This window comes from Macaca mulatta, chromosome 2 (assembly GCF_049350105.2).
Source record: "Macaca mulatta isolate MMU2019108-1 chromosome 2, T2T-MMU8v2.0, whole genome shotgun sequence".
NCBI classification, from domain to species: Eukaryota; Metazoa; Chordata; class Mammalia; order Primates; family Cercopithecidae; genus Macaca; species Macaca mulatta.
This window is the reverse complement of record NC_133407.1, coordinates 109,198,536-109,486,893: the sequence shown is the minus strand read 5'-3', so window position 1 is coordinate 109,486,893 and position 288,358 is coordinate 109,198,536. Positions and strand designations below refer to the sequence as shown.

Below are 288,358 nucleotides of genomic sequence, written 5' to 3'. Positions count from 1 at the left end.
TGAGGCGAGACCCTCACTACTCTGGCTCCCTCCAAATCACTGTCAAGGTGCCACCCACCAGCCTCCGCCTGGAGCTCCTTTGGCTCACACATGCTGCAAGCCTGGAGCTCCATCGTTCCCAGGGCATGGCCCCACGCCATAGTTGCTGGGCCAGGAGGCTGCTGGTCCTGGCTGTGCTATTCCATAATCTCCCTGCATACACACAACAAAGCTCAGGCTCTTGCATTTAGCTCAGACTGCCTTTGCCCTGGTGAATTTACCTTTGCTCTTGGTCCTTTAGTCCTTTCCTCTCACCATAAGCCACCCTGCCAGATTTGCTCGACTCAATATCTTCGGTCCCTTCCCTAACAAGGTTTTTGGCTCCCGATGTGAAATGGTTTCCCTTCCACTAAAGTTCTGTGTGCTGAGAGCTCCCAGGACAAGCAGCTTTCATCAGGCCACACACTGCCCTTGTGTGCTGCACCCTCCCTGAGAGTAATGAGATCCTCCTTGCTGCCATATGCTATACGTTTGCAGAACAAAAAGGGGGACACTCAAGGAAAGTTACTCCAGGGGATTATCCTTCTGGAAGCCTCCAATTAATTAGGCCAAAAATTAATATATAAAGTAAACACCGTTAAAATGATAGTGAAATAAAACTACATGCTAGTCAGCAATTATTAATATTGGCAGAATAGATTTAAGTTGATCTTCCACAGAGAATGATTTTTAAAGAAAACAAAAAACCCAGTATTGGTTCAGTTGCTCCATTCACAAAGTTGGCTATATTCTCACCTTGAGTTTATGTTCCAGCCCAAGCAGAATCTAACCCTAAGCCTTTTCTTTGTAAGTTTCAAATTTGATATAACTTCAAATTTTATGCAGATGTTTCAAGAATAGTTCAAAGAACTCTGTCCAAAGATCATCTTATCCAGATGCACCAATGTTAATATTTTGCCCCGATTTGTGTTATTCTCCTCTCCTCACTTCTCTTCATATCTAATTTATATATTATTTTCCTGAACTGCTTGAGAGTAAGTTACAGATACCATGCCCTTAAAAACTTCCCCAAAATGCCCCATGTGTATTTTCTAAAAGTAAGGACATTGTCTTACATAGCCACAGAACAAGGATCAGGAAATTTAACATTCATCTCATGCTGTTGTCTGGTCCATATTCCATGTCCACATTTTGCCAATTGCCCTTAAATAGTCTGTGGTGAGCTGTCTTCCCATAACGCAGATCCAATCTGGGATCAAGCTTTGTATCAGTCACCTTTCATCTAGAAGGGCCCTCAGGCTTTCTGAGTCTAGCTCACTCTTAGGTAGGCACCACGGGGCTCAGAGTCCTTCACTTTTCTCCATCCGCACCTGCTGCCTGCCCCAGTTAGAGCCTATCCACGTTCTTGGCCCCCTAATCCTCCCTAGAGCATGTAGTTCTCCTTCATGCTGAACATGGAGTGAGGGTTCTCTGTGTTGTTTTCTTGTGACTCCTTTTCGGTTCGGAAAATGTGATTCTAGTAACTCCATGCTTGTTCCCTTTTCACATTAACCATAGTTCCCTTTTTACGGTAATCACATTTTGGTGTAAAAACAAAGTCATGGTAAAGGAAACTTCCTGAAAAGGAACGAGAACATAATCCTCCTCTAAGAACCTGTTCATTTTTACTTGTGCTGGCCTAGTAATACGTTTTATACTGTAGTCATTGTGCTCACTTTTTTCATCTGCCCTTTCACGTTTTCTAAAATGCAAATTGTTCCCTGTCACTCCCCTCTTATGACACTCAGGCCAAGGTGCAGACATGACCTAGTGAGGGCCCTGCCTACCCTCATCCCCTGACATGTGGTCCTGGTGCTCCCCACACCAAGCCGAATACACCAGACTGTTTCTCAGTTGTATCCTTCCACCCTACTCTTGCGCCTGCTCCATCAGGCCCACTTTGTGAAGTTCGCACAAGGTGCCTAAGCATCACGTCCCTCCTGCCCCTGACCTCACCACTCCAGCCAGGGCCACTCCCTTGCTTCTTGTTCCAACAGCGGTTATCAGAGTATCATTCTATTTTGCAGATGGGCTTATGTGCCTGCCTCCTGCAATGACTGTGTGTTTCCTGTGGGCAGCACCTGTATCTTTTATTTCAATGTCGCCAGCACCAGGCACAGCGCACAGAGGTACCAAAAAACTCTGCAAGTGAATATTGTTGCTGTAAGGCCAGCATCCTTCTTTCACACTGAGTTCCCTTCTAAGCTGTGCATGCAAACACCCATCTCTTTCGAGCATCATGGGAGCTGCCTGGGCCAGCCTTCTCACTCATCATCCCCACCACTCCTCGCTCCCTTGGTCATGCCCCATGTTTTCCAGCTCCTCTCTAGATTCTGAGTCTGGTTTGAGTCCCACCTCTCCCAGTGACTACCGGTGTAATCTTGGGAAAGTGACTGCCTTTCTGCCCTTCCATTTCTTGACCTCAAATCCTTTGCCTCCCCCACCTTTCAGCTACCCACACTACAAACCTTGTCACCTCCAGGATCTGCCTTACCAAGAAATCTTTAGTATCTCCTTCTCTAACCACAACTGCCTATAGTTTCTATTTTTGCCCATCCTCCTTACCATCACCCCCACCTGTGTTTCCACTCCATCAAGCATTCCCTAGAAATTTTGACCTATCATTTCCCCTGAATATTATCATCCCCTTGCTGTCTTCACTTGATTCTTGATTAAGTCACATAGTCCTTACCTCAGTCCTTACCAGTACACTCCATTGACAACATGTGAGGTGGGTATGACCTCATTACTCCTGGGCACTCCCTGAACATACTCCAGGTATGCTCTTCTGAGATGCCTGCCTGGAAGAACCCAACCTTGGCCCTGTCTCGCAATTCCATTTCTCTAGTTTTGTGCCCAACCTGCTAGAGAAATTCATCCAGGTGTAGGGAAAACACAAATCCATGATGTCTAACTTCAGCTGGCCCTCGGTATCCAAGAGAGCCAGATTTATCATTAGAAGCCATGGTGTCAAGTACCAGCTCTGCCATTTCAGGCCATGAACGGAACTTCTACCTTGTACAAACCCAGCAGCATCCTCCTTTCCCCTCCGAAGCCAGCTCCCTTCCCCTCCAAAGCCAGCAGGTTTAAAAAAGTTCCAAAGTCTCATAATATGTAATGCCCAAATTTCCAGGTTTTTTAATCTAGTAAAAAAAATAAAATTAAAAAAATATATATATATATATCTCATCAAATTTACCATTTTAACCATGTTAAGGGTACAGTTTAGAGGCACTAAGCACTTTTATGTCACGCAACCGTCACTATCATCCATCTCTAGAAATTTTTCATCTTCCCAAACTGAAACTCTGTACCCGTTAAGCACTAACTCTTCCCTCGCTCCAACCCCTGGCAACCACTATTCTACTTTCTGCTTCTATAAATTTCACTATTCTCGTTATCTTATATAGGTGAAATCATACAGTATTCCTCTTTTTGTGACTGGCTTATTTCACTTAGCGAAATGTCTTCAAGGTTCATCCATGTTGTAGTAAGTGTCAGAATTTCCTTAAGGCTGAATAATATTCCATTGTACCTATATACCACATTTTGCTTATCCATCCAGCTGTCTATGGACATTTGGGTTGTTTCTACCTTTTGGCTATTGCGAATAATGCACTATAAACTTGGGAGTACAAATATCTGTTTGAGTCCCTCCTTTCAAATCTTGTGGGTGTATACCCAGAACTGGAATTGCTGGATCACATGAAAATTCTATTTTTAATTTTTCGAGGAACTGTCATACTGCTTTCCTTAGCCTCTGCACCATTTTACAATCCCACAACAGTGTGCAATGTTCCAGATTCTTCACATACTCTCTAACACTTATTTTCTGGTGTGTGTGTGTGTGTGTGTGTGTGTGTTTCTTTTTTGCTAAAAGCCATACTATTGGGTGTGAAGTGGTATTTTCTTGTGGTTTTGATTTTTCATTTCTCTAATGATTAGTAATGTTGAGCATCTCTTCATGGGCTTACAGGTCATTGTATCTCTTCTTTGGAGAAATATCAATTTAAGTCCTTTGACCAATTTTGAACCAGGTTATTTTGTTGTTTTTTGTTTGTTTGTTTTCATTTTTGTTTTTGTTTTTGAGATGGAGCCTCGCTCTGTTGCCCAGGCTGGAGTGCAGTGGTTTGATCTCGGCTCACTGCAAGCTCTGCCTCCTGGGTTCACGCCATTCTGCTGCCTCAGCCTCCCAAGTAGCTGGGACTACAGGCACCCGTCACCATGCCCGGCTAATTTTTTGCATTTTTTTTAGTAGAAGCGGGGTTTCATCATGTTAGCCAGGATGGTCTTGATCTCCTGACCTCGTGATCCTCCCGCCTCTGCCTCCCAAAGTGCTGGGATTACAGGTGTTAGCCACTGCGCCTGGCCAGTTGTTTTCTTCAAATAGTTTTATAGATTAGCTCTTGCATTTAGGTTTTCGATCCATTGTGAGTTAATTTTTGTATATGGTATAACACAGGGGCCCCACTTCATTATTCCACTGCATGTGGATAATATCTAGTTTTCCCAAGACCATTTGTTGACAAGACTATTCTTTCCCCCCACTGAACAGTATATTAGTTGCCTAGAGCTGTCATAACAAAATACCACAGGCTGGTGACTCAAACAACAGAGATGTATTTCCTCACAGTTCAGCAGACTGGAAATCAAAGATCAAGATGCTGGTTTCCTCTGAGGCCTCTCTCCTTGGCTTGCAGATGGCTGATGTCTTGTTTCTTTTCCCCCTGGTCATTCCTCTGTACACACATGCTCCTGGTGTCTGTTCCTCTTTTTTATAAGGGCACCAGTCATATTAGATTAAGGCTCAATCCTAACAGCCTCATTTTAACCTAACCACCTCTAAGATTTTCTCTCCAAATGTAGTCACATTCTAAGATAACAGGGGTTGGAATTGCAACATATGAATTTTGAGGGAATATAATTTAGTCTATAACAAATAGCCTTGGCACTCTTGTCAAAAATTATGAGAGTTTAATTGTGGGCCCTCTATTCTATTCCGTTTGTCCACATGTCTGTGTTTATGCTATTACCATTCTGTTTTGACTACTATATCTTTGTAGTAAGTTTTAGAATTAGGAAGCGTGAGACTTCCAGCCTTGTTTTTATTTCTATTTGGGCTATTTGGGGCCCCTTGAGAGTCCATATGAATTTTAGGATGAACTTTTCTATTTCCACAAAATAGTCATTGGGATTTTGATAGAAATCGCATTGACTCTGTAGATTGTTTTGTAATACTTGTAGTTAACAATACTAAGTCTTCCAATCCATAAACACAGGATGTCTTTCAATTTATTTGTGACTTCTTTAATTTATTTCAGCAGTATTTGTGGTTTGCAATATACAAGTCTTTTACCTCCTTGGTTAAGTTTATTTTCTAAGTATTTCAGCCTTTTTGATGCTATTGTAGATGGAACTGTGTTCTTAATTTCTTTCTCAGGGTGTTCATTGTTAGTGTATGGAAATTCAACTAATTCTGGGGTATTGGTTTTGTATCCTACAACTTTGCTGAATTCATGTATTAGTTCTAACAGGTGTTTTTGGTGGAATCTTTAGGATTTTCTGCGTATATGATTGTGTCATCTGTGAACAGAGATAATTTTACATCTTCCTTTCTGATTTGGTTGCCTTTTATTTCTTTTTCATTCCAATTGCTCTGGCTAACACTTAATGTTATATTAAATATAACATTAAACATAAGTGGTGAGAGCAGGCATCCTTGTCTCATTCCTGATCTTAAAGAAAAAGATTTCATTCTTTCACCATTGAGTACTATATTAGCTGTGGGTTTCCTTTCACATATGACCTCTATTATATTGAGGTATTTTCCTTCTATTCCTACTTTGTTGAGTGTTTTTTATTATGAAAGGGTGTTGAATTTTGTCAGATGTTGAATAATTGAGAGGATCATTCATGCTTTTTTCCTCATTCTATCAATGTCATGTATTACCTTGATTTATTTTTGTGTGTTGAGTCACCCTTACATTCAAGGATAAATCCTTCTTGGTCATGGTGTATAACCCTTTTAATTTGCTGCTGAATTTTGTTAGTGTTTTGTTGAGTTTTGCGACAATAGTCATAAAGGATATCAGTCTGTAGTTTTCTTTTCATATGTTTATCTGGCTTCACAAATATGAGTTAAGAACTGTTCCTTCCTCTTCAACTTTTTGAAAGAGTTTGAGAAGGATTGCTATTAATTCTTTAAATGTCATTAGAACTCACCAGTTAAGCCAGTTGTCTGGGGCTTGTCTTTGTTAGGAGGTTTTTGATTATTGAGTTAATCTCCTTACTCATTATAGGTCTGTTCAGATCTTCTATTTCTCCACAATTCAGTTGGATGGAAACTGTTCCTAGGAATTTTTCCATGTCATCTAGGTTATACAATTTGTTGGCATATAATTGTTCATAGTACTTTCTTATGGTCTCTGTTATTTCTGTTAAAATCAGTAGTAATGTCTCCATTTTCATTTCTGATATTAGTTATTTGAGAGTCTTCTTTCTTTTTTATCTTTGCCAATCTAGCAAAGATTGTTGTTGATCTTTCTGAGAAACCAACTCTTGGTTTTATTAATTTTCTCTATTGTTTTTCTATTCTCTTTTTTATTTATCTCTGCTCTAATCTTTATGATTTCCTTCTTTCTTCTAGCTTTTGGTTTAGTTTGATCTTCTTTATCTAGTTCTTTAAGGTATAAAGTTAGGTTATTAATTTGAAATCTCTCATTTCTTCTAGTGCAAGCATTTATAGCTACCAAAATTCTAAGATTTAATTGAAAATCATTCATCTTACTAAGGACCAGGAATATCTCAAACTAAATGAAAAAAAAGGGGGAATGGAAATCAATAGATGCTACACCAAGAGATATTAGAACTATCTGGCAATGATTTTAAGCAATTATCATAAAAATGCTTCAATGAGCAATTACAAGCACCCTGGAAAAAAAGAAAAAAAATGGAAAGCCCCAGCAAAGAAACGAAAGCCTCAGGAAAGGCTGGGTGCAGGGGCTCACGCCTATAATCCCAGCACTGTGGGAGGCTGAGGCAGGAGAATTCCTTGAGCCCAGGAGTTTGAGATCAGCCTGGGCAACAGAGTGAGACCCCCATCTCTACAAGAAATTTAAATTAACCGAGTGTGGTGGTGCATGCCTGTAGTCCCAGCTACTTAGGAGGCTGAAGTGGGAGGAACACTTGAGCCTGAGAGATCAAGGCTGCTGTGAGCCGTGATGGGAAGCATATGGAAATTTCAGAACTTAAAAATAAAATATCCAAAAATTTTTTTTAAACTCAGTGGACAAACTCAACAGCAGACTGGAGGATGTCAGAAATCATGTACCAGAAGGAGATAAACAGGCAGGGGAAGCTTTATTCAAGACAATTCCAACAGGGATCAATACTGTCACAATAGGGAAGACAGATTTAATTCAACCCCTTTGAAACAAAAAGCAAGAGAATTTTAAGGCTGGAATGGGCTAGCAAAAAAGTGCTGGAGGATGTAAGCTGGGAGTTTGGTCAATGTTACTAAATCATCTGTATTTGCTAAGTGGTATTTATCCAAGTTAGGCTTTCACCTTCCCACAGAGACTAGGAGGTGGGGCTCGCTCTTTCTTGATTAGTACATTTCAGAGAGATGACTCTCAGGTTCTTGAGAAATACATTCCTGAGTTGCAAAACAGGCAGGAGACTGGGAGAAGATTTTTTACATTTCAAAGTGGGCAGTGAAATAATTTGCAAATACTAGTTTTCCAAAGTGAATGCTTTAAGAAAAGGGAGGTTAGGGTCTATGGCCAGGAAAAAGAACTGTGTGTAAAGTTTAGTCCAGCTGGGGAAAATATTAAGACCATCTTGGCTAGCCCCCTGTTTTGTTCTAGGGAAACCATGTTTTCCATTGAAGAACTTAGCAAACTAGTCTATGTAATTTGCTTCAGCAGACTTCTGTTGTAGTACTAGTGAAATCATTCATTGCGACTTGACAGTACAGGATCTTTTCTGGATGGTATGAGCATAAGGCATTTCTATTAAGAGAAACAGAGAAACAAAGAATAATCATTGAAGCCGACTATAACCTAGTTTCCCAGTCCAGAGGGCAACCAGTAGAGAAAATTTTTAAACATGGGGCTCGGTGCATCATCAGATAGTGGAGTGAGGATGACAGTGGCAATCCGACAGATTTCCTAGTTTGCATCCTCAATGTTTTTGGTGATGGCATAGACATTAGGGAGGTTTCTGTAAGACTGTCTGATATTTCCTGGAGCAATCTAAAGACTCAGGAGTTTAGTAACCTCCTGAGTGGCTCACATAGCAGCAGCTCCGGGCACCAAGGCTGCCCACCCGTGATCAGCAGTGGGGACGAGTCCTTCAAAGTTTACATCAAGTCATTCAGCTTCAGCTCCCCAGCAACTTTGGATGCTGGGGGAAAAGCCCAGCTATGAGAGAACCGAGAGCCCTCTAAAGATCTGGGCAGTAGAGTTTTAGTTCTTAGTGACACTACGTCAGGAGGTGGGAGAAATACTGGAAACATTAGTTTGGGGAATGTAGGCAGATACTGAAGAAAACTGAAAGAATTGAGAATTTGGTAAAGCCGGGCAAAATGTGTAAGATGGCAGGATCTAGTCCAATTTACAGGTAGATAACAAAGCCACATCGTTTACAAAGAGGTGAAAAATAGTGCAAAGACGATGAACAGAACTGTGTTCTGATAACCCACAGGGGGTGCTATGGTTTTCTACTGAAATAGAAAGTTTCCCTGTACAGTAACTCGCGCTTTGAATCAAAGATAATCAAAGTAACATTATTCTTTATTTTCTTTTTAAAAACTTTTTTTTAACTCTCTTCCCTGCACACTGATCAAAGTAACATTATTCTTGATTATGAAGTATGTCTGATCTCATTAGATTTGGCCTGATTCTTTAAATAAGTGCATCAAGAATGGTAGTTGAACCTTTTTAAGTTTGCTTTGCTGGAACATTTTATAAGGAATCTCAGATTGAACTTTTAAAAGCTTCTCAAGGCTAGGAAGCCAAGCCAAGATCTGTCCACCTATAGTACCTAGAGATTTGGGTGAATTCCTCTCTTCTAGAGGTTCCCAAAATTTCCTGGGCCAGGAAGTGACCTTTCTTTCTCATCTGTGAGGCTGGGAACCTATAAATCAAGTACGAGGCAAGTTTGCCCAATAGAACTTTGTAAACCTTGGCTCCATAAAAATCAATCTTAGTTTCTTAAAACTGTCTGATCGTATTTAGTTCTGTGACACATTCCCAAATATGACACTTGTTGCAGCTCAGGAAACAATCCCCCAAAGTATGACTTTGGTATGTTGATTGATAAACAGCAGGAAACAGTGGATGCAAGCAGAGGTTATCTGAGGTCCCCGTATTTGCCTAAAAATGGATCTAGGAAAGATCTTCTCTCTGGAAAAGAAACCAAAGGTCAACACCTCACCCAGAGAGGCCTCAGGCTACTTGAGAGCTGCTACCTGAGAGGTTATATCTGCACAACAAGACAACTTTTGTTCACCATGGATTTTATCCCCCTACCAACCCCACTCACTGCCCCCGCCACCTTCCTGTAATCTGTCACCATCTCCCCCTAGAAGCTTGCACAATTCTGACTGAAAAATTAAAGTTGAGCAAACTTTCCACTCAATGGGTGCCAAAACCATTGTAGCCAGATCAGCTGCAGACAAGAGCAAAGCTTTAAACAAGGGGGATCAAGATCCTGAAGCATTTCTTTGAAGAATTGTGTAACAGGAGATGGAACATGGCTTTACCACTATATTACTGAAGACAAAGCACAATCAAAGCAATGGCTACGAAGAGATGAAAGTGGTCCAGTTACAGCAAAAGTGGAGAGCAAAGGTCATGGCAACAGTTTTTTGGGATGCTCAAGGCATTTTGCTTGCTGACGTTCTAGAGGGCCAAAGAGTGATAACATCTGTTTATTATGAAAGTGTTTTTGAGAAAGTCAGCCAAAGTATTAGCAGTTGAAGTTATCCAAGTTACTGGTGGCAAACTCATAGAGGTTTGCAGCAACCTCAGTTCTTGCCTCCTCAAAAGAAAGAATTTGACTAAGGGGCATAAGGCAGAAAAAAAGAGACTGCGGCAAGTTTTAGAGCAGGAGTGAAAGTTTATTAAAAAGCTTTAGAGCAGAAATGAAAGGAAAGGAAAGTACGCTTGGAAGAGGGCCAAGAGGGCATTTTGGAGGTAAAGTGTGGGCTTTGACCTTTTGACTTGGGATTTATATGTTGGCATACCTCTGGGGTCATGCATCCCCTTTCCCATGATTCTTCCCTCAGGGTGGGCCGCTGGCATGCAAACACCCTGGAAGCAAGTATATACAGTGTGTTTACTAGAATTATATGCATGCTCACCTGAGGCATTCTTACCTTTTCCAGTGCAATGCCTACCAAAGGTCATAGTCCACAATTATGCCTCTTAATGCTCGCCTAATTTTTGAGATGTTAATGGGAAGCCACTGATCACCAGTTCCAGGTGTTTTAGCTATTGGGAAATTGCCTTTCCCTAGCAATTATGGTCACCTGACATTCTTGGTGTTGGGGGGCCTTCCCCTGCCCTGCTCATGCCTGGCTAGCTACCTACTCTAACAAAAGCTTTAGCAGAAAAACACTCAGGAAAGCTTCACCAGAGAGGCTTCCACCACAAGAATGCTCCTGCACATTCTCCCCATCAAATGTGGCCAATTTTGCAAGAGTTTTGATGGGAAATCAATGGGCATCCACCTTATGGTCCTGATTTGACTCCTTCTGACTTCTTTTTATTTTGAAATCTTAACAAATCTTTAAAGGGCACCCATTTTTCTTTAGTTAGTAAATTTTTTATCTTTTAATTTCATTTTTCTATAATTTTTTGAAGCCCCCTCATATAGCCAACTTATCTTTTACAGGTACATAAAAGCAATTCAATGGAGGAAGAATGGTCTTTTCAACATGGTACTGGAGCAACCCATAGGCAAAAAATTAACCTCAACCCAAGATCAATCTACATACAGATCTAGAGAAAATTTGCAAACCATATGTATTAGTCAGGGTTCTCTAGAGGAACAGAACTAATAGGTTTATATATATATATATGTTTATTAAGTAGTATTTACTCACACAATCACAAGGTACCACAATAGGCCATCTGCAAGCTGAGGAGCAAGGAAGCCAGTCCGAATCCCAAAGGTGAAGAACTTGGAGTCTGAAGTTCAAGGGCAGGAAGCATCCAGCACGGGAAAAAGATGTAGGCTGGGAGACTAGGCGAGTCTAGCCTTTTCACATTTTTCTGCCTGCTTTATATTCACTGGCAGCTGATTAGATGGTGCCCACCCAGATTAAGGGTGGCTCTGCCTTCCGCAGCCCACTGACTCAAATGTTAATCCCCTTGGCAACACCCTCACAGACACACCCAGGATGAATACTTTGCACCCTTCAATCAAGTTGACACTCAGTGTTAACCATCACACCACATATCTGAAACACTTCTATTTTCAATATGCAAACACCTCTCAAATTTTAATATTAAAAAAAACCCAAACAATCCAATTAGAAAATGGACAAAAGGCATAAAGAGATATTTCACTGAAGAGGTTATAAAGATAGCTAATAAGCACATTAAAAGATGTTCAACGTCACTTGCCATTAGGAAAATGTAAATTAAGACCTTGATGAAATATCACTACATATCTGCTGGCCAGGATGCAGAGAAATTGGATCACACATACATTGCTGGTGGGACTATAAAATGGTGTGCAACAACTCTGGAAAACAATTTAGCAGTTTCTTAGAAAACTAAACATGCAAATGCTTCATAATATCGCAATTGAAACACTGGGCATTTATCCCAGAAAAATAAAAAGTTATGTCCACACAAAAAGTTGTATGCCATTGTTCATAGTTTATTTGTAATAACCCCAAACTAGAAAATAGCACAAATGTTCCTCAACTATAGATTAGAGAAAAAATTGTAGTACATCTATACCAAACACTACTACTCAGCAATTCAAAGGAATGAGCTACTGATACACACAACTTGAATGGGCCTCAAGTGCATTATGCAGAGTGAAGAAAAGTCAATCTCAAAATAGTATATGATTTATCATTCCATTTGTATAACATTCTCAATGACAAAATTATAGAAATAGAAAACAGAATAGTGGTTTTCAGAGGTTAGAGACGATGGGAGGGAGGAGGTGCTGGTGTAATTGTCAATGGGTAGCAAAAAGAGCTATTTGTGATAATGGAATAATTTTGTATTTGAGGTGGAAAGATCATTGCTTAAGGCCAGGAGTTCAAGACCATCCCGGGCAACATATCGAGACCCTAACTCTACAAAAAAATAAAAATTAGCTGAGCATGGTGGCGCACACCTATAGTCCCAGCTACTCAGGAGGCTGAGGCAGGAGGATTGCTCGAATCCAGGAGTTCGAGGCTGCAGTGAGCTCTGATCATGCCACTGTAGTCCAACCTGGGTGACGGAGCAAGGCTCTGTCTCTGAAAAAAAATGGTATTTGAATACAATGATGATTATATTAAATATGAACCTACACATGTGATAAAAATGAGTTAGAACTACACACACACATTGTGCCAAAGTCAAATCCCTGTTACTGATATTGTACTGTAATTATGTACAGTTGTAACCACTAGGGACACTGGGTGAGGGGTTTGTGGGACTTCTCTGCACTTACTATTCACTACTTATGAATCTTTATCTCAAAATTAAAAGCATGAAGAATTTCCAGACCTAATTTTGTTAAAATCACCTTCCTTTCCCTTTCAGTTGCTGCCCAACTTTTGTCTCTTTCTCTTCACATTTAGTGCGCTACTCTTTCCAGAGTGTTCCTACTCTTTCAAATAGTCCTTATTCAGCCTCTATTTTTCATTTACATTCCCTGTACTGAGCACTCCACTGGCAACTTCCCAGGTGCAAAATGCAATCGAACCTGTTCAGTCCTTATTTCACCTACTTGTATTGTTATTGGATGTTACTGACCACTCCCACCTTCTAGACACTCTTTCCTCCTGTTTCATGCTTCCTCCATTCTTTCTGGGGTGATATGCCCTGGAGTTCCATTCTTAGTACTCCTCTATCTTTGTGGTACACATCCTCCCTTAGTGATCTCACCCCACAAATGGCTCCAGTAACTGCAATATCCAAATTGCCTGCTAAACATCTACCCTGGGACATGCCAAAGAACTTCAAACCTGGCATGCTGTACATGAACCTGAATTCATTGTCATTCTTCCTGAATTGACTCTTCGCCAGCATCCTCTGATCTAAGTTACGGGAGCACCCATCTCAATTCCCAAATCAATAACCTGGAATATTATTTGCCTGCTCTCTCAGCTCCCATGTTCAAACAGGCACTGAGGCCAGGCAAATATGCTTCCTACTTAATGCCTTTGGAAGCCATCCCTCTTTTCCACCCCAAGCTTTCTACCTTAATCCAGACACATGACTTTAGGAACCTCCTGGTCAGGCTGACTGGCCTCATCCTCCACCCTAAGGGCACAGAGAGCTGACTAAAATACACATTTGAGGATCCTTCTCCAACATAAAATACCTTCAATGGCTCCTCGTTCTCTTTATAACAAAATTCACTTGCATATTTAACAAATTTTTGTTAAGCATCTGCTATGCATCAGACACTATTCTAGGCATAAGGAATAGACTATTCAATAGATCCTAATAAATAAAAAAGCAAAGTCCCCACCCGCATGGAGCTTTCATTCTAGTAGATGGTAAGATGAAAGATAGAAAATAAATACTAGAAGAAAAATACAGCCGAGTTAGAAGGCAGAGAACAGCAGAGTAGGTAGCAAGAGCAGCACACTATATTGTCCAAGTTTATCAGAGATAGTCTCTCTGCTTATGTGATACTATCAGGCAGACACTTGAGGGAAGAGAGAAGAAAGCCATACATATTCCTGGGGGATAGCATTCTTAACAGAGAGAAGAGCATGTGCAAACGTCCTGAGGTGGAAGCATGACTGGGGAATGGCAAGGAGACCAATGTGGTTGGAGCAGAGTGATTGGGATAGGGGAGGGATAGGACATATGATCAGAAAGGTGGTGGGAACAGAATACATAGGGTCTTGTAAAAAATATAAATTCCATAGAAAGCCACGTGAAGCTTTTCATAACCCAGCCCCTTCCTCCTTAAGCCTTCTCACATATAGTTCCTCCCCCAGTCCCTTCCATCACACTCGTCACCTTTTACTCCACAGTCTATCTGCCCTATAGTTAGTTAGGATGCCTGTTTTTCTCTCTGCCTGGCCAAGCCCTGTTCCTCTTCAAAGATCAGCCTAGACATCCCTCTCTGGGAAACTATATCCCTGACATCCTCAGGCTATATGGGACACTCGTACCTGTGATTTCACAGTGCCCTGCAGCTAGATCCTGTAAGAGCCCCTAGTGTTCCAAATTGTAATTTTCTGTCAAGGTTGGTCATTTTTGTGTTCCCAGCCTCCAACGCAATGAGTGGCTCATAACAGACACTGAAATGTTTTAATGAGTGATCTGGCCCCCTCTGACCTCTCCTAAGCAGAGGGGCAGATGCCCTGGTGTGTTCTTCTTTTGCTCTGAGCACCAGTTAAGTTGGAGTCCTTCTTATGTCTTAAACATCTATGCCTGGCTCTTGGTTTGAGCTGTGTGTATCAGGGTATCACCTGGGCAGAATGGCAAATTTTTGCCAAATACATTTAATAAGGAGAACCGAAGCTACTATATTAATAAATTTATTACAGACTTCTCTTCTTGCTATGTGCTTTTTCCACATTTGTATTCTCATCAGCGTGTGACCTTGTTATGACCACATGAATCAGCTAAGGTTGGAGTCTTCATGTATTTCAGCAAAAGTGTCAGGAGGGTGCATGTGGCAGGACTGACTGGCTCATTCACCGCTGGGGGAGGTAGGATTAAAATTGGCACACACTTTCCAGAGGGTATCTTTCTCTAACTGTATTCTTAGATCTTAAAATGGTTCATACCTTTTGACCCAAGAACTTCGTTTCTAGAAATTATCCTCAAAAACGAATCAGAAATATTTGTACAAGAACATTCAATGCTGAACTAACATTTAAATTGAAAACCTGGAGACAGGCTAAGTGTCTAACAGTAAATTCCTGGTTAAAGAAATTATGGGCTGGGTACAGTGGCTCACGACTGTAATCCCAGCACTTTGGAAGGCTGAGGCAGGCGGATCACGAGGTCAGGAGATTGAGACCATCCTGACTAACACAGTGAAACCCCGTCTCTACTAAAAATACAAAAAATTAGCTGAGCAAGGTGGCGGGCGCCTGTAGTCCCAGCTACTCGGGAGGCTGAGGCAGGAGAATGGCGTGAACCCAGGTTGCGGAGCTTGTAGTGAGCTGAGATTGCGCCACTGCACTCCAGCCTGGGCGACAGAGTAAGACTCTGTCTCAAAAAAAAAAAAAAAAAAATTATGATGCACCCGTATGATAAACTATATATATCATTAAAAATAATTTTGTAGAACTCAAATGATACAGGGAAATACACACAAGACAATGCTAAGTGATAAAAATAGAAAACAGTTTGATCTCAATTTTTCCAAAAAATAAAAAAAGACCAGAAGGAAACACCTCACAACATTATAAGTGGTTATTGCTGAGTTATGTTATTATAGGGGAAGTTTTGCTTTCATTTTTATTGTATTTTTCTAACTTTTCTATAATAAACAAGTATTCATTTTTTAGAGTGATTTTAATATTAACTATGAAATATTTCAAATATTCAAATATGCAGAAAAATTAACATATGCATTAGTTTTCTTCTCACACACACGCACAATTAATCCCAGATTGATTATGGTACATAAATATGAAAAACAAAATGGAGAAACTTTGATAACAAAATATAGAAGACCGTCTATGTGAAAAATCACTTTAAATGGTCCATTTTCAAGGCATGATAAATCTAAGTACTGGCAGCCAGCCTGCAAATGTAACAAACCACATGGCTCACGCACCTAGAAGTCATGATAAATGAACAGAATGTAGAGGAAGGGTCAGTCCGTAAAAGCAAAGAAAGTTTCATTATTGGGAAATGGAAACTTAAGCAAGGAAGGGGACCGGAGTATAACCTTATAAAGGGGATAATGAAAGTTAGGTAAAATCTGGGAAGATTGTAACCCCATAGTACTCAACCAGTGAGGAACTGGGGGAGGGACTTGCGTGCTAGGAGATAAACTACCTGCTGTAACTGCCCACGGTGTGCCTGCCTACCAGACACCTGATCTTGCAAGACCGCCATTAAAAGTCTCACTTCTGCTGTTCGTGTCTCCAAGTATATCCTTGAGTTTGGATGGGAGAATGTGTTTCTTACAAACTTGGGGACCCATCCGGGATCTCTGTGTTTGCATGGAGTGGGACTCCGGCCAAGAGAGGAGATGCATCCCACTCAATTTAGGTGGCCCACTCTGTCCAGGTGTCTCAGCTCCCCATAGAGGCCTTAGACAAACCTGAGACTGTTATTCAGGAGGCAGCAGAGGTGACACAGGAAAAAAAGCAGGCACTGCGATACCCAGGTAACCTGGTGCACAAGCCAAGGTAGGAAAATTGGACTGTAAGTACTGCCTTGGTGGTTGGATATTTTTGGAGGTTGAGCATGTGTGACTGAGACATATCCTAGATACAAAGCGAGTGCAGAGTCCCAATCCGCGGTTCCATTCTCCTGCAAGTAATTCTCAGGGTGTGCAAGCAACCTCCAGGAGGGTGTGCTGAGTACACAGGGAAAAGCTCAGACACAGAGACTGATTGAAAATGGGAAACAGAAATTCTAAGCCTAGGGGACAAAGGAAAGAGGGAGCCAAAGACTCCCTCTGACATTCCCATGGATAGTCCTTTGGGGAGAATGCTGCAGGTTTTGAGGGACAACCCTTGAACCAGGGACAAGGAAAAGCAAAAGATAATGAAGTATTGCTGTTTCATCTGGCCCAAAGACCCCATTCATAATCCTTCGGTCTTTTGGCTTAAGTTTGGTTCAGACAAGCGTTGGATGTGCCAAGCTTTAATTATCTATATAAATAATAAAACCCCATCCTCACAAGAAGAGATAGGTTATGCTGTCTGCCAGATCAAGGAATTAACCCCTATGCCCCCCTCAAGGAAGGAGAAAAAGAGCCTAGTAAAAGCCCTGGAACCCCCCCCCCATCATGCTTGCCCCCTCCATACGTCTCACAAAATAGGGGACAGGAAGATCAAGGGGCAACAAAGGGATTAGGGGAAGAAAAACCTAGAAACCATGGGGGAGCCGAACCAACTACTTCTTTAAATCTTTATCCAAATCTAAGAAAGGAATTAGAACAGTGTAAGAGGACTACTAAGAACTTCGCTATCCCTTCTGCACAGCGGGTATCTAGCATGTTCCCTCTCAGGGAAGTGTCCATGGGACAGGGAGAGATTGGCTTTGTAAATGCTCCTCTTACAAGTACTGATGTTAGGAATTTCGAGAAGGAAATGAAACCACTCCTAGAAGATCCCCTCAGTTTAGCAGATCAGCTGGACCAATTCCTAGACCCAGCTTTTACACCTGGGCTGAAATGATGTCTATTATGAATATCCTGTTCACAGGAGAAGAAAGGGGAATAATTAGGAGAGACAACACCCTCCCAGGCGAGAAGTCTTGCCAGCCAAACAAAAATTTCCAAATGTCCGTCCTGAATGGGGTAATAATGATCCCAGGGACCGGGCCAGAATGCAAGGCTTCAGGGAACTAATAATTATAAGGGATCAAAGAGTCCACCCCTAGGACACAAAGTGTCTCAAAGGCATTCAAGATTCAACAAGAAAAAAGAAGAAAATCCCTCTGCATTCCTACAGAGGCTCAGAGATCAGATGAGAAAATACTCTGGATTAGATCCAGAGGACCCACTAGGGCAAGGCCTTCTGAAGGTTAACTTTGTAACTAAGAGCTGGCCTAACTAACACTGTAAAACAATTGCAAAAGATTGATGGATGGAATGAGAAACAACCAGGAAAAGTAGTTTGCAGAAAACAATATCCCATTTCTATTGGACTGTTAGAACCCTGCATGTTACCATACAATATTCCAATTCTCCCTGTCAAAAAATCTGATGGGTCGTATAAATTGGTGCAAAATCTAAGGACTCTAAATCAAATTGTCCAGACCCGCCACCCTGGGGCGCCTAACCCCTACACTCTCCTTAGTAAGATACCCTATAAACATAAGTGGTTCAGTGTGGTGGATCCAAAAGACACATTCTGGGCATTTCCCCTAGACTTTAGGAGTAGGGACCTTTTTGTCTTTGAATGGGAAAATCCTATAACTGGGAGAAAACAACAGTGCCACCAAACTGTGCTGCCACAAGGTTTCACGGAAGCCCCAAACTTAATTGAAAAAGTCATAGAAAAAGTCCTGGAGGAATTCCAACCTTTCAAGGGAACCCAGTTGTTACAACATGTAAAAAATCTTTTAATTTCTGGAGGCCCGAGGTATCAAAAACCACCCTAAGCTTACTTAATTTCCTAGGAAAAAGGGGATTACAAGTCTCTAAGAACAAATTGCCATTTGTAAAAAAAAGAAGTTAAATATTTAGGATACCTGATTAGTGAAGGGAAGTAGAAAATAAACCCAAATAAAATATCGAGAATAGTGGCTCTGCCTTTGCCTTAAACAAAGAGAAACCTCCAAAAATGTTTAGGTTTAACTGGCTATTGTAGGTTATGGATTAATTCATATGCTCAAAAGACAGAGATTCTGTATCTCAAGTTACTAGAAGAGGAACTCGATCCCTTGCAATGGTCCCGAGAGGAAACTCAGGCAGTAAAAGAGCTAAAACAGGCCCTCATCACAGCCCCGGCCCTGGCCCTTCTGTCTTTAAAGAAACCATTCCATCTCTTTGTAACAGGAGAGCAGGGCATGGCCCTAGGAGTGCTCACTCAAATCTGGGGAGGGAAGAGGTCATCTGTTGCTTTTGTCTCCAAGCTTCTTGATCCTGTCTCTTGGGGGTGGCCTGAATATGTGCGAGCAGTAGCTGCCACAGCCCTACTGGTAGAAAAGAGTCGAAAACTAACCTTTGGTGGGGCCCTAATAGTAAGTGTCAGGCCTCTGAGCCCAAGCCAAGCCACGACTTGCACATATATACACCCAGATGGCCTGAAGTAACTGAAGAATCACAAAAGAAGTGAAAATGCCCTCACCTGCCTTAACTGATGACATTCCACCACAAAAGAAGTGAAAATGGCCGGTCCTTGCCCTAAGTGATGGCATTACCTTGTGAAAGTCCTTTTCCTGGCTCATCCTGGCTCAAAAACTTCCCCCACTGAGTACCTTGTGACCTCCACTCCTGCCAGCCAGAGAACAACCCCCCCTTTGACTGTAATTTTCCTTTACCTACCCAAATCCTATAAAACGGCCCCAGCCTTATCTCCCTTCACTGACTCTCTTTTCAGACTCAGCCTGCCTGCACCCAGGTGGTTAAAAAGCTTTATTGCTCACACAAAGCCTGTTTGGTGGTCTCTTCACATGGACACACATGACAGTAAGCACCCCACACCAGGTCAGGAATGTATTAAATTGAAAAGCCAGGAGATAGTTAACGGATTCTCAGATTATAAAATATGAAGCCATATTACTAGAAAAAGATGATTTGGTTGTAACAACAAATACTTGCCTGAATCCAGCCAGTTTCCTATGGAAAGGAGAGGAGAACAAAGAGACATGAGACTGTAACTGTTAGATATCATAGAACAGCAAACCAAAGTTAAACTAGACCTAAGGGAAGCTCCACTACATGATGGGACAAGTCTGTTTGTGGGTGGGTCATCCCAATGATAGATGGCAAAAAAAATATTGGCTATGCTGTCATTAATGAAAATAAACACTCCTTATGTGAGAAGGTAGATTACCTAATGGCTGCTGGGCCCAAACTTGTGAATTATATGCTCTTAACCAGGCCCTGAAACTCAAAGGCCAAAAAGGCACTATATATACTGATTCTAAATATGCTTATGGGGTGGTACACACTTTTAGAAAAATCTGAACAAAGCAGACCCTAATAAATAGCAGGGGAAAATAATTGGTGCATGGGGAACTGGCCAAACAGGTTTTAAAAAGCCTCCTGCTTCCAGCAAAGGTAACCATACTTTATGTAAATGGTCATCAGAAAGGGAACACTATAGAAGCTACAGGAAACAGACTTGCAGATAAAGCTGCTAAGCAAGACTCCCTGGAGGAACAAATTATACTATTTAGCCAGACCCCAGACATTCCTAAGGTAGTATTAAGGCCCCAGTTTACCAGAGAGGAGAAGGAAGAATTAGACTAGGGGTCACTTAAACTAAAAATGAGAAATGAGTACTTCCTGATGGGAGAGAAATAATCAGTAAACCCCTGATGAGAGAACTAATGTCTATATTACACAAAGGGAGTCAGCTGGGGACCCCAGGCTCTCTGTAATGTAATACTATAGGAATTTTACCCTCACTAAACAAGTATGTGGAAGTTGTGTAATTTGCCAAAGGATAAACATAAAGGTAGTTAGAAAACAGTCCATGGGAGGAAAACCTCCCAGACTAAGACCATTTCAAAGCATTCAAGTAGGTTTCACAGAAATGCCCAAAGTAGGAAAACTAAAGTATTTACTGGTGATCATAGATTACCTTTCTGGCTGGGTGGAATCCTTTTCCCTTCCAACAGCCACCACCAGGAATGTGGTCAAAATAATATTAAAACAGACTGTGCCTAGGTTTGGCCTGGTGGAAAATATGGATTCAAACAATGGGAGCCACTTTACCTCAAGGATGTTAAAGGGAATTATGGAAGGTTTACAAATTAGATGGGATTATCACATCCCATAATGTCCCCCTTCCTCTGGAAAGGTAGAGAGAATGACTCAAACTCTCAAAAGGCATATCACCAAACTAATCTTAGAAACAAAAATGCCTTGGACTAAATGTCTCCCAATATACTCCTTAGGATTAGGACAGCCCCAAGCAAGGACTTAGGATTGTCCTCCTGAGTTATTACATGGGCTCCCATATTTAGGCAGAGCTACAAATCTCCCTACTATGGAAACCAAGGATCAATTCTTAAGAAATTATATACTGGCCACATCCTCCACCCTGTCACCCCTCAGGTTAAAAGGACTTCTGACTGAAACTCTGCCTCTTAAATTCACGGTTCACCAGTTCCAGCCTGGCAAGTTGGTGCTGATTAAGACTTGAAAAGAAGACAAGCACCGCCCAAGCTGGGAAGGTCCCTATCAAGTGCTCCTGACCACTGAGATGGCCATGCAAACAGCTGAACAGGGGTGGACTCACTATACTCAAGTCACGGGACTGGTAAAAGAGATCCCAGAAGAGAGGGTGAAAAAGACCGGTGGAAAGTGTACGGGTCAGCTGAGAAACCCTTAAAGTTAACTTTGAGAAAAATCTAAAAAGAAAAAATGGGCTGGCCCCATTTCTGGAAGTTAATATGGCTGGGATAGGCTACTATACAAAGAGCAGAAGCTCAAAATGTAAAATGGCAGGGACTTCTCCGTACCCAATTAGGTTGGTAATTAATGTAACCAAGACGGTAACACCCCAGACTATAAGATTTGATGCTTGCCAGGTCTTACTCTGTGGGAATTCAGAAAATCAGAGACTACTCTTGCAGGTGAATAAATATATTTGCCCTAAACCAGATACAGGTTACAGTAGGGCTTCATCCTGCCCCAGCTGTGATGATGTATGGTAAACTGATCAATTTCAGGGTTGAACAGTAAACATGGAGTGGATAACTCTGAGCTGGAAACCCTTAAAGAATAAACTACAGTTGTCCAAGGGAAGGGCTCCTTGCCAAATAACTGTCAGAATTTAGAATGCAATCCTATACTCATCACCATTGACAATCCAGATGTTCTAAACCAAGAACCAAAAGTAGCATCTCGGGTATATGGGTTAGGAGCAGACATCACAAGGAAAGATCCCCCTAGGGCAATTTGTTCTCAACCTAATCAAGAACTCAACCTCCCATTTGCCTGGGACTACTCCAACCCCAAATTGTAATAAACACTTTAGTCCACCAAATAATAACACTAAAAGAGTAAAAATAATTGAGGTAAAGGATTTAAGGCAACCCTTAAAACTTAAAACAGAGTACAGGGATGTGAATGCCTGGGTGGAATGGTTCAAATTTTCCATACAAGCCCTCAACAACAGTAACTGCTACACGTGTGCTGTGTGACAACCTCAGGCACAGGTGGTGGTTCCATTTCCCCCAGGATAGGATACCGATCTTGAAGGAATGCATTGAATGTTGGCTCTATACCAAAACGAAGATGCATGAGGAAATGAGACTTGTAAGAGTCTCTCATTGCTCTTTCCCACATTGCAGAGGTCAGATCCAAGAGCAATCCCCTTGTTCTCTGTAGGAAATATGAACCACTCCTCTTGCTTCTCTAGGCAGGTGGCAGAATTCAATAAGCCCGTGGTAGAACTCTCAACTTGTACCCACATCCTAAACATCACTGGTGAGTCAGGCAATGGCAACTACTCAGCCCTCATATACCCTGGGCTGATGTCTGGTGGTATTGCGGGAAAAGGAACCTCCATAACCTGTTACCCTCCAACTGGACCGGGACTTGTGCTATAGTCAAATTGGCCATTCCCTTCACCCTGGCATTCCATAAGATACCCCAAAATACACATGGCCACCAAAACCAGAGAGACTTGACAAATTCTTTTAATCTCAATATATGTGTTGACTCAATAGGAGTCCCTAGTGGGGTGCCTAGTCAATTTAAGGCCCAAAACCAAATAGCGGCTGAGTTTAAGTGAACACCCTTCTGGTGGTCAACTATTAATAAGAATGTGAATTGGATCAACTACATCTATTATAATCAACAGAGATTCATCAGTTATACTTGGGACACCCTCAAAGGGGTGTTTAGCCCATGAAATGCCACCAGCCAAATGGCCTGGGAAAACAGGCTTTCACTAGACATAATACCAGCAGAAAAAGGGGGTATATATGTTATGCTGGGTAGGAAATGTACTTTCATTCCCAGCAATACTGCCCCAGATGGGACCATCACAAAAACTTTACAAGGACTGACAACTCTAGCCAACAAACTGGCACAAAATGCTGGCATTAATAAAGCATTTACGGGTTGGCTAAAAGGTTGGTTTGAAAAATAAAAAGGCTTTAATCCTTACATCTCTCATAATTGTAACAGGAGTCTTAACAGCAGTGGGATGTTGTATTATCCCTTGTGTGAGGGGACTAGCACAGAGATTAATTAAAGCAGCTATTAGTAAACAAATGCCCATGCCTTACCAGCAAAATAATCTGCTACTAGTAGAATCCAAATTAAACTCACTCTAATATAAGGAAGAAAGTAAACGACTTCTAAAGTGATTCAAGGACCAAAAGCGTTTAAATGAAATTGAGACCAAAGGAAGTAAATACAAAAGAGGAGGGAATCTGTAAGAAAATATTTTAAATGATCCATTTTCAAGGCATAAATTTAAGTACTGGCAGCCAGCCTGCGAATGTGACAAATGTCATGGCTCGTACACCTAGAAAGTCACAATAAGTGGACCGAATGTAGAGGAGGGGTCAGCCCATAAAAGGGAAGAAAGTTTCATTATTGGGAAATGGAAACTTAAGTGGGGAAGAGGACAGGGTATAACCTTATAAGGGGGATAGTGAAATTTAGGCAACGTCCGGGAAGATTGTAACACCATAGTACTCAACCAGTGAGGAACTGGGAGAGGGACTTGCATGCTAGGGGATAAATTACCTGTTGTAACTGCCCCAGGTGTACCTGCCTACTAGACACCCAATCTCGCAAGACCGCCTTTAAAAGCCTCGCTTCTGCTGTTCTTCGTGTCTCCAAGTCCATTCTTTGTGTTTGGACTGGTGAGTGTTTCTCACATTCTATAATCCCAAAGTAGGGAGGACTCTCTTCAAGAGGACAGGTATCATTTAAATATTTCTGCTTAACAAACCAGCACAAAACTTAGGGGCTTCACGTAATAAACATTTGTCATTGCTGATGATTCTACAAGTCAGCAATTTAGGCTGAACTCAGCAGGGCAATTCTCGTGGTTTCACTCATGCAACTATGGCCAGCTTCCAGTTAAGCTGGGAACTGGCTATTAGCTGGGGCAACAGGGGAGTCTGAGTCATACATCTCACTATCCAGTAGGCTACCTTGAGGTCATTCACATGGTAGCTGGCAGAGTTCCAAAACAGAGCAAAATCATGGAAGGCCTCTGTGCTTAGAACTGGCATAGCATCACTTCCACATTCGTTTAGCCAAAGCAGTTGTAGAAATTCAAAAGAGTGGAAATAGATTCCACATCTAGACAGGAGGAGCTACCAAGGCACGATGCACAGTCATGAAAACCCAGAAAGAGAATATTGCATCCATTTGTGCAATCCACCAGGAGACATTAAATATACAAACCATAAAGGAAAAGATTAATACATTTGAATACAGTAAAATTAAAACTTACATATGAAAAAAGATACCTTGAACATATATTACTTTTATAATCATAAGGCAAAGTTAAAAATTAAAGATTTAGGATGCTGTACCAGACCACTTTATTATTATTTTTAAAGCACTAAAATACAATACCTATGCAAAAATCTGAACTTCTAAAATGAAGAAGTTATTAAATCAATAATTTTATTATGCTTGAAAGTGTTCTCCTCAAACAGAGGCATTACAAACTTCAGTTAAATATTAAAGCCCTCCTACTGTATTTGAAAAAGAATTCCTTCCCCAGAAACTGTTATTCCAGGAGATATTATACAAAATAAGGTGTGTGCCTGTTTAAAATTTTAAGTGTTTCATCATCTTAATTTCTTTCATTCCAGAAAAATTAGCAAACCAATCACCAGAATCTTGGAGGGAAGTTCTCTTTTTAAAGAAGCAATAAACTGGGGGAGTTGACATTTGCCCAATGCAAATGTCCCCTCTTTCTTTCATGGGGTCTTCCTGCTTTCCTGCCATCCCCCAGTTGGCAGGAAACTGTCTTCAGGAAAGAGTAAATAAAAGGAGTGTGTCCAGGGAGTGAAAACGTTTCTCCATCAATACTCAAGAGTTTGACCTCTTCCTTTTTGACGACTTTGATGTGCCCCAAACACCAGACAACCCCATGGTCCTATCCCTGTGGCCCACTTCAAAGCCAAATATGAAAAATTTGGAGTCAGGCCATGTTGTGAGTTATCCTAGTAGCTTACGCCCCCTGACAGTGTGAAGAGAGGCGGTTGAGGTTTCTCAAGAACATTAACACCAATGCACTTCTGTGGGCAGCAAGAAGCCTGCTGGGTGTGTCAAAATCAGAAGAAAAACTTTCAGCTGAGAAAAGCAGTCCTGGTTCCTCTCTGGGTATCCAGATAGGATTGGTAACAAAGGAGAGCGGTGAAAGTACCACAGGAGCCTCCAGATGCTTCTGTTTCACCTTCCCCCCATCTTCTTTACCAACCACACCAGCCAGAACCCTGGAAAAAGCCAAGGCTGGCTTAGAAATCTTACGTAGAGAACACTGGGGTAGTGAGTCACCACTGACTTTGAAGGGCCACCAAAGGTGACAGCAGGGAGCTGATGTGGCCTTTCTACGCAGCCATGCACAGCAGCTTCCTGCCAAAGGAGGGAGAGACACAAATCACACCCCCAGGCTACTTGCTGGCCCAGGGAGGGGGATGGCCAGGATGGTACCTCATTTATATATGACCAGGGCCCTGTGTGAAGGGATTCTTCAATCCAATAGAATGGTAGCATCGTGACCCTGGGGCCACCTGGCCCAGGCCTGGGAGGCCTTGAAGCACTGTGTGCATGGCCCAGGAGAAAAAAAGAGAGAGAGCGCCTCGGTTACAGAGAGCTGCTCCCAGCCTGGGAAGAGACTGCCAGGGCAAGCACCACACAGTCCTACTCACAGAGGACTAGGAAGTTGGGAACTAGGGCTGGTCCAGGAAGATGGACAGAGAAAGGGAACTGTAGGGAGAGGAAGTGACGTGTTTAAAAGCATGAAGCATGGTGTGTTTGTTGGAGAACTTCCCACAAGTTGGCATTACTAGTGCAAGATCATGAGCACTTGCTGGTGCTTGGAGGTATTGGGAAAAATTAAAAATCCTGCCAACCTAGAGAATCCTCTCCACAATAGGTAGAAAAGAAAGACAACAGCTTTATTATTGAGTAAGCATTAAACCAGATTAAAAAGTGCATGGCAGGCAGCCCACTGACGAGATGACAAAAACAAAAGAAATGTTTATACCACCAAAGAGTTACCATCCATTACATATCTGTGCTCAGGATTAACAGCAACTTGTCTTCCTGTAGGATCTGGCAGCACCATTTTCTGTGCATTCTTTTATCATTCATCCATGTTCACCTGCTAATTAGCCTGCTAATTGCCTTTATCCGAATTGCCTTTGCCTCCATGACAGGCAGTAGTTACAGCTTGAAGCAGAGTGCCAAGGCCAAACTCTCATGATGACCAGGAAGTAGGGACACTGTCTTCCTTGATGTTTTTATATCAAAGAGATGGCTCCCAGACCTGTAAAGCATTCCCAGGTTGTAAAGCTGGCAAGTCTTTCTTAGCCTTTACAAATATTTGCAAACACATCAAAGGGACAGAAGAAGGATTCATAAACACTAGATTTCCCACGGGAATGTTCTAAGAAAAGAAAGGCGAGGGGTTCTTTCCATTTAACCACTGGGAAAGTTCAATTTTTATATTTACTCTTGCATGGGTGATGATGAGGCACTGAGACATGGGGGAGGCATGGGCCTCCTTCCCCAAATTCTGTGGGAAATTCCACAGTCAGCTGCCTTTCAAATTTCTAGAGGGAAACAATTAGAAAGCTGGCCAGGACCAAAGACCAACACAAAGGAAATTTCTTCAAGACCGGGAGGTGGGGACTGCTTTTCTGGGAGAATTAGATGGAAGGTTCTTTCAAGAAACTTGCCCTATTTAATTTGGTGTTCTCTCTGCTCTTGTGAGAACTCCATGCATAGGAAGTGCCTGGCCAGGTGTGAAACTGACTGTCCTCACGGGTTCTTTTTGTGGGGCACAGCGTCTGTTTGGTGGGGCCCCTTCTTGACATCTAAACTACCCCATTGCTGCATGGCATGCAGTCATTTCCAGTAATAGAAACTTGCAAACGTTTCCAAAGTTGCTTCTGCAACTCACAGAAATTGCCTGCAGCATCCCATCCTCCACCTCAAGTCACAGGTGTCCTGGAGCCTGCAGTGACTTCAGCAGGAGGAAACTCGCTCTCACAAAGACCAAAGGAGCCCTCAATCTATTGTGAAGATCACTCCATTGCATCCCCAATCCACCTGCCAAGAGAAGTTACTCCACTCGGCAGCATAGAGGCTCAAAAACAGACACAGAGGGAAGAGTATGACTCTAGGAAAAGAGGATGCTTTTAGAACCAGCTCAAACCCATCATTAAGTCCTCAGGGTCTTCTCTTGTTAATTTTGTACCATTTCAAGGCCCAATGCAAATGTCCCCTCTTTCTTTCATGGGGTCTTCCTGCTTTCCTGCCATCCCCAATCGCCTCTGATCCTGCCCACCTCCTACCCTTTCCAGCCCAGAGCCTGTGTTTGCCTTGCTTCCATGACATCCTCATGTCAATTGGACAACTAAATAACTGCAATACTTTTTTTTTGAGACAGGGCCTCACTCTGTCACCCAAGTTGGAGTGCAGTGGCATGATCTGGGCTCACTGTAGCCTTGACCACCTGGGCTCAAGCGATCCTCCCACCTCAGCCTCCTGAGTAGCTGAGACTACAGGCATGTTACCATGGCTGGCTAATTTTTGTATTTTTTGTAGAGATGGGTTTTCACCGTGTTGCCCAGGCTGAATGCAATAGTTTTTAAAAAATTTTTCAGAAGAATGAGGTAGCTGTGGAAATGTCTTAAAGTTAGATAACAGGGAAGTTTGCCAAATCCATCAACTCGTTCTTTCATACCTTTTCACTCTACAGCATGTGATTCTGGTTGGTAACATTTTACCCATAGCAGCACTTCTTTTAAAATTAAAGTCTATCCTCTCAAACTTTGGCTCTGATTTATCAACTAAGTTTATGTAATATTCTCATTCTTCAGGAGCCACCACCCTGATCTTTCAGCAGCCATAAGCATCAAGACAAGACCCTCCATCAGTGAAAAGATTACAACTCACTGAAGGTTCAGATGATTGTTAGCATTTCTAGGCAATAAAATATTTTTAATGAAAAAAATGTGCATTTTTAGACATAATGCTATTGCATACTTAATAGACTACAGTATAATATAAACAGAACTTTTATATGAAATGGGAAACTAAAAAATTATTGTGAATCACTTTATTGTGATATTTACTTTGCTATAATATTTGCTTTCTTGTAGTGGTCTGAAACTGAACCTGCAATATCTCCAAGGTATTCCTGTACTTTAACTGGATGAATTGTATGTTATGTGAATTAAAACTCAATAAAGCTGTTTTGAATTAAAATCACAAATATTCTCATTTTGGTAGACATCCTTCCATTCTCTGTCTTGTGCATTTTTATAGACTTTAAAAGAAAGAAATTAATGGTCAGACTGAATGCATTGCTTTGTAACCTGCTTTGTCCCCTTAAGTCAGATGATGTATGTTTTTCCCACGTTCTTCTAGAACATCATGTTGGTGTTCATAGACCAGTCTATTTGAGGCAGTAGAGCATGATGATTAACAGTGGCGTTCTGGGGTTGGATCGCCTGAGTTGAAATCTTGGCTGGATGAACTTGGGCAAATCACTTAACTTCTCTGAGCTCAGTTTTCTTATCTGTAAAATGGTGATATCAATAGTACCTTTCTCACTAGGTTGCTGTGGAATATCAAATATATGGAAAGCACTTAAAACAGTGTCTAGCACATACAAGCACTACACAAACTGCTGTTCTTGATTTGTTCATAGTCCCCTAGAGTTGAGCATTTAAGGGTCAAGTTTGCTATTCTAAGCATCACTGCAGTGACTGGCCATGACTTTTCCTTAAGATAAGTGGAATTTCTGGGTTATAGTGTTTGCACATTTTAAGGTTCCTATAGGTATTGACAAATGACTTTCAATCGATAGGAACTGTTTCAACTCTCAGCAGTGGTGTGTGGCGACAACTGTTCTCCCATCGGTATCACCAGCAGCCCCTTTTGACCAGCACTGGCTTGTTCCCTGACACACTCACATGCCCCATTACATGTGCTTACACCCAAATGCACACACACACTCCACACACTTACACACATAAACTCAAATGCTCATACACACACCTACACACTTACACACACACAAACACACACACACACATACACTTACACACACACCCAAACACTGATATACACACCTATACACTTATACACACACACACAGATTTATTAAGCTTGGGTATAAGCATGTAATACACTTATTTTAAACCAATTTGATAGGTTGAAAAGAATCCTCTTCCTCTCTTAATTTTCATAGCCCTGATTGTTAGCGAGGCTCATCACTTACTCCAATGTTCACTGACCATGTGTCTGTAGCAGGATATTGACAGCCACTTCTCTTGCTGCCTGAGAATTGGCTGCTGTGAACCAAAGGGCATCAAGAAACAAACAACTGGGGAAACAATCACTGCTTCCTTGGCTAGTTCAGAGGAAGTTGAACTTTTCTGATACTTAGAGAGAAAAGAGAATATTAAGAGTAGGAAGTCATAGGGGAGAGAGCTGTGGCTTTTCCTCTCTAGTAGAAGAGGTAGTTTTCCTGATCACCTCCATCCCTTCACTCCCCTAGGCCATGTGAGTAGGGGCTTCAAGAGAATCTCTTGTGCATTTAGGAGGTGGCTTTGAGAAAGAAGATTGATATCTTGCTCCCTAGCTGGAGTCTGTTTAAGCATGGGGCTATTTAAGCAGGGGAGGAGGGAGGACTCTGAGAAAGAGAGGATGAATTGGAGAAGGAGCAGGAATAACTTGTAAGGGGGTGGTCCTGCAGCAGCCTGCTTTTCCAGCATTAGGAGACAAGAATGCAAGAGTCTCCTACAGACCAGTTGGACAATCACAGAAAGCAGCTGCACTTGCACCATCTTGCCAGGACCTCACCCAGAAAGTCTGGCCACCTAGAAAGGAGAACCCTGCAGAATAAGAAGCAGTGGGTTAGGAGCTGAGTGAGGTCTGGCCAGGGTCAGACCTGAGCAGAACCACATCAGGGAGTGTACAGAGACGGGCTTTGAGAGCTCCTCCACACAGCCCCAATCTCTGGGTGGGAACAGGAGACAGTCACAAAGAGAAGGCTGTAGCCCCACCAGGAAGTTAGAGATTGTGTCTCCCTCCTCCTCTTTCTCACCACTGCCCAATCCCGAGGAATCAAGCCAGTGGGACAGTGAAGACCATGTTCCCTCCAAGGGAAAAAGTCTGGCAGGTGCTTAAGGCAGAGGACGAAGCAAGGGCTAAATTGAGTAGGAGACTGGGCTTTAACCTGTGCTGTCCTGGGCTGAACCTGTCCCTTCTGTATTCGGAAGTCACTGGAAAGCCACGGGAGCTGACCAAATATCCTCAAAGAACGGGAAAGGAAGCTCAACACAGGACAATGGACAGCAATGGTTAGAGAAACAAAAACATTTATGGCCATGCCCCTCCACTGTCAGATAATTTAATCAATCCGCTGCATGTTTTTCTTCCTTTATAAATCCATAGGTTGTGCCTATGACAGGTGTTTCTGGATCTTCTCTGCTAAAGAGGAAGCACTGAGAGGCTAAACTGTCCCTGACTAAATATTTTAAATGATTTGAAAAGAAGCAAACTTGGGTCCTTTAAAAGAAAAGCAAGTCTGTGTTAGACGTGTAGATTGGAGAGTCGGTAAAGAAATTTCTCTTCTGTCAGTTTCACACTAGCTTTTCTGCCACCAGGCATTCGGTCTCCCAGCCCAAATCCAGAGGGTCCCAGAGCACTGTCCATTTCACCCCTTGAACCCAGCCTTATGCTGTCAGTTGTAGGGAAGATCCTCCCTGTGGACTAGAAAAGCTATCCCAAAATAAAGAGCACACAGGGCTGGGCGCGGTGGCTCACGCCTATAATCACAGCACTTTGGGAGGCTGAGGCGGGAGGATCACAAAGTCAAGAGTTCAAGACCAGCCTGGCCAACATGGTGAAACCTCGTCTCTACTGTAAATACAAAAATTAGCTGGGCATGGTGGCACGTGCCTGTAATCCCAGCTACTCAGGAGGCTGAGGCAGAATTGCTTGAACTGGGATCCAGGAGGCGGAGATGGCAGTGAGCCAAGATCCGGCCTGGGCTACAGAGCAAGACTCCATCTCAAAAAAAAAAAATGCACACAGAGGTGATTGCCAACAGTGAAGTCACATGGAGGAAAAGCCAAATCCTCCATCCCTCCCAGAAGAACCCAGTAAATAGGCGCCAGTGGACACCATAAGAACCCAGGGCTATTGGAAAGAAACGTGTAACAGAAGATTCCCGGAGGGTGAACCTTTAATGTGACAAGGTTCTTAAGGCCTCATGGCTTCACCAGTGTTCAGAAGAGGCAAGAAACAGGAGGGAGCATTCTCTTCCTTTGTAGAACAGCTTGCAGTTATAAAGTACATTCTTATCTGAGTCTTATCACAATTCTTCAACATAGGTAAGGCAGGGCTAGTATCTCCACTATGCAGGGGAAACATGAGGCCCAGTAAGCTAACGTGATTTATCAAAGGTCACATGATTCTGCTTGACAGAATCAGGTCGTCTTGACTCTCCATTGCCTACTCCAATGTATAACTGAGGTCTCTGCTTAGGCCAGGGCAGCACCCAGGCTGGAAATCTAGTGGTGGGCACCTCTGGAAATACTTAGTGAGATGGTCATTAGGTGACTATCAGAGTTTGCAAATTTTAAATCTTGCAATAATTCATTTTGTAAGTGTATTATATTGATATTAGTCAACACTAATTGATTCATTCTTGCAACTTCTGGTGGATTTTGAAACATGCTTATAAATTATTTGACACTCTACACATTAAGAGACAGAGTCGGTATCCTCACCTCTTGAACTTGGGCAGGCCCTTGTGGCTGCCTTAATGAACAGAATGTCGTAGAAGTGTGACTTCTGAAGTTAGATTAGAAAAGATCATGCAGCTTCTAGCAGTGTCTCTTTAGGAAAGTTACTCCAAGGTTCCAGCTGTCATATAAGAAGTCTAGTTATTTTGGAGCTGCTTTGGGGAGAGATCACATGGAGGGGATCAAAAGATAGATGATAGATAGATAGAAGATTGTAGATAGATGATAGATAGATAGATAGATAGATAGATAGATAGATAGATAGATAGATAGATCCTCCAGCTGTTTGAGTTCTCTCAGCCCAGGTTCTAGACCTGTGAATGAATAACTCTTCAGAATGGCCCTAACCCAGCCACTATCTTTTTGCACCTTAATGATAGACCACGTAAGAACCACCTGGCTGAGCCCAGCCAACCCTAGATTGTCATTGCTTTAAGCCACTGTTATCGCTTCTCGGCCTTTTGGCTAAGATCAAGTGTGAAGCCACTGTTAGGGGTGGTTTGTAACAGCAATAGCTAACCAGAGTGCATCTTATCAATTTATCTAATAGGAGTTTATATTTATAGAAGAGTCATGATAGTATCCTGTAATCTGGGACTCCCTTGTCCATGCTTTTGGCTTGAGCTCCTAGTCCATATTCCAGGTAAAGTTATTCCCCTTGGTGGCAGTGACTCCAAGAGCAGATATTGTCTCTGAAACAGAAACACAAATAGTCTTGGTCAATGGCAATTGTTGTTATTTCCATTATTAATGAAACCATACTAACCAAATTAGAGCTGAATGTAGATATTAATTATTCTTCCCCTTCACATCCTCTTCTGCCCTTACTTGCTCTTTAGAAGCCTACTTTATAAGGAATCATGGAGTTTTAGAACGTAAAAGGAACCTGGGGGACATCAGGACCCACCCACTTATTTTACAGAGGAGGAAAATGAAGCTGGGGAAAGGCTACCACTTGCCCCAGCCTGCACAGTTGATCAGCAGGCCAGGTGGGACTATAACACAGGTCTCCAGGCAATCAGGTCCACATCCTTGATTCTCTGTTTCATATCATCCTGCCTTGGACTGAAAATGGACTCTGCCACTTTTCAGACCCAGAGCAAGGACCCTCCTGAGGAAAACCCAGACCCTGAAGGCTGACCACTACGTCATCTCATAGTCGAGAGGAAGCAGGCTAGTGTCCTCTCAGCCACCTAGTATGACTCTAGGTTAAATCGAGATCCCATCCAGGCTAATACATTCATGTGAACAGCTATTAAAAGCAAACAGAACAAAACAAAATGGAACCAAAACAAGCAAGGTTGGTGGGTTTTTGTTTTTTTTTCCCCCCACTGAAAGTGGGAAACAAATGAGAGTTGTCTGTGCTTCTTGATATTAATCATGTGAGGTGGCAGAGAAAGATGTGGGACTTGAAGCAGATTCAAAATTCTCCCTCCCACCAAATCCAAAACACACCAGAGAATTTTGTTCATTTGTTTGTTTTGAGAAAACAGGTAAAAGTCTTCCAAACCAAAGAAGGAACAAGCATCATGCCATATGCTACTTTGCAAAATGCGGTCAAAAGCAGAACCGGAAAATACGTGGCATATTCAAATGGCTCCCCCCAGAAACCATAAGGATGGAAATGGGGTGGAGCTGGAACAGAGGGATATAGACTGGAAGCTGAGTGGACAGATTCTGAAAAGTATTACTTAAATCCCCAATTTTAAGGAAGTTGATGAGGAAGGCTAATTTCTAGCTTCCCAGATGCTCAGAGCACATTTTGGGGTTGCAATAGAAGTGGAAGTTATTGGTGAGGGCAGTGGCAGGGGGTGATATCCTTCATGTTAGAGCCTCTGGAGGTTGGCAAGTAAAAAGACCAGGATGAGCATAAAAGGAAGTGATTGATGGAATGACTGGACCTAAACTACTATGGAAACTGGCCTTCACCATCCCACCTCTCCCTAATCCCATGGGCAGAAAATGGCAGCTTTTCCCTTAAAAGCTGGAGAAATAATACTTTTTTATTTTTGTTTTGTTTCAATAGTTTTGGGGAACAGGTGGTTTTTGGTTACAGGGATAGATTCCTTAGTAGTAACTTCTGAGATTTTGGTGCACCTGTCATCCAAGCAGAACACTTTGCCTAATGTGTAGTCTTTTATCCCTTACCACCCTTGCACCCTTGAGAAATAATCTTTTTAAAAAGCAAATGAAAGCTGACTGGAAGGGGCTAAGGCATCCAACATGGGAGTAACATCTCAGAGCAGAGGTCTCCTTGAATTGGTTTGACTTCTCCCACTCTCACAGAAGAAAGCAAGGTTTACCCATCACCCTTCCACACCCAGAAAGCTCACAGTCCCACCTTCTCATTCAGAGAAGAACCCCAGTCCCCCATTTACTTCAACTTAACAACCCAACCTAGAATGCGTAAATAGAAATGAGCTGCCAAAAATACCATTCACTCGGGAAAAGAAAAGGACCAAGATAAGTCAACAGAACAAATGAACTTGGAAGAGGTAGAACTAAGGAAAGGAAAAAGAACTAAGTAGAAACCTTAAACTCTAATTATCCTGTTGGAGAACCAAGATGATACATCCATAAAACAAAATCCACACTTTGGGAGGCCAAGGTAGGTGGATCATGAGGTCAAAAGATCGAGACCATCCTGGCCAACATGGTGAAACCCCATCTCTACTAAAAATACAAAAATTAGCTGGGCGTGATGGTGCGTACCTGTAGTCCCAGCTACTCAGGAGGCTGAGGCAGGAGAATCGTTTGAACCTGGGAGATGAATGTTGCAGTGAGCCCAGATCACGCCACTGCACTCCAGCCTGGTGACAGACCGAGACTCCATCTCAGAAAAAAAAAAAAAAAAAATCCATCTTCATTAAAAAGGAGCAATTGGAAACCAAGAGTTTGTTCTAAATCCCTTTTAAAATATATTTACTTTTTATTATCACAAATACATGAAATTTTTTTGAAACCAAAAGTCAAAGACAGAAAAAATACATTAAAAATTCAAGAAGAACTTGCAGAATACAGAGTAAAATGACCAAAATAAAATGGGTAATTGGAGAAAAAAAAATACATAGGGTCAATTTAGGTGGATCAACATTTACATTGCAGGAATTTCAGAAAAGGAGAAGAGGAAAAACAGAAAGCAGAAAATTATCAAAGAAACTATGGAAAAAAAACCTGCCAGAGCTGAAGAAAGATACAAGCTTTGGATTGAAAGACCCCAAGCACTGAGCACAGTGAACAAAGAGTTATCCATAGAAATAACCTCTTGGAATTTCAGAGCACCAACAAGCTAAGGAGATCCTAAACACTTTCGGAGAGAAACAAAAAACAAATAAGCAACAAAAGAATAAGAACCAACTTTGGGAGGCCGAGCCAGGTGAATCACTTGAAGTCAGGAGTTCAAGACCAGCTTAGCCAACATGATGAAACCCCATCTCTATTAAAAATACAAAAGTTAGCTGGGTGTGGAGGCACGCACCTGTAATCCCAACTACTCCAGAGGCTGAGGCAGGAAAATCGCTTGAACCCAGGAGGTGGAGGTTGCAGTGAGCCGAGATCACACCACTGCATTCCAGCCTGGACAACAAAGCAAGACTCCATCTCAAAAAAAAAAAAAAAAAGAATAAGAACCAGATTGGCATCTTTCTCATCAGCAGTTTGCACCTCTGAAGCAGAGAGGAGTTAGCTTTAAGGATTCTCAGACCCTGTTTCACTCTAAAGCTTATGAATCCAAATTTCTAGCAAGTGTGAGCATTGCCATTGAGATCATGTGACCCTGACAATCTTGATGACAAAAATGGCTGGGCTCTATTTTCTGTTGTTGTTGGACAAGAATCTCCCTTGATATCTGAAGCTAAGAAGTGCTGAGAACCTCATGTTCCTCCAACAGCATTGCAATAACTTGCTTCAACAGAAGGCAAAGTACACATAGATTAACCTTGATGTTCACATAGAAAAAGGCCAAAGACCTCACACACTGAAGGTCAGCAATTCCCCACAAGCCCTGCTCTAGCCCTCGAAGAAACCGGCAAACATTTGGGCTGTGGACTCCCACAGAGGAGTGAGTCTTCTCTGTTTTGCAAGAAAAGCAGGAAGTATGTTGAAAGTCATAACCACAGTAAAAACTGCCACATCAAACTGAGAGGTGCTCTCTAAACACGGAGATATCATTCACCATCAGGAACCCAGATGAAAGCAAATCCGACTGTCCACAGAGTTACTTACACACCTGTTCATGTCTTGGCCAGGATTTTATCTAAAATGAAGTTCTGTGTGTAGTAGGTTATTAGTAAGAGCAAAACAAAGAGAAACAGAAATAGAAACTTCTACCCTCACCTGTTCAAGCGAAGGCACACTTGTGGTGAGATCCTGTAACAAATGACAATTCATTTGACCTTTCTAACTAGTGTGTCTGGAATTGTGGGGTCAGGTTTTGAAAATGACAGACCATAACTAAGAAATATCCACTAGCAGTCACTAGAGAGTCTACAGCCTTGCCTTTTAAAGTGTAGTTCTCAGAGCAGCAGCAGCAGCTGCTGCAGCACCAGGAGGCTTTATGAGACACAGAGTCTTAGGTCACAAGCCAGACTGCCTTTCACCAAAATCTCCAGAGGATATATTTGGGCATTAAAGTTTGAGAGGTGCTTGTGTACAAGACCTGGGTGGATGTGGACGTGCTGGGAGGGACCCTTCTCAGAATTTTGTACCAGAGATTGTGACCCTCTTAGGCAATCAAGTCTGAGTCATAGAGGAGGTGAGTATAACAGCTAGCCCCAGAAATTTGGCCTAGAAACGCCTGTGTTTAAAAACAGAAGGCCGTGGCTTCCAGGAAGGATGATCTATTTTATAATACCTTAAGGTTTCAAAATCACTACAGCCCCCTTATCCGCCTCCTCTGAGCTACATACCATCATCTACCCTGACACTCTTGGTTCTGGAGACAGAGGAGTCTGGGGCAAGGCAATCATGGGGGACAGGAACCTTGCTTTTTGAGACCCTAAGCCCCAGAACAGCTCTGGTCAAGGCTCCCACACCCCTCATGGTATGACCTGGGGAAATGAGCATTTTCTAGAAAGTCAGGCCTGCTTCAGGGAAAGGAGGTGAAGGTGCCCATGAGTGAGCTGCTCAGCAATCCCTTCTCCAGTCCCACTCTCTCAGTGACCCCACCTGGGCATCATCTACTCTATTCACAAGAAGCGGGTTCAGCCAAGGGGACTGACCAGAAGCTCAGGTGTGAGCCCAAGGGCTGACTGCTGGTTATTTTTCTGTCCTGAAACAACTTGACCCACCTGCCTGTCTCCATGTCACCAGTGTGGGGAAGGGAAGAGACAGAACTAACTACAACCAGGAGGGTCCCCACAGTGGCTCCGGCCTCACCTCCCCTTTCTTGCCTGAGACACTAACTTAGTTCCTGGTTTGCTGCCTGTCGGTGCCTCCATTACCAGTAGCTTAGCTCCCACCATGGTGGAGGAATCGAAGGAGTTGTACCGCCCCTGCCACGCAGCTGCCCCTGAATCTCATTCAGGTCAGTTCCAGATTACAAACTGAATTTTTTTCATGATATTGTCAAAACAGTGAGGAAACATTTTTTAAAAGTCCTATAGAAAAAAGAAGAAGAAAGAAAGAAAGAATTGGGTTCAGCTGCAAATAACAGGAAAAAAATAATGTCTTAAACTAGCGCCTTTCAAACCATTCTGTGCACAGAAATCACCCGGGGATCTTGTTAAAATGCAGACCCTAATTCGGAAGCCCTGGGGCTGGCCCTGATGTTCTGCATGTCTAACGAGCTCCTGTATGATGCCCAAGCTGCTGGTCCACAGAGCACACTCCATAGTGAGGGCTTCAGCAAGACAGGAGTATATTCCTCAGCCACAAGAAACCTGGAGTCTGGTCCTCCAGGCTATATCCATCGCTGGAGACAGGACCATTGGTACACCAAACCTCAGCAACATTCAATTTGCCAATCTAACAAACCTGCACGTGTACCCTCAGAACCTAAAATAAAAGTTGAGAGAGAGGGAAAAAAAAGAATTTGTTGTGTTCAGTCTCTTGATTAGTGAGATGGAAACAAACCATCAATACACAATGCTGTCTGGCTTCCTCTGTGTGGAAAGTGCAGATAGGAATTGAGAGGGTCATACTTGCCCAGGCCACAAGTTTGGGATGAGTCAGCCGCATCATACGTCAGCAGATGAGATGTGAGGCAGGGATACTCCAATGAGCACAGAGAAGCTGGACCCACAACCTGCCCTGAAGCCACTCAGAGATCACAGTCCAGTTACAGGGTACACAGTGGGCAGCCTAAGGATGGGGAGAAATTGGGGACCCAGGACCTGGCCACACTGAGTGGACAGGATCAGCTTCAGGTCCTAGGAAAGTTCTTCCCAGAAGGCAAAAATGATTCCTGAAACATATGGTCATTGTGATACCTTGGCTGGCAATATAATTTGTAGTCCAAACCAGGGAAGGTGTTGAGAATAGAAAGTCAAAATCACTTAATAGGCCTTAACTGATCTGTGGTATGCATTAACCAGTTGTGGGCAAGTCCAGAACTGTGGACATTCTCCTAACCCTGGGAGTGGGCATCTGCCAGGTGAGCTGGCCACAAGCAGACCGTACTGGAACACTGAGGGTTTCCATTTTGGCCCAGATGATCCTCAGGTCAGGATTCAGACATGTTGGGCGGCATCAGAAGGACAGGGTGGGTGATTGTGGTCCTTGATAGCAGGCATAGGGTTTCAGTGAGGAGTGAAAGCTCCTGTAAAGCAACTACTGGCTGTTGTCAGTGAACAAGTTCATCAGAAATTCAACTCAAACCAGCTTGAGCAAAAAAGGGAATCTGTGGGCTGTGTAACCAAATCACACAGAGTGCAGAGGTGCAGCTAAACCCAAGGACAACTGGATTTGAAGATTTGAATATTGCCAGAACTTCCTCTTTCTCCACCTACATCTTTGTCAGCTTGGGTTGCTATGATAAGTTACTATAGAGGGGGTGGCATAAACAATAGTCATTTATTTCACAGCTCTGGAGGCTGGGAAGTCCAAGATCAAGGTGGAGACAGATTTGGTTCTGGTGATGGCCCCCTTCCTGGCTTGCAGATGGCCAGCATCTCAGTATGTGTTCATATGACAATTCTTTGTGTGTGCACACTTGAAGAGAGAGTTTCAGTGTGTCCTCTTCCTCTTCTTTTAAGGGCACTAATCCCATCATGACCTCATCTAAACCCAATTACCTCCCAAAGTTCCCACCCTTTAAATACTATCACATAGGAGATTAGGACTTGAACATATGAATTTGGGGTGAGGGACACAAACATTCAGTCCATAACAACATATGTCTCTGATTCTCTCTGCATATTGGACTCATTCTCTCAGTCCAGTTGTCCCCACAAAGTCACAGCCATGCCTGCAGGCAGCTCTGAACCAACAATGCCAGGGAGGAGAGTCAGCATCCTCACTAGCTCCAGGTGGAAAAAAAATCTCAGAGAAGGCTCGTGATTAGCTTTGTGGGCCCACTTACCCATTCCTGGCCAATTGCTTGGCCAAAGGGATGAGGCCACTGTGATTGGCCCAGGCAGATCATATGTTCATTCTCACACCACCGGGATGGTTGGATTGGTGAAAAAGCAGCTGTCCCCCAAAATGGGAAGACTGTTGTAGGCAAGTCAAGCAATGAATGCCCATTGCAAAGGGGGCTGGAAGTGGTTAAGGGATGAAGCAGGGGCTGTGCTAAATGGAACTATTGGTGAGTCTGTGTAAGATGCCTGGGAGTGCTTAAAATACTTTAGGGGGCTTACTTTGCAAGGAGCTGAAATCATGAAATAACATATTGTAAACCAAAGAAATGTGTTCATTACTATTAATATAGGGGCTGCAGTACCCCGGTACTATGATATCTGCAATTTACTTAAAAATATTTTGGCACTGAAAATGTAATCTAAGTGTGGGTGTAGCCTTTTAAATCTTCACTCCAGAGGAGGCCAGTTGCCCTAATCAAGACAACTCCAGGATGGTAATTAGAGTGTCATCGGAAGGCCATACCCCAGACAGACACCCACAAGTGCTTCAGCTGTCTTTTTCTCTGATTAGTGCCAGCAGTTTTATTCATTAACATAATGAACATGGACATGAGTTTTCATCAGTGAAGCATGAAACTCCACAGCAAGAGACTCCACAAACATACATAAACAGGCCATTTGAATCTAGTGGGCCTTTCTTCCTCCCCGCTTAGGAATGTCACCCATGACCTTTGTGTCAGCTTCTGGTTCAGGAGAATGCGGACCAACCTGAGTCTGACTAGATGGTTCACCAATCCTGCTACTAGACTGTGGTGATATTTGCCTCAACTGAACCTGTCTTTCATGCATGATCTTGTTGGAGCCTCCTAAAGAACAGAGATGCTGGATTTTATCACATTCAGGAGGTGACTGATGTGAGCCTGCTTGCTAATAAATGTCTGTTTTGGGGGAAATAATTCAGTCTGAGACTTGCTTTCATAGTAACCTGCAGTGAGGCTGTGAGGACGAGCTGGCCCTAAACACCTATTACTAATGGTGGCTGCTGATATTAACCAAAAAGAACCTCCCAATTGTACAAGACCAAATTGGGAAGTAGAAAGTGCCCTTGTAAGCCCAGAGTGTGCGTGGGGTGGGGGAGAGAGTTTTCATCAGAAAGATCTATCATCTGTCCTGTCTTAGGGTCACAACCACTGGGTTAGAGCCTAAGTCAGGAAGCCAGCCCCCAAATAGGTGGGGAAAGCGTTCTGGGTACAAGGCAGGGCCCATTCTAGAGAGACTAGGGAATGAGCAGATTTCCATGAGGAAGAGAGAGAAGACCCAGGAAGTGAGGCAAAGGCCTAGCAGCCAGAACTGGAGCACAAGATTGGAGCCAGAGCAATGAGAGGACCTCCATGGAGGTGAGCCGTCCTAGAGCCCAGCAGGAAAGAGCATGAGCATGGTCTTGGTTGTTGCAATAAGAAGGCTAGAGAGACCAGGAAGCAAACCAAGCCTGACAGCCCTCCATCCATCTGAACCACACCCCAAAACTACCATGAGGAAATGCAGAGAGGTCAGAATTTACGATGCCTCACTCTCTATCACGAACCTTGAACCATCATGTTTCCCTTCCGATGATCAGCATTTTCAAGGTAATTGCAAAGACTGTCAAGAAAATACCTTTGTAGCTGCTGGCGTGAGGATTTCTTTGAAGAGAAAGGGCCTTTGAGAAACCCACTTCTCAAAGAGTCAAAGGGAGCTTCCAGCCTGGACTTTGGGTTGTTACCAAATTTTCGGTGGAAGGAAAGAGATTTTCCATAGTATGAAGGAGGAACAAGGATCAGAGCTGGGTGCTGTCGGAAAAAGGCCAGGGAAGAAGGGGGGAGGCACTGCCATAGACCAGGGAAGGTTTCAAGGGGTTTGCGAAACACATTATGTGTAAGGTTAGCTTTCCCTGGGTCCCTCTATTAAAATCTTTAGCAAATTCTCGCTGTTCATTTGTGCATGTGCACGTCCTACTGCCCAAGTGTTGAAACTGAACTAAGCCAATTTGGTCATGGACAACCACAAAGCTCCTTTTGGTTCCTATCAGCTGCCACCATCAGATAAGAGTGGAAACTCACCCACTCCCCTGCTATGTCAATCCACGTTACCCCAGGAGCAAGTCTCAGAATGAATTCTGTCCTAAATACAAATATTTATTAGCAAGCAGGTAATGTTTTCAAATGCAAGAGAACTGTTTAGAGCCACAAAGAGATGATGAGGATGAAAACAGAGACCTTAACCAAACATAAGCACATGTCTCAGTGAGAAGATGTTAACTTTTTCTAACTATATTTATTTATGCACACTTGTTACTTCATTCAAACACTTATTGGAGACAGGAACAACGTGTGTTGCTTTCAAAATCCCCATGGGACCTCACTCTCCAAACAGCAGGGGAAAAATAAGATAAAACATGAACCTTGAGTGCATACAAAGGAGCCTTGGGCATTGTGAAACATTAATGATGATTCTTTGTTCTGTGAAGGTTTAGACATTACAGGGGTAGCTATGGGATGTTGCACCCCCCAAACCAAGCACTTTCCCCCAAGGTCTACCAGGATGATCTGCAAGAAGATTCCCTCACAAAGACACAAAGGGAACAGTGGGAGTGGCAGGCTTCACCTGTCTAGTTGCAGGTGCAAGGAGGACGTCTACTCCAGCAGGAAAGTCTGGGTGTCTGGAATCTGTATGGTTCAATAACTGCTGTGGTTTAAATGTTTGTGTCTTCCAAAAATCATGTCAAAATTTAACCCACAATGCAACAGTGTTGGGAGGTAGGGCCTGAAGTAAGGTCTTTAGTAATGGGGGCTCAGCTCACATAAATTGATTAATGCCTCTGAAAAACAGGCTCAAGGGAATGGGTTAATTCTCTTTTTTCCCTTCCACCATGTGATGCCTTCTGCCATGTGAAACCTCCTGCTTTGCAATGACACAGCAAGAAGACACTCACCAGATGACTTGATTTGGACTTCCCAGGCTCCAGAAATATGAGCCAATAAATTTCTGTTCATTATAAATTACCCAGTCTGTGGTATTCTGTTATAGCAGCATAAAACAGATTAAGACAATAATAGACAAAAAACAGGTGAGCATATAGCACTTGGGCCCAAATAGCCATATGCTAAGAGGGGCAGAATTTAGCACTCAACAAAGAAGACTCCAGGAGCAGTGATTCTCTGAAATCCAGGAAGATAAGCAGCAGGTGAGAAGGCACCTGGGACAACAGTGGGTTATAAGGCTATAGCCATTAGAGTGAAATTTTGGAAGTGGAGAGGACTCCAGCCCTGAGCAGCAACTGTGAGTGAGAGAGTACTAAGAATGGGTTCTGGAGGGATGGAGCTCCTCTCAGGTAGAGATATGAATCAAGAGAATGAGAGAAAATTCAAGTTTTCAGAAACCAGGCTTAGGTCAGGGGCACACTGTCAATGCCTGAAGCATAGACCTATAGTATTGACCTAAATCTCCTTAAATTCCCCTTCCCAAAGTCAAGATTAATCCCAGAAATAGGAATATTTTCTCAAGGATTCTTTCAGCTGCAAGTAACAGAAAACTGAACTTAAAGTGACTTGAATACTAAGGAGACAGTTAATTCACAAAATGGGAAGTTCAGCAGAGCAGGCCTGTGCCAACCTAATCCAGTGGCCCCAGCTCTGTTTTCCACTGACAGTATTGACTTTGTGACTCAGGATGGAGGTTTCCACTGCTGCAGACTGGCAGCAAGCTGCTCCTGCCATGCTGGCCTTGGCTATAGGTAGAGCAACATGGCAGGGTCAGCTTCCCTTGGAGCACATAAGCCATTTGGGCAGGGTGAATACCTGAAGAAAATCACCCTGTTGGAAGAAAGAAGGGGGGTGATTCCAGTGAGGCAACCATCAGAGTTCCCCAAGGGCGGGCTGGAGCAAAGAGGGCAGGAGCCTGGGATTCTCCGTGAGGCTCTGCCTCTGGCCAGCTAGGTAAACTGGGCAAGTCATTTCAACTTGAGGGCTCGGCGTTTTTCATCTTACAATCCAATGACTAAACGAGAGCATCTTCAAGGTTCTATCAAACTCTGAATTGTCTTTGACCCTTTGGAATGAGATTACTTAATTTAGATAATAAAATATTCAATCACGACTCAATACAGGCCTTCAAATATGGGAGATGACTCTGGTCCTTTATGAGAGATTATATTTCCCAAAAATGACCACAGCAACTTCTCCCATCCCACATGCTCATCTACAATGGAACCTTGCCACTCTCCCATCAGGAAGACCTCTGAGCTGCCAAACTTCACAGCTGACTGTCCCCATGTTCCTCATGGAGCTTCTTCTAATGTCTGCGGGCTCCAGCCCCAGAAGCCCCTTTACCAGCTGTTTTTAGCAGATGCTGCCTTGACTCTTCACAGATGCATCCTCTGGGTGCTGATTTTCCTTGCTGTGGGTATGCAAACAAAACCTCTTGATGGTTCTGTAAGATGGGCAGGGCAGACATTAACAACTCCACTGTGCTGGCCAGCCTCAGATGGCCCACAGTGGTTTGCACCATCCTTGAATAGGATTTTTTGTGACAAATAGGATAGTGCAGAAATGACAGAACTTGACTTCAAAGGCTAGAATGCTCACTCTGGAGGAAGCCAGGTCCCATGTCAAAGGAACTCAGTACCTGAAAGACCCTAAGCCGAAACCACCCTGTGTAGTCACCCCCAAATTCCTGACCCACAGAAACTGTATAAGAAATGTTTATTGTTTAAGCCACGAAGTATTGATTTTTTTATATAGCAAAGTATAACTAACATTAATATACCTATTATATAAATAAGAAATCGAGCCTCAGAGACGTATAGTGACTAGCTCAAAGCCACACAGCTACAGCTGTGGAAGAAGTGGGAAGAGAAACTTCACCTTGTGACTGCTGATCCACACAACATGGGTTTCCTCATAGCCTCATGAGTCTGCAGTTCTCTGATTTGGCTTCAGGAGAGATAAGACTGCAGGCATGGGGCAGTGATTGCTCAAGCAACCCTGGCACACTCGGGGCCTGGGCCAACATACCTCCTCCGACAGGAAACACAGAGTCAGGGACGGGGGTAGAGATTTTTGGTTCCCACTTGCTTGTGTTCTCTACAACCCAGAGAAACAATTCATGGAGACCTCTTAGGCCTATACATGCACATGCATCTTGGGCCTCCACTCATGCTATACATGGAACTACGGCTGGACCACAGTGCTGCAACTCCTCCGGGCTGTGATGGAAGCCTGTGAGGCAGGGGCTTCTGCTTAGGGTCCCTGACTGACTGCAAGTCAGGGTCAGCCCTTGCTTTCCAGCACCCCACACTACTGATTCATGGGGCTACTTTAGAGAAGTTGCCCCACCGAAGGGAGCTTTCAGTTCCCATGTGAGTCACTGGCCATGTGGATACCAGTCACCCATGCACAAGAGAGGCCTGGGCTATGTGAGCGCTCAGCAGTGAGCTGAGTGTTGTGGTCATGGGGTCAGCGAGTGACAAGGCCAAGCTGGCTCAGTTTTCTCATCCTTCCAACTAGATTGGACTTATTCCAGCAAGAGTTACTATGGTCCGGTGAGCAGGACTGGGATTGGGCAAGTCAAAAGGGTAGTTTAAGACAAGAGGGCAAGAAGGGCTGAGCAGTCACTGTTTGTCTCCAGGGTCTCCAGCCAAGAGAGACTTGAGATGGTGAAGCTTTCTGATGAAGGACCTCAAAGGCCCAGCAGAGTGGCTTGTGCCTACATCCTCCTATGGTATTCAAGGACCTCCAGGATAGGAAAGAAAAAAACAAACAGGGCATAGAACATCTGAGTTTTCATGTGAACTCAAGATTCTGCCACTTGGATAGCCATGAACAAGTTGTTGGCCAATTCCAGCCTCAGTTTCCTCATGAGTCAAATCAAGCTAATGGTTTTCGGCCTGGGTTCCTTGGAGCCTTAGGGTTCTTCAGAGTTACTTGGAGTTTGCCATAAGGAGGCATCCCCTACACCAGTGTTGTCCAATAGAAATATAAAGTGAGTCACATATGCAATTTTCAATTTTTGGTAGGCTGGGTGCAGTGACTCACGTCTGTAATCCCAACACTTTGGGAGGTCGAAGGGGGCAGATCACGAGGTCAGGAGTTTGAGACCAGCCTGACCAATATGGTAAAACCCCATCTCTACTAAAGATACAAAAATTAGCGGGGCATGGTGGCACACGCCTGTAATCCCAGCTACTCAGGAGGCTAAGGCAGGGGAATCACTTGACCCGGTAGACGGAGGCAGATGTTGCAGTGAGCCGAGATCATGCCATTGCACTCCAGCCTGGGCAACAGAGTGAGACTCTGTCTCAAAAAAAAAAACAAAAAAAAAAAACAAAAAAAAAAAAACTTGGTAGCTACATATTTTAAAATCTAAAAATAAATAGGTAATTAGCCAGGTGTGACGGTGGGCATCTGGAGTCCAAGCTACTCAAGAGGCTGAGGTGGGAAGATTGCTAGAGCTCAGGAGTTTGAGGCTACAGTGAGTCATATCATGCCACTGCATTCTAGCCTGGGTGACAGAGTAAGACCGAGTTGGTAATAAGTAAATAAATAAATGTGAAATTAATTTTAATATTATCTTTTATTTATTGAATATATCTAAAATATCATTTCAACATGTAATCAACTGATTGCACATATTAATAAGATGTTTTACATTCTCTTTATTGTACTAAGTCTTCAATATCTGGCATATGGTTTGTATGTAAGCACATCTCAATTCAGACCAACCACATTTCCACAGCGCAGTGGCTGCTAGGTTGTGCAGCCGGAGGAGGAATTGTCTTTAAGAAGAGAAGACCTCTCTCTAGTGGACAAAACAGAAAAATACATGAGAGACCAATGGATTAAATGAGCAAAACACTGGAAAACACAGGCATATTTGGGGGTGCAAAGGGGTCGGTTCAGCTAGAGTGTGATGGGGAGAGTGATGGGGAAAGGAGGGAGTGTGAGAGAAGAAACCACGAGATCATTGGGCCTCTCCTGAACCCTGTGGTTTTGATGACATCAGTTTCTCTGAAAAGTGCCTTTGGATTGTGAACTATCACACAAAAGAGTTCTGTCTTTATAGCTGAGACTTAGTGAGGCGTAGGGGATACAATGAAAGTAGAATATGACTCTACAGCTTAAAGCATAGACTATAGAGCCCAACAGCCTGGGTTCTAGTCCTCACTCTGCCTCTTGTTGGCTGGGATAAATAGACACAGTTTCCACATCTATTAAATGGGAATGTGGCCATCAACAGTTCTTACCATCCTTCTACATGTATGCCTGCTGTCTTCCCATCAAGATCTGGAGTTTACTTCCCTTCCTTTGAATCTAGGGTTACCTTGTGATTTACTTGGACCAATACAATGTGGCAGAAGTGAGGCTGGTGGCCTCTGGGAAGCCAGCTGCCAACTGTAAAGCTTAGGCTAGACAAGCAAATGATGAGAAACCACGTGAAGAAAAAAAGTCCACATGGAGGAACCCGAAGCACTAGACATGACTGAATTCTTCCTGAACCTTCCAGCTGAACCCAGCCACAGGAAGAATGAACAGAAGAACTACCTAGCTGAGCCTCACCTGAAATTCCAGACCAAAGAATCATGAGAAATCATACACTGTTATTGTTTTAAGCCACTAAGTTTTGAGTGGTTCTTTAGATACTAATAGATAACTGAAACAAATATGATATTTGCTATACTTATCTCATAGAGCTGTGTGAAGATCAAATGAGATAAGGCATGTACCATGCAGTGCCTATGATAAACACTCAAAAATTGTAAATATTATTGTAATAGTAGTCATATGAGTATGGTCCATAATAACTGTTGTCATTTTGATATTAGGACATGCCTAAGTAATACAAGCCAGACTCACCTACCAGTACTTTTGAAAATGAAAATCTATTTCTTTGAGTGATCATTTGGTTCCAAAAATATCTTAAGCTGAAGTATGGGCACTGGAAGTAGGGGGCAGATGTGACTGTCCAGACATCAAGAATGTGCTCATAAAATAATGTATTTTTAAAGTTATCAAATGACAACGGACAATTAAAAATTCTCCCAGATGACTTGAGGACTGTACAGAATACATTCCTATTTTAGGAAACACTGCTGTGCATGCCAGGCAGACACTGGGGACTCCAGGCAGGAGCAACATGACAAGACATTGTATCCTCCAGGCCAGCATGTGCAGAATGGGCGGGTGTGGGAGGATGGAGGAGGATGACAGCAGCCCCCATGTCATGGCCCAGGGTACGAATGTGTGAAATCCAAAGTAGGGGAGGACAGGGGACAGAGAGTCTAAGGGTGTGGAAAACAGCGTCAGCCACTTTCAGATCAGAGGATGAGAAGGGGAGTGGCACAGGAGGAAGAGAAGGCACGGGGGAAAGATTTGAGTTCAATTTGGGGTTAGTTGAGTCTTGGGTGGTGCTATCCTTGTCTTGGGTTGGATTTCTGAAAGCAGAGCCTAAGAAGGAGATTCTTGTGCAAAGTAAGGCATGGAGAAGGGCTCTCAGGAGAAATGTGTAGGAGTGAGGGAAGCAGGATAAATCAGAGGACAGGGTGGGCAGAAGTCTGGCCTCAGCCTGGCCACGCCCAGGGCTGGAGTAAGGTAAGGCACTGCAGAGGCGTCCCTTGCTACGACAGGTGGCTGAGCTTCTATGGCCCAGCATCAGTCAGCTGCTAGTCACAGGCAGCTGGGAGGAGTATGAGAAAGCTCCACAACCTCTAAGCATGACAGCGCCCCATCAGCTATGGTAGTGAGTCCCAAACATGTCTGTCTAAGGGCAACTCTTGGGCTTCAGAAATGCTGATGTTGGATCCCACCCTCAGAGACTGTGATTCAGTTGGCCCGTGGTGTGGCCTGGCTTTGGACATTTTACTATATCCCCAGGTGACTGGAATGTGCAGACAAGCTTGAGCTAAGGGCCATCCTCCAGAAAAGGGTGCAGGTGTGAAAAGTTAGCAGCCAGGACTCTTAGCACCTAAGGCATGGGTGCATCAGCAGGTAGAGCCATGGGAGAGCATTACAGCAACTGCTACGTCACAAGACATCACACTGCTCAGACTCTGTTGTGCCCAAGAATCTGCTAGGTCAGAGGAGTGTCCTACCAAAATGCAGAGTCTGATTCAGCAGGTCTGGGGTTAGGCCCAGAACTGCATTTCTAACAAGTTCCCAGATGATGCTGTCACACCAAAGACCACACTAAGTAAGGAAGTCTTACACCAAGGTTGACCACTGTAGATCTGTAGCTCAAGAGGGAGGTTTGGACTGAATGTATGGAGCTGGGGGTGCCAGCATTATGCATGATTATTGGGACATGGAAGTGAGTGGGAGTATTGGGGGACAGTGCACGGGCAGATCAGTGAGCCAGGCCAAGGCCAGACTCCTGACCTTGGGAGTGAAAACTGATGGCAGGCTTGCTGCTGGAAGGAGAGTGAATGTGGTCTATGCTTTCAAGAAATTTGCTGTGAAGGGGAGGGGCAGACAGGATGGAGCGCAAACTCAAAGTGTTTAAAATGGAGAAAAAAATACTCGAACCACAATACAGGCTGCAGAACAATTGTCATGATAAGATCAAAAGCATCAGAGGCAGTCAAGAGGCTGGTTAGGAATAAAGACTGGAGCCAGCTTTGCTGCTCCCTGGCAACATGACTTTGGCCAAGTTACTTGCCTCCTTGTGCCTCAGTTCCCTGGTCTGTATAGATGTAGATCACATTAGTACCTGCCTCTTGTGTTTGCAGTGTGATGAGTTGTGTTTGTGGTGATGGAAACTTTTTTTTTTTTTTCCAAAATAATATATGTCAAATGCTTAGAGCAGACATAGGCTGCTCCATGTGTTAGCTATCATGATTACAAGAACTTCTTAAGAGGGGCAAGGTTTTCTGCGAGTGCTGTCAACCTAAAATGAAGAAGCTGAGCACAAAATAGAATTTTAAAGACTTTACTTGAGCCAATGTGAGGCCAGCTGCCCGGCACACCCTTCCAAGTTGCCTTGGGGAGTACTCCATCCGGCTTTTGTTGCATTCAGGCTTTTTTTAAAAAATAATTTCAACTTTTATTTTAGCTACGGGAGGTACATGTGCACACTTGTTACGAAGGTATATTGCATGTTGCTGAGGTTCAGGGTACGACTGATGCCATCACCCAGGTGGTGAGCATAGTACCCAATAAGATACTTGTTCAATTCTCACCCCACTCCTTTCTTCCGCCCTCTAGTAGCCCCCAGTGTCTGTTGTTTCCATCTTTATGTCTTTGTGTGCCCAGTGTTTAGCTCTCACTTATAAGTGAGTACATTCAGTATTTGGTTTTCTGTTCCTGCATTAGTTCGCCTAGGATAATGGCCTCCAGCTGCATCCGTACAAGTGGGTTTTTAAAGATACAAAGAAGGCAAGGAGTGAGCTGATAAAAAGTTGGCAGGAATTCTCATTGGTTTACAGAAATAACATTGATTAGGGATTGGCTTTACATTGTTGAGCTGGAGGATATGAGTTATGGCATCCGGTGCATGGCATTTTACAGCTACTTAGCATCAGTTAGTCTAGAGTCCACATAGCAAGTGGCTTCCAGAGTAATTACTTAGCTCAAGGGAGGCATGAGATGTGATGGCTTTTCATTCCAATGCCTTTCTGGGACTGATAATTTAAAAGGGCTCACATTCCTATGATTAATAGTTTCTTTTTGCTCTCATTTCCTTCCTTTTGATCACAAATTTTTCTCCTCAAAAGCACTGATGATACAAATCTGAGTGTCAGCTTGTCCCCGGTCACTGGGAAGGCTCATTCCTGGGTAGTCATGTCCCACATGGGGGAGTGGAGACATCTCAGGGAGAAATTTGAAGAGCACCAAAAAGCTGAATCAGGATGACATTAAGGAATGGCAAAAGTGAGTCCTCAGTCAAAGTATTGACTTACATAGCTGCCGTCGCTTGCTCCATCATCACCAGTCTCTGGAATACTATGATTTTCTTTTTCTCAGAAGAAATAAAACAATGAAAGATATCTAGCATTAATTTGAACAATAGAAATATATAATGCACATAGGATTATAATCAAAAAGAGAATTTTTATGCCAGAATGAAAAAGAAATCTAGTCTGTTAAGAGTCAACTAAAAACATCATGAAGAAAATTAAATCCCAGCTTTTCTTTGGAGACTGTAGCCAAGTAGCTTCTTCTCCGATTTTTCCTAGGTGAGTTTCTGCTTCATGGGAAATACTTATGTATACACAACAAGAGGTATTTGCCACCACATATCCACCTCCTTGCTTAGCTAATGTAGAATCTAAAGCAATGTGATTATTTAGCACAACCTTAGTCAGTAAATCCGTAGCTTTTTGTTGAGCTGTGATGGAGAGAGCAGTTTCATCAGCAATGTTTCCTAGGGTTTTAGAAAGATTTTAGATCATATGTTCCTGGGAAGTTACAGCCAACAAAGGCAAAAGTATTCTCAAAAAAAAAAAATGCCATGGAGCTATCTTCTTGATGGCTAGCCAGATAATCAGCACGTTTTCTCTAAATAGAATCGCCATCTAAAGTAGATCTGCAGTCATGCCTAGAGAAAAGTATGAGGGAACTAGTCCAGTGCTGAGTTTCTTCAGAGCTGTACATAGAGAAGGGTAACGAAATATCCTAAGACACATTGCCCTTTAACATTCCATGCTCTTAGACACTTATTTTTAAAAAAGAAAAGAAAAGGAATAGTTGCAAATCACTCTAGTGGGAAATTCACAAAGGGCAAAAACGCTTGGAATGCCAAAACTGCTTCACTGGCCTGTGAAATATTAGACATCAGAGACCTTGAAAAAGAAAAAAAAAATCTCCAGTTATAGGCCATGATTTTTGATGATTTCATCTCCCCAGAGCTCTCTGCAGAAGGAACTCTTGATTAATTTTGAGTATTCTGAGACCGTGGCAGTAATGGAGGATATCACCTTTAAAAAATGCAAGTTCATAAGTTCCTTCCTCTAGTCACTTGGCCCTTCCTATTATTATTTGGAAGAGAGAGAGCTGGTGTTTTCCAAATGATGTGGATCACAGGTTGAGCAGAACTAATGAGACAGCCTTTGGCCAGGAGAGGTTAAAAACTTCAATTAGTTTGGCTAATTGAGTTTTTATTACACCATTGGTGTGTTTCACCAGTCCAGAGGATTGGGGGTTAAAAGGACAATGGAAATATTGGAATATAGGCCAAATGTTGCAAATGGATTGAATTACTTGACCAGTAAAATGTGTTCTTTGGCCGTTCTGGAGCTCAGATGAAACTCCCCATGAAGGAAGGAAATTAGAATTATCTTTTCTAATAACAATTTTCTTACTTCTTGGACCATGGCTTATTGGCATGGGCAGGTTTCATCCCAATGAGAAAACACACAAATTAGCACCAGAACGTATCTATAACTCTGAGATAGGGGCAGTTGGATAAAGTCCAATTGCCATATATCGAAGGGTCCTAAAGGTCCTAAAGGTAAAGGAAAATGTCCCTGTAACCTATGAAGGAGTTTTCCAGGATTATGTTTGGTACAAACCATACAGCAAAAATAAACAAGAGGGGATGGTTTCCAATAATATTGCTTTCCCCAAGCTGTCATTTCTTCTGGATTCCAATGAGTCAGCTCATAAACACATCATTTAAAGGATAACTGAAGCCCTAAGGGAAAGATTGGTCTATCATTAAGTCCATATCATAAGCCTGTTTCTGGGGAAAACTTGGTTCCTTTATCTTTCCCGACGTCAATTTCCTTCTTGCGAGCTCCTGTTTGTGCTGCTTCTAATAAAGATTTTGTTTGTATGTTTTTTTGTTTGACAGGGGGCTGGTGTTTTTTGTTGTTTTTGTTTTTGAGACAGGGTCTCACTTTGTCACTCAGGCTGGAGTGCAGTGGCGCAATCTCAGCTCACTGCAACCTCCATTCAGGAGATTCTCATGCCTCAGCCTCCCAAGTAGCTGGGATTACAGACGTTAGCCACCATGCCTGGTCAAAGTTTTAAATGGGCAATAAGTCTGTAAGGACATTTCAAGGTATCTAGTGTCTGATGTAACCTTCAGGGCTGCATTCTTAACGGCATTGTCAGTGAAATGATTGCCTTTGCTCTCTGGAGTATATAATTTGGCATGGTCAGGAATTTTTATATTTTTATGAGATTTCAGCTGGGGACTGCTTCCAAGAGGTCAGAGACTTGTTAGCTTTTTTTTTTTTTTAGACAGGGACTTGCTCTGTTACCCAGGCCAGAGTGCAGTGGCACAATCATAGGTGATCTTGGAGGCTAGCATCAGGCATCCCATTCCAGAATATTGTTAAAAGGTTTTTTTAAAAAACTGTTCAAAATAATTAAGCACAAATTCATCTGGCCTTTGAGTACACTGTTGAATTATCTTCCAGTCTACTTTTGAGGAAAGACCCAGGAAATGGCATCACGGAGAGACTTGGCTAAAGTGTGGATCCTCTCATGGTCAGCTTCCGTTTGTTTTTCCAAATCCTCTAAGGGATTTTCCCAGATTGCCTTTTTCAGCCATTCAGTGGCCCTGCCTTCTCATACCAGCATGTGAACTAATTGATAAAGATCAGGATATCTGGGCTCATAAGTCTGGACAATGAAAGCAGATTGTTCTGCACACCTTATGGGATCTCGGAGTAGGTCAGGGAAGTCTTTTATAATATTCTTCAGTTCAGTTTTCGTCCAAGGGGTATACATAATAGTGGTCTCACCTCTTGCTGTGGTTTTACCTGCAAAGGGGCTGCCAAAATGGGGTTTCAGGGAGGGGTTCAAGTTCTAGGGAATTTCCTAAGGAGGTAGTGGGAGGGAAGGAAGGTCAGCACAGGGGACTTGAGATAAGAGAGGATATAAAGGTGCAGGGGTAGGATGAGGAGAAACAGCTGGAAGTGGAAGGGAGGAGGCCTTCAAAGTCTTTTTAAATTCAGAAATAGATTTAGGATCTTCTTGTTTAGCTCCTGGATTGAGGCAATTTTCTCAGAATTTATCTTTAAAAAACCTAGGTGACATTGGAAGTAATTACCCTATTTCATGTTCTAAAACCAGCTTTTTTCTCTATTGTGCACAGAAATGAATCATTTTGGGCATTTCAAAAGACCCACATTTTGGCCATTGTTGTTGATGATCATCCAGGGCTATATGGGTCCATTTTCCTAGATATTTATAAGAGGATGTCTCATAAGTGTTGTACATAAAACCGGATGGTGTTTCTAACAGTGGTTGTCCCTTAAAAGAGCGTTCAGATTTTGAAGGTTGATTTCCCATAATAAAGGAACTTCTCAAAAATGACCAAGGCCCGGGATGTGTTTGGGTGGAAGTGTGGTGCTTATGAGCACCACTCCTCTGGGTGTCACCCAAAAGTCATGAGTTGCTCTCTTACGGGTCTCAGAATACCTCTAACCACCAGGTGGCACCAGAGTGCTAAAGGTATGAGCGATCAGTACCATATTTTATGCGCATGCAGATGATAGAGTCCCTAAAAAATGTTCTTGTAGTGAGGAATGCCCTACGAGGCTCCTTTATGTCCTAGACAACAGTCTTTGACACCTCTGCAAAGTCTCCAGTCACCTAGAGCACTCGAATTGGTCAAAGTGAGCAATTACCCCTTCTTCATAGCAAGAAAACTCACTCTCATGCACTTTTCAGTTTAGAACCAATAGGAATTGGTCACAGATAAAACATCCAAGTCTGAATTTCAAACAGTAGGAAGTAGCTGCAATTTAAAAAGCGTGCTATGTAAAGCAAAACCACCAATGTCAAACTGCCAATCCCAGATCTGCCCCAAGGCAGAGGTGAAAAAACGCTGTTCCCCCTACCCTTTTTCTTTTCTGGAACCCAAATCTCCTGCCCATTAGGCACAGATGGAAAACTTCCATTCTAGTAAGGGAGGATTGGAAAACGTAGCTCAGGCAAAATCTAGACCTTCAACCAAAAAATGGGAAAGGCCCAGATCTCAGCAGGACTCATACCTTACATTCAACAATTTCTCTCAAAGTCAGAATACAAGGGGTTCCCAGAGCTGGCCAGGCGCTGAGTCTGGGAGGTAAGTCAGATGGTAGAGCCAAGGGGGTTATTCTGAATCCTTCTCCTCGCACCAAAAATGCTGACCTCAAAGGAAGAAGATGAGGCACAAAATGTATTCATAATTTTGAAGACTTTACTTGAGCCAACATGAGGCCAGCTGCTCAGGACACACTTCCAAGTTGCTTTGGGGAGTGCTCCATCCAGCCTTTGTTGCAAGCAGGGTTTTTAAAAAATAACTTCAACTTTTGTTTTAGATTCAGGGGGTTACATGTGCATGTTTGTTACATGACTATATTGCATGATGCTGAAGTTTGGGGTTCAACTGATCCCATCACCCGGGTAGTGACCATAGTACCCAATAGGTGGTTTTTCAATCTTTGCCCCTTTCTTTCTCTCACCACTCTAATAGTCCCCAGTGTCTGTTGTTCCCAGCTTTATGTCCCTGTGTGCCCAATGTTTAGCTCTCACTTATAAGTGAGAATGTGCGGTATTTGGTATTCTGTTCCTGTGTTAATTCACTTAGAATAATTGCCTCCAGCTGCATCCTTACAGGCAGGTTTTTAAAGACAAAAAGTGAGCAAGGAGTGGACTGATACAAAGTTATTTGACACGAATTCTCATTGGTTTGCAGAAATAACATTGATTAGTGATTGGCTTTATGTTGTTGAACTACAGCAGTGGTCCCCAAACTTTTTGGCACCCGGGACCAGTTTCATGGAAGACAATTTTTCCACAGACCTGGGAGGAGTAGAGGAGATGGTTTTGGGGATGAAGCCAGTGCGTTACATTTATTGTGTGCTTTATTTCTATTATTATTACATTGTAATATATAATGAAATACATGACTCACCATAATGTAGAATCAGTAGGAGCCCTGAGCTTGTTTTCCTGCAACTAGATGGTCCCATCTGGAGGTGATGGGAGACAGTGACAGATCATCAGGCATTAGATTTTCATAAGGAGCATGCAACCTAGGTCCCTCGCATGCACAGTTCACAATAGGGTTCACAGTCCTATGATAGTCTAATGCTGCTGCTGATCTGACAGGAGGAGGATCTCAGGTGGTAATACTAGCAATGGGTAGCAGCTATCAATACAGATAAAGTTTTGCTCACTTGCCTGCCCACCACTTACCTCCTGCTGTGCAGCCTGGTCCCTAACTGGTCTGTGTCCCAGAGGTTAAGGACCCCTGAACTAGAGGATATTAGTTGTGGCATCCATGATTATGGTATATGGCATTTTATAGCTACTTGACATCAGTTAGTCTAGAACCACAGCAAGTGGCTTCAAGAGGTAATTACTTAGCTCAAGCAGGGACTGAGACGTGATGGCTTTTTCCTCCAGTGCCTTTCTGGGCTGGATAAATTAAAGGGGTTTGTATTCCTCACATTAAAAGTTTCTTTTCTTTCTCAGTGCTCACACAGGGGTCAGCTTTTTCCCCACTGAATTGAAATCCAAGTGCACTCCTTGACTTCTCCTATGGCAAGTCCAAGTATTCTTTCCTCAGAAGTGACAATATTACTTCAATAGAGGGTAGTGGCCCACAGCAAATTTCTCTACCACCTTGAAACTGAAACTATCAAGAAGGCCAACCTGATAAGGACAGTGTGGGACCACTGAGGTACAGCCCCTTGTTTTCTATGCCCCAGCATAGAAACTTTCCTCCTTCCCAGAGACATATGTGAACTAAACAGGAGTCACAATTCTGTCTTTTAACTTTGCTGCTGATGATTTCAATGATTTCCTTTTTTTTTTTTTTTTTAAAATAATGGCTACCATTTGTTAAGCTCCTGCAAAATGGCAATCACTGACCAACATCACATCTGAAGCACTCAACTCTGCAAGATGAGTGTCTTTCTCGTTTTACATCTGAGGCAGCTGAGGCACAAAATATATTAATAATTTTGAAGACTTGAGCCAACGTGAGGCCAGCTCAGACAAAATCTTCAGCCAAGAAGTGGGAAAGGCCCAGATTTCAGCAGGACTCATACCTTACACTCAACAAGTTCTCTCAAAGCCAGAAGAATGCAAGGGGTTCCCAGAGCTGGCCAAGTGCTGAGTGTGGGTGGTACGTCAGATGGTAGAGGCAAAGATATCTTTCAAATGTCCCTAAATTGTAGGATCACATGGAGTAATTGTTTTGCATACAAAATCCAAGTCTCCCCTGGGCAGTGGTTCTTAATCTTAGCTGCACATGGAATCACTTGGGGCAGGGTTGGAGGGTGACTGTTAAAAAATCTCGGTGGCCCAGGCCAGCACTATGTATTGTGTTGGCTGTTTTTCCTGGAGAACCCTCACTAACACATATGGCGCGTGCTTGGTTTTTTAAGAGACTGCTATACTCTTTTCAGAGTGGCTATGCCATGTTACATTCCCCAAAACTAGATAACAAAGTATGAGATACCTAGATTTTCCACATCCTTGTCAGAATTTGGCATTGCCACTATTTTTTCCATTTTAACTATTGTGATACGTATGTGATAATATCTTATCGTGGTCTTAATTTGCCTTTCCCTTGTAGCTAGTGACATTGAATACATTTTCTTGTGCTCATTTGCCTTTTGAAAAATCCTCTTCCATGAAATGTCTCTTCAAGTCCTTCGCCTATTTTTAACTGAATTCATTTTTGTTTTTTGTTTTTTGTTTTTTGCTGTTGAATTTTGAGGATTGTATATATATTCTAGACATGAGTTATTTGTCTGATAGGTGGTTGGCAAATGTTTTCTCACATTCTGGAGCTGGTCTTAATAGGGCCTTTTGCAGAGCAAAAGTTTTTCATTTTCATAGTTTATCTATTCTTTCTTTTATGCATTATATTTTTGGTGTTATATCCAAGAACTCTTCACCAAGGTTTAGGTCTCAAAGATGTTCTCTTATGTTTCTTCTTAAAGTTTTATACTTAATCCATTACATTTATATCAATGATCCAATTTGAGTTAATTTGTGTATAAGGTCAAAGGTTTAGATTGAGGTTTCTTGGTTTTGATTTTTGCTTGTTTGTTTTGTTTTTGTTTTTGTTTTTGGTCTGTGAGCATCCAGTTGCTCTAGCACCATTTGTTGAAAAGACTATCCTTCCCTCATTGAATTGCTGTGGTGCCGTTGTCAAAAATCAGTGGGCCATACTTGTGTGGGGCTACTTCTGGTTTTTTTTATTCTCTTCCATTAATCTTTGTGTCTATCCCCCTGCCAATATCACATATTTTTGATTACTATAGCTCTGAAATAAGTCTTAAAATTGGGTAAAGTGATTCTTCCCATTTCATTCCTTTTCAAAGTGCTAATTATTCTTTAAATATTTGAAATAGTTTCCAGTCAAACTCTCTGGGCCTGGAAATTTTTTTCTTGGGAGATTTTAATTGTGAATTCAATGCCCTTAGTGGTTACAGGGCAATTCAAATTATCTGTTTCATAGATGAGTTATAGTAGTCTGTGCTTTTTGAGGAGTTGGTTTATCTCATCTAAGTTGACAAGTTTTATGTGTGTAGAGTTGTTCATAGTACAGTTGATTCTTGAACAACATGGGTTTAAACTGGGAAGGTCCACTTACATCCAAAATTTCCTCCACATTTGCCACCCCTGAAACAGTAAGACCAACCCCTCCTCTTCCTCTTCCTCCTTTAGCCTAGTCAGTGTGAAGACAATGAGGATGAAAGCCTTTTTGATAACCTACTTCCACATAATGAATAGTAAATATATTTGTCTTCCTTATGATTTTTTTAAAATATAAATTTAAGTGGTACAATGGCATTGTTACATGGATATATTATGTAATTATGATGTCTTGGCTTCTAGTATATCTATCACCCAAATAATGTACATCATACCCATTAAATAATTTCTCATAATTCACCCCCCTCCCACCACCTCCCATTCTTCTGAGTCTCCAGTGTATATTACTCCACATTCTATGTCCATGTGTATACATTATTTAGCTCCCACTTACAAGGGAGAATGTGCGGTATTTGACTTTCTGTGTCTGAGTTGTTTTACTTAAGATAATGACCTCTATCACTTGAGCCTTGGGGGTGCAGGCTGCAATGAGTCATGACTGTGCCATTACACTCCAGCCTGGGCAACAGATAAGAGACCCTGTCTCAAAAAAACAAACAAAACAAACAAACAAACAACAACAACAAAAACCATGGCCTTCAGTTCTATTCGTGTTGCTGCTTTATGGTTGAATAATAATTTCATTGCATATATATTGTGAATTGTGCTGTGATAAACATGCATGTGCAAGGTATTTTTGATATAATGATTTTCTTTTCCTTTGAGTAGATACCCAGTAGTGGGATTGCTGGATTCAATGCTAGTTCTATTTTTAGTTATTTGAGAAATCTCCATACTATTTTCCAAAGAGATTGTACTAATTTACATTCCCACCAACAATGTATAAGAATTCCTTTTCTTCACATCCTCACCAGTATCTACTGGGTTTTTTTTACCTTTTAATAATAGCCATTCTGATTGGTGTAAGATGATAGCACGTTGTGGTTTCCATCTGCATTTCTCTGATGATTAGCAATAATGAGCATTTTTTCATATGCTTTTTGGTCATTTGTATGTCTTCTTTTAAAATGTCGATTCATGTCCTTTGCCCACTTTTTAATGGGGTTATTTGTATTTTGTTGTTGTTGTTGAGTTTTTTGAATTCCTTGTAAATTCTGGATATTAGTCCCCTGTCAGATGCATAAGTCGCAAATATTTTCTCCCATTCTGCAGGCTCTCTGTTCACTCTGTTGTTTTTGTTTTTTGTTTTTTGTTTGTTTGTTTGAAAAAGAATCTCACTCTGTCTCTCAGGATGAAGTACAGTGGCATGATCTCGGCTCAATGCAACCTCTGGCTCTCAGGCTTCAAGCGATTCTCATGCCTCAGCCTCCCAAGTAGCTGGCACTACAGGTGTGTGCCAGCTAATTTTTTAGTAGAGATGGGATTTCGCCATGTTGGCCAAGCTGGTCTCAAACTCCAGGCCTCAAGTGATGTGCCTGCCTCAGCCTCCCAAAGTGCTGGGATTACAGATGTGAACCACTGCACCCAGCATCTGTTATTTATTTCTTTTGGTGTGCAGAAGAGTTCAACTAAGTCCCACTTGTCTATTTTTGTCTTTGTTGTATGTGCTTTTGAGATCTTAGTCATTAATTCTTTGCCTAGACCAATGTCTTGTTTTTCCTAGGTTTCCTTCTAGTATGTTTATAGTTTTGAGTCTTACATTTAAATCTTGAATCTATCTTGAGTTGATTTTTTTATGTGGTGAGAGATATGGGTCCAGTTTCATTCTTCTGCATATCACAATTCGATTTTTCCAGCACCATTTATTGAGCAGGGTATCTTTTCCCCAGTGTATGTTTTTGTCAACTCTGTCAATGATCAGTTGTCCCTAAATATGTGGTTTTATTTCTGGATTCTCTATTCTGTTATACTGATCTATGTGTCTACTTTTATACTACTACCATGCAGTTTTGGTTACTATAGCCTTCTAGTGTAATTTGAACTCAGGTAATGTGATGCCTCCAGCTTTGTTCATTTTGCTTAGGAATACTTTCAGGCTCTTTTTTGGTTACATACAAATTTTAGAATTTTTTTCTAATTCTGAGAAAAATGATGTTGATAATTTGATAGGAATTGCATTGAATCTGCAGATTTCTTTGGGCAGTATGGTCATTTTGACAATATTAATTCTTCTGATCCATGAACATGAGATATTTGTCCTTTTATTTGGGTCATCTATAATTTCTTTCATCAGTGTTTTGCTGCTTTTCTTGTAGAGCTCTTTCACCTCCTTGGTTAAATTTATTTCCAGGATTTTTTGTTTTGTTTTGTTTTGTTTTTATTTTCATTGAGACAAGGTCTTTCTCTGCCACCCAAGCTGGAGTACACTGGCATGATCTCTGCCTCCCAGATTCAAGCAATCCTTCCACGTCAGCCTCCCAAGTAACTGGGACTCTAGGTGTGCACCACCATGCCTGGCTAATTTTTTGTAGAAATGGGATTTCACCTTGTTTCCCAGGCTAGTCTTGAACTCCTGGGCTCAAGCGATCTGCCCACCTCAGCCTCCCAAAATGCTGGGATTACAGGTGTGAGCCACTATCCCCAGCCTAAGGTGTTTTTGTTTTTTTTTTTTTTTTAATTTTAGTTATTGTAAATGGGACTGCTGTCTTGATTTGGTTCTCAGCTTGATCATTATTGGTTTATAGAAATGCTACTGATTTTTGTCTGTTGATTTTGTATCCTGATACTTTACTGAATTCATTTATTAAATCTAAAAGGATTTAGTATTTTCTAGATATAAGATCATAACCTCAGCAAGCAGAAACAATTTTACTACCTCTTTTCCAAGGTGGATTTTTGTTTGTTTGTTTCTCTTGCCTCATTGCTCTGGCTAGGACTTCCAGTATTATGTTAAATAGGAGTGGTAAATGTGGACATTCTTGTCTTGTTCCAGTTCTTAGAGGGAATGCTTTCAACTTTTCACCATTCAGTATGAGGTTGGTTATGGGTTTGTCATATATGTGCTTTATTATTTTATGGAATGTTCCTTCTGTGCCTAGTTTATTGAGTGTTTTTATCATGAGGGGATGCTGAATTTTATCAGATGGTTTTTCTATATCTATTGAGATGATCATATGGCTTATGTCCTTAGTTCTGTTTATGTGACGAATCACATGTATTGATTTGCTTATATTGAACCATCCTTGTATCCTTGGAATAAAACCCAGTTGATCATGCTGTATTATCTTTTGGATATGCTCTTGGATTCTATTTGCTAGTATTTTGTTGAGGATTTTTGTATCTATGTTCATGGGGAATGTTGCTCTATAGTTTTCTTTTCTTCTTGTATCCTTGTCTTCGGTATCAGGGTGATAGTGGCTTTGTGGAATGAGTTAGGGTGAATTCCCTCCTCCTCAACTTTTTGGAACAGTTTCAGGAAGATGGGCACACCTCTTCTTTGCACATTTGGCAGACTTCCTCTGTGAATCCATCTGGTGCTGGCCTTTTTTGAAACTTAAAAAAAAAGTCACCTGGGCCTGGGATTTTTTGGAATAAAAAATCTGGCAATTTTTTTATTATCAATGTATTCTCACTACTTGTTATTGGTATGTTCAGAATTTCTATTTCTTCCTTGTTTAATATCAGTAGGCTGTATATTTCCAGGAATTTATCCATTTCCTCTAGGTTTCTAGTTTATGACTATATAGTTGTTCATAATAGTCTCTAATGATCTTTTGTATTTCTGTGGTATCAGTTGCAATGTATCATTTTCATTTCTGAGTATGTTTATTCGCATCTGCTCTCTTCTTTTTTACAAGACATGCTCAAAGGAATACTAAAGATGGAAACAAAAGGTTGGTATTCACCATCATAAAACTACATGAGAGTGTAAAATCTCACAGGTTTTATAAAACAATTACACAAAGGAGGAACAGGAAGGAATCAAATGGCAACATGACAGAATTCTACCAAACCACAAAGACAACAGACAAAGGAAAAAAAAAGCCAAGAATTGATAAAACAACTAGATAACAATTAACAATATGACAGGAACAAAATGTCATATATCAATATTAACCTTTAATGTAAGTGGATTAAATGTTCCACTTAAAAGATAAAGATTGACACACTGGATTTAAAAAAAATGATCAAACTATATGCTGCTTATGAGAAACTCAACTTATTGGTAGACACATATATACTGAAAGTAAAGGGGTGGAAAAAGATATTCCACACAAACAGAAACCAAGAGCAAGCAGGAGTAGCTATACTTATATCAGATAAGACACACCTTAAAAAAAACCCCCAAGGGTCATTATATATAATGATAAAGGGATCAATTCAACAAAATAATATAACAATCCTAAATATATATGCACTTAACACCACAGCACTCAGATTAATAAAACAAATATTACTAGATATAAAGAAAGAGATGGACAATAACACAATAATAGTGAGGGACTTCAACAATCCACCTACAGCATTAGATAGATCATTGAGACAGAAAATTAACAAAGAAACATTGGACTTAAATTGGACTTTAGACCAAATGGACCTAATAGACATTTACAGAACATTCCACTCTAAACTACAGAATATACCTTCTTCTCATCAGCATATGGAACATTCTCCAAGATAGATCATCTGTGAGGCTGCAAACCAAGTCTCAATGTATTTTTAAAGATCAAAATCATATCAAGTATATTCTCAGACCATAGTAGAATAAAACTAGAAATCAGTAACAAGAGGAACTCTTGAAACTATAAAAAACATGAAATTAAGTAACATGCTCCTGAACAATCTTTGGGTCAATGATGAAAATTTAAAAATTTTTTGAGATGAATGAAAATGGAAACACAACATACCAAAACCTGTGGGATACAACAAAAGCAGTGCTAAGAGGGAAGTTTATAGCATTAAATGCCTACATCCAAAAAAAAAAAAATAGATCACAAATTAACAACCTAACATCACACCTCAAGGAACTAGAAAAAGAAGAAAAAACCAAACCCAAAGCTAGCAGAAGAAAAGAAATAAAGATCAAAGCAGAACTAAATGAAAGTAAAACCAAAGAAAACAATACAAATGATCAACAACACAGAAAGTTGGTTATTTGAAAAAATAAAATTAATAAATTGCTAGCTAGACTTACTGAGAGGTGATTTTCTTAATATTTTCTTTTCTCTAGCTTACTTTATTGCAAGAATACAGCATGTAATACATATAACATATAAAATATGTAATAATCCACTATTTATGTTATGATAAAGCTTTGGTCAACAGTAGGCTATTAATAGTTTAGTTTTGGGAGAGTCAAGTGTTACATGCAGATTTTCAACTGCATGGAGGTAGAGGAGGTTACCACCTCTAACCCCCTTGTTGTATAAGGGTTAGCTGTCAACTGTATTTGATTATTATCCTTTGATGTCTGCAGGGTCTGTAGTGATACTCCCTGTTTCATTTCTGATGTTGCTAATTTGTGCCTTTCTTTTTTTTGGGGGGGGGTGGGTCTTTCTAAAGGTTTATCACTTTTATTGATCTTTCCAAAGAACAATTTTTTTGTTTCATTTCTTTTTTATGTTTTCAGTTTTATTAATTTTGCTCTGTATTTTTTCCCTTTTTTCTACTTACTTTGGGTTTATTTTGCTCTTCTTTTTGTAGATTCTTGAGATAAGAGCTTAGATTATTTATGTGAGACATTTTCTCTTTTCTAATGTAAGCATTTAGTGCTATAAATTTTTTTCTCAGCACTACTTTGGCTGTGTCTCACAAAGTTTGATATTTTGTATTTTCATTTTTATTTCATTCCATGTATATTTTTATTGCCCTTGAGACTTCTTTGACTTTTGGATTATTTAAACATATGATATTCATTTTTTAATAACTCACTTGGTATAGATTTTCAGCATGGTACATTGGTTTAGTATTTTTACTATACTTTTCTTTTCAGCTGTTGATTTCATGCCGGAAGGAAAACCACAGCTTTGTTATTGAAAGAGCCTAGAATTTTGTCAGCTATATTGTGTTGACAAGAAAACATATAAGAAACCATACACACACACACACACACGTCCATGATATGTTTATACCCACAGCTAACAGCAGAGAACAAATTCTCATTTTGAAAAAACAAGGCTGATGGCAGATAGCATGGTAAACAAGAAAAAGGAAAAGGAAGCTGTTTAAGAAGAAAAAATACCAGGTCAGCTCAGCATCGTTAAAAGAATCAGGCCAAACCAGAAGCCTCCAGCAGAAATATCAGAGACAATATTTCAATGTCTGGGTTGACTGCAGACAAACTGCATTTATTGTAAGTTAACAACACTTCCCCAACTTCCCACCATCACTGCTCTATCATAATAACAAGATCAATCAAAGTAATTCTCCTTTGAAAAACTGAAAGGGAAAAAAGACACTGCATTTAAATAACAATGGCAAGAAAAGTCCAGGAACTAAAGACATATCAAGAAGAAAGCAGGCAAGCCTGTACTTACTAGATGTTAGCAGCTGCCCCCAAGTTGTGATAACCAAAAATGCTTTCAGACATCACAAAATTGCACCCAATGAGAGCCACTTGTATAGATATGTGTGTCCTTGTTTCCTGTTTTGCATGCTGTAATAAAGCCGTGATGCTTGGAGCCATAGCGGCTACCTTGTAATTATGAGGAATGATGCCACAGAGGTGCTGACACTGGTAGAATTTGCTGCATCAGCCCTAGAACTAGCTTCCTAACAGAAATTATCAGCCTCCCACTATGTAAGTCACTTTAATCATGTGCTCTGTTACTTGCAGCCAAGAGCATCCTAGTGAATCCACCAATGACCTTATTCCTCTGCTTAAAATCTTTCATTATTTCTGCATTCAGCATAATTTCAAACTCTATAGCTTAACACACAAAGACCTTTGCCTCCCTCGTCTGCCTCTTCCACCACCCATCTTAGCACACACTTTCCTCTCTTGAGCCAGAGTCCCTTGAATCAGACCTGAGATTTTCTGCCTCCTGAGTTTCTCGTGTGCTGGCCCCTCCACATGTTCTCTTTCCTCTTCTCTTCCTGTTCTCACCCCTATGCACTTTTTAAAACTTAGCCATGCCACTTCTTCTAGGAAGTTTTCCCTAAATCTCCATGTGACAGTTTTGAAATGTGGTCCCCAAGTTAGTCAACAGTCTTCTAATTGAAGTGATCATGTGTTTCCTGGGGCAGGAATTTGGGCCTCTGTGACCTTTCATAGCTCTAGGCACCAAAGCAGTGTGTAATTGACTAATCCAGGGAGGAGTGTTATTCAAGGACACACAGGTGACCTTTGTGGTAAGAACGTGCTATGGGTGACATAAGCTGGCCAGAACTGAAGGCATGAAACCCAATTTAGCCCAACTCATCTCAACCCAATCAGCTAATGCTGCTCATCTTTTCAGCCTCAAACGTTGACGCTCCTGCCTCTTGCACCATGCACCTCACCCACACTGAACCCCTTGATGGCCCAGAATGTCCACTAGTGCATGAGTGTTCCCCTAGATCTGGTATTCAGCCCCCTCTCCCTGGATAACTCCTACTTGTCCTTCTGATCCCCCTTTGATATCACCTCCTCCAGGAAGCCTACCCTGTCTCTTCAAAGCTGGTATGCTCAGAGCCTGCCCCTCACATAGAACTTACCACACTGCCTTCTAATCATCCATTTCCATATCTGTGACCTCAAAAATATCCTCACAAGTATTCCTTTTTGAACTCCCCGCACCTAGAGGTATGCTATGCTCAGCTGTGAAAACAAATGTTCATAGCATGATTGTGCCAATGGCCTGGCTGAATATGCTATGCTCCCATCCTCCCTTCAGCAAGCATGTACTGAGGTCTGACTCTGTACTGCAGGTACATGGCTTCCTCATTGCACTACTGTCATCATTCAGGTTGCTCAATCGGCTGTTGAGGACCCACCATCTATGTACTAAGTATCTACCTCATGTTAATTTATTTAATCTTCACATCAACTCAGTAAAGTTGGTGTTATAAATATCTGCAATTCAGATAAGGAAAATGAGGTGCCAAAATTGCATAGGCACTGAATGCTAGAGTCTAGGCTTAAACTCCTGTGGCCTAACTCCAGACCCATGGAATTAACCTCTACACTGCCTGCCTTCCTTCTTCATAACTGCTTAGATACTTGTTACAAATGCAGAGGCCTGGGCCCCATCCAAAGAGCTTCTGTTTCTATAGGTCTGGGTGGAGCCTGGGAACCTATATATGCCACGAGCCTCACCTAGTGTTGACCACACCAACTTCCCGCTAAGAAATGATGGCTGTCCTGGGCGGGATGGCTCATGCCTATAATCCCAGCACTTTGGAGGCCCAAGCAGGCGGATCACGAGGTCAAGAGATCGAGACCATCCCAGCCAACATGGCGAAACCCCATCTCTACTAAAAATACAAAAATTAGCTGGGCGTGGTGGTGCATGCCTGTAGTCTCAGCTACTCTGGAGGCTGAAGCAGGAGAATCGCTTGAACCCGGGAGGCGGAGGTTGCAGTGAGCCAAGACAGCACTGGTGTACTCCTGCCTGGTGACAGAGTGAGACCCCATCAGAAAGAGAGAGAGAGAGAAAGAGAGAGAGAGAGAGAGAGAGAGAGAAAGGAGGGAGGGAGGGAGGGAGGGAGAGAGGGAGGGAGGGAGGGAGGGAGGGAGGGAAGAAGGAAAGAAGGAGAAGGAAGGGAGGGAGGGAGGGAGGAAGGAAAGAAGGAAGGCAGGAAGGAAGGAAGGAAGGAAGGAAGGAAAGGAGGGAGGGAGGGAGGGAGGGAGGGAGGAAGGAAGGAAGGGAAGAGAGAGAGAGAGACAGAAAGAGAGAGAAGTGGAGGGGAGGGGAAGGGAGGGGAGGGGCAGGAAGGCAGGCTGTGCCCAAGAGCACCAAGGAGTGTGTCCGAGACTCTACATGGTATGGCCCTGGTGAGCCTGTCTTGCTGCATCATAACACACCCTGTGCTCACTACCCTCACTCCCTCTATGGGAATGCTGTCGCTGGCCTCTCTCCTTCCACCCACCCATGTGTGCTTGAGCAGCAAAGGAGTGAGACGAGGGCGGATCTTCCTCTGAGAATGAGTTAGCAAATGCCCCAGGGACATCCCCACGTGGCCTCTTCCAGAGGCCCTGGAGCAGGCAAAGACGCCTCAGGTTTCTCAAATGCCTGTTTAGTCTTTGTTGCTACCAGAAATATCCAAAAGGCTTCATCTAGGACCCTACACACATTTAGAGCACACCACCCAGGGTTCAGTCCTCTAACTGCTAACCTTGGTCACCCTCTGAAGCTCCTCACAGCCCTGGTGATTCCAGCAGTAGTTTGTTCGGCTTGAGACAGATCTGACCCAGAGGGCAAGGCAGCAGTGGAGCTTGGCGTAGCCTGGGGCCACCACCTGCATTTCCCCAACTCTAATTGGTGATGCCACCTAAGTGGGCTGTGTGTGGTTGGGTGAGCAGGGCAGGCTTCAAAGAAAAGGGCCGCCGCCCAGGAGTCGGTGAATTTTACTGTCACCCAACATCAAGGGGGTATCATACGAGATTTGGCAGGTGGCCCAGAACAGCTCAGCTGTCGGAGCTTGTGGTAGAGTGGGCAGGTTAGCATTTGGGGGATTCCCCAGCAGTGTGGCAAATGGAAGCTGAGCTGATAGAAGGCTCCTCTCTTAAAGCCACATCAAAGATAAGTTGCTGGAAAGTTAGCAAGACTCCTGAAGGTAACAGTCCCTAAGGGGAGCCTGAGAGTGTGGGATGGGTGAAGGTGGGGAGGAAAAGCAGGCTGGGCATTTTCCCCTAACCAATATTACTTATTTTGACTATTGCTACATAAAGAAGTGCCCCAAAATGTAGAGGCTTAAAAGAAGAACCATTTTATTAGATCTTATAATTTTGTGACCCAGAAAGTTGAGTAGAGCTTGGCTGGGTAACTCTTTTTTTTTTTTTTTCTTTATTTTTTTGAGATAGAGTTTTTCCCTTGTTGCCCAGGCTGGAGTGCAATGGCGGGATCTCCGCTCACCTCACCTCCACCTTGCTGGTTCAAGCAATTCTCCTGCCTCAACCTCCCGAGTAGCTGGGATTACAGGCATGCGCCACCATACCCGGCTAATTTTTTATTTTTAGTAGAGACAGGGTTTCTCCATGTTGGTCAGACTGGTCTTGAACTCCTGACCTCAGGTGATCTGCCCGCCTCAGCCTCCAACAGTACTGGGATTACAAGCATGAGCCACCATGCCCATCCTGGGTAACTCTTCCAAGTGGCATCAGTGGATGCACCCTTGGTGCTGTTGAACTGGTGGATACCTGGGGCTGAGCAGAGAAGACTGGAGAGCTAGGCTTAGCTGGAACCATCTACCATTCCTGCATGTGGCCTCACCAGCATGGTGGCTTCATGTGTCGCACTTCGAAAGTGGTGGTTCAGAGCACCAAGCGAGAATGTTCCAAGAGACCCAGGTGGAAGCTGCAAGGCTTCTTATGAGCTACGAGTCTAAGGATGTCACTCCAGCCACATTCTATCAGCCAAGCAAGTCACTGAGACCAGCTCAGATTCAAGGGAGTGGAATTGGACTTCATCTCTCAGTGGGAGGAGCAGTAAAGAATTTGCAGCCATATTTAACCTCCCATGATACAAGAGAGCTAGGAAAAACTTGCAAGGCTCATTGTGGGATTTTTTACTCCATACATGTTTGTGGAGGTCCTGGTATATGCCAGCTACTGCCCTAGGCACTGGAGAGACAGACCAATGAACAATACAGAGACATGATCCCTGCCCTTATGGAGACTGTCATCTAAGAGAGTCTAACAAATAATTACGCAGTGCCTGGCACGCGATATATGTACAATCAATGTTGAATACTAGTATTATTATTGTTAAATAATCATTAGAGGCCAGACACATTGGCTCACACCTGTAATCCCAGCACTTTGGGAGGCCAAGGCAGCAGAATCACTTGAGGCCAGGCGTTTGAGACCAGGATGGGCAACATAGCGAGACTTTGTCTCTACTAAAAATAAAAAAATTATCCTGGCATGGTAGCATCCACCTTTAGTCCCAGCTACTAGGGAGGCTGAGGTGGGGAGGATTGCTCAGGCATTGGAGGAGGTTAAGGCTGTAGTGACCCATAATTGCACCACTGCACTCCAGCCTGGGTGGCAGAGTGAGGCCCTGTCTCAAAAAATATTAATAATAACCATTGGGAAAAAAGATTTGCCATAAGCAGATAAACAACAGGGTGCAAAACAGTACAATCAACAAAGAGGCTTACGCGTTCAGGAGGTTAACATTTAAGCCAAGGATGAGAAGTAATGAACTAGGGGAAGGGGGAAGTGAGAGAGTTTTCAGGCAGAGGAAACAGCGTGTGCCCCACAGTGCAGTGGGCATCAAGTGAAGCTGGGCAGGTGGCACAAGGACAGATCACCGAAGGCTCTGCCCTTATGTGTTCATGTAGATCCACCTTCCACCTTTTCCACCTGCCTTGTGCTTCTGACGACTGATGTGTATGAGCTGCACCCACAGTTCCCTTTTCTCCTGGTTGGTGACAATGGAGGCACCAGCAGGAGTTTGGACAGGTGAACTCAGGGGTCAGGGGAGAAAGAAAGTGGAGTATGTATTTTTCTGGCTTCCTCTCTGCTGCACTGGGGTGAAAGTAACCATGTTCCTCTGCCCAAGGCTGTGTGCCCTGCCAAGCAGCCGTCTCCTAAGGCTTTAGGTCTCACTAGGTTCTCCAATAGCTCTTTCTTCTATGTACTCAGGCCTAGGATTAGTAGCAGCTTCCCACTATTGTTAGATCAGGGATACTTTACCATCCCTTCTTGCATTCCCTATATCCTGCCCACACCTTTGTAAATGGTCTCTTCCTTTTCAATTCAATTACAAGGTAATTGAATTGTCATCAATAACCTTTTTGAGAGAGCCACTTGATTCCTACTGGGACCCTGAATGATACAGCTATAGCAGCTAGAATAATAATTTGGAACTTTATCCCAAGAGCAATTCTAAGAAAATGATAATTTTCCATTCAGTGGTGTGCTGGTAAATATTAACAACCAGGTCTCTAAAGAGAAAAGCTCTGATTTGCAGTATTTGTCTTGAGGTCCAAATACTTCTACCTTGGCTGATTTCAAGCTATCAATATGACATCAACAGCTTGCAACAGTCCTAAAAATAGAATACAAGTTGGTATGAGCCAGCTCCTTCTTACTTCTTCCCAGATCCAAAACCAACTCTCCTATCCTCCACCACTAGAGCCACCCCAGCCCAGAGATAGGCTAGGAGTTCCATTGAAGACGACAGGCCCTCTGGATGCTGCCAACCTCCTTTCTGCTCCTTTCCACAAGGCCCTGTTGCCTCCTGGGAAAAGGATGGCCTATGTTAGGCTTGAGAAGACAGAATGGCCCTGAGCCCCTGTTCTGTTGGAATTTCAAAAGTGAACCCCAAGAGGGAGAGATACAAGAGATCTATTGGAGAAAATTCCCAAAAGAGTAACAGGAGAAGGAGCAGAAGTAGGCAGGGAGAGCCTTTAGATAGAGATGCAGATCCAACACCTATAAAAGGAAGGGGGAAGGAAAAAGGATCCAGGAAGTTGAACCTTAGGCCATAGCATAGAAAGTTCTGAGGAAGTCTTGGCGAGGCCAATGGGGAGACCCAGGGCAAAAGTTGCCTGTAGAGGAGTTCTGCTTCAGGCAAGAATGGGAGGGCTCCAAGTTCAATCGTTATCCAGAAGTAGTGGGGGTTGTTGGGGAGAGTGGCATGTGGCCTCAGTGTTCATGGTGGAAGTAGCTGAGGGCATCATTCCATCATGCATCCTGCAGCAGGGTCTCCTGAAGGAGAGCTGAACAGGCGTGTCCACAGCTGCTGTAGGAACTCACATCCAGTGGACCTGCTTCCAGGAGGCCTGCATCTCCCCGAGGAGTTCAGAAACCATCTATTTTCTCCATCTATAACCACTACTGAAAAAGTTCAGAAGTCCCAGAGGTGCCCTGGGCCCAATCCTGCTGACTCAACAGCTTCTGTATGTAATGGGCGCTGTCCATATCGACCTCTGGCTGTGACCTCCAAAAGCTTATGCCACTCCCTTCATGATCCTTTGCCCCACAAAACCCTTCCCTTAGGGGTTCCGGGGATGGAATCCATCCCAGAGAAGATACCTTCTATGCCAGACTCTCCAAATCCAGCTTTGCCCCGAGTGCTGGACCCAGCTGGGCCTCTGAATTCAAGCCCCCATTCCAATGCCTTACACTCACCTGGGGCTTCTCATTCGCCATGCCCAGACACCCAGGAGACCAGGAAGAGAAGCCCAGGCCTGGCACCCCCATGACTCCTTCTGGCGTCAGCCACCTTACCCCCATCCTCTGTACCTCTAACTCCCCATATTCCTTTCCCCTGGCAGGACCCCAGGCTCCAGCTTCACTGAGATATGGTTGTATCTTCTGATTTTAAGAGGACTGTCCTAAGGAGTCCTTGGAAGCTGTGCTTCAGCCCAAAGGTTCTCAGCAAGGAAGTTGAGCAACATCCCATAAGACAGAAGGGAATGCAGGGAAATGTCCCACGTCAATGTTCACCAAAGGGTGAAAGCAGTAGAGGAGACTTTTAATAATCAAGTGGTTTGGACGATCTACTCTGTGAGTCAGTTAGCTTCCTTCTCCAGACACTCCTGTCATCTCCCAACAGATTCATGGACAAAGTGGCCATGGTGGCAGGAATTGAAGTTATGCATGGGCTCAGCAACGTGGACTTACACTCACCAAGGCTGACCTGGCTGCAGCCTCTGCTGAGCACCCAACTGGCCAGCAGCAAAGATCAACACTGAGTCTCTAACAGGGACACTTCCCCAGAGTGATCAGCCACCTTATTTAGTGGTAAGTTGACTACACTGGACTGTTTCCATCATGGAAGAGGCAGTGTTTTGTTCTTAACTGGAATAGACACTTACTCTGGACACAGATTTGCTTCCCCCGCATTCTCCCCACCAAAAAGGATTTGCTTTTTCTGAATGCAATGCTTCTGCAAAAAATAAAAAATAAAATAATAATAATACCATCTGTGGACTTGAAGAATACTTTTTCCACCATCATGGTATTCCCACATAACATTACTTCTGAGTAAGGAACTCACTTCACACCAAATGAAGTGTGGCAGTGGGCTTATGCCTATGCAATTTACTGGATTAACCATATTCCCCATCATCCTGAAGCAGCAGGCTTCATAGAACAGTGGAATGGCCTTGTGAAGACTCAATTATGGTGGCAGCCAGGTGGCAGTATCTTGCAGTACTGGGGAAGCGTCCTCCAGGAGGATGTGTGCCCTGTAAATCAGCATCCAATATACATACTGTTTCTCCCATAGCCAGGAGTCACCAGTCCAGGAATCAGGGGATAGAAATGGGAGTGGCACCACTCACTATTACCATAGGTAATCCACTAGCAAAATGTTTGCTTCTGTTCCTGTGACCTTATGCTCAGCTAATCTAGAAGTCCTAGTTACAAAAGGAGGAATGCTTCCACCAGGAGATTCAACAATGATTCCATTGAATTACAAGTTAAAACTGCCACCCTGCCACTTTGGGCTCCTCTTACCTCTGAATTAACAGGCAAATAAGGTAGTGCTGTACTGGTTGGGATGATGGATCCTGATTACCAAAGGGAAATTGGGCTGCTACTACACAATGGAAGACAAAGTATATTTGGAATACAAGAGATTCCTTAGGGCACCTATTAGTACTACCATGTCCTGTGATTAAAGTCAATGGAGAACTACAACGCAGTTCAGGAAGAACTGCTAATGGCCCAGGTTTCAGAAATGAAGATTGGGGTCACCCACCAAGCAAAGAACCATGGCCAGCTTAGGTGCTTGCTGAGGGCAAAAGGAATAAGTCACGGGTAGTGGAAGAAGGTAGCTATAAATACCAGCTATGACCATGTAACCAGATGCAGAAATGAGAACTATATATGAGTATTTCTTTCTATTTTGTTATATGTTTGTACGAATAGATATGCATTAAGCAAATATTTTTGAGTTTTTCCCTCTTTATACTCTTATCATCTAACATAAGATGTATTAACAGTGATTGACTTTACATCCTAGTATTTAAGTTACAAGGTATCTAGGGAAAGAATGACTATCACTCAAGGACATTGCAACCTGTTCCAGGGAAAAGGTTAGCACATTTTCAGTTGTATCATATTAGTAGAAAGTATGATTTTCTTATTGTAAAGATAGATATAGATATAGATATAGATGATAGCTGTAGATATCCATTCTTCTGGTTCTGTTTCTTTGGTGGAAACTGTACTTACATATGCCTCAATAAAGTTGTATACACAAACGCAAAAACCTTCTCAGGGACATTGGTCATGAGTATTCAGTCCTCAGCCAAGTGGAAGTGAAAAGTAGCCAGGCACCCTTTCCTCTTTTTTGCTAAAAGTGGGAAATGGAATGTGTACACTGCATGTTATATACAAGTAACAGTGAAAGTTTTTTTCAACATCACTGTCACTGAAACTAGAAATTGAGAACTAAGATTTTCTTTCTGAATCAACTAGCAAATTCAAATGTGCACAGGCTGCAATTTGTGGGACTGAACCCTGAGACTGTCTATAAATTATGTGATTGATAGTTTAGGTACCTATTTTTCATTCCAAACAAAATGAACAACCAAGTGCGATGCTCAAAGTTCTGCCTACTGGGAGTATTTCTTCTTATCACTGTCCTTTAGGAATGACCCAGAGAGAAGCTGTACTGCTACATCTGAACATCTTGGGTGATGCCTGCATATTGTGCACAACCATCTGTAAGCAAACACGAGTTTTTCTCTTCCTCATTCAGCTAATCACAGGGAATTCTTCATGAGGTCATAGGTACAGGCTGAGACAAAGAAGGCAGTATAGGAAGAATCAGGTCTATAGGTATGTGGACCACTTCCTCAGCTAACTTTCTTGTGCCTTCAAGGCCTGCTCGGGCCTGTCTCATATTTACCATTTCCATTTGATGATGGGTGTTTGTTTAACTTTTAAAGAAACTGCCAGCCAGGTGCAGGGGCTCCAAGCCTGTAATCCCACCACTTTGGGAAGCCAAGGTGGGCAGATTGCTTGAGCTCAGGAGTTGGAGACAGCCTGGGTGAGATGGCAAAACCCCATCTCTACAAAAAAATAAATAAATAAATACAAAAATTAGCCAGGTGTGGTGGCGTGTGCCTATAGTCCCAGTTATTTGAGGGGCTGAGGCAGGAGAATCGCTTGAGTCCAGGAGGTTGAGGCTGCAGCGAGCTGTGATTGCGTCACTGCACTCTAGCCTGGGCGACAGTGTGAGACTCTGTCTCAAAAAAAATAAAGAAAAACTGCCAAACTGCTTTCTAGAATAATTGTACCATCCCCCCAAGTTTTAAATTTGTCACCCAAAAGTCCTTTGATTTGTATGTGGGTCATAAATTTTGTGTTAAAAGAAGTATTGAAATGAAATCTTCAGGTTGGGTGCAGTGGCTCACACCTGTAATCCCAGCACTTTGGGAGGCTGAGGCAGGTGGATCACCTGAGGTCAGGAGTTTGAGGCCAACCTGGCCAACATGGTGAAACCCCATCTCTACTAAAAAGAAAAAGAAAAAAAATGAACTCTTGAAATGCTAGTCAAGCACTGCACCTACACCAGACATTTCTGGGAGCAGTAGGAAGAAGAGTGAAGGAAGACAGTCCCAGCCAGCCTAAGGAGTCAAGAGACTGCTTAACAACCAATCCCAACCCCAAGTCCAATCTTGGAAACAAGTGTGGCTCCCCTTAAATCAAGTCCTAGAAACCTGAGACATTGGAGCCAGACAAGTTGAACTGAATCCCACTCAACCACCATTTTCTTGCTGTTTAACTGTGAGTGACTTTAACCTCTGAGCACCTCTGCTGGCCTATCTGCAAAATTCAAATATTGATTGTCTCTTCTTCACAGTGTTGTTAAGAGGTCTGATTAAGTTGATGCTTGGCCGAGTGGTGGTGGCTCCCTAACTCCATGTTTCCACATGGGCCCTACTGCTGGACAAGTAGGGATCCTTCAACGTACCCTGAAGTTACGGAATCCAGGTCTCCAGAGGACCCTCTGAGGTACTGTAACTGTAATAGGTTAATTGCCTGATGCACAGAGCAAGTCAGTACACCAAGACACTGGGTTGCAGCAGAGAAAGAGGTTTAATCATAGAGCTACTGAATGAGGAGATGGGAAGAAACCTCAAATCTGTGTCACTGAGAAGTTTGCGGCTAGGGTTTTGAAGGGTTTTGAAGTGAGCCAAAGTATGGAGATCGTTAACTGGTCAAAGAGTACAGGGTGAAGTCATGAGACAAGAGGATGAAGAAACTGTATTTTCATTATGATCCATTCATCTGGAGGGGTCTTCAAACTAGTTGGCAACAGCTTTTTGGCTGGAATTTGGGATCTGGAAAACATCTTAGAAATTCTTAAAAACCTTATGATTTTGTTTATGATTCTTTTGTTTATGTACATGACTCAGATCTTTTCTATCTTAAATAAATGTCTTATGATTCTAACATCAGAAATCCTATCTATAGGAACAACAGGGATGCCAATGGTCAGTATCAAGTGCTACATGACTTTTGGTTACAAAGAAGTGAGTGGAAGTGCACCCTGATTAATGCTTCATTATACGTATTTCTGTCCAAAATTCTTGTTAACTGCAAAGACGACTTAAGCACTCTGTCTACTCCTTCCTGGCCTGAACTCAATACTTTTCAGAGGGCAACAAGGGATGTAACTTAAGAGAAACATTCTTCCTCCCACCCCGAGTTACATATGCCTTTTCTGCTAAGGATTCCACCAGTAATCGATTTCCTTAGGTCAGTTTTTCCTGATCTTGGCTGACCATTGGCTCTCAGGTGGATTTGATTGATCATCCATGTCTGTGGACCACTTCTTATTCAGGTGCAATGCTTCCCGGGATGAACCAATGAGATGCCTGACCCCCTCATTCATCATGATTGCTTCCTTGCCCTTCCCTAGTTCCTGTTTTTTCACACATTATTACATTTCTTTCCTGCTATATAAACCCCTAGTTTTAGTTGGTCAGGGAGATGGATTTGAGACTGAGCTCCCATCTCCTCAGTTGCAGCACCCAATTAAAGCTTTCTTCCTTGGCAATACTTGCCATCTCAGTCATTGGTTTTCTGTGCAGCCAGCAGCAGTACCTACACCAAACCCCTGGTGCTTTGGTAACAATAATCCATCACACTCGCACCCCCTCATCCTTTTGAGTCTCCATTGTCTATCATTCCACACTCTACGCTCTCATGTACACATTATTTAGTTCCCACTTTGCAGGGAGCTGAAGGCCCGTGGGACATGACCAATTCAGCATTCCACTGGAGGCTATATGATCAAACAGCAAACTGTTTATCATGAATGCAGGATGTGGGCAAATTCATGACTGCTCCCACTGCCAGAAGGTTTGCTGACGGCAATTGCTTCCTGGCGTGGAGCTCCTTGAGGTTATCTACTGGGATATCTAGAGAATACAGTCTTGCAAGCCTATTCTGGACCGAGCAGCTGACCCCTTCTTCCATGCCACCCTTCTCGCTGTCTCTTTTGCCTGATAAATACGGAGGGCTGTGTAAAGCTCAGGGCCCTTGTTCACTAGAGGCAAGGTACCCCCAACTCCTTCTCCCAAATATACTCTTTTGTCTTTGTCTTTTATTCCTGCATTCACCCCGCTTTGTTCAGTCCCCCTAGGTCCGTGCAGGTTACATAGTGGCGCCCCAGAACAGGGACTTTGAGGATGTGAACAAAGAAGGTCTGCTGGAGCAGAGGAACAATTAACAGGGCAAACGGGGAGCCCAGGACGAGTCCACTGGTAGAGGATATAATTATGGTCAGTGCCCTACAGAGGTACTGATCAGTGCCCTAAAAAAGTACTGGGAGCAGTGCTTTAAAGAAGTACTGGGAATGGGAAGTTTTCTGAATCAGGGTAACATGGGGCAGAATCTGTCTGTTGAAGAAAAACATTATGTGAAGTTGCTTAAAGTTTTGTTGAAACAAACTGGTGCTCAAGTTAGTTCTCACATTAACTAAGATGCTACAGGAGGTTATTATGCATAACCCATGGTTTCCACAGGCAGGCACTCTTGATGTGGAAAATTGGGACAGAGCAGGAGAAGGATTAAAACAGACTCATCATAAAGGTTTTAAAGTTGATTCTTCAGTTTTCTCCATTTGGAGTTAGTTCGTACTGTACTTCTGTCATTATCTCCTTATTATTCTGCGGGACAGCAGGCCAAATCTAAAAATCTGAAAGAATCTGTTGTCCCACCCACAGCTCTAATTGAAAATGAAAAACAGGAGAGGGAGGATAAAAATTGACCAATACCGCCCCCTCCAGTTGCAGAAACATCTGTACCGCCTTCTTCAGTGGCAGAAATAGAGATCCCAGTACAAAGAATTTTACACTCTGCTGCCATGGCTGGAAAGCCCTTAGGACCTTGCGCTTTTCCTATTTCCAAATAATCCACTGCAGCTTAATCATGAACACACTCCACTAGAGTTTAAGTTGTTAAAGGAATTAAAAGCGAGTGTGGTAAATGATGGCGAACAGAGCCCATTCACTTTAGGATTGCTAGAATCTGTGTTTGATGCCGTGTGTCCTTTACCCTTTGATGTGAAACACTTGGCACAAACTTGCTTGCCGGCTAGCGCATATCTGACATGGAACTTAACTTGGCAATAACTGGGTGCAGACCAGGCTAGACAGAACCATGCTGCTGGAAACGGAGACATTACAGAGGATATGCTATTGGGTAATGGCCCTTATTCAGACCTGGAACATCAAATGGCACTCCCAAACGCTGCTTATCAGCAGTGCACCCAGGCTGCTAAATGTGCCTGGGCCACAATTCCTGAAGAGGGAGTCCCAGTATAATCCGTTTTACATATCATGCAAGGGTCACAGGAACCCTATGCACAATTTCTTGCAAGATTACAAGAGGCAGTGAAGTGTCAGATTCCTCATACCACAGCTGCAGAAATGCTAACCTTAACTCTAGCTTTTGAGAATGCAAACGTGGATTGTAAATGTGCACTGGCACTGGTGAGGTGTACAAAAAACTTGGGAAATTTTCTCAGAGCTTGTCAGGATGTAAGAACTGAACTTCACTGCTCTTCAATGTTAGCTGAAGTAATGGCTAATTTAGTAGTTGACAAATCTAAAAGGAGCCAAGGGTCAGGCCCTAAAATGGGAAAATGTTGTAATTGTGGAAAAACTGGATATTTTAAAAAGGAATGTTGCCAGATCTCAGGACAGAAAGGACCTTACAATGCAGTGTCCCACCCAGCCGAGAAAACACCAGGACTTTGTCCTCCCTATAACAAAGGAAATCACTGGGCTAATCAGTGCTGCTCAAAATTTCATCAGAATGGCACCCCCGTCAGGAAACGAGACAGGGGCCTGGACCGGGGTCCCACAAACAATCAGGGCGTTCCCAGCCCAGACCTCAACCCCGTTTCAGGCATGGGTTCCCAGAGGAACATTAATTCCCTCACCCCAGGAACACCAGGAAGTGCAGGATTAGATCTCCCAGCCAGAGAAAGGATTACGTTAGTTGGGGAAGACAAACCCACCAAGATTCCCACTGGCATTTGGGGACCTTTACCAGCAGGATATATGGGACTAATTTTAGGCAAAAGCTGCCTTAACTTGCAAGGCATTACTGTAGTCCCAGGAGTTGTTGACTGATTATGAAGGAGAAATTCAAGTAGTTTTAATGTCACAAGATCTTTGGGTTTTTGAACAGAGACAATACATAGTGCAATTATTACTTATTCCCTGAAAATTACACCCTTCTCCATGAAAGGAGAAACAAGGAAACAAAGGGTTTGGGAGCATAACTACATGGGAAATCTATCTATCCCAACCCATAGCCTCTAATAGACCCACCCGTGTGGTACAAATTAAAGGAAAGAAATATTATGGGCTTATGGATATGGGAGCTGATGTGTCAGTAATATCTAAAGACAATTGGCCCCAATCCTGGTCCTTGCAATTGACTTCTACGTCCTTAGTGGGAGTAGGAACAGCTCAAAGTGTTCAACAGAGTGCTGAGATTTTACCTTGTCTTGATCCGGATGGACAGTCATGTACTTTTCAGCCTTATGTTGCAAATATAGCTATCAATTTATGGGGTCAAGACTTACTACAGCATGGGATATGAGACTTACAAATGAAAACTTTGATAACCCAGGATTTAAAATGTTGAAGAACATGGGATATCAGAGTGGAAAAGGTTTGGGGAGGTTTCTACAAGAAAACCCTAACCCGATATCAGTAACTGGAAAAACAGATAGAAAAGCAGCTAGGATGTCAGGATTTCTGACAGGGGTCATTAATATTTCTCCTCCGCCCACGGCCTTAGAATGGCTTAGTGACAAACCTGTGTGGGTGGATCAATGGCCCCTAACACAGGAGAACCTAGATCAACTTCATCTGTTGGTAAAAGATTAATTGAAAGCAGGACATATAGAAAAGTCAGTTAGCCCCTGGAATTCACCAGTATTTGTTATTCCAAAAAAGTCTGGAAGATGGCAATTGCTGCATGATTTGAGAGCTATTAATGCAAGATTTGAGAGCTATTAATGTACAAATTAAACCAATGGGCGCATTACAGCAAGGTTTACCTTCCCCGGCGGCCATTCCAAGAGACTGGTCTCTTGTGGTAATAGATCTTAAGGATTGTATCTTTTTGATCTCGGCTCACTGCAAGCTCTGCCTCCTGGGTTCACACCATTCTCCTGCCTCAGCCTCCTGAGTAGCTGGGACTACAGGCACCCACCACCACGCCCGGCTAATTTTTTGTATTTTTAGTAGAGACCTGGTTTCACCGTGTTAGCCAGGATGGTCTCAATCTCCTGACCTCGTGATCTGCCCGCCTCGGCCTCCCAAAGTGCTGGGATTACAGGCATGAGCCACCGCGCCTGGCCAGGATTGTTGCTTTAATATACCCTTACATGAGAAGGATAAGCCTGGATTTGCCTTCTCTGTGACTTCTATTAATCAAAGAGAACGGTTCTCGCTATCAATGGAAAGTTTTACCTCAAGGCATGCTTCACGGTCCCACATTACCTCAGCATTTTGTGGGAAGAGCATTAAAGGAGCCTCGAAATATGCTTCCCACTATGTATATCATTCATTTTATGGCTGGTATTCTTTTGGCCACTCCTACAGATCAAATTTTACATCAATTATTCAGAGAAGTAAAGCGAGCTCTTGTCAAATGGAATCTCAAAATTGCTCCAGAGAAAGTGCAAACAACCTCCTAATACTAATACTTAGGAACTATTGTTACAGAGAGGAGTGTACGGCTTCAGAAAGTAGTTCTCCATAAAGACAGGTTACAGACCTTAAATGATTTTCAGAAATTAGGAGATATTAATTGGCTACAACTGATGTTAAGTATTGCTACCTATCAACTTACGTATCTTTATCAAACCCTGCAAGGAGACTCTTCTTTAAATTCCCGGTGGCAATTAACTAAAGAGGCAGAAGCCAATTGTAGCTTGTAGAGCAAATGTTACAGCAGAGACATGCCTCACGGCTACAACCCTGAAAACCTTTGCTTTTGTTTATTCTTCCCACCCCCCTACTCTCCAACAGGACTTTTGGGTCAGTTCATAGACAAGTCTGTAACAGTAATAGAATGGCTCTTTCTCTCTAATCAAACAGTCAAAACCTTGCAACTTTATCTTTCTTTAATTACACAAATTGTGACTATGGGCAGGCATCGGTCAAAAATGCTTATGGGATATGACCCTGACAAAATTATTGTTCCTGTAGACTCCCAGTGACAAGCCACAGCTTGGGAAATCTCAACTGCCTGGCAAACTACTTTTGCAGACTTTGTGGGTGCTATAGATAACCACTACCCTTCAGACAAAATTTTACAGTTTTATAAAATCCCATTCTTTCATTCTTCCTGTGATTACTCATCACAAGCCTATTCCAGATGGACAGACTTATTTTACTGATGGCTCTTCCAAAGGTCATGCAGCTATATATGGACCAAAACATACTCAAACAATAACGACCTCTGGGGTTTCAGCTCTATGCTCAGAGCTAATTGCAGTCATTCAGGTTTTACAGCTCACAGCTTCAGATTCTATCAAAGTTGTCTGTGATTCAGCTTATGTTGTAAATGTAGCCAGTCACATAGAAACTGCTACAATTAAAAATACACTAGACCCAGAACTGCTTAATTTATTTTTAAGACTTCAACAAGTTATTCGCTCTTGTGCAGCTTCTGATCATATCTCTCATATTCATTCTCACACACAACTTCCTGGGCCACTATCTCTAAGTAATGAGAAAGCAGACAAACTGATTGGTTCTGCGTTTCAGCAAGCTCAAGCATCTCATACGCTTCTGCACTAAAATACTTCCGCCCTCACTCGCATGTTCCATTTGTCTCACAGCCAAGCTAGGGCTATAATACCAGCCTGTCCTACTTGCCAGCATGTCCCTGGAGCCACACCTGTAGAAGGATATAATCCACGAGATTTGGCTCCAAATGAAATTTGGCAAATGGATGTTACACACATAGCTACCTTTGGTAAGATTAGCTATGTTCATGTGACTATAGACATTTATTCTCATACGCTGCATGCTACATGCCAAACAGGTGAGACAGCTGGTCATGTACAGTGACATTGTCTGTCATCATTTGCTCATATGTGGATACCTAAACAATTAAAAACTGACAATGGACCCGCTTATACTAGCCACGCTTTTAAAAATTTCTTCAGCTTTGGGCTATAACCCATAAAACAGGAATTCCTTATAATCCTAGAGGACAAGGCATTATAGAGCAGGCACATCAAACATTACAATGCATGTTGAAAAGACAAAAAGGGGGTATAGGAGGCCAACTACCACCTCAATCAAAACTACATTTAGCCTTATTTACTTAAAATTTTTTGACTCCTGGTAGGGATGGTAAGACTTTCGCAAAAAGACATTGGCAAGTGTTAGAGGAAAAGAGGAAAGTTTATCCAAAAGTGTTATGGAAATACCTGGAAGAAGGACAATGGAAAGGTCTGGTGGATTTACTGACATGGGGAAGAGGGTACGCTTGTATTTTCACAGGAGATGGACAAGCCATGTGGGTGCCCTCAAGGTGCGTGCGACCATGGAATGGGAGACTGGAGGAACCCAGGGTGGCCAACCGTGGGCCTGGTGCCTCTGGTACGAGCCATGAGCCAGCTAAGCCTAAGTGCAAAGACAGAGAGAAGGCTGACCAGAGTCACAATGACATCAACCCCCATAACCTGGGGACAGCTCAAGAAAGCCATACAGGAAGCTGAGAAACTACTGGAATGTCAGGAACAGGCAAAAACCCCTGTTTCCATGTTCTTGGCCATATTAGCCATAACATCTTGTGTGGTATGTTTTTCCTGTGCAGAGGCAAAAACATATTAGGCATACGTTCCCAGTCCCCCAGCAGTACAACCTATACTTTGGAGTGACACTCCTCCTGAGATTTATCACGATCAGGGAGCGTGGGCTCCAGAACTCCTAACTCCCCGTGACATAGAACAGTTAGACTCTCAGAATAATGTCATTAATTATATCACTCCACTGGAAGGGCTTCCTTTGTGTATCACCACAAAGACTTCGCTCAGCCATAGCTGTCTTACAATTCAAGTTCAAACATGGTTGAGTCACTATGGTAAAATCATGTACTTATTCCGTCTTGGTTCTATTAATGTAACGGGTGTGCTAACCAACCATTCCCGGCCCAATCACCCTAATTGTGCTGACTATACAGAATGGATTCCCTTCAATAGTTCCTACCCACCTCCATGGATCCCCTGTCTTGGCCCACTGGCTAGAAAACAATCTATGCTAACTGGAGACATTGTGGATTGGGGACCTAAAGGTCAATTAGATGGAAAAGACGAAAATCAGAAATCATGGCACAAACTTCGCTGGCATTGGTGGCAAGCTTTTAATTCTTCTTCTTTATACAACACCGGGATGCAATCCCAGTCTGCCACCCAGACTGCTTGGCATGGAGCAGGCTTTAGCCTGCCTCTTCCTCAGTGGCATTATGTAGGAAGAAAAGGACCAATTCAAGAGACAATATGGAAAGCAGCACTCCCATTTATGAACGACAACATCTGGGTTGGAATTCTATCCAATAATAGCAATAGTAAGCTACACAGTCTTAATGTTACATTTGTAAAGAATATCACCACTCAATTTACAGTTTGTGTTTTTAATTTTTATGTCTTTTTGGCAGCTAAGAAGGACCAGCTCCAGGTAAACAGTACCCAATCGACCTGTAAATCTTGCCAGTTATATCACTGCATTAATCATAGCACATTCCAAACACATAATATCTCTACTTTGATGATTTTAGGTTGCATCTCTGGGCTATGGATTCCTGTTAATTGGTCCAAGCCTTTGGCTGCCACACCTGCTTTGCATTTTGTGAAACTTCTTCTAACTCAGCTTACTCATCGTGTCTGTAGAGCCTTGGGCATGATAATTTTTGCTATTGTTTCCTTGGTCACACTAATAACTTCTGTTGTGATGTCCTCTGTAGCTTTGCATAATTATATTCAAACAGCTCAGTACGTGGAGAACTGGACACACACACCCAACCAAGTGTGACTACTTCAGAATAAAATTAACACTGAGTTACAAACTGAAGTGTCAATGTTAAAATCCACGGTTCTGTGGTTAGGGGAACAGGTACAAAGCTTGCAATTCCAGCAGCAATTGCGTTGTCATTTTAATCACACTGATATTTGTGTAACCAACTTAGAATATAACCAAAGTGAGTATCCATGGGACCTTGTGAAAGCCCATTTGCAGGGAGCTTTCACATCCAACATCACCTTTGATATTGGTGAATTATAAAACAAAATTCTTGATTTAAACAGGCAAACATAAGAGTTTCAGCCTTCTTTAGAAGCCTGGACCGAATTCCAACAAGGCCTGGAGAGACTCAACCCTTGGACCTATCTAAAACACCACACTAACATCTTATACGTAGTTCTTGGAATAATGTTGTTTTGTCTCCGTCTTCCGTTTATAGTCTGTAAACTCAGATGGACTGCCAATCAAAAAATGAGAGCTGCTCAGCCTGGTCTTACATTCTTTCAATTAATACATAAACAGAAAGGGGGATATGCAGGGAGCCGAAGGTCTATGGGACATGACCAACTCAGCATTCCACTGGAGGCTATATGATCAAACAGCAAACTGTTTATCATGAATGCAGGATGTGGGCAAACTCACGACTGTTCCCACTGCCAGAAGGTTTGCTGAAGGCAGTCACTGCCTGGTGCCGAGCTACTTGAGGTTATCTACTGGGACATCTAGAGAATGCAGTCTTGCAAGCCTACTCTGGACCAAGCAGCTGACCCCTTCTTCCACGCCACGCTTCTAGCTATCTCTTTTGCCTAATAATACAGAGGGCTGTGTAAAGCTCAGGGCCCTTGACTACTAGAGGCAAGGTGCCCCCGACCCCTTCTTCCAAATACTCTTCTGTCTTTGTCTTTTCTTCCCACGTTCACCCCCTTTGTTCAGTCCCCCTAGGTCCATGCAGGTTAAGTGAGAACGTGCAATATTTATTGTTTTGTGTCTCACTTGTTTCACTTAAGATAATAGCCTCCAATTCTCTCCATGTTGCTACAAAAGACATGATTTTATTCTTTTTAACAGCTGAATAGTATTCCATTGTGGTTATATACTACATTTTCTTTATGCGATCACCTGTTGATGGACACTTAAGTTGATTCCATATCTTTGCCTTTGTGAATAGTACTGTAATAAACATATGAGTTCAGGTGCTTTTTGATATAATTTCTTTCCTTTTGGGTACATACCTAGTAGTGGGATTGCAGGATCCAATGGTAGCTTTATTTTCAGTTCTTTAAGAACTCTCCATACTATTTTCTATAGAGGTTGTACTAATTTACATTTCCATCAACAGTATTTACGATTTCCCTTTTCTCCACATCCTCACCAACATCTGTTATTTTTAACCTTCTAACTAATAGCCATTCTGACTGGTGTAAGATGATATTTTATTGTGGCTTTAGGTTTTTAAAAAAAGTTTTTTTTTATCATGTTGAGGAAGTTCTCATATATTTCTAGTTTGCTGAGAGTGTTTATCACAAGTGAGTGCTGAATTTTGTTGAATGCTTTTTTCTGTATCTAAATTGATATGATCATATGATTTTTCTCCTTTACTCTCCTGATGTGATGCATTACATTAATTAATTTTCAAGTTTTCAACCAGACTTGTGTATCTGGAATGTGTCCCAGGTGGTGGTGGTATTTAATTCTTTCTTTCTTTTTTTTTTTTTTTTTCCAAGATGGAGTCTCACTCTGGCGCAATCTCGGCTCACTGCAACCTCTGCCTCCCAGGTTCAAGCAATTCTCTGCCTCAGCCTCCTGAGTAGCTGGGATTACAGGCACCCGCCACCACGCCTGGCCAATTTTTTTTGTATTTTTGGTAGAGACGGGGTTTCACCATCTGGGCCAGGCTGGGATTGAACTCCTGACTTCATGATCCACCCAACTCAGCCTCCCAAAGTGCTGGAATTACAGGTGTGAGCCACCCCACCCAGCCTAATTCTTTAACACATTTAGGGGTTTTGTTTGACAATATTTTTGAGGCTTTTTTGTATCTATGTTTATGAGAGATATTGGTTTGTACTTTTCCTTTCTTGTAATGTGTTTATCTGGTTTGGTATTAGAGTAATGCTGACCTCATAGAATGAGTTCACAAATGTTCCTTCTGATTTTATTTTCTAGGAGAAAGTGTAGAAAATTAAGAAAGCTTAATAACTTCACTGATTAATTTGAGTCTTGCTCTGTCACCCAGGCTGGATACCTTTTGGACTGGTGATTAGTTACTGATTTAATTTGTTTCATAGCTATAGGCCTATCCATATTTTGTATTTCTCCTTGTGTGAGTTTTGGTAGTTTGTATTTTTCAAGGAATTGGTCTATTTCATCTAAGTTATTGGATTGGTGGGCATAGAGTTGTTCATTATTTCTTTATTTGCTTTCTAATATCCATGGGATCAGTAGTAATGACTCCTCTTTTCATTTCTGCTATAAGTAATCTGTGTCTTTTTTTTTTCTTTGTAAGCTGGTCTAGAGATTTATCAGTTTTATTGATTTGTTTCAAAGAACTAGATTTGAGTTTCATTTATTTTCTCTATTGATTTCTTGTTTTCAATTTTAGTGACAATGTACAGAATGGGAGAAAATATTTGCAGATTATACACATAATATTAGAGCATATAAAAAACTGTTACAACTCAACAATAATAAAAATGGCAACCTAATTAAAAGTGGGCAAAGGACTTGTATAGACTTTTCTCCAAATATATATTATACAAATGGCTAACAAGCATATGAAAATGTACTCAATATAATAAGTCACCAGAGAAACTCAAAATCAAAACCACAATGAGGGCCAGGCATGGTGGCTCATCCCTGTAATCCCAGCACTTTGGGAGGCCAATGAGGGCAGATCACCTGAGGTCAGGTGTTTGAGACCAACATGGTGAAACCCCATCTCTACTAAAAATACAAAAATTAGCCAGGCTTGGTGGCTCACACCTGTAATCCCATCTACTTGAGAGGTTGAGGCAGGGGAATTGCTTGAACCTGGGAGGTGGAGTTTGCAGTGAACTGAGATCATGCCACTGCACTGTAGCCTGGGTGACAGAGCAAGACTCCATCTCAAAAAATAAAAACAAAACAAACGACAAAACCACAATGGGGTACCACTTCATACCCACTAGGATGGCTACTAAAAAAGTGGAAAACAGCAAGCATTGACAAGAATGTGTAGAAATTGGAACCATCACATTAACACAAACAAGTTTACTTCTTTGTTTTCAATTTGTATGCTTTAAAAAAAAAAAAAAACACCTAATTTTTCTGGCCAGACCTTTTAGTACTATGTTGAATAGAAGTAGTGTAAGTAGGCATTCTTGTGTGTGTATGTGTGTGTGTGTTTAGAGATGAGGTCTCACTGTGTTGCCCAGGCTGGTCTCAAACTCCTGAGCTCAAGCAATCCTCCTGCCTTGGCCTCCCAAAGTGCTGAGATTATAGGAGTAAGCCATCACACCTGGCCTGTAAGTAGGCATTCTTATTTTATTCCTGATCTTAGGGGAATATTTTCAATCTTTTACCAGTGACTATAAGATCAGCTGTTGGTTTTTCATATATGGACTTTATCATGTTGAAATATTTTCTAGTGATATTTTTTGTTTTGGTTTGGTTTGGTTTTTGGAGATGGGGTCTCGCTTTCTTGCCCAGGCTGGCATGCAATGGTGTGATCTCGGCTCACTGCAACCTCTGCCTCCTGGGTTCAAGCAATTCTCCTGCCTCAGCCTCCCGAGTAGCTGGGATTATAGGTGCATACCACCGTGTCTGGCTAATTTTTGTATTTTTAGTAGGGACAGGGTTTCTCCATGTTGGCCAGGCTGGTCTCAAGAGGACAGGGTTTCTTCATGTTGGCCAGGCTGGTCTCAAACTCCTGACCTCAGGTGATCTGCCTGCCTCAGCCTCCAAAAGTGCTGGGGTTACAGGCATAAGCCACCACACCTGGCCCTGGTCATAATTTATTGAGTGTTTTTATCATGAAAGGGTATTTAATTTTGTCAAGTGCTTTCTCTGCATCAATTGAGATGATCACATGATTTTATCCTTATATTCTATTAATGTGATACATTACATTGATTGATTTTTTAATATTGAACCACCACTCTTGCATTCAGGGATAAATCCCTCTTAGTGCAAGTATATAGGTCTTTTAATATGTTGTTGAATTCAGCTTGCTAGTATTTTGTTGAGGATTTTTACATCTATACTCATGAAGGATATGGACTGCAGTTTTCTTTTCTTATAGTATCTTTGGCTTTGCTATCAGAGTAATGCTGGCCTCACAGATATAGATTAAGAACTGTTCCCTTCTCTTCAATTGTTTGGAAGGGCTTGAGAAGGACTGGGGTTAATTCTTCTTTAAATGTTTGGTAGAATTCACCAACAAAGCCAACTAGTCTTGGACTTTTCTTTTTGGGAAGTTTTTGATTACTGATTCAATATCTTTTCTTGTTATAGGTCTATTCAGGTTTTCTATCTCTTCTTCAGTCAGTTTTGGTAGATTGTGTGTTCTTAAGAATCGGTCCATTTTATCAGTTACCCAATTTGTTGGCCTTCAATTGTTCATCATATTCTCTCATAATCCTTTCTATTTCTATAAAATAAGTAGTAATGTCCCCACTTTCCTTTCTGATATTAGTAATTGGAGTCCTCTCTCTATATATCTCTGTCTCTTTACTCAATATAGCAAAATATTTGTCAGTTTTTTTTAATAGCAAACTTTGGTTCTGTTTATTTTCTCTATTGTTTTCTATTCTCTCATTTGTTTATTTCTACTCTACTATTTTTGATTCCTTCCTTCTGCTAGCATTGGGTTAGTTTGCTCTTCTTTTTCTAGTTCCTTAGAGTATAAAGTTAGGTTGATTTGAGATATTTCTTCTTTATAAAGTATAGGCATTTACAGTATAAATTTCCCTCTGAGCACTACTTTAAAAGCAGCATCACATAAGTTCTGACATGTGTTTTTCTTTTCAGTCACCTAAAGATGTCTCCTATTTTCCCTTATGATTTCTTATCTGCCATAATAGTTGTGTTACTGAAACACCAGTGGTTCACTCTGGGTCCTACTGCTTACCTCACAGAAAGCCAGTCACTGAGACAATGAATATTGCCAAGGAAGAAGGCTTTAATTGGGTACTGAAGCTGAGGAAATGGGAGCTCAGTCTCAAATCCATCTCCCTGACCAACTAAAACTAGGGGGTTTATATAGCAGGGCAGACATATAACAATGTGCAAGAAAACAGGAACTAGGGAGTAGCAAGGAAACAATCATGATAGATGAGAAACCTGGTGTTTCATTGTCTGGATACAATGATCTGGTGCCTTTCAGTTATTTGATACTTTTTGGGAGACCAATGGATCCTTTCCTGGGGAAGGAACTCAGCTAAAACAAATGTAAGTTTCAAGCTTTAAGACCAGAAGGATCAATTTCTACGTTTATCCAAAAACAACTGTCTATGGGATCACTGGGTCAGATTCAGTCCCCCCTTTCTATTTATAAATTCCTCAATCATGGGGAATCTGGTCATTCATCTTTCTGGCTGCTTCATGCTAAGGAGGGGCTTCGTGGGCAGCTCCATACCATGGGTGACCTTGCGGCCACCCAGGAATCAAAAATTAATCTACTATAGAGTTTTCTTCTGAAACACAATCTTTCTCTCTCCAGGCCCTTAGTTCCTCCAAAGACAAATCACAGCAGGAACAATTTACCAGCAAAATAAGCTTCAGACCCTTCTACTTGGCCTGACTACTCACACAAAGTGCAACAAGAATCATTGTCCACATAGGCTCTCCTAAATTGGCTTTGCTGGCACTTCTCACAAGGCTATTTCAGTCAAAGCCCTGAGAAAATAACCAGTTCCTCCAACTGTGTCCCATTATAAGAGAAAACAGCTTCTTATTGAACTTATGCAAATAAACACATTGCCATGAATCAGGAATATTCACAAATAGTTTACAAATTCTGGAGAAATTAGGCAGAGAGAGAGAAATATGCTTCAAATTCTGTTTATAAAACTATGCTCAATATACAAAGCACATTTAAAGGCTATAAATGGCTCAAAAGAAAAAAATTCTGCAGACTCTGAAAAACAAACAAAAAAGAATCAGCAAAATTTCAGACAAAAAAGCCATAAAAATTATTTTAGTCCTCCATTAGTTTGATCCATGCAATCAACTCCTGCTCTGCTTCACATTGGGCTAGCAATCTTTATGAACACATCAGCCTTTCAATTAGTGTCCTACAAATATTCTCTCTAATTTAATGGCACAATTCTTCAGAGTTATCAGACACCTGCATTCAAGAGTCCTTTTCATGAACTGTTCCAAAGAATCAAGCCCTAGACTGAAGCTGATTATAAGTCACATTTTGAGGAGCATCAAGGCAAAATAACAATTATGGATGACAAAATCTCAGGACAGCCATAGTCAAAGACACAGTTGACAAGGCAATTTGGTTATTTCTGTGGCATATAACAATTTAACATAATGATCATAATTATTACTGACAACATATATTAAGACTTATCAGAATTTCAGGAATATCATATAATCCTGGAACATACACTAACAACATATCTATATAACTATAACCCAAAGAAAGTTAAATACCACTTCACATTTGACATGCTTGCTGTATAATTCTAACATATAAAATAAGCCTAGTAAGCCTAATAGATTTCTCTTGGACTTCAGGGAATTTAATATCCAAAAAAGTTAGTTTGAGGTCAAAAAGACTGAATTTAGAACTTGAAATTTTTCTGTTGTAAAGTCTATCAAATATCAAAGGCTTACGACACTTAATATCACAAAATAGGATCACAAATTACTATAAAATAATCATTTATTTAGCCAAAATTATAATATAAAATGTTTACTCTTTGATAAAAAGGAGTCTGTTTCCTATACAATAAGACCTGATAAAGACAGCATGAGGTCAATAAACCTGTCTCCCTTCCTTTATTTTTTTCTTCTGTGGTTTTACTCAAAAGGTAAACAAAAATCTCTTATTATCTCTTGCATGAAAATTTTGTTCAAAAGAGAACACCATATTTTACGTTTGTATGGGGTGTTATTAATGTTAAAGCTAACTTTAATAAAATCTTATAAACAAACCTAATTTTAATCAGTTTGACCATAAGGTAAAATTTCCATAAACCTTTCATAATCTTTTATAATTTTCTATTGAAAAACAGATCAATGCTCCTGGAAAACCCTGTTATTCTGACACACTGGCCCAGACACTGGCCTTGCATAAGTGTGGTTTTGATATTGTTTAATTTATAGAAAAACTCTATACTAATCTGATCCCTCAAAATTGATCCTTACGATATCATGGACCTACCTCTTCTACAATAGTCCCTGGGCCTAGAGGGATAGAATAGTTTTAGTTTCTGAACCTGTGTCTCATGAAAACAGTTCATTTTGATTGACACCTTCTCCTGGGTCTGAAAATAAGGCTTCAAATGGTATTAATGCTCAAGATTCAGCAGGGGTCAGTGCCTTTTTCAGACTCAGGAGTCAAAGGCCTGTAACTTAGCAGCACAAGGATTACTTAAGAGATTATTTACACTACAGAAAGTCCTATCATTCTAACATTTCACAAATTAAAACGTTGTGATTTGGTGTCTAGGAGTGACTGCCTGCAGTACTTCAAACCACTGGATTAAAGTAGTTAGGTTACACATTACATATGTCTAATTGCTAGCATTCTAGTGACAGAACTAAGACTAAAAGCATTAAAAAATGTGATAGGTCCTATGCCAAACTTATCAAAGTAAGACAATTAACTTTACTCTCCATCATTAAAGAAATGGTAAATGCAAGTATCAGTTTTGTAAATTCAATATGAGAATAAGTATCTCCTTTCACTTCAATACCATACAACAAAACAAGAACAAAGTAAAAAGAAGCACACAATAATTTCTTTTCAGCTATTTAAAAGAGCATCATCACACATTTCCAAGATTGGTTTCTAGATACAGTACTGACAGCTGATTAGGCAACTTTAACCACCAAAATCTTCAAACCAGTAAAATACTTGCACATATTTTGTTTTCAAGTACACACATGAGGACCCATCAGTGATAAATGGCTTTGAGTCAAAGATCACTAGAAAGTCTCACTTTTTTTTACCACTTAATCAAAGTGAATATCACTTAATTGGAATTAATTTGAGAAAAATTCCAATCAATATAATTTACTTAAGGACAAGGCCAATCTTACCTTAGCATTAAAAGTTTATAGCCATATCACCATTTTCCCTCATTACAGGAAAAGATCTAAAACCAACTAAAATTGTTGATTGAATTGAATTACCTTGGAAATTATTCTCACCTACTTTTTCCAGTAAAATAAATAGTATACTATTTCTGCTTAGAACTTGTAAAAATAAGTCTTGTATTTTTTAGCCAGGATCTTTAAAGCTCTCACAGTTCTCAAGATCATCAGGGGTAAGCAAAACCAATCAAATGTTAAATGTCTGGTGTTTGTTAATTTTTGGAAGCTTGGCAAAGGTAGCCTAGGAATTCTAGATAAATAGAACAAATGATGACTTGTTAGAAATGTATAGGAAACAAGATGACTATTCATAGAACCAAATAAAAGCCTTCAATTACAAACTAAAAAAATCAATAGTTTTATAGAGATGTATACATAAGTAAAACCCAAAAGAGAACAAACAAAAAATCAACAAATAAATGAAAATTAGAAGCAAAAATAAACAGGAAACTAACCCCAAATTTTTATCCTACTCAGTTTATCTTGGAGGCTAAAGTGTTACCTAGAGGTTAAAACACACACACACACACACACACACACACACACACACACGGCCAGGCATGGTGGCTCATGCCTGTAATCCCAGCTCTTTGGGAGGCCAAGCCTGGCAGGCAGATGACCTGAGGTCAGGAATTTCAGACAAGCCTGGCCAACATGGTGAAACCCTGCCTTTCAGAAAAATACAAGGCATGGTGGCACGTGCCTGTAATCCCAGCTACTTGGGAGGCTGAGGCAGAAGAATTGCTTGAACCTAGGAGGCAGAGGTTGCAGTGAGCCAAGATTGCACCATTGCACTCCAGCCTGGGTGACAGAGCAAGACTCCATCTCAAAAAAAAAAAAAAAGAAAGAAAGAAAGAAAGAAAGAAAAAGAAGTAAAGAAAGAAAGAAAAAACAAACCCATGCACACAAAATATATGTTGTTCCTGGTGCACAAATTAATGTCTTCAAGTCAACTGATACCACTATACATTTTGTGAAATTAAGAAATTCACTTAGGTACATGACCCTTAAGTACCTTAGTACCAGTACTATCTATGCAAAATAGCAAATATACTGTGAAGCAATGCAAGCATAGTATGTGAAATTTGGGTCCATGCTAAATCTGGCTTCATGGCTAATTGTATTAAAAAAGAATTGCCAAACTGACAATATATTTCTTTATAATATTTATTTTATCTTCATCAAAACTAAGAGCTTTAACTATGAACAATGTTAATCAGTCAAATTTTTCCAATTTTCTATCAGGTTTTTAGGAATATTTTACTATCTAAACTTTTTCAACTTTCTATTTTCTCTATGTGTGCATAAAGACAGAAACACAGAGAACCAGGAAAAAGCAACATATGACTTACACAGACCATCTATGATATGCTTGGACTTCTTATTTTGTCCTAAATTTTCTTTTCTTTTTTAAATAACCAGTCATTTTATTTTAGGACAAAAATTCACCATACAGGATTCTTTCTCATACAATATTTTTTCTCTTTTCTTTATAACTTTCCTCACCAAAAACACATTGTTACATTCTTAACTTTCTTCATATCTCTCTCCCCTACTTACTGGTTACTTTCTACCTTGTTTCATAAATAACCTTTTCAAGTCCATAGTTTGAATTAACATTTAGATAACTTCTGAATTAGACAAAATTATTCTTTTTCTCACTAAGAACACACATTTTTGGGTACATTTTATATACAGAATTAATATAATTCTTATACTTAGTAACCCTAAATTTTAGTGAAATACTAGGAAGCAAGAAACTCTGAACTGCCTGCCAGATATTACCATTTTATAGACGAGAACAATTCTATAATTTTTAGAAATATATCTCCCGTAACCCTTCCTTAATTGGAAATGACTCAGGCATCCAATAAGCATTGAAAATAACTTTTAAGATTTTAAGTTACGCAAAAACTTCACCTATAGCACTTACTCACATTTTTAATTTATTTTTGGCAGTTTTCTAGATTACTTATGCATTATTTATTTCCCTGTTAACCATTTTATAACCCGTGAATACCAGGTGTTTAACTAAATAAGAACTTTAAGTTAACTACAAGCGCATTTTCACTAATAATTCAGAAGATTCAGCTGTTTTCATTGAACCACTAACATTAAATTAGTCTTACTTATTAAAAAATTCCTACAAAGATCATTTTGTTCTGGCTAGATTTCTCATTTTATAACCTGTGCCAAACCCTGATGCCTCAAAATATCTAGCAGAGACAAATATAAAGCCCAAACAATAATATATGTTAACAATTCTTAAGACATTCCTATTTTTATTTTATTAATAGTTTTAAAGTCAGCTTGCTTATTAAAGGTTTACTTAAGTCATGTGAACTTGAAAAATACTTTGGGCTTACTTAATTTATGAGTTCTCTTTTGTTTACAAGCCAATTTGGTAGACAAAAAGACATAACATAATAAATGTACATACATAAACACATCTAGACATGTATATGCACACATACAAAGTCATTGGTTTACATGATTACACTTTATTTGCCCCATATGTAATCCAACATAGGGTGTGAACCAAAATTTTTGGTAAAGCAGCCTCCATAGCAGTTTGATTTTTAAAGGCCAAACATCCCTGACTCCAAGGAACACTGGGGCCAAACAGCACCACGGAAAACCACAGAAAACCACCCGGAACCTATTAACCAGGCCCGACCTGCTTAGAACAGCAACATAAAAGCCTGGATACAGGAAACTCCATCCCACTTTCTCAATCAACAGCAAACTCTGATTCCAAACAATACTGGGGACAAGCATTATTACAAAAGAATATCAGTTTATGTAATTATAATTTCCCACGATACACACACAATCACCAAAACACAATCCAACTGCTGCAGCAATAAACAAGCCCCAAGAGTGTCCAAACTGAAACAGCCAGGGTCCTTCCTCTCTCCACTGGTTGGGCTTAATCAACCTGCAAACAAAAATTCCTTAGAAATTTCCCAAATTGAGAGGAGCACATCCTGCTATCTGGTACCCACAAAAGACACTCACTTGCCTGGACACACACACAAACAATTACTAACAAGCCCCCAAGAGTGTCTGTAGTGAAACAGTCAGGGTGCTTCCCTCTCTGTCAGTTGGGCTTGTTCAACCTGCAAATGGAAATTCTTTCAAAAATGTCCCAAATTGAGAGGAGCATCTCCTGCTGTCTGGGCCCACAAAGGACACTCACCTATCAGGATGCAGATGTCAAATTTCAAAGGCAATTCTTCGTAGGCAATTAGGAACACAGTTGAGACCAGCTGTAGTGAGGCCAGAGACAGACTGAAACTTACCTCCAACCAAAACTGAGTGGGAAGCTGCTTAGGAGGGCTTTTGAGACTCCTGGCCCATGGAAGCTGAGCAATGAGCAATTGTGGCAACACGTTGTGGTCAGGGAACCAAAATCTGTTACTGAAACACCAGGAGTTTGGTCTAGGTCCTGTTTCTTGTGGCACAGAAAACCAATGACTGAGACAATTATTGCCGAGGAAGAAGTCTTTAATCAGGTGCTGCAACTGAGGAAATAGGAGCTTAGTCTCAAATCCATCTCCCTGACTAAAAGGAGATGTTTACATGGCAGGGAAGAAATGTAACAATGCGTAAGAAAACAGGAACTATGGGGCCAGGCATGGTGACTCACGCCTGTAATCCCAACACTTTGGGAGGCCGAGGTGGGCAGATCATGAGGTCAGGAGTTTCAGACCAAACTGACCAACATGGTGAAACCCTGTCTCTACCAAAAATACAAAAATTAGCGGGGTGTGGTGGTGAGCACCTGTAATCCCAGCTACTTGGGAGGCTGAGGCAGGAGAACACTTGAACCTGGGAGGCAGAGTTTGCAGTGAGCCGAGATCACACCACTGCACTCCAGCCTGGGCGACAGAGTGAGACTGTCTCAAAAGAAAAAGAAAACAGGAACTATGGAGGGGCAAGGAGGCAATCATGATGAATGAGGGGTCTGGCATCTCATTATGTGGATGTGGTGATATGGTGAGTTTATGGTGATATGGTGACTTTTTTTTGAGAGGCCTGAAAGGTCTCTCCTGAGAAAGAAACTTAGGTAAAACAAATACAAGTTTTAAGCTTTAAAACCAGAGGCTTGTTTATCAAAAAAGCTCTTTATGGGACAGTTGGGTCAGTTTCATTATGAGAAATTAGTTAGTGGGTACCATGTACATTATTCAGGTGGTATATATCATAAAAACCCTAACTTCACCATTATGCAATATGTGCATGTAACAAAACTATATACTTGTACCTATACATTTATATAATTTTTTAAAGAAAACCTAAAACTAACATTCTTAAGGCTAAGAAACTGGATGCGTTTCCCCTAAGAATAGAAGCGCATCAAGGATGTCCTCTGTCACCATTCCTATTCAACATTGTACCGAACATCCAGCTGTTGCAATAAAACAAACAAAAAAACAAGGGAAATGAAAGGTATAAAGATTGGGAAAGAAGACATAAAAATATCTTTGTTTGCAGATGGCATGGTTCTCACAGTACAAAATCTCAAAGAATGCACAAAAAAACTCCTGAAATTTATATAGCAAGCCTGCAGAAGGCAAGGCTTATATACAAAAGACCTTTGCTCTTCTAAATACCAGCAATGGCCAGGTGCAGTGGCTCACAACTGTAATCCCAGCACTTTGGGAGGCCAAGGGGGGGTGGATCACCTGAAGTCAGGAGTTCGAGACCATCCTGACCAACGTGGTGAAACCCTGTCTGCTAAAAATACAAAAAAATTAGCTTGGCATGGGGGCAAGCACGTGTAATCCCAGCTACTCCAGAGGCTGAAGCAGGAGAATCGCTTGAACCCGGGAGGCGGAGGTTGTAGTGAGCCAGGATCACACCACTGCACTCTGCCTGACAATAAACAGAGTGAGACTCTGTCAAAAAAAAACAAAAAACAAAAAACAAAAAAAAAACAGTAACGAACACTTGAAATTTGAAATTCAAAACAAAACCATTTACATTAGCACCAAAAAATTTTAAATGCCTAGGCATCAATTTAATAAAATATATACAGAATTTATCTAAGGAAAATGATAAAACTGTATAAAATAAATCAATGAAGACCTAAATAAATGGAGCGATATTCTGCATTTAAGGATAAGAAGACTCAATATTGTCAAGATGGCAATTCTTAACTTGATCTATAGGTATAATGCAATCCCCATCAAAACCCAGCAATTTATTTTGTGAGTATCAACAAACTGATTGTAAAGCTTATTTAGAAAGACAAAAGACCTAGAACAACCAACAAAAAACTGAAGAACAAAGTCAGGGGCCTAGCACTACCAAACTTTGAGACTTTATATAAAGTTATAGTGATCAAGATAGTGTGACACTGGTGAAAGATTACTAGCAGAACATAACAGACAGCCCAGAAATAGACTTGCACTAATATAGTCAACTGATTTTTGTCAAAGGGGCATAGGAAATTAAATGGATAAAGGATATTTTCAACAAGTGGTGCTAGAACAATTGTACATCTGCATGCAAAAGAGGAATCTACACACAGATCTTATATCTTTCACAAAAAACTCAAAATGCATCTTAAATCTAAATGTAAAACGCAAATGTACAAAACTTCTAGCAAGTAACACTGGAGAAAATCTAGATGACCTTGGATTTTTTATGAGTTTTTATTATTTTTGTTTTTCTTTAATTTTTGTCTTCTTTTTCTGATACCTAGGTAGGACCCCAAAGTGATGAGTTTTTGATACAATACTGTGAAAGAAAAAGTAATAAATTAGACTTTATTACAATTTAAAACTTTTGCACTACAAAAAAAACTTGTTAAAAGAATGAATAGACAAGCCAGATACAGGGAGAAAATATTTGAAAAAATTTTGGATATAGGACTTATATCCAAAATATACAAATAACTCTTAGAACTCAATGATAAGAAAACAATCCAATTTAGAAAAAGGACAAACTATCTAAACAGACACTTCACCACAGATGATAGACAGATTCGAAATTGCATATGAAAAGATGCTCAACATCATATGTCATTATAGAATTACAAATTAAAATGGCACGTATACATGTATTAGACCCTATACACGTATTAGAATGGATAAATTTTTTAGAACCTGACATCAAATGCTGACGTGAATGTGGGTGTCTAGCAATGAGAATGCTCATTCATTGATGATGGAAATGCAAAATGATCCAGCCACTTTGGAAGACAGTTTTACAGTTTATTACAAAGCTAAACATAGTCTTATTGTTACAAGAACTTTGGGGGTCTCTTTTCTGGCTGGAAACCTGTGGCCACTGGTGCCTTTGCCTAAGTTTTCCTCAGGCCCACTGGGCTCGTCCTGCCTGGCATGCCGCACTCAGCTCACACTACCAGCCTGTATCCCATGCCTCCAAGGGAGACTGGGAGTCAGGCATGAAGTGGCAAGGGCTGTGTGAGCAAGTGTGGGGCCCAGCATTGCATAGTCAGACACGCCAGCTATGCTGTGGGGCAGGCAGCTCCAGGTGCCAGCCTGGGTGCTGGCTCTCTGTGAAGCTGTGACTGGACCAGATGCACCACAGGCAGCTTCCCCGCTAGCATAAGGGACTGCAGTGGTGCACGGAAGCTTGGAGATGCCAGGAACCACAAGGCCACAAAGAGGAAGTCATAGTCTTGGCTTGGGGAGCACCCAGGTCTGGAATCCCCAAAGGACCACAGCTTTTCTCTCCTCTTTGCCCATGTGGCAAGCAGGGGGCATGTTTCAGCCCTGTTTGTGTTCTTTTAGCCTCGCCATTTGGTGGGTCCCAAGTTCTTGTCCTGCGAACCAGAAGAATGAAGTATGCAGAGAAGTGGAGCATGAACAAGATGAAGAGCTTTATCAAGCAATAGAACAGCTCAGAGCAGACTCACAGTGCCTAGCTCTTTTCTGCAGCCAGGGAGTTGCAATGAGTGTTCAGCTCCTACCAGAGACGAGATGCTGGAGTGGGAAGCTCCTCTCTGCTGGCAGGTTATCCCATTGTCTCTGCAGCTCTCTGCAGAGAGGAGGCCCTAGAGTGGGTAGCCTCTCTTAGGCAGGTCATCCCATCATCTCTTTGTCATCTCTCCATCCTCTTCCCAAATCTGGTTGAGTCCAGGGTTTTTACAGGCAGCAGAGGGGAGAAAGTACATGCTGATTGGTCCATGGGCGGCCATGGGCCCGCACAGGGAAAGGCTCCAAAAGGTCCCCCTGTGGTTCATAGGACTGTCAGCCCAGCCACCTGGCTTCAGGCCTTCCCCAGCTTGAAGGTGGGGCTTCATCAGGGACCTGGCCCTTTCTGCCCAGGAGCTTGTTGGCCTCCCACCACTGTTTATGGCACTCAGGCTGTTCATGCCAAGGGTTGCCTGCAGGCCAGCAATGAGCTGCCCTCAGTGCCCCCCTCCTCAGCCTCCCTCCTGTGCTCATCAGTGCCCAAAGTCCAGAGGGGGCCAAGGTGACAGGGCCTGGCATGTCAGCACTGCCCCAAGCATGCACACACCCGGCCAGGTTGCAACAGCACCCGAGCTTGGCCCCAACCTTACTCCAAGATCAGAGCAGGCAGTGACAGCAGGGAGAAGCCAAGCAGCAGGAGCAGGTACTTCCAAGCCTGTGGGCAGGGGGACCTTCCCAAACCCCTGCAAGCGCAGAGATGCCTGGATCCATAGCCACAGCAGGGTGGCTGTAGCAGTGCCTTGGAGGGCGGGTCTCCTACCTGTTCCTAGTTCCCAAGAGCACAGGGGTGCCCAAGTCACAGCCATGGCTTTGGCAGCTGCAGTTGTGCCTGGAGAGCTCCACGTCCCACCAACTTCGAAGGAGCAGGGCTCCCATTTGTCCCCAGCTCCTGCTGGCTCTGTGGAGCATGCAGCCCCAGCGACACCTCCTCTCTGCATTTTCCCCACAGTGGTTCTGGGCAAGGTGCAGGTGGCATGGTGGCCCTGGCCAACCCCACACAAATGAACCTGACACTCCCAGGGCTAGCCCTGCAAGTCCCAGCTACACTTTTGGCCAGGTACTCACAGGCTCCCAGAACATGACAGGGAGTGAGGTTGAGGCTGTGGCAGAGGCTCCAGGCCTAACAGCAGGTCCTACCTGGCCATGCAAGGGTGGGGGTGGTGCAGTAAGCAGCCTCGGGGATGCAGAGTATGGGGACACAGAGCACAGAGGTCCCACCATCACCTCTGCCGCTCCTGCCGCAGCTTCTACCACCACCGCTAATGCCTCCCCACTGCAGCTGGCATGATGGTAGCAGCTGCTCTGGATGACCCACCACCGCCATCATTATCATATAATACAATCACACTCCTAGTTATAATTGAGCTCAAAACCATGTGTAAACAAAAACCTGCATTCAAATACATATAGTGTATAAAATACTTTTTTATACTTAGTGTATAGTGTATAAAGTATTTTTCATAATTTCCAAGAAATAGGATTAACCAAGATGTCCTTCAATAGGTGAAGGAATAAAAAAAAATCTGTGGTATTTCCATACAATAAACTCAAGAGATGCAGAATAAGCATTTAACAAAACCCAATACCATTTCATGATAAAAACACTCAACAAATTAGAAACAGAGGGGAATTTCCTTAATCTGATAAAAGGCATGTATTAAAAACCCACAATTAACATCATACTTGTAGTGAAAGACTAGAAGCTTTTCTCCTAAGATCAGAAACAAGACAATGATGTCCATTGTCCTCTCCTATTTGACATTGCACTGGCAGTTCCAGCCAGGACAACTAAACACGGTAGGGGGGAAAAGTACCCAGATTGGAAAGGAAGAAGTGAAACTATTTCTATATGCAGATGTCATGACTTTATAGTACATAGAAAACTGAAAGAAGACACCAAAAAAAACCAAAAAACTATTAAAGCTAATAAATAAGCTCAGGGTACAAGATCGATATATAAAAATCAGTTGTATTTTTATACACTAGCAATGAACAATCTGAAAATGAAATTAAGAAAACAATTTCATTTACAATAGCATAAAAATACTTAGGAATAAATTTAACCAAGAGTGCACAAAATCTACTCACTGAAAACCACAAAATAATGTGGAAAAAAAAACTAAAGAAGACCTATGAAAATGGAAAGACTTTCAGTGTTCCCGGATTAGAAGACTCAATATTGTTAAAGTGGCAACACTCCCCAAATTGATCTATAAATTCAATGCAATTTCCATCAAAATTATTTTTAAATTTCTTGATAGTGTCCTTTGACATACAAAAGTGTTACAGGTTTTTTAGTCCTTGCATTTGACTCTTTAATCCATTTTGAGTTAATTTTTGTATACGATGTGAGGTAAGAGTACAACTTTTTCTTGTATATGACTATCTAGTTTTCCTGGCACCATTTGTTGAGAATAATATTCTTTTAACACTGAATGGCCTTGTAAATGGTCTTGATTTTTGATCCTTGTCAAAAATCAGTTGACAGTCCCAGCACTTTGGGAGGCTGAGGCAAGCAGATCACTTGAGCCCAGGAGTTGAAGACCAGCCTGGGAAATATGGTGAAACTCTGTCTCTACAAAAATTAGCCAGGCATGTTGGTGTGCACTTGTAGTCCCAGCTACTTGGGAGGCTGAAGTAGGAGAATCACTTAGGCCTGGGAGATGGAGGCTGCAGTGAGCCAGGATCGCACCACTACACTTCAGACTGGGCAACAGAGTGAGAACCTGTCTCAAAACAAACAAACAAAAAAATCAATTGACCATAGATATATGGCTTTCCCCATTGTATTTCATTGATCTATATGTCTCCAATCTTGAATAGAAGACAGAAAAAAGTTGGAGGATTTGTGATTTCAAAACTTACTACAAAGGTAATCAAGACGCTATGGTACTGACATAAGGATAGATGCAAAGACCAGTGGAATATAACTGAAAGTTATAGCTAAGTCATAGCTATAAATCCCTGTAACCTGACTAGGCAAGGATTTCTTAACTACAACAGCAAAATCACAAGCAACAAAAGAAATAATTTATAAATTACATTTCATGAAAGTTAAAAACAGGTCAGGCATGGTGGCTCATGTCTGTAATCTCAGAGCTTTGGGAGGCCAAGGCAGGAGGATCACTTGAGGCCAGGAGTTCAAGATTAGTCTGGGCAATATAGTGAGACCCTATCTCTACAAAAACATTAAAATAATTAGCTAAATGTGGTGCTGTGTGCCTATAGTCTTAGCTGCCTGAGAGACTGAGGCGAGAGTACCTCTTGAGCTCCAGAGTTCAAGGCAATAGTGAGCTAGCTGATCATGCCGCTGAATTCAGGCCTGGGTGACAGAGTGAGAGCCTGCCTCAAAAAAAAAAAAAAGGAAAGGAAGAAAGAAAGAAAGAGAGAGAGAGAGAGAGAGAAAGAAAGAAAGAAAGAAAGAAAGAAAGAAAGAAAGAAAGAAAGAAAGAAAAGAAAAAAGAAAATTTAAAGCATTTGTGTGTCAAAGGGCACCATGAAGAATTAAAAAGGAACCCACAGAATGAGATAAATTATTTTTAAATCATATCTCTGATAAAGTTCCAGTATCCAGAATGTAGAAATAACTCTTAAAATTTAATAAAAAGACTAATAACTCAAATTTTTAAAAGGCAAATGTTCTGAATAGACACTTCTACAAAGAGATACACAAATGACCAATACACATATAAAAAGATGCTCAAAATCTTTACTCATTATGGATGTGGAAAAACTGTTTCCTACTGTTGTGGCTTTTTCACTCCTGTTGTGTGGTGAGTGGGAGGGAGTGTTACAGCTCTTTTACTCCCCCGACTGGTGAGCTCCAGGTTCTTGTCCCAAGACTAAGAAAAATAAGGCACACAGATACTGAAGAGTGAATAAGGCAGAGTTGGATTTATTAAGCCACAGAAAAGCTCTCAGCAAAGAGAGGGGACCCAAAAGAGGATTGATAGCTATAAGGCTGAGTCACAGGTTTTTACAGGCTTAGAATAAGGAAATACATGCTGATTGGTTTATGGGTAGGCTTGGAAAAAGCACTACTCAGGAAGAGGTACAATAGTGTAAAGAACCAATTGGGGGCTGAAGTGAAGGCTTGGCCTGAGACCTTGGCCCAGGACCAATCAGGGGCTGATGTGACATTACACTTTATGCAAATGAATATTTGGCCAGCAGCTAATCACAGAAAGATACGTATATGTAAAATAGGTAAAAGGTAAGGACCAGTCGGGAGGAAGCGTGTGCAATGAGACAAAGGCGCGCCAAGGACGGAGATATGTGTTCAAAAAAGGAGTGGGATTTGTTCATCTGGATTCACAGAGTAGGGGTTTCTATTCAAACATGCAGGCTCTTTTCTTTATCTGGGGCTTGCACCTTGATTTTCAGGCTGTTCTTGGTTTGAAGAAGTTCCACCAAGGATCCACCCTAACTGCCTGCCTGACTGGCTTCTGCCTTGCTCTTTTCTTACTACCTGTCTCTCTCTCTGGCATCTTGGCTCCCTCTGAGACTGCTCCCATCCTCCTCCTCTAGCCTTCTGGGCAGGACAGGTGTTTCAGTTTCTTAAGTGAAATATGAAACAGAGAAGCACCATTTCTGCCTCAAGACGCATGTAAGGAGGTATAGATTCAGGTGAGTTCCTTTACAAACATTTTAAACATACATTTTCCTTTAATTGTAATAGCCTGTATTAGGAGTTCTTAAGCTTTGCTGCACATCAGAACCACCTGGAGGGCTAGTAAATATGCTGATTCCTGAGCTACCTCTGGAGACTCTGATTCCTTTGGTGTGGGGATTTCCCAAGAATCTCTTCAGAAAAGCTGATCTGGGCTGGGTGCAGTGGCTCATGCCTGTAATTCCAGCATTTTGGGAGGCCAAGGTGGGCAGATTGCTTAAGTCCAGGAGTTCCAGATTAGCCTGGCAGATTTCTTGAGTCCAGGAGTTCCTCACCTAACATGGTGAGACCCTATCTCTGCAAAAAATACGCCCCCAAAATTAGCTAGGTGTGGTAGCACACGTCTATACTACCAGCTACTCAGGAGGCTAAGGTGAGAGGATCACTTGAGCTCAGGAGGTTGAGATGTGATCACACCACTGCATTCCAGCATGGGTGACAGGGCAACACCCTGTGTCAAAAAAAAAAAAAAAAAATCAAAGAAAAATTGGCTGGGCGCAGTGGCTCACACCTGTAATCCCAGCACTTTGGGAGGCAGAGGCACGTGAATCATGAGGTCAGGAGATTGAGACCACCCTGGCTAACACGGTGAAACCCGGTCTCTACTAAAAATACAAAAAATTAGCCAGGTATAGTGGTGGGCACCTGTAGTCCTAGCTCCTGGGGAGGCTGAGGCAGGAGAATGGCATGAAACCAGGAGACAGAGCTCGCAGTGCCAAGAGTGCACCACTGCACCCCAGCCTGGGGGACAGAGCAAGACTCCATCTCAAAAAAAAAGAAAAGAAAAGAAAATGGATCTGGGAACCATACTTTGAGTAGACCTAACATATAAATAATATTTTTCTTATGCTGAAAGAAGTAGAGAGGTTTATTTGGCTACATATCTTTACGTAAGGCCTTGTTATTACTGGTGGTTGTATAATTTAGAGCTGTCTTTCTCAATCTAATGTATATTGTACTCCAGAAAGCTAAATTCACTCCCTTAGAGTTGAGGTGGGCCACAGAGATGGGGAAGAGGAGAGACAACCAGCAAAAGGGAGCCAGGCCACTGAATGTAACTTGGAGAGGTTTGAGATTTGACATCATCTTCCTTTTTCTCCCCAAAGCCTTCCAGGCCCAGAACATGACTGCCTCTGAAATTTTGGAGTAAATGAATTAATAACCAGCAAAAAAATGAATGATTTTTATAGATGTACAATATCCCTTTTATTTCTAATTTGCTGAGAGTTTATATCATCAAAGTGTGTTGAGCTTTGTCAAATGCTTTTCTACAATTATCAGAAAAGATCATATAGTTTTTGTCTTTATTCTATTGATATAGTGACTTAAATCGATTTTCATGTATTAAAACAATCTCACTGGGATAAACTCAACTTGGTCATGTTATATTATTCTTTTAAAATATTGCTGGATTTGATCTGCCAATATTTTGTTAAGAATTTTTCTATGTTCTTGAGGAATATTGTTCTGTAGTTTTCTCTTATTGTAATTTGTTGGTCTAATTTTGGTATCAGGGTTATTCTGGCCTCATAAAAGGAGTTAGAAAATATTCCATCCTTTATTTCTGATAGTTTGTGTAAAACTGGTGTTATTTCTTCCCCAAAGGTTTAAAAAAAATCACTAGAAAAATCCTCTAGTTCTAACGTTTTCTTTGTGGTAAGGATTTATAGTTAATTATATTTCTATAACAAATGTAGGGTTATTCACATTTGCCATATCATCCCATGTCAGTTTTGATATGTTGGATTTTAAAAGAAATTCATCTATTTCATTTAAGTTGTTGGATTTTTTAACATACAATTGATCATAATATTTATTTGTTATTCTTGTAAAGTCTGTAAGATCTGTAACATATTTCCTCTTTGTTCTCAATCAATCTAGATAAGGCTTCATCAATTTTTTGGTCTCTTTCTCTCTCTCTCTTTCTTCTGAGACAGGGTCTTCCTCTGACACCCAGACTGGAATGCAGTGGTACCATTATAGCTCACTGCAGCCTGAGGCAGGGATTCTCCTGCCTCAGCCTTTCAAAGCGCTGGAATTATAGGCATGAGCCACTGCTCCTTGCTGATTTTATCAATGTATTAAAATGTTGTCAAACAACCAATTTTGATCTTGTTCATTTTCTATTTTATTTATTTTTATTAATACCTTCCTTCTACTTACTTTGAGTTTAATTAGCTCTTCTAATTCTAGCTTATGTCACTGATTTAAGTCTTAGATTGTAGACGTTTATTCTTTCTAATACGAGCATTTAAAGCTATAAATTTCTCTCCAAGTACTGCGTTAGTTGCATTTCATGAGTTTTGATATGTGGTATTTTCATTATTATCAGTTCAAAATATTTTATACTTTGCCTTTTGATTTCTTCTTTGACTCAGATTCTTTAGAAGTCAGTTGGGTTTTTTTCAATAAAACACAATTACTTTATTGATTCCTTACAATCAAATACTGCCAGCTAGCATTACTTCCACTCATGCATCATCAAAAACAAAGGATATTTCCTCCTTGGTATTTTCAAATGATGCATTATACAATAAACAAAGTTAGAACTTAAAATGCACCCTGATTAATTATGTAAACTGGTAATTTGCTTAAAAAAGCATAACTAACAATTAAGATGTATATCTTACAACAAATAAGGTGTGTAAGATACACACCTTAAACAAACAAAATGGGCATTAACAAAATGCATACAGTCAATACATGATAGAAAGCATGTTTCAAATACAAGGCAGCCCCTCAGGCCACCATATTATTTAGGTTTTGCATTATCATTTATGGCATTATAGATTACACATAACATATTTTATAGATTTTAACCCTGAAGACAAGAAAAATAATTGTTGCTTGAAAAAAAATTATTCCAGGTAGCCATTTGATTTGTATCAAGAGAAACTGAACCTCCATGAGTTTAGTGTCTGTCAAATTGGAATCATTAGCTCAAGTCAGTGAATGAGATATGCAACACATTTCACAGTGACTGTTTCCCAAGTCCTAGCAATGCCTCTTCTCCCATAGTTCACCAGAAGATTAAGCATTTCCGGGACCAGGATGCCCCTTCTATGTGGTTTTCCCATTTTTTTTTTCTGCTGGATTAACTATTACTGTATTAACTCTTCTCCCCTCTTCTGTGGCCTTCCATTTTAATTATTAATAAATCCTTTCAGAATATTCTCAGGAAGTTCCATAAGGGGAAGTTCTGGAGATGTAAAATCCAAGGGAGGAAAATTGGGGATTGGAATGTCTTTGGCTTTCCCGGCATTTGCTGCAAACTTCCGCCAGGTTGAGGAGGCTGTAGCAGTTTCTGAATGTGATGGCAAGCTCCGTAACACTGACATTTCTACAAAATTAGCACCTACATCCAGCTCCTTTTCTACTGGACCTTTTTAGAAGTCTGGCCTTTTCAGCCTTTAGTTATTTTCTTTCCTTAATCTTTCATTCTCAGCTACAAGGAATTCCACATGCCTCTTCAAATCTGCAATTCTGGTTGCCTGCTCCTCTATATTTGATTTATCATCTTCTGGGGCTTTGCTTCCAATACATAGCGCTGCTGGCTCACTCTTTTGCTGAAGTAAATATAGCAGTGTGTCTGGATCCTTGCCAAAGATCCGCTGAATTTCAGGCAAGCGTTTCTCTGAGGAAGTACTGTACTGAGAAATGGGGCTCTGGCCCTCCGCATCCTCGGCAGAGGGTTTGTGAGATGCCTGAATATGGGTAGCCACATCCTTGTCTGTGTTCTGCTAGGCTTTCAATCTTTCCTCACGCTGGGCCCTTTTCCATCTCTCTTGGATGAGGAGGAGCTGTTTCATGTGGCTATCCTTTTGCAGTTCCAGTGAAAGATGAGCCTGCTCAGACTGTGTCAGCTTCATGGCTTCAGAAAGATATGCCGCAGCCTTTTTGTGACAAGAAATAGCCTCTTCGTATTTGCCTGCAGCTAATAAACGGTCTGCTCGTCTGCTCTGTTGATGAGCCAGGTTAAGGGGTCCTTCCATTACTTCCATAGACAGCAGCGGCCTTAGGAAGCGCAGCGGTGGCGCCAGGGAACATGGAGGGCACTGTAGGCCAGCGCGACGCAGCCGCAGAGACTGCGGCCTCTCTGCGCCCCTAGAACCAGCAGTGGGCGCAGAGGGAGCAACAATCTCACCACTTCCTCCTCAGGCCCCCGCGCCGCGGGCCCGCCCCCTGCGCCGCAGCCGCGGCCACGCACGGCGCCATGACGTCACAAGCGCTGGGGGTTTTTTTTAAATTATTTCCAAATTATTGAAGCTTTTCTTGATATCTTGGTGTTGATTTCTAATTCCTTTTGGGTCTTTTATATAACTTTTCTTTCTCTGCTGAGATTTTCTATCTCTCCATTCATTATGAATATAGTTTTCTTTATTTCCTTGAGAACAGGTATAATGGTTACATTTTGATACATATTTACAAATTCCAACATGTGGCTCCTCTCACAGGCAACTGCTTGGTTGTCTTTTCTTTTGAGTGTGGGTCATGTTTTCCTATTTCTTTATATGCTGAGTAATTCTGGATTGTGTCCTAAACATTGTTATGTTGTGTAGACTCTGGATTTTGTTTCATTTTTCTGAAAAGTGTTGATTGGTTGTTTGGTGTTTGTCTTAACAGGCATTTAAGTTGTATAAATAAAAAATATAATTCTAAGCCCCACAACTAACGGAATGGACTCCTCAGCCAAGGAAGGGCATTCTAAAGAAACACTAGTTCAGGCCATGATGGGAATAGGTGGTCAGACATGCCTCATTATACTCTCCTCTTTTTGTAATTCAGCACAGCTGACCAGCATTAACATTAAAGCAGTCCTTAAGCCTGATAAAATAGACTCTTTGTAGCAATAAGATACCAACATGACAAATAGACATATTTTGAAATGGTCCTGCAAAGCTATCTTTTGTGGGGAAAACACATTCTGTAGAGAATCCCCTTCCCATTCCAGGTCTTTTCTCTGATCCAGAAGAGAATTAACTAAGAGTCTGGCATCTTTTTTGGGTTTTTTTGTTTGTTTGTTTTTGAAACGGTTTTTCTCTGTCACCTAAGTTGGAGTGCAGTGGCGTGATCACAGCTCTCTGCAGTCTCGCCCTCCTGGGCTCAAGCAATCTTTCCCCACCGCCCAGTTTCCTGAGTAGCTGGGACTATAGGCATGTGCCACCATAACCGGGTAATTTTTAAATTTTTTGTAGAGACAGAGGTGTCACTATATTGCCTGGGATGGTCTCAAACTCCTGGGCTCAAGCAATCCTCTCCCTTTGGCCTTTCCAAAGTGATGGGATTGCAGGTGTTAGCCACTGTACCCAGCCACCACATGGCTTTAAACTCCATGTCTCTATCATTTCAGATGCTCTAAACGTCCCTGCCGTCTGGTCCAGATGGAGTCCTCAGGCAACCCAGAGACCACCACCTTTTTTTACTATGACCTTCAGAGCCAGCTGTGTGAGAACCAGGCCTGGGCCTTTGCTACCCTTGCCACCACCATCCTGTACTGCCTAGTGTTTCTCCTCAGCCTAGTGGGCAACAGCCTGGTGCTGTGGGTCCTGGTGAAGTATGAGAGCCTGGAGTCCCTCACCAACATCTTCATCCTCAACCTGTGCCTCTCAGACCTGGTGTTCGCCTGCTTGTTGCCTGTGTGGATCTCCCCATACCACTGGGGCTGGGTGCTGGGAGACTTCCTCTGCAAGCTCCTCAATATGATCTTCTCCATCAGCCTCTACAGCAGCATCTTCTTCCTGACCATCATGACCATCCACCGCTACCTGTCGGTAGTGAGCCCCCTCTCCACCCTGCGCGTCCCCACCCTCCGCTGCCGGGTGCTGGTGACCACGGCTGTGTGGGTAGCCAGCATCCTGTCCTCCATCCTCGACGCCGTCTTCCACAAGGTGCTTTCTTCAGGCTGTGATTATTCCGAACTCAGGTGGTACCTCACCTCTGTCTACCAGCACAACCTCTTCTTCCTGCTCTCGCTGGGGATTATCCTGTTCTGCTACGTGGAGATCCTCAGGACCCTGTTCCGCTCACGCTCCAAGCGGCGCCACCGCACAGTCAAGCTCATCTTCGCCATCGTGGTGGCCTACTTCCTCAGCTGGGGTCCCTATAACTTCACCCTGTTTCTGCAGACACTGTTTCACACCCAGATCATCCGGAGCTGCGAGGCCAAACATCAGCTGGAATACGCCCTGCTCATCTGCCGCAACCTTGCCTTCTCCCACTGCTGCTTTAACCCGGTGCTCTATGTCTTCGTGGGGGTCAAGTTCCGCACACACCTGAAACATGTCCTCCGGCAGTTCTGGTTCTGCCGGCTGCAGGCGTCCAGCCCAGCCCCAATCCCCCACTCCCCTGGTGCCTTCGCCTATGAGGGTGCCTCCTTCTACTGAGGGGCCTGTGGCGCTGCAGGAGCAGGTGGACAGGGGACTGGAATCGGGGTCATGGAGAAGTGGGCCTGGAAGGAGCACTGCAGAACACATCACGGTGGGGACATCACCTCCGCTGCAGGCGTGCAGTGGAGATGATTCATTACACCAGTGGGTCCCGCCAGCCTCCTATCTGCGGGAAAGTGGCTTCCTTCCTGGGAATTTTATACTGCCATCCAGAAAAACATTTCTTGAACTCTGAGTTCATCTTGCTCGCTCCTTCATTTACGTATGTTTCTAATCAATGCTTGGTTCAGAAGGTTCTAAGACACGAAAGGATTCTGGGAAAGGTGCTTCCTTGAAGACTTTACAGGGCCTAAAGCTCAATGTGTGTGATAACTGCATGATGCTGACAACACAGTGCCTCCCTTGCCTGACTGTAGGGTTGTCCCAACTGGTTTATTCACTCTGGAGGCGCCTGGCTCTGTATTCCTCAGGTACTGCTGGATGAGGCTGTCTGGAAGACAAAAGTCACCATACCCTGAGATAAGCAAGGTCATGTTGAAATCTGGATTCTAAAATCCACAACTAGACTGGAGAAATGTTCTGTATCCTGGATCCAAGTCCTAGTCCATGAATTGGCCCTTAAAAATTTAGCTCATAAATATTTGATTGAAGGAATGAATATAATCAGTGCTGGATTGAAGGAATGAATATAATCAGTGCTGCCTTCTGCACTAAGATAATACAAAGATGAATGAGATACAGTTGCTACCCTCCAGGGACCAACAACTCAACCCCAAAGGCTCACCTACCTTGGTGAACACCCACCTTGGTGAAGGCATCTAGGGTGGACTCCTCCAACATCTCATCCTTCCCAGGTGGATAGTGAGCTGATTTCAGACTTATCACTTTGCACCTAAAGTGTCCTCCTCCTGTTTGGTGGATGGTGCTAGCTTCCCCCCACCCACCCACACTCCAAACCTCAAGTCCTCTTGGAGGCCTGTATTTTCTTTCTCTCAACTTCCACAGCCAGGTCCAAAGGACTATGCCTGTCTAGTGGCTTTCAGAGTTGACTCATTCTTGCTATTGCATGCCCATGGTTTCATCCCTGAAACAGGGCCGCACTTCCTTGGCATCTCCGCACTGCTCCTCTCTTTCCCCACCAGGCTGTCCTCTGCCCTTATGCCAGGTGCTTCAAAACCCTTAGTGACTCCTCATTACTTACAAATAAAGTCCATACACTTTAGCAAGGCTTTCAAGGCCTCCACAATTCGATGCCAGCCAACTTTTCCATTCTTATTTCACTCTAAGCCTCCTCCCCACAGCAGCTTGGGATCCAGCCCCAAAACACCACTGGCCTTCTTCCAGACACCTATCTCCCCAATACCCTACCTCTAGGCATTTGTCTTGCTGTCACCTGGGTCTGGAACATGTTCTAGCTGACAGGCCAACTTCTCCAGGACGCCCTCCCCAATCTGCAAATTAGGACACTCTCTGGGTTGTGTGGGATTCTGCTTGTCCCCTCTAAAATAAAACAACTTTGTGTTGCAGTTACACACATGCAATGTCTTATCTCCCTGCCCCATCAGGCTGCAAGCTGCTTGGGGACAGGAACCTGGTGTTGAACCCCAGTGTTCTATCACTGTGTGCTCAGTGGGAGCAAAGAATCAACAGCTGATACTATCCTTCAGATTTATGCTTCTTGGGGAGCCATGCCCTGGGGCACACTTTACCTTCTTTGTCCCAGGATGCTTCTCTATAAATATTTACCTTTCTTTCCTAGTCAGCACTCTCAGAGAGTAGTAGAAAGAGAGTAGGGTGTAATAGTAGAGAGATTGCTTCTCTCTCTCTCTGGCGATGGCTATGCTTGGCCTTGCCTTCCAGTTCATGGTACACATGCCTGCCTCTCACACTGGCCCATTGCTTCACACCCAAGGGCATAAATAAAAGTCCCACTCTAAACTGTGCCATGCCACAAAGACCTGGGTCCAATCTGTGAACCTGATTCAGCTCTGGCGTGGGGATTTGGAAAAGCTTCCCATGTGATTCTGACATGCACCTCCTCCGTTAGGTACATTTGGCTGCAAGTGTTTTGTTTTGTTTTGTTTTGTTTGGGTTTTTTTTGTTGTTGTTGTTGTTGTTGTTGTTGTTGTTGTTGTTTTGAGACAGAGTCTCGCTGTGTCACCCAGGCTGGAGTGCAGTGGCGCGATCTTGGCTCACTGCAAGCTCTGCCTCCTGGGTTCACGCCATTCTCTTGCCTTAGCCTCCCGAGTAGCTGGGATTACAGGCGCCCACCACCATGCCCAGCTAATTTTTTGTATTTTTAGTAGACATGGGGTTTCACCATGTTAGCCAGGATGGTCTCGATCTCCTGACCTCGTGATCTGCCTGCCTCGGCCTCCCAAAGTGCTGGGATTACAGGCGTGAGCCACTGCACCTGGCCAACTTTTTTAAAAAATGAGTCCAGAGTCTTCTACCGTCCCTTGAGCAGGGATTTGCACACAGAAGACACTCAATATCTTGTTATTGAATAAAGTAGATACCAATATAGCCCTTAGTAGATACCAATATAGCCCTATGGCCAACCTGGAGAGAGCTTATAAGGCATTTCCCCTTCAGTTCCAGATGCAACTTCAATGATCTATTTGCCAATGGGGGAGTAGATCTGGAGGAGTTTGATTGGTCTAGGGAAGATCCAGGGCTAGTTTTAATAATGAGGCCAGTAGCAACTGCTGGACAGGGCTGGATGGCATACCAGTGAAGGGAAGGGGCTCCCATGGACCTGCCAGCCTACAGGTGGGGCCACTACTCACCACTGATGGGAGAAACAGGATAAGGAAGAGATAATTAGATAGTTTGTGGAATCAGAGCTAAGCCTATGGGTTTCTAGTTGGCCTAATCTTTCAAACACACTTTCACACTGATTCTTAACATTTTGTTCAACTTTTATTCAGAGGGCAGGCTGAGCCAGGGAGCAAAAAGGCAAAGGACTCTGACTCACATACCCACTTGGCAAAACCAAAGCACCTTGGGCTTTGAACCCACCCTTCTTAGAAGGCAGGTTTGGAGGTTGAGGCCCCTTGAGAGGCTCACTTCACCCTCTCCCCATGCCATCCCATTCCTACCTATCCCAAGATGCTTATCTTGTATTTCTTTCAGCACATCCAGCCATCTCCCTGGGAGCGTTTCATATCTGACTCTTTATACTTCCGGTGATATTTTGGCATCTCTAATAGACTGGCTCCCAGGGCAGTCTTTAATCAGGAGTCTTCCCCTAATCTAGCTCCTCAAGAACCCAAGGGAAGAGGCACAAAGAGAAGTATGAATGGGAAGATAGAAGAATAACCCAGTCAGCGAGGGAGTGGCGGATGAGACTGCTGAAAAGGAGCTGCCAGAGAGTTGCACGCCACAAGCCACGCTGTCTGTGCCTGACCACAACCTCCACTAGTCACCACCTCCTGGGCTTCCCCTCCCTCCACCCACGGAAACCACTGCTCAATCTCAACTGGACTCTTGCAGGCCTATCTCTCCCTCCAAACAGAGGTGTCCTGGACACAGGGCTGCAGACCTCTAACCACGCCTGGAACACAAAAAACCCACAGTGGTTCTACAGCATTTACACCTCCACATTCCCTCAGACAGAATCCAGAAGAGAGGAACCTCGCTGATCTCTGAGCAGAGCATGTCTCCAAGCTCAGGCCAGCCCCAGACCGCCAATGGCCTCAACTGGAGTGGAAATCTCTCAAAAGCACAAACCCAGTTCCTGCCATCTCCCTCGGTGCCTGGCAATGTTTGTGGTTGGTTGAGTGAGTTAACAGGAGACCATCTTTTGGCTTTTTTCTACTTCTGTTTCCTCTTACTACACTTGCCTACATCTCATCTTCTGGTCAACACCAGGTACTCACCCCATGAGCTTCCTGTGAACTTGTCTAGGGCCCACCAGCCCAAACATCATTTGTTTTGTTTGGAATTAAGCTTCGTTGAACTTTTCACAGCTTTCATTTGTGCAACCATCTGTGATGGCACAAAGAAGTCCACAAACATGGAAACCTGGTCTAAAGATGTCCAAAGTAAACTGTCTGTGGAGTTGAATGGCATTTGAGCCCTGGATCTAAACTCCAAGTCCAAGCTCTTTCCCACTGTGACCTTGGGCCTCTCAAGGCTCAGTTTCCTCATCTATAAACTGTAGAGAAGCCAATAACAGACTCACCCACACTATGAGGGTGTGCATGAAGTCATGTATGTAAAAGTACTTACTTTGTAGATCATTCTGTCCTAGATAAGTATGAATTATTATGCATCATTTCATTTAAAAAGAAAGCTTCACTGTGTTGTATGAATAAGTAAAAGATTAGCATGTATTGTCTTACCTTTGGCTGGCTGTCTTAGTCAGTTTGGGCTGCTATGACAAATACCATAAACTGGGTGGCAAACACTCAGCCCATAGCATTGATTATGTCCCCTCATTTCTACCAAGGGTGTATAGGTTCTTAAAAGTCTTCTACTTATGGAGGATCTGGGTTAGGGATTCAGGATTGGAGAACAAAGTGTGGAAAAAAGGCCTGTGTGAGTCAGGGTGGTGGGAAACTGGCTCAATTTAGACCTTAGGTGAAACTTTCCAGGAGACCAAGTCTATCTTGAATGCTTTGTGGCTCAGTTTCCTGTCCCCATCTCTCCCCTGGCTTGACACCCAAGTCTTCTGTCTCCAAGTCCAAGGCTTTTTTTTTTTTTTTTTTTTTTTTTTTTCTGTATTATAAAATATTTGGGTCTGAACAAGGACCTTTCAGAAATACAGTCCTACAGTCAGAAAGTATGATACTATTATTGGCTGGAAATTTCAGGCATGCTGAAAACTTGGTGGGAGATATTTGGGGGTTTCAGGGAAGTTTGGGAAGGGTAAGAGGGATTATTCTAACACTTCAACTTATTCTGAGCACAGAGCTTTGCTCTCTACCTTGAGGCCAGCCCAGATCATAGATGTGGGGTTGCTGCAACCCCTCCCACACCTCCACTGGCCCTTCCACAAAAGGTTACAGGTTGAATTGTGTCGTCCTCTGCTCCCAGATTCATATGTTCAACTCCTAACCCACAGTCTCTCTGAATATGACCTTATTTGGAAATAGGATTATTGCAGATCATATAAAATGAGATTATGCTAAGGGAAGCTGAGTTTATAATTCAATATGGCTGGTGTCCTCGCAAAAAGGGTAAATTTGGACACAGACACAGGAGAATATCATGTGAAGACTAGAGTTATGCTGCCACAAGCCAAAAAAACACCAAAGACTGCCAGCAGACTAGAAGCAAGGAGAAAGGCATGGAGCAGATTCTCCCTTACAGCCCCAGAAGGAACCAACCTAACACCTCGATCTCAGACTTCCAGTCTCCAGAACTGTGAGACAGTATATTTCTTTCATTCGAGCCACCCAGTCATGGAACTTGGTTAATGGCAGCCAGAGCAAACTAATACAGGACACAAATTTCGGTGGGTGGGAGGGGAATCCCAGTGCACCTCCAAACCTTCCATGATGTTTCAGTGTCTCCTGCACCTACACAGAAGGCTACACCTAACTGAAGACATGCAGAGGAGATTGGAAGCTGGTGTTTACTGAGACCTACTATGTATTAGGTCTATACATTTTCACATCTGACAGCCACCTGATGAGGTTTCTGTTTTCTCCAGTTTGACTAAGGAGGACACAAGGGACCAGAACAGGTCACACTCCAACATCCAAGGCTACATGTTAGATCACACGGGGAGCTTAACAAATACTAATGTTGGCCAGGTTCCGTGGCTTATGCCTCTAATCCTAGCACTTTGGGAGGCCGAGGCGGGTGAATCATGAGATCAACAGATCGAGACCATCCTGACCAACATGGTGAAACTCCATCTCTACTAAAAATACAAAAATTAGTTGGGTGTGGTGGCATGTGCCTATAGTCCCAGCTACTAGGGAGGCTGCGGCAGAGGTTGCAATGAGCTGAGATTGTGCCACTGCATTCCGGCCTGGTGACAGAGCGACACTCCATCTAAAAAAAAAAAAAACTATTGTCTGAGTTTGTACCCCAAAGATTCTGATGCAGTTGTTCTAGGGTGCAGGCTGGCCTCAGGATGTTTTTAACCTGGTGGTTCTAATGTACAGCCACGTTTGACAACCACTGACCTAGTATCTTTATTCATTCAATCATTCACTTAATGAATATTTACTGAGCAAGTGCTGGGTGCTAGAAACTATGCTATGTCCCTTGCACACATTATGCCACATTCTCACAATTTTACAAGGTAGGCATTGTGTCTATCCAGATGAGAAAAGGGGGGCTTGGAGAGATAAATGACTTTGTTAAGTTAAAGCCAAATTAGGGATTTTCAACTCAGGTCCGTATTGTACTCAAACACCTACTCTTTCCATCACATCTTGCCAATTTCCCAAATGATATGTCCATCAGGACTCTTAACCATAAGCAACAGAAATTGCCTCTAGTTGCCATGGCAGAAGAAAATATGTGGAAAACATACTGGACATGATTTCATTGTAATTGCATCAGAGATGCATCAGGGTACAGTGTCATGATGTCTGCAGCTACATCACAAATGATTCGGCAAAAAATTAAAAAAAGAAAAATGTGTGTAATTATACATTAAAATTGGGGAGAAATGACATATAAGAAAAGGTCATACTCAAAGAAAGAGAAAAGCTGTTGGGTAGCTCACAAAACTGGTGAGAAGGCAGGAGAAACAGCTAGAACAAAGGGAGGTGGTCTCTGGCACAACAACCCCAGAAGCTAGAGGTTACAGTGACTCTAGAAAGACTGCTCCCACCCACATTACAAAAAACAGGTACACGAGGCTCACAGAGTGAGCGAAGGCCACACGCCCACTCTCTGACCTCAAGGGAGCTGGGAAAGGGCGCCCAGGCTTCCTTAGCTCCTACAGAAGTGGGCTCTGCCTCCCACCAAGACTCATGTGGTGAGGAATCCCCCCAAGCAGGGAGAGGTCAGCCACAGGATCAGCTGACAGCCACTACAAGTGTGAAAATGGTTACTGGGTTTTCTACTGCTCAGCCTTGTAGAGTCTAAGCCACTAAGATAGGAGGTCAGAGGTGTGACACCACTAGGCACACCAAAAACATTTTAGGATAAGCCTTTGACAAGTGATAGGATCAAACCCCACCCCAAATTGCTCCCATCAGTAGTACTGCTCCCTGCCCACATCAACAGAACTACTCAAGAGACAGTAAAGCACTTGGAAAATGGTGGGCTCAATTTTCTACAATAGTACTATTGAGAATTTCCTTCTTAGCAGCCATTTACTTACCAAAAGTTATCTCTTGGTAGCAAAGCTGAGTTTTTCCAAAGAGCCTTTTTCAATTTCTTCTCATGTCTTAGATGGAGTTAATTTCCTTTATTCTGAGTGTCAGGAGCCAGTTTGAAAATAAAAGAACTTGGGCTGGGTGCAGTGGCTCACACCTGTAATCCCAGCACTTTGGGAAGCTGAGGCAGGTAGATCACGAGGTCAAGAGTTCAAGACCAGCCTGGCCAACATGGTGAAACCCCATCTCTACTAAAAATACAAAAATTAGCTAGGTGTGGTGGCGGGCACCTGTAATCCCAGCTACTCGGGAGGCTGAGGCAGGAGAATCACTTGAACCTGGGAAGCGGAGGTGCAGTGAGCTAAGTCACACCACTGCACTCCAGCCTGGGTAACAGAGCAAGACTCCATTCCCACCCCACGGCCAAAAAAAAAAAGGAAATAAATAAGAAAATAAGAGAAATTTATTTTTCCACTCAGAAAAAAAAAGACTTTGTTACACAGTCTTGGCCAAGGAAATACTTGTTTGTGTTGAGAATTTAGAAGCTTCAGTAGTGGAAAGGTCACTGAATTTGGAGTCTGAAGACCAGAATTGTAGTCCCAGCTCTGCCACTAGCTGACTGGGGGGCACTTTTGGAAATAGTAATGATGAAAATGATGATGATGGGGGGGTGGTGATAGTGACAATAACGATGACAGTGGTGGTGGTGGTGGCGATAATGATGACAATGCTGCTGCTGATGATGATATGACAATGTAGCCAGCAACTGTTTAGCAGAAGCTTTACATCAGGCACCATGGTAGAGGGCTTGGATTGCCTTAGCTCATTTAATGCTCACAAAACCATTTGGAATTGCTGTTATTGCCCCTTCTTCTAGATGAGGATGGTGAAGCATGGAGGGATTAAACAAATTATCCAGTCACATAGTCAGGACTCAAACCTAAGCTTTCAACTAGCACCTTGCCTCCTTTCATAACCCTATTGACATTTCTAGACCCTGGCTTCTTCATGTGTAATACAAGGAATTAGATCAGAGGGTTTCTATCGAGAGTGCATGACAGTATCGCCTGAAAAGGTACTTAAAACTACAGATGCCCTGAACCTGTCTAGACCTACTAAATCAGAATGCTGCAGAGGGTAAGGCTCCAGGACATGTATTTTTTGTTAAGTCTGGATGGGCCCAGGCAACTATATTTTTAAGTTCCTTCCCAAGTGATTCTGATGACCCCAGTGAGAACCAGTGAACCAACATACTGACACTGGTCCCTTCTATCTCCTCTGGTTTTCATCTGCATGTGCCAGCGTGTTTCCTGGAACACTAATCCTTAACATGGTTCATGACCAGAGGTTCCTGGGGTGATTCAGTTGTAGAAATGACATCTGCCTTTTCTCCATTGTGGAGATTCCCAGCGCTGCCTGAGGCTACTTCATGAGGAGGGGTGACCCGAGAGTGGTGATGCCAAGCCCCACCTGCTACTCTGCTTGACTCAGCCTCACAGAGATGCTGTCAGTGTGAACTGAGGACCATGGCTGCTGAGCTCTTCCACCCAGTCCTCTCATGAAGTCACCTCTCCACTGTCCCTCTGCCAGGCCACTGCAATGAGTTTTCTCCAGTCTCCTCCTGCAACTCCAGCTTATGCTGCCTCCCTCAGGCCATTGCCTCCTTCCACCAGTCTGGCTTGGAGGAACTGGGACAAGGATGAAGGAAGAGGGATTCATCCTTCTCGTTGCCACTCTATCCCAAGCCCAACCTCTTTTTTTTTTTTTTTTTTTTTTTTTTGAGACAAAGTCTCACTCTGTTGCCCAGGCTGAAGTGCAGTGGCACGATCTCAGCTCACTGCAATCTCCACCTCCCAGGTTCAAGTGATTATCGTGCCTCAGCCTCCCAAGTACCTAGGATTACAGGCACTAGCCACCACATCTGGCTAATTTTTGTATTTTTAGTAGAGATGGGGTTTCACCACGTTGGCCAGGCTGGTCTCAAACTCCTGACCTCAAGTCATCCGCCCACCTCGGCCTCCCAAAGTGCTGGGATTATAGGTGTGAACCACAGCACCTGTCCCCGACCTCTTAATTCTCAAATTTTACTGAAGCATGGGATTAACCAAAGTAAAGAATCTCACAGAGAAGGCATCTGGTAGTGTCTAAGGCCTAGACTCCAGACTCATTGCCAGGAACCTTTTTTTTTTTTTTTTTTTTAACGGAGACAGGGTCTCTGGCCAATTATTTGTGGGGTTGTTGTTGTTGTTGTTGTTGTTGTTCTTGTTTTGGTAGAGATGGGGTTTCACCATGTTGCCCCGGCTGGTCTTGAACTATTAGGCTCAGGCAACTCACTGGCCTCAGGCTCCCAAAAAACTAGAATTACAGGATTACATGGCCCCTATGCTTGGGGGCTTAGAATTGTGTTTCTGGTTTATACATATGATCCAGCAATCCCACTCCTGAATATATAACCAAAAATAATCAAAGCAGTATTTCAAGAAGGTATTTGTACCTGTTTACCTCAGCATTATTCACAATAGCCCAGAGGTGCAGGCAACCCAGATGTCTGTCAATGGATGTATGAAGAAAATGTGGCATGTGCACATGAGGGAATATTTGCAGCCTTGAAAAAGAAGAAAATCCTGTCACATGCTACATCTGAATGAACCTCAAGGACATCAGGCATTATACTAAGAAAAATAAGTCATAGTCACAAAAGGTCAAATACTATGTGAATCTACTCATATTGTAACAAAGCAGCTTAGCAGCTTAGCCTCAAACTGTTTTAAAACTGTTTTTTCTTTTCTCCTTTCCTTCTTCCCCACCAAACTCAAGATACAATTTTGAGACAAACTGCATATGTGTTTCCCTTCTTCTTGAAATACAGCCTTGGGATGTGCTGTGACTCTCTAATTCCCTTTTTTTCCCCCCATACTGTGCTCCCATGCCTTGTGCACATTTATTTACCTAGATGCGTGTTGCTTAACACCATACTCACACTGTACTCACTTATCTGGTCATATATTTCCTTAGAACCTTCAGGGGTCAGATCCTGATAGGGATCAAACATCTCCTGAATTATCTCTCCAACAAAAGGTTGCTTTAAGGCACCCACTCACAGCTAAAAAATGACTACAGGATTAACTGCAGTTCATTTATAACCTGGTAGGATCCACAATGGTACCAGCTCCTTCGCCAAATGGAATAATAATTCGAGATGATCCACTGGAGTAAGTTGCACCACTTAACACCTCCTAGTACCCACCCCCAACATGCCTCTTGTGCATTCTAAGCCCTTTCTTTAAAAACTCCTGCATTCCCTCCACAAACTGAAGAGTGAAATTGCTTTCTGTTCTTCCCCTTGCTAGCACATAAAAATCTTGTTCTCTCTCTCTTTTTTTTTTTTATCACAACTTGTTACTATTTCAACTTATTTCTGCAAGTGGTGGGCAGCCGAACCCTTTTACTGATTACAATATAAAACATATTGTGGAGACAATAGGCTTCTAGCTCCTTAAAGGTTCACTAGAAATCACTGACATGAGGCACATTGATTAATAAGAGAAAAGGCATACAGATTTATTTAACACACATACACAAGAGCCTTAAGAATGAAGATCCAACTTCCCAGTGAGTTACAGAAACTTTTATACTATTTTTGAGGTTACAGAAAAATGAGAGCTTAGGTTCTGGTAAAACAGGCTATTGGAGGGAAAGAAGAGGCTTGGCTAGCAAAGGTGGCCTTGTTATGTAAGTGAAGCCTCCCTCAGAAAGAATAGACAGTATATTAGTCTGTTCTCACTCTGCTATGAAAAAATATCCAACACTGTGTGATTTATAAAGAAAAGATTAATTGACTCACAGTTCAGCATGGTGGGGGAAGCCTCAGGAAATTTACAACATAGTGGAAGGCATCTCTTCACAGAGCAGCAGGATAGAGAATGAGTGCCAGCAGGGAAAATGACAGATGCTTATAAAACCATCAGATCTCATGAGAACTCACTCACTATCAGAAGAACAGGATGGGAGAAACTGCCCCCATGATTCAATTACCTCCCACCAGGTCCTTCCCATGACACATGGAGGTTATGGGAACTACAATTCAAGATGAGATTTGGGTAGGGACACAACCAAACCACAGCATTCCATCCTGGCACCTCCCAAATTTCATGTCCTCACATTTCAAAACACAATTATGCCTTTCCAACATTACCCCAAAGTCTTAGTTCATTCCAGCATTAACCCAAAAGTTCAAGTCCAAAGTCTCATCTGAGACAAGACAAGTGCTTTCTGCCCATGAACCTGTAAAATCGAAAGCAAGTTAGTTAAAGTCTTAGATACAATGGGGATACAGGCATTGGGTAAATGCACCCATTTTAAATGGGAGAAATTGGCCCAAACAAAGGGGCTATAGGCCCCATGCAAGTCCAAAATCCAATAAGGCAGTCATTAAACCTTAAAGTTCCAAAAGGATCTCCTTTGACTAAATGTCTTATATCCAGGTCATGCTGATGCAACAAGTGGGCTCCCATGGCCTTGGGCAGCTCCACCCCTGTAGTTTTGCAGGGTACAGCCCCTCTCCCAGCTGCTTTCACTGGCTGGCATTGAGTGCCTGCAGCTTTTCCGGGTGCACAATGCAAGCTGTCGGTGAGTCTACCATTCTGGGTTCTGGAGGGTGGTGACCCTCTTCTCACAGCTCCACTAGACAGTTCCCCAGTGGTGATGCTATGTGGGGGCTCCAACCCTACATTTCTCTTCCATGCTGCCTTAGCAGAGGTTCTCAATGAGGGTTCTGCCTGTGCAGCAGACTTCTGCCTGAACATAAGCGTTTTTCCATACATCCTCTGAAATCTAGGCAGAGGGTCCCAAAACTCAATCCTTGACTTCTGTGCACCCACAGGCCCAACACCACAAGTAAACTTTGAAGGTTTGGGGCTTGCGCCCTCTGGAGCAATGGCCTGAGCTGTATATTGGCCCCTTTTAGCCATGGCTGGGATGCAGGGCACCAAGTTCCAAGACTGCTCAAAGCAGCAGGGCCCTGGGCCCAGCCCACTGAACCATTTTTTCCTCCTAGGCCTCCAGATCTGTGATGGGAAGGGGTACCATGAAGACCTCTGACATGCCCTGGAGACATTTTCTCCATTGTCTTGGCAATTAAAATTTGGCTCCTCATTACTTATGCAAATTTCTGCAGCAGGCCTGAATTTCTCCTCAGAAAATAGGTTTGCTATTCTATCACATCATCAGGCTACAAATTTTCCAAACTTTTATGCTTTGCTTCCCTTTTAAACATAAGTTCCAATTCTAAACCATATATTTGTGAATGCATAAAACTGAATGCTTTTAAGAGAATCCAAGTCACCTCTTGAATGCTTTGCTGCTTAGAAATTTCTTTTACCAGATGCCCTAAATCATAACTCTCAAGCTCAAAGTTCCACAGACCTCTAGGGCAGGGGCAAAATGCCACCAATCTCTTTGCTAAATCATAGCAAGAGTCACCTTTATTCCAGTTCCCAACAACTTCCTCATCTCCATCTGAGACTGCCTCAGCCTGGACTTCATTGTCTGTATCACTATCAGCATTTTGTTCAAAGCCATTTGACAAGTGTCTAGGAAGTTCCAAACTTTCCCACATCTTCCTGTCTTCTTCTGAGCCCTCCAAACTCTGCCTGTTACCTAGTTTCCAAAGTCACTTCCACAGTTTCAGGTATCCTTATAGTAGCATCCCATTGCTTTGGTATCAATTTACTGTATTAGTCCATTGTCACACTGCTATGGAGAAATACCCAAGACTGGGTAATCTATAAAGAAAAGAGTTTTAATTGGCTCACAGTTCAACATAGCTGGGGAGGCCTCAAGAAACTTACAATCATGGCAGAAGGCACCTCTTCACAGGGTAACAGGAGAGAGAATGAGTGCCAGTAGGGGAAATGCCAGACACTTACAAAACCATCATATCTCGGTAGGGCGTGGTGGCTCACGCCTTTAATCCCAGCACTTTGGGAGGCTGAGGTGGGTGGATCATGAGGCCAGGAGATTGAGACCATCCTGGCTAACACGGTGAAACCCCACCTCTACTAAAAATACAAAAAATTAGCCAGGCGTGGTGGTGGGCACCTGTAGTCCCAGCTACTTGGGAGGCTGAGGCAGGAGAATGGTGTGAACCTGGGAGGCGGAGCTTGCCATGAGCGGAGATGGTGCCACTGCACTCCAACCTGGGCAACACAGTGAGACTCCATCTCAAAAAAAAAAAAAAACCCATCAGATGTCATGAGAACTCACTCACTATCATGAGAACAGCATGGGGGTAACTGCCCCCATGATTCAATTTCCTCCCACTGGGTCCTTCCTACGACACAGGGGGATTATGGGAACTACAATTCAAGATGAGATTTGGGTGGGGACACAGCCAAACCATATCAGATAATAAATGTTTGTTTTCAGATTGTTAAAGGTGTCAGACTCTCAATCTCTCCTGGGTCTGGGGAAAGGCATAGAAAGGGGAAGGGGCATGGATGCATTAATGAAGAGTCTCTACAGATGCAAATTTTCCCCCCTTAAGACAGCTTTGCAAAGCCACTTCTCTCAGGATGGCCAAGTGGCAGCCGTTTCAAAATACATCAAAGAAATATATTTTTGGAGTAAAATTGTAACTGCCCAATGTGTTATTCTTGCCCACTGCCAAGATAGAGCAAATTTATCAAGATAAAGAAATTGCAGTAGAGAAAGAGTTTAATCCATATAGAGCCAGCTAAACAGGAGACAAGAGTTTTGTTATTACTCAAATCAACCTTTCTGCAAATTTAGAGGCTAGGGTTTTTGTTTTTTGTTTTCTTGAGACAGAGTCTCACTCTGTCACCTAGGCCGGAGTGCAGTGGTGCGATCTCGGCTCACTGCAACCTCCACCTCCCAGGTTCAAGTGATTCTTCTGCTCAGCCTCCCGAGTAGCTGGGACTACAGGCACGTGCCACCACACCCAGCTACTTTTTGTATTTTTAGTAGAGACGGGGTTTCACCATATTGGCCAGGCTGGTCTTGAACTCCTGACCTCATGATCCGCCTGCCTCTGCCTCCCAAAGTGCTGGGATTAGAGGCATGAGCCGCTGCACTCAGCCGAGGCTAGGGTTTTTAAAGATAGTTTGGTGGGCAGGAAAGCTAGGAAGGGAAAATACTGATTGGTTGGGTAAGGGATAAAATCACAGGGAGTCAAAACTTTCCTCTTGCACTGAGTCAGTTTCTGGATAGGGGCCAGAAGACCCAATGGGTCAGTTTACTGTTCCAGGTGGCACCCTGATCCACTTGAATGCAGGGTCTGAAAAATACCTCAAACACTAATCTTAGGTTTTACAATAGTAATGTTATCCACATTAGCAATCGGAGGTTAGTGATCTTGTGGCCTCTGGCCTCGTGATCCCTGAGTTATAATTGCTAATCTTGTGGCTAATTTGTGAGTTTTACAAAAGCAGTTTGACCCCCAGGCAAGGAGGGGATTTGTTCTGGGGAGGAGCTATTACTATCTTTGTTTCAAAGTTAAACTATAAACTAAATTCCTTCCAAAGTTAGCTTGACCTATGCCCAGGAATGAACAAGGGCAGCTTTGAAGGTTAGAAGCAAGATGGATCAGTTAGGTTAGATCTCTTTCACTGTCATAATTTTCTCACTGTTATAATTTTTGCAAAGATGATTTCAAAGTATTTTCATTTCCTTCATGATAAAGTAGTTAAAATCATAGAAACAGAAAGTAGTAAGGTGGTTACCCAGGGCTTGGGGGAGGGGAGGCAGTGTCTAATGAGTATTGAGTTTCAGTGTTGCAAGATGAAAACGTTCTAGAGATCTGTTGTACAATAATGTGAATATACTCAACATTACTGAACTGTACACTTAAAAATGATTAAGATGATACATTTATTTTGTTAGATAATAAATTTAATGTTAGATGTTTTTACTATGATAAAAACAATTTTTTTTTCTTTGAGACAGAGTCTCGCTCTGTTGCCCAGTCTGGAGTGCAGTGGCACGATCTTGGCTAACTGCAAGCTCTGCCTCCTGGGCTCACACTATTCTCCTGCCTCAGCCTCCCAAGTAGCTGGGACTACAGGCGCCCACCTCCACTCCTGGCTAATTTTTTGCATTTTTAGTAGAGACAGGTTTTCACCGTGTTAGCCAGGATGGTCTCCATCTCCTGACCTCATGATCCGCCCGCCTCAGCCTCCCAAATTGCTGGGATTACAGGTGTGAGCCACCGCGCCGGGCCAATAAAAACAATTTTTTAAAGGGATCTGAGATCAAACTGAAAGTCATTGCTTTAAACCAACTGTATGTTGATGACACCCACATTTATATCTGCAGCAGCTCAAACTTCTCCCCTGCATGTGGACTCATGCAGCTTGGTCCGAGGCGTCCTAACCAGAGTGATTCCATCTTTAATAAAGCCAGGATAAAGCCAAACCTGCTGAGTTACATTTCCAGGGAGCTGGGCACCCTTGGTCACAAGATGTTCGTGGTTGAGGGAATTAGTTAATAGTGTTAACTAAATAAAGACCCAGAACTTATGGAAACGTCCCAATGCTTTAAGAACAAAAAGCATTTTTAGTTTAAGAACAGGTTTTGCTTTAAAGATAATAGTAACAGGAAAGTAACAATACTAATAGACTGTCACAAGCTGATCACAGGCCTTCGTGATACAGTACACTATTCTTAATAACTTATATAAGCCAGCACTACATTTAAGGTAGTGCATTCCTCCTCTTGCTTTCTGAGGACGCCCTACTCTGTAATTGAGTAGCCTCTAATAAACTTAACTTCAGTATACTCTGTGACTCGCCCTGAATTGTTTCCTGTGTAAGATCCAAGAACCCACTCTTGGGGTCTGGGACAAGACCCCTTTTCTGGTGATAACTTCTGCCTGCCAGACACCTCCACTTGGATGTCTAATCAGCATCTGAAATCTATGTCTAAAACCCAGCTCTTGACCTGCCCCCTACATACAACCCCACATCTGCTTCTACAGTCTTCACTATTTCTGATTTTGCTCATTCAATTCTTCCATTGGCCAAAAAGCTAGGAATCATCTTTGGTTCCTTTGTTTCTCTCAATGTTTATGACCAATTCATATTATGATCGAGTCTTCTCAGTTCTGCCTTTTAATCCAACCACTTCTCACCCCCATCTCTTCTGTGACCGACCACACTGACTCACCTGCAACTCTCATAGCTGGCTCCCTGCTTCTTCCTTTCCCCTACAATCTATTCTCCTCTGGCCACACTGGCCTCCTTGTGGCTCCTCAAACACACTAGGCCCAGGTCTTGACTCAGAGCCTTTGCGCTGGTTGTTCTTTCTGCCTAAAATTATTTCTCCAGTTATCCCCAAGGCTTGCTCCGTATCCACCTCACTATGTGGCCTTCCTCGTGGCATGACTGCCTCAGGGTAGTTAGACTTCTTATGTGAAAGTTCAAAGCTCCAACTACATCATTTTTCGTGACTCAGCCTTGGAAAACACACAGTGTCGCTTCTGCATTCCATATTGGTGGAAGCAGTCACCAGCGACTCAGAATCAAGGTGAGGGGAATTAGACTCTGCCTCTTGATGGGGGAGTGGCAAGGTCACATTGTGGAAAAACACATGGGATGGGAAATCATACTGTGACCATCTTTGGAAAATACAATCTGACACAGTTCACTCTTCCCAGTCTGCTTTTTGTAGCAGATTTCTATTTCAGATACCATTTCTGCCTAACAAATTATCCTGAAACTTAGCAGCTTAAAGCTATCATTGTATTTGTGTATTGCTCATGGATTTTGTGGGTCAGGAATACAGGAAGAGCTCAGCAGGGCACTTCCCACCTAGGATCACTCACACAGTTGCAGTCAGATGTCGGCTGAAGCTGCCATCATCTCATGGCTTGACTGGGTAGGACGTTCAAGATGGTGCAATCACACAGCTGGCAGATGACACTGGTGTCGGCTGGGAGCTCCACTGGGCTATAGATGTGGACTGTCCAGCAGGGATTTCTCAGTGAATCAGATTTCTTACATGGCATCTGGCTCCCACAGAGAACAATCCCGAGGGAACCAGGTGGAGACTGCACTGTCTATTCCCACCCAGCCTCAGAAGTTCCATAGCATCACTTTTGCTGCATTCTTTAGGTTACAAGCAATTCACAAAGGTCAGCCAAGATTCAAGGGGAGAAGACATAGAATCCTCCCACTCACTACCACTACCTCTGGGTGAGAGTAATGTCAAAGACATGCTTGTGAACATGTTTTAAAATTGCCATACTCACCTCCTTCAAGTTTGCTAAAATGTCACCTTCTCTCTCTCTCTCTTTTTTTTTTTTAGTTTTTGAACATTAAAAAAAAAAAAAAAAAAAAAACAGAGACAGGGTCTTGCTATGTTTCCTAGGCTGGTCTTGAACCCCTGAACTCAAATGATCCTCCCACCGAGGCCTCCCAAAATGCTAGGATTACAGGTGTGAGTCACCATACTCAGCCAAAATGTCACATTCTAAGAGAGACTTTTTCTTCCCACCCAACCCCCAATCCTAGCCTTGCAATTTCTTTTCTATGGTTTCTTTTTCCCCCATAGTATCTGTCACCTTCTAACTTAACATTTAAATTATCTCTTTATCATGCTTATTATCTCCCTCCTCTAGAATATAAGCTCCATGAGAACAAAGATTTTTGTCCATTCAGTCCACTGCTGTAGCCCAGGCATCTAAGCCAGGAGTCAGCAAATGGCCATATCTGACCTGCTGCTGGTTTTTGTCAATAAAGTTATGTTGAAACATGGCCATGTCCATTACCTATGTATTGTCTATGGCTGCTTTTGCACCATAATGACAGATGTAAGCAGTTGCAACTGAGACCATATGAGCCACAAAGTTTAAAATATTTACCTCTGGCTCTTTAATATAAATTTTGTCAACCCCTGATCTAGAATAATACCTGGAGTGTTCCATAAATATTTATTGAATGATAAACAGCTGTGATTTAACCAAATACAACTTTTCTATTACCAAACAGTTTCTATTCTTCAAACTCTGTTTTTAAGTATGAAACAGAAAATGGGCACAAAGAGGCCCATTTCAGTGCTTTTTTCCAAGATAAAGAAACATTTTGCCCAAAGGTGAATTGAAGTCCCCATCCCTTACTATCTTGTAACTGCCTCACAATTGTGAAATGGCAAATCTCCAGCTGCAATTGCTTCCTGGACTTCCTGGAAAAGGTTGCAACCAGGGGCTCATTTTTAAACATTTGGAGGTTCCCCAGAGTCCTGTGGTATAGGACTTCGTTTTTTGTCTTCATCCAGTCCCGTTTTCAAAACTTATCTGACCACAGAGTCTAATATTGTTCATGAAACAGTCTTTACTATCCCAGGGAACTACTTGACTTACAGAGAGAGTGACTGTGACATTACGCAATAGATATTTGGTCTGCATCCCCATTTCCTGGCATACAACTCCTAAAATTCTTGGAATCTTCCAAGTGCTATGTTTTTTGTATGCTAATGTTGACTTGTTAGTAGCACCGAATCTGTATGGGTCTGCAGCTACTCGATTCTGGCCTCCTCAAAGGAAAGAATTCAACTGAGGGGCATAAGGCAGAGGGTGAAACAGAGGCAAGTTTTAGAGAAGGAGTGAAAGGAAGTAAAATACACTTGGAAGAGGGCCAAGTGGGTGACCTGAGAGATCCAAGTGCCCCATCCGGCCCTGGACTTGGGGTTTTATACGTTGGCACGCGTCTGGGGTTTTGCATCTCTCTTCCTTTGATTTTTCCTTCGGGGCAGCCTGTCCTCCGTGCACTGGTCTGCCAGCACTTGGGAGGGGCCGCATGCGCAGTGTGTTAGGAAGTTGTACATGGGCTCACTTGAGACATTTTTCCCTTACCAGCTGAGTGTTCCCAGGTGAAGGTCATATACCAGTTAAACTCCACCATTTTGCCGCTTAGTGTGTATGCTTGAGCCCGTTTGCCCCAATTCCTGAGATCTTACTGGGAAGCCGCTGATCACCAGCTTCAGGTGTTTTCTGTCTGTTGGAGGACCGTCTAGTTGCCGGCTGCAACTAATTACTATTTTAGAGAGACAGTTTGACAACTGCCTGACCATCACCGGATAGTTGCCTGACATTCCTGGTGGGGAGGAGGGACCCTCGTGCCCTGCTCATGTCTGCCTAACTACCTACTCTAACATTTCCCTGCTCAAGAGTGCAAGACCCAATTCTTTGGGAAAATGGACGAAGATCAGTCTTCTGTAACTGCTTCCTGCTGCCAGAGGGGCAGTGGTGGTTGTTCTGTGGGTCTTGGCCTCTTGCTAGCTGTCAGAGCAGGGTGGCTCCATGGGCTGGAGTTGAGTTTCACTCAGCTCCTGCAGCATTTGGGAAGCTGAGTGAAGTCCATCTGCCAGTCCTCCCCAGTGTATGTGCCTCTCCTTGGGATTGCACTTATTAATGGAGGGGGCTTCTCTGCCAGGGGATTATTTATGGTGTACAAGGTGCAGGCTTGACAAATCTGTTGAATAGTTTTATTTAGTCCCTTCCATGCTTAATACCCATTTACAAATTTGCCCTAGTCTGTCCTTTCCAAGGCGACAGGAGTTGTGGAAACTCTTGATGACTTTCTTTGGGAGGCTTTAGGTAGAGAAACCCTCCCAACCTGTACCAACCACTGATTTCTTCTTTATACCCACGTTGGGTGACCCAATCTATTTCTTCCTTAGTGCACTGGAGAGGGGGCAGTTCATTGGTGGGAGAGGGGAGCAAGGCCCCCAAGAAGGTATTTTTTGAGACAGCTGCCTCTTTAGCTTTTTGGTCAGCTAACCATTTTCTTTATGCAGTTTCATCAAAACCCTTCTGGTGTCCTTTACAGTGCACTACTGCCACTTCCCAGGGCAAATGAACAACCTCTAGGAGCTCTAAGATTTGAGGCCCATACTTAATAGGAGTATCCCAAGCTGTTAGGTACCCCCCTTTCCTTTCAGATAGCCAAGTGGGCATGAGACACCAGAAAATCTGTATACACAGTTATTCTTTTTCTTTCCTTGGTTTTAGGGCTCTGGTTAGTGCGATGAGTTTGGCTAGTTGCACTGAGCTCCCCAGGAACAGAGCTTTAGCCTCCAGAACTGGGTGAAGGGACACTATAGTGTACCCTGCATATCTAGTTCCATTCCAGACGAAACTACTTTCATCTGAAAACCATATTTCGTCCGGATTATCTAGGGGCTGAGTCTTTGAGTCTTCCCAGCTGGCATAAATTTGGTTAAGTATCTCACAACATAAATGTGTTGAGTTGTAGTCTCCTTGTAGTGGCAGTAAGGAGGTTGGGTTAAGGGGGGAATACCACTCAACTGTTACCTGTGGATTTTCTAACAAGACTTGGTACTTTAGCAGCCTGTTATCAGTGTGCCATTGTGACACTTTTATGTTCAATAAGGAGCCTATTTGCTGGGATGTCAGGAGCCAGACTGACAGCCCCATGGTGATTTTAAGGGCCTCCTCAAGTAGGATGGCCACTGCAACAAGTGTGACCACACTTGCACTACTGGGTCTAGGTTGTTTAAAAAGCAACCTACTGGACATTTGATAGGCTCAATGGTTTGAATTAGAACTCCTAGGGCTACACCTTGCCTTTCAGTGACAAAAAGTTGAAATGGGTTGGTTAGTGTGAGTCGCCCAAGGTCTGGGGCTTGTGAGAGGGCAGTTTTTAGCTGTATAAAGTCTTGCTCCTGATCCTTTACCCAAAGAAGTGGGTCCCTATCAGTCCCTTCTTTTAGAGCCTGATGTAAGTCCCACCATGTCCCAGTATCCAAAGTCTGCAATATCCTGTGATACCTAGAAAGGCCTGATGCTGCTTTTGGGTGGCTGGGATAGGTATTTTAAGGATGGCCTGTATCCGTTCTGGGGAGAACTTATGTTCTCCAGTGGTCAGGATTATCCCCAAGTATTGGGCCTCTTGTCTTAGAAGCTGTGTCTTAGCCTTGGACACCTTGTACCCTCTGTCTGCCAGTAAATTTAGTGTCTGGACTAGATGTTGGATTCCCAGCTGTCTTGCAGGGGAGCAGATTAACAGGTCATCCATATGCTGTAGGAGCCATGTGCCCACCTCAAGAGTCAGGTCCTGCAAATCTCTAGCCAAGGCTTCCCCAAACAAGTGGGAACTATCTGTGAAACCTCGTGGAAGCACTCTCCAGGTGAGCTGTTGATGCCTTGCTTTCTCATTCTCCTACTCAAATGCAAATAAAATTGGGAAGATGAGTCTAGGGAGATACAAAAGAGTCTTTGAGATCTAAGACTGAAAACAACTGAGATCTGGAAGTACTTCTCCTAGAATTATTAATACATATGGGTTGGGGGCCATTGGGACTACTGCCTCATTTATGATTTGCAGGTCCTGGACTAACCTGTATTTGTCATTGCTCTTTTTTTTTTTTTTTTTTGAGACGGAGTTTTGCTCTTATTGCCCAGGCTGGAGTGTAATGGCGCAATCTTGGCTCACTGCAACCTCTGCCTCCCAGGTTCAAGTGATTCTCCTGCCTCAGCCTCCCGAGTAGCTGGGATTTAGGCATGCATCACCATGCCTGGCTATTTTCTTTTTCTTTTTTTTTTTTTTTTTTTTGTATTTTTAGTAGAGACGGGGTTTTTCCACATTGGCCAGGCTGGTCTCAAACTCCTGACCTCAAGTGATCTGCCTGGCTCAGCCTCCCAAAGTGCTAGGATTATAGGTGTGAACCACTGCATCTGGTCTCATTGCTCTTCTTAACAGGTAAGATGCAGGTGTTACAGGGCAAGTTATCAGTTATTAATAATTCATGTTACAGAAATTTTTCAATTAGGAGCCAAAGTCCCTCTTTGGCCAGCTGCCTTCTATAAGAATAGCAAGAAAGATCCTTGAGGTGAATTACTACGGGCATTGCCATTATGGCCTTTCCATATATTCCTGTGGCCCAGACCTCTGGATTAATGGAAAGGTCTGTCAGCAGTTCATCCTGTGTGTGGTTTCCTTGAGGCATAAGATTGCATTTGGAAAAGGAGGTGTTGCCTTGGAGGAAAGGTTAACTAAGCCCCTAGTCTAAATAAACTATCTCTACCCAAAAGGGGCATAGGACATTCTGGCATCACTAAAATTGAATGAGAAAAGACAGTCTCCCCCACAGGTACCACAGAGGAGGAATAAATCTTCAGGTTATAGGCACCCCATTTAGCCCCAGCACCAGGGAGTATTTGGAGGATAATTGCCCAGGAAAAGAGGTAAGCATTGAGCAGGTTGCTCCCATGTCCAAAAGAAAACTTATAGTCCTACCTGCCATGACCAAAGCAGCCCTTGGGTCTGTGCCTTCAACAGTGATGTTCAGTCTGGGAGCTGGCTGCTGTGTAGGGCTCCTTCAGCTCAAGACCATTAGGGGTTGGGATTCTGTCCCAGAGTCCCTTCGGTCCTCAGGGCAGTCCCATTTCCAGTGGCCAAACTTGTGGCAGTAGGGGCAAGCCATGCGGAGCTTTTTTCCATCAGTCTCATTGGGGCAGTTTGCCTGCCAGTGGCCTGCCCTCCTGTGCTGATGGCAGTTACCTGAGAGGGTAATCTGAGGGCAACCTGGAGGGGGCTGGCAGACTTGTAGTGCAGCCAAGAGTTGGAGCTGCCACTTTTCCTTTTACCTCCCTTTTCCTGAGCTCTTTCCTCTTTCTCCTGGTTTTGGTTGTAGAAGATTGAGGAAGCTATATTGAAAATGTCAGGCCCGGGGTGTTGGGTACCAATGCTAGCTTTTGGAGTTTCCTCTGAATATCTGGGGCTGCCTGAGTTAGGAAATGGTCCTTTAGGGTCAGTTGTCTTTCTGGTGTGTCTGGGTCCAGGTTAGTATGTTTCATTAGGGCCTCTTGTAGCCTCTCTAGGGGTTTTCAAGAGAGCTTTGATCTATTAAGGCCAATTTATTATAGTTCATAGGCTCTGTTTTGCTAGCTTTCATTCCTTCTACCAGACAGAGAAACACGTGGTTCCTTGCCCATATACCCCCCTGGGTATGGTAACCCTAATTAGGGTCAACCTAGGGAACTGTGGTGGCCCCCACAGTGCTGCCACCAGAGTCAGTCATGTGCATTGCACTTATAAATTGCTGGGTCACCTCTGTAATGGAGTCATATTCTCCCTTAGACAGAGTTTGCCATAGTATGACTAAGAGGGCCCTCCAGGTGAGTTCAAATGTTTAGCCCAGTTTACGGAACTCTTTGATGTATTTTTCAGGGTCTTCCATAAACTTCCTACTTCCATCTTAATCTGGCTCAGGTCTTGCATAGTGAATGGAGTCTGGACTCTAGTGGGTCCACTGGGCTGCTAACCTCTTGAAGGGGGCATAACTTAAGGGGGTGGTGTCCAGAGGGTGGCCCTGGATAGAAAGAGGAAGGCTCCAGGGCTGGGAGACTTGGATGTAAAGGGTAGAAGGGGCAGTGGGGTTTGACCCAACCTCTGCCCTTGGTTTCTCTGGGGCTTGAGCCCTGGGTAAACCCAATGAGAGGCCTCCCAAACCAACTGGAGGGAGCTACCTGACAATGGCCGCTATCATCACTGGATCCATTTTACAAGCCTGACAAAGGCCATGGTTGTTTCTTAGGGTCACAAAGGCCTGTACATAAAGGATTTCTGTTCATTTTCCCTGTTGATAGCAAAACAACAAATCTAGTTGATGGATTGTATTAAAATTTATGCTTCTGTTTTCTGGCCAACATTACTGGTCCTGGAGCTTTTATTCAACCCAGGCTGTGTTACAGAAAAATATTAGCCTTTTCCTTTTTAGCGTTTGGGATTCAAACTTTTCTCACTTCTTGAGGATGCATCCGAGGGGCATGTCCCATGGTATGAATACATGATTATCCATCTGTGAAGAGAAAATAGAGGAGGAAAAAAAAGGGAAAAAGAAAGTGTCCTCTCTTATTTCCCTATTATCCTTTCCTGAACAGGGTATCTCCCATTCATCCTTGGGGCTCCAGAGTGAACCGGTCTTACCTGGTACCCTTAACCTTGCTCCCATCTCATCATGATTATCCATTTGAGAAGAGAGGAGACACCGGAGTGAATAGGGGGCCCCTTATTCATCCTTGGAGTTTCAGAATGAATTGATCTTATGGGTACCCCTAACCTTGCCTTCATCTCTGCTCTAGGGTAATCTATTCTGTGCCTGTAGCCTGGGACCAGCCTTCATTTCTGTCCTGTGGGTACTTTTGTCTCTTGAGCCTGTGGCCTTGGGCCAGCCTATATCCTTGTATCTACGAACTCATAGTGACTCTTTCAGCACATTCTAGCAACAAAGTGAGTATCTCTTTTTTTATCATCTCATTTCCCATTTTTCTTAAAGTAGATGAGAAGCCTGTGTCTATACCAGCTCAGCCAGCTGCCACAATGGAATGGACTTCTTTCCCTTCAAATATGACCTTAAAGGTCTGGATGCATATTGGCAAGGGCATGGAAGTGATTTGAGAAATGGAGGAAAATTTGTATGTGAGATTCCTCGTCCTCCTCCCGACCAATCACCTTATGGTTGCCTGACATTCCTTGGCAGGGGTGAGGGGGTCTCCTGCCCTGCTCATGTCTGTCTAGCTACCTGCACTAACAGACTGACAGCTTCAGGGTGGGGCTGGTCACCACAGACAGAGGCATGATTAGAGGGTTGGGACTTAGCTCCACCACCAACCTCCTGAGAGGGGAGAGAAGCTGAAGGTTAAGTTGATCACCAATGGCCAATGACTTAATCAATCATGCTTATATAATGAAGCCTCCATAAAAACCCAAGTGGCCTGGGTTCGTAGAGTTTCCATATCACATGAAGGTTCCTGGGAGGTGGCATGTCCAGGGAGAGCATGGAAGCTCTGGCGCCTCATCCCCCATACCTCGCCCTGTGTATTATCTCTTCATCTGTATACTTTGTAATATCCTTTTAATAAACCGGTAAATGTGTTTCCCTGAGTTCTGTGAGGTGCTTCAGTAAACCAATCAAACCTAAAGAGGAAGTCTTGGGAACCCCAACTCAAAGCTGGTCAGTGAGAAGTTCTGGAGGGCTGGACTTGTGACTGGCATCTAAGGAGGGAAGCATGATTCTTGGGTTCTGGGTCCCAAAATGGCAGGATCTGACACCATCTTCAGGTAGACAGTGACAGAATTGAATTGGAGGACACCCAGTTGGTATCTGCTGCAGAAGTGATTGCTTGCTTGCTTGTGGAAAGGAATCCTCAGGAAATACAGAAGTCTTCTGTGTTGATTGTTGTGGTGTGACAACAGAGGAAAACTTCCGGTTTGAGAGTTTTTCCCGAACAGTAACTATAATGTATTGAGAAAATGGGACACCACTGGGAGTGAACAGAAGTGCTATGAATATTCATGCTGGGATAACGGGCTCTCTTGGGTGAACCAGGAAGAATAGTGCCCTTATTCTGTGGGAAATGCTATTTTCTATTACTATCACTCAAAATGGAAAAAGTCTAACTCTGTATTATCCAGAGCTTATTTTAAAATTTCAAAAGTTTTCAGTTGATGAAGGGTTGAGGAGAAAATTCAATAGTAGCGTCATGAAGAAAAAATTCTGGAAAACATACATGTCAGAATTCAAAACAAATTCCGGAGCCCTGAGGTCCACATCCTTCTGCATTGTCTATGAGTCGTTACTGAAAAATCTGTGTTCTGTAGGGGAAGATAGCTCAACCAGCTTAGAGCTGTTGATTCTGCAATCAACTTCTGAATCCTTCTGTGAGGCTTACACTTGAATCTTCCAGCAGAGAGATTAATTGACCAGTGACTATCAAGAGGAGGCTGACTCTTTTGAACTGCCACCCCAGGCCATTGGCATGGCTGGCATCCACTTCTGGCCTGACCAGCAGGGGCCACAATGGTAGGGTCCTTGGCAGAGCACATGGCTGTCCCACGGAAGGAGCTGCCATCACAGTGGTTAAAGGCTTAAACCCTAATCGGACAGACCTGAGCTCAAAATTTGTCTCTACCACTATAAGGTTTGGGCTTTAGGCAAATTAGCTAACTTCTCTAAGGCTGTTTGCTTATCTGCTTAATGGGGATAATTATGTATCATAAGACTGATATAAAGATAAAATTAAACCAGGTGTGGAATACACATAACATGGCACCTGGCACATACAAAGCCCTTGACAATCACTCCAAGAGCCTCATCCCTCATCAGGGCTGTGGGTATGGTCAGCTTCCAGTGAGGAATAGTCTCCTCTTCTGCTGCTTGTTAAGGCTATAAGGAGAGGATGTGGGGATTTGGTGATTTTGAATCTGATCTCTTAATATGTATTCACATCAGAACACAAGAATATGCCGCATTTGTTTGTATGTTTGTTTGAAAGATGATAGTTTGAAATACTCAGCTCTATCTATAAAGGAAATCCATGTTAAACTACCTGAACAGTAGTGATTTTGTTAACCTTCCCTGTATCTGACAGTGTGCTGGGTGACGGAAGACCCCTCAGGCGCCCCCAGCTCTACCCCAGCCTCCACCACTCTCCACCACTTATTAGGTTGGTGGACAAGGACAGTCATTTAACCTCTCTGAGCTTCGTCTCCTCATCTTCAAAGTAGGATAATGAATACTAATTATGTCACAGAGTGGCTGCAAGTTTTAAATACAATGCTGTATGGGTTTCTGTTGTTGTTTTTGTTTTTTTGGGGTGGGGGCTAGGGACTGGCATATAGGTCCTCAATAAATACTAGGTTTGTTTTCCTCTTCTTTTCAAACTGCTTTTGGGTCTAAGTTTCTGTGGTATTATGATATCTATCTATCTATCTATCCACCTACCTACCTACCTATCTATTTATATTGGTTTTCATCCATAGTTCCTGGCTCATAACTCCCATAGCTCTTGTTACAGTCTTTTGTTATGTTAGGTATGTTAGGCTTCGGGAAACCGAGTCTCTCTGGCCTTCTGCCCTCCTTTCACCTGCTCTAAGGCAGGACTCTAATCTTCCCCCGACTTTCTGATTGTAGGTCTTAAGACCCTCCCAAGAGAGGGTCCTGCCCTATACCCTGGGGGAAGCAATGCTGACATCACGAAGCTTCCATAAAAGCCCAAGAAGACTGGATTCAGGGAGCTTCCGGATAGCTGAACACGTGGAGGTTACTGAAGAGTGGTTTACCCAGGGAAGTCACGGAAGCCCCACGCCCCTTCCCCCACACTTCATCCTACGTGTCTCTTTATCTGCATCCATTGCAGTATCCTTTATAATAGACCAGTAAATGTGTTTCTCTGAGTTCTATGAACCTCCAATTCTAGCAAATTAGCTGCACCCAAAGAGGGTGTCATGGGAACCCAACTTGAAGTCAGTCATTCAGAAGTTCCGGAGGCCCAGACTTACAACTGGTGTTTAAAGGTGAGGAGACAGTCTTGGGGACTGAGCCCTCCACTTGTGAGATCTGATACTCCAGGTAGATAGTGTCAGAATTGAACTGGAGGACACCCAGGTGTGGTCCGCTGCTCAGTGTGTGGGGAAAACCCCATACACATCTGGTCACCAAAGTATTCTCCTGTGTTGATGATTGTTGTTGTTGTGTAAGAGTAGAGGAAAAACACGGTTTGAGGGAGATTTTTCCCCCTTTCCCCCGGGACAGTTTCAAACAAGGATATTGGACCAGATGACCAACATTAAAATCTCTCTCATCCTTAATATTGCATGAAGCTGTTGAGACAGTGGTTGGAGCAATGATTTCTCTTAGACCACTATGTTGATTACTTTTCTCTTTATCATCTTCTCACTCTCCCCTTTTTCTTTCTGTTTTCCTTTCTGTTAACAAGAGTGAAAATCACTTGTATTCATGTACCTCCTCGCAACCCCACCCCCAACTGACAACTCTATCCCTCTAACTCATTGTTTTAGCTACATCTAATTTATAAAATTAGATGGCTGAGATGTCATAGCCTAAACTCAACTAAGAAATTGATTTTCTTTCTGTATCATTCTACTCAGACAACACCCTGCTTCCTCAATTTAGAAGGGTGTTGGGCCACCACAGTTACTGACTGGATACCACGAGCTAGGTCCTATGAGGGAGAGAGGTGTTTCTGGCTTAAATGATGAGAACTAGGGCAGAGAGTAAAGGATAGCCAGCCACAGCTAAGGAATGCAGTCAGTTACAGGCCAAAGTCCCCGTTTAGCATTTCTCTTTACTACTGTCCCCATAACAGACATTGATTGAATGCATTTTGTTCTATCATATTCAGTTCCAGAGTGCTTTGCAACATCCATCTTATAAACAGAAGGTGGGCTGAGGATGGGGCCAAAGTTAGGGGTGGTAGTTCATAAACACGTAGTTTTTGAGCACTAATTTTAAGTAAGACCCTGATATTAAGAAGTAAGTTGGATTAAAAGATGAGAAATTCAGCCCACCAATACATGTTTTTCTATTTTCCAATATATTAAAATATTATCATTTTAACACGCAATCACTAAAAATTTATGAGCTAGTTAACATTCTTCGGACTCTTTGGTACGTAGGTGTATTTCACACGTAGAGCACGTGCACAATTCAACTCGAATTAGCTACATTTGGAGTGCTCCTTAGCCACACAAGAACAGCCTTGTCAAGATGCCAGACATTTGATTTGTGGCCCTCCGGGATTGCAAGGGTTAACCCGGGGCAGCTTGGGTCGTGGGGTGGGACAGGCGCTCCGGGGACAGGGCGGTGGGAGCAGTTAACCCCGGCTCTGCGGAGTCGCCGGGAGTTGTAGTCTGAGTCCCGGGGGGGTCCGACGGGAGTTGTAGGCCTCAGCCCCAGGGAGCACGCCGGGAGCTGTAGTCCGCCCCCGCCAGCCGCCGGGTGTGCGTGTCATGGCCGTCGGCACCGAGGTCCCATCCTCTTCCGCTTGGCCCCAGAAAGTTTCGGTTCTGCCCGGCGGAGGACCCACGAGCGCGTAAGTGCCGCGGGAGACCGTCTGGACTCTGGGGGCACCTGGGTCGCTCACGATCCCGGAGCCGAGAGCTTCGGTCGGGGCGCGGCTTGTCACCTGCTGCCCTTACAGTCCCCGCCCCTCCCAGGTCTCCCTCAGACCCTGCCGGAGCTCCCCAGTTCTTGCCCAGCGGGCCGGGAAGCACTTCGGGCCCGTGGAAGCCGGCCCGTGGAAGCCGGCCCAGGCACCCAGCCTGCCTTTGTTGGTCGGTTAGAAAGACAGACCCCAAACACCAGTTCCAAAACCCCGGACAGCCGAGGGGCCGCAAAGGAAAGGAGCCCACCGTGCGGCGTCTCAGAACAAGCCTGGATCCTTTAGCACAGAATGGGGCAGGCCCCCGAGTTCCTGCCTGCGTGGTCTTTAGGAAGTTTAGTTTCTGGCCCTCTTGGGCCGGGACAGCCCAGACCTTCACTTTGCAAGGCTCCGCTGGTGCTCGGATCTCTCCCCTCTTCCCAGGAAGGGATGCTTCTTTCTTCCCGGCCCATACTTTGGCCAAGGCCTATTCACTATCCACTGCCCCTTGTGCCCATGTGCAGGGTCTGGAGATAGCCCCAGCCCCCAGAGGTCTTTTCCCGAAACACCTGTTGTCTCTGGCGCGGCGGCACTGCACTCATGGCCTGGAGTCCGTGCTGTTGAAACCTGGCGGGGTGTGGTGCGGAGCGGGGAGGATGGCGGAATTTTATTTTTTGTAAGAAAAGCACATGTGGTTGACACGTTAACCGCGTGGCCCCCTGTTAAAGCACATGTATTCTCTGATGTCCCTGTCACTCTTCACCGTTCCCATTGGGTGTCCCCTCCAGAAAAAAAAAATACATATATATATCTATATAGAACACTTGTTGAAACTGCCTGTGTTGGCCAGAGCCTCTCAGCCCCTCTGCTTGTCTTACCACAGCAGTTTCCTTTCCCAACAGAGAAATGGGTCAGGGGCTTTTGGGGGACAGAGGATCCAGGGCTTAATCTGCTCACTGGTTCTCCTGCCGCTGCAGGACTTGTGGTCTGTGGCAGCAAGCTTAATTCCCCTGCCATCTGCCTAATGCGGCTGGAGGGTGTTGGGGGCTGGTGTAGGGGAGGGGTGGGGAGCTGGAGCTATCATGCCAAGGTTTTCTGCTTTCCATAGTTCCCACCTTCTGAAGTGGACCCCTGTTGAGTGAGCTCTACTTGACCCTCCCTTCTGTGACTACCACTGTTCTGAAAGCATTGAATGCCCCATACTAGTTGTGCAACGTGGTTATTATCACCCCGGAAATAAGAGCTAATTGTTACAGTGATGGATCTCAGCCTCCTCTGATTAATAGGATCTCTCCTAAAGGCTCTTACTTTAGGAAATAGAGTTTATCTGTTTACGTTCAAAGTATCTATCTTTGTGTAGCACTTCGTTTACTTTTTAAATTGTTTTTAATATTTTATTAGAAAAATAAACATACAGACTCACTGAAAGGATTGTATGGTGAATATCCGTATACTCAATTCTTAACATTTTACTTTGATTTTTTTTTTTTTTTGCAGTTACTTTAGAGATTGGTAGCAGTCTCAGGCAGTGATCCTTTAGCTGTTGTTTGGATGACCTTTGCCCCTTGGGGCTAGGTTTGGAGCACCAATATAATTTCAGGAGCCAAGTTTTTAACCTGGTCCTTTTTGAGGGGGATGGCCCCCATAGATGTTTGTGATGAGAGGAATCACCCATAACAGAGCAAGATCAGAGCAGCTGGTAGCTTTGATCCATATTGGTCACCGAGGCTGTGGGCTGCTGGCTCAAGCATACGAAGTAGGTACGCAAGAAAAGGCAGCCCCCTCACCCCAACCCACCCTGCTTCCCTTTAGGGGAGAAGTTTAGCTGACAGGTAACTTTTGTTTACTGAAGATTCCAAAGACACAGCTTTGGTGACTCAAGACTAGAATGTCTTTAAACATGAGGCAGAGGAAGTGTGTTGTCTAGCTGTGGTCTTATGGTGGAAACCACTGGTAGGCACCCAGAGTTAGGGGCCATGTTCACTGCAAGCAGCCCTAGGCAGCAGGTAAGGGTCATTAACTGGTGCCTGTGATTACAGAGGCAACTTGTGAGCACAGATGAGTCCATTATGATCAGGGCAACATCTGCTCATGTCATGCCTGCTATGTTCTTGTCTTAGTAAAAAGATAAATAGTATTTTGTTTGTGATCTCAATGCCAGTTTCAAGAAAATAAGAACTCTTTATTGGTATAAGAGCCTCTATTTAAGCAATTAAATAAATCAATAGGTGGGAATTGGAATGTTTCTGTGGGTCTACCTATGGAAATATTGTTTACCTTCTTGCTGTTTGTTGACACATCACTAAAAGTGGCTGAAATATCTGTACTGCCCCCATAATAAGAGCCATTGCCTCGGAGCAAATGGGCCCCATGGCTCTGAGAAGAGGAGGGTGGCAGAAGCTGTGCTCAGTTGGGCAAGAGCAGTTTCATCCCTTTTCTCTCACATTGGAGCCAGTCAGCCTGTTGGTTTAGTAACCTCCAGTGGTCCTTCATGTTCACTTGGGTCTCTGTGGCATTTGAAAGGCACCAAGGACCTGTTTCCCATTAGGCCGGATGCCATTTGGAGGATGTGTACATCAGTGTGGTTCTGATGAAAGACTTAAGGAGAATCTGTGGTTTGGGTATAATATTGTGGCCCTGTGGCTGGGACCCAAGGGCTGATCTGGCCAACGACCTCAGGAATCTAGAGTGCTGTACCCTAGGCCAGTCCCAGGAAACCGAGTTAGGGGAAGTCCTTAGCATACAAAAGAAAAGCTTGGACCAAAAAAAGCATTCCAAGAAAACCATTAGCATGCAGGGGGCAAGGCCAAGAGAAGAATCCCTATGTGAAGTCCAGGATAGGGCAGGACAGCTGAACCAGAAACAGTGTTTTAAAATGGAGCTGGAAGGAATTTCCTGAAGTTGACTCTGCAGCCCCAGATGCTTTTTCCAGGGTATCTGTAGACTTGGTCAGGAGCAGGGAGGGGACATTTAGAAGCCTTAGCCACTGAGAATGTCTGTTACCCCCCTTTCCCACCTCCTTCAAGGGTAGCGATTCTTAATTAATTCACATGAAGGAAGTTTAGTTCTCAACATTGCATCCGAAAAAAGAAAGGTAGGAAGAGGTCAAATGACTTCCCTAGGACAGATAGAGTGCCTAAAAATAATTGAGTAAGCTAAATATACCTTGGGTCTCACCCAACTATGGCATGATCTTTGTTGCATTATTTGTTGCATAATACATAATGGAAAGTTCATGTAACTAGTCTGATTCCAAAATCTAAATAGGGTCCAATTTGACAAAACTTGGCTACCACTGATAAGGGAGAAGAAAATATCTTGCTCATTACTCCAACTCTAGCTTCAGAGCCATCCTGGGTCTTGCGTGCCCCTCCCATCTGTGGCACGGCCCCACCCCCTGCCCTCTACACCCGGGCTGGTACTGCTGTTGTCATGCTTCTCCCCAAGAAGTGTAACAGAACCCAGGCCCACCAGCACCTCCCCGCCCCAGGTTGCCTTGTTGATGGTGTCAGATGCACACTTTCAGGAATGGAGAAACAAGGGCCTTGGGAGGTGTATTGGAGCTAGGGCTGCCATAACAAAATACCACAGACTGAGTGGCTTAAGCAACAGAAATATACTTTCTCAAAGTTCTGGAGGCTGGAAGTCCCAGATCAAGCCACTGGCAGGTTTGGCTTCTCCTGAGGCCTCTCTCCTTGGCTCTCAGACGGCTGCCTTCTTGCCGTGCCCTCACGTGGCCTTTCCTCTGTGCTTGTGCATCCCTGGTATCTCTTGTGTGTGTCTAGAATTCCCCTTATAAACTCACCAGTCCGATTGGATTCCGGCCCACTCTCATGGCCTCATTTAATCTTCATTACCTCTTTAAAGGCCCTGTCTTCAAATGCAGTCACATTCTGAGGTGTGAGGGTTAGGGCTTCAACATCGGAATACGGTGGGGTGGGGTGCACAATTCACCCCCTGACAGGAGGTTTGGGTTAGCAGGGTTGTTTGTGAGGGTGGCGGTGCTTTCCATTTTCCAGGATGGGGTGAAGGAGGCTGTGGTAAGGCTTCCTCAGGAACCGAATTGTGGTTCACACTTCCTCCTGTCCACACCAAACCCAGAGAGACTGGAGCAGCTGGCCAGAGGAAGGTGTAGGGAGCATGAGCTGGGCAGGGCATGGCCTTGGCAGAGGGAGCAGAGCATCCAAACCCCAGAGTCAGGACCCAGCCACAGAAGGGCAGCGCAGGGAGGCCCGAACATAGGCAGTGGGGAGGGAGGGAAGGAGGAGGGACAAGAGAGAGGATGGGCCTATCCCTATCGAGGTCAGGCAGACCATCTGTAAAAGGCCTCACAAGCTGGGTTAAGAGATTTGTACCCATGTCTGACAGCAGCCACTTGAGCTCTCAGGACACCAGAGGTCTGTTTATAAAGAGATGCTAGGTAGGCAGTGTGGAGTAGACACACTTCATCCATCCCTGAATTATATTATTCTATTCACTCTGGAAATAATAGCTCACAATATTTTTACAGTAATTAAAACATAATGTTCACAATTTCTACGTGGTGTTTTAAGTGCGTTATTTTAGTCAACATACAAATAGTTTATGCTTAATAAAAGAAAACTGAAAAATCAGAGAAATAGAATTTTTAAAAAAATGTGCTCATGACGGCCGAGCGCGGTGGCTCATGCCTGTAATCCCAGCACTTTGGGAGGCCGAGGCGGGTGGATCACCTGAGGTCAGGAGATTGAGACCATCCTGGCCAACATAGTGAAACCCCGTCTCTACTAAAATACAAAAAAAAAAAAAGAAAAGCCAGGCATGGTGGCATACGCCTGTAGTCCCAGCTACTCAGGAGGCTGAGGCAGGGGAATCACTTGAACCTGGGAGGTGGAGGTTGCAGTGAGCTGAGATTGCACCAATGCACTCCAGCCTGGTGACAGAGCGAGACTCCGTCTCAAAAAAAAAAAAAAGTGCTCATGTTGCCACCATTGAAAGATTAGTAGTATTTACATCTTAGTACATTTCTATGCCTCAAAGTTTAGTTTGGTTGGTGGAGCAAGGATCTATGTGTTTTGTTTTGTCTAATTCATTCATTCATTCATTCAGCAGTAATTTATTGAGGGCTCTCCATGTGCTAGAACTGTGCTAGGGGAAATCATGAACAGCAATGAAGTTTACGGACAAGTAGAAAGAACAGAGATTGAACAAAAAATTACCAAATGTCCCCAGAAGCCACAGAAGCATAACATGAGACTGCAGTGAGGGCTGAGAATCATGAGCAGAGTACAGTGAGGTACCTTGTATGTTCACTTGTTCTCATGAAAGCACTTACCAGGCCTCAAGTGCTCCTTCTTACTTGTTTGTAAGTTTATTGGGGTATATGTTATCTGTTTCTCCCGCTGAGCCTGAGTTCCTTAAAGGTCAGAGCTCCACCCACCGCCCCTTTTCACAGCTGTAGCCCTGGCTCGTGGTTCAGACTTGCCTCTTCATCGTGCTGCCAAAAAATACCTTTTACCTGGCTGGCGGTTTGTTAGCACACAGAAGTTACCTGCTGCTTCCTCAAGGCCATGTTTTGTGGCTATGTCATATTCTATCAGAGATTCAGTTCTTAGCTCATAACTGGCTGGATTGACCCCCTTGACGCTTGGGTCAGGAGAGGTCCCAGAGCATATAATTTTGGAGATCTGTAGTTTTTCCCCACCTAGGTTGGGCCTGTATTCTTTGGGGCAGGAGTAGATGTACCAGTTGAATTCTCAATTATTGATGCAGTTGTTCCAGAGATTGTCCAGATTCTCATGCCTGTCATTGTCACCTCTTGGATATTTTCTCAGCCCCACAGCTTCAAGTACAGAGGTGTGGCTCCTCCCTTGAGCAGCTGCCCACCTCACTAAAAAAAGACTTGACTTCCCCCAGATCCAAAAGCAACCCCTCAGAACCCTCTCAGCCCTGCTCTCTGGGGTCCGTGGACTGGAATATTGGCCCTTTTGTGTGTGTTCTGGGAGAGCAACCAAGGAACCTGCTATTGTTGGTGGAAGGGAGGGGACCAAGAGAAGGTTCAAGAATCCATGGCAAAACCTCAAGTTCTCATTCCCTTTAAGAAAAAGAGAAGATGACAAGCAAGAAGGAGTGTTTGGGAAAGATGACCCAGGCATGCAGTGGGTTAACACTTTAATCACAGGTCCAAAGGGTTGTGTCACCTAATAAGTCTTTGTTCACATGCGTGTGCTGAAATGCCTGCCTCTGAGCTGCCCTCTGGCAAACTCCGGAGCACTCTCCTAGCTACCCTCTGGAAGCTCTGGGAAGGACAGTCTGCCTGCCCACTGATTGTTCCAGCCCCTGTTCCAGCAGGACCTCCAGGCCTTCGAAGCTGCAGGTACCAGCCAAGTGCCTCCCTTTCTGTAGGTGGTAACTAGCTAGAGGCCGTTGGGTGTGCTGAGCCAGGCCTAGGCAATGGACTCTTCCAGAAAGGCTTTTCTGCCTTTTTAACCATCCTTGTCCTTAACATTCTTTCTTGGTCAGGGGGGACTTTACAACTGGTAGGCTCCTCCTTATTTGGGACTGGGGGTGGAATCCAACTGTAAGGTGCCCTCTCTGGGTCAGCCCTTAGCTATTGTGTTGGGAGCAAAATTTTAAAGGCGGAGAAAGGTTGACTTCCACACCTCCAACCTCCTCCTCCCCTGATGATTCTTCTTTCCTTGTATGGCTACTCGGATGCTATTATTGCTGCTGTCTGAGCCGGTTTCTGGGCAATATTATGAGTATTAGTCACTTGCATCATAGCGTAAATATGTTTACATGAGTCAGTCAGCATCTTTGTATCTTAAGTTGACTACATTGCTGTTGCTATTGTTTAAGGCATTTAGGGCATCTGGGCAGGTATAGAAAACACTTGGAGGTCAGAGAAGGTCCTTTACCTCTAAAATGATATCTAAGTCACTTTAGTTAGGAACTCATACACTAGTACCAAGTGAAAAATAAGAATTTTTAAAAATGCATTGAGTCCCTTTTCCTCTTTATCAGAAAATTGGATGTTTTCAGACATTTTGGATAGGCTTAAACATAATTTTGAGTTGTTGGCAAGGAAATTCAATGCTTCCAAAGATTTTATAAAACTCATTTCTCTGATACTTGAAAGAGCCTGTCAGAGACAGCAGTGAAGGTTTTTACATGTTGTGCAACGAGGACTGTGGGTTTATGAGGTGGTCGGCACACTGAGGGGCCTGTGAGGTATGTGTGTCCTGGAGTCCTTACCCCGGTGCTGAGGCAGCCATGGTAGTGTGTACAGAGCTTTGAGTGTCTCCTGAGTTGGGAGAGCCATTTGCTAATGGGTTGTAGATGTCAGGATCATGCTGGTTCATGCCAGGAGTCTGTGATTCCCTCAATGAAAGGGCAAGCTTATCTAGAGACACAAGGAAGTTGGCCATGTTTGGAGAGAGTTGGTGCCCATTCTGTGCCTTTTGTTGGTTAGTAATGACCTCAGACCGAGATGGAGGATCTAGCAGGGCAAGATGCTGAGTTCATGAAAATAGCATCCCCATGGTGACCATGTTCTCTATGGAAGCTCTGATTTACTTCCTGAATCCCTGTGAGGTGATGACCCAGAGCCAGAGTGGGGAAGCCCACTGCACCCCACAGGCCTGGCAGGCAGTTTGTTAGGGCTCATTATACTAGTGGTGACACAGGCTCTTTGGAAAATCAGCTTGTGTAATCAGTGGCTGGGAACAGCTCACCCCAGGACCTGGGAACTTGACACCAGCCAAGAGCACACTCCCAAGGTCAGACAGGAAGGTCTCCTGCCTTGGGCTGACACAAGGGCAGTGTCACCAAAGCACCAAGAAGTCTTAAAGGAGCGTGTTGCCATCTGTGTTCAGGCTCATGATGCCAAGATACTGGTTTTGGTTTGCAGACATTGTTTCCCTCTTGCCAGACTCCAGTTAGGGCTAGTTTCCAGAAAATCCAGCTGGTTGTGTGGTTCCTTCATTGTCCTGGGCACAGCCTGGATGAGCTACTCAGGATCTGTTGTTACTATCACCTCCTTCCCAAGCTCCGCCCTCTCCACGGACATGGTCAGAAGTGTACACACAGACCCAGTGGGCTGCATTTAAAGACTCACAGGGTATCACTCCAGTCGTCTTCCTCCAGGATTATTTCTCTCAGAGACTGCAAGCTCCTCTGTGTTGGCAGCAGCCAAATAAGAGGAATGCAGATAGAGAAATAGCCTTTACTCTTGTATGCCTTTCCTTTCCTTCTTGGCTCTCTCCAGTGACCGCCTGTTCACTTTTTAGGCCTGGCCATCACAGAGTGTCTACCACTTCTCCCTTCCCCAAGCTGAATTAAATTTTCCCTTTCTCAGATCCCATTGCATTTTTTTTAACAAATTCATCAAAATGCTGCTTTTTTGTGAGATATAATTTACAGTTATATGAGTTGTGACAAGTATATGCTTGTCAAATACATATAGCCATGTAACCATCACCGTAATCAAGGCACTCAACATAATTGCCCCCCATATTTTCCTGTGCTCCTTTGTAGCCAGACCCTCCCTTCTCCCCTAGACCCTGGCAGCTGCTGATGTGATTTCTCTCCTAATGATTTGCCTTTGCCAGAATAGCATATAAATGGGATTGCACAGTTGTAGTGGTTTCAGAGGCTTCTTTGACTCAGCACAGGGCATTTCAGATTCCTCCATGTTTTGTATACCCATAGTTCATATCTTCTCAGTACTGAGTACCCATGCCTTTTTATCCATATCTCTATGTGGGCCTCTTCCACTGTATCTGGATATGTGATATTCTTCCATCTGTCTCCTTCATGGGTAGCCAGGCTCCTCCAGGGATGGACTGTGTCTTGTGTGCCTCTGTATCCCCAGCCTGCACATAGTAGGCACTTGATGGAATGTGCTGGGGCAGCTGTGTGTTGACAGTGGACATCCTTATCCTCTCTGGCTCTCTCTAGGGCGCTGGCTGGTCCCTGCTCAGGCCCTGTATTCAGCTGGTGACCTGAAGAGACACCCAGGGATGGGCAGGTAGGCTTCTCATAAAGCACTCCTATCCTCAGGTTGGTGTCCCTGATGGATGGGTGCCAACACTTGTTGGGAGGTTTGGGGGCTTCTCTGTGGCTGCCCTGAAGCTCTTCTCTCTGGGGCTCATGAATTCCTGGGACTGTGGTACAGGCATATGTCTGTTTCCTTCCTCCTAAGCCAGAGAAGTCCTCTTTGGGCCTTGTTTGCACTGAGTCATAGCTACATTGGCTAGTTAGTTAAAAATAGGCTCCAGTTATCTCCGCCCTGTGATAGGCCCTTCTCTCCTTGGGCAGAGGCAGGAATCCTTATGTAAATATTTGGAGGAGCTTGTGGCTGGGGTGATTTCCATGCCGGGATCTGCTTGCCTGGACTCCTGGAGCCATGAGGGCAAGGTGGCAGTGGGAGAGTGAGAGGTGGCCTGTGTTAGAACACTCAGAGTATTCACACTGCTTGGGAGACACTGGAGTTCATGGTGGTACCTCGAGCCGGTGGAAGTGGTTGGTCATTTGCTGTAGTGACAATGGCTCAGTCTTAAAAAGTCAGTAGGACTTATTGGAAAAACCACCTGTTTTGAAATCAGACTGACCAGAGTTCAATGTGATTCCTCACCTCACTGGCCCATGGCCTTAAACAAGTTACATGACTCCTCTGAGCATCATTTTCTCCTTTGTAAACAGGGATGATGTTATCTGCGCCACCAGGGTGATTGTGAGAATTAAAAGTGATCTTGTATGTAAAGCCCGTAACAGAGCCCTGCACGCAATAGACCCTCATTTAGTGCTGGCTGCCGCCACAGCCAACTCTAGCCTTGCTATCTACTTTGCCAGGAAACATTACAACTTTGCACTGGATATCTGAGGGAAGAATGAGAGGTTCTTAAAGGACGTAGGAATCTCCGGATGCATGTCCAGACCTCTTTCCCGTGTGCTCACATCTCTTTAACTTCTGTTGGCCTTCAGCCCTACGGTTAAATCACTTCAACAGCTGCCCAAGTAGGGCTGATAACTCAGGACTCACTAGCTGGGAGAGGACTGGAACCAAACTTAAAAATAGAGACACATCCATTGCCTGGTGCAGGGGCTATGCAGGCCTCTGGAGAGAAGGCCAGGCAGCATCTGCACACCCAGGCTGAGTTGGACTCTGGGCAGCTGGAGGCTGCAAGCCTCCCAACGAAGGGGACCTTGCCAGGCAAGCCCAGCTTTCCTTGGTCCAGAAGTTCTGAGGGTATGTATCCTTATCCTCTCCCCCACTAGCACTAACTGGCTAGAGACTGACCGTTCTTCAGAGAAAGAAAGGCTAGAGAGTGTGTGGGGGAGATAGGGATCCTTAGGCTTAGCAGAGCTGTCTGAAGCTGGGCTGCACTGGTTCCATGTAGCCTTTGGTATAAGAGGGTGGAGAGAGCCACTGGGTGGCTTTTTAAAGGAAAGTAAGGCAGTCCTATCTACGGTGAATGGACAGTGAGCTCAGAAAGAATAGGCTGCAATATGATTGATCTAATTTCTTGTTAAGCCCCAAATCAGGTCACTGTGTCTGAATATAAGTGTGTCAGAAACAAACCAGAGAGTGCCCACAGAGCAAGGCCCACACAGAAAGGTCAAGCCCTCCTCTTGAGGGAATACACCCAGATAGGGGGACCTTTCTGCCCAGAGCAGAGTTCTCTAATATTGTCGTTAAATTGTGTCTGTGTCTGCTTCCTCCATGGCCTCCTCTTCCTCTGTGCAGGTGCCACCATGGAGTCTGACCACTGCTAAGCAGACAGCCACGGAGGGCCGAAGTTCTGAGCCTTCCTCCTTCCTCCGGACCCAAGCAGGAGACACACAGACAAGAAAGGCAAACTCACCATGGCCTCCACCAATGCAGAGAGCCAGCTCCAGAGAATCATCCGAGACTTGCAAGGTATGGTAGGTTGCTGGGCAGACTGAGTTTGGTTTTGAGGGACTTGTGGCAGGGCTTTTTGCTGTTGCCAGTTGAAATTCAACCCTTTCATTTTTGTTCACACCACGAGTAATTGGAGTCCTCAGGTCACATCACATTGAAATATTTGGGGCTCAAATATCCGCCTTGTGTAAGGCTTGGAAAGTTTGCCTGGTTTCCTTTCAGAGGACTGTAAAGCCAGTTTGTAAACAAAATCATACACCCTGCTCCAGGACTGGGTCTGATTTCCATTAGCGCACATATGTGTGTTTTCAAGCTGCCTGTTAAGTCTTTGGCTAAATCCCAAATTTCTGAGCGCTGATGAAGTTGGCTCCTTTGGGAAAGAATGTTCTTTCTCCCACTGAGCAGGAACGACAGAGACCCACCTGTCTTGTTTTGCTGCCCCACTGGGTCCTGGCTGGTGGACGGCCCATTGCCTGGGATGCACTGTAGGTCCAGGCCTGCTGCCTCCCAGACTTCCCTGAGCTCAGCATTGTCCACTGAGAGAGGCTGTGACTTGTATCCCTTATCTCACTGGAGAAAAGCAAGGCAGAGGAAGGTGCAGATAAAGCTTCATAGACTCAGGAGAAACGGACTATTTTCTTTTTGGCTGCAAATTCCAAGTTTCACTCTTTCAGATGCTGTCCCAGGGGTCAGAATTTTTATGTTTTCCGTCCCCACTCATCACCAGTGCTGATCTTTAAGCAATGTGGAGCTCCAGAACGCTTGATACTACACAGTCTGAAGCTGACCACTTCCTCCATGCCTGCAGAGTCTGCTGTGACACTTTCATGACAGACTAAAAGCCCAGGCTCCTAACCACTTGGACACCACCAGCAGTTATCTCCCATGCCAGGAACCATTGGCCTAGCCCGTCCACAATGCAGCTCTCATTCTGAAGTTCTAAAGTCAACAAGATGAAAAACACTTTCTCAAGCTTTTAATCTTGTGTCTACTGTGTCTTGTGCCTCTGATAGCTAAGAATTACATGGCATTTTGTGTGCACCAGGCTCTTTCTATACCAACAGCCTGGCACCAGTCTATGCTCCTAACCACTCTAGTCTACTTTCAGCTAAGACATTAGATGCTTTTTTGAATCTACGCAGAGAGACAGAGAAAGTAAAATGCCAGTCTCTGCAAATCTGAGTTTGCCGGTAGCTTTAAGAGGTCTCTCCATAAAGTAGGCAGTCTTTTCTGTGTTTCAACATCTGGTTCTTGAGGATAACTTTGAGACCTAGAGGTCCTTATTGGGAGGGAAGAGGGTGAAATAGGGGACCCTCAGGTAAAGCTTCTGATCTAGACCATTGCCTGTCCCACGTACCAGCTGCGTCTGGCCACCCACAATATCCTGGGTTGGTTTCAACATCCTTTACACAGGCCACAGAGCACTTTAATGGGAATTCTTGAAAGATGCCACTTTCTCCGTACTCTCCACTTTGATCTGTTGGTAAATGTCTTAATAAGCGTACAAATCTACAGCGTCTACCGTGAGAGTGGAGTGTCCTTAACTGAGGCGTCTTTGTGTGGTACACAGCCTTCACTCCTCTGCAGGGCAGCCCACTTACCCTCTTGGTGACAGCAGTTTCAAGGACTTTGGAGTCAGGCAGGGGTGTGCTCAGCTTCTGGCTTCTCTTTTTAACTCTGGAAAATGTTGGACAAGTCCGTTCACCTTTCCAACACACCGTTGCTTCCTTCATGTGCCAGCTGGGTGTGATGATGACACCCACTTCTCAAGATTATTCAAAGAATCAGATAGTAATTCCTGTAAAGCTAATATTATTTAGAGTATCAGAGATTAGAGCTGAACATTTCATATTTCATGTCCAGAGTCTCCTCCTTCAAAGTTTCAGGAGTTCCCAGATGAGGCTGCGAGTGTTTACCTGACCTGAGGAGGAAGGCTCTATGTCTCTCCCAGGCCCTTGGCTCACTGGCTGTCAGTGCCAGCCATTGCAGACACTTCTAGGAAGGTACAGCTGGACAATTGTCACTTGTAAGCATCAGTCCCAAGAACCTGTCTCCACCATTTGCTAATCTTTGCCCGAGGGGTCAGTGTTGACGACATTTTCAGCCATCTTAGGCTTGGCTTCAGTCCTGGACAGGTCTGCTTCTAACCATGGTTCTCGGGAGCAGGGGTTAGAAATTTAAGAATTGCCAGAGAAGCAGATCGTTTTGTCAAGCACATCCCAACCATTTCCACTGGGGAAATGTTTTCCAGGATCTAAACCAAATCCAGTGTCTCAATAGTCCCTCTGTCCCACAGCAGAGGTAGTAAGTGAGAGGCAAAGGCGGGTTTTCCTCTTTTCCGCACAGGGAGGTAGATTCTCTTAGAAGTTAAGAGGTGGGCTCTGGAGTTAGAAAGCTCTTGAGAAAACCAGGGATCTTATTCCAGCTCTGCTGTTTGCTACCCGTGTTCTTTGGCCAACTGCTCTGATTTCTGTGTACACTCCTCATCTGCAAAATGGGGATAATCATAGCAGACTTCATAGATTCTAAACTGTACTTTTTTTTTTTTTTTGACATTTTAACAGCTATGGAACTGGGATGTATCTTATAATTAATGGCATCTTAGATTCATCAAAATAAGGCAATCCCTGCCTCTCAATGCCGTATTAAATGAGAAAAATACATGTAAAGGCCTAGCCCCTCAAGGACACTCAGTTAACAGAAGCAGGTGCGGTTGTCATTGTTGGAATTGTGATTATCATTACTATTATTTTTACATAAAATACACACAGCAAACATTTGTTGTCCAGCTACTATATGCAAATTACTAGCCCTGGGTGGTGGACAGACAATGGTAAACAAGAAATGTGCCCAGTCAACAAGGATTGTAAAATATCTGTGAGCTCTCAGGACATTTCAACACTCCCTGACTTGGAGTTATATCTCATGGATACTTACATACCCTTTTATGTTTCAGAGGTGCTTTGTATCACTGACCACTTGCTCCTCATGCTTCCTGGGTTATTCCTGCTTCTCTTTCTGAGTTTAGTCACTATCTGGTTACATGTTCCTATTTGTTGTCTTAAAGATGCTGTGACAGAACTAAGCAAAGAATTTCAGGAAGCGGGGGAACCCATCACGGATGACAGCACCAGCTTGCATAAATTTTCTTATAAACTTGAGTATCTCCTGCAAGTAAGTGACGCCTGTAATGTGTTGATTTTTGCATTGGTATCTCTTTTCTCCCTCTTGGGTGATTCATCAGCATTCAAGATATGGTTCAGAAAGCCCAAGGAGCCAGTAAGCCCTTGTGGTTAGATTGAAGGTCAGAGGAGTCCCCAGTGCAAGCTCAATCCTCCAAGTGTGATCCTTTGGGGAACTGCAGTGTTGCCCCTTAGGATGGCTTTGAGAATCAAAAACATCCTTTAGAGATTTAGGTCATTGTAAGGTAGGTCAGAAGGTTACTGTATGGCAAGGATCTTAACTTTGGGACAGTTACATACCCCTTTGGGAGTTTAGTGAAAGCTATAGAGTCTTCCCAAAAAGACATTCGTGTATGTATACACACAATCACGCATTTTTACAGGCAGATTCTAAGAGTGTGTGGACCCTCTAAAGATTATCCATGGGCTTCTGTTTTAGAGCTTTGCTACTCAATGTGCAGTCCATAGACCAGCAGCATCAGCATCCTCTGGGAGCTTATTCGTAGTATATTTTTGGTCCCCACCCCCACCTACTGAATCAGAATCTCTGGGGTCAGCCCAGGATATTTTCTTTTCACATATTGATGGTATAACTCTTATCCCTGCTTAGCCCAAAAAGTGCTGATGTAACGAACACTGCAGATGTGGAAAAATGCATGCAACTAAAACAGGCAGGAAGGAAATGATCTAGAAGTTATTTTAGGGTAGTGGTATTAGGTGGTAAATTTTTTTCAATTTTTGTGTTTTGTTTTATCTAGATACCCTAATAACATATGCATATCTTGCTTCTGTAATCAGAAAAAAATGCTATAAAATGTTATAGAAAGGTGTACCTGTATCACTGTGAACACCATTATTTTGCAACGTCACATCCCACCAAAGCACGTAGTATGTGGGCCCACTAGAGGAAAGGCCCCTAACGTGCTGAAGGACTTGCCTCTCTCATGCCATTTCAACTGGCTCTTTAACATTGTAAAAATGTTTTTGAGCCTTTCTTTTTTTCAACTAAGCCCATTTTGGTTTTGAATTTGAAATGACTCAGAGCTGACATTTATTTAAATTTATTGTAGGTATATTAAATGATATTGAAACTTAAGAGTTGAGTAACTGGGATAAAATGTCATTACCTTATTTCCCTAAATCGAAGCAGAGTTAACACTCTTCATATTGCCCTTAAGACTCTTTTTTTTTTTTTTTTGAGACAGAGTTTCATTCTTGTTGCCCAGGCTGGAGTGCAGTGGTGTAATCTTGGCTCACTGCAACCTCCGCCTCCCGGCTTCAAGTGATTCTCCTGCCTCAGTCTCCCGAGTAGCTGGGATTACAGGTGCCCGCCACCACGCCCAGCTAATTTTTGTATTTTTAGTAGAGATGGAGTTTCACCATGTTGGCCAGGCTGGTCTTGAACCCCTGACCTCAGGTGATCCACCCACCTCGGCCTCCCAAAGTGCCGGATTACCAGCGTGAGCCACCACACCTGGCTAAGACTCTTTTCTTGTATTTCTTTCTCATCTGTTAATAACAAATTTGGTGGTTTTCCACCCAACTATATGAACAGGGTATTAACACACCTTGATTTGCCAATAAATAAAAATAATGCCAATAAAGGGTCTCACCCAGTGCTGGCACCTAAGAAGCTATTGTTATTATTTATCATTTAAATGCTGGGATGAAGAGCAGTGGGTTTGGACCTCCTCTCCCTGTCCCTTTCCCTACCCAGTTTGATCAGAAAGAGAAGGCTACACTCCTGGGCAACAAGAAGGACTACTGGGATTACTTCTGTGCCTGCCTGGCCAAGGTGAAAGGAGCCAATGATGGGATCCGATTTGTCAAGTCTATCTCGGAGGTAAGCAGAGCAAGCAGCCAACAACTTCGTGTCTTCCTTTTGTCTGCTTAAAGCAGATCTTGCAGAGACCTTTGCTGCAGACAGCTAAATGAGGAAGTGGGAGTTTAAGGGTGGTAAAGAAATCTAGTCCAGGTATACTCAGTGCTCATTGTTGCAGTGGCTCAAGCTTGGGAAAACCACTTCAGTGAGTGTTTACCAAGAGGAAGAATGCTGAGTCCTGAATGTACCTTAGGCCACAACCCACATGTTACTTAACAGGGTGGCCTGTTCACATACATTGTAAGTCTGCTAATGGTAGCCCTTGAGGTGTACAGCATAGGATGGCTCCATCTTTTTAAAAAATTTATTTTCCGAGATAAAGTTCTTTAGAGTTTGCTAGGCTGCTTTCCGTACACTTTGCCCAGGAAACTTAGATTTGAAATGAGAATGATGTGGGATCTTAAGAAACATTTCTTGAAATAGTGATATGCCAACTTTCTACATTCAATTCTGAGCCCCTCAAGAGCAAAATGCCATGGCTTTGCTGTTTTACAAAACTCCAGAACAACAAACACACACACATACTTCACATACACACTCACACTCTACTCTCTGTTTGTTTTCCACCCTCAACCCTCAGAGAATCTTTCTTCTCTCTCATCAGCCTAGTCCATCCAGGAGTGTAGAACTTTGCATATCAGGGAGCAGGTAAACCCCTAGATTTGAGACAGGAGGTTTGTACATTTGTTCTTTCTTTTCAGTATCTCTTCAGTAGAGTGTGAAGTCACTTTAAAGTCAACACTCCTGCTGCTTGGCTGGCTGCCCACAAATACCACAGCCTTAGGTATTCTGGGAAGGGCTCCTCACCAACCATGCCAGCTGGAGCTGAATGACTTTCTTCTTATAGAGAATGACAGTGTTAGATATGCTGGCATCAACGGCTGGACGTTTCCCACCATTTGCACCCTCTGACATCTGAGACGACGAGGAAGGATCCTGGCTCTAAAGGGCTGGTTCTGCGAGTTTCTTTAATGTCCATGTTAGTGTGGATGAGTCTTGTAAGGTCTGGTGGGATACTTGGGTCCATGAGGTATTTTAATTTTAATGCATCATAAATGTGAAAGGGGTTCTCTTTGTCACTCTCCTCTCTTCATTCCTCAGCCACTGCATCAGAGCAACTAAAGCCTTTCACTTTATGACTTTGGACAGCTGAAGTCTGGAAATAAATTTAGTTTTAATCCCCATTCCCCAGGATTATGAAATGCTTGCTAAAACACATCTACTTTTTAGCTAGTTTCTTCTTCTTTTCTCATAATGCAGACAGATCTTTAGACAGTCTGAAGCCATGGAAACTGGCTTTCTAGAAGCAGAAAGCATTCCTTGCTTGCATGAATGTTGGTGTTTTAGTGGCTGGCATAGGCTCTGCTTCCCATAGGGTCCAGCTGTTTCATCTCTGTTGAAGACTGCTCTCGGGGGCATCATTGGTTGGAATGGCTTGGAACATCCCTAGGCTAAGTGAGTTGCTGGATACTTGGTTAATTTTAATAATGAAGTCGCCATCTGGGTATTTAACTGAGAAGGTGAGAGTTAATGGATAAGAAGCATTTGTAGGTCCCCTCTGACCCCTTTGAGGTAGGAGGCAGCTATTCAGGCTAAAATAGGTGAAGGTTCTAAGAAACCATTTCTGGTGGTTCAGTATGGGCTCAGCTTGGACTGTGCTTCACTGTGATGAGGGTGTAGCTCGGCGTCGGGTTCATGGCACAATGGTCTGGTTTAAAGCAGAATCAGCTCTCATGTACCCTGCAGATTCCCTGTCCTTTGCTGCCGTTGTATTGCTTCTCAGGATAGGGTATGTGGGTTCTGATTAGAAGCTAAAAAAAATTAAGGAATTAGGTAATGAAAGCGGATCCATAATCTCAAAATATAAAAAGACCATGCAGCATTTTGATTTGTAGTACAAAGGAACTATTGTTCCCTTCCCTCTAAAAATACCTTTTAAAACAAATAGCTCCATATATATATATATGGATTTTATATGTGTATATATATATAACATTCAGTTAATGGGCCTGATTAAAAATATAGCCTCAAATGTTTGCCATTAAAAAGTTTTAATGTTCTAAAGGCTGGCATAATGGTAAGTTTGCCAAAAATAAGGACAAGCTCCTGTCTTTGGGAGCTTACAGACCTGGGCTGTGATGTGAGGGTCTTAATGAAATTCTGCAGGGTGTGTGTTTGTATAATTGACACGCTTCCCTGCACAATGCCTTGCTCAGTTCTTTCCAATTGCCTGAATTTCCTGGTTATCACCACTAAACACTTTGTTCTCACCTTAGTCGTCAGTGGAAAAAAAAGTGATTTAGACAGGATATACCATCAAGATTCTCCCCCGCAAATCTGCTGAGATCGTCTATCTGCAGACATGTCATGGTGGTTTTCGTAAAGCCAATAAACCAGGCTGCTGCCTGCCTTCACTTCCAGGTGTCCTGGCTGCACCCGAAACACACATGGGGAATTGTCTTACAGCTTCTCTAGTTAAAAAGATTTAACACCTTTTTGTTTTTTAAAACTACTTCATATGGTATCATTTCCTTGAGTCAGCGGTAAGAAGAAATATAGCTCTGAGTTAAAGGTGCTATACGCCAGGATGTTTACCCCATTGAGTCAGGAAATATGTGGTACAGCCTCAAGCACTGGCATTAAATATAGGGGTTTGGAGTCAGATAGTGACTCAATATAGTGTCGGAATTAAAATCTGAATAGTATGGGTTATAGGAACCCTCTTTGGCAAACCACTGCTCCCCCTTCCCCCATCACATATACACACTGTAAATAGTTCTGGCCTTTGAAGGGGTCGGGAGGGTATTGGTCCCAGCTTACCCTACCCAGAGCCAGCGCCTGAGAGAGCAGGCACATGTGGTAGGTCAGGAGGTTTTGAATTCCTGCCGACTTTCTTGAGCTTCTGGGCTGACCTGTCAGGAATATGAATCCTAATTTGCAAACTTGCCCAAGTGTCTTCTGTGGCTGTCCCTTTTATTCCTTCCGCCGTGGCCATTGTATGCTCCCAGCTGACAGAGCCCTGCTTTGCGGCCTCATGGCAGAGTCTCTGACCAACATATCCCATCTCCATCACAACAAGCTTTTGAGTGGTGTGAATTTAAGCCTCAAAACAGCTCCAGTCACGTCTTCCCCTTCCTCTGAATTGGTTTTTAGGTATAAGCTCTGTGGGGAGAGGTTTTGAAGACAGACCTACACCTGGGCCTTCCTATGCAATCCATGCCAAACTTGTGAGACAGACCCATATCCATTTTATCCTTAGCCCCGTGTGACTGGGCTGCCTAGAGACACCCCTGGTCTCACCCCTGGGCTCCTTCTGATTCAATGTAGTGATTTGGCATATCCGATAAAGAACAGGAAATCCAACCAGGAAAGCGTTGGCAGACTTGTAGATTTTACTGATGGTTTCATGGAACACAGATGAGGCAGTTACATGGCCACACGCACGCACCTCTGCCTTTGTCCCTCTCTTCTTCCTTCTGCACATATTTCTGCCAAGCCTTTAGGCCCTTCCCCTGCACCTGTTCCCCACACACCTTAAAAACAAACCAGCATTAGCTGAGCTGAGACCATCTCTTCCTCCTCAAGCTGACTTGTGGTGTGAGAAGTCCTTCATTTACCTACCTCCAGGTTTTACTCTAATATAAAACTGAGTTTTATTTGATTTCCTATCTGACTGCAAACCCAGAGATTCTGATAGAGCAGAGGAGGGAAAGTGACATTCCAATAGACTCCACAGATGTTTGGAAGCCTCTTGTTAATATATCTTCCATGATATGTTTGCTGGAGTCTGCAGATTATTCTCAGATGAAGGCCTGCAAGTAGTTCGCCCACTTCAAGCCTTACTCTCTGCAGTGATAGTATCAAATGTGTTGTGTCCTTTGAAGGACAACGTGTAGGGTAAAATTGGGTGACATTGTTTGCCCTGTATCTGTGTTTCACAAGCCATCTATGAGACCAGGTCTGTATTTGGAGTTAGACTAACAGCTCTTTGGCTCTATGTAATCTGCTTTCTCCAGCTCCGAACATCCTTGGGGAAAGGAAGAGCATTTATTCGCTACTCCTTGGTGCACCAGAGGTTGGCAGACACCTTACAGCAGTGCTTCATGAACACCAAAGTGACCAGGTAAATACAGGACAGGGCTGGGGTTTAGCACCATCCCATGCAGAAATGAACTCAAGTTCATTAATAATAATGACAACTGCAACATAGTGCTCATTTGTGTCCCTCGTGACACTGCAGACTCCTTCCACATCTACCATTGTCTTCCACCCCTCCTCCCAAAGTCCTTGACACATGTGGGCAGGTAGCACTGAGTTTTTATAGGTTACTGAGGCTTAGAGGGGCTTAATGCTTTTCTCTAGGCCTCAGCCGTTGCTCTCTTAACTCCCGATACCAGACATTTTCCCTGGTGGACGGCATGTCCTTGGTGCCAGCACTACTGGACAGTCAGGTTATAGCCTTGGCCTCTCAGCAGAATCACCTGTGGGGTTTTTAACACTGTTGAGCCTGGGTCCTCACCTGGCATACTGAGTGAACACACCAGAGACTGTGGTGGGCAGCCAGGACTGGGGGCCACTGCAGAGCTCAGGTCAGGTGTGCAGTCAGCCTTTGTGCAGGTAGTGCTGAAGCCTCAGCAGGGAAGAGAGAAGGGAGGAGAGGGGCAGGGATTGAGTCTATAATGGGGAGAGTGGGTATCAGCTTAGAAGCTGCAAATCAGGTACCAGACAACTAACCTCTTTGGGTTTTCCAGCATCTCTTGCCTGGCCCCTTTCCTTTGGGAGTATTCAAATTTTTTTTGAATCTAAAAAAACTACAAAGGAAAACCTTTTGTTTCATTATGTCACCTTAAAGATTGATTTGCATAGAGATGTACTCGTATTTCTCATGCATGTGACAGGCCTTGTGAATTGGTGTGAGTTGAAAAAGTTTGCATATTTGATTTGAAGGTTGTTTTGTTTTAGATGTTCGGTGAAGATCGTCATAAACAGCTTGACTTAATCACAGTTCACAGACAATAATGTCCCACTTTTTTGCCCACGTGGGAGTGCAGTGGCACAATCGTAGCACACTATAACCTCAAGCTGCTGGGCTCAAGTGATCTTCTTACCTCAGCCTTCGAGTAGCTGGATAGGCATTTACCACTGTGCCTGGCTAATTTTTTACTTTTTGTAGAGACAGGGTCTCACTATATTGCCCAGCCTGGCCTCAAATTCCTGGACTCAGGCGAACCCCCTGCCTAGGCCTCCCAAAGTGCTAGAATTACGGGTGTGAAGCACTATGCCCAGCCATCTTTTTCTTTTTGGGTGGGGTTTGGAGTAGGGGGAGTAGGGTCTTAACCTGTCACACAGGCTGGAGTGCAGTGGCACAATCATGATTCACTGTAGCCTCTACCTCCTGGGTTCAAGCAATCCTCCTGCCTCACAGCCTCTTGAGAAGCTGGGACTACAGGTGCATGCCACCATGCTCAGCTAATTTTTTATTTTTTTGGTAGAGATGGGATCTTGCCATGTTGCCCACCCTGGCCTCGAACTCCTGGGCTCAAGCTATCCTCCTGTCTTAGCTTCCCAAAGTGTTGGGATTACAGGCATGAGTAACTGTGTTCTGATGCATCTTTTTAAAATTCTTGTTACTTTGCCTGAAATGAAACAACCACTACCTCAAAATGCAGATAACATTTATTTTATTTTTTCTCACCCTGTCTTATGGTGCTGAAACATTTCTGAATAATTTGTTCCTTGGCTTTTAAATTGGTATCTGGACAGAAATTAGCAGTTGAGTTTAGTGTCCCATGTTGAGTTCTGAAAATGGAATAGAAAGTAAAGTTATCTTTCAAAAAATAAGTTTTCTTTCTCCTACAATTGCCCTTTCTTGGCAAATAATTGACATTTAAGGTTCCCATATCCTTTTTGAGAAGTAGATATGATATATGTAATAAATGAACAAGCATCCAGATCATTGCAGTAGTTTCTTTGAAGAAGAGCAAGCTTATTTGAGAGTTATGTTCTTCTACCATGAAAATGAAATTGGTTTGTGTGCCTGTGTCTTTTAATTTAGTAACCTGAGTTGGAATTCGATGAGGCAGAGCCACAGTGGGAGGACTGATTAAATTCACACATTCTTTATCTTTATTACTCACAATTGACGTGTTTTTCTGCAGTGACTGGTTCTACGCAAGAAGCCCCTTTCTGCAGCCAAAGCTGAGCTCGGACATTGTGGGCCAACTGTATGAGCTGACTGAGGTTCAGTTTGACCTGGCGTCGAGGGGCTATGACTTGGATGCTGCCTGGCCAACATTTGCCAGGTACTTTGAAGGATTGCTTGGTTTAAAAGACAGGAAAAGAGACATTTAAAGTTTTGAAGATTGCCACCAGTCTACTCAAAGCAATTTTGCTTGCTCAGTAAATTACATAAAACCGTTCAACTCTTATTCCAGCTCCTTTTACAGACTTTGTTGAATCATGACTAACAATAACATCTGAAGGCTCCAACCTTAAACCAACCTAATTGGCCAGGGCATGAGTCAGTGGAGATGCATACTGCAAAAGCCAAGGCTTTAAAAAATTTTTAAGGCACTTGTTGCTATGGGCACTGGGGAAGGAGTGGGCTTTTTCCCCTGCCTGTTCTTATGGAGTTACTACAGAAGGCTCCTAAGCAGTAGGAGAGGAAGTAAAAGCCACAACTCGTCCACGTAAGGGTTGCAGGAAAGCTTGCTGCGCTTTGTTTCTTCTTTCTTTATTTTCTGAGGCCATCAAGCCAGCCATATCTTACACTAGTGTGGCACTCACATACCCCCAGAGTCCTTACATCAGCTCCAGGAAGGAGGTGTGAGGAACAGGCTCAGAGGATCAGGGGACTTGACAAAGTCACCCAGCTGGTGGGCAGCAGGCCTGGAACACCTGACTTAGGTTAAAATCAAGTCCAGCATTCTTTGTTTTGTTTTGCTTTCTGTTTATAAGGCTTTTAAAATTTAACGTTCGTATTTTTTATTAGGAAATACTTCACATACAGAGAAAAGTGGTGAATATGATAGTCACACGCAAACCACCAGGATTTAATAGCTTACATTTTGCCATATTGAGGTGTCCTTTTTTTATTTTTATTTTTTGTAGGGACGGAGTCTTGCCATCTTTCCCAGGCTGGTTTGAACTCCTGGGCTCAAACAATCCTATCTTGGCATTCCAAACTGCTGGGATTACAGGCATGAGCCACCATGCCTGGCCCAGATATTCTTTTTAAAACTTTCACATTTTGAAATAATTTCAGAATTACAGAAAAGTTGCAAAAATAATACAAAGTACTCATCTATCCTTCACCCTGATTCCCTAGTTATTGATATTTTACTGTAATTGTTTATCATTTTTTCTATTTACATGTTGATTTATTTCCTAAGCCTTTTGAGAGTAAATTACAGACTTGATCTTCTTTTCTCTTAAGTACTTAATTATGCATTTCCTAAAATCAAGGACATCCTGTTATATAACTCAGTACAATTATTAAAATCAGAAAATTAACATTGATACAATACTGCTATCTAATCTACAGATCTCATTTAAATTTTACAAATTATCTCAATAATGTCTCTCATAATCCAAGACCCAATCCCAGATCACATATTGTTAATTCATTCATTGCTATGCCTCTCTAGTCCCCTTTAATTCTGAACAGTTTTTCAGGCTTTGTCTTTCATAACATTGACATTTGTGAAAAATACAGGCCAGTTATTTTGTAAAATGTTCCTTAATTTGAGTTTGACCGATGTTTCCTCATTATTGGATTTGGGTTAAGTGTTTTTGGCGGGAATGCCTCAGCTGTTGTCTTGTCAGCACACTGTATCTGGAGGCCCACAGTGTTGATTTGTTTCACTACTAATGAGGTTAATCCTAGTCATTTGGGTAACGCGGTGCTTGCCCAGTTTCTCCAAAAGTTACTATTTCTTCCTTTGTAATGAATATGTATCTTATGCGAAGGCATGTTGAAATTACATTATTATCTTTTTTTCTCTTAAATCTGTCCTGTATTAGTTTTAATACCATTTGATAATTCTTGCCTGAAGCAGTTATTACCATCATCATTACCAGAGTGATTTTCTAACTCCATTATTTCTTTTACATTATTAGTTGGCATTCTACTGTAAGGAAGATCTTTTTCTTTTTCCCCATTTATTCATTCATAGCAGTATTGACTCATGGATTCTTACTTTATTCAATAGGTTACATTCTGTCACTGTCATTACTTATTTTGAAGCTTAAATTATCCCATTTATCCAATTACCCCAGTGGGAGCCCCTGTCAAGCTGGCTCTTGTGGGGAGATTTGGTTACATCCGATACTTTTTTAAATAAATAAAATATTATAGATCGGCTAAAGCCCCACCCCATTGCCATCCTTTCTCCTTTGTTCCCCTTTCAGAAGTAATCATGGCCCTATAATCAATGCATTTCCTGCCCAGATCTTCTGCTTTCATTATTACTTGTGTATTTGTAAATAGTTTATATAGTATATATATATAGTTTTATTTTGTAAACATTTTAAAATTTTACACATGTTGAATCATGTGATAGCTGTCCTTTTGCAACCTGCTTTTTTCATTCTGCCTTGTTTTTGAGATTTTGTATCTGTTTATACATGGAGTTCTGTAAGTATAGAGTTGGGTTGGCAAACAGTTCCCCAGGGCTGTATGGAACACAACTTTGCCCATTTATTCACCTGTTGTCCATGGCTGCTTTTATGCTAACAGTGCCAGTTGAGTGACAGAGACCATATAGCCCACAAGACCAAAATATTTACTATCTGGCCCTTTTCAAAAAAACCAAAAAGAATGCTAACCCATGGTGTAGAGAATTCTGTTGGGTGAATAAGCCATAGTGTATCTCTTTCCCTAGCAGTGTAGAGTTTGTTTGGTTTCCCTTTTTCCAGTTACAGTGCTGCCAAGAGCATCCCCACTGTCTCCTTATGTACCTGTGTGACTGTCTTCAGGGAAGATACTGTGAAGGGCAGTTGCTGGGTTGTGGAGACTAAGTTTGAAAACACAATAATTTTAGATTTAGGAGATGATTCTGGTGAAGTAAAAATATGTTTAGGTTCCTGCTAAACAAGAGTTATCACACAAGCCTTTGTATTTCTAAACCAATGCCATTCAATGGAACTTTCTGCGATGAGGGAAATGTTCTGTATCTGCACTGACCGGCCTGGTTATGTGACCTAGAAGCAGCCTCCCAGCCACACTGTTGCTGTGTCATGCAGAGCGGCAGCTGAGCCCCCAAGCACAGTGTGACTCTTATTTACCAAACTGACTGCTGCTTGTTCCTCACTGGCAGACAAACTGAGGCAGGCACCAAAAGCTCAAGAAAAATTTAAACCAAATATCGGGAAATACATGTTCACGTAATTCTTTTCTGGCAGTGGGAGGAAAGCCATGATGGTAAAACTAGCCATGGAGTTCATCTGTTACAGACCAGTGTAGCTGTGCTCTTTGGTGGAATCTGTTGGGTTTGACTTCCTTACGTTCTACCTGGGAAGGCAGCCCCCTACCACCACCTGGTTGCCTTGTGACCAGCAGGGCCTCCATGTATGTAGGTTTCCTGCTCTGAATACAGGTATGTCTGCTTTGTGGCCCCGCAGGAGGACACTGGCCACTGGCTCTTCTGCTTACCTGTGGAAACCCCCTAGCCGCAGCTCCAGCATGAGCAGTTTGGTGAGCAGCTACCTGCAGGTAAGGCCAGGAAGGCTGGGAATTATCTTACTATAGCTTCTACCAGGGTATGTCCTTGTCCCTAGCAACTCAAGGGTGATGTTTTCAGATACCTGTTGTTCCAGCCAGAGCAATAGAACCACTCAGTTATAGCCACTATTCCCTGGAGTCTGGGTTTTTCAACCAAATGGAATCTAGGCTCTCTTAAAATTAAATTCTTTTAAATGATTTTAAAGTATTTTAAAAGAAGCAGTTTGGCACCATGGTTAAAAGTGACAGAGTCAAATCCTGACTCTCACCTACCAGCTATGACCAAGGGGAAATTACTTAACCTTCAGCTCTCTCATCCACAGGATGGGGATAATAAAAATCATTCTAGTTCATAGATGAGGGCTTGACATATGCAAGGGCTCAGTCAATGTTAGTAGGTAGGGGCAGTTTGTTAATTTTTTTAGAAACGTGAATTTATCACAGCTGTATATAGTGCTGTGAAAACTGATCAGCAATTTAAAAAAATAAAATGATCAATATAAGGAGCATTAAGAGTAGAAAATAGATGAATCTTTTACCTTATTTTGTGCCTTAATCATGCCAGGAATTGCGGGTATGGGTGTGGCACAGTGAGTGAATAACAGCTTAGATATAACTGAATTTATCTCAGAGACAATGTCCATTAAAAGCTGAAGAAGGCTGGATGGGAAAAGCAAGTCTGTATCTCAGTGGAGCTCACATGGGTGGCTTCCTGGCTGTGGAATGTGCTGCTGAATGTGTGGCAGATGCTTTGAGCAAAGGGATTCTAGTCTTTTGAATAGCTCTTTAGACTAACCTTAGGGCAGGTAATGCCTGTATTTTTACCTCTGCTCTCATTAAACTCTAAAGCTTTTCTGAGTAGCCCTGTAGCTTCATCCCAAAGCCACTTGTCTTTTGTGTTTTTCCTCCCAGACTCAAGAGATGGTGTCCAACTTTGACCTGAACAGCCCCCTAAACAACGAGGCATTGGAGGGTTTTGATGAGATGCGACTAGAGCTGGACCAGTTGGAGGTGCGGGAGAAGCAGCTACAGGAGCGCATGCAGCAGCTGGACAGAGAGAACCAGGAGCTGAGGGCAGCTGTCAGCCTACAAGAGGAGCAACTGCAGACAGAGAGGGAGAGGGGACGCACTGCAGCAGAGGACAACGTTCGCCTCACTTGCTTGGTGGCTGAGCTCCAGAAGCAGTGGGAGGTCACCCAGGCCACCCAGAACACTGTGAAGGAGCTGCAGACGTGCCTACAGGCCCTGGAGCTAGGAGCAGCAGAGAAGGAGGAGGACTACCACACAGCCCTGCGGCGGCTGGAGTCCATGCTGCAGCCCTTGGCACAGGAGCTTAAGGCCACACGGGACTCACTGGGCCAGAAGAACCAGCATTTAGCCAGCATCCCAGACTGGCTAGCCATGGCTCAGCAGAAGGCAGATACAGCACCAGACACAAAGGGCCAGCAAGAACCTATTTCCAGTGATGCGGCCCGGGAGATCCAGGAGCTAGGGGAGAAGCTTCGAGCCCTAGAAAGGGAGAGAACCAAGGTCGAGGAGGTCAACAGGCAGCAGAGTGCCCAGCTGGAGCAGCTGGTCAAGGAGCTGCAGCTGAAGGAGGATGCCTGGGCCAGCCTGGAGTGCCTGGTGAAGGAGACGGCCCCACTCCAGGAGGAGTTGTCTGGGAAGGGACAGGAGGCAGACCAGCTCTGGCAACGGCTACAGGAGTTGCTGGTGCACTCGAGCTCCCGGGAGCAGGAGCTAGCAGAGTTGAGGCGGGAGAAAAAACAGCAACAGGAGGAAAAGGAGCTGCTGGAGCAGGAGGTCAGGTCCCTGACCCGGCAGCTGCAGTTCCTGGAGACCCAGCTGGCACAGGTGAGCCAACATGTGAGTGACTTGGAGGAGCAGAAGAAGCAGCTCATCCAGGACAAAGACCACCTCAGCCAGAAGGTGGGTGCGCTCGAGCGGCTTGCTGGGCAGCCCGGCCCAGAACTGCCAGTGGCAGGTGAAAAGAATGAGGCCCTGGTCCCTGTGAACTCCAGTCTGCAAGAGGCCTGTGGGAAGCCAGAGGAGGAGCAGAGGGGCCTGCAAGAGGCACAGTTAGATGATACCAAGGTGCAGGAGGGCAGCCAGGAGGAAGAGCTCCGGCAGGCCAACAGGGAACTGGAGAAGGAGCTGCAGAATGTGGTCGGGCGTAACCAGCTCCTGGAGGGCAAGCTGCAAGCCCTGCAGGCCGATTACCAGGCTTTGCAGCAGCGGGAAGCAGCCATCCAGGGCTCCTTGGCCTCCCTGGAGGCCGAGCAGGCCAGCATCCGGCACTTGGGCGACCAGATGGAGGCAAGCTTGCTGGCTGTAAGGAAGGCCAAGGAGGCCATGAAAGCCAAGGTGGCAGAGAAGGAGGCCACTCTGCAGAGCAAGGAGGGTGAGTGCCAGCAGCTGCGGGAGGAGGTGGAGCAGTGCCGTCAACTGGCAGAGGCCCGGCACAGAGAACTCAGGGCTCTCGAGAGCCAGTGCCAGCAGCAGACCCAGCTGATTGAAGTCCTCACCGCAGAGAAAGGCCAACAGGGAGTTGGCCCACCCCCCGACAATGAAGCCCGTGAGCTGGCTGCCCAGCTGGCCCTGTCTCAGGCGCAGCTGGAAGTCCATCAGGGGGAGGCCCAACGGCTGCAGGCTCAGGTGGTGGACCTCCAGGCCAAGATGCAGGCAGCTCTGGATGACCAGGACAAGGTGCAGAGCCAGCTAAGCATGGCTGAGGCAGTCCTGAGGGAGCACAAGACCCTTGTGCAGCAGCTGAAGGAGCAGAATGAAGCCCTTAACAGAGCCCATGTCCAGGAGCTGCTGCAGTGCTCAGAGCGTGAAGGGGCGCTGCAGGAGGAGAGGACCAGTGAGGCCCAGCAGAGGGAGGAGGAGCTGCGGGCCCTGCAGAAGTTGTCCCAGGCCAAATGCAGCTCCGAGGAAGCACAGCTGGAGCACGCTGAGCTGCAGGAGCAGCTGCACCGGGCCAACACGGACACAGCCGAGCTGGGCATCCAGGTTTGCACACTGACCATGGAAAAGGAGCAAGTGGAGAAGGCACTGGCCTGTGCTGTCCAGGAGCTCCAGGACGCCAAAGAGGCAGCCTCAAGGGAGCGAGAGGGCCTGGAGCGCCAAGTAGCTGGGCTGCAGCAAGAGAAGGAGAGCTTGCAGGAGAAGCTGAAGGCAGCCAAAGCAGCAGCCGACTCACTGCCTGGCCTGCAGGCCCAGCTCACCCAGGCTGAGCAGCGGGCCCAGAGCCTCCAAGAGGCTGCACGCCAGGAGCTCGACACCCTCAAGTTCCAGCTGAGCGCTGAAATCATGGACTACCAGAGCAGACTTAAGGTAATCCTAGCTTCAACCACTTGGGCTCTACCCATCTCCCTGGGCAGGCCTGGTGGGTCCATGAGAGGATGCACCTTCAGCCATGAGGCAGGTGAGGGCTGGAGAATGTACTGTGGGTGCAGGCAAACACCCTGTGGCCCTGTCCTGCTATCACAGCTCACAGTAGCATCTTTCTCTCTGCAGGAACATTTTAGGGCCAGAACATTTGGAGTGATACCTTAGCCCAGAAGTCTAAACTCAAGACCACTGCAAACTAGATTAGCCCACACAGAAGTTTTTAAAATTAGTAGCCAACATTGAAAGAGCAGGGTGTTTACAAATACAGTTTGAGGGCTTCTTTTGAAACCTCAGAAGATCTGAAAGCCTGCGTCCTCACCCTGCCCCCTCCCCGTGGCAGCAGTCAGCGGGAACCCGAGGGTGTCTGCCCACTTTAAAGGAGGCACACATCCTCTGCACTTTCCCTCATGCTGGTTTTTGTACTTGCCCAGCCCCCTACCCCACCCTGGGCATGTGAGTGTGAGAACACTGACTTGGCCTCTAAAACCCCTTCTGAGGGCCAGCAGTTCACAGTTGCCTCACATCCTAGCTCTGGGTTCTTAATGAATAACCAACCCCATCAGGTGCTCTCCTGACAGCCGATATAGGGTAGGGAACCAGCTTATTTCCTTTTTACAAGGCCCTTGGGACAGACAAGTTAATGAGATGAGCAGTTAATATGTCTCTTTGATAGTGCACAAAGATGAAGGGTTAAGGACTGTTTAGATTGAAGACACGGCAGAATGGCCTGGGGCTTTGATTGCCAGGGCTTGCCACTAGTCTGTCTGCATCAAGGTCTGTGCACTCTCAGGCTACTCCTAACCCTCCTCTCTGAGGCAGCTCCACCGCACTGCCACAGATGTGCCTCCCCACCCAGTGCCACCCCACTCCGTGAAACTCCATGTGGCTCATAGCCAACCTTTTCCCTTGCAGAAATTAAGTTCTAAGTTTGGGGACCAGGCTAAGTCTCTTTTCTTAGTAAGCTTGAAAGTATTTCACTATTGATAAGCCCAAAGCTCACTGAGGAGCCAGTTTGCAGGGAAAAAGAGAAAGGCAGCTTGGTTTTATCTATTTGGGTGATGGGGCTGAGGGATCCTCAGAGCAAGGACCCTACATTTATGATCCCTTTCGTATCCTCTCTAGAATGCTGGCGAGGAGTGCAGGAGCCTCAGGGGCCAGCTTGAGGAGCAAGGCCGGCAGCTGCAGGCTGCCGAGGAAGCTGTGGGGAAGCTGAAGGTAGGCTCTGGTGGTGTGGACCTCTCAGGGAGAGGGCATCTGGTGTGGTTTTGACTGGATCATTTAAGAGGGCTCCCTGCATGCCTCCAGATTCCCAAGCTGAAGCCGTCCTCAGTTTACCTTTGTAGACACCCTCAGTTTGTACCCTGACCCCCTCCATCCGTTCCCTGGACACCTGGCTGGAGCTGCCAAATGCAGAAAGGAAATAAGTGTCCTGTTTGGCCATCTCTATGGGTGATCACCAGCCAGTGATTCTAAAATGGGCAGCAGCAGGGGTGGCACTGGTCCCACAGTCTTCAGAGCAGTGACTTGTCCAAGTGAATCCTGCTCCCTGCCATCCCTGCCTTCAGTGTCACCCTGGGAATTCTGGTACCTGCCACTTGCCAACCACCTTAACTAGTTGCAGTTGAGGCCCCACAAATATAGAGCAGAGATTCATGGCCTCTTTAACTTAATAGAAAACAACCCTCCATTTAGAAGTGACCCAGCCAGATGGGGTGGATGGCACACCAGCCACTTTATGGTACATTGCATGGGCTTCTGCAAGCTGAGTGTCTTCTCCCTGATGTCCTGTGCCAGGCCACCCAAGCAGACATGGGAGAGAAGCTGAGCTGCACCAGCAACCATCTTGCAGAGTGCCAGGCGGCCATGCTGAGGAAGGACGAGGAGGGGGCTGCCTTGCGTGAAGACCTAGAAAGGTCAGTCACAGTCCACCTACGCAGCTGTCGGTAGTCTTCAGGGAAGGAGTGTTTGGTCTCGTCATTTAGAAAGTCAGTCACTCATGTTAGGTTTAGGAAGTCCTTTTGCAAGAAAAGCCACAAACTCAGAAAGTGCTTGTGCTGGAAGCATGCCACAGAGAACCCGGCTGCCTGCCCATCCCAGCCTATACACGGCTAAAGCGCCTTTCTCCTAACTCAATTTTCTTCTCTCTGGCAGTGCATACTTGAGTGACTGCAAGCTTTGGAAAAACTAAAATGAAATAAAAGTTAGGTCATAATAATAATGGTAATAGTAACAGCATGTATTTAAATAATGCTGAAAACGTGGCAGGCTCTGTTTTGAATACATTTACCCATGTAATCCTCCTAACAGTCCTATGAGGAAGGTGTTATCATCTATCCCCATTTTATGGATGAGGAAGATGAGCGTGCCAAGGACCAGGGTCAGCCTGTCTTTGTGCAGACTCTCTGATGCCATATCTGTGGAGAGCAGATCACACTGCCATCCCAAGGCCTCCTTGACCCCCTCATTTTCAGACTTGGGGCCACATGGAGTTGTGAGCCTAGGTTCACCATGTGGTCATGGGACCCAGCTAGTTGAGCCAGGACCTGATTAAGAAAAGGTGTAACCGGGAGGAAGACCTAATTTTAAAAAGGTGTAGCAGAAAGGAGGAGTTGCCAGAATTGAACTGCATGTGTGCCACCAGCAAAGATAAGCACACCAAATTGTCCCAAGTCTCTAACTTTTCTATTTATCTATTACCTCTTCCCAACACCTGCCTTCTAGGCCTGGGCTCTGGCTTAGTGGGAGATCCAGGATATCTTTGACATTCAGTAACCTGGACATACATTTCCTTTCATCTTACCCTTCCAGTGTTCAGATCCTATAGGGCACTGGCTGCCTTTAGTTCTAAGTCATGTTCACATGACAATTTAAACAGAGCCTGAGTTGGTGGCATGAAAACATGATATAACAGTGGTTATTTGTAACATCTCAGAGCATTTGTTTCAGTTGTTCCAAGCTGCACAGTCTATCTGCCAACTTATTTTATTCAGTGTATGTGTGTGCATGCACACACGTACACCACCTGTGTGTGTGGGTGCACCTATAAGCCCATTTTGGTGGACAGGGTCTAGTAAACAACTTCCTGGCAACTTTATACTAGATGTGGAAGGTATAAATTAATCAGTCTCTCTGCAGAACCCTTTGTTTAATGGAGATTTTATTATGTCCCCCTGGACCATCCTTGGAAAACCACTGCCTTAGGAGATAGCTGCGTTAAAAATGGAGTGGGTGGGGTGAGGAAGACAGCAAGATTCAGCCAGCTTCCTCTGCTGAAGACTGAGACACCCTGTAGCACCCAAAACGGAATTCCTTGGGCCTCAGGGGGGCTATCAGGTAGAACAGCTGGCAGTGCAGATTAAGACTGAGCACCTGCTGTGGGCCCAGCACCATGCCCCATGTGTAGAGTCCCAGGGACATATGGAAGACAGGCCCTCCTCCGTGTGGCCACCTCAGGGAAACTACATCTCGCTCCTGCCTGTCCTGACTCCTTTCTCCTCCTGCTCATCCTCCCCATCACCAGCCCATGAGCCTTGTCTATCAGGCTTCTCTTGCAAGCCCAGCCCCTGTCCAGGAGCCAAGGGGTGCAGAGTTCTATTCACTTAGGGTGCTTCTGGCAACCTGGGGTCAGTCTCCCCTCCCTCCAAGGATACCCCTTTGTATGTGGGGGTGTGAGGAGAGTCTCAAAAGAGCTAGGGAACTGCATAACCTGTGAGCAGATACCTGTGAGCAGTACCAAGGGGCTCCTTCATGGCAGGGGCAGTAGCACCCCTCATTAGAGTCCTGGGTGAGCCCAGAGCCCTGGGAAAGCTGGAAGTTCTGGCTAATCAAGAAAACTTACCACTCCTCCCCCAGGACCCAGAAGGAACTCGAAAAAGCCACAACAAAAATCCAAGAGTATTACAACAAACTCTGCCAGGAGGTGACAAACCGCGAGAGGAATGACCAGAAGATGCTTGCTGACCTGGATGACCTCAACAGAACCAAGAAGTATCTCGAGGAGCGGCTGATAGAGCTGCTCAGGTGAGTGCTGTGTCAAACCAGCAGCTGGGGTTTTCCCCACACTTGGGTTTTCTCTAAAGAAATGCAGCTGTTCTTGAAAGCGTACTCCAGAAATTTCCCCATTTTCTTGCCCCTCTCTCAGGAGCCCCTCTCTCCTCCTCCATCTCACTTTCCCCAGTACTAGAGTCCCAAACTCCAGTGCCTGCAGGTACCAGGCAGCTGATATAAGTGGGAGCTGGGTCGGGAGGGGACTGTGAGAAACTGGGGACACAGTTGGGCTCTACTTCTGCCACATCAGTCTTGGCCCAGAACTGCTAGATCACCTTTCTTCTCAAGAGAAGGTGGAAACCTGGATTTTAATGTGAAGTGTCCTGATTTTTTAATCCTGACAAGTCATTCAAAACTTATTTTAACTTTTCCTTATGGAAATTTTCAAATATACAAAAATGGAATCACGTAATACACCTCCCAGCTTCAGCAGTGTTCAGCTCAGGGCCAGCCTGTCACCCGGCTTCAACAGTGTTCAGTTCAGGGCCAATCTTGATTCATCTGTAGACCCACCTGTTTACCCACCTTCCCAGATTTTGAAGCAAATCCCACACATATCATTTCATCCATAAATATTTCAGTGTGTACCTCTCCAGGGTAAGGACTCTTTTATTTTCTATTTTTTGAATTTTTTTTCTTTTTTGAGGCAGAATCTCACTCTGTTGCCCAGGCTTGAGTGCAGTGGCGTGATCTTGGCTCACGGCAACCTCTGCCTCCTGGGTTCAAGCGATTCTTGTGCCTCAGCCACCCGAGTAGCTGGAATTACATGCACACATCACCACTCCTGGCTAATTTTTATATTTTTAGTAGAAACAGGGTTTCACCATGTTGGCCAGGCTGGTCCTGAATTCCAGGCCTCAAGTGATTTGCCTGCCTCAGACTCCCAAGTGCTGGGATTACAGGCATGAGCCACCAAGTCCGGCCCAGAACCCTCTATTTTAAACAACCACAGTGTCCTTATTATACCTTAAGAAATGAAGTATAGTTTCTTAATATCATCAAGTGTCTAGTCAATTTCAAATTTTTCCGATTGCCTTAGAATTTTTTCAGGTTATCCTAATCAGGATCTAAATTAGATTCATCTGTTGCAATTGATATGTCTCTTACATCCCTTTTAGTCAATGAGTTTCCCTATCATCTCTCTACTTTTGCCGATTGCATCCTCATGGTGTCATTTAACATGATCATCCATCCCTTGCATTTCCTGTAAGTCCATAGATAGAACTATTGCAGTGGTTCTCAATCCTGGCTACACATTAGAATCACTAGGGAAGTAATTTTAAAATGCCCATGTCCAGGCCCCACCCAGACTAACTGAATTGGAATTTCTGGGAGTGAGACTCAGACACCAGTGAGCCAGAGCTGAGAACCATCATTCTACTGGCAGCTTGCTTAGACTCAGGTTCAAAATTTTGGCAAGAAGCCTTCGTAGAATTGGTTTGTAGTTTGGGATCTTTCTTTCAAGAGGCACATACAATCTGATTAGCCCTCTTTTTGTGATGTTAGCAGCACCATGGATCAGCAAAGCCTAGATATGCTAATTCATTAAGTGTTATAAAACAGTGATATTAAAATTACAACCAATTTGAAAGTTTAAAAACTCTGCCTTCTTATCATCAATATACAGAGTTAGAACTCAGGGTATTTGTGACCTGAAGGGTGTGATGGAAAACACCAGCTCCTGGCAGCATTCCACATTCCCAAAGTGTGGGTGGACCAGCCTAGAGAATGAGGCTGCTTCAGAGAATGAGTCTTCCTGCTTCCTGACAATTTCAAGTGGCCTTGAAAAAGCCAGTCAAGCCCATGTTCAAGCTTTTTTATTTAAGGCAAAAGATCTGGGGTTGATTGGGAGTTCCTGGTCAGTGATGAAGCCTGTGTCTCTAAGGACTTGAGTGGCTCAGGTGTCACATTACTGGTGGCTGAGGAGCTGTTAGAGCTGCATTAGCCCTGAGGATGCCGACTGGGGCTTCATATGAGAAAGAACTAAACTTCCCATGTCGGACACCATCAAGCCTGAAAATGCTCATTAGTGTCCCTGAGGAAGCCTCTGTTCACATCCCCCACCCCCAGTTCATCAGGCACATTCTGACACTGCCAGACCTTTCTGGAAAGCCTCACACTTCTTTCAGTCTGGCTTCTGGAGTGACCTTACCATCTCTCTGAAGGGCAGAGGAGGCTAACATCTGATCAGATTTTCACGCTAGGGAATCTTTGATCTTCTCCACTGATTAATTGTTACTTGGATCAACCATAGAAACATAAAGGGCCCCAAGAACATTAAGATTCGGGTGGGGAGTACATTCATGGTCCTTGGGCTTACTGCACGCAGACAGTCGGCATGGCGGCACGTTTTAGCTTAAACTCCCAGTGGTCCCCAGCACTGTTGTTTAGGTGCCTGAGTGGTGGCCCTTGTTGGTGCTGGCAGCTCTTTGCAGTTGACAGTGCCTTCTGTGTACATCTTTTGCCTCCCGCGTGTTCTCACACATGTGGTGTCAGTTAAGTCTGCATGTCGGGGGAGATGGAGGAGACCTAGCATGGGCTAGGGCATATTTCCAAGGTGAAAGTGAATTTTCTTTCTATGACTTAGGAAATTTGATACCAGTCTTTTGAAATGAAGCAAGGATCATCCTATTGTTTTCATGGATTCTCTCTTCTTTTCTTCCAATGTGGTTTCGTCCCAGGGACAAGGACGCTCTCTGGCAGAAGTCAGATGCCCTGGAATTCCAGCAGAAGCTCAGTGCTGAGGACAGGTGGCTCGGAGACACGGAGGCAAACCACTGCCTCGACTGCAAGCGGGAGTTCAGCTGGATGATGCGGCGGCACCACTGCAGGTCAGCAGGGGGCTCCTGGGTTGACACCAACACCCTGGTGGGGCCCAGGACCAGAGCAGAGAGCTCCGAAAGAGGACTCTGTGATAGGTGTTGGCACCATGGCTGACTGTTTAGGAAGAACACATCACATTTTGGCTTTAAGGGAACCAGGTGAGGAAGGTGTTTTAGTTGGGATCCTAACAAGACACTCAGGGCTCCCTGAAAGAAAGAATACAGAGATGTGGATGGAGTTAGGGGTCCCCACAGGGATGGGGCATACCCAGAGACTAGCAGTTCTTCTACCATTCCTGTAGGGACCAGAGGGGAGCAGCATTATTGGAAGCCAGCAAGAGCTGGCCTGAAACCTCACTAGAGGAACACAGGCAGTACCAGGGACACAAAGGCCAGAGAAGGATGGATAAAGATGAATCTCGGGCTGAGCTGGGGGCAGGTGCAAAATAGTCATCATAGCTGTGAAGGTCTGTGGTCTCTTAGAGCCTTAGCTTCTGAAATATGGGAGGCATACCTACAACTTGGTGCCAGGGAAGGTGGGCTCAGCCATACTTTATCTCCCTGCCTCCCAGGACCTTAGGAAGTAAACCATGCTTTCACCAAGCTGACAAGAAGGCTTTGTTGGAATCTTGTGAAATGAGCTCATGGCCGCATCCTAATGTGGAGGCAGAGCCAGGTCTGATGAGAGTCACATGGCATCCAGAGCCCAGTTTGGATGCTGAGCAGATCACACAAGATCATAGTGTATCATCCTCACAGCCTAGGCTTGTTTTGTTCCCAGGATATGTGGCCGCATCTTCTGTTACTACTGCTGCAACAACTACGTCCTGAGCAAGCACAGTGCCAAAAAGGAGCGTTGCTGCCGAGCCTGTTTCCAGAAGCTCAGTGAAGGCCCTGGCTCCCCTGATAGCGCTGGCTCAGGCACTAGCCAGGGAGAGCCCAGCCCTGCACTGTCACCAGCCTCACCTGGGCCCCAGGCCATAGGAGGCCAAGGTCAGTCTCCTGCTACTACTACCTACTATGTTCTTTAGATGCCACTCCCACCCTCCACCCCGCTTGTTGTGGCTAGTTAGTGCTAATAAGCTGAATTCAGTGTTTTCTAAACTTTGGTATTAAAGAGGTGCTAAAATATATTACCACCAACTTGAGACTTTCATTTTGATATATTAGGATTGAAAGAGAATTGAAAAAGGAATAACTTTGTCCTGATAAGATTCAGTGTGATTTAACCTGAAGTCTACGTACCTCTTAATGCACATCCATGAAATACACTCCACGCTTTGGAGAATGCTGTCTACCAGAGCCGCAGCCTTGGCATCCAGAGTAACTCCAGGCTAGGAGTTGTCTGGAACCATCCATATCCTTCAGTCTCTTCCTGAAGTTGGCTCTTCTTTCATGTCCAAGGAGGGTGTAATCTCCTTTGTGTCCTCCCACTCAGCCCACTGAAGGAAGTAGAGTTTGAGTTCTGCTGCTTCTGTTTTGAGCACACCCTAACAGAGAGGCCTGGGCTGCCCTTCAGGGCACTGGACTTTGGATGTGGAGCACAGGGAGGCAGAGCTGAGATGGCACAGGCAGAAGTGGTCTCAGCTTGTCTCTGCTCGAGCATCATTGCCATCTGCAGTTGGTCCCTGTGAACTCCTCCTTGGCCTCTGTCTGGATGCAGGCCAGCCAGCCTTTAGAAATACTGTCCATTCCTCTTTTGTTTGAGTGGATTACCAGGTGGTTGGCAGCCCCCATTATGTTGTTGGGTACAAAGAACTGATGAGGATGGGGAGCGTACTTTACACAGCTGTAGTTTTATCTTCAAATCTTTTGCCCATTTTAAAATGATTTTTAATATTGAATTTTGAGAGTCCTCTGTATAATTCTCTATGCAAGTTCTTTGTCAGATATGTATTTTACAAGTATTTTTTTCCCAATCTATAGCTTGTCTTTATATTTTCTTTCAAAGAGCAAAAAAGTCTTCAAACAGCAGAAGTATATCATTTTAATGAGGTCCGATGTATCAGTTTTTTTCTGTTATGTATAAATGTTTTTCTTTTTGTTGTCATGTCTAGCTTTACTTAGCCCAAGGACTCACAGACCTTCTTCTGTTGTCTCTTAGAAGTTTTATAGCTTTAGCTTATACATTTAGGTCTGTGATTCATTTTCAGTTATCTTTGTGTGTGGTGCAAGGTGTGAATAGAGATTCATCTTTTTGTATGGTTGTCCAGTTATTTCAACACCATTGATTGAAACTGTTCTTTGTACCTTTGTCAAAAACCGACTTTATTTTTTTTTTATGCTGCCATGAGAAAGTAAGCAATTGACCTTATATGTGTGGATTTATATCTGGACTTTTATTCTATTCCATGTATCTATGTGCCTATTCTTTCACCAATACCAAACTGTTATGATGACCATAGTTTTATAAAGCATCTTAACATCACGTAGAGTGATTCCAGTTTTGTTCTTTATCAAAGTATTGGCTATTCTAGGTTTTTTGTTTTTCTATATAAGTTTTAGAATCAGTTTGTCAATTTCTACAAAAAATCCTGGTGATATTTAAATTGAGATTGCATTGAATCTCTAGTTCAGTTTGGGGAGAATTGACATCTTAATAAAATTGACTCAGTCCATGAACATGTTATAACTTTCTATTTATTTAAGTCTTCGGTTTATGTCAGTGGACATCATTTTAGATCCCTGTTGTCTGCTTTCCCTTCCCTGTGCCAGCCTTGCAAGGCAGGTTCAGGAGTGTGGCTGGGTCTATCGAAAAAACCAATCCCTGGCCCCTTTTTTCAGCCTATGCCTCAAGCTCTCTATTATACAGACTTGAGACAAGAAGAAGAACTTCACTTCTAAAGCAGGGCCTGTCTTAGTGGTCATGTGGCAGGTCCAGCTGGGAACTTTAAGCTCACATGAACCATTTTTCTTGCTAAACACCCCAGGAACTTTGCATGGGCTTGCCCTGACTCATTAGTGACCCCAGAGTGCTCAGGTCACTTGTTTTGGTTTTTGACATTTCCTGTCTGCTCATTTTAAATTTTTGATTTATTATTTATTTATTTATTTATTTTTGAGACAGAGTCTTGCTCTGTTTCTCAGGCTGGAGTGCAATGGTATGATCTTTGCTCACTGCAACCTCTGCCTCCTGGGTTCATGTGATTCTCGTGCCTTAGCTTTCCGAGTAGCTGAGATTACAGGTGCCTGCCACCAAACCTGGCTAATTTTTGTATTTTTATTAGAGACAGGGTTTCACCACGTTGGCCAGGCTGGTATTGAACTCCTGGCCTCAAGTGATCCACCCGCCCCGGCCTCCCAAAGTGCTAGGATTACAGGCATGAGCCACCGCACCCGGTCTTTTTTTCTTTTTGCCTCAAACCTGCTCTCACATTTTTCCATGACGTGCTGGAGAGTGTTTGCGGGCAGATGACTGGTACAGGAACATTCCTACAGTGGCCTTCCTACTAAGTGGCTTGCACAGTCGGACACAAGGCCCCTGGTTGGAAACCCAGTGCCTGCTGCAAGTTCTTGAGCACTTGGAGGTTCTTTCCCACATATCAGTGGATGAAGGGAAAATGCAGGTCAGACAGACTCCTGCTTTCAAAAATACATGAATAAGTACTGCCTGTGTCTTATGGAGCAAGGATTTAGTGGCATAGAAGTGTGTTTTCTGTTATTAGGTTCTTTCTTAATAAGATTTTTCCTTCTAAATAAGGGACCTCAGAGAATATGCAAGAGGTTGAAACCTCTCTAAGCCCCTGACTTTGAGAAGTCTCTTAGGTTGTACATTCCATTTCATCTGTAAGCCTTCCTCTACTTTTTTGGAATGTCCCAGCAACCAACCATTTCTCTCAACTCTGGGCAGAATAGCTGTCAGTTGAGTGACCAATTAAATTGTGCCTCAGCAGCTTGTTCTGCATAGCTGCACTCTCTCACTTTCCCAAAGGCCATTACCCAGCCTGTGCATAACAGTGTATTGTGTCTCTTCTCTCCTGATCTGCCTCTGCTGCCCAGGAGCAAATACAGACTACAGGCCACCGGACGACGCTGTGTTTGATATCATCACAGATGAGGAATTGTGCCAGATACAGGAGTCTGGCTCCTCGTTGCCTGAAACACCCACTGAAACTGATTCTCTTGACCCAAATGTGGCTGAACAGTGAGTAGAGGTCACCCCCATTTCCTGAGTGCTCATTACAGGCCTGGCCCCTGTGCTTTCTTATCAAAGGATGAGGAAAGTGAGACACTGGAAGCAGGATTGACTGTCCTTGCCTAAGGGAAGGTGCCTGAGAACAGTGCTTGCGATGGCCTTGAAGAGCATCAAGCGCTCAGAAAGTGGTCAGTGTTGAGCCTTGCAGAGAGCTCCTGGGAGATGTCAGTGGCCCCAGGTTTCAGCATCACCATTAAGGCCTGTCTTTCTTGGCTTGAGCGACTGTATTAGTTTGCTTGGGTGCTGTATAAAATACCACAGACCAGGTGGCTTAAATAACAGAAATTTACCTTCTCACAGCTCTGGAGGCTGGAATTGCAAGGTCAGGTGCTGGCAGGGCTGGTTTCCTGCAAGGTTCTTCTCCTTGGCTTGCAAATATTTGCCCCCTTGCTGCCTCTTCATGTGACTGTCCCTGTTGCATGCCCCTGGTGTGTCTCCATGTCTCTCAATCTCCTCTTCTTATAGACACTGGTCCATTGGATTAGGGTCCACCCTAACAGCATCATCTTAACTTAATCATTCCTCTACAGGCCTCATCTCCAAATGCAGTCACAGTCTGAGGAACAGGTGCTTAGGGCTTCAGCATGTGAATAATTTGGGGCATGGGGAGACAATTCAGCCTATAACAGCAACCCTTGCTGGGCCACCTTTGGCAGTTGCTCAGAGCAACATGCTGCTCTTTAAAAGCCTTGCTTTCAGGCCCCTGTGCTCCTGGTCTTGCTCACCTTACCACCTACCCACCTGGCTTGCCGAGTGATGAAGGTAGAGTGTGGCTTAGTGCCAATGGAATGAAGCATGCCCTAGGGACCACAGGAGTGTAGGGGTTGGGAGAACACTGCAGGCTAATACTGTCAGGAAACGCATCAGAGCAGGGGTGTCCATTCTTTTGTCTTCCCTGGGCCACACTAGAAGAAGAATTGTCTTGGGCCACACATAAAATAAACTAACACTAACGATAGCTAATGAGCTTAAAAAAATATCGCCCTCCCCCCAGAAAAAATTTCATATCGTTTCAAGAAAGTTTATGAATTTCTGTTGGGCTACATTCAAAGTTCTGGGCGCATGCAGCCTGTGGGCCATGGGTTGGCTAAGCTTGCTTCAGAGGAAGGTGTTCCAGGAAGGGAAGGCAAGGCCCAAAGTCACAGAGGAAATAGTGAGTAGGGGCTGTCTTGGGTCTTGAGTTTGGTGATTGGATTGGCTTCATCCATGAGGCTCCAGCACAGTGAGTTTAGTTCATCGTTTGGAAACACTAATCAGGCTTGGTAAGGATGCCATGAGAAATGAAGCTCAGATTTAGTTGCAATTGTCTGTGATAGATGCGTCCTCTCAGAGGTCCCTTTAGCTGCAGATAAACCCACCCAAAGTCTCAAAGTTTTAGCAGTAAGAAAAATATGGACAGGCCTATTACTCTATACCCTGTGGAACCCAAGGGACTTTCCACTCACCTAGCCTGCACTTTGCCCTAGCACTGGTATTTTATGCTGCTTTTAATCAGTGACCTGGATCCACTGAACCTTCCTGACTGCTGCAAGAATGCTGCAGCTTACACAGGCGAGCAGGCTTCCGAGGGCCACAGCAGCCACGGCAAGGATATCCTTAAGTACTTATTCTCCCTTGGCCTTCTCATTTTTCTAGTGTAGCTATTTGCCAACAAGGTTTTCAAGGAGAGTTTTACAAGGTCAGTTTTTAAAAATATGAATTGTATAAAGTACCACCATATTAACATGTCAAGAGTTTATGACATGAGACCCATAAGAAAAGGAGGTCCTTGCTTGATGTTTCTCAGCCCCTGTTGTCCGCCTTTAGAGCAGTTTACAAAAAAGCACTGGCTGTTCAGAACCTCAAGAAAGAATTTATGTGGGTCCCAGGTCCCAGACGTTTCTTGACCCATTTTCCCTCTAAGGACATTCTATGATGCTTCTGCTTCCACATTGAGATCTGCCCAGAATTCAGAGGAAGGCTAAGGCTGATCTGTCAGATTGATCATTCAGGATTTCTGCTGCATGTCTTTACTCTTCATGATGCTGCCAGTGCAAGGGACTTTGGGCTTACATGTATCTCCACAACCCTCTGTTCCCTGACTAGAGAATGACTGAACTCGCCATGTTATAGCTTCATGGATAAAGCCAGCCTGATCACCAAACTCACCAGACCCAAGATCATCTCTACTACTGTCGCTTCTGTGACTTGGGGCTTTTCCTTTCCTTGCTGGGACACCCCTCCAACCCCTGACCATGTAAGTCTGCAGCGTTCTCCCAACCCCCATGTCTCAATGGTCCCTGGGGCATGTTCCGTTCCATTAGCACTAAGCCATACTCTGCCTCCATCACCTGGAAAGCCAAGTGGGTAGATGGTAGGAGCTAAAGTGAGCAGGACCAGGAACCTGGGGGCCTGGGAGGACATTCTGGCTTGAAAGTGTCTTGCTGCCTCCTCTAGCCTGAGTGAGAAAGTGACTGTCCTACAGCTCTCTCTCTCCTCACCCCTCACCTTCCCCTGCCCAGTAGGAACAAAAACAGAAGGCATTCTGACTGCTGACAAATATGTGTGGTTTTGGTCTTGGGAAATCAGGAACTGTTCCAGGGAAAGGAAACTGCCAGTGTTGTGGTCCACGGCCACCAAGGAGGATGTGGGACTAACTGATGGGAACCTGTAATCCCTGCACTTCTGTTTGGGTGAAGACCCACCCTTCCCAGTCAGTTAAAGGCTGCATTGTCAGATACTTTTTTTGTGCGTTAGCTAGAGATAAACCCAAGCATTTCTGGAAGCTTTTTCCTACATTCTTTTTCTTCCTAAGTTTTAAGACCTAAACCGAAAACACCAAGAGTCTGAGAAAGTGTGGGAGATCTAGAGCCCTAGATTTGTGTAAGCATCCCTGGCAAGAAACTTCGGGAAAAAATAAGCAAATCCAAGGTAAGAAGGGATCCGGGAGAGATTAAACACTAAGTCCGAATTCGTGAGGAATATCAGGCCACTTGGAAGTAGTGTTGTTGAGAGTGATGCTGTTGAGTGCCTTCCTTGCACCAGCTGCTCTTACACGTGACCTCACTAGTCCCTGTGCAGCCCATCAGGGAGTGGGAATTATCTCATTTTATAGGCAAAGAAGCTGAAGCCTCAGGAGGCTGGATAACTTCTGTTGTTGGAAGTGCCAGAACTAGGCTTTGGACTCCTCCCTCCGGTCCGCTGGCTTAAGATTCATTTGGAAGAGTTCAGCTCTCTTCTTTCCATCCCGTGTCCCCATTTTGCCCATCTCCCCTGCCTTCATGTTCGCTCTTTTGCACACATACACAGTTTTGGGGCTAAGGAAGTTGTTTGCCTTGCCCCTCTTCCTGGCAGAGGTGGGTCAGAAGGGGGTCCCAAAGTCCAGCCTGCCAGGGAGATGTGGCCTGATGCTGGGACCCCCTAAGCAACCTCCCAGTGGTCCCTGTGCATGGCTCAGAGCTAGAATGGTTGTGCGGAGCAGGAGCACAGCTCCTGACTTCTGGAGAAAAGATGGTATTCGTTGTAGCCCTCCAGACACACCCGTGCACACCCCCTTTTCAGTCACTCGGGCTCACCCTCCACCATCTCCCTGACCAGGTGTCCAGCTGTTCTCTGGACTGAAGCACAGAAGGAAACCAAGCTTTTGTCAGCTGGCGAACCAGGCCTGTGGGGTAAGGGCTGGCACGGGCACTGGGCTGTGGCTCCCTCAGCATTTGCTCAGCCTCTACCCAGTCATGGCCTCCTTGAGGCCCGGCCTCCCCCTCTAGCGACCAGATGAACAGACAGTATGGTGGTGAAGAGCTCGAACTTTAGAACCAAACATGCCTGGTCTGCCACCTCCAGGCTCCATGGCTCTAGGCAGTGCAGCCCACGAACTCAGTTTCCTCCCCTCTACCGAAGAGACTGGGACAGCACTCACCCTAGGGGTGTTAGGAAGATTGCATGAGAATTGTGTGTGGAGCACTGAGCCCAGCCCAGTGCCTAAAGCCTGGGAAGACTTTCATGGAGGTATGTTGCTTTCCTGATGTTGTGTCATCAGGGGCTGAGCTGTGCATGCTACCGCTACCGCCTCAGTACCTTGCACTGCGCAGCCCAGGGGTCTCCTCCAAGGAAGATCCTTCAGATACCCAGATGACCCTAAGTGAGCTTAAACTCTCGCACAGAAACAATCCCTGAACCCTCGGAGCGTCTTTGCCAGTAATTGCTTCAGAACAGGCGCTTCATGGTCAGAGTGTTAAGGGGAGCTGTGGTAGATTTGTCACCCACCGGGAGATTTGACGCTTGCTATCTCAGAAACAAAATGAGAACAGGATATGGTGAATGGTTAAGGTTACAAAGCCACCTTGCACGTGGGCTTCCCCAAGATCTCTGCCTTCAGCTGAATACAGAGGTGGCAGGTACCCTGTGGCTTGTCAGTGGCAGGAAACCTTCCTGGAGCCAACATTTCTGGGCAAAGAAAGGCTGTTTAGTGAGGTTGTAGTCCTAGCTCTGTTGTATGAGCTTTGGCAGGCATTAATCTGTCTGAACTAGTTTTCTCATCTGAAAATGGGGATGATAGTGCCAGGCCTCCTACAAAATGGCATTAGTTACCAGGGACCAACAGGGACTGGGCAGCTGGAAGGGGGTGCTGCTTTGAGAGCCCCTTGGAGGAGGAGGCCAGAGTGACTGCCCTGACCACTCCTGGTCCCCATCCTCTTTGTTTTGCCTCCACCCCTCCAGTAGGGGTAGCTCCAGGCTTTTCTCTTCTGTGGCACCATCTCCTCAGTCCAGAACACCCACGGAGGACACCTGGGCCCCTAGCTCTCAGGTAGCCCCTAGAGTCAGTGTCATCTTGTGTTCCCCACATCTCAGATGATGTGACCCTTAGTGGCCTCTGCCATATCTCTAAAGGGGTTGGAGCCCATAAGTACTATAGCCACCCCCAGGTGTTGGGAACTTGGTAGGGAAATAGGGAAAGAGCACAATCCTTTACCCTCCAACCCTGAGGCCACACCAAGGCAGTGTGTACTCAAGCAGAGCCCACACCCAGCCTGATCCCCTCCCACCAGGCCTCCAACACCATGTGCTGGTGTGGACGAGCGGAGGGGAGAGCCAAGTGGAAGGGAGAAGGGTAGGCTGAGGTTGGGAACTGGCTCTGCCCTGCACATGACCTCAGTCTCCTCTGTGGAATGGAGCCTGTACCAACAGCATCTTCTGCTTCCTGGGCTGTGGTGTGGATGGAGTGAAATCAAGACATGAAGGCCTTCTGTAATCTGCACGTGCTGTGCCAGCGTTTATTCCCCTACCCAGGGGAAGGGGTTGGAAAACTGACATCTACTCCAAAGAGTGGCAGGTAAGGGCCCAGAGGCATAGGATCAATTAGTGGCTGAGGAGGCAGGGAAGGCAAAGAAAGATTTTGCTGCTGTGCTGTTCCTGGGGCCAGGCAGGCAGGGCTTTCCTAAGCTACAAAAGGCCAGTGCAGGGACCCTGGGAGAGGGCGGGCACCTGGACAGGGAAAGTCCCACGGTCCCAGGTGGCTGCTTTTCTGTTGCTGTGGCCAGGCAGGCCCAAGCATGGTGCTCACAAGCACCCCAGGAGGGAAAGACACCATGAGCCAATGGCATAGGTGGTGAACCAGGGCTTGGGTCAGGGGTGCTGCATCACCTGCACAGGGGTACACAGTGGTGGAGCTGTGACTGAACACTGAACACTGTCAGAGTGAGCCCAGAGCCTGCATTCTCATCACACCTTGCTGCATCTCTCCATGGGGACTCGTGGAGATGCTGCCGGGCCCCGTCTCCTGACTCTACTTCTGCCTCTGTCCCTTGGGTCAGGACACTGTCAGGGAAACCAGGGACTGGTGGCCCCTCTGTCAGAAGTGTTCCGTGTTAACATGAATGCACAAAGGGGGAATGACAGAAACTCTCTTTGAAAGACACTTAAAAGATAAATGTTGCCTTGTCACCCTAAAAGGGCAGATTTTGTAGTTGAAGGAAGCACTCGGAGGTCCATGTGACCTGAGTACAGTAAAACTCTGCTTGTAGATGCGTTTAGGCATGCTTATGAAACAGTAGGAGGATCATGTGGGCTCTGAAAGGCCCAGCCTGTGCTCAGCTGTACCAGGCACACATGGTATGCCACACACCTGGAAGGCACCATATAAACCCTCCCTTGCCTCACTAACCCACAGGGCTGACATGGAGGGCTTCCATTTTGTGTCACCAGTTCTTGTAAGAAATAATAACTACTGCTATTTTTTGGACCTTTTCTCCCCAAACGCAAACTGTGCCAAGTGTTTTACATGCAGTGTCTCAGGTATTCACACCAACCCGTAGAGGTGGTGGTTATGATCCATGTTTCACCAAAAAGAAAGGAAACACGTGCTCAGAGACTGAGTTTCGCCCAAGGTCTTACAAACTGGTGAGTGGCAGGGATTCAGCTCTGGTCTATTCAGCCCCCAAGACCACACTGTTTAGTCAGTTCTGGCCTGCCTCTCTGTGCATTCCAATTAGCTGTTGTCAGTTGGTTCTCCGTATTTGGTGAGTGATTTGGGGATACATAAGCCCAAAAAACATCTTTAAGCCTATTGAACAGACTGCCAGGATTTAATAAACATGCATAAAATCTGACATTTAAAACTGCCTCATCCTGTGACCACATTCTAGAAGTTAAACAAATGTGCCCCACACTTTAGACAGGAGGTTAGAAACCACAGTGAAAGAGCAGGGTCGTTATCACTGGTATATTCCATTTCCATGACAGAGCACAGCCCTGAAAGTTTACAATTTATTTTCCATGCTCTGAGCCCAAAAGTAACTTTTTTGTGTATTCCAAAAAAGTATATTCCAGGCACACCACATTAAAATAGAATATACCAAAGCATAAAAGTAGTTTGGAGACTTTAAAAGTTTTATTTCTTAGCTATGAAACTCATATGCTAGTAATATATAGCATATGTGTGTATGTGTGTGTATATACATTTACATATGTTTATATGGCAGACATTGGAAAATTTCATTTTTAAATGAGCAAAGCCACCAAAGAGTCCACTTCAGAAATGCTGCTTAGATTCATTACAGTCTTAAATGCTGTTTTGCACATTTTTCAAGCATTCCATGGACCACTGGAATCCTCAGCCTATTCTAATTTGATTTTGCCCATTCATAGTCCCTGGTGCTAGTTATTCTGGATTAATCAAAGCAATTTGAACATCTGCCTATACAAAAGTCAAGGTGAGGCAGAGCCTGATCTCATTTCTGTTAGGTGCCAGCATTTGTTTTCATGGCTGCTCTGATCTCCACTGTTTGCCCAGTAGTCAGAAGAGCCTTCTGAGCTTGGGCACCCAGCGTGCTACCTACCACCAACAGCTTTGTGGGCTGTGCTCACCTCTTCAACCTTCAGCCCCAGTCCGAATCAAGGAGAACCTGAGATCATAGAAGTCACATGTCATCCCCCTTGATTTCAGCATTCTTGGAGATGGAGGAAGGAAAGTCCTTAAAAACTTTAGACCCCCTACTTGGGCTTTCGGCATGAGTGTTCAAGAAGAGAACAGTACATGTTCATGCCTGAGAAGAAGCATTCCAAACCAGTCAGAGTGTCTGATAACTTCTCCATGAGAATGCGCAAACTATAAACAAAGCCTGCCTCACCACATCAAGAGGACACAACCATGCCTTGCAAATTCCAGAGCAGCTTCTCGAAATGCTGGCAAGGCCTATAGCTGGAACATGCTGGTGGCCTCCACATTGTGGGAGGCAGAAAAAGTCTTGGAATTGTCCTCAGAAGATTTCCATTGATGTGAGACCCCAAGGTAAGGGAGACAGCCAATGTCCTTCACAAGTTTCCAGAAGTTCTTTCGAAACTTCAGGCTGACAAAGGCATAGAGCACAGGGTTAAGGCAGGCCCTCAGGTATGCGATGGCCTCTGTCACTATGATGGTGTAGTGAAAGCTGGTCATGGCATAGTACTCCCAGTGTGTGCTGCGGATGAGCTTCACGAGGTTGAAGGGTGTCTGGGTCAGCAGGAACACAGCCATCACAAGGAAGATGATCTTTAGAGATCTGTGCTTCTGGAAGCCTCCAGCATGAAGCAGTGTTTTGATTATGACTGAATAGCAGACAATCATGGCGAGCAGTGGCAAGAAGAACCCCAGTGTCATCTGGGTGGCAAGAACCACAGTGGAAATCTCCTCGTCATGATAACCACATATGAGCTTGTCCAGATTAAAGACATTGCCATAGATAATTTGGGGCAAGGAAACCAGCAGGGATATCACCCAGATGAGCAAGCAGATGACCTTGCCCCAAGTCATCCTCTTGGCTTGCTGGTTGTAGGCCTTGGTGGCCTTAACCACTACAATGAAACGATCCACAGTGATGCAGGTGAGGATGAGCATGGATGTGTAGAAGTTAATAGTGTAGACGCCCAGTAGGGTCTTGCACATGACCTGGCCAAAGATCCATTCATGGATGCCTGCATAGGCCCAGAAGGGCAGAGTGCAGACAAACACCAGGTCAGCCAGGGGTAGGTTCACCAGGAACACGTCCGTCAGGCTCTGCAGCTTATGGTAGAAGATGGATATGACCAGCACCAGGGAGTTCCCCACCAGGCCACAGACAAACACCACCAGGTACATGCAGGGCAGAAAGACCTTCCTGAACTGCAGGAAGTCTTGATGCTCCTCCTGGCTGCTGTCATTGAAACTGTTGAGGAACCCATCATCTTCATAGTGATCATACTCTGCCATGGTGTTTGTTCTGATGAACACCTGTGAGTCAGAACCCAGGAATTATATTTGGGCTGAGGATGGCATTCTCTGTCTTCCTGCTGTCCCATTGACCACATTTAGGGGGCAAATAGTCATCTCCTAAACCCACCCACTAGGCTGTGTAGAAACAGCACAGTCCAGTATATTGAAGATAATCAATTCTGAGGGGAAATTGCTCAGACAGGACGAGGACTCTCCATTAGCCTGAAAATTCTCAGGATCTCACCCATGTGGGAGACAACTCATAACTGACCCCTAAGCACATTCCATAAAATCCTGTGCTCAATTATTTTGAAAGCAAAAGTCGCTTTGCTGCCAGGTGGTCACAGTGCTCTTTGGAAGAGCAACACTGATAATGGATGGTTGAGCCCGCTGATAATCTGGGTATCAGTGGATGAGCCCACTGATAATCTGAGCTCATCAATGGGACATGCCTGTTTTCATCTCCCCCTGCCTCGCCACAGTTGCCCACCCATCCTGAGCCCCATTTCCTAATAAATTGTGAATGCTAAAGCAAGTGCCCCTACCAGGGGGCTCTCCTATCAAGGAGACTCCTGGAGACCACAGGTGTTTGGGGATGGCAAGACTGCTCTTCCTGGGTAGGTAGTCCTTCCTGCCTTTACTTCCCCTCAATTGCATAGATTTTCAAAGGCTATTAATGGGGAAACAAGGGATAGAAAAGCCCACAGCTGCCCAGCACTTTGGCTGAGCTGGCTTCATGGATAAAGCACTAGGTGGTTCTCACTTCCCAACTAAACTTTCCCCTTCATCATCTAACACAGTTTATGACATTCCACCATCAGAGTCTCATTTCCTGAAGACTTCTGAGCAAGAAGTCTCTTAAAAGGTAGATTTCCCCAAAGCAGAACCTTGCCTTAGCTCCTGTGATTGGCAGGTTAGGACTTAGGGGCCTCATTTAACAAGCAGAAGACCCAATTGAAATGGGGTGCCAGATGGGCTATCTTTCTTACCCAGGGCACCAGCCCTTCAAGATGTCACTTCTCTCTGACCCTTCCCTCTGCCCTGTGACCCTGCCAAAGACCACGGACAGGACAAGGGATTATGTAACCTGTGGTGTGGGAGCAGGGGCCGCTGCGGCAACATCAGCCCATGAGTGCAAAGCCTGCCCTTGCTACTGACCTGCAGATACTCAACATGCAGCAGCTCATTTCCAGTGACCTGGAGCTATGTCTGGCCAGCACCTCAAAAAGATGTATGAAGAAGAGCAGGTGTTTGGACAGAATCTCTGCCAGCAAAGTCAAAATATTGCCTGACCAGACAAGGGCATATAAACAATGAGGTTACCTTTCCTAATCCACTCAGAAACACTTCTGTCCCTGACGTTGAGTCCTGACTGGGAGCAGTGTCTCCGATGCTGCTGCTTGCCTCTGTCTTTCCAGGGGCCAAAGTGCCCTTTCTCTCTAGCAAGGAAGGATGCTGCCTTTGGGCTAAGACTGCTTAATAACAATCCTTGCCCTTACACCACAATTGTTAGATCTCTAAGGGTGATAGGTCAGCCAGTAGACATCCTGCCCCCAACAAGCTCTCTGGGGCACTATATTAAGTAGGTCAGATGATGCGTTTGTGTTATTGATTCACATGGGCAAAACATATTTTTTCGTCATTTAAAATATGAAACAGGTGATTTTGCTCTTAAGAGTAGTGTCCAGCTCCCCATTATTGCTTGACTTGCTCTTGCCTTTTTTTGGTATCCTCCTGTTCCAGCTTTTACTGGTCCATTATGCTGCCATTACACATTTCATCAAAGGACCTGTGCAAATTCATGTGTAATAATTGGTAAACTTTGATGTATAATAATTGGTAAACAGGTTGGGCCTGGACAGTGCTGTGCAAATAGAGTATTAAAAATTACTTCCCCTTCTAGGCGAACTAAAAACATTTATCTTCTATAATCAAAATCCTATTTTGTTTTCTGGAAATTAAAAAAAAATCTACAACTTTGGAAATACTGTAAAAGTCTGATAATGATGAAGCAAATTATAATTCAGACATAAAATAGAATATGACTTAAATGTTTAGGAAGTATTTTTACTGATTTTGGAAAATGCAATACTCTTAGTTAAATTGCTAAGAACAGTGTAAACAAAGTAAGTATGCAAAATAAGTATTAGCTATTACTATTACAACAAATAGATGTCAAAAGGATATAAAATTAATTGTGATTCATAACCTTTTTTGACCATAAACTCCTTTGAGAATCTCCTAAAAACTGCAGACCTTTTCTCAGAAATAATGTATACACACACACACACACACACACACGCACACATGCACGCACAAATACCCCTGCAATTCTGGGAGTCCATGAACCCCTTGAATCCCTCTGCCATGTATTCTGTGGGCCCTCATTTAAGAGTTCATGATAAACTACGTGATTTTTGACTGACCATACTTTTAGAAACTTGGAAAAAATGATCACATTTTATTAACAGTTGGCCTCCAGCTGGTGGAATTATGGGTGACTTATTTCTTCCTTTTTTTAAAATAGTTTTCAAAGTTTCTACAGTAGTATATTGATTTATATTGAAAAAATAACATAAATGATAATCTGAGAAAACAGCCTGTCTTATGCAAAAGAAATGAAAACAGATTATCCATTGAGCAAATATAGACAATAACTAGATCCTCCTTATCTCCCTGGGTGGGTCTGACTATGCCATTACTAGCAGTACCGTCAGCCTACAAGCACTAACTGTGTGCCTGGAAACATGCTCAGTAGTTTTCATGTTTCTCCAGTTTAACCCACACAGTAGCAAATGGCAGTGATGTAATTTGAACTAAGAGCAGCTGAGCTCCATAGCCTGGCATTGTGCACTGTGCCCTACTACAGACAGGAATCAGAGAATACCAACAATACCTGGGGTTAGTCCTCCCTGTCTTCTTTTCAGTGTAAAGAGTAAGACAAATGACTCACCAGCAGAGGTGCTTTGCCGGTTTGTTCCACAGATGAGCTTGCTCGTGAAGCAAGGTCTGCCTCTACTTTTGTGATGTGGTTCATGTTTCCGCTGAACATTTTTTAAGAGCCCTCAGCTGGTTACTATAAAAGACCCACCCCCTACTCCCATCCTTCAGATCAGAATCCATATGACCAACCCGCCCCTATGTAGTGCGTGGGTCAGAGATGGGTGGGTTACTCTGATACCCCACACCCCCTTCATTCTGCTTTGGGGCTGGTTCTTCTGTCAGGGCCTGACAGGGCTTTATTCATAAACTAAAGGGGAACAATAAGGAGGTTTGGCTCTGGCCATCCACCAAAGATGGTGGCATTTGTACCTTAAAATTACTTCATTCGCTAGTCAGACATCTTTTTGGAACAGTTGGGGTCTGGGCCAATGCTAAGTCCATGGCATGGGCTGGGTTCTGTGTGCACATGCAGCTCCAGCATATGTGATAGCTGTTAAGCCCCATAGCAGCCCTGCAGTCGATATTATCCTTCCTTTATAGATGAGAACACTGAGGACCATAGCCAAAATAACAGCCCTCAGTGCACACAACTAGAAACTGGCAAATCGAAGATACACACTCAGGTCTCGGTCATTACCAGACCAATCAACAGGATGATGATGAGTCTGCCAGACGGCCTGGTACAGTGCTCCCTCCTAAGCCCACACCACTCAGGCACCTCAGCAAGCAGTGCCCACCCACCCTGCCTAGCCTGGCTGGAATCATCTGGTTTCCTTGGGCTGCCCTCTCTACTCCTGGAATTCCCCAGATGTTGACTACTTTGATCTCAGTACAGTTCTAGTTGTCAGTCTCTATGATCTAACATTACTGACCCTTCTGGGAAATAACGCTGGAAGGCAGGAATTAGAGGCATGTCAGCCTGGGTCACATGCCCCAGTGCCTCCTCGTGGAGAGGGTACTAGGGAGAGGCATGTATTCCGATGTCTGCTTTCCCAGAAGCAGCTGCCCTCTTGTGAAGGTGCCTGGCCTCCCTTCTCTGGCTCTGCACTACCATTCAGGTTGCTTCTCTCCAATGCTTTTGCTCTCTCCCACCTCCTAGGCAAACCTCATGTGGCTCTTCCTAAGGGCAAATGTCAAGCATTGGGAGCATGGACCAGGAGCAACCTCAGGATCCAGAGACTAACACTCAGTTCTACTGCAAGCCTGGCCCTATGCTGGATGCTTCTATGTACAGCCATCTAATCCTAGTCACTTACAGATAGGCAAACAGAAGACTAGAGAGATTAACCCACTTACCCAAGAACACACATCCCAGCAGTCACCCAGGACTGTCAGGCTGCAAAGCCAGTACTTCTTGCCCTGCTCTGAGTATGGAGCTATGCCAGGGGGCCCTGATAAAAGATCTGAAGAGCTCTAGCAGGTTTGCAGGCCTTTTTTTGAATGAATTCATTCAGACTGTCCTTTCTACCAAACTGGTACAAATGAGTGAGGTGTTCCTTATGGGCATGAACCATGAGGCCGCATAGATTACACACCGATGGACAGATGGATGTAGGGAATGGTGGACAAATGAATAAAAGAACAGACTGAGCCAAATATGCACCTGTCTTCCTGAAAGAGACCTTTCAAGGCAGGGTGGCGATTTAAAGTAACCCTGCCTGACATGTAGGAATCTTTCAGCTTTGAGAGCTGAGTTTTACCCAGGGACGAGCCAACCATGCCATTCAAGACAGGTCCACAGGGCAGTGTTAGAATGGCCTGAGCCTTGTCAAGCACCCTTGGCCGTGCTCTTCTCAGCAAGCCTTTCTACTCCATGAGGAAAAACAAACCAGCACCTGGGGCCCTCCATGACTGTGTGTATGTGTCAATATGGGGATACATGTATTTGAGAAAGCATGGCTTGTTTATCATGGCCATTCTTTAATAGAAACTTCTCTATAGTACAGAAGACTTGCACCTATATTTGAGGGACTGAGCCACTCACAGGTTTGGGGATAAAATTTTATTTTAATCGCTGTACAAAGCACCTTTTACTATCTGGCAATTTGTAGTGTTAATTGTTTTAAGGGCATTACTTTTATTTGAAACAAAACTTTAAACTGCTAAGGGTGGGAACCCAATCATATATGTCTTAGATTTCCCCAGAAATACCTAAACATTTTCTAAATAAAATTGAGGGAAGAGTAAAAGGGAAGTGGCAGACATACCTGCTGCAGATTTATCTTGGAAGTCAGACTGTTGGCCTGCTCTCCTTACCTGAAGACCTGGCAGAGCTGTTAAGTTATCAGTTCCAGGATCCAGGGATGAGACATTTACTGCTGTTGGCAAGGCATTGGTGAATGATGGGCTGTGATCCACAGAAAAGTAACCTAACCAGCCAGGCATGGCAGTGGGCCCCTATAGTCCCAGTACTCAGGAGGCTAAGATGAAAGGATCATTTGAAGCCCAGGAGTTTGAGGCCAGCCTGGGCAACATAACCAGCAGACCTGTACCCCTGCAAGCCACCAGGATGAGCTGAGAGATCAACTGGCAGGAGCAAAGCCACTATAGCTGAGAGGAATTGTTCAGGAGGAACAGTTTTTCTATAGGCAGGAGAGCAGGAGAAGGAAAACGGATACAGGGTTTAACTACCTCCAGCAGAAGGTGAGTTATAGAAGTGTCTTACCACTAGAGAATGTGTCTGAATCACATGGCACCAAAGTATGTTAGCAGCAGCAAATCCATACGGGTCTGCAGCAACTCGAGTCTTGCCTCCTTGGAGGAAAGAATTTGGTCGAGGGGCAGAGGTAGGTTTAAGGCAGAGGAGGAAACTGAGGCAAGTTTTAGCGCAGGAGTGAAGGTTTATTAAAAAGTTTTAGAGCAGGAACAAATGGAAGTAAAGTATACTTGGAAGAGAGCCAAGCAGGTGACCTGAGAGATCCAAGTGCCCCGTCGGGCCCTTGACTTGAGGTTTTATACATTGGCATGGTTCCAGGGTTTGTGTTTCTTCTCCCCCGACTCTTTCCTTGGAGCAGGCTGTCTGCAGGCATGGTGGCTTGCCAGCACTTGGGAGGGGCTGCATGCTCAGTGTGTTTACTGGAGATGTATGCATGCTCACTTGAGGTATTTTTCCCTTATCAGTCGTTTCTAGAGGAAGGTCATATACCGGTTAAACTCTGCCATTTTGCCTCTTAATGTGCATGCTTGAGCCCACTCGCCCAACTCCTGAGATCTTAGGAAGCTGCTGATTACCCGCTTCAGATGTTTTCTATCTATTGGGAGACTCTTTCTCTGGCTCTGGCTGCAACCAGTTATTTTACAGAGACAGCTTAACAATTGCCTGACCATTACTTAACAGTCACCTGACATTCCTGTGGGAGGGGGGCCCTCTCCTGCCCTGCTCATGCCTGCCTAGCTACCTACTCTAACACTAGGAATTTATAAGCAATGGATTAGCAAAGTAAAATCAAGTTAATACAATAATAATAATTTGATAGCAAAACTAAAATATGCCCCCAGATCGCAGAGTGAATAGGATGTGTGTGGTGTGGTTCAGCCCAACCTTCCAAACCTGCACTGTTCAGTGGAGCCTTCTGCTGTGAGAGACCTATGCTGCACCTGCACTGCCCAACACAGTGGCCACCAGTCCATGTGATAATTGAGCACTTGAAATGTGGCTAGTGCAACCAGGCAGCCACATTTTTAGTTTAATTTATCTGATTAATTTAAGTTTATATAGCCACATGTGGCTAGTGGCTACTGTATTGAAGAGTGCAGTTCTAAACTGAAGACATCTCCATTTCAGAGGAGACTGTTCGCAGATGGAGGCTGACCAGAGGGAGGATAGGAGCCTGTGTAATCAGGAAAAGCAACGCTTCTCACTCTGCGGGGCTTAGCGAGGCTGACGGGAGATGGCGCCCCCTGGGGCAGATGGGCAGCAAGGCACCTTGGGCCATAGGGATTTTCCAGGCATCCCTTCCTCCCTCAGCTAGTTTCTAAACAAGCAGACATGTACCGCAGGCAGTCTGCAGGATTAAAGTTGTGCAGTAATTACATAACAAACAGGCCGAGGCCATTTGATTCGTGACAGGGAAGGACTATAGACTCCCATTTGTAGAGACCAAGCTGGAGGGGCTCCACCATGACTCAGAGAGGTGTGGACTCCAGGACTGCAGTGCCAGGGGCCGCCTGGTTTGTGCTCACCACTTTATTCTGACTCGCTTCTAATGCGGAGCCTTGGGTATGTCCTCCTTTGGGAGCATTTGGGACAGAAGAAAACCTTACTCTGAGGCAAATAATGTAGACATTCACTGGGCATGGGCTGTGCGCACAGCAGGCTGCCCAGGAATGCCAGGATGGCACCCACAAAGGGACAGACAAGTTGACAGACTGGAACGTGTGTTCGAGAGATATTGATCTCAGCTGACCACTGGCTCCAGACAAAAACTCGGACGGAAAGGGTGTGATGCCATCAGCCAAGCTAGCAGTAGGCTGCCATGACCAGAGCAAGGGGAGGAGGAAGGCCGCGTGGGCAGTGAGTATCTGGTATCTTTGCTGAGACTGTCTCCATAGCAAGGAACGGAAGCAGTTCTGGTAGGAGGTGGGGTGCCCTCTAGTGGTCATGCTTTGGTTGCTGTCCTTTCTCAAGCTCTTAAATTCCTTGACATCCTCTGAGTTGCTTGAACATTTTCTACAGTATCTCACAGTAAGAAATACATTTTGCATGGCTACCTAGTGTGCATGTGTGTACACATACGATCAAAACAAGAGCCTCAAGGCTGGCCACAGTGGCTCATGCCTGTAACCCCAGCACTTTGGAAGGCCGAGGTGGGCCGATCATGTGGTCAGGAGATTGAGACCATCCTGGCCAACATGGTGAAACCCCGTCTGTACTAAAAATACAAAAATTAGCTGGGTGTGGTGGTGCATGCCTGTAATCCCAGCTATTCGGGAGGCTGAGGCAGGAGAATCGCTTGAACCGGAGAGTTGGATGTTGCAGTGAGCCAAGATCGTGCCACAGCACTCCAGCCTGGTAACAGAGCAAAACTCTGTCTCAAAAACAAACAAACAAAACCCAAGAGCCTCATAAATACTTATCCTCGCAACATGCAATATACTATTGTATTTTCTATTTTATTCTATTTCTTTTAATGTTGGTCATAACCTCCTAAATTGATTCACAGCCCACTAAATGGGTCATGACCTACAGTTTGAAAACCTATTGAAAAGAAAGCCCTCTGCCCTACTTGTTACCTTTGAGACTGCATCACCCACCTGTCCCACTCCCACCTCACTCATGCAGGGCATCCGCCGGGGCCAGCAAGGGTCTGGGAAACCTGCTCTGTGAATCATCTGCTTACAGGTAATCAGGCGTTGTCTGTCATCACTGTGATCAGGGAGGAGGGTGATGGAGGAAGAGAAGGAATCATAGATTAGGACATCTTTTATCCTGAATGCAGGAAAATTGGGAAAACCAAGTACAGCTTTCAGAGTCTCTCTCATTCTACTTTATTTCTTTATCTCATTTATGGTATTTGCGCCTTGGACAAGGATGAAAACAAGCAGGCCTGAGTGACCCTGGCCTGTCTCCTCTGGACTTCTGCTTCCCTGCTGTCAAGTGGGTGGCTGCACGAGCTGGCTCCTTGAGCAGCTTCTTGCACTAATGTTCCCTGTTTCTGTTTGTCCCAGGGTGAGGGAGTGGGGGCCTAGAAGCCAGCGGCTGGAAAAGCAAAAAGAAGGAGGTGTTAGGCAAGGAGGAAGATAGGGGGTTGGGGCCAGGAAGAAAAATAAATGCCAGAGTGACAAGGCATGCCCCCGGTGGCAGCAGGTGCTGCAGCCTGCGTTCTTCCTGCACCTTCCCTGAGAAGAGCAACAGAGGCCGCGGGCAGGAAGCTGCTGACCAGAGCAAGCCCATCTCTTTCTCAACCAGTGGGCTTGCAAGATGCTACCTCTGAGTCCTTTAAAACTTACAGCCTTTTCAAGCCCTCAGAACCCAGAGTCCATCTGGTTCCATTTGCTTCCATTTAGAGAAGGAAAACTGGGGTCTCAGGAGGAAAGAGCTCACCATGAGTCACACAGTCACAACGCTGAAGCTGGAACCACAGTGGACCCCACCACAGTCATACCACATCCCCTGCCCTTAGGGCCACAGAGACCTCAGCTAGAGGGAGCCCCACTGCTCAGGGCTGGTGGCATGCAGCTCCTGGAAGAGCACAGATTGTTGCAGCAGTTTAAAAAGAAGCCACACTGAGTGGCAGATCTTCCTCACTGATGCCTTCACATGAGGACAAAGCCATTTTTTCTTTTCTGGACCTAGGTTTCCTCTTTGGCAGAACGAGGGAGTGGAGCTGGTTGGGCTCTGAGGCACCTGAGATTGTATAAGCCCCTGGCTGAGCTGGACCTGGGGCCCCACAGGGAAAGCACTAAGTTGCAGTCAGGGTATCTAGTTCTGGCTCCAGCTCTGCCTCGGAGGAACTGCCTGGGCCTCTGTGTCCCCATCAGTGAAGTGCAGGGACTGCAATCTGCCAATATGTTCTAAGAATCCATAATTCAGAAGGTGTTAAAAACCTCCCCTGGGTGCCTGTTCTTGTGCCCCAGGGATAGGCCAGAGGCTTCTCTAGTCGTGCACTGGCACTGAGGAGGCAGGACCCAGTGGTGCTGGTACCTTGGTCCCGTGGCAGTGGCTCTGCTGGCGTGGGCTAGGAGAGTGGTTGATTTGTGTTTCTGCTCACCCTTCCTATAGCAGGAGGTCTCTTCCCTACAGCTGCTCCAGGGAAACTGCTGTAGCCCTATTGTCTTCTCCTTGTCCACCTGCTTGGCCCTTGCCCCTGCAGCCCTCCCTCTACCCACAAAATCTGCCGGGGTCTCTGTCATGGCCTCTGTGATTAAAGGATCCCCCATGCATCTGGATTTGGCTGCCTGTGACTCCAAGACTGCGGACCCCAGGATGTGAGGCCCTGTGTGTTGATAGCTAAATGACTGTGTTCTCGTTGGTGACATTTCAGGGACACTACATCAACCTCGCTAACGCCTGAGGACACTGAAGACATGCCCGTGGGGCAGGATGCGGAAATCTGCCTGCTGAAGTCTGGAGAACTCATGTAAGTGGCAGCTGCCGCCTGGGCCGTCTCCAGGTGTGGCGTTGGGAGGAGTAATGGCCACTCCAGTGCTGGCGCTGGGGACCACCCCGGGGCTCTAACTTAATACCAGTGGGGCTTCGTTTATTCTTTTTTTTCAGGTATAGCTTATATACATTAAAATTCAAGCAAGTATACAGTGCTTGAATTCTCATGAATGATACAGTGTAATCACTACCACAATTAAGATATAGAACAGTTTTCTCACCCTGGGAAGTTCCCTGTGCCCCTTTATAATATTCCTCCCACACTTCATGTTCTTTTTTCAAATTAACTTTGTTAATTTTTTTATTGTATGAGCAATACACTTTCATTGTAAAAAATTAGGAAAATAGAGATAAGTAAAACATTTTGGCATATAGCCTTCCAGTCTTTTTAATATACCTATATACATATAATTTTTGACACAAACAAATATTCTAAATCTTCTTTTGCAGTATTTTAAAACTTGCTATAGCATGAGTATTTTCCCACATCATCGAGTTCTCCAGTGTTGTATCCAGTGGCTGCATAACTGTCATTGAATAGATTCAGTCACTCATTCACAGATATTTATTCATTATCACAATGTGCCAGGTACTATTTTAGGTGCTTAGAGCATGTCAGTAAATAAAACCAACAAAGGCTCACCCCTCGCCCTTATCAAGCTTACATTCCAGCCAGCAGGGATTGACAGATGACAAACTGTCAACATAATTAAATAAGTCAATATTGTATAAATGTTACAAGGTGGTGCTTGCTATGGGAAAAGATAAAGTAGGATAACAGGGAAGGGGAATTTGCCATTTTAAATAGAGTGACAGTAAGAAGATAACACTTGAAGGAAGTGAAGGAGTTGCCAGGCTTCTATCTACGGGTATAGCATTTCAGGCAGAGGGAACAGGCAGCACAAAGGCCCTGCGACGGGATGGTGCGTGGCATGTTGAGGGGCCGAGAAAAGGGCCAGCGTGCCTGCAGCAGAGAGAACCAGGAGGTGGAGTCAGAGTGGAAATGAGGGTCCCAGCACATAGGGTCTTGTTGGCCATTGTAAGGACTTTGACTTTGAATCTGAGGGAAATGGGACCCCGAAATGAGGTGTGTAGCATTAAGAGTGACTTAATCTAATTTACATTTGAAAAAGGATTGTTCTGATTGCCATGTGGAGAATAGATGATGGAGGACAAGAGCAAAAGTGGGGAGAGCAGTTGAAAGGATATTAGAGGAATGCTTGTTCCTTGGACCAAGTGTTGGCAGAGAGGGCAGAGCCAGGGCAAATTCTGGACCTATTTTGAAGGTGGTGAAGACAGAATTTCCTGAAGGGTCAGATGTGGTCATGAGAGAATGATCTATTCCACCAGTCCTCAGGTGACCTTGGACCACACTTGGACAAACACTATATTGAATTATGGGGCAGACCAAGCAGGAAGAATTAAATAGCTAGCTCACTCACAAGCTGTTGATGCTGGGGGAGTATGAAATGTCAGGGCTACCCTTTCTGGAGAACAGCTTGGCTGCAGGATGTACCAAAAGTTCAAGAATTGCATTTTCTCTTTGATGTAATGGGCCTATGTCTGGGAATTTATCCTGAGGAAATAATGACTGGATGTGCAAAGATAAAGCTACCAAAATGTCCCTTGCATGCTACTCACAGCAGTGACAATTAGAAATAGTAAAAGAGAACTTGGGTGGTCGAGAATGGCTGTTGAATTTTGCCAGATCTTTTTTCTACATCAATTGATAAGATCATAGACTTTTTCTTCCTTAGCCTGTTGATATGATGGATTGCATTGACTGACTTTCATATATCAAACCAACCTTGCATACCTGGGATAGATCCCACTGGCTGCGGTATATAATTCTTTTTCACACCCTGCTGGATTTCACAAACTATCTAAAGGATGTTTTGCCAAGTATAGAATTGATAGTTTTTTTCTTTCAGCATTTGAAATAAGTGTGCTGCTGCTTCCCTCTGGCCTCCATGGTTTTAGATGAGAAATCCCCTAGCATTCAAACTGGTATTCTCCTGTAGATAATAAGTTATTTCTCTTTGCCTGCTTTCAAGTTTTTTCTTTGTCTTTTGTTCTTAGAAGTTGAACTATGATGGGTCTTGGCATGAATTTCTTTGGGTTTTTCCTATTTGGGGTATACCCAGCTCTTGAATCTCTAGGCTTATATCTGTCACCATATTTGGGAAGTTTATAGCCATCATTTCTTTGAATAGTTTTTCAGATGTACTCTATTTTCCCTCTCCATTTGGGACTCCAGTAATACAAATGTGAGATATTTCGTCCTTGTCTTGCAGGTCCCTGAGGCTCTGTTCTTTTTCCTTGCACCCCGCCCCCAATTATCTTTTCCCTGTGTTGTTCAGATTGAGGAATTTCTGTTTTTCTCTCTTCAAGTATAATTGTCATCTTTATTCAGCTATTGAGTGTCCAGTGATTTTTTTTTTTTTTTTTTTTGGTTATTGTAATTATTTAGATCTAAAATTTCCATTTGGTTCTTTTTTATATCTTCTGTTTCTTTAGTGTGAGTTTTCCACTTTTTTATTGTTTCAAGAACATTTAAAATTGTTATTGAAGCATTTTTTTGATGACTGCTTCAAAAGCCTTGACAGATAACTCCAGCATCTGATTGATGTCAGTGTCGGCTTCTGTTGATTGTCTTTCCTCATGCACACTGTGATTTTCCAGGCTCTTAGGATAACAAGTGGTTTTCTAATATGTGTAGGTGGGGGGCTCAGAGACGCTCAGCTGTTGTGATTTTCCTCATATTCTGGGGGTCCTTAATCAGTCCGCCTTCCTTCTCCTGCCCTTCACTTTTACTACAACTGCTGAATCATTTTCAGGTTTTTTAGTGGCATTTAATGGGAAAGAACAAGGAAATGTTTGAAATCATTTATAATAAAACTTGTAAAAAACCTACCCTCAAGTAAAGAGATGAGGAAAGTTGTGAGATTTATAAGTAATTAGAACACACAGATCCAAGGCATATCCTGGAGGAGAATAGGATAGTACCGAGAATAGGTCAGCTGGACGTGGGAATAAAATGCGAGGAGAATGACAACACCTTGAAAGTTATTTTTTTCTGCCTCTTTCAAAGAGAGTGACAGCAAGCTAAGGATTAGCAACCACATCGTGAGAACATCTGAAAACATGTTAAAGGTTGGGATTATCTCAGAACACTGCACATGTGTTGGTACCCTTTGACTCATGTAAACTGGAATTTCTGAGGTCACTCAGTGGAATTCACATTTGTGACATGAGCCTTATAGACAATAGGCATCTTAAGATTATATTATATTTGAGCAAACCCTTGATTGTTTTTGTTAAGATCTCCTTTGGAGAGGCTGAGTATTGTCCTTGTTGCTGAATAGATGATGTCTTGAATAGATGATTGAGGCACAATCCAAATACCTGGGTGCCAGGGGAGAATTCTGGAGCATAAAATTATAAAATGCTCTGGCATTAATGGGACATTATGTCAGGGTAAGTGACTTTTTACATGGTAATATGGTAAGATTTCCACATTACGAGAAAGATGTCTGTTCCAGAATGGACCCCCACACCTGCCCTCAGATTCTTGAAAATTGTAAATACTGGTCGAGGGGTCTTAATTAGAAATAAAATTTAACACATGGAGAAGTATTGCATTGAATTGAATTCTCACAAAGGTGAGTATTGGAGCTGTTCTTTAAAGCATGCTGGTTTTTCATCATTTCTTACCTTCTCGTTAGCTTTGGGGAGTCTGTCCATTCATCTCCACAGCTTTGGAGGCAAATGAGCCCTCAGCACCACCACTTGCTGGGCAGTGTTGGGCAAGTTACCTAACCTCTTTGAACTTAGTTCCCTCCCCTGTGTTAAAGGGGATAGTAATACATTTTCTCCACAAAAGGCAGTTTGGTATGGTAGGAAGATGATGGCTTTGCCTCAGACCTGTGCGAGCCTGGATCGAATTTCTTAATCTTTTAGAATCTTAGTTTCCTCTTTTACAGAATGGCAACAGTCATGCCTTCCTCGTGGAGCTACTGCAGTAACATGCAAAATTGCTGAGCACAGGGCATGGCCTATGATGGTTGCCACCTTCCCATTTCACAGTTGAGAAACTGAGGCTCAAAATCAGTGAGTGATTCACCCAAGGCCACACTGCTCCTAAGTTGCAGCTCTGCACTGGAGGTCCTGCCTCCATGACCGTGAGCTAACCTAGCTGCCTCCAGAGTTGCACAGTGTAGGAGGGGTGCCACTCGGCCTGGAAGGGTCCCCGAGGAGCAAGCTCCCCAGGTTCATCTTGTAATCTAGTCCTTGCAGCAGTCCTGAGGCAGGCATGGTTGTCCCTGTTTGGCAGATGAGGAAACTGAGGTTTATGAGAGGGTAAGCCCTGCAGCTGGGATGCAGTGAGGCAGGTCCCTTGGCCCCTAACCTCACATTCTTCACATAATACTCTGAGTCCAGCACAGAACCCCAAAAACAGAGGAACTCGCTGTCAATGAACCCTGCAAACTTCTTGAAGAAGCTTTTCTCTACCCAGGGAGAGTAAGAACAAGCTTTTCTCCCCAAAACCATTGTATTACTTACATCACCCTTACATTATAAAGAGTATGGGATGTTGGCGTTTGAGGAAAGGTCAGGGTTTCCATGTGGAATCTTACAATGGATGCCAGATGCGGCTGAGAAGATGGACTATATTGAAAGGCTGGGAGGCTTGTGCTAATTAGGTGAAAGGGTGAGGCAGGGAATTGGAAGGAGAAATGGCAGAGAGAAAACAGACGGCTGAGCAGCAGGGCAGCTTCAGGAGAGCAGCAGAAAGCTGCGCCTCGGCACTCACTTCCTGTCCACGAGGGCGGTGGAGCAGGTCAGGCCATCCTCAGTTCCTTAGTTCCCATGGGCTTTCAGCTCCACACAGGCAAATACGTCATCTGTATTTTTTACTGCTGTGTCCTCCATGCCTAGAACTATGCCAGGCATGTAGTAAGCGCTCAGGAAACATTTGTTGCAGTGAACTGCCCATCCCGTAATTAAGCATGTTGGCCAGGGTTACCCAGGGCTTATCCTCTCAAGAAGTCTCCAGCCACCTCTGAGCCACAGATGACCTGGCCAGTGGACACAAACACTTTGCCCAATCAGATCCCGCTCTGTATTTTGATTTTAGGATCAAAGTACCCCTCACAGTGGATGAGATTGCCAGCTTCGGGGAGGGTAGCAGGGAGCTGTTTGTGCGGTCCAGCACCTACAGCCTGATCCCCATCACTGTGGCCGAAGCAGGCCTCACCATCAGCTGGGTCTTCTCCTCTGACCCCAAGAGCATCTCCTTCAGCGTGGTCTTCCAGGAGGCTGAGGACACACCGCTGGATCAGTGTAAGGTAAGGCTGGGCTCCCTGCCTGTGGGCTCCTTACACACACATCTGGGTACTTGGGCAGGCCTTTCCCAAAGCAGGGCAGTGGCCATCCTACCCTCTGCTGGGCAGGCTTCACCTGGAATGTTCTGGGCCGTGTCATGCAGAGAAGGCAGAGCACCTGGGCCTTGTCCAGTTTGGGGAGGGAAAGACCCAGAGGTTCTGGAAAGCTGTTTTCAAATGTCTGAAGGTCACACCTGTGTCAAACAGGTACAGTCTGCCCTTGGGATAGATGGGTAGGTGAAAGAGGAATACAGACATATGACTCAATTTAAGGATCATTTTCTAATAGAGCTATGCAAAGCAGGAATGGGTCACCTTGGGAGGTGGTGACCTGTCTTCCTCTAGTTTTTAGCTTAGGGTGCATCCCACCTGGAAGGGTGTCAGTAGAGACAACACCAATGTCACTTGGGTGGTCGAGCTTGAAATCTTGGTGGCAGGTACCAGTTTATAAATTCCTAAGACATTCTAGGCATGGAATGTTGATAGTGCCTGGACTGTAGTTCTCAACCTTGGCTGCAAATTAGAATCTCTAGGTGTGGGATCCAGACATCTCCAAGTGATTCCAATGAGCAGCCACTGGTGTAGATTGAGAACCACTGGTGTAGATCAGGGAGTTGAAACCAGAGTGGAAAGGATGGGGTGGAATCCAGACCACAGGGACAGAGGTTGGGCAGGGGTCCATGGGTGGCTGATTCAGTACGGGGCAAGAAGGAGGGAGACCCATGCCTGAGGTCTGAATTCAATGCCTGCATCTCTGCAGAGAAAGGGTATAGAGAGATATGGGAGGGAGAGATGGTTTGGATGGAAACACAAGTTCCATTTGAATCATTCTGAGTGGAAGAAATGGTAAAAGCGGTTAGGCCTGCTGGACTGGAGCTGAAAGTGGATCCTAGCCTGGGAATACGACTGCAGAAATCTCCATTTTGCAAGAATTGCAAGGATCAAGATAGGGAAAAGCAAGCTAAAGTCATGTGAAACAAGAATTCTGTGAAGTCTTTGCAGAAACATCTATTAGTCCCTTGTGTTTGGTCTACTGGGTGCCCTCGAGGGGCTTGAGGTTGAGGGATGAGGAAGGCCCAGAGCAGGAGAGCCCAGCTAGGAGGGACACACAGCAGTTCCTGCTCTGATGCTGGCATCCCATAGAGGAATATGCACCCGTTTGGGTTTGCTCTCCTGCCACCCTGCCCTGTTGGAATCTGCTCATTGCAGGGATCGCTTTTGTCATTTCTCTGCTTTTCAGACTCACTCTCAAAATGTAACTCTGCTCCCTTGGGTTGGCCTTGTTTATTGGAGTCTTATATTCTGTCTTATTTAAAACTGCTCTGCCCATCTTATTCTTTTGGGGCTTGTAGCCAGCTCCTCATACCTACCTCTGGAGCCCTTCCTTCTTGAGCAGTTCTGGGCCTCTGCCCAGGAGGTCCTGGCACAGCCAACATGCCTGTCAGCTCCACACTAACAAACGGCAGCACTGCCAAGAGCTGCCCTTGCCACTCACCATCACATTCCCCAGACCTACCAGGCCCCCATCCTGAATTCACCCAGACCAGACACCGTGAGTGTTTGTGGCAAGGAGGGAAAGGACTAAATCAGGCATCCAGGCCTTCGCTGTTTTGCCTGCCCACACGTGACTGGGCTGTAGGCCTCTCCCCTTGCTCAGTCCCTGCCCACCGAGTCCTCAGGAGCCTGGGGTTCCTGTGTGGCTCTACCAGGAATCAGGAACTTGGGGACCTACTGAGCCTTTCTCATCTCTAACTGCCAGGGGGCCCCATTGCCTTTCCCCACAGTGACACCAGGGGGCAGAAGGGGCCCATGTACAGGATGCTCAGGTGCTCCTCTGCCTTCACAGGCCACTGTCACCAGCCACAGATGGGGGTGGCTATTATCTCTGCCTGAGGTCCCCCAAAGAGACCGTGGCCAGGGTAGCCTGTTTCCACACATGTGCCCTCAATATCTATCCCGGGGACTCCCCAGCTGCTCTCCTGACCAGCCTGGGCCTTAGAGGAAATGACAGGTACAGTGCAAATGGCAGCAGTTAGACCTCATGATTACGGAGGTATAGACACAAGGAACTATGCTGTGTATTTGCAACCATTTATTGGGTGTCTGCTGTATACTGGACTGTAGGGCCCGCAGGGGATAGAGAGAGATGAAGGAAGCTCACTGCATAGTCGGAGAGAGACTCTAATCAATAGACACTTGTGATTCCAGGTGGCTTCATGACAGGGGTGGGCGGGCACTGTGGGTACCCCTGCGAAGGGTGCCTCGCCCAGCCTGGGGAACAGAGATGAGGAAAGGAGACCCCTGGGTGATGGTGAAGGCCACAGTGGAGGAAACCAGGAGCAGCACTGTGAGGTGAGGCGAGGGGCCTGTGCGCTTGAGGAGAAGCATCCAGTAGATGGAAAAGCACAGCAGAAGGTCAGCCCCGTCTCTAGGGGTGCCTGTCAGATACTCGCCACCCTGTGCCACCCTCTCTCCAGACCCACTTCCTCCATTATAGTCATGGACTTGACAATGAGATTAGAGATTGTGAATCTAGGTGAGGCACTTGGTGAAAGAAATTATGAACCAGGTTACCAGTGTACACACCGCTGGCCTGAGGCCCAGGGACAAATCAGAGAACTGGATCCAGACCCTGTCCTCTCTCTGGGCAGAAGATCCGTCTTTGGCCAGAGAAGCTCAATGGCCTGCTGGGGTGGGCTCCAGAGGGAGTCAGAGGAGGAATCAGCTGACAGCAAGGACACTTGACTTTGTTTTTTAGCTTTATTAAGATATAATTCACTGACTTGAAATCTACAGTTTAATGGTTTTTAGTATATTCACAGAGTTGTACCACCATTACCATGGTCTAATTTTAGATTCTTTTCATCACTCCAAAAAAGAAATTCTGTGCCCATTAGCAGTCACTCCCCAACCTCTGCCCCCAGCAACCATGGATCTATTTTGTGAATCTGCTGATTCTAGATGTTTCATGTGAATGGAATGAATGCAAAACAGCTGGAATGAATGAAAAAGCTACAGAATAAGATGTTTCAAAGAAATGAAGAGTATCATTTTCAAGAACACACATTAATCTATGTTAAACATGTCCTCTTCAGGGGACTTGCCTTAAGGAGCTCTTGATGTTGCTTGTAATCAAGGTAGTGGGTGCGAGGGTATGCAGGGTGAGCACACCAAGGTCGCCATGCACACAGCAAGCCTTCCCCTCCAGCAGCTCCTTTCCATACACCCTTGTTGCTGTGTTTGAGACCAGGCCAGAGTTGTTAGGTTGTGGATCACAGAAACAGAACCAACCCCTCACCCTCCCAGGATCCTTAGTCCCTGGTGGAACTAGAATGTGATAGAATGTTAATGGAAGTAAATGAGATGTCGTGTGCAGAAGAGGCAGCACGGAGCCTACGTATAGCAGGCCCTCAGTGTACACTCTTTGTACACCTTTGTCCCCTCTAGGCTTGTCAGGTGCCCGTCGTACTCCCTCACCACCACCAGCTGCCAGCCTGAGCAAGCACACTGTTGTGTTAGGAACACAACGCTCAATCTCCCTCTGTGCCTTTTTGATTCCCCTTTTGATTTCTCTTTGATCCACATGTTTGAGTTTGTTTTTCAGTTTTCAGATATTTTGAGATTTTCCAGAGATCTGCTCTTGATTTCTAATTTAATTCCATTGTAGACCTAGAACATACTTTGTATAACTTGAATCCTTTGAAGTTTGAGAGGTGTTTTCTTAATGGCCTAGAACAAAGGTGTCCAATCGTTTGGCTTCCCTGGGCCACATTGGAAGAAGAATTGTCTTGGGCCACACATAACATATACTAACACTAACAATAGCTGATGAGCTAAAAAACAAAACAAAACAAAACAACAACAACAACAACTCATAATGTTTTAAGAAAGTTTACAAATTTGTGTTGGTCTGCATTCAAAGCCTTCCTGGGCTGCGGGTTAGACAAGCTTGGCCTAGAATGTGACCCACCTGGGTGAACGTTCCAAGTGCACTTGAAAAGGATGTACCTTCTGCTATTGTGGGGTGGAATGTTCTTTTTTTTTTTTTTTTTTTTGAGACAGTTTCACTCTTGTTGCCCAGGCTGGAGTGCAATGGCGCGATCTTGGCTCCCAGGTTCAAGCGATTCTCCTGCCTCAGCCTCCCAAGTAGCTGGGATTGCAGGCAAGCACCACCATGCCCAGCTAATTTTGTATTTTTATTAGAGATAGAGTTTCGCTATGTTGGCCAGGTTGGTTTCAAACTCCCAACCTCAGGTGATCCACCTACCTCGGCCTCCCAAAGTGTTGGGATTATAGGCGTGAGCCACCGTGCCCGGCCGGAATGTTCTATTATAGATGCCAATTAGTTCAAGTTAGTTGATGGTGTTGTTCATCTTCTGTTTCTTCATTGAGTTCCTGTCTACTTATTCTATCAATTATTAAGAAAGAGACATTGAAATCTCCAACTATAATTGTGAATTTGTCCATCTCTCCTTGCAGTTCTATAACTTTTTGCATCATGTATTTTGAAGCTCTGTCATTAAGGGCATAAATGTTTAGGATTATTGTCCTTTTAATGAACTGACATATTTATCATTATGAAATTATCCCCGGTAATATTCTTTGATATAAAATCTATGTTATGTGATATTAATACAGTCAAGCCAGCATTCTTTTGGCTAGCATGCTAGCCTGGTAATCTTGTTTACATCCATTTACTTTTAACCTATTTGTATCTTTATATTTAAATTGCATTTCTTGTAGGCATGATAGGGTTGGGCAGAGTCTGGTAATCTCTGCCTTTTCATTGGAATGTTTAGGCTATTTTCACTTACTGTGATTGCTGTTAAGGTTAGGTTTGAGTCTGCCATCTTGGTATTCATTTTCTTTTACCCCATCTGTTTTTTTGGTCTCTCTTCCTTTTTTTATGAGGGCAGTTGTTGGGCTCACCCTGTTCCTGTCTCTCAGGGATCACTATCCTGCATTGCCTGATAACCAGTGTCTTGAAAACTGTCCTTTCATATGTTTTCTATTTTTTGTTTTGTTGTTGTTGTTGTTGTTGTTGTTGTGTCCTGGGAGGGTAAATCTTAGATATTCTCCCATGCCTTTAAATATGTTGTCTCCACTGCCAGGAACAGCCAGACCCCTTCTCACTGGCTAACTTGTCCTAACTCAGCATCACCTTTTCCAGGAAGTCTCCTCTGGCATTCGGCCTCCTGCCTCCCACCCAGGGGCTAGAATGGCACCCCTTGCCAGTTCTCCCCTCATGGGACTCTCACCCCAGTGTAATTGAATGTTTTCTTCTTTGTGATCGCCATTAAACCACAAGATTCCTGAGAGCAGAGCCCTTTGCGGGAATTCGCTTCATTTTGGGAACTGTGTAGAGTTTGGGAACATGTAGAGTTTTGAGAAATATGCAGCTGTGTTCAAGATTAAGTTGAGAAAGTAATCGCATCCTTATATTAACAACTATTTTGGATTCAGTCATTTTGTACAAGTTAAAAATGTTTAATAGGAAAAAATAAAAACTGAATGTAATAAAAATTGTATTTCTGAAAAAGAAGCTACATTTTATTTTGTAAAGAATAAAAATGGTCACTTCTGGGGAAGTTTACCTCATTAGGAACTCAAAGTTGCTAAGATGCTGCTTCCATCGTCTGTAGACCTTCTGGTCCATATAACCATTTATGTGTAGTCAGTCTTAAATGGAAGGCTTAGGGACACTTTATAAGACAAGATCCTCTAGGTGCTAGTCACTTCTTTAAAAAAAAAAAAAAAAGAAAGAAAAAATTAAGGGCTGGGTGCAGTGGATCATGCCTGTAATCCCAGCACTTTGGGAGGCCGAGACGGGCGGATCACGAGGTCAGGAGATCAAGACCATCCTGGCTAATATGGTGAAACCCCGTCTCTACTAAAAATACAAAAAACTAGCCGGGCGAGGTGGTGGGCGCCTGTAGTCCCAGCTACTCGGGAGGCTGAGGCAGGAGAATGGCGTAAACCCGGGAGGCGGAGCTTGCAGTGAGCTGAGATCCGGCCACTGCACTCCAGCCTGGGCGACAAAGCGAGACTCCGTCTCAAAAAAAAAAAAAAAAAAATACAAAAATTAGCTGGGTGTGTTGGTGTACACCTGTAATCCTAGCTACTCAGGAGTCTGAGGCAGGAGAATTGCTTGAACCCAGGAGGCACAGGTTGCAGTGAGCCGAGATCGCGCCACTGCACTCCAGCCTGGGCGAGAGAGCGAGACTCCATCTCAAAAGAAAAAAAAAAGAAATTTTAAATGTTGGTGGCTCTGGCCAGGCATGGTGGCTCACACCTGTAATCCCAGCACTTTGGGAGTCTGAGGCGGGCGAATCACCTGAGGTCAGGAGTTCAATACCAACCTGGCCAACATGGTGAAACTCCGTCTCTACTACAAATACAAAAATTAGCCGGGCATGGTGGTGGACGCCTGTAGTCCCTACTCTCGGGAGGCTGAGGCAGGAGAATTGCTTGAACCTGGGAGGCAGAGATTGCAGTGAGCCAAGATCATGCCACTGTACTCCAGCCTGGGCAACAGAGTAAGACTCCATCTCAGAAAAAAAAAGGAAAAAAAAATGTTGGCTGGCTCTGCCTTATCTCCTAGCATATTTTCAGTTTTAAAATGAGGCCTGTGTCTTAGCTGGGAAGTAGGTTGAAGAGCCTGCCCTGGTGGGGAAGAAGTGAGCCATTCAAAGACCTCCCCCGGAGCCCTGGCCCTGTCTAGCATGCACCCTTTGCACAGATTTTATCTCTGACAGTGAGGCCCTTCAAAAATCGTCTGAAAAAAATCAATATCACTGTCTCCTGGGACTCATTTCTCATTCTCAGGGAAGGCAGAAAGTGAATAGGAGGCTGACGCGCAGGTGCAGGAAGATGAAAGGGTCCTGGGGCACAGGGACCAGCCAAAGCACAGCCAGTAGACAGGCCTAGGTGGAGCCAGGGTTGTTGAGCCTGGAGGAGAGTGAGCCCAGCAGCTTTGTGCCTGGAAGGTTGTTATCTGGAAGGAGGTCTCAGCCTGTCCTGTGAGACCCAAGGGAAGCACCAGGACCAACAGGAGACAGCTGGACAGGTGGATCCCACCTAGACTAAGCTTCTTATCCTGAAGCCAGAAAAGGGTTTCTCCTTTAGCCCATGGAGTGTTCTAGCATCTTCTATGTTCAAGGCTAGGGGATCACTCCTTAAGGGTGCTGACCAGATCATGATTCTGGAAGAAACTCATAGCCACTAGTCATCAACAGCCTCGGGGTGTGGGATGGCACTGTGCCACTACTGGGGCTGGTCCCAGCTCCGGCCCTGCTCAGCTGTGACCTCGGGCAACACACTCAGCCTTCTCCCCAAAAATAAAGGTCTTCCCCGAGGATGCCCAGGGCCCTCTCGGCCTCTGTGATGTTTTTGCCTATCTGCTTTCCCTCCCAGGTCCTCATTCCCACGACCCGATGCAACTCCCACAAAGAGAACATCCAGGGCCAGCTCAAGGTTCGCACGCCTGGCATCTACATGCTTATCTTCGACAATACCTTCTCAAGGTAGGGCCACTTCAGGCACCAGCTCCACGTCTCCAGGCCTCTCTTCCATCTCTTCTCAAGAGCAGAGGTGGACACTCGAAACAAATTATTTGTCAGTAACTTATTATTAATCGTTCTTGATTGTTGACCACTCTGCCATGGTGTTCCAGTGTTTGTTAGATATTTTGTGGCACACGGGCTCATGCTTGCAGAATCCCTCCATGTCACTGCTGAGGGGTAGAGGAGTGACACTCTTAAGTCACACAGCCAGTAGTGGAGCCAGATCTGAAACAGGCGGTCTGGCCATTCTGAACTCTTAATAACCAGGGTGTCCTTTCCCTCTCTCTGATGTTGATTCCCACTGCCCTGCCACTGCCCTGCCCAAAGAAGGGGCTCAGGAAATACAATGGAAGGACTGAATGAATGAATGAACAAGAAAGGGAGGAATAGAAGAAGGAAGGGCAGAGCTTGAGATAAGCAGGCCCGAGACTACACCGCGAAGCCCCTGGCCATGTGGTGGGAGCGGCAGGTGCCATCTCTGGGAAGCACTCTGAGAACCAGCTAAGGTTCAGGAGTGTATAGTTTAGAAGATGGGAGAGAAGCTGGACAGGAGAATGGGAATAGGGAGATGAGGTCAGAGGGACAGCAGGAGGGGAGCGGAGAGAGGACCAGCATTGACTGAGCAGCCAATCATGTGGACAAGGGTGGTTAGGACTGCTGGGCACCTGCCCCTGTTTATGTCTTCTGCTGCAGCACAGACCCCTTCACTGGAACGGCTCTTTAGAGAGAACTGCCCAATCTGTTTCTGGCCACATCGTCTCTGAGCAAGGTCCTGGGCTACTGGTCACATCCCCAGCATGAGTACTTGGCTCTTAGCAGAATAACTAGACAGGACACTAGGGAAAAGCTATGTCATCCCCTCACCACCTCCAAGCCTTGAACTGCCAGGGCTTGTGGCCAAGAGTGCCCACCACAGGAGGGGTCGGAAGATGAACTTCCCACCTCGCCCCCTCCTGCCCCTCCCTACACTCCCAAGCGGAAATGAAAGCACCCCTGGAGTTAGCAGGACCTCATGGCATAGGCCTGTCATGGCCAGAGAGCTCTCTTTGTAGCCACCCTCTACCCCAAGAGTGGACATGAGCCCCAGCCCCTCTTGAACAGGATAGGGCAGTGGTTAGGAGAATGGGTTGGGGACCACCAGGCCCAAGCTCTGCTCTTCCCCCAACGGCCCTTAGTTGAGTCTCCATTTCCTACTCTGCAATGGCAGCCACACTGTGGACTGATGGAGAGACCAAGGAGAGGTATGATGAGGGCAGAGCACCGTCCCAAGCCTGAGCAGGTTCCCAGTTACCCCTGGAGGTGGCCATGGTGCCATGATAAACTCTGGCCTTGAGGTCATCTCAGGAACCTACTTGAGATTTCCAAACTATGGATGTCAGAACTGAGTTAGCTGCCAAGTCAGAAAAAATCCGTGCTGGCCTCCGCCATATGCCTCCTCCCATTGCCTGCTCCTCACCCCCCCCATACACACACTGTGCAGTCCCCACCGCCAGCTGCTTCAGAGCAGCCAGGTGAGGAAGGTGACATTCACAGCCTGTGACCAAAAGGACATTTCTGTACCCAAGCCTCAGGAGAGTCCACAGTGATGTCCCGAGACCTCCTGACCCTCACAGGGAGAGAACTCCACTAGACAGACAGGAAATGGGGCACGGGGCTCCAGCACCCACACCCGACCAGGTCACTGCAGAGACCACAGAGGCCTCAGCAGCAGCTGCCACGCCTCAGACTTTCAGCTCTCAGGTAACACCCTCCTTTTCCATTTCTCTTTCTTCAGGTTTGTCTCTAAAAAGGTATTTTATCACTTGACGGTTGATCGGCCTGTGATCTACGATGGAAGTGATTTCCTGTAGCTTCAGCACCTCGGTAACTTCACTTCATCCACAGGAAACACTACTCTTCCTCACCTGTCACATAAAGCATTTTTTCAAAACGTCGGCTGCTCCAAAATCATCAACTCTGCCCCTCTGGAAGAGAGGCCCCTGGGCTGCCCCTCAGAGGCGGCGTCCGGGGAGCACTTTGTGCTCAGCACTCTGCACCGGCCACTCTTAGCCCCCAAGGCTTTGAAGGGCTCAGGCAATGTTTCCATTAAGTAGAGACCCAGCTGTTCTCACACCCAAAGGGATGCTCTGCCAGACGTCAGCCTCTCCTGGGAGCACGGTTGGCGCTAGGCCTCCTGTGGAGAGTTTCACGGGTAGGGGTGATCCCAACTTCTGCCTGTGGAGAGATTTTCTGCCCTGCCCCACCAGGGTCCCGCATCTTGGATACCTGAGCTGGGTGCCCTGGCCATGCCCTGTGGCTGTGACGCCCTCAGGTACTCCCGGGAAGAGGAGGCACACAGCCATTGCGTGAGTCAGGGTGCCAGGGAACCCTCCTGAGATCCTGACTAGCCTCCTCCAGTCATGCTCTTGTCCCTCACTGCCCCAGTAAGCTGGAGGCTGCTCCAGAACTCAGCAGTGTTGGAGGGGCCTCTAAGCTGTACTCTCTTCCTGGCCCTTTTGTCTGGGTGATTCTGTCCTCAAAGCCCTTCACTCAGCCAGGCCTCTCCACAGCTCAAAGCATTGCCCTAAGAATCAGAAGTAAAGATAATCCGAGAACAAAACCCACTGTACTGGGGGCCTGCGGTGGCTGTGTGTACACTACATCTAATGCCCAAATGCCAGCCAGTGTGGATGTCGTGACCACAGAGCAGGCTTGTGCATTGGCTTTAGAGCTACTCCTCAGCTGATGGCCCACATTTGTTTATATAAATAAGAACTTCTGCCCCGCCTGCAGACGTGTTTACTAATGATCATAGCCAGGATTAGAACCACTTTCAAACATTGGGGCCTTCTTAACAAAAGTCTTTGATAACTTAAAAACCAAAGTGACAGAGTAAACAGAGGCATGATGGATCCCTGGGCCCCACTCCCCTCCTGACAGGTTCCCCGACAGCCCATTTGCCCACTTCCCGCTGCTCAGCCCGCACCTGACCTCCAGGAGACATCCCCCCTTGAGGCAGAGAGATCCTGTTGCCTGTTCCCAGACAAGAATTAGTTAATCTTCCCTGTTCTTTGTGGTCCTTTTCTTCTCCAACAACAGATAGCTCACCTTGGACAGCTCTTTGTTCCTTGTTCATGGAACCAGCTGCCCGCAGTCAGGCCCCAGGTTCTTCCCTGGGTGAACAGAGCATCTGACAAAGGTCCTACTTTGGAGGGGAGAGAGCCCCAGGCAGGCTATCTGAGAATCTGAGAGCTGGGCCCAGCAATTCCTCCAGCTAGCCTTGTGACCCAAGTCCAGTCACACATTTCCCAAAGTTTCTCTTTGTCATAACCCTGGTCTGGCTGGTTTTGAGGGCTTGAGAATGGGTCAGGAACTCCAGGCGAAGTCCAACAGAGACCCCAAACCCACCACACACCAGCAGCCACAGCCTCACCACCAGCAAAGAGGACTATTGTGGGGCCACAGCTAAGGAGTCATTTCTGGAATGGACTCAGACCTTTAAACAGGAGAGTTGGGTACTTCAGTCAGTTGAAGCAAGGCATAAGGAATGGGGAATAGAACCTTTCAAAGAGGTTACCCAGAGAAAAGCTGAGCCTCTTGCATTTGGCTTTCTTGGAGCAGCCTCTTCTGGCAGAAAGCCATCAGGTACTCAATCATCTTCCCCTGGCCAAGGCTCTGACCATGTTTAATATTGGAATAGAAGTGGCCAGGCCCCCAGCGACTCTTCTTGGCCTCATGATTGTCCTCACAGGCATGCCACATGGCCTGAGATGATTCAGAGCAAATCATGCTAACTTTGAATCCATCCAGCCTCTTGCAAAAGATAATCAGGAGTCAGCCTGTTCACTGTAAGAAAGAAACTAATGAAAGAGAACCCAGAGCAATCTAGAATCTTTGAGTGCTTAGCTTTCTGAGGATACTGCGGAGACTCTGGCCAAGCTGATGACCTTCTGAAGTGTCATTGGCACCATATGCAACAAGAACCACCATTCACTGAGTAGCTGACAGGTTTGGGGCCCGGGACATTCCATCTGAGGTCCTTTCTGAACATGTCACTCACCACAGCAGAAGACCAGTTGCAGCTTACCCAGAACCACTCCTCCAGGAGAGCTGGGTGTCTCGTGCGCACCACCTTCAGCGCTGACTGCCATTGTTCAAAGAAAGCCTTTGCTGCATTCGGAGGACTGCCCCGTGCCCCGAGGTGACTTCCTAACTATGTGGTTTCATTAGCAAATTTATTTTTTGTGCTGGGTGGACATTTGTATTTTGTTAGGTTGCTGTTCAAGCTCAAGTTTGCTGTGCTCTCTGCAGCTACAGAACATCTTGGCATATTTAAGAGTGGCTTTTATAAATAGCTTTATTCTGATTTTAATCAGATTCCCAACTTTACTGAGAATTAAGGACTGGGGTACTTTTTAAAAAATGCAAATAACAATTGAAGAAGCACTGCTGCAGGTGGTAGCCCTGGCTAGACTGAATTACACTAGAAATCAGCCAGAAGGAAGCGTCCTTGGGATCCCAGATCACTCTTTAAAAAAAAAGGGGGTGGGGGGCGGGTGGGCAGCCCCTTGATGGCTCATCTCTCTGCATAACAGTCACGTCTTCATATCGATACCAGATGCCTTCTTCATCATGCCACTGAAGCCACTCACCACCTTCAAGAACATGCCAACCTCTGTCAGACGCACTTAGCCGCAAACAAGGAGGCACGTTTGGCACAAAGTGTCCTCCAGGTCCAAGTGGACTCTACAGAGTGCTTGACCTCAACACACTGGACTCCAGGTGGGCTGGACCAAGAGCAGGCAAAGACACGGGAACTGAAAAACTCCACAGGGTTTGGAAAATAGAAATGAAAAGCCACATCATATAACTCAAAAATAAATAGTGTTTTGGAAATTTTAAAATTATCGTCTAAGGTGGTGAAACTATTTCAGGCCCAAATGAAAGGAAATCCCCATTTGGGGATGAAATCACAGAGCCTGTGTTTTGTAATATGGTTGGATGTCCACTGATGAAATTTTAAAGAAGGTTCATTTTTAAAAGTGTACCTGATTTCATTTTTTAAAGTGCACATGATTCTACATGTGAGAATTCTTTAGGCCAAGAAACTGTCCTTGGCTCAGAGGTGTTGGAAATTAAAGCAGAGAGAAGCCATTCGTGATGCTGAGAACCAAGGATGGTCATGTACACAAAGACCATGGAGACGGCCATTCTTGTTTACAAAACACTTACCAAGAAAGCACTTTGTAGGGGAACCTTAGTAAGTTCTCATTTCATTACGTTTCTTCCAAGGAAACAGGAGAGACTGAATTAATAATTCTCTCTTTCCTCTTAAGCACTTTTAAAATAATAAAGTACATCTTGAAATTTTAGGAGGCATCTCTGATTTAAAAAAAAAAAAGAAAGGCTGCTTGACATATGTTATCCAGAGACACTCTGCCTCTGGTGGCTGCAGAGCAACTCCCAAGCCTCATTTGGAAGGCTTAACATTTGGAATTGCACTTTAATTGATTAATCCTCAATTCATGTGGCCTTACGGGATAGTGGGTCTGGGACCCCAATTCATTCTTATCTGCCAAAGAATTATCTAGAAGCACATCAAACACCAGCACCCCACCTGCACAATGGGGGTGGAAAACTTTTGTATCCCTAAGCATATTATTTTATAGTGTCTGCTATGCCACGTGGAAATACTTTATTTTTTAACCTCAGGATTTAAATAAAGTAAACACTATGACATTTAGACATTTGTCTCTCATTTTTGGGGGATATAAAGTGCATGACAAAGTTATCCAGAGCTGAGTTGGAGCTGAGCTGTGCTGCTGGGAAATAAAGCATCTTTTATGGTGGCTTTTCAGGGGGACTTTAGCCAGCAGATGTTCTGGGAAGTTTCCAAGTGGCCTGGCACCTGGCTACTTCCAGCCTGCTGTGAGGGTGGTGTTTAGACCTGCCTGAGACAGCCTGTCTTTCAGTCCATGCTGCTGTGCCCTATGGGCTTCTAGCCCTCAGCTCAAATGTCCAGATCTCCCAGGGCACCCACAGAGCATTTTGAACAAAGAACAGACTTCTGAGTTTACCGGAACAATGGGGCTGGGGAGAAGCATCATGGATGGCCTAAAACCACGATTAGTCAATATGAGGTACAAAGCTGGGCAAGACTTCCAGGCCGAGATGGCTGGCAGAGGAAGAAGTCAGCCCTCCCACTCCCGCATACCCTTCTCTGGCTGGGTCAGCAAAGAGCCTGGACAGAGGCCCAGAGGGGCGTGTCCTGGTCAGTGCTGGATGTTGGACTGAGCTCAGGCTGGGCAGCCCACCCACACTCACCTCACACCGCCACTCCACGGATGACCAGGGCTGTGTCCGCGGAGTGCTCTGCGCTTCAAAAGAACACCTCCCCACACCGCCCTTTCACTGCCCTTCCTCCGCCAGCCCTCTCCTGCTGCCAGACTTTCGTTTGACCTCTGCTTCAATCTTTTACTCCATGGAAGAAGTCACATTTTCTGTAACTCTGGTTCTCTCCTTCATCTTTATCTTCATCTCCCTCCTCCCTTCCCTCCCCACCGCAGCATTGAGCAACATGCCAGGCAGGAAAGGACTCAGAAAACACTGAATTGACCTCACGGGTCAGTCCCAGTGCCCTGGGTCAGCCAAAAAGTCATCAGCATTCCCATTGGCAACTAACTGTGCCAGGAATAGAGGCTCCTGAAACACTCTGGTGGCAGAGAAGGGAAAGGGTGGGCCTGCAGGAGGAGATATGGGCAATGATAGCTGGTCACTTAGTCCCACTCCCTGCACCCCCTCTTATGTCAAAGGTGCCCTCGGGCCGGGCACAGTGGCTCACCCTGTAATCCCAACACTTCAGGAGTCCAAGGCAGGAGGATTGCTTGAGCCCAGGGGTTCGAGACCACTGGGCAACACAGTGAGACCCCATCTCCACATTTTTTTTAGCCAGGTGTGGTGGTGCATGTCTATAGTCCCACTCAGTAGAGGCTGCAGTGAACCAAGATCGTGCCACTCCACGAGTGACAGAGTGAGGCCCTGTCTCAAAAAAATAAAAAGGTGCCCTCAAATCAAGTCTCTGTCTAGTAACCAGGTAGAAGTAATGGCAGATAGTTACTCCAACTGCCCCCAATGACACGGCCAGAGAGTTTCTTTGTTAATACAACAGTCCTTCCTGAGGCTTGGGGGTCTCATGGGCTGGGGGCTAGCGCAAGAAACAGTTGAGACACACGTAGATGTGTGTGCTGTGCATCTGGGGCTGGGATCTGGGGACCTCCAGGTCAAAATCCTCCATTGCGTCTCACCCCACCCTGCTAAACTGCAGAGTAACTCAAGATGACCCAAGTCTTTGCTGGAGGATTTCCAAGCCCTCCACTTGATTCCAGGTAGTCTGGGCCCAGATCGGTGTTCGCAGACTCTGTGGCACTTAGAGGTGCCCCTCCCCTCCCTGCCACGGCTGCCGGGTGAGGGCTGAGGATGCAGAGACTCCCGGGTGATTCAGAAAGCTCCTCACAGCAAGGTCAGCCCTTTCAGTTTGAAGATGCGTGGGAAAAATCTCTTGCCACCCACACACATCTGAAGAGCAAACAGATGGTGAAACCAGTAGCCCAAGATGAGAAAACGGACTTTTTTTTGAGACAGCAGTTGAAGCTGAAGCCTCAAAAGCCAGGGGGAAAGCAATAGCGATTATGAAAGACATTCAAAGTGGGTTAAGGGTGAGAGAAAGGTCAGCCTTTTACTTTTCCCACACCGGCTGGTTTCTGAAGAAGGATGGTAACGCGAGCAGAAGGGTGATGGCCAACCTCTGGGCTTTGATGTGTGTCCCCTCCTCGCCCGCCCCCACCCTGCAAGCTCTGGGGAGGTCGGAGACTAGTGTGGTTTCCTCACGCCTCCCACCATGCTGGCACTGAGGTTATCTCAGAGTTGACAGCCCCATCTGAAGCCTGGAATGAATTAAGTCTTTTTTAGCTAAAAAATGAACAAAACCTGAGATGCGTAAGTGTCCTTACCAAAAGGAAGCCCTCTTTTCTAGAACAGGTCTGTCTTCAGGCCTGTGGGTCCATAGAATCATCACAGAAAATGTGATTTCAGGAGGCCTCCCCCGCCTTCTGTTCCCAAGGCCGACTCTGACTGAGCCTCGGAGGAGAGAAGGAAGCCATTTCTGGGAGGCCAAAACATCCATCTTCCAGGTCAGTGGGGCAGGTGCTGTCTTCTCCCTGGCTTGAGAAAGGAAAGCTGGTGAGGGAGAACGGTGGGGGTGGGGTGCGGGGATAAAAGATAGGAGAGCAAAGAAGTGATGAGAAAAGTGGGGCAATAGAAAAGGCCTTCCCAAAGGCTGCAGGGAGGGCTGGACCCAGGGCTGGTTAGCAGAAGCCATCTTCCTCATCGGAAGAAAGTGGCAGTGAGAAATGACAGTGTCGGTGTGGCTGAAGCTGCCCAGTGCATCTGCGGGAGGCAGCACTTTAATGTAAGCAAGCCTGGACCGTTGAGGGAACAGACACCAAAGGCAGTGACTGGTGAGAAGACAAGCCAGTTTTTTCCTCGCCTCGGAGGTGGCTTCAGGGCCCTGCAAGCTTTCACAAACAGGGCCCTGCATGCTTTCACAAGCAACTGGGGCAACAGCCTCAGTCCAGTCCTCCCACGAGGCTTGTGAAAGAGAGACAGGGTTCCTATGTGGAACCCAAGGTCTTGGAAGAGGCAGCTCCTCTCCACCAGCAGGGACGCCACCCAGCTGTTGGGTGGTCTCAGAAAGAGGACCACACATTCATGCCCTGAAGGTGACCAGCGGAAGAAGGACAGGGAGACCAGAACTGGTCCTGGATCAGGCCCCCATCCTCTTTGGTTATGAAAGTTTCAGGTATTGAGCGATCAGGAAAAGCCCAAGACTCACCCAGGGCTCAGTTTTGCTCCGGAGTCAACTGTTCATTTATTCGGTGTCCGTAAATAAAAGGAAGTTGCAGAGAGATTCTTAGAAGGTTTTCTCTTGCTTTAGTTACCTGAGGGCCTATTAAAATGCAGATCCAGCCAGGTGTGGTGGCTCGCGCCTATAATCCCAGCATTTTGGGTGGCCAAGGCAGGAGGATCACTTGAGGCCAGGAGTTCGAGGCCAGCCTGCATAACATAGGGAGACCCCGTCTCTACCAAAAAAATTCAAATATTAGCCAGGTGCCTCTAGTCCCAGCTACTGGGGAGACTGAGGTGGGAGAATCCCTTAAGCCTGGGATTTTGAAGCTGCAACTGTGATTGCCCCACTGCACTCTAGCCTGGGTGACACAGTGAGAACCTGTCTCAAAAAAAAAAAAAAATGCAGATCCGTGGGCACCACCCATTTCAATTCTGGTTCATCAGGTCTGGTCCATTCACAGGTCCTCCAGGTGAGGCTGGAGCAAGTGGTCCTGGTGAGCATTGCTGCGTCACCACTGATTTGATTAGAACTTGAGGAAAGGAGGAAATAAACTAATTGATCTGTCTCCTAATTTAAGTCTCCCAATAATCCTTGAATTTTGGAACCAGACCATCTTCCTCAAATCCATTAGCCCAAGCACTAGGGTGCAATGATGGAAATTTCAGTCTTGGAGAGGAGGATGTTTCTAAATGAATCCCCTGGTATAAAACTATTCTAAGGGTAAAATGGTTTACAACCATAAATTTTTTATGGCTTATATTTTTATTCAAGGGGTCTGGTGCCAACTGGCAGATCATTTGTGAGTGGAAAAACATCCCCTTCCCCAAATCCAGAAGAGTTCCATGCATGTCCAAATTTTAAGAAATGGAGAAAGTATCCAGGGGTATGGGCTGGGGAGGTCAGGTTAAGAAGGAGTTCCTAAGCTGGTCCATACACAGAATCAAAGGTCTTTGAAAATGGGTGGGTGAAAAATGGCATCTTTACCCTAACTGCTAACTAAAATTTAAGTCTTCCTTCAATTATGAATAGAGACAACACGCCACACTAGTGTTAGCAAGACCTGTCACTTTGTCACCAGTAGAAATGGCAGATATTTTCATATTACATGACAATTTCTGCAGACTCTCAAAATATCATTTATATTTATTTCCACTCTGAAATGAAGGTTGTCATTAGATCTGATAGATTTTATGTAATGCATTAGTAAAGAGACAGATGTATTACTAGTTCCTATATCTGCTTTAATACTTGGAGAATTGTATTTCAATTTAATTGGTTTGTAATTCCTTTATTTTACTGTTTGCATTTTAAAACATTCTGAGAAAGGGGCTATAGGCTTTGTCAGATTGTCAAAGGTGTGGATGAGGCCACAAAAAAAAAAAAAAAAGAAGTTAAGGATCTTTGGGTTGTGGCAGGTCCTCATGAAAAACAAGAGAAAGATCAGCTCATTGCAGCACTGGTTTGTTAATAGTAATGATAGTAGCATTGTTTAATTTGTATAATTGTATAATTTGCTAGGCTCTTGCCGTAAGTCAGCCTGCTTTTACAGATGAGGAACCAAGACCCAGGGAAGATGGTAAGTCTAAACCATTTACAGAACATTTTACTGCTACTGCGTTATGCTGAGACAGCTGTAGGAATGGTTTTCTCTAAACCATTCTCATTTTACTTGAATATAGATTATCTGATGATTTATAAAAAACTTTTCCATAAACCAGGATTTGCTATGGCAGCCCTTGACCTTCAGACCTTTACTATGATTGTTAAAACAAAAGGCTGTATCAGTTACCTGTTGTCAGAATAAAGCTACATTGTTCTGCGTTATTTGAAGTTGGACAACCTCAAAACCGTGGGTTAAATTACTAAAGATTTATTTTGCTCACGAATATGCAGGTTGGCTGGGGGCTCTGGACTCTTGGTGGGCTCACTCCCTTGTCTGTCTGTGGTCAGCTACGCCTTGAGGCTGTGCTCCCTCATGTCTGAGGGTTGGCTGCTCATTGGCTAATCATGGCTGGGGTTGACTCCTACATCTGTGGTCAGCTGGTCAAAGGAAGGCTGGCTAGTCTAGGATGGTCTTGGCCAGACAACTTGGCTGTACTCCACGTGGTCTCCCTGACCCCAACAGGATAGCCTGGGCTTATTCAGATGGCCGCTGAGCAGGTTTCCAAGAGAGTGAGTACAAGTGCCCGAGCTTCGCAAAGCCCAGTCTCAGACCTGGCGCATCATTTCAACAGTGTTCTGTTGGTCAGAACAAGTCACAGGCCAGCCCAGATTCCAGGTGTGGGCAGAGGGACTCCTCTGGATGGGAGGAACTGCAAGGTCACTTTATAAAGGGCACAGGGACAGTGAGGGGTAGAGAATTAGGACCATTTTCGTAATAATTCTACCAAAGAGTCAGATAATCTTCCCTTCTTGCACATATTTCCACTTCAATTTTCATCCTCAGTAAAACATCTGCCTTCTCCTGCAGATACACTCATACAAGTACACAAAAATACACACAACACTCTTTATGGCCACAATGTCTGTGATAGCAAAAAAAACAGGAAGGAGTTTGTTCAAAGTGGGTTGGATTGAAGCAATATATGACGGCACCCTGGGAGACTATGTGATGGACACTACTCACACCCACGCAACATTTCCTGACAAAGACGCTGGACACAGCACTGGCTGCCTCGGCAGATGGAGCTGGTGGGGCTTTGGAGTTGGTGGCAGGAATAAGATGCTTTTACTTTTCTCTTTATACCTTTCTATGTCGTATGAAGTATTTTTATTAGGTTTCAGTTTATCTTTTAAACTGTGAAAACTAATTTCTAAAAAGACATTCACGTCATCTTACGGCCGTCTCAGATTCCCAGTAAAAAACCAAATGCCCAGTTCCTATATGCTGGAGTCAGTACACAGTTGTTGATGTCTTTCTGCATTCACCAAAGGGGTGACTCACTCACCAGCCAAGCCGAACGGCATAAAGCCATGAGCAGGGAGGGCCTGGGAGGAAACCACAATATGGCCAGGGTTCCTCTTCCCCTGCCTAGGGGCTGGCCCCGCTAGGGCCCCCTGTCCTCCTGACTCAGGGCCTCTGTGAGAAGAGCTATATCCAGATCATATGGTGCAAACTGACCACTGGAACATCAGTGCTTGAACTTCAACTGGGGAGAAAGTACAACAGCCTCTAAGAGGTTGGGTTCTAGAATCAGAAAGACATGGATCCAACTCCTGGTGCCACTACCTACTTCCCCTGGCTTGGGACAAGTCACTTAGCTACTCTGTGCCTCAAAAATGTGATAGCTGTTATCATGGAGAAAGACGTCCACACCTTGTCCCATCCCTTTTACTCTCTTGGCTCTTTTGCTTCCTTCTGGGCATTAGTCAACTAGTCAAGTTGGGGGACTGAGTGATTGGGGTCATTGAAAGATGAGTTAATTTACAGAGCAGCCACCTTTGATGATTTTAAAACATGGCCCCAGAGTTATCTGACACCCTTCCCATAAGAGGTGGAGTCTTGACTCCCTTGACTCCGGGCTGGCCTATGACTGCTCTGACCAGTGGAAGAGCAGAGGGACACTGTGTGGCTTCTGGTGCCATGTCAGAAAAGGACCTGCAACTTCCCCCTGGTTTTCTTGCACGGGGAAGCCAGCTGCCATGTAAAAGGTCTGAGTACCTTAAGCCCTCCCTGCTGAAGCAGCCATGTGCTGGGGCCCTGCTCGGCAGCCAGCATTAACTACTGGCCCTGGGGCATGGCCCTCCAAGTCAAGCTTTCCAATGGCCACAGCCCCAGCCAATATCTGACTCCAGCCACATGAGAGATGCCAAGCTAGATATGCCCTGCTGAGTCCCTTCCAAATTTGTGGCCCTCAAAATGGTGAATAAAATAAAATGGTTATTGTTTTTATAACACCAAATTTTGTGGCAACAGTTACCAGGACACAGCTGAATTAAATACAAGCCAGTTTCTTAGAATCACTTCCTTCGTTTAATTACAAATGGGCCAAAAAGAGATCATCTAAATATTTTTGTTTGTTTTATTGGATTACTCCTGACATTTTATCACAGCAAACCTAACACAAGTTTCGCCTACGCATCCTCTTTCCACATCCTCACTTTCCATTCATTTGCTCCTCAGCCAATCACAGTCTGCCTTGTTGATGCCTGGGAAGCTGCTCCTAGTCAGGTCGCTGCCAGCTTCCACTCTCTCTTGACCTCAGCTCTTCCCATGCTCATGGCTACCATCTTCCAGGTAGCATCCCCGGTCTTGCTCTCTGCGGATCCTCCCCTCCCAGGGGCAGCACCACCAGCCACCCAAATGTGCAGATTCAAAACCCAAGTCATCCTTGATTCCTTCCTTTCTCTCAATTCTAACCTTCACCATTGTGTCTACCCCCAGAGTAAGTAAAAAAACCGTCCATCTCTCTACACCACAACCACCACCTTCACTCCAACTCCGCCACCATCATCTTTTTCCTGAACAACTGCAACAGCTCCTGACTGGCCTCCCTGCTTCCTTGCACCGCCCCTAATCCCCAGCCACCACCCTTCTTCACCTGGGGGCTTTAGAGATCTTTAAAACATGAATTGGATCATGCCACACCCCGCTTACAAATCTTCCTGAAGTGGAATAAATCAAAATTCATCGTCTGCACCTGAACAGTGCCCCTACCTTCCTCTCCCATCTGACTTCCCTTTCACTCATAACCCTCCAATCACCAATGGCTCTTCTTTTAGCCATTTGACTCTGATGATCACTTTCCTGGCTCAGAGACACCTGTGAGAATTAGGGGTGATGGTCCCACCTCATCTCAGGCAACATCAGTTTTCCTGTGGTCCTTAGAGACTTCCTGGTTCCCAAAAGTTGAACAAGAGAAACCCTGGAGCTCACTGAGGCCTTTATCAGCCTCTGCAGAGCATTCTGAGCCACCTGGATGATTACCCCCACTGAGAAAGTGCCACCCACAGCATGAGGCCTTTCCCAGCTTGCTGCTCTATCCCCAGGGGACTCTGTCCCTCCTCTGGTTCCTTTGGTGAGTGGTGGCCTAACCACACAGAGGAAGAGTCCATCCAGTCTCCATTTCTTATTTTAATTTTTTAAAATTGTGATTTGGGGTTTTATAAGGATAAGAGCATGAGTTTTTAGGGGAATTGCATGATGTCTTGCATTTGCTTTAAAATACTACAGGAAACATTTTTTTAAAAGGAAGAAGGTAAGGAAGGAAAAAGAAGGGAGGGAGCAGATGAAACAAAGAAGAGGAAAGGAAAGAAAATTGGGAAGTGTAGCTGAAACCAAAACTGGACAGAATGTTAATCATTATTGAAGCTGGGTGAGGGGTATGTGGATGTTCATTATACCAGCCATCCCCAACATTTTTGGCACCGGGGACCAGTTTCATGGAAGACAATTTTTCCATGGACCTGCAGCATTGGTGGAGAGGTGATTTTGGGATGATTCAAGCATGTTACATCTATTGTGAACTTTATATTATTATGACATTGTAATGTATAATGAGATAAATATACAACTCGCCATAATGTAGAATCAATGGGAGGCCTGAACTTGTTTTCCTGCAACTAGACGATCTCATCAGGGGGTGATGCGAGACAGTGACAGATCATCAGGCATTAGATTCTCATAAGGAGTGCATAGCCTAGGTCCCTTGCATGTTCACAATAGGTTTGTGCTCCTATGAGAATCTAATGTCGCCACTGATCTGACAGGTGGCGGAGCTCAGGTGGTGATGCGGGCGATGGGGAGCAGCTGTAAATACAGACGAAGCTTCACTCACCTGCCTGCCACTCACCTCCTCCTGTGTAGCCTGGTTCCTAACAGGCCGCAGACCAGTAGTGGTCTGTGGCCCGGGGGTTGGGGACCCCTGCATTAATACTATTCCCTCTGCTTTTGTGTATGTTTTTAAATTTCTGTAATTAAAAAGTTTAAAAAGGAAAGAACATGAGTGGAGAAGTCCTAGATCAATTGCATGCATGGACACTTCACCAGAGAGTTGACAGTGTTGTTCCACAGGCATGAGTGCTGCAGGGCCTTGGCATGCGCCGCCCTCCTCCCCTGCTTCCTATAGTCATTCCTGTCCATTCTTCAGCTCTCGGCTCAAACGCTACCTCCTCAGGGAAGCCTTCCCTGCCTCCCCTTTCCAGAGCAGATCAGAGTCCCCTGTCACACTCTCTAGCATCCTGTACTGATAACCCTCAGCTTGTTCCTGTGATGGAGTGACTTGTGTCTGCGATTGTGAGCTTCATGAGCACCACACCTGTGTCTGCAGTTGCTCACCACCTTGCCCAGTGCCCAGCATGTACTAAATACTCAATAAATGTTGAATGAGGCTAATTACAGCAACAGTTGAAATGCTGGGCCTACTTGTGGCCTCTCCAGCACGGTGGTCTCAGGGTGGGCAGACTTCTGACATGGCAGCTTAGGGCTTCCAGAGCAAGCCTCCCATGGCACAGGATGTGGAAGCCGCCAGCTTCTTCTGAGTCCGTACCCAGAAACTGGCACAGCATCCCTTGCACCAAATTCCACTGGTCAAGCAAACCCAGAGCCCACCCAGATTCAAGGAAAGGGGACATCAACCCCATGTTTTGATGGGAGGAGCATCAAAGAAACTGTTGCTCCTTTCTCCCCTGCTTCCTGTAGGTCATCCTTAATCCACCCAGCTGACTCACTGTCTGCAGCTGTTCAGAGTTCAGTCCCTGTCTTTCTTGCCTAACTCTCCAAGTCTCCAAACATTTTCCATTGCTGTAGCTCTTTCTGGCCTCAAAGACTGTCATAACATCGTGCAAATGCTAGAGACGCAGCTCTCATGCTGCATGCTGGGCACTGTACCTTTGCTGGGCAGACATATGTGAGCAAGAACACGCACAGTCCGTGGCTGCTTGTTGCTGAGGGTCCAAACGCAGGAGTCAGAGGATCAATCAGTAGAAAGAAGAATACTAGGGAATTACAAATGAGAGGAGTGCTGTGAAGGAAAGGAACAAGCAGTGTGCCACACAGGACGATGATGGGGCTCTCACTGGCACTCTGGGACTTTGCCACGTCATCTTGCCATGCCCACGCAGCGAGTCACATTAGCAATTGCCATAGTACCTTTTAATACGAGAAGGGACGCTTCCGCCAGCTCTTGACTGAGGGTTGTTTACACTGTTCAGAAATTTCCAGATGACCTAATTCAGACGTGCTTGAAATGTGTATTTGAGGTCTAGAAAGTGGAGTCTGCAGAAGGACGCTGCAGCAGACGCAGGAAGAGACAGGTTGCTTGAAGCACCTACCTGCCCACAGAGCCTGGCCTGAGCGAGGGCTGCTGGTGGAGCAGGCACAGTGTTTACCCAGGTGGTCAGGGGCAGGGCCATCCTCAGGCCAGGGAATCCAGGCAGCAGCCACAGGTTTTCAGGGAAGCCTGGAGGGTGACTCCCAGAAGGAGATGCCAGTCCCTTGGCAGGGGAGGCTTGGGAGAGCTCCTCAGATCTGAGCCTGGGGTCTGGTGAAAGCCCCAGCCCAGGCAGACCCAGGACTGGGGCCTAAGCTTGGCCACCTAGACCCAGAGAGGAAGAGCCAGGGTGGAAACCAGCCCTGCAGACCACTGGCCATGAGCCAACCTGAGAGGCCAGCATGCCCCTTGAGATCATCCGACTGGCTGCAGAGGAGATCTGGGGTCACGTGGGGACAGTAGTGAGTAACACCTGGATCCCACACAGGGAATCTGACCTAAAGCCACACCTTGTACGGGGCCCAGAAAAGTTATTCATGGGTCTTGAATCTGAGAGAGAGGAGCCAGGGAAGGGAGAGGCAGGGGAATGGGGCAAGGAGAGGAGGAAAGCCAACAGCAGGAATTCTGCGGTTCAGACGCATGCCTAGGCCCAGGTGTTAGGTCCTTGGACCTGCACATGCACACCTCCGGTGAAATCTGTGGCTTCTTCATGAAGGAATTAAGGCTCCACAGCCATATGTATCTAGGGAAGAGCCTAGGAGAGGTAGCAGCTAGGAACCTTCTCGATTCTGTGAAGATGACGCCATCGTCCTTTGCCAGCACACCCTCATGTGCGTTTTTGAAGAAGGGAGTCAGCAGGGCCTTGGCTGTGGCATGTTACCATTTAGCGTTTGCATGGCATGGTCAGTGGGAGGAGTGCTGGCTAAGCCGGTGCCTGTCCATCTTTTCAGCCCCTGGTCCTCAGCACAAAGTCTGGCTTGGCAAATGCCGGTCAACCCTCCAAAGCAAGGGCTGGTTTGTCTGACCATGTCAGGGAAAGCCAATTACTAACTGCATGGGCTCGGATGAGTTACTTAGCATCTCTGAGGCTCAGCTCCTTCCTCTGTAAATCAGGGTTAGCAATATTCTGGAAGAGATCGTGACTGTCTCATATACCATGGGGCCCCTGGCATGCAGCTGGTGCCCAAGCATATCTGCTGAATGCTTAGGTTATAGTGAGACAGGACCCATGCTCTCAGCCTTCTCAGAGGAGTTCTGTGACTGGCACCCAGCCACGCTATGGATCTCCTACATACCCAGTGTTCTTACCCATCCAGCCTTAGGTGGGCTCTTGGAATTGGCAGCCCCTGGTGAGAAAATTGTTGCAGGACAACTTCTCTAGAAGGAGGTACTGAGATGGAGTTTGGGGTGCCAGGTGTTTATTAGGAATCAATGCCTGTGGAGGGATGTGAGAAGAAGCATGATTGGGCAGAAAGAGAACTCGAACTGCCCTGAAGGCTCCACAAAGCCCTGGCTTTGGAGAGTCAACCAGCATTTGCCAAGCCAGACTTTGTTCTAAGGACCAGGGGCTAAAAAGACCGACAGGCACAAGGTTGGCCAGCACCCCACTCACTGACCATGTCATGCAGAGGCTAAATGGTGACGTGTGACAGCCAAGGGCCTGCTGATTCCCTCCAGTGCCAGTGCACCATGAGGGTGTGTTGGCAAAGTGCCCTGGAGTGGATTCTGCCCATCAGAATGCCACCATGGGACTGAGATGACGCTATTCTCTGTCTCACAAGCACCAGAGACAGGTGACCCTGGGAAGACCTGGCTTGGGCAGGGCGGCTCTGCAGCAGAGGCAGGCCCTGAAGAACTGGCAACCAGAGGGCCTGTGCTGACCACACTCCCTACAAGTTCTTTCTTGAGGCATCTCCATATGACCATAGAGATTTTTTGCTTAGCTTGTGGTGCCGCAATTGAGCGTATACAAGTAAATATGTGGAGAGGACCTCATAAGGAATCACTTGTTGGAAAGACACATATTTGCATGTCATTTTTAGGCTTTGATAATATAAAAGTCAAAGAAAGGCATTAAATGGGTCATTTGCTGTCTGGGTTGTCTGTTCCAATCATGTAGGAATGATTAGAGAACTAGCTCATTGTTCCAGGAGCATGTTGGATAGGGATCTCAACTGGAAGAGAGGAGCACATGAGATGGGGAGCGAGAGAGACTTTACTGCAGAAGCACTATGGTGTGTTTCGGCTGGGAGGGGAAGTCTAAGGCTGTGGTACTTACTAACCACACACAGTGACTAAACAATCAGTGACTACTCGTTGAATGGAGGGAAAGATTTTTTTTGAATATCTAAAACATGTAAGGTGTGGGTGCTGGAGCCCATGATTGCTTCTCTTTTTTCAAAGTCACAGGGAGCCCCCAAACAGACCTTACACTGAGACAGCCTGACTAGTATATAGGAGAAGAACCCTCTGGTGAAGTTGGAGTGGCCAACTTCAGTGAGGGACAGAGATCTGTGGGCACTGGAGCCAGGCTGGTGCTGGAGGATGATTTCGGCTGTGCTTTGTTCTGGACCCCACAAGAAGCTCCAGTTCTTGTGAGGCCAATTTAGAACTGGAAAGCCAAGCAAACCCACTCAAAGATTGCAAACACAGAACTATCTGGAAGTGTGAGACAGCTTCGCATCGATGAAGCAGAAAGACTGTGGTGGTGTCCAAAGGTGTCAACTCATTAATGCTTCGTGACAGCCTTGGCTCTGTATTCAAGTCAACACCATCACAGAAACCAGGATGCCACCCATAATGGCCATACTGCAATGGCGATGGCCTGGGGGAAGGTCCACAAGACCAAAAGGGAAGGAGCTCACTGTGGGCTGCTTCCTTCCTTGCTCAGGACTCTCGGCAACAACGACAATGGGCAAATGGAAGAAGTTATAGCCACTCAGCTCTCTCAGGAAGCAACCAGGGCAACTCACAAGGCCAAAGCCCTGGACATCAAAGCTGGGAAAAACACTGGTGTCCAGTCCTGGTTTAGTCAGTTCCTTCCTTGACCACCAGTCCCCCAGGCTGCCCATAGATAGCAGGACAACATCACTGCCCAAAGGAAGTAATGTCCCAGTGCTCAAGGTTGGCAATCTTTATTTTCTAGAAGTTTTCTAACTGCTGAACTCTGACACATGAAGTACATATTTGAGAAATAATTAATTTTAAATGTTTATAAAGATATTAATTCATTATATTGTTCCTACTCCACACAAGGCATTTGTGTGTGATGAGGAGGGTGGGCGTTTAAGACATGTACCAGAACAGGTCCACGCAAAGCTACTTGTCCAGGCTCCCACCTGGGGAGGCTCCATAATTGTCCTAGTGAGGCTGTCCTGTGTGAGGCTCAGCACCACTGGGACTCCCATGACAGAGCGTCAGAACCGCAGTATCTAAAAATAAAAACCAAACTCAGCTGTGTTCTTTGCACCTAACTGCACAATGTTATTTAGGAGTGGCTCTTGAATCTTTTTTATTCTCTCAAGTTCCTATAAGGGCAAATATCTGGATCTCCTCTTGGAAATGGTCAGTGGATGGCTCTGTCCATAAGTGACCTTGGAGAAGTTATCCTCCCCTTTACTATGGATGCAGTGTCTGTGCTGGGCCCACGTTGATCTGCTGGTCCCAGGTCAATGCTTTCTTCCCACCCACTGTCCCCTCACGGGCAGCATGTCGATAGGATAGCAAGGCCTGCGCTTCACCCCTTTGCCCTCCCTGGCTGCTGCCCATGTATGCTCACTTTATTCCTCGTTCTCTTGTGCTTTAGAAGTGGGCGGGGAGAAAAAGGGTGAAATGGTAGGGTCCAGTGCTTTTGTGTCCCCTTTGGGAAGGGATGGCGTTGGCACGGAAACCACAACGATCCACAAGGCACTGGGGAAATTAAATGCTTCCTCTAGAGCAAGTGGCAAAGTCAGGGGTGGTTTATGGTGCTGTTCCAATAGTCCTCCTTGGAAATTCCATTTGACTAACACATAAAAGCCTGAGGAGTAAATTTGGACAGAGGAGAAATAAAAACTTGTCAGCCATGATGGTTTTAAGGTATTTGGAGATCTTATTTCCATTTCCTTATTCCCATTGCTTACTCTTCACATTTTTTTTAAAGACTAGTCAATTGCAGTAGAGAGAAGCAGGGAAAGTAGAACAAGGAGTTCAATCTGTAACTGACTGAACAATCAGTTGAGATAACTCACTACCTTCAGACCAGCCTTCACACCCTTAATATATCTATTTGATCTTTAATTGCACACACTTAAAATATTGAGACAAGGTAAAGAAAGTGACAAGTAATTAATGTTTCATATACACATTAAAAAGCACTTTTCCAATATGCTAAATATTTTCAAAGGTGATACATTTTGCCAAATTGTGAAAAGAAAGACACGAAAGATTCAAAGGTGAATTCTATTATTTTTTTCAGCCTAATCTCTAAGTTAAAAGCTTTTAAAATGTTGCCACTATAGAGTAAGAAAAGGAGAAGCATGGCAGTAAATAGCCTTTCCAGCAAGGCCTGTGCTTCACCCCTTTGCCCTCCCTGGCTGCTGCCCGTATCTGCTAACTTTATTCCTCCAAATAAAGTGGGCCTCAGGAAGAAGAGGGCCAAGAAAACCAGCCCATTTTCTAGGGAGCAGACGGTGGACCCAAAGCAAGTGCCACGCAACAGAACAAGCCTACAACAGGGCCAAGGCTGGCTTCTGCGAACCCAGCTGTTATAATCTCCCTGCTCAGGCCATGGAGGGACACTGTCACCATACCAAGGAATAAGTGGAATCCTTGTCTAGGTCAAAACCTCCAGCAGGACAACAGACTTTGGATGTCTTGTGGGTGGGGCCAGTTGTCCAGGGGTTCACTGGCCAGACCTACAGATCGTTTCAAAATAAGAACAAGGACCTTCACTGGCCCAGAACAGAACAAGGAGAACACAAGGAAATTAGGTCTGAGATTGCCTGGAAAGGTTCTAGACCTGGCATGGGTTATCAGGCTCAGGAGCAGGGTAGAAAATTTCCCAAAGATGGACATTTTCACGAAACCTTCTGCTTTTGTAGTCTGTAGCAGCAGCCAGTGCTTCTGTGTCCCTTTTTGGAAGAGGCAGCATGAGGACTGAAGCCACGGAAGTTCACAGCGGATGGAGAAAATCCAAGGGCTCCTCCAGAGGCAGCGACATTGACGCTCCAGCGAGTGGCAAAGCCAGGGTGCTCCACAGTGCTGGTCCTTAGTCCTCCTTTGAGAATCACAGGCATCACAGTCAAGAGCCAATCAACAGCCTCCTTGACTAGTCAGTCGATTTTGAAATACTTGCTTTGGCAAATTCTGACTACAAGTAATCATATTGTTTAGATTCATCCCTTTTTGAGTTTTCTTTTCTCTTTCACTCTCTCTGGTCCCATCAGTGGGGAAACTGCTTCTATATTTCTCATTTCTTCCAAAAGGACCATGCACCTCAGAGAAGACCCCTCAGAGGGAGAGCGCTCCTGAGGTTGTCTCCAGCAACATAGACGACAGCTTCAAGCTTCCCTCTCTCCTTGTAAATGAAACCCACTGGGCCTGGCTGATGCAACCCAAGTTCTTCAGGGTTTTCATAAGATCCCGACGGAATCTCTCACCCACAAAAACATAGAGAACAGGGTTCAGGCAACTGTGGAAGAAGGCGATGGTCTGGGTGACCTGGAAGCAGATGTCAATGTTGGTGGAAACGGCACAGCTGGAGATGAACATGGCATAGGCGTCAATGGTCTGCACCAATAAAATGCAGTTATAGGGAAACTGAGACAAGACAAAGACGGTCAGGACAGTGATGGTCACTTTTAGGGCCTTGTGCTTGGACGACTTCTTGGCTTGTATCAGGGTGTGAATAATGATGGTGTAACAGCAAGCCATGACCATGAAGGGGAGGAAGAACCCCAGAATGACCTTCAGGGTCAAGACAGCTGACTTCAGTTTGGTGCTCTCGTCGCTAGGGTAAACCATGGTGCAGACAGCAATGCCAGATTCCTCCTTGATTTGGCTGTATAAGATTTCTGGGATGCAGAGCGCAGCTGCCAATACCCAGATGGTAAAGCAAACCATTTTGCTGTACAGAAGCCTTTTCTCCCTCCAAGTGTGTGCTCTCATGGCCTGGGCAATAGCGATGTACCTGTCCACACTGATGCACATGATCAGCAACACACAGCTGTAGAAGTTCATCTTGTACATGCTGTTGACCACCTTGCACATGAAGGTCTGGAATTTCCACTGGTCAGCGGCGGCAATGGCCCAGAAAGGAAGAGTGACAAGAAAGAGGAGGTCAGCAATTGCCAAATTCAAAAGGAACATGTCGGTCATGGTCTTCACTCTTGTGCAGTACCAGTAGACCAGGATGACCAGACTGTTGCCCAAGGCGCCCACGATGAACACCAGCCAGTACAAGGGCGGGAGGAAATGGCTCGCAAACTGCCTGACATTGTTTTTCTCACAGTAGAAGTCAGTGAAGTTGAAGTTAACGTAGTCTTCCATGGAAGAGGTGGATTCAGAGCCATAGTCATCAGCCATGTTAGGAACAGGGCTCTGCAAGGGGACACAAGATGGCATTAGGTCAAGGAAAATATTTTGAAGGTCGTGTCTGATGACAGAGGCATGGACCTCTTGACGCTTCCAACCTCAAACACCTATGGTAAGGCCAAAGACATGTAAGCATTCTGAGGCCTAGGATGTAGGCATTCTGAGGACATCTGCTTGGGTTGTCACGTATTTATTTATTCAACAGATGTTTGTTAAGCACGTACTGTATGTTGGCTACTGTGCTATGCACCAAAGAAACTGTAGTAAATAAGTCAGATGTGTGTCTTCACTCTCAGGGAACTTACCTACCCATAGAGCAACCAGAGAAGTGAACGAACGTTTATAGTGTGCGTGCCGAGTGCTCTGATAGGGTAAGAGTGCCTCCACACTATTGACGGGCAGTTTTATCAAACTGTGGGTTTGACTGTGATCATCCTTCTCCTATCTATTCAGTTTTTCACTGACCCTAAAAAAGGTCAGCAAGGGCTCTTAAACTCATCTGGATCCCAGTCCCCTGAGTTTCCTGAGAGCTCCGGGAGCACCAGCATACACCCACATACACATGCACATACATGTACACACACAGACACTCTCAACCCACATACACACACAAGCACCGCGACCTGCTCTATAGTTAGCAGGACCCATGGTCCAAAAATTATTAGGAATTTCAACACATCCAGCATTCAATCAAACAAGCAGCACTTCTAAGCACAGGGCCCCTGTGTGACTGTGTGGGTTGCACAGCCATGAAGCTGGCCCCAACAAGCACACACACTCACATGTACATGCACACACATAATACATACACTTGCACATGCTCTCACGTACACAAACCTGCCAACACTCATGCTCACGTGCACATATATACACGCTCATTCATGCACACATATATATGCGCATATACGTGCATACACACACACACTTCTTACACTTTTTGGGGGTTCCTGAATCAGAAGCCATCCTAGAACCCCTCCCACGGAAACAGGAAATGAGGGCTGGAAATGAGACCCTGAGATGTAAGCCCTTGAGTCAAACCTGGGGTGGGGAATGAAGGACGTGGACTGCCCATGGAGGAGGAGGGGAGAGTCCATGCCACGCCTGCTACATTCCTTCCAAAACCTCTGCCAACAGATCCTCAAACACTCTCACTTCCCACCAGTTTCCCTCCCAGCGCTCCCATTAGGATCCCAAATTCCACCAGGGACTACCAGCTCTCACTCCCTTTCCTTGAGGGACATTCCTTGCCAAATCTCATCTCTAGTTTTATTTCTCCTGAGGCAAATGCGGTAGTTCAATTCATCTGGATGCATTTGGACTAGAAGTCACCCAAAATCCACAGTAAGTTTTTATTTTGTTTTGAACAGTTAATATTAACAAATATATAAGTACAAAGATTATTTTATGTACTTAAATGTTTATATTTAAATAACAAAATATTCTCTACCTTCTGTTAGCTGGGCTCTCCCTATCTGTATACATTGTAATATCCATCTATTTCTAGTAGATCTGACCAGCATTTCCCAAACCATGTTTTGGGTGGAACACTAATGGTTAAAATAGTTGAGAATCTCTGCTGCATATTCCTTCTTTGAAATTCACAATACTCCTGAGCAAGTTGAAGGATCTGAAAAGTCCTACAGAACTTGTTTTACTATTTATTTATTTGTTTGTTTGTTTGCTTGTTTGTTTGTTTTGAGACGGATTTTCAGTCTTGCTGCCCAGGCTGGAGTGCAATGGCGCCATCTCGGCTCACTGCAACCTCCACCTCCCAGGTTCAAGCGATTCTCCTGCCTCAGCCTCCTGAGTAGCTGGGATTACAGGCGCAAGCCACCATGCCGGGCTAATTTTTTTTTTTTTTTTGAGACAGAGTCTCGCTCTGTCACCCAGGCTGGAGTACAGTGGCACAGTCTCGGCTCACAGCAAGCTCTGCCTCCCAGGTTCACGCCACTCTCCTGCTTCAGCCTCCCGAGTAGCTGGGACTACAGGCGCCCACCACCATGCCCGGCTAATTTTTTGTATTTTTAGTAGAGACGAGGTTCACCATGTTGGTCAGGCTGGTCTCGAACTTCTGATCTCGTGATCTGCCCACCTCCGCCTCCCAAAGTGCTGGGATTACAGGCGTGAGTCTCCGTGACTGGCCCAGAACTTGTTTTATTTTAATTGCACATTAGCACAGTAAAGACTCTGAGAAATCCTTCAGAATCAGTTGAATTTTATTTAGCAATGTTTTCAAACCTTATTGGAATATAGAACCTGTTTTGTGTGTGTTTGTGGAGGGCTTCTTAGATATCAGGGCTCACTGAGCTGACTGATAAAGGACAGTAGATGTTAGTCCTATTTGGGCCTTGGCTGGCAGGAAATAGCAGGAGGACCCAAGGTAACTTGGATGACAACCGGGAAAATCTGACATCTAGTCCTGACTCCATCTCCAATATGTGACCCTATTGCAAAAAGCGGGACCCAGGAGCAGGATACTGGAGGTGGCTCTTCGGGCCAGGGCAGCTGGAAATGGCCTACTACTGCAAAGAACTAAAGAAAACTCATCTCCCTATTTTATATGGGATTAGTCCCTAGGCCTAGTTCATCCATTTCAGTTTACACTTTGGCGCTTATCTGGAAACCCAGCCTCTTGAGAGGACAGACTTCCTAGGTGACACACATTTTAGAGACATGCCAGGAGAATCGTCCAAACGCTGGACACGGGAACCAGTTGATCATGGCCCCACTAAGACAGTCGTCCTGTAGGAGGTGAGGTTTGAGTGGACTTTGAGCGAAAGAAGTACTTGAGAATAGAAGCAAGACTGTGAAGAGCACGGAGACCCCAAAGTGGACATCACAGCAGGTTTAAGAGGTTGAGAGGATGACCTTTTGGAGGAACCTCAGTAAAACCCAGTAAAACCATGCAGATGAGCAAGTACCAACTTGTGAATCCACAGATGAATAGGTGCTAAACTTGCTCTTGAAGTTTTTGTTTGTTGTTTGTGGGTTGGTGTTTTTTGGTTTTTGTTGTTTGGGTTTTTTTTTTTTGTTTTTTGGTTTTTTTTGGTCAAATAGTTTTAATAGACTCTCACATGGGCCTAAGCCCAAGGCTGTGAAACAATCACAAGCAGCCTCACAGATGAGGGCCCAGGGGTCTTGCTGCATGGAGTTGCTTCTCCGGTCCAGCAAGCCTGCTCTCCTCTTGCTGCAGCTCCAGGTAGCGAGGAGCAGCACAGACAAGGGAGAAAGAGGAAGGCAAGGGAGGAAAGAGGGCATGCTTGGCAAAAGGGCAAGCACAAGAGACAGCTTTGGTTCATGGGGAGAAAATGAGACAGGGAGTGGGGAGGAGGGGCAGGTAGGAAGGCCAGCGTCACTTAGCTGTTTTAGTCCTGGGCTAAGGTGCTGGAAGGAGGTGGATTCCTGGGCCAGCGAGGGAAAGTGATCTGGAGCGGGGCCTGGAGGAGACTGTAGAAGGGGCAGAAGGGGAGAAATGTGCAGAAGTCCCAGGACCTGGGTGACCCAGCTTTCTCCACGGCCCGGCGAGTAGGCACAGCCAACACTCCCAAGACTGAATCCCAGACAAGGACATTGTGTCCTGCTGGAAGCCCAGGGGCATAGTTTTTCTGCTGGGTGAGGATTAAGGACCTCATGCTTTTGTATGAAGTTAGTTAGTTAGGTTAGGGACTCCCCAGGCATATTTTTTAAGTGATTGAATTTTACACCCCAAATCTAGATTTATATAAAATTTGTCAGGACCGCAAGAGGAATCCTGGAATAATACCCCCTGTGTCACGACTCTTAGACATCAAATCCTCTGGCAATCCCCCAGTAAACGTAAACAAACCTCAGTGCACAACCAGGGCAAGGGGCCCATCCTGCCTGTCTGTGTCCCGGGCAAGCCTCTGAGCGCACAGGCTGTTGCTCACACACAGGCATGTCCTCTTCCCTCAGGAGTCCTGGGCTCAGAAGCAGCAGCCCAGGCATCCTGGTTGTGAACACCCAGAGCAGGAAGAAGGTCCCAGAGCTTTCCAGGGCATCCTTCTCTGACTCATGTGTTCTTTGGAAACCCTTGGCCAGACCCAGGCTCAAGATTCCCCTCTCTGGGGAATGGACAGAGAAAGGGCAGGGACTGTGCTTGCCAAGGCTTCCATTGTGCCTTAGCACCAAGAATGAGCACAAGGGAATGGGAGAGATGGAATAAGAGAGGGCACAAGAAGGAGGAAGGTAGGAAAACAATGAATTTGTTATCAGGAGGGATGCTGGCAGACACCTTGGCCCCACACTTGAGAAAGTATTAAATCCCAACAATCAGACCTGGATTTCAGCGCTTTGACATTCACCCTGAGGGAGCAACCCAGCAAAGCTATGATTGCTGACAGCACCCCTCAAGGGCTCTTCCTCCAAATCTCTATGAGACCTTGAACCCTCAAACCACCTTCCCCAGTCTCGGTCTCCTCATCTGTAAACGGGACTCTGCCTTTACCATGACGCTGAAGGAATGTGGGGCACCTGCATGGGTGACTGGCCCAGCACATCCTCAGAAAGGTGGCCACAGGGTGCCACGGCTACTTTCCATGGAATGTGGGAGTCAGGGCCACAGGGGTCCTATTTTCTTCCCATTTAGATGGCACCAGACTCCTCTGATTAGAGAAGGTCATTATTGAGGTGCAGTTTCCTTCTTATCTGGGGCTGCTTTGCAGAGTTTGGCTATTATCCAAGATCCCAAATGATAAAACCAAATGACTGGCAATCTCAGAAGCGGCCCTGGCTCTGCTGCCTTCATCTACTTCTGTTTCCACAGCCTCAGGTATTGAAAGGTGAATTTAATGCAGGAGAAACTGAAGAATCTACTTTTGGTCAGAAGAATAGTTACTTCACCAGGACCAAATTAATTACTTTTTTGTTGTTATGGATATAGGTGCAATTAGGTAACTACACATATGTAATACTAATGAATCATTAGCATATCATAAATAATTTAGTTGATGAACTGTTTCAACCACCACTCTCTTTAGATCATGGAAACCTACAATGTACTGTGAGGCAGTTTGTTAGCCCACCTGCTAGGAAGTCTGGATTTCAATTATCTACCCGTAAAACCCAGGCTTTCCCTTTGAGAAAAGCAAAATTAAAGCCCTTAGGTAATTTTGTAAGACATTTATGAATCTAACAAAAGCATGGGAAATTAATTTGATTCTATACTTAATTACATTGGCTGTAAAAGAAAAAAAGATTCTCTGGATTATGATTTGATTCACCGATTTTTTTTTTTTTTTTTTTTAAGACAGAGTCTCACTTTGTTGCCCAGGCTGGAGTGCAGTGGCGTGATCTTGGCTCATTGCAACCTCCACCTCCCAGGCTCAAGCGACTATCGTGCCTCAGCCTCCCAAGTAGCTGGGATTACATGCGCATGCCACCACACCCAGCTATTTTTGTATTTTTAGTAGAGATGGGGTTTCGCCATATTGGGCAGGCTGGTCTTGAAATCTTGGCCTCGGCCAGGTGATCCGCCCGCCTCTGCCTCCCAAAGTGCTAGGATTATAGGCATGAGCTACCGTGCCCAGCCTAACTCACTAATTTTTGTTCAGCTCTTGACCTTTCAGGGGAATGTATACCGTTATGTGTTTTCATAAGGTCTACATAATGTTATGCAAGAAACACAACTAATGTGCCCACCATGGGTTTTTTTAAAAGCAAATTACATGAATTATCCCTTTACCTCATTTGTCTGAGTTTTAGAACAGGCACATGGAACTAAGCACACCCTAGTTAAAGGTCATTAAAAACCCTTAGCTATTTATAACACCACATTTTCCTCTGTCTCCACAACATACCCCAAAGCGTAGCTGCCTCTTTGCATTTGCAAAACTTTCTGTGCTGGACAACAAGCTACCCAGTAATGGGCATTGCCGGGCAGAGATCTTACCCTGGGAAACCACACAGATAAATCCTTCCCCCACAGTGGATCCTTCCCACACCCCCTAAAAAGGGAAGATGAGCGTGTATTTTGAGGAGCCGGAGGAGCATGGCTGTACTCACTGTGAAATCTGTGGGTGTCATGGTGCGTCAGTCAGATGCAAGTCTGCTCCTGGAAAAGGGACAAACATCAAAAAGGGGACTGGCTTGTAAATGTATAGTAACAACCAAATGCCAAAAAGATGGAGATTAAATTTTAAATCTGTTTGTTCTTCTGAAAACAATATGCCAAGCAGGAGTTAGAGTCTATATAGTGTTCTAGGTTTCAGAATCATCGCAGTCGTCAACATAGAAATGCAAGAACCTTTCCTCTGAAGTTATCATTCACTTCTTTGACTCTGAGGGTCACCTGATTCTAGCATTTGTTTTCTTTCTACTTAGACAATAATTAGTGCATCTCACATCCATACCTGAGGAATGGCAGGGGGGCTGTTAAATTTTTCCCAGCCCGTCCTTTCTACATTAGCTCCCTTTCCCTTGATTGAGCTTCTCTGTCCCGTGCTGTTTTGCTGACTGGTTCCCCTTCCTCTGCTCTATCAGCTAAGGGACTCACCGAAGCTAACAGGACAGTGGTCGCTTTGAGAATGCCCTGGGCTCTGGACTCCCCAGGAAAAGGGCCTTTGAGTAACCAGGTGGCAAGAAGAACATGAGGGCTGGATGGCGTCCGCTTGGGTTGGGGCCCCCTCCCTAAGAGACCCAGTGCCCCCAGAACCCACCTTTCTCCTCTTTACCCTGACTTCAGCAGGAAAAGGAAGTCCTAGGTTTGTGTACTAAAGAAAATGAGTTCTAGTTCCCTAGTGCACAGAGCCTCGGAACTGACTGAAATAAATCTCGAGTTGTCATTTTCATGTGTTTTGAATTTCTTTAAAGCCCACCCCTGTATAACTGAAGAAACAACAGCTTGACTGCCTTCAAGGACGGAGTCTCTGCCTGAGCTGGGGCATTTCCTTTTATACTCTTAGCAAGTACATTTCAAAGAAACCTGTCCAGCGTCACACCCCAAGGTTCTCAAAAAAAATAATCTCTTTCATAAATCCAATCCTAACCTGTTGGCTTCCTTTCCATAACAACATCATGACCCCACCCTGCTTTTCTGAAAGTACAGTGGTTCCCAATGCATAATGTGTGGTAAAACCACTTTGGAAAACTGGCAGTTTCTTAACACGTTATTCACGTACTCACCATGTGATCCAGTCATCCTACTCCTAAGTATTCACCCAAGAAAGTTGTAAGCTTATGTCCCCATAAAGACTAGTATGTGAATGTTCATTACAGCTTTACTCTGTGGTAGCCAAAAACTGCTAACAGCCTAAAAGCCCATCAAGTAGTAAATGGATAAGTTAACTTTGAAATATCCATCCAATGGAATAGGGAATGAATGACCGATTCACACAGCAACATGGACAAGTCTCCAAACAATTATGCCAAGAAGCCAGACCAGAGGGAGTTCATACTGTATGATTTCACTTGTATAAAACTCTAGATAATGCAAACTAATCTATTGTGATGGAAAGCAGAATCACTAATTTCCTGGCAATAAAGAGAGAGAAGGGGAGGTGGCTGGGCATGGTAGCTCACACCTATAATCCCAGCACTTTGGGAGGCCAAGGTGGGTAGATCACCTGAAGTCGGGAGTTCGAGACCAGTCTGGCCAACATGATGAAACCCCGTTTCTACAAAAATACAAAAAATTAGCCAGGTGTGGTGGTGTGCGCCTGTAGTCTCAGCTACTCAAGAGGCTGAGGCAGGAGGATCACTTGAACCTGGGAGGCAGAGGTTGCAGTGTGCCAAGATTGTACCACTGCACTCCAGTCTAGGCGACACAGCAAAGACTCCGTCTCAAAAAAAAAAAAAAAAAAAAAAAAAGAGAGAGACAGAGAGAAGTGGAGCGTGGGAGGGCAGGAGGGCAGGTGGATACAAAGAAAACCTCAGTGGGGGATAAATATGTTCACTGTCTGGGTTGTGTGAGAGCTTCACAGGGGTGTATGTATGTCAGAACGCATATTCTGCATTGTAATATTTGCAGTTTATTGTAACTGGACCTCAATAAAGCTGTTCAAGTGAGGCAGGGAAAGCAAAGTACGACGAAAACATTCTGGTTTTCTTCACTTGTCAGTGTCGTCTCTGGCTGCCAGCAGGCCCTAAGGAGGAAGGCAGCCAGAACTTCCTCCTGGTAACCTCCCTGCCGGAAGCTTTTCAAAAGTGCACTGGAGTGCCTTGTGCTGTTATAGCCACTATGGACCCACGTGGGTTTTTTGTTTTTTGGTTTTTTTTGGTTTGTTTTTGTGGGTTTTTTCCTTTTATTTTAGCTTCAGGGGTATATGTGCAGGTTTGTTATACAGGTAAATTGCACTTCATGGGGGCTTGGTGTTTAGGTTATTTTGCCACCCAGGTTAATAAGCATAGTACCTGATTGGTAGATAGTTTTCTGATCCTCACCCTCCTACTTCTCTCTATCGTCAAGGAGGTCCAGGTGTCTGTTGTTCCCTTTTTTGTGTCTATATGTACTTAACGTTTAACTCCCACTTATAAATGAGAACATGTGACATTTGGTTTTCTGTTCCTGTGTTAGTTCACTTAGGATAATGGCCTCCAGTTCTATCCATGTTAAAAGACGTGATCTTGTTCTTTTTTATGGCTGTGTAGCATTCCATGGTGTATATGTACCATATTTTCCTTCTCCAGTCTATCATTGATGAACATTTAGCTTGATTCCATGTTTTTGCTATTGTGAATAGTGTTGTAATGAACATACATGTTCATGTGTCTTTATACCCATGTGTTTTTAAGATTAAATTAGATAGATGATAGATGATAGATAGATGACAGACAGATAGATAGATAGATAGATAGATAGATAGATAGATAGATTGATTGATTTGTGTGTATATGTATGTGTGTTTCACATACATATTTCTTGGCTCTGTCTGCTGAGAGGACCTAAAAGCAATGATACACAACATAGTGAGTGCCTAGTGCCCTGATCTTGGAGTCTAAACACGTTTCTCCACTAAAGCAGCCAGGACTCCTTGGAGACATGTAACTACATGTTGATGGTGTTGGATTTGAAAACCAGCTGGTTGGTCTTCAAACTCAATACCACCAACGTGGAAGCAAACCAGTGTCACATTTGTCCTAAACAGTTGAGAAGGGAAGACACAGCATCTTTATTCCTGGAAAAAATGTCGACCTAAATCAAAGAATGACGAAGCATCAGAAAAACCCAAAATGAAGGACTTTCTGCAAAGTAACCGGCCAAATATCAAGGTCAAGTGACACAAAGAAAAACTGAGAAACCATCTTAGGTTGAAGGAGACTAAAGAGACAGGACAAGTAGATGCAATGCAAGAACCTGGATTTGGTCCTAGAGTGGGGAAAAATTAATTCTGAAGGACATTACTGGGAAATTAAAGGTCTTACAATAGGCACTGTGAATTTTATGATAGTGCTGGATCCGTGTTAAACTTCCTGATTTTGCTGACTGCGTTGTGGTTTTACAGGAGAATGCCCCTGTTCTTAGGAACTGTCCCCTGAAGTATTTAGGGGCAAAAGAGCACAGTGTCTTTGGCATATTCTCAAAGGATTCAAAACATATGCAAAAAAATGCAAAAAAATAATGAAAACACATGTATATAGACAGAAGGAGAATAATAAAGCCAGTGGGACAAAATGAAAACAATGGTTTGGGTGAAGGGTTTATAAGCATTCTTTACACAATTCTTCACTTTTCAGTAAGCTTGAAATTAGATACAAGTAAGACTCACAATACATTTTTAAAAGAAGAGGAAAAAATATTTTGGCAATTGACCCTAAGACACAAGAAAGCCTGGAACAGGACTGTGTCTGAAATAAAAATGAGTGGCCCCAGACTCTGGCCGTGACCTTACCCAGCCACCTGGGCATGCACCGAATTTCACTGCAGCCCTCTGGGGGCCAGGAAAACGCTGGCATTTATCTGAAAAAAGACCATGTTTTTCTTTTATGACTTTTTTGGTTACAAAAGTAACACATACGTTTGTAGGAAGTTTGGCAAATACACAAAAACCGAGAGGAGAAAATTAAAATCACCCATAATCTTTCTACCCCAAAATAACGACTTTTAACTTTCTGTTGTTTTCCCTCCCAGCCGTGTTTCTATGAATTCGTACACTTTGAACTTTTATTTTCTTTTTCCCACCTAACAGATTACAAGCATTTCCTTCATCATTAAACATTCTTCAGACAGGTGAAGGCATCAGCTACATGGCATTCCGACAGGGGCTGTGCTCCAATTCATTTAAACATTTCCCTCTGTAGGGCAATTCACCTGCTTCTAACTTCTTTTTGTAGTTATTTTGAAATATTTCCCAGGTGAATGAAAGATGCATTTTCTTCAGAAAGGTTGTATTCTGCCCCTTTCCTCCTAAGCCAAAGAACTAAGAACTTTCCCAGGCAGTATTTTTGAACTGTTCTGACATCTTCAGCTCTGTGGAGTGATTGCTTCCTGCGTGGCATGACTCCAGGTGCCATCAAGAAGCCCAGTGAGCCTCTGTTTCGAAATAAGGAACTCACCCAGCAAGCAGAAAAGCAGCCACTTTGGAGTTAAGAATTACTCTTCTTTTTTTTTCCCCCCCAGATGAAAAATGCCCAGTTGAGTTGGGAAGACCTCAACTCAGCAAATTTAATTTTATTACAGCTTGGGGAACAGGGAGGTTGATTTTTGAGATATCAGTTAGAAAACACTTTATATATATTTCTAATACCCAGGGCTTATGTCACCTCCTTTTTGCTTGCATGAAAGGATTGAATATGAATCATGTAATATCTGAGAAAAATTCCCAAAGAAAGAAGCCACAAAGAGAAGAACGAATGGCTTTGGTTATAGTGAGTAATAGCAAGGTTCAGACTGGAAATAGCAATAGCTGGTAACGATGTTGGTAAGAGTTTGGAGAAAAGGCCTCCACACTGCTGTGAGGAGTATACATTTACGTGGTCTTTTTGGAGGGTTAAGCCATATCTGTCACAATTTACAAAGCACAACATCTCTGATTCTGCAGCACGTCTGCTTGGAATTTGCCCTACTGTATTCTCACAAAAGAACACAAGCGTCCAGGTGTGGGGATACGTGTTGGAGCAGAACAAAAATTGGAAAACAACTTAAACATTCAGCAATTGGTAATATTATGACACATCAATCCAATAAACCACGTGTAGCCAATAAACAAGGATGGTCCTCATGCTGATAGAAAAGAGGTCCCCAAGACTATAAGATGAAAATGCAACATGTAGGAAGGCTTATGTTGTGTGATCTTTTTTAAAAAAATAAATAGAGAAAGACACACACCGCACCGCTCACTAGCATCGAAACGTTTTCTGGAAGGAGACTGAACCACGATGACCAATGGAAAATGAATTCATGTTTTCATTTAGATTTTGCAAACTATTTAAATACCTTACTAAGTGTGTGAAATTTTAAGAGCTGTCATAAAAATAACTTGTCAGATTTTTTAAAAAAGAAGAAGCCCAGTGCTCTAACGTTCAGCACACCTGTTTACAAAACTCATCTAGAGGAGGAACTTGCAGCCTGCTCCGGTTACCGCAGAAAGAGCAAGTCTAGTAATTACATTCACCATGGCTACTTTATGCAACTAAATTGTGCACTAGCTTTCTATAAAGGTTTGTCTTTATTTTTTTAAAAAATGGTAATATATAAATACAAGCCAGGCAAGATGGCTCATGCCTGTAATTCCAACACTTTGGGAGGCTGAGGCGGGAGCATCACTTGAGGCCAGGAATTTGAGATCAGCCTGGGCAACATAGCAAGACCCGTCTCTACAAAATTTTTAAAATATGCCAGGCATCGTTGCCTACCCTGTAGTCCCAGCTACTCAGCTGGCTGAGGCAGGACAATTGCTTGAACCCAGGAGTTCAAGGCTGAAGTGAACTAACACTGCACCACTGCACTGCAGCCTGAGTGACAGAGCAAGACCCTGTCTCTAAAATAAATAAACAAATAAATAGTATATATAATGTAATATAGTATATCATAGAATGTAATATATTACATTTTATACAATATGCATCTGCTTCTGGCTCATAGAAAATTTGGAGAGAGCCGAAGAGTAAAAACAGGACCTACCCCTCCCTGGACTCCACATCTAGAACTTCCAGACAGCCTTGCCATCTATTTCTCTTTCATTTTTGTCAGAATACGTCTCAAATATTTTATTCTCCCACCTACTAAGTCTCAGTGCTTGCTTTCGTTTTCTTCTTGCCGCTGAGAAGGAGGGAAAAATATAGGGGGGAAAATCCCACATTTGACCGAACATACTGAGAGCGAGGACCATCTCAGTGGTCTGTCAGGAGTGCATGGGCAGTTGACTCAGCACTGCAGCAAATCGCTCCGTTGCTGCTCAGTGAGGCCTTGTTGCAGGTGCCATGGGCCACCCATCGAACCCACTTATTCAATGTGCCTTGAGTACCTGATACATTTATTTGGCTTAAACAATGTATAAGACATGATCCATGTCCTCAAGAAGCTTGCATTCAAGTACAGTGGGTAAGTCATGGCTGCAAATAACAACGAATGGAAAATGCTATGAGTTGTGCTAGGAATTGGAAGGAAGAAGTCATGTCTCTAGCTCTGGGGAAAATCCAGGAGGGCTTCATTGAGGAGGTGACATTTTTGCGGGTCCTTGAAGGCTGAAGAGCATGGAGACATGCAATGAGGAGAGGGAACATTGCTCCAGGGTGGGAAAACATATGGACAAAGGCATGAAAGCCAGAAAGCATGGGGTATGTGCAGGGACCTGGGAGATAAAGGAAGGGAGAGAGCTGCTAATTCTCCAAAAGAGAAAAGTACCTGTTAGAAAAGTTAGCTTGGAACCTATTATTATCCAATCATTATTTTTGTATTCTCTAACATTCTTTTTTTTAACTTTTTTTTTTTATTATTATACTTTAAGTTCTAGGGTACATGTGCACAACGTGCAGGTTTGTTACATATGTATACATGTGCCATGTTGGTGTGCTGCACCCATTAACTCGTCATTTATATTAGGTATATCTCCTAATGTTATCCCTACCCCCTACCATCTCCCCAAAATAGGACCCAGTGTGTGATGTTCCCCTTCCTGTGTCCAAGTGATCTCATTGTTCAATTCCCACCTGTGAGTGAGAACATGCAGTATTTGGTTTTTTGTTCTTGCGATAGTTTGCTGAGAATGATGGTTTCCAGCTGCATCCATGTCCCTACAAAGGACATGAACTCATCCTTTTTTATGGCTGCATAGTATTCCATGGTGTATATGTGCCACATTTTCTTAATCCAGTCTGTCACTGATGGACATTTGAGTTGATTCCAAGTCTTTGCTATTGTGAATAGTGCCACAATAAACATACGTGTGCATGTGTCTTCATAGCAGCATGACTTATAATCCTTTGGGTGTATCCCTAGTAATGGGATGGCTGGGTCAAATGGTATTTCTAGTTCTAGATCCTTGAGGAATCGCCACACTGTTTTCCACAATGGTTGAACTAGTTTACAGTCCCTCCAACAGTGTAAAAGTATTCCTATTTCTCCACATCCTCTCCGGCACCTGTTGTTTCCTGATTTTTTAATGATTGCCATTCTAACTGGTGTGAGATGGTATCTCATTGTGGTTTTGATTTGCATTTCTCTGATGGCAAGTGATGATGAGCATTTTTTCATGTGTCTGTTGGCAGTATGAATGTCTTCTTTTGAGAAGTGTCTGTTCACATCCTTTGCCCACTTTTTGATGGGGTTGTTTGTTTTTTTCTTGTAAATTTGATTGAGTTCTTTATAGGTTCTGGATATTAGTCCTTTGTCAGATGAGTAGATTGCAAAAATTTTCTCCCATTCTGTAGGCCTATTCACTCTGATAGTAGTTTCTTTTGCTGTGCAGAAGCTCTTTAGTTTAATTAGATCCCATTTGTCAATTTTGGCTTTTGTTGCCATTGCTTTTGGTGTTTTAGACACAAAGTCCTTGCCCATGCCTATGTCCTGAATGGTATTACCTAGGTTTTCTACTAGGGTTTTTATGGTTTTAGGTCTAACATTTAAGTCTCTAATCCATCTTCAATTAATTTTCATATAAGGAGTAAGGAAAGGATCCAGTTTCAGCTTTCTACTTATGGCTAGACAATCTTCCCAGCACCATTTATTAAATAGGAAATCCTTTCCCCATTTCTTGTTTTTCTCAGGTTTGTCAAAGATCAGATGGCTGTAAATGTGTGGTATTATTTCTGAGGGCTCTGCTCTGTTCCATTGGTCTATATCTCTGTTTTGATACCAGTACTGTGCTGTTTGGGTTACTGTAGCCTTGTAGTATAGTTTGAAGTCAGGTAGTGTGATGCCTCCAGCTTTGTTCTTTTGGCTTAGGATTGTCTTGGCATTGCAGGCTCTTTTTTGGTTCTATATGAACTTTAAAGCAGTTTTTTCCAATTCTGTGAAGAAAGTCATTGGTAGCTTAATGGGGATGGCATTGAATCTATAAATTACCTTGGGCAGTATGGCCATTTTCACGATATTGATTCTTCCTATCCATGAGTATGGAATGTTCTTCCATTTGTTTGTGTCCTCTTTTATTTCACTGAGCAGTGGTTTGTAGTTCTCCTTGAAGAGGTCCTTTACATCCCTTGTAAGTTGGATTCCTAGGTATTTTATTCTCTTTGAAGCAATTGTGAATGGGAGTTCATTCATGATTTGGCTCTCTGTTTGTCTGTTACTGGTGTATAAGAATGCTTGTGATTTTTGCACATTGATTTTGTATCCTGAGACTTTGCTGAAGTTGCTAATCAGCTTAAGGATATTTTGGGCTGAGACAATGGGATTTTCTAAATATACAATCATGTCATCTGCAAACAGGGACTATTTGACTTCTTTTTTTCCTAAATGAATACCCTTTATTTCTTTCTCTTGCCTGATTGCCCTAGCCAGAACTTCGACCACTATGTTGAATAGGAATGGTGAGAGAGGGCATTCCTGTCTTATGCCAGTTTTCAAAGGGAATGCTTCGAGTTTTTGCCCATTCAGCATGATATTGGCTGTGGGTTTGTCATAAATAGCTCTTATTATTTTGAGATACGTTCCATCAATACCGAATTTATTGAGAGTTTTTAGCATGAAGGGCTGTTGAATTTTGTCAAAGGCCTTTTCTGCATCTATTGAGATAATCATGTGGTTTTTGTCTTTGCTTCTGTTTATATGCTGGATTATGTTTGTTGATCTGCGTATGTTAAACCAGCCTTGCATCCCAGGGATGAAGCCCACTTGATCATGGTAGATAAGCTTTTTGATGTGCTGCTGGATTCGGTTTGCCAGTATTTTGTTGAGGATTTTTGCAGTGATGTTCATCAAGGATATTGGTCTAAAATTCTCTTTTTTTTGTTGTATCTCTGTCAGGCTTTGGTATCAGCATGATATTGACCTCGTAACATGAGTTAGGGAGGATTCCCTCTTTTTCTATTGATTGGAATAGTTTCAGAAGGAATGGTACCAACTCCTCCTTGTACCTCCGGTAGAATTCGGCTGTGAATCTGTCTGGTCCTGGGCTTTTTTTTGTTTGGTAGGCTATTAATTATGCCTCAATTTCAGAGCCTGCTATTGGTCTATTCAGGGATTCAACTTCATCCCGATTTAGTCTTGGGAGAGTGTAAGTGTCCAGGAAATTATCCATTTCTTCTAGGTTTTCTAGTTTATTTGCATAGAGGTGTTTATAGTATTCTCTGATGGTAGTTTGTATTTCTGTGGGGTCGGTGGTGATATCCCCTTTATCGTTTTTTATTGCGTCTATTTGATTCTTCTCTCTTTTCTTCTTTATTAGTCTTTCTCTAACATTCTTAAGTAGCCAACGTGAAAATCAGCATGGGGTTGTTGTGCACAGAGTGTCTCCCCACACTTTACAGCCTCTGATGCTCACAGCACTAACATCAAATCGGATACTAACATGAGTCAGGAATGCAGGTCCTTACTTTGATCTTTGTACAATTTGCTACACGGAGCTTGAATCATCTCTTGCATTTTTTCATAGCTCTGCTTTTTGTTCCCTACACGGGGCGGGGTCTCTGAGCCATCTATCAGATCAATCCACTCACCAAGCCTGGATCAGATGCCTGCCAACCGCCCAGCAGGGGCTGCACAGGGCCCAGGTCTCCCAGTGCCAGCCTGTGAGGTGTACACGAGGGGGCTTCAGAACAGACAAGCAGGTATTGGAAGAAAAGGACTCTGAAATTCCAGATGCTGAAATAGCAAAGTAGCTTTGGCTCATTCAGGAAAGGGAGTAAGGAGATGGGATCCCACAGACTGGCTGCTGCACAGTTCAGCATAGAGTGACCACTCTCTGGATGGACTTGCCAGCCATCTATGGAGTAACAGCTAATTCAGAATCTAAAGAGGTTGGGTGTGTTTGAAAAGGCAAACCAGCATCCACTGATGAGTCATTTACAATAACTTTTTACTTTACTCTGATCATAAAGGAGTATTTTTACAATGCACAAAAAATCCCCAAAATGCCAACATACATAATATAGAAAATAAAAACTCCTCAAGCACCCTTTCCTAGTTTAGCCATTGTTAAGTATCTGAGATACTTCCTTTCTGACTTTTTCTCTGTAACACAGCCTCACACGCACACACACACACGGACACACAAGCACTTAATAGAAAGGAAATCAGACTACACATATAATCTTCTGTCTTTGCTTCTTAATTGCCCATCTTTCATGGATCACCTTCCATACCAATTCAACATAGAGCCATATCATAAGATTGGATAGCTGCTGTGTATTCCATTGTCTAGATACATCACAATTCATTTAACCATTCACCTCCTGGTGCATAGTTCCCTTGTTTCCAATTTTTCACTGCTACAAAGAATCCTTTCCATAGGGCAATGTCTCAGACTCAAGGACCTCATGGGTGCGTCCTTTACCCAGCCCCTGGCCACCATCTTGTCCCGCAGCACCTGCTTCTCCTTTCTTTAAGGTATAAATCACAGACTGCCTTAAGCCTAAGCTTCATGTATGTGAGTGGGAAGGGAGTTTCATTACTCGCCCTACAAGAAACCTGGGTTGGGCATCACCAGTTCCCATTTGCCTTGCTGGAAGTTTCTAGCAAAGTGCCTAGTGCCCATGACCTCTGAACAAATTAATGCAAGCCCAGGTTTTAGAAGCCATCACAGCATCACACAACTGAGGACCAAGATGACACTGGGTTGGGGGCAGCAAGAAGAAGAGCAATACTCACTGTGGAGGGTGGTGCAACTCTCCCGGGGACAGCAGGCCCCACCAGCTCTCTGTGTCTGGGGAAAGAGCTGCGTTGCTCTCTGCCTGGGATGAGGGGCAGGCTTTGTGGGTTCTGAGCAGGCAGCTACCCGGTAACAACACCCAGAAAGGAAGCCAGGTCACCCTTGCCTGTGTTGTCACTGGTGGGGTAGCCCGAGAGGGTGGGGAGTCACCTGTGTAGCTTTCAGCAATCAGCAGAGTCAATCATTTGCAATCAGAAACAAACAGCTGAAAACTGCGGGGATGAGGGGAAACTGTCTCTTCTGAAGATGCACATACAGACTGATGATCTAAGAGCAAATTCTCTCCCTAGAAAGCACAGTTACTTACAGGGAATGGGGAAATCGGAGGGTCCCATCGAGAGAAGTCAGCCTTGTCAGGCTTGCCAGAGGTGCACATTGATGAGATTTCTTTGGGTGGTGTCACCCGAGCAGGCCTGTATCAGATTACCACCCTGTGGCAGATGTAGCACTATCCATCACAACATACCTTTTCTGGCCTTGACAGATGTACCAGAACCCCAGAGGGCTGTGCTATCCAACACAGTAGCTACTAGGCAGATATGCCTATTTAAATTTAAATTAATTAAATTGTTAACTAGGGCCAGTTCAGTGGCTCACCTCTGTAGTCCCAGCACTCTGAGAGGCCGAGGAGGGCAGATCACTAAGCAGAGCCTAGGAGTTCAAAAACAGCCTGGGCAACATGGCAAAACCTCATCTCTACAAAAAACACAAACCATTAGGCAGGCATGGTGGCCTGTGTTTGTAGTCCCAGATACTCAGGGAAGCTGAGGTGGAAGGATCAGGAGGCAGAGGTTGTAGTGAGCCAAGATTGCACCACTACACTCCAGCCTGGGTGACAAAGTGAGACCTTGTATCAAAAAAGAAAAATGTTTTAAGTGTTAACTAGTTTCTCAGTCATGCCAGGTACATTTCAAGTGCTCAATAGCCACATGTAGCTAGCGGCTATCCCATGGACAATGCAGATACAGAACCTGTCCATCGTCGCCGACAGTGCTATTGAACGGCACTACTTTAGAAAGTCTGCCTGTGAGATGTGGCTAGGAACACATGGAGTGCTGGAAAGCCACAGACACCTTCAAATTGGGGCAAATCTAGTAAGGTTTTACACATCAGATACATGTACACAGATAATACAATAAATTGTATTAATTACAGGTATTTTGGTGAAACTTTGAAAAAAGCTAAATATACAAAATATTGCATTTTGAATGAAGCTCACAGGTGAAGTCTTCCCATCCACTGCTACAGTGGAGACTTCAATCCTCATGTGGTTAATGATTTCCTGTCACTGTTATGACAAAGATCCCTGTTATATATTTGTTCTGGGGGAAAATCACGACTACACTCTTGTGGATGTTAATTTCCACCTCTCAGTGTATTTATTGTCCCGAGGACTCAATGCTGCTCTCTCATGGCGTGGTACTCCCAGGCACATGTTCCCTTCATCACCCTCAGTTCCCATAGAGCAAAGGGATGCAGGAGGTGCGCTTGGGTTTATTGTCTAAATGGAAAAAGGCCAACAAATAGGCCATATGAAAGGTAAAGGGCATGCACAGTAAGAACGAAAGAGATGTCTGATTCATCAGCCTTGAAGGAACAGCGGTGCGAGTGAGCCGTGAAATTCCCTTCCTTCGACCAGCGCTCACTGCACATAAATGGTGCCTGAAACTATACATAACTGAGAACCGGCCAGATACTCTGGCCTCTCACTCCTCCCTCTCACTTGACAAATAAAGACACAAAAGGAACTGGTGCTAGAGGGAAGAAAATGTTCCCTTACTTGACTTTCTTGACTGAATTTGTTTCTCCCCCGTGTTTGATTGCATGCTTGGAAAGCTTGCCGCAAGGTGAGACACGCACTATTGCAAGTGTCTTGGGTGAAGAAGAGGCTGTGCTTCTCCCTTCTGTTGACTCAGGCTGTTTCTTCATCAGGTAAGAGCATACAAGGTAGACACTGCTTACCCCTAGACCGTTGGAGTGAGGCTCGGAGGAGGAAGGAGGTGAGACAGGCGGTCAGGGAAGAGGAGAAGCGGGGGTAAATGCACCAGGGTGGGAAGACTCCCTCCTCCACACGGGTCCCCGTGGTCCAGGTGAGGTGGGGAAGCTTAGGTAGGCTCTTCCGTCAAGGTCTGGAAGAGCAGCTGCTCTAGAGCACTCACACGCCCTCTCCTGGGATGCAGAGAGGATCATGAGGCTGGGGAGAGGGGAAGACGCAAGGAAGTCATGGAGAGAACTTCCGTTTTCTCAAAGGGGCCTGTGCAAATGTGACTCCCTTTGCTGCAACCTAGTTTAGGTTCATTCCTTGGAGAAAAAGCCCTATCCTCTTGTTTTCTTTGCTGTGTTTCTTTCTTTGCAACTAGAATTCAGAGCTGGGTGACACTATAAAAGGTTGCTGGTCCCCTTCTCTAAGGGCTGTTTCTCTCTTGCATTCTCACCCTGCCAAAGGTGAGTTCTGGAAGACAGGGCAGTATAAGTACACCCTGAGGGAAGAGATGGGGGTTCTCTAGAGGCTGAGTGCCCTCTGTGGTGCCCAAGGAGGCTGCGCTCTGTTCCTGCGAGCCCCAGTGGTCAGACCTGCTCAGATCTCAGGATTTCTTCAGGACTCAACCTACCGCAAAATGGCGTGGAGTGCAGCACATTCATTTGTCACTGAGCCACCTTTCTGGTTCCAAGGCTGCGTCTTTCCACTGGACTAGTGAGCAGATTGTCAGTGTTTTGCTCCTGGGCATGCTTCCAGCTGCTTATCTGAAACCCTGCTCTGTGATGGCCTAATCCGTGGCTACACCCCTCACTCTTCATGGTCTAGGGGCCTTGGACAAGTTGTTCCTGGCTGTGTTCATGCGGATGCATTGCAGCAAGCTGCCAAGGCAGGCCTTTTGGCTTTCAGCCTTAGCCTTTACTGGGCTTTGCTCTTTCAACTATCATGATGTGGGCATCTGCAAAGACGCTGCCACACTGTGGAAGCGCTGACCTTTTTGACTTATACTTTGAAGAATTAATGCATGCCTCTTTGTTTTCACTTTGTCATGCCATTCAACTCACAATAAGGAAGAAATAACAGATAAATCCATTGGTGGACAGCCTTCTTCTCTTAATCGCGAGACTATTTTCAGAATGTAATCTTTGAGGAAAAGGTTTGAGAGGAATTATGTCCAAGAAATTGTGAGACTGAGGTCTGTATTCTGGTGAGTTAATGGGGCTGCCTCCCAGCTTCTTACAAGACTCACATATAACTCAACATGATATATGAGCTTTTGCCTTTGAATTTATCAATCTCTTAAAGAGAATCCAGCTTTATTATTATTAATACATGATCAAATTTCTTCTGTACTTGCCTTGGGAGTAATGGACAAAGAGAAATACTGTTAATTCATGAATAAAAACTTTGCAGAAAATGAGACAGTGTTTAATTTCCAAAAACTTCCCTCTCTATTCAGCAGACACCAGCTACTGATGGTCACATATACTAGGGAACTTGAAAATTAGGAAATGCTGATATCTCACATTATGAATTTTGAAATCCTAGGAAGAAAAGCCTGGAATGCTTCTGAGTATAGCAAAGTTCCATTTAAGGGCAAGGTCCCCCTTGTAGAAGTATCAAAATATTACAAATTCTAAACTGAGACTTCATTCTCAAATGTGTTTTACTTGTTCTAAAACGATCTGTCCACAAATATAAAACTATAAGTAATAAATTGTTATTTTCCCACTATAGGAATCTGTAATTGGAAAATGCATTCTATGAAAAGAAATATTTTTTAAATGTTTAATAATAACAATAACAACAACAACAATAATAATAATAATAAAAGCATCCCCTTTGAGTTCTGGACCAAGTGCTATACCTGGCAACTGAAGAGCATTTCAGGAATAACTGTGGACTAGAAACTGCAATGCACAACCCTGATACCTGTAACAGAGAAAAGACCCAAGCTGACTTTGTTGCAGGGGCCAACAGGAGTGCTGAGTCTGCTCATTCCAATATATGATCAAGTCGGTTATCTCTTGTTCATTCCAATATACCAAGTGTCTAGCACAGTCTCTGGCACAGGAAAAATTAATTTTACTTCAGTCCTCTACTTTTTAGGTTTCCCAAGTTGAAAACTACTATGGATTTGTAATCTTGTTCTCCTCCTTCCTTAGCCTCCCATACATACTGGGAAAGTCATATTTCAAAAGCATATTGGGGTCTTTGGAAGAGGACAATGCTATCTTTCTACTTTTCATTGATTAATGTCTTATCTTGACTTGGAAAGCCAAAGTGTCTGGAGGCAGTTAGTAGTTGGTGGTGACAGTGTGATCAGTACAGGTAATAAGAGTCCTAGGTTCAAATTTCCAAGGAATAAAATCTGTAAGGACCCCTTTTTCTCCACTAATCCATGAGGAAAGGGACTATGTGGATACTGGCCACAGTTGAAGCCCAGCAGCACATTCTAGGAGAATATTAAACATCTTCTGACTAAATTAATGCAAAAAATTAACCTGATATAAGTCCTGGGGATCTAGAATAGAGCCATCTAATAGCACTTTCCGCAATGATGGAAATATTGTATAGCTATCTGTCCAGTGTGTGGCCACATATAGCTACTGAACACGACACTGTGGTTCGTGTGACTGAGAAACTGATCTTTTTAAAATTTTTATTTAATTGCAATTAGCTTAAATGGAAATGTAAACAGCCAACATGGCCAATGGCCCCCCTAGTGGATTGTACAGGTCCAGACGAACCTACTATTCAGCAGCTAATATTTCTACCTCAGCTCCAGCCTTAGATAACTCACATTATGATGCAAGCCAGGGCGGCTGGCCTGTGGCAGACTCACTCCCCTCTGCATGGGCGTGAAGGATGCTGGAGGTGAGCTCTTCCTTTCCCAGTAGCACTCAAGCCAGGGCAGGCTTTAGCTATACTGGTTTTCTGGAATACCTGTAGATACTTTACATTCCTCGTGTGTCGCAGTTAGCAATCAAAACCCTTAAAGGACAGGAATGAGGAGAAAGGAGTCATTTTTGCTAAATGCTATTACCATGAATAGCCCCTGAAGGTCGGGTGCCAGCTAGGAGGTAATTCTCAGAGAGTGAGAGAGAGAGGAGGGGGGGCCCGCACCCTGCAGCAGCAGCAGCAGGAATGAGAGGGACAGCACAGACATGGCCAAGTGCCCCGCAGGAGCTGCCAAATGATGAGATGTTGCAGGAGGGAGAGAGCAAAACCAGTCGGAGGCTCTGGGAAGACTCGGGTATGTTTAATTGAGCAAGCGCGTGGGAGAAGATGTTGGTTTTGGCGGATAGTGATGGATGCAGCACTGGATGTGATATGGCTGAGGTGTTGAAGTGAAGGTGTCTAGCAGGTCGTTAGATGTTCTCCACTGTAGCTCAGAGGGGAGGTCAAGAGTTCAGTGGTGTGGCTGCCAAGCTGTTGCAGAATGCAAGCTGTTTATAAGGGAAATACGTGTCATCCTCAACTCCTGAAGTTTTGTGCTTGCAGCACCTGAGTCATGAGACCAGTCAGAGGATTTTTTATTTTTATTTGTCTCATCTATTAATGATAAAAATCATCCCTTCTGCCCTCACACGCATTATCTCATTGAAAGATCTCATTGGAATCCTTCATTCAACATGTATTTGTCAAGCTCCTACTATTTGCTGTCACTGTTCTCAGAGGTCGGATGTAGCAGTCAGCAAGACAGAGCACATTAAATAGCGGCAAATGCCATGCAGAGAATAAGAACAGAGAGAGGTGATGGAAGGAGTGGCCTGGGAGAGGGCCCTCATACTGGATGGTCTGGGAAAGGCCCACTACAAGTGACACTTAAGGGCTGAATGACAAGAAGTTCCCATCAATGTGAAGATTGGAGCAGCCATTATCAGCAGAGGGAACAGCTGGCAGGAAGAATTCGACATATGCAAGGACAAGAAAGACCAACATACAGGAAGACAGGGCGCAGTGAGGGGCAGCCAGATCAGTTGGAGGGGCATGAGCATGTCAGGCATTGAGGCTGGAGGTTGGGTCAGTAGTTTTCACCTGATGCCAGGTGTCTGGAAAGCTACCGAAGGGACTTATATAGGTGATAACATGATCTGATTTCCTTTTTTTTTTTTTTCTTTTTTTTTTTTTGAGATAGAGTCTTGCTCTGTGGCCCAGACTGGAATGCAGGGGCATGATCTTGGCTCACTGCGACCTCTGCCTCCCGGGTTCAAGTGATTCTCCTGCCTCAGCCTCCTAAGTAGCTGGAATTACAGGCACCCACCACACACCCAGCTAATTTTTGTGTTTTTAGTAGAGATGGGGTTTCAGCATATGGGCCAGGCTGGTCTCAAACTCCTGACCTTGTGATCCACCCACCTCAGCCTCCCAAAGTGCTGGGATCACAGGCCTGAGCCACCGCACCTAGAGTGATTTCCATTTTTTTTTTTTTTTTTTTTGAGATGGAGTCTCCTCTGTCGCCCAGGCTGGAGTGCAGTGGCACGATCTCGGATCACTGCATTCTCTGCCTCCCGGGTTCAAGTAATTCTTCTGCCTCAGCCTCCCAATTAGCTGGGATTACAGGCATAGGCCACCACACCCGGCTAATTTTTTGTATTTAGTAGAGACAGGGTTTCACCATGTTCGTCTCGAACTCCTGACCTGAGGTGATCCACCCACCTCGGCCTCCCAAAGTGCTGGGATTACAGGCGTGAGCCACCGTGCCCGACCAGGACTACTATTTTTTTTTTTTTTTTTTTGAGACGGAGTCTCGCTCTGTCACCCAGGCTGGAGTGCAGTGGCCGGATCTCAGCTCACTGCAAGCTCCGCCTCCCGGGTTCACGCCATTCCCCTGCCTCAGCCTCCCAAGTAGCTGGGACTACAGGTACCTGCCATCAGGCCTGGCTAATTTTTTTTTTTTTTTTTTTTTTTTTTTTTTTTTTTTTTTTGTATTTTTAGTAGAGACGGGGTTTCACCATGTTAGCCAGGATGATCTCCATCTCCTGACCTCATGATCGGCCCGCCTCGGCCTCCCAAAGTGCCGGGATTACAGGCATGAGCCCGATTTCCTTGTTTTTTTTTTTTTTTTTTTTTTTTGAGACAGAGTCTCGCTCTGTCGCCCAGGCTGGAGTGCAGTGGCCGGATCTCAGCTCACTGCAAGCTCCGCCTCCCGGGTTCACGCCATTCTCCTGCCTCAGCCTCCCGAGTAGCTGGGACTACAGGCGCCCGCCACCTCGCTCGGCTAGTTTTTCGTATTTTTTAGTAGAGATGGGGTTTCACCGTGTTAGCCAGGATGGTCTTGATCTCCTGACCTCGTGATTCGCTCGTCTCGGCCTCCCAAAGTGCTGGGATTACAGGCTTGAGCCACCACGCCCGGCCCCGATTTCCATTTTTAACAGATCACTGACCTCTGCATGGGAAACAACAACAACAACAAAAAAAAAACCAGCAAAACCTTTGGTTCTGCAGGCACCAGAACCAAACGTCTAGATGAGAGCCTTGCCTTGGCTAGGCTGGCCTAGGCCACCACAGGATCCACCCTCAGGTCTGCCTGTCACTGTCCCTTCTCTGGATCTCTGCCTGTAGGGAGGCATCATGGTGGATTCAGGGTGCTTACATCCATCCCTCTTGCCACCCCTGATGGAAGGACACACACACTAAATGTCACCCAGGGAATGTTTGCAGTGATGGTCATCATTATTCAGTGAGAAGTGCTGATGGGTTTTTTTAAATACATATTTTTATCATTAATTCTAGTTAATAATGTTGGGGTTTTTAAATAGGCTTTATTTTTTAGAGCAGTTTTAGGTTCACAGCAAAATAGAGCAGAAGGTACAGAGAGTTCCTATATACCCGCTCTCGCAGCACATGTGCAGCCTTCCCACTATCAACATCCTGCATCAGAGTGGCGCATTTGTTAGAATCAGTTCATCTACACCCATACATCACTATCACCCAAAGTAGTTTGCGTTTGGGTTCACTCTTTGTATTGAACACTTTGTGGGTTTGGACAAATGTATGACATGTATCCACCATTAAAATATCATACAGAATAGTTTCGTTGCCCTAAGGATCCTCTGTACTCCACCTATTCGTCCCTCTCTTCCACCTTACTCCTGGCAACCACTGACCTTTTTACTGTTTCCAGTTTTTCCTTTCCAGAATGTCATATTAGTTGGAATCGGACAGTATATAGCCTTTTCAGATTGGCTTCTCTCACTTACTGATATGGACTTAAGGTTCCTCCATGTCTTTTCATGGCTTGCTAGCTCATTTCTTTTTAGTGTTGAGTAATATACTATTGTCTGGATGTGTCACAGTTTATTAATCCATTCACCTGCTGAAGGACATCTTGGTTCCTTCCAGGTTTGGGCAGTTATGAATAAAGCTGCCGTGAACATCTGTGTGCAGATCTTTGTGTGGTCGTAAGTTTCAGCTCATTTAGGTACATACTGAGAAGCACGATTGCTAGATCATATGGTAAGAATATGTTTAGTTTTGTAAGAAGCTGCCAAACTCTCTTCCAAAGTGGCTGTACCATTTTGCATTCCCACCAGCAATAAGAGTTCCTGATGCTCCATATCATTGCCAGCATTTGGTGCTATGTGTTCAGGGCCTGGGCTATTCTAATAGGTGTGTGGCTTTAATTCGAAGTTCCCTAATGACCTATGATGTCGAACGTATTTTCATATGCTTATTTCCCATCCGCATATCTTCTTCAGTGAAGTATCTCTTTAGGTCTTTTGCCCCTTTGTTAGTTGGGTTACTCATTTTCTTATTGTTGAGTTTTAAGTGTTCTTTGTATATTATGGATAAAATTCCTTTATCAGATGTGTCTTTTGCAAATACTTTCTCCCAGTCTGGGGCTTGTCTTCTCCTTCTCTTAACAGTGTCTTTCATAGAGGGGCTTTTTTTTTCACGTGGGGGCCTTTTGTGACCCTAAAAATCAGAACTTTACATGTTTAATTTTTTTAAGAAATGTACATTTGAATCGGGCCCCATCCCCTAGTCGCGCTCTGCCTCACTTTTTCTATGGCGCCAATTCCTGCCCTCCCTGGCCCTATAGTATATTAACACTTGATCATTTTTTCAAAAGCTGAAAGTTCAGTGGCTAGTTTTTGAAAAGTCAGAAAATTTCCATAGCATCAAAATAGCTACATGAAAATAGCCTCAGTTTCTAAATGGCCACATCAAAACAATCACATCAAAAGGTCAGGCCCCTGCAATGGAAACCCACAGGAAAGCTTCAGGCCTCAGGCTGGTGCTGGCCATAGTTAATAATAATGTTTTGTATATTCCAAAATTAGTGAAAGAATAGATTTTTAAACATTCTCACCACGAAAAAAAATAAGTGGGTGAGGTGAGGAATATATTAATTAGCTTCATTTAATCTTTTCACAATGTAGACACATCACATTGTACCCCATAAATGCAATTATTATTTGTCAGTTAAAAACTAATAAACGGGCTGGGCATGGTGGCTCACGCCTGTAATCCCAACGCTCTGGGAGGCCGAAGTGGGTGGATCATTGGAGGCCAAGAGTTTGAGACCAGCCTGGCCAACATAGTGAAACCCCGCCTCTACTAAAAATACAAAAATTAGCCAGGCATGGTGGCAGGTGTCTGTAATTCCAGTTTCTCAGGAGGCTGAGGCAGGAGAATCACTTGAACCTAGGAGGCAGAGGTTGCAGTGCACCAGGATTGAGCCACTGCACTCCAGCCTGGGCGACAAAGCTGGACTCTGTTTCAAAAAAAAAAAAAAAAAAAAACTGATAAATAAAATAAATTATGCTTTTAAAAAAAGACCCCACCACAGGACTCAGATTACTCATGGAGTTTCATCTTAGAAATAACAGTCCAATTTTCAGTATTAACCATATTTGGAAAAAATTTGCCAAAGAAAAATGAAAACAATGCCTAGCAGCCCTCCCAAACAGAGTTCTGTGGGCAGGTATCCAGCAAAAGGAGGTGCTTTGTGGCTGGGCACAGTGGTTTATGCCTGTAAACCCAGCACTTTGGGGGTCCGAGGCAGGCGGATCACCTGAGGTCAGGAGTTCGAGACCAGTCTGACCAACATGGTGAAATCCCGTCTCTACTAAAAATACAAAAATTAGCCGGGTGTGGTGGTGTGTGCCTGTAGTCCCAGCTAGTCGGGAGGCTGAGGCAGGAGAATTGCTTGAACCCGGGAGGCTGAGGTTGCAGTGAGCCCAGCTTGTGCCGTTGCACTCCAGCCTGGGCAACAAGAGCGAAACTCCGTCTCAAAAAAAAAAAAAAAGGGAGGTTCTTTGTAAAAAAGGCGAAGCAGCACTCAGGTCCTGAGAAGCCCTACCGGAAAGAGGTCTATTCAGTATCTTTTAAACTTGGAGTTTTTCAATAGTTTCACGTATTTTATTCGCTATATCTTGGGTTGCAGGAGTTGGGATCCCCTCCTACTTTTCTCTTCCTCTGATATGCATTGAGGAAGCCTTTTCTCGCCCTATATTTGAGATGACCTAAGGAAGAGACAGCTGTTGTCTCAGCTTCCATCCCTGCTGTCTTGTGTCCAGGGGGCTTTGAAGAGAGCCCGGAGGAAGGCTGGGGGAATAGTTACCCTTCCACTCCCCAGTCCTGCGACTACCCCAGCCAGGTCCAGCCTTCCTTTCCACCTCAAAGATTTAGCTCATTTCTCTTTTCATTTTAAGGTTTCTACCATCTACCAAATTTCTTGAACTTTTCCCCACCCTGCATCTCCAGGAATGGGCACGTATGAACTGAGCCAGGATCACAGGCTTTGGTGTCAAGACTGTGCTTTACTAGGTGACCCTGGGCAAGACACTTTCCGTATCTATAAAATAGAACGATACTACTCCCTTCAAGGGATTGCTGTGAGAGGAAAAAGAACTAATACAGGAAAGAGTCAAGCCAGCGCCTGGCACATGGCGATGCTCAGTGGAGGTATTTTCTACTGAAGTGTGTCAGGGTATCATGATTACATCTGGGGTCTATCCAGCTCTACACTTGCTTGCAGGGTGGTCTGTGTCTCACAGCCTCAGATTTCTCTTTTGTAAAACAGGGACACTAATAACTATTTCCTAGGATTGCTGTAATCTGTGAGTTTGGCACTCACACGGTGCCAAAGCAACAACGCTCATCCTTTTGTTATGAAAAGAATTCATTTCTAAACACTACAGAGAAATCCAGTAAATGACCAACGCAGGAACATCATTCGAATCCAACCAAATGAAAGGTGTGTCTCACTAAATTACCCTGGATTCCTCCTTCTCACAACCCTCCTTCTTAAACATCCCAAAGCCTTTGAGCTGTCCTATGTCCCTGAGCGTCAAGAGCCTCAGGCTTCACTTGACTGTGATTCCCACCCTCGTCCAGCAAAGAGAAAGCAAGTGAATGGACTGAGCACCGAGTTTGTGCCAAGAGTTTTACAAACTCTATCTTATTCAAATCCCATAATAAGTTATAAGAGACTTTGCATCCTTCTTAGAAAAGCAAGTTGAGTCTTTGAGCAGCTAACCAAATGTCCTAAGATCATACAGTAGTGGTAGCTGGGATTCAACTAATTTCAAAGGCCATAATTTTTTCCTCCCCTTCCTTTTATATAAGTCACATCCTCTAAAGAGACACTTTGTTCCACAAATTTAAAAATTTACATTAGGGCATTTCTTCACCCAGAGAACCAAAAAATAAAAGAATAAAATGCCTTCTACTCTGTGTCAAACTTAAAACAACAAATAAAATTGGTACAATATTTCACAATTTACAAAATAATTTTCACATTTGAGCTTCACAACCACCATGTAGATGAATATTGTTTTTGCTTTTGTTTCTTTCTTTCTTTTTCTTTTTTTTTTTTTTTTTTGTATGTTTTGTAGAGACAGAGTCTCACTATGTTGCCTAGGCTGGTCTTGAACTCCTGGGCTTGAACTCCTCCTGTCTTGGCCTCCCAAGGTGCTAGGATTACAGGCGTGTGCCACTGCACCTGGCCAGATATTACTTTTGTGTTTATGCTTTATAGACAATGAAATTGAAACTCAGAGAGATCAAGGGATTTGTCCAAGGTCATATAGCTAATAAGTGCTAGAGTCAGGATTTGAATCCAGAACTAATTCAAAATTCTGCTTTTCTTCCATTAACTCAGTTATTAGATACTCCCCCTGATACACAGCAACACACTAAGCATTTGCAAATGGTATGTTAATTCATTTATTCATTTACTCAAAACTGATTTTGCACCTGCTACAGTCAGACACTATTCTAAATACTAAGAATACAGTAATGAACCAAACAGACAAAGGGCATACCCTGATAGAGCTCATAGAGCTCACTTCAAAGGGAGAGAGAGAGAAAAAGTAAACAAATAAAGAAGCTAATGTTAGACAGTGATAAGAGCTCTAAAGGAAATAAACAGGATGTATCAGTAAGCTATTGCTGCGTAACAAACTGTTCCAGAATGTAGTGGCTTAAACAACAATTATTTATTTAGCTCATGATTCTACAAGTTGTACTTTAAGCTGGGCTCAGTTGAGAAGTTCTTCAGCTAACCTTAGCTGACCTCAGTTGGGCCTGCTAGCCCAGGTGTTTGTAGCCAGCTAGAAAGTTAACTAGGGGTTAGCTGTACAGGATGGTGTTAGCACTGGTCCATGTGCCTCCCATTCCCCAGATGGCTAGTCTGGGTTTGGACAGATGGTGATGATGATAAGGTTCTAGAGAGAGAAATACACAATGACTCTGAAGGTCTGGGCTCAGAACTGCCACACCATCACTTTGTTGCATACTATTGGTCAAAGCAAGTCACAAAGTCAGCCCAGATTCAAGGCGTGGGGAGACAGACACCACCTCTCAATGGGAAGAACTACAAAGTCAATTTCAAAGGGTATAGATAGAGGGATACTATTAGTTGGAGACATCAATGAAATTAATGTACCTAACAGGGTGATGTGATAGAGGATGGCTGAGTGGTGGGAAGAGGAAGGAATAGAGTACTTCAGATGGGAGAAGGCCTCTCTGATGAGGTGACATTTATTCTCAGAGCTGAAGTATGAGAAGGAAGAGCCATTCAAAGCCATAGGACAGAGCATCCCCTAAGAAGAAGTTATTCTAAAAGATACACTCCCCATAGCAAAATGTCCACATCCTTCACACATACCTGTTGCATGATCATATATTAAATAAAGGACTTAGCAGCAGGTACACAGGAGAGCAACATAGTATAACATCAAAATGCTCATCCCTTCACCTCCCCACAACCTTAAATGACCACTGAAAGCATGCAGATTTTTTCAGTGGCTATCATTTTCATGAAATAGTTGTGGACCCTTAGAGAAATGTATCTCCCAAAATAGAGATGTAGGAAAGAGAGGGATGCATAGGAAGCAAAGCAAAGGGAATATTAATGAAGAATGAAGATGGAAGAGACTAATAGCAAGAAAGAAAGTGGAGATGGTGAGACAGGCAGAAACATCTTTGACATGTAGTAAACTCTTAATAAGTACTTGTAGAATTAGTGAGTGGATGAGGCCCCCATATGTGTGTGTGTATATATATATATACATGTATGCATGCATATGCACATGTGATGGAGGAATAAACGAGATAAAGGGAAGCAGAGGGAGCCATCACTACTGATGGTGGTAGGGAAGCAAACTGATTACAAAGGTTATATCAGATCAGAGCAATGAGTAACACTTCAACAGGTGGCACATAAGCCTGTGGGGGAAGATTATAGGAGGGAGGAGATGGTATCCTAGGAGGAGTGAACAGCTCGTGGAATGCTCAGAGGCAGGAAGAGGTTTTGTTTTGTTTTGGCTTGGTTTGGTTTAGTTTGGTGTGAATTTGTGGAAAGATGGAGGTCTTCCAGACAAAAGAGGACTTCACAGATGAGCTGTTACGGTGAGCTTTATCGAGGGGAGAGGGGAAACAGGATTATTATGAGCAAGACATTGTAAGAAGAAAATAAAGACAATTAGAAACTCCAGGAAAAACAAAAGGCTGTATGAGAAATGAATTATAATAGTTCACTGCTTTACTATGCAGTGAACAACGTTACAGTGACTATACTGCAGCAGTGTTTATTAATATTAATAAAAAATACTAAATATAACTGTAATGTAAAGATGGGAAGGCAAGTAAGGCTGACGTAGAAATGAAATATTCTTAAATTATTACAGGAAATAAATGAAGAATGTCTAACATTGATTACCAAAACACACAGCTAAAAGAATTATTTAAAACCTCCCAGTAAAATGCATGGCCCATAGACCAACACTAGCATCACCTAGGAGCTCGTTAGAAATGCAGAATTTCAGGCCCTGCCCTAGGCCCACTGAATCAAATCTGCCATTAACAAATTCCCAGGGTTTGTGTACTCAGTAAAGTTTGAGAAGCTTGAAAAATTGGTTTGGGGAATAGGACTAGAAGTGGGGAAAGTAGAACAACGAACAAGTTTGTCTTAAGTCTTATTTATCTTCATTTAGCTGTGGTCGTGGTATTTATTAGTTTGATTTTACAAGTGAAGTTCCTTAATAATTTTAAAAATAAGTACCAGGGTAGAATATGCTCTTTTTCTCACTAATACTTAATCTTATCTTGGCCCTGGCCCTCAGTTTAGATTAGAATACTCTTTCTAAGACATCACAGCCCTACTTCAACCTCACTTGCCTTTAGAAGCACTTCAGGCAAACATTGCTCCTCATCTGCCATCTGAAAACTTTGTCATAAAAGCATTTCTCAATTCCTCTGATTATCTGCAATCCCCTCCCCCATCAGCCTGAGAAGAGACCACAGCCACAAACTATCTACAAAAGGTCACAGCATCTGTTGTCTCCCCAGCTAAAAGTTTCTCTAGCTAGTCATCGCTAGCCTGGTGGTTCTCAAAGTGTGTGCGCCAGACCAGCAGCATCAATATTACCTGGAAATTTGTTAGAGCTGTGAGGTGCCTCAGACCTATGAAGGAGAAACCCTACGGATGGGGCCCAGTAATCTGCACTTCAACAAGCCCTCCAGGAAGCCCTCATGCTCACCAACCCATCCCCTGTTCTATTCCTGGGCTGGTTTGTTGCAAATCTCACTGGGCTCATAAATTAGCATCTCCTCAGTGAGAGTTTCAGCTTACTAGCCACATTCACAAAGAGTGGAAACACAACCTACCCCACAGATGTTTTCTAAAATGTCTGGACCTCTCCCTTGCCAATCTTTTAAAACACTATTTAAATAGAAGCTTAAACGTGTGTGCCACACACCCCGAGTTCTCTGATCGACACCACAGCCCAGCTTTGGGGTTTATACTTGTATTTGCTCCATAGCCTCCTCCGCATGCATCAGAACCAACTCCAGAGAGGATGGAGCTCCTTCTCCTTCCTTTCTGGCCCCTCTGCACCCCTCATTCTTACACCTAATTCTCTCAAGCTCCCAGACTTCAGCTTTCCCCCAAGAGATGCACTGTGGTGATAAATTCTACTGCGGTTGAGGGTGATTTGATGAGCCTAGGCCTGCCATTCCTTGCTGCCACCTGGCTGCTCCTCAGTCTCAGTCAGTACCAGTAAGCGATGAGCCCCTTAGATAACCCCAGGTGGGGGCCACAGGCTGACATCACTTCTTTACGTGGACAACTGATAAACACCAGCCAAATCCCAAGCTCCTGCTGTAGAAAGGATTTCTACAGGAAGTAGTTGACCCTGGGAAGCAAACAAAGCCCTCTGCAGAACATGGAATCCAGATTTCAGATGTTAGTTGCAAGTTGCTTTTCTTGTTATAAAGTGCCTAGTAGAACTGCCTTTCTTTTCTTTGTCTTTCATCTTTGCCTTTGCGATCTTTGGGGGCTTCACTCCATTTGCTAAAGGTGTGTGGGTGTTAGCGTCACTCTATGGAAAAAAAAACATGCACGTACACACACCACAGCCTTTTTTTCTCTATTTCTATGCAAGCCATTGCTTTTATGACTTTCTGAAATAAAGAAAAATGTCTAGTATGTAGCTACTTGCTTTTTGCAATTTCTCTTAGAAAAGAAGTTCTGCTCCTGCAAAAAAAAAAAAAAAAAGATAACCCACATTTTTCAAATGTGCAAAAGTTTTCTTCCCAGATGAGGGGAAAAACATATGAAAAGGTGCTCTAGCTAGCTAGTAGTAGGGAAATGCATGTTAAATAAAAACAATGTTTTCTCTTCAAATAGACAAATCATTATGAGTTTAATATCAAGGACTGGCGTTGGGAGTCATGGCCTCTCACCCACTCCTGAGGGTGCAAAAATGGGTTCAGCCACACTGGAAAGAGATGATAGCAATACCTGCTAAGATACAAAGTTTGCATTCCTTGTAGCAAAGCAACTCCATTCTGGCATCCCTTCTGGAGAAATTCAATGCATTTCTTTAAGGAGGCATTGTAACAAAGATCATAGCTGCCTTGCTTATGTGGGTGAAGGTGAAATACCACCTACATGTTCATCAAGGAGACAGTGATCACATAAAGGATGGTACTTTCATTCTATGGAATACTATGCAGCCATTTAAAAGAATTAATGTGGATGTACATGCACTAACATGAAAAGATCCCCAGGGCATGTTTCTGAACAAACAAAGCAATTTGTATAATAGATGGTATGTTCAATATGATGGCATTTCTGATAGAAACAAAGCACTCAAACATTATCCATTTGTCTAGGAACATACACGTGTTTTTAAGTGCAGAGAGAGCCTTTGGAAGGATTAATATCCAAATAGCCATGGTGCTTAGCCCCTGGAAGAAGTCAGTGGGTGGTGGAAGGTGGTGAAGGAGACGTTTCGTTTGTCTGTAATCATTGAATGCTTTACTATGAGAGTGTTTTCAAGAATAAATTGCTTAATTGTGTAATTAACAGTAAATATTTTAGGATTCCTATAAGTATTTCTATCTGTTGAATAACATTGGAAAATCTGTCCTTGCCTCAAATGTTAAGTAGGCTTTGTATTTGTACAAATATACAATTACTTCTCTTTAGACGTTATTATAAAATCATCCCATTTGTCAAAACACTCATTATTCATCTGATCTTTAAGAAGAAAGATAGTTTCTGTGTTCAACCACAAACACACACGCACACATGTGCACACACACAGAGACGCCATAACTCACCCTGAGGACAGCAATTTCCACCCTATGCCACACTGTGCTACCACCTCAGGATGTCTGAACCACATGCAAGCAAGCCTTTCTGATTAGCTGATAACTTAGTTTCCAGGCTTCTGTGCCATCTGATTGTCAACTCATAATTCTAAAGCAGCGAAAACCAAGAGACACCTGACTTGGTGGTGATGGCTGGGTCTGTGACAGCCAGGCACCTGATTTCCTGACCCCAAACCACATAGCTTTCTGCATGCCCCCATGAGCACCCTTGTAACATGATACCCTGCCCCTCCTGCCAGGTTGAGCTTGAGAGCGAGCAGTGGAGAGACAGTGGGGCGCCTGGAAGGTTGCTGGTCTGCAGAAATCATTTCAAGAAACATCTTCATTACAACTTTCTAGTTTATATCCCTCATCTAATGAGGCAGTGTTGTATGACAAAAAGACATGGAAAGTTGGAGGAAAATGCAAAAGTAGATGTCATGGGAACTCGAGTACTTTTGTTGACATAATCACTCTCTCTCCCTCCATGGGCAGACCCACTGGAGGAACCAGATTGCAATCCTGAGGGAAATAGTTTTAAACCAGAGGATTGATGATGACATCATCTTTCATCTTGGGTGTCATCTTGGATGTCCCAGATTCAGGGATGACCTCTTCTCTCTGGACCAGACATACCCGAATTTCTTTTTATTTCAATAAGATGGGGATTTTATGGCTCAAAAAAGACAGAGATGAATCATTCCCTACAAAGCCCATGCCCGGCCATCTGCAGACATTACCCAACTGCTTCCAGGTACCTTCCACAAAGAAGGGGCACATCAGTGAAACAAGCGAGTGTAGGATTAGAGTTGGCTGCATTCCCTTAAAAGTTAGAGGTGAACCAGAGGAAGTATGCTCCTTCTTATAGCTGTGTCCCATCCCAGGCTAGGGAGGGCAGAACTTGGGGGCCCAGGATAACATCCAGCCACTACTTCATTGAAATGTTGACCATGTTTTCTAAATGAAATATAAAAGAGCAAGCAAGCATAGCTTTAAGCAAGCATGACTGGAAGGCCATGGCATCTTCTTTTTCCTGCTTCTGGAAAGGTCTTCACGAAATGAACAACAAAAATTGATTACATTCTGCTTAATCTAGCATCCCAAGGGTTTCCCATAACAAACATACAGCATCAGTAGGCTTGGATTCCTGTGCACCCCTCGCACAGCAGGACTGACCTTGCTAATGGCCTTTATCCATGGTCCTCCATCCCTGAGCAATGCCGGTGGTGATCTTTGTGATCTCATGCTCTGGCCATCCCTTCCCGCCCATACACATGCACTGTCTTTAGCTCTTCAGTCAGTGTCAACAAGACCTGCTAGCCTGAGGGATGCTCTGCCTTCTCAGCAACTCTGTGTACCTCCACTGTGGCCATCATGTGTGCATTTGACAGCTGACTTGGTGGGAATGCTCTTCAAAGTGGGGATCTTATTAAAATACAGATTCTGAGTCGGTAGGTCTGGGGTGGGGCCTGAAAGTCTGCATTTCTAACAAGCTTTCAGGCAATACCCATGATGCTGGGCCAGGACCACATTTTGATGTCAAGGGAGAGTCTTATATCCACGATTGGGAGGTGTGGGGAGAAGGCCTGCCCCATGGTAGCCTTCTGAACAGAGAAGGACTGTAAGGGCTTGATGAGACAGTGTATCAGAGAGGCTTGTAACTGTAATGTGTGGGGAAATATCAGCTGTTATTGTGATTTTCTATCATGTAGATGATATACTTGCTTTGGAATCAGAGAGAGCTGGGTTTACCCCCTCTACCACTTACTGAGAATTTGAGCAAGTCACTCAATCTTGTTAAACCTCACTTTTCTTAACTATAAAACGAGAAGCTATTATTTAAACAAAGCTATATTTGCAGATATTGACTCAATACATATTTACATATTCATTTTTCTCTCTGTTGATCTAAGTGAACAAAAGTTTTACATGTGTGTATATGAGTAACTCGCTAAACATTTCTGCTAAATGCTGAGAATCTAGAACCAGAACTTGGCTAAAAATTCACTCAAAACTGTTTAATGAAACAGCTTTGTTAAGAGTCACCTGGCTCTCTAAGGTTTGAAAAACTTCTTGGGGAACCCAGAATGATTTATGGTTTGCTACCACAACTCTACGAAGCTAGTAGTTTCAATCAAGTTTCACTTGCACAAGTTCAGTAGAAAGCTGGGGAAAATCCTCTTGAAAGAAAATTGCTGCCCTTGACTCCTTCTCATCACCAGAGCTATCCAGAGACAGAATATGGAACCCATTCCAATGGGGCTGACATTTATCTTTGGCTAATATAAGTTTTCTTTGTTGTTGTCGTTGTTGTTTTGAGACAGGGTCTTGCTCTGTCATCCAGGCTACAGTGCAGTGGTGCAATCACAGCTCACTGCAGCCTTGACCTCCCCAGCTCAAGTGATCCTCCCACATCAGCCTCCCGAGTAGCTGGGACTACAGGCATGCACCACCGTGCCCAGCTAATTTTTTGACATTTTGTAGAGATGAGGTCTCACTATGTTGCCCATACTGGTCTTGAATTCCTGGGCTCAAGGAATCCTCTCGCTTCCTCCTCCAAAGTGCTGGCATGAGCCACGGTGCCCAGCCTAAGATGAGTTTTCTAAAGAAGTGCTAAATACTAACAATATAAACTTCCAGCCTCGCCTTTTAATTCCAACTCAACCCAAAGATTCTTCAAGCAAGGTTGATGGATGTGTTCAGACTAGCAGGTACAAGAAAAAAAACTTGAATTGCGGGAATTTGGCAGGAGCCAAGGATAGTTCTGCCACAAGAATGGCCCAGAAGTGCCCATCATTACAAGTTTACTTTCTGCCAGAGTTGTCATAAGCAGTTTTTACACCATATTTTAAAATTTTTACATATTTACACCATGTTTTACACCATATTTTAACATTTTAACAACACCTTGAGAGGAAGATATTATTATTACTCCCATTTTACCAAAGGGGGAACTGAGTGAAAGAGAAGGCAATTAACAAATTAATTTAAAAGATGAAAAATGTAGCTGTCTTTCGGGGTTTTTTTTCTTTTTTTCTTTTTCTTTTTTGAGATTGAGTCTTGCTCTGTCACTCAGGCTGGAGTGTAGTGGCACAATCTCAGCTCACTGCAACCTCAGCCTCCCGGGTTCAAGCTATTTTCCTGCCTCAGTCTCCTAAGTAGCTGGGATTACAGGCATGCACCACCATGCCCAGTTAATTTTTGTATTTTTAGTAAAGATAGGGTTTCGCTATGTTGCCCAGGCTGGTCTCCAACTTCTGACCTCAAGTGACCCGCCTGCCTCGGCCTCCCGAAGTGCTGGGATTAAAGGCGTGAGCCACTTCACCTGGTTGCAACTATCTTATTTTTAGCTGCACAACATAAAACCAAATTATTAACCTACTTAATTGGATCCATTAATTGTCGTGAAATAGCCTCCATGGTGAACACAAGTCTTCTGTGGTATACACAAAGCTGAACGTTACAGCACTACTGGTTATATTGAAAGACTCTAAACAACCCAAGTCTAAAACCAATTACTGTGGATCCAGGCAGTGGAAGGGTATGAAGCCATTGGTATGTTTTCAAAGAACTTTTAGTGACATGAAAAAGCCCTCATTATATACTATGAAATGAAGAGGGTAGGCTATTTTACACATTCATTTATTTATCCAAACTTAGTTATCCCACATTTGCTTTTCCAGCATAGTTCTGTGAATATACCTGGTGAATCAGGCAGGCTTGCCCTTGTAGAGCTGACAGTATGGTGGACGTGAAACTTTCCTGGAAGAAAAAGCCCCAAAATGTTAACGGTTTTCTTTTCAAAAGAGTAGAGGTTTTTAAATTTTTCATCTTCATTTTTATGTTGTTTCAAAATGTTCTATATTAATCATGTATTACTTTTTTATAGATTCATTGAGTTATGATTACTACACAATAAACTATACATGTTTGAAGTATGCAATTGGATAAATCTTGCTGTTGTACACACCAGATAAATCATCACCTCAATGAAGGTGGTGAACATATCCATCACCCCAAAAGTGTCCTCAGACCCATTTGTTATTCCTTCCTCCTACCACGCCACCACCCCTCACCACATTCAACCACTGATCTGCTTTCTGTCACTACAGTTTGCTTTGCATTTCTAGAATTTTATATAAATTGTAATACATAGCAAATGCTCTTTCGTCTGGCTTCTTTCAGCATCATTTTGAGATGCATTCATGTTGTCGTGTGTACCAATAGTTGTTTCCTATTATTGTGGAATAGTATTCAATTACATGGCCTATACCAGTTCATTATCCATTCATTGACTTGTAGACATTTTGGTTGCCGCTGATTTGGGGTTATTACAGACAATGCTGTTATAAACGCTCAAGTATCTGCAGGAACATATATTTCTTTCTCTCTTGGGTAAACACCTAGGAGTGAAATGGCTGGGTCACATGATAACTCTGTTTAACTTTTTGAGGAACTGCCAAACTGTTTTCAAATGACTGTATCGTTTTTATGTTCCTACCAGAAGTGTATGAGTTCATTGTTCCCTCTCTTTTAAAATTACATAAGAAATAAATGAATACCTCCTGTTGTAAAAAGAAAATCCAAAAGCTTCAGAAATGTAGAGTAAGAAAAGTGAATGTTCCCTTTTATTCCATCCCTTTCTTAGTTCCTCATACCTATTTATCATTAAAAGTTTGGTGTGTGTTCATCTTTTCTTTGCAAGAGTGTGTGCATGTATGTGCATGTGCACGTGTTTGCATGTGGAAGCATGTATGTGTGTGTAAGTGAGATTCTGTGAGCTCTGTTGCTCTAACTCTGGCTTCACTCACTGAATAATGAAGCTTGGAGGTCGTTCCTCATCGGTGCATGAAAACGTCAATCTTTTGAATTGTTGCTGAGTATCCTACTTCAATAAGCAGAGGGAAGAGGTGTTTTTCAATGTGGTTAGAATTCTAGTTACCCTTCCTGTGAAAAAGGCAGGTCTCTTCAACATTTTCTATTCATGTGACAATTAGAGAAGCTCCTTCTTCTCCTCAGGAAAGGCTGCCTGTGGGGAAGGATTGCATTTCTTTTGGTGGATCTGGGTCTTCTGGGAGCAGCACAGGCATGACCACCCTTCTGGAGAGTGAAAGAACAGTCAGTGGAAATGTAATGGATGGCCACAAGGTGTGACAGCTCTGCCATCACATTAGGTTTATGCTTGTCTCACGTCCCTCAGAGCAGAATTGCCTTTCCAGACCCACCATTTGTTCTGGTACTTAGTGGTGAGGAAGCTCACTTTAATTAAGTGTAGTCATTCTGAGAAGGGCAAAAGGGCTTCAACTCTTCAACTTTCAGCTTTGGAAATGAGTAAAATTGGGAGTTTCTCTTTATCATGTTAGAAAATCTACCACATTGGCTGAATGTGGTGAGAAAACCTACTCCCTTGTTTAAAACAGACAATAATGCAACCCATATTTGGTCAGCTAAACAGTTTTTTACTGTCTCCCCATGTGCGTTTTTTCTCTCTTATATTTTCTTTTAATAATTAATGATACTAGGACTATATTAAGTGGTACCTCTTTATCTCTCTCTCAGCAATAAGGTGGGGGCTAAATCATTTACACTTATTAATACATAAAATTAGGACTATATTATAATAAAGTTGCATGTCCCACACTGAACATTGGCATAATATGTTTTCATGTCATTAAATATTAACCAAATATTAAATCCACATCTTAATTGTTGATGACTTCATAATATTTCAGATACAGACATACCATAATTTATAACAGTTGCCCTGTGGTTGAAAGATTTTTACTAGTAGATGAAGATTTTCAGTAGCAATAAGTGAAGAAAAGTTATAAAAATTATTCATTATGACAAGTGGAAATTAGGTTCTAGTAGCAATATTAAAATTAAATCATGTACCACATCTTAAAAATTTGTTATCTTCCTATGATAAATGCCTTCCTCGTTATTTTGAACTAAATATGCTACTCTTTTTTACTCTTTACTCTCAAACTTTAGAAAATGTTTCACGAAATGTATACTTAGTAATTTGATAGCAATTTATAATTACACATTACCTGCTAGTCTCTGACAAATATGTTGGTTAAGTGTCCACTTTTGTTCAACCTTTCCACAGGGGACTTGAACATCACAGTCTCACACATAGTGTCCAGCTGTGTGTCATGTTAGAGATATCATGCATGACATCGCCCCCAAAATGCATTTCTTAAAAAAAACACTTTCCTGCTTAACAAAAAATAACAGTATCACACCAAAAATTAATAATCATTCTTTAATATCATGTAATAGCCATTACATTATTCGAATTCACTAAATGTTTCCCTGAATGTCCTTCCCCGCTTCTTTGTCCAAACCAGGAACCAGTCCTGGACCACACATTGCACCTGGCTTTTATGTCCTCTCTCTAGCTTTTAATCCAGCCTCCAGTCTCTTCATGGGTAGCTTCTTATTGCAGCTGCTTGGCCAGTGGCCTGTAGAGGCCCCCTACATTGCTTGCCAGTGATATCATTTAGCTTGTTCCTCTCTCCCTTGTATTTCCTGGAAGTTACATCTACATATTGATTAGATCCAAGTTAAACATCTTTGGCTAGACTGCATCACAGGGGATGCTGTGACATCAGAATTCATTACCCCAGGAGACATGGAATAACTTGTTGTCCCACTACTCCTGATGCTAGGATCAACCTTTAGGTGAGGGTGATGGTGGTCTGATCCATCCATTGTACAATTCTGTTTTTCTCCTGAAGACCCGAACCACATCAGCCATGTTACTTTGGCACCATACGGATGTCCAAGTCCCATCAACCACTCCCCTAAAGTCTCCAAGCACAGGTTGATAGTTCTTGCCTGGATCTACATTCTCATTAGGAATTGCAAGATTATGACTTTCATCCTTCTACATTTAGCTGGCATTCTTCAAGCTTTATGTTGTCAACTGGAGCTATTTGCTTACCTTGAAATATAGTTTCTACCTGAGGACATTAGATGCACTTTTCTTTCAGTTACACAATGTCAAAATAAGACATTGGTATTGGCTGCCTTGAATGAGTTTCTTCTGGCAGTATTCTTTCTGAGTATCATTATGGACTCATGAAAATACATTCAATGCGAGTGTGTTTTTATTGAATTATTCTTGGGTCTCATAATACTATTCTCACCAGAAAGCAAAGCAGTCAGAACTGAGTTTGATTTAAAACAAAGTTTCAAAACAAGAGTAGCTCCAAAGATAACATTCTGGAAAGAACTACTTTCCTAGAGAACAAAGGCGAGATCATCTAACAAATTACTGTCATTATTATTTATATCTGTGCTCCCTCCACATCTTCAAGATATGGGAGAATTCCAGAAGTGTGTCTGAGGGAAGGCTGCAAGCCATGAGAGTTCTCCGTGCTGGTTGTCAGCAATGTTTCGACTGCGGCTGGCATAAACTCAGATCCAGCGTCAAAAGGTAGTAGATCGGCCCATACTTTAAGATGCTTCTAAGCCTCCAAAGCCATTACTTTTTTTCTTACTTGCAGCAAGTAAGCTTTCTTTCCCACAAAACAGATTGTAGAAGCAGGAGGATCAGAGCCCATGTCAGATGGTTCCCTCAGTAAGTCACTGTTTCCCCGTGAGGGTTGGTGGAAGAAGTGCTGAAGAGAATGGTGTTGTTGTGAAAATCACTCCTGAGGAGGATAATGTGGGGAATCCCATCTACTCCATGCCCTGCATGGTCCTGCAGGTTGCACTTTGATCTTGTCCTGTGTCATTATTGGTCACTTCCGTGGGAAGCAGATCTGTTGGAAGGGAAGCCACCACATCCCAGATCCTCACTTGGTGCATGGCCAAGGTTTGTTCCCCTCCAGTGGAGGCTGAAGGGTTTTTCCAGGCTGGTCTGTCTGTTCCTGGCTGGTACAGATGGAGGATGCAGAGGCTACAATTAATTTGTAAGTTTCTTCAAAGGAAGAGCAAAATACATAGAACCAATTCACACGGCTTTAAGACTCACTTTACCTCCCAAGAACAGAGACCATGTCTGTTTTCATCATTGTGACACCAGAGTCTAAGACGGTGCCTCACATAAATATCAGGTGCTCAATACACATTTGATAAACGAGCTTGATTACCAAAAGTCCATAGCTGGTCGTACATGATTTTTATCTTCTCAGGAAAAATGAGCTCCATAAGAATGACAAAGATAATGACCACCAGGTGGGGAATAAAATACTTTGACAACAACTCGGCACCTTAGGCAAGCCACATGGCTTTTTTGGATCTTGGTTTTCTACGGGACAGGTTTGTAATAAATTATATAAATGGCCCTCACAGCTTTTGGCTTCTATAAATAGGTTTCATTTTTAGGCAAGGGGTACATAAATTTTTCTAGTTAGTTACACTAAGAGACGTAAGTTATGAAGCCTAAGAAAGTGGTAGAATTCATATCAGTTATATGCTTTACTGCTAGTTTATGGTCTCAGCTATGCTCCTACTTATCTGTGACTTTGCCCCTTGTATCTGCAAATAAGCAGGCACAAGAATGTAAACACACACACGCACAGAGAGGCACAAGCACACACACACACATCTTTGCAAATATAATGCTATAATGCATTATCGCAAGGTCTACTTACTCATAGGACTTCTTTTACACATTCCCACCCCTCCTCAGCACACATTAAAGCTGTAGAAAATGGTTTTTATTGTAGGCTAGCAGCCAGTTAGAAAGAACTTTCAGGAGTAAAGCAGGTATATTTGGCTGGCTTCTGACTGCGAAAATACAAACACTCATCAAACCAAACAGCACTTCTGGGCTTCCTGGGCTTTTGCATTTTAATCACTGTTCTCGATTTTACTCACAATCTCTTCTCTTTCAACATTAAAAATAAATCCTCTCTTGAACTTTTGCCCTCTGAAGTTTTGATCTGGTAGGGAGTTTTTTGGTTTTTTTTTTTTTCGTTTTGCTTCTTCACAGTCTTTCAAAATAATTATCATACCCACAGGCAGTCTCTGTACTGATACTAGGCAGGCTTGGAATAAATGCCACTCCGGGGCCCTCTCTAGTGTCCATCCCTGCCTCTCCTAAGCGCTTCTATACAAGGCCAGTGTACTTGGATCCTGTGCTGAACAGAGGTATTTCATTTTCCCTTATCTTCTCTCTAAAAATAATCCTAACTAAAAGACCCAGAAGAAATATGCCCAAATGAGAGTCAAGCACAAACATGTTGGCAATGGACTAGATCAGAAATCAGTGGAGATTTCAGCAGAAAATCTCTCCTAGCAGCAGGAAAAATACGTGATTTTTAAAATTAAGAAGGGAAAATGGTCAACGAGTCCGTACCCATTACTTCAACTCCTTGGGCCGGGTTTCCTTGCTGAGGCAACCCTTTAGGAGACTAGGCGAGAATGCAACCTTTTCCTACACTCCAGAGCTCCACTCAGAGCCTGTCCTGTCTTCATCATTCGTTTTTCGAGATGACTCTGCACGTTCCATGTGCTCTGTCACATGGTGGCCTCATACTGAAGCATACGAGCCTGGCCTAATTATTTTGACAAAATCTAAATCAATAAGAGATTAATTTTAGGCAAACAAAAGCTTGCTTTACAAAGGGAACCTCACAATATTAAGAGAAAAGCAGGTTTTTCACATTTGCTGGTGTTATTATTTTCATCAACTACCAAAAAACAAAAGCATTTATGAGATAAATGTCCATTCACCATCTGAATTACCTTAGGATTCCAAAGTCCGTTCCTTTTCACTGCTGTTCTTCCCAACTAACACACACACATACACACACACACACATATTCTTGCACATGCCTATATGCACATACACCCTTATATAGACTCATGGGCACACGCTCTTCTCGTGGCATAATTTCTTGAAAAAGAAAAATCCTTGCAAGCATACATTTTACTTTATTTTTACTTATTTATTTATTTATTTATTTATTTATTTATTTATTGAGACAGTGTCTGGCTCTGTCACCCAGGATGGAGTGCAGTGGTGCAATCCCAGCTCACTGCAACATCCACCTTCCAGGCTTAAACCATCCTTCCACCTCCGTGTCCAAGAAGTATACATGTTAAAATCTACATTAAATTTTTCTTTTTCTCTCCCTTAAAATTACAATGGCTGGTCATCATACTGTGATCATTAGACACTATTAGAGTTGCATTCTATGATTAATATATAATTAATGCCATTCTATTTCAAATTTCCCAAATTCTTATTTTTCAAAAATGAAGTGAATTTTATTTCAGTTCTGTACATTATTAAGAATGCTATATATGGGCGGATCACTTGAGGTCAGGAGTTCAGGACTAGCCTGGCCAACATGGTGAAACCCTGTCTCTACTTAAAATACAAAAATTAGCCGGGTGTGGTGGTGGGAGCCTGTAATCCCAGCTACTTGGGAGGCTGAGGTACGAGAATTGCTTTAACTTGGGAGGCGGAGGTTGCAGTGAGCCAAGATCATGCCACTGCATGCCAGCCTGGGTGACAGAGCAAGACTCTGCCTCCAAAAAAAAAAAAAAAAAAAAAAAAAGCTATGTAATATTCTCTGTGAAAGATCCGCTTTCATTCATTCATTGCTTTTTGTCATTTGAAAATGAGAAAACTACTCCATTGGTGTTTTTTTTGTTAGTGAAAGTACCAGCATAGGCCATATTCAGTGGCTCACATCTGTAATCACAGCATTTTGGGAGGCCAACGTGGGAGGATCAATTGAGCCCAGAAGTTTGAAACCAGCATGGGCAAAATAGGGAGACTCTGTCTCTACAACAACAACAACAAAATAGTCAGGCACCATGGCTCTTGCCTATAGTCCCAGCTACCTGGGAGGGTGCGGCAGGAGGATCACTTCAGGCCGGGAGTTAGAGGCTGCAGGGAGCTATTATCTCACCACTGCACTCAAGCCTGGGAGAGTCAGATGTCCTTCTGCTAGATACGAATGGAGTAGAATATTTAGACCAGACTTTTAAGTTCATTATTACATGAAAATTATCTCTGCGTAGCAAATTTTTAAAAACAGGAAGAGATTAGTTCCCATTTCTGCTTCACATGTTGTGTATCATCAATGAGCACCATCCAGGAGAATAGAAATCCTGCCTTTTGTTTTTAGATTCTACTGTCAGAGCCATTTTTACTTTTACCCGTGAAATAACTGAGCAATACCTCCAACTATGTCCCTATTTCTTGGAGAGCTCCCTAGAGTCCAGAGTTCACAGTGAGTGCATTAATCACAAAGTAAGTACATAAAATCAATTTCCTCTGAAAACCACAATTTACAACTTTAAGTGAACAAACACCGATTTCTGTGGCAAACATCTCATAACAAGTATTTGTATCCTCAAGGTTCAAGTCAACAATTCTTAGAATTATATTTTTAATATGACATTACTGGAAAACTCTTTGCTCTTTTTAATAAAGACAGACTCAACCTTTTGGCAATGAGATACAAGTTCAGATTTAACAAAATTCTCTATCTTTCTCTTTTGGATCTAAACAAGGCACTTTCAAAACAGTTGTGTCTATAGCTTCTTATTTTCTCAGGATTTCCATTTGTAAAGCATTGACGTTGCTCATTTTTCATTCTGTAGTTTATAGAGCATATGAGTACAGTTTACAAAATATGGCATGTGATTTTAACTTTAACAAATGATAAAAAATATATTAGGGATAAAATAAATTATTTCCATGACACTGGGTAAAAACATAAGTATGTATTATTCAGCTCAGTACCTGTCACTTTGACTGTTTCTGTGTCACCATACTTACTCCAGCGTTCCTGTACACTAGTCCTCCAGATCTTCCCTTGACCTTGGAGCTCATATTGAAGCGTTAATTCCCGTTCTGGCTACAGTATTTATAAGTATAAGCCTTGTAGAATTTTTCAGAGTAAAGAAGAGCAACACAAAATAATCTTGTGAAGCATAAGATGCTTTTTCTTGATAATACACCCCGACAGCTGTTAAAAGAAGCCAAGTATGGTAGCATTTATTTTTAATCTACTATTCATATACTTATTTACTGTTCTTGGAAATGGATATAGACAGTATTTTTCTTCTTGAAAATTGAATGTGTAAAGGAGTGAGATCCTGGAAAGACTTTTTTAAAATTATGGTAAATTGATTTAATTCATTTCTTAAGAAAAACACAAAATTAGCAGACATTAAAACCAGCAATTTCCTTTATAAAATGATCATTATGACTAACCAACTTGAAAAATCACAGAACACTTTTTTTTCCTTACATAGCAGCAATGAAAACCAAAAACAAATAAACTATGGACTTGGGGTGATAATGACTTGTCAATACAGTTCATTAGTTGTAACACGTGTACCACTCTGGTGGGGGGATGCTGATAATAAGGAGTGGGAGGCATATGTGGAAACAGAAGGTTTATGAGAAATCTCTCTACCTTCCTCTCAATCTTGTTTTGGACCCAAAACTTCTCCAAAGGATAAGATCTACTTTTAAAAGTTGTCTTTTGGCCTATTTGTCCAACGACATCTCTAGCAGGTTTTAAAAATGTTTACTTCAAATATTTAAAATTCAGTTTTAGTCTATTAGGCAATTTCGTCAATGTGATTAACTCCTAGGTTGGTATAACAGTCCAAAGAGTCAGGTATGAGGAAAACATCCCTTTTATTTTTAAATTTAATTTAATTTAAAGTCCTGGGACGTGCAGGTTTGTTACATAGGTAAACATGTGTCGTGGTGGTTTGCTGCACTTATCAACCCATCACCTAGGTATTACGCCTCACATGCATTAGCTATTTATCCTGATGCTCTCCCTGCCCCCAACCCCCAACAGGCCCCAGTGTGTGTTGTGTTCTCATTATTCAGTTCCCACTTATAAGTGAGAACATGCAATGTTTAGTTTTCTGTTTCTGTGTCAGTTTGCTGAAGATAACAGCTTCCAGCTCCATCCATATCGCTGTAAAGGACATTAACTTGTTCCTTTTTATGGCTGCATAGTATTCCATGGTATATATGTGCCACATTTTCTTTATCCACTCTATCATTGATGAGCATTTAGGTTGAGTCTGTGTCTTTGCTATTGTGAATAGTGCTACAATGAACATACACATGCATGTATCTTTATCATAGAATGATTTCTATTCCTTTGGGTATATACCCAGTAGTGGGATTGCTGGGTCAAATGGTATTTCTCATTCTAGGTCTTTGAGGAATTGCCACACTGTCTTCTACAATGATTGAACTAATTTACACTCCAACCAAAGTGTAAAAGTGTTCCTATTTCTCCACAGCCTTGCCAGCATCTGTTGTTTCCTCACTTTTTAATAATCACCATTCTGACTGGCATGAGATGGTATCTCATTGTGGTTTTGATTTGCATTTCTCTAATGATAATGTTGAGTTTTTTCATATGTTTGTTGGCTACATAAATGTCTTCTTTTGAGACACGTCTGTTCGTGTCTTTTGCCCACTTTTTAATTTTTTTTTTTGGTCTTGTAAATGTATTTAAGTTCCTTGCACATTTTGGATATTAGACCATTGTTATATGGATAGATTGAAAAAATTTTCTCCCATTTTGTAGGTTGTCTGTTCACTCTGATGATAGTTTCTTTTGTTGTGCAGAAGCTCTTTAATTATAACCCATTTGTCAATTTTTGCTTTTGTTGTGGTTGCTTTTGACATTTTCATCATGAAATCTTTGCCTATGCTTATGTCCTGAATGGTATTGCCTAGATTTTCTGCTAGAGTTTTTATAGTTTTTGGTTTTACATTTAAGTCTTTAATCCATCTTGGGTTAATTTTTCTATAAGGTGTAAGGAAGGGGTTTAGTTTCAATTTTCTGCATATGGCTAGCCAGTTTTCTTAGCACATTTATTAAACAGGGAATCCTTTTCCCATTGCTTGTTTTTATCAGGTTTGTTAAAGATCAGATGGTTGTATGTGTGCAGTCTTATTCTGAGATCTCTATTCTGTTCCACTGGTCTCTGTGTCTGGTTTTGTACCATGCTGTTTTGGTTACTGTAGCCTTGTAGTATAGTTTGAAAGCCTCCAGCTTTGTTCTTTTTGCCTAGGATTGTCTTGGCTATATGGACTCTTTTTTGGTTCTATATGAATTTTAAAATGTTTTTTTTTTCCTAATTCTGTGAAGCATGTCAATTGTAGCTTAACGGGAATAGCATTGAATCTATAAATTACTTTGGACAGTATGGCCATTTTCACCATATTGATTCTTCCTATCCATAAGCATGGAGTATTTTTTCATTTGTTTGTGTCCTCTCTGATTTCCTTGAGCAGTGGTTTGTAGTTCTCTTTGAAGAGGTCCTTCACTTCCCTTGTTTTCTGTATTCCTAGGTATTTTATTCTCTTTGTAGCAGTTGTGAATGGGAATTCATTCATGATTTGGCTCTCTATTTTTGGTGTATAGAAATGTTTGTGATTTTTGCACATTGATTTTGTATCCTGAGACTTTGCTGAATTTGCTTATCAGGTTAAGAAGCTTTTGGGATGAGACTGTGGGGTTTTCTAGGTATAGGATCATGTCATGTGCAAACAGAGACAGTTTGACTTCCTCTCTTGCTATTTGAATATGCTTTATGTCTTTCTCTTGCCTGATTGCCCTGGCCAGGACTTCCAATACTATGTTGAATAAGGGCGGTAAGAGAGGGCATCCTTGTTTTGTGATAGTTTTCAAGGGGAACAGTTTCAGCTTTTGCCCATTCAGTATGATACTGGCTGTGGGTTTGTCATAAATGGCTGTTATTATTTTGAGGTACATTCCATCAATACCTAGTTTATTGAGAGTTTTTAACGTGAAGGGATGCTGAATTTTGTCAAAGGCCTTTTCTGCCTCTATTGAGATAATCATGTGGTTTTTGTCTTTAGTTCTGTTTATGTGATGGATTACATTCGTTGACTTGCATATGTTGAACCAGCCTTGCATCATGGGGATGAAGTCAACTTGATGGTGGTGGATAAGCTTTTTGATGTGCTGCTGGATTTGGTTTGCCAGTATTTTATTGAGTATTTTTGCATTTATGTTCATCATATCCCTTTGATTTTTTAAGACACGACTTAATTTTTAACTTGAACTCTCATTTTCTGGGGAAGGCAGAGAAAATCCATCAATTTGTACCCTATCCACCCTTCGGTGACTTTTCCAAGAAGCTGGGCTAAGTTCCAGTAGGAGAAATCTCTGTAAGTTGACAAGTGCGTCTGACATATTATAATTATGTTTTGGTGGCGGTTGTTACTGGTTTTTTTTAATTATTACTTCAGATTAGATGAATGGGATGAGGAGAGTAGTATAAAGAAGGGAATGGTGATGATTTTGAGTTATTTCAGATGTAATCCTAGGAGGTGCTGGAAGCAGCAGGAGAGAGAGGAGAACTCCTAAACAACTCTGAATCATCTCATTGGCAGATAGTGATAAAATGGTTAGTGGTAGAATGAGACCAAGACACTCTTGTGGATTACGAGTTCTCTTTAGATGTGTTGAATATAAATAGTTTTTGAGAATTCCACTTGGAGAATACCCGTAAGTTCCTGCAAATATAAATTGGGAATGCAAATGAGAAGTGTGGTTGGAGATGCAGATTTTTTTTTTGAGACAGAGTTTCACTCTTGTTTTCCAGGGTAGAGTGCAGTGGCACCATCTCGGCTCACTGCAACCTCCATCTCCCAGGTTCAAGCGATTCTCCTGCCTCAGCCTCCTGAGTAGCTGTGATTACAGGCATGCACCACCACACCCGGCCAATTTTGTATTTTTAGCAGAAACAGGGTTCCTCCTTGTTGGTCAGGCTGGTCTAGAACTCCCAACCTCAGGTGATCCACCTGCCTTGGCATCCCAACGTGCTGAGATTACAGGCATGAGCCACCACGCCCAGCCGGAGATGCACATTCGATGGTCATCCTCAGATGCGACAGATGAAACCCTGGGAATGAATGGAATTACACAGCCAAGGGGGATACATGGTAAGACAAAGCAGCTGAGGAGAAATTTCAAGGGATACCAATTTTCAGGGGTGTGCAGCAGAGGAGCCAAACATGGACAGCAAAAAACTATAGAAAGGAGAGGGCAGAGTAGCAAAAGCCCAGGAAACTGTAGAAGAGGAGGTGTCCATGGTGCAAAATGGTGCAGACCTGAGATAAGGCATTCGATTTGGCAGCCATTAGCTCATTGGATGGCTTCTGAGAAGTCTGTTTCAGTAGGGAGGAGGAGAGAAAGCCAAAATGCGAGTGAATGACAGATGAAGTGCAAGAAGTCAACAGAGGCCACTCTCTGGAGGAGTTTAGCAATAAACAGGAGGAGGAGGTTAGGGCAGCTGACTATAGAAAAGGTGTGGACAAAGAAAGGGTTAGTTTAGCATTGTTTATGGTTTATCATTGTTTATGGTTTGTCATTGTTTTATTTTTTAATGTGGAGGAGACTTGAGGATGACTTTAAACTGAGGAAGGATCAAAGAAAAGGGAAGAAGATGAAGATATAGAAGCCAAAAAGAAAAATCTTAAGGGATAATTGATGGAGCTTGGTCCTAGCAGAGGTAGAAGGGCTTAGATGAGAACTAGATCTAGTTAACCTTGGACAAGAGTTCTTGCGAATCAGTAGAGCAAGAAGAGAAGAAAATACATGGGTGTCCTACAGGAAAAGATGAGAGCTTAGAATCTCTTTGTAGCCCCATGACACTTATTACATGTTTAATAATTTTGCTCTCTATATCTGTGAAAAGAGTAAATAGTAAACCATGAATGATAATCATTGCTCTCAAAGTGAGTCACACCAAAATTTCTATGCACCTTGCCTCAAAAAAGATGTTTCCCCTAGTGTAGCAAGAAAGTGAGCCTAATGTTCATAATATTCCTACATGATGTACCTTTGTGTCCCTCAAAAAATATATTGTGACTTTCTGTTTAATTTTACTATTAAATATCTGAATGGGACCTGCCCAGTGCATCTAATTCAAATCAAAGAAATTTTAACAGGACCTTACCAAAGCCAAGCATGCCTGCTCAAAGAAAGCTCATGCAAAGGGTTATGAAACAACTAATCAACCACAAGTAAAGCCCTTCCTTCTGTTCCACCTACCCCACCTTCAATGTGAAAGGCCTGGGTATCTTCAGCCATCTGGAGAAAAATAAAAAGAAGAAAAAGCTAAAAATAGTGGGCTGCAACCAAAATGAAAATATCTGAATGTTGGTAACAGTGTTTGAAGAGGAAAGGGCATGTTCCTTTGAGTGGTTTCCATCTAGGTCTCATGGTCTGAAATGTCTGCCTAACTTCTGATTTAAAGAGAACAGAAATGAGTACTGGCTCTTAGAAAGAAGGTACCTTGATTGGGGTGAGCACATAAAACAATGGAAAAAGTGACAAAAGGGGCTTTTGTATTACCTTTTGTTTTCTCTTTTCATCATTAAACTGTAAAAGTGATGCCTGTTTGCTTAATAAATAAATTCAGGTTACGGACATATATAAAGTAGGGATCAACCACCTCCCATCCCTGCTGCCACTCTAGCACCTCTTCCCACATTTTGATGTGAGGAATTTATTGCTTTACCTTTCCAAATTTGCATGTATGTATGTTTATAAAAATGGGATCTTACTATTCTCCAACTTGACTTTTTTTGTTTTCACTATATGTTATGGAAATCTTTCCATGTCTGTGCACATGGATTCTTCCTTGTTCTTTTGACAGCTACAGAAAACTACTCTTTTATTGCTCCATAATTGATTTAGTCATTCCCCCATAAGAGGATCATTTAAACTGTCTCAAGACTTTTTACCACAGAAAAAGCTGCTGTAAACATCTCTGTACATACACCTTTGTGGTCTTGTTGTTTCTGAAATAAATTCTTAGAAGTGAAGGCAAATTGCTGGGTTAAAGGGTGTGTACATTTTCAGTTTTGATGAAATTCCAGATCGTCCTCCACAAAACGTCATACTAGTTTATCCTCCTACCAACAGTTTTTAAGAGTGCCTTTTTCCTCATGCCCCAGACACTACTGGGTGTTAATACTCTTTAAATATGTCCTTGCTTATAGATAAAAGTACTTTCTTTGAGCAGAAGGTTAGGGATATTAAGGGAACTTCCCTTCTAGAAAAGTAGCAGGAGAATCATATGTTAAGATTTAAGAGAAGTGGGGGAGATGAACGTGTGAGGACTAGGAAAGCTTTAGGAGACAGCCACTTGGGTGGAGTGGAGCAGGAGCTGACCCACAATGTCCAAGCATCTAAAAAGCCCAGAGAAAATTGGGGGGAAAAATGTCAAAAAGTTTTTATGAAGCCAATACAGTTGGTTATGTGACTTTTCTAGTTTGGGAACAAGAACAAAAAAAAAAAGAGAGAGAGAGACAGGGTCACCCAGGCTGGAATGCAGTGGTGCGATCATGGCTCACTGCACCCTTCACTTCCTAGGCTCAAGCTATCCTCCTGCCTCAGCCTCCCAAAGTGCTGGGATTACAGTTGTGAGCCACCGTACCTGGCCAGGAAAAATTTAAGGTTGGAATCCATCAGTATGTTAAAATTGAGTCATCTGGTGAGAAATAGAAACTTCTCAGGGTTAAAGGATCGCACGAAGGCTCTGACTTGAGACCAAAGAGAAATGAGTCAAAGAGAAGGACTCATGGGCCAGAAGAAAATAGAAGTTTCAAAGATCACAGCTGGCCAGGAGCGGTAGCTCACTCTTGTAATCCCAGCACTTTGGGAGGCCCAGGCGGGCGGATCACAAGGTCAGGAGTTTGAGACCAGCCTGGCCAATGCAGTGAAACCCTGTCTCTACTAAAAATACAAAACTGAGCTGGGCGTAGTGGTGGGCCCCTGTAATCCCAGCTACTCAGGAGGCTGAAGCAGGAGAATCGTTTGAACCCAGGAGGCAGAGGTTGCAGTGAGCCGAGATCACGCCACTGCACTCCAGCCTGGGTGACAAAACTAGACTCCATCTCAAAAAAAAAAAAAAAAAAAAAAGCTAAATCAAGTTAGAGGCAAGGTTTAAGGGCAGTGAGAGAGTTAGAGCAATAGTCAGAGAGTTGGTGATGATTAGCGAGGAGCATTTCCGAGTTCAAAATTTCAGCAAGGCATGGAACAGCTGCTGGCTATGATGGGGTGTGGGGAGCAGACAGGTCCTGAAGTAAAGTGGAGCTAAAGGTTTCTGAAGAACAGCAGGTAGAGTCACGACAAAGGGGTGCTATGTGGGTCATCCATCAGGGATGGCAAGACAGAGTGGAGTCATTCTGCAGGTCACCTGCAGAAATCACAAGGCCTGATTGAGTATGCTTGAATGAGTGAATGATCTGGATGCTGAAGGGTTGATGGAGAAGAAGGAGCAGCAGAGCAAGAAACAAGAGCTTCATTGAGGGAGGGCTGGTTGAGAGGTGCTTCACCCAAGGGTCAGGAGGTGATTGTGAAGCATGCACAGACTACCGCCCACCCACAAGTACAAGTGTTGGGAGGGGGAGGGTGGAGAAAAGGAAACTTTCTCTTTGGTGAGGAGTCTTCAAGGAAAAAGCTGATGATCTCAGGACATCAAGAAATATATTGTGAATCCCACAAGACATTCACTGGAAGCTGGAGAGGAAAAGTGTTGATTAGGATTTCTATCAGGCAATTTGGGGACACTGAAATGATTGAATGTGGATCAAGGGAATTAGGAATCAGGGTATCTGAGAATGGATAGAAGGAAGGAATGGTCCACATGGAGCTTTCCAGTGAAGGTGTACTGGTGCCTCTCCATGGTGATGTTGCTGGGAGGAGGTGCGAGAGTGAGACGATCAAGTCCCTCCATTCTGCAGGGACTGGGGAGACTGTGTATTTGTCTGGTAGCCTCCGCATACTCATGCATGTTCTTCCATCAACTCACTACATGACCTTGTAAAAGTCACCTACATTCACTTAGCCTCCATTCTCTCTCTTCACAAATAAGAGTAATCATAGTATGCATCTCATGAGGCTGTTTGAGGATTAAACATAGCATGTTAGACACGAAACATGTGTTACTGGAACATAGTAAATATGCAATCAATTAAACTATAATTACTCACATTGTAGAAGGTTTTAAAACATATATCCATTTTGAAGGGGAAAGTTTTCACAATATTGTAAATTCTAAGTAACAAATACAACAGGCACATGGAAAAATCTCTCAACACACAAACACAACCTTCTTATGTGGATACGACAGCGATCCTAGTAAAAACAACTATCTCCATGGTTTTGATGGTTTCTCTTATGCAAAATCAATTATAGAAATTCATACATTAAGTCTCTTAAAATGCAAAATTTTTCTGTCTTATACATGCAGATATTTAAGTTCATGTTGTCTTCTGGTTTATATTCAGTCTCTCTG

General features: G+C 44.1%; 4 protein-coding genes, 2 long non-coding RNA genes and 2 pseudogenes across 16 annotated transcripts; 4 read left to right on the top strand and 4 right to left on the bottom strand.

Moving 5' to 3' along the window:
* The first annotated feature begins 103,180 nt into the window (after positions 1 to 103,180).
* XCR1 (X-C motif chemokine receptor 1) lies at positions 103,181 to 114,363 on the top strand. Of its 2 annotated transcripts, none has more exons than XM_001114298.4 (2): positions 103,181 to 103,589; positions 108,983 to 114,363. In XM_001114298.4, the coding sequence occupies exon 2, from the start codon at positions 109,014 to 109,016 to the stop codon at positions 110,013 to 110,015; it is 1,002 nt and encodes a 333-aa protein (XP_001114298.2). In that variant the 5' UTR covers positions 103,181 to 103,589; positions 108,983 to 109,013; the 3' UTR covers positions 110,016 to 114,363. The 2 variants fall into 2 exon arrangements, with proteins under 2 accessions (XP_001114298.2, XP_077850339.1); XM_077994213.1 differs by lacking the exon at positions 103,181 to 103,589 and adding an exon at positions 108,683 to 108,805.
* LOC713691 (nuclear receptor-binding factor 2 pseudogene) lies at positions 106,689 to 107,765 on the bottom strand (annotated as a pseudogene).
* Positions 114,364 to 139,072: 24,709 nt separating the features above from the next.
* FYCO1 (FYVE and coiled-coil domain autophagy adaptor 1) lies at positions 139,073 to 216,767 on the top strand. 5 transcript variants are annotated; one of them, XM_001114357.5, is made up of 18 exons: positions 139,073 to 139,175; positions 149,950 to 150,123; positions 153,173 to 153,279; positions 155,005 to 155,130; positions 159,186 to 159,292; positions 161,328 to 161,471; positions 164,791 to 164,881; positions 165,803 to 168,226; positions 169,406 to 169,498; positions 170,078 to 170,196; positions 172,136 to 172,303; positions 175,012 to 175,161; positions 175,934 to 176,145; positions 179,152 to 179,296; positions 197,981 to 198,076; positions 203,237 to 203,447; positions 210,897 to 211,006; positions 212,820 to 216,767. In XM_001114357.5, the coding sequence occupies exons 2-18, from the start codon at positions 150,069 to 150,071 to the stop codon at positions 212,893 to 212,895; spliced, it is 4,434 nt and encodes a 1,477-aa protein (XP_001114357.3). In that variant the 5' UTR covers positions 139,073 to 139,175; positions 149,950 to 150,068; the 3' UTR covers positions 212,896 to 216,767. The 5 variants fall into 5 exon arrangements, with proteins under 5 accessions (XP_001114357.3, XP_014986636.3, XP_077848422.1 ...); XM_077992296.1 differs by lacking the exon at positions 139,073 to 139,175 and adding an exon at positions 148,106 to 148,230; XM_015131145.3 differs by lacking the exon at positions 139,073 to 139,175 and adding an exon at positions 148,902 to 149,451.
* Positions 186,194 to 192,293, bottom strand: CXCR6 (C-X-C motif chemokine receptor 6). Of its 5 annotated transcripts, XM_077990832.1 has the most exons (3): positions 191,008 to 191,084; positions 189,213 to 189,843; positions 186,194 to 188,072 (listed from the first exon to the last, which is right to left on the bottom strand). In XM_077990832.1, the coding sequence occupies exon 3, from the start codon at positions 188,049 to 188,051 to the stop codon at positions 187,020 to 187,022; it is 1,032 nt and encodes a 343-aa protein (XP_077846958.1). In that variant the 5' UTR covers positions 188,052 to 188,072; positions 189,213 to 189,843; positions 191,008 to 191,084; the 3' UTR covers positions 186,194 to 187,019. The 5 variants fall into 5 exon arrangements, with proteins under 5 accessions (XP_077846958.1, XP_014986564.1, XP_077846959.1 ...); XM_015131078.3 differs by lacking the exon at positions 189,213 to 189,843 and having other exon boundaries at positions 191,008 to 192,293; XM_077990833.1 differs by lacking the exon at positions 189,213 to 189,843 and having other exon boundaries at positions 190,951 to 191,071.
* Positions 216,768 to 218,921: 2,154 nt separating the features above from the next.
* LOC144339135 (uncharacterized) lies at positions 218,922 to 285,887 on the top strand. The gene is made up of 4 exons (XR_013413835.1): positions 218,922 to 219,213; positions 221,448 to 221,505; positions 252,814 to 252,909; positions 283,655 to 285,887. It is a non-coding gene; the product is annotated as an uncharacterized LOC144339135 (long non-coding RNA).
* On the bottom strand, positions 231,399 to 251,181 carry CCR9 (C-C motif chemokine receptor 9). 2 transcript variants are annotated; one of them, XM_001114447.5, is made up of 3 exons: positions 250,917 to 251,181; positions 239,735 to 239,783; positions 231,399 to 233,719 (listed from the first exon to the last, which is right to left on the bottom strand). In XM_001114447.5, exons 2-3 carry the CDS (start codon positions 239,753 to 239,755, stop codon positions 232,631 to 232,633), a joined length of 1,110 nt encoding a protein of 369 aa, XP_001114447.1. In that variant the 5' UTR covers positions 239,756 to 239,783; positions 250,917 to 251,181; the 3' UTR covers positions 231,399 to 232,630. The 2 variants fall into 2 exon arrangements, with proteins under 2 accessions (XP_001114447.1, XP_014986637.1); XM_015131151.3 differs by lacking the exon at positions 250,917 to 251,181 and adding an exon at positions 240,388 to 240,599.
* On the top strand, positions 253,470 to 254,073 carry LOC100426520 (succinate dehydrogenase [ubiquinone] cytochrome b small subunit, mitochondrial pseudogene; annotated as a pseudogene).
* LOC144339443 (uncharacterized) lies at positions 274,324 to 276,809 on the bottom strand. The gene is made up of 2 exons (XR_013414466.1): positions 276,673 to 276,809; positions 274,324 to 275,950 (listed from the first exon to the last, which is right to left on the bottom strand). It is a non-coding gene; the product is annotated as an uncharacterized LOC144339443 (long non-coding RNA).
* Positions 285,888 to 288,358: the final 2,471 nt, after the last annotated feature.

Excerpts from the sequence above, each read along its gene's own strand:
- XCR1 (XM_001114298.4), top strand. The coding sequence starts at position 109,014 with ATGGAGTCCTCAGGCAACCCAGAGACCACCACCTTTTTTTACTATGAC.
- CCR9 (XM_001114447.5), bottom strand. The coding sequence starts at position 239,755 with ATGACACCCACAGATTTCACA. Across the intron at positions 233,720-239,734 it reads TGACACCCACAGATTTCACA|AGCCCTGTTCCTAACATGGC; the intron begins GTGAGTACAGCC and ends GTCCCCTTGCAG.
- FYCO1 (XM_001114357.5), top strand. The coding sequence starts at position 150,069 with ATGGCCTCCACCAATGCAGAGAGCCAGCTCCAGAGAATCATCCGAGAC. Across the intron at positions 169,499-170,077 it reads AAGCTGTGGGGAAGCTGAAG|GCCACCCAAGCAGACATGGG; the intron begins GTAGGCTCTGGT and ends GTCCTGTGCCAG. Across the intron at positions 175,162-175,933 it reads ATGCGGCGGCACCACTGCAG|GATATGTGGCCGCATCTTCT; the intron begins GTCAGCAGGGGG and ends TTTTGTTCCCAG.
- CXCR6 (XM_015131078.3), bottom strand. The coding sequence starts at position 191,106 with ATGTTCAGCGGAAACATGAACCACATCACAAAAGTAGAGGCAGACCTT. Across the intron at positions 188,073-191,007 it reads CCGGCAAAGCACCTCTGCTG|GTGTTCATCAGAACAAACAC; the intron begins GTGAGTCATTTG and ends TCTGACTCACAG.